Raw genomic sequence first — 285,861 nt, 5'->3', positions numbered from 1 at the left:
ACGGCGCAGTCCCAATTCAATCGCTGTGATCACTCATTTCCATTAGTTCATGCAGAGCAGGGTTTATATCAGGCTTCATAGATGAGCAGCAATGAATACATGCAGCAGTCTTGTGGTGGCAGGTAAAGGCAGCCAGAGATATCATGAAAGTGTCTTGTAATACCAACTGCGTCCATGTACTTTTCACTTTTCATATCTCAGAGACGTGTACACTTTAAAGTTTGGTATTCTGATATATATACATGAGGGCTTGCTGCTGTGAGTGAGCGTACATTCCTGCTCTTCTCCCTGTTATGGAGGAATCGATGCCATGTAGCCGCAGAGCTCTCGACACCTCCGCACACACTGTACAATGCTACATTATTGGTTTAATTATGTAAGCTTGAACACACTGAAATAAACCCGCCGTCCAGGTTGGTGAGCTACCCTGGAGACACGAAGACGCACCCAGAAACCTTTATCTCTGATGCTGGACACAGAATTATGACATTTATTTGCCGTTGTTGCCTCTTTATTGCTTGTGTGTTGTGGCACATTTATCCAACCAATTTCGAAGGTCTTTACTTCTTCTTGAATTTCCTTTGCTTCTGGGCCATGAATTCTCCCATGGGCATTTCCTCAAAGCCTCCAGTATGAACCACTGGTGGGGCATCACAGTACCTGGTGTCCGCTCTGGGGCTCTGAGTCTGTCTGCGTACTGTGGTTGTTGCCGTTGAATGAGAGCATAACCGTACGGCGGATCTGGTTTTGTAGCCAGTGGTCTATTTTTTTCCTTATCATGCAAAGACACAGTCCTCTGGGCCCTTTGCAGGGAGGGCTGAACAAACAGATCCAGTGGAGCAGTTTAAAATCTGGCTCCGTCCCACTTACATCGCTGGTGTACTTCAGGCCAGATCGAAGTGATGGACAGCTGATATCTGAATTAGCAGGCTGGCAGTGACAGCAGGAAATTAGGAGCGAGCATGTGGGAAGGATGTAAATAGCAGGACAGTATGAATCTAATCATGTAAAAGAAAGTCTTCTGGACTCAGCTTTCACTTCACTTCAGATTTACTGGGGATTGTTGGTCCCTCCCTTTTGTGTCCCTCCAGGCATCACCACTGTCCTGACCATGACAACCATCAACACCCATCTGAGAGAGACGCTCCCTAAGATCCCCTATGTCAAAGCTATAGACATGTACCTGATGGGCTGCTTTGTCTTCGTCTTCCTGGCTCTGCTGGAATACGCTTTTGTCAACTACATCTTCTTCGGACGAGGCCCTCAGATGCAGAAGAAACTGGCTGAGAAGGCACAGAAGGCGAATAATGACCAGAGTAAATTTGACAGGCCAAAGGTAAGAACAGCGTCCAAAGACCTAAAACTCACATCTCAGTGAGAACAGCTGCTGACCCCTCATCTGGTTTGGTCTCGTGTCAGTACAATACTGATTCCACGTAAAATCATCTGAAATGTTTCACAAAACTCTCATCAAAGCTTGATAGGAAAGTACGGCCACCTTTAAAAACTGCGAAAATACACAGTAGAGGCCCAAACACACTGAACTCCTCCATCAAGGCCCATCGTGTGTGACCTGGGCTTAGCTTATGTCAAGGTTGAGGAATCAGGACCCAAATGCCGGGAGCAGTCGTAGGTAGGACTTGATGTAACTTGATAATGTTTATTAGATACAAAAGTTCAGAAAAGGAGAAGTGGCAAACTAAACCAATAAACTAGATACAAGAGACTCTCAACACAGGGAGGCAAACAGGGAGGCTGGAACATGAGGGCAGGGAAGGGGCTGAGAGGAGGAGGGACACAGGGAGCAAGGCTGTGACAGACGAGGACTAACAACAGGACACAGGTGAAGCGCTCAAAAACAAAGACACAAAGCAAACCAGACACAAGAGGGCAGAGATTTCAAAATAAAAGAGGAAAATGGATCGAGGCGAAAATCAAAACACAAACCCTCAGGTATTTTTTTTTGCGTGTCTTTACTATGCAATCAGACAAAACAGGCTCGAGAGCAAAACTCGCCTCACTGCAATCTCATGTTTTATACCCAAATTAACCTCCACACATATTTTGCTTCAAAATCTCCGAAAACTCAGACACAGGGCTGCTTTAAACCTCACACAGCTGGTGTGTGAGGTTTAAAAACACGCTCTGCCCAGCTGACGTTACTTATCGTCGACGGTCCTGCTGTATTTTCAGGGGATTTTTAACACACCACAGAACATGAGAGCACGCTGACGCTCACTGCCCCGTAGAGGATGGTTTAATGCAGTTGCAGTCAGCCAACGAGTGGCAAGGTCTGACTAGTAAGATGAGTAGTCAGGCATAATCGCCGAGGTCAGAGCTGCCATCAGAACCATTATTCCAGTAACATTACGCTGCGACGGAAGATCCAGTGGCGTGTCATTAGCAATGTGCTGAACAGCATGACCTTTTGCATTCTTTGCACTTGTGGCTTCTGACTGCCTGAATATGTTGCCTCCTGAAATTGAAGACTAGTACAGAACTGAAGAACTGCTGTGGCTCAAGTGTTGAGAGGACAAGCTGCCCATCAAGAGGGCAGCTCAGGCTCATTCAGAAACCCTGTATCTTGTGTGTGATCATGACTCCTGAGCTTGACGGTGGTGAACTTCCTCTCTGAGGCTGTGAAGGTCTCTGATGCTGACGCCTGATCGAAGGGCTTTATGTTTGTGTGTCTCCTGTGTGTGCGTAGTCCGCTCTGGAAGGAGGCAATTGCAAGTCCTCGTCTGTTAAACAGTCCAATCAGGTACAAGGGCGTCGCCACTCACGAGGGGTGAGTGTCTGTCACTGCCTGTTGTGTCACATCCATGAGCCCCCCCACCCCCACCTCCATGAAAATTTGTTGCAGCAGAGCAAAGTTTGATTCAGACACGTGACCATTTCTTTGTCCATCACGTGCATCACATACGAGTGTGTTCCTTCTGTGTGTGTGTTTCACCGTCTCATTCTGTGTGTGTGTGTGTGTGTGATGACGTGATCTGACGTCGTGGTTCAGGCTCAAGACACTTTTATTTGTAATTTCATGGAATAAAATCTATTCTTGGCCTGCCGTTCTTGTAAGGGCAGTGTTGTGCTGGTGTGTCCATGTTGTTGATCTATTTTTACCGCCAGGTCACTGTGATTTATATGTTTTTGTGTTGGGAACGATATCAGTCATGACAGAGATATTAGAGCCATCCGGTCCAACCTTGAGCTGATTTGTGAGCGCTGCTATAACTTCGGGAGGGGAAGCCTGCTTTTGAAGGCCGCTCTCTGTTTCCTGGGCTATAATCTGTCAGCCTCCTGGAGACGCCCGTCCTGCGCCTGATGCACGGCACACGTCATCTGTTTCTGAAGCCTCACTAACACCCCCCCCCCCCCCCTTGTGCTTAGGTGGACTCCCAGGGGAACATTTTGCTGACAACTTTGGAGATCCACAATGAGGTAGGGGGGAATGAAATCACAACCACCCTGAGTGAGACTCACAACTCCTCCATGGTCTTCGATAACTCGGGGGTCCAGTACAGGAAGCCCAGCGGGCAGCGGGACTCGGGCCGCCACAGCCTGGACAGGAACACACATCTAAAAAAAACCCGTCTGCGGAGACGATCCTCGCAACTTAAAATCAAAATCCCAGACCTGACCGACGTGAACGCCATCGACAGATGGTCACGGATAATATTCCCCTGCACCTTCTCCCTCTTCAACTTAATCTACTGGCTTTATTACGTCAACTAACGCACTGAGCTTTTGTAAACCCATCTCTCACTCCTGCTTGGGGGTGAGACGAGACATGTCACATGGTATAAAAAAACCCTTATGAACATTTTTTATTTTTTAGTTTCATGGGAGAACACTGCGAGTCACAGAGACACACCTGCATTTCACCAGGACTTTGATGAACCGCAACCGCCTCTCTGCTTGGACTGCAGCAGAGACCTCCTGAAGTTCAGACCAGCTGAGGTTTGGACCAGCTGAGGCTCAGACCAGCTGAGGCTCAGACCTGCTGAGGCTCAGACCTGCTGAGGCTCACTCCTGCTGAGGCTCGGACGTGCTGAGGTTTGGACGTGCTGAGGTTTGGACCAGCTGAGGTTCGGAATCTGCTGAGGCTCAGACCTGCTGAAGCTCAGACCAGCTGAGGTTCAGACCAGCTGAAGCTCAGACCTGCTGAAGCTTGGACCAGCTGAGGCTCAGACCTGCTGAAGCTCAGACCAGCTGAGGCTCAGACCTGCTGAAGCTCATACCAGCTGAAGTTCGGACCTGCTGAAGCTCAGACCAGCTGAGGTTCAGACCTGCTGAGGCTCAGACCAGCTGAGGCTCAGACCTGCTAAAGCTCATACCAGCTGAAGTTCGGACCTGCTGAAGCTCAGACCAGCTGAGGTTCAGACCAGCTGAGGCTCAGACCCTTGATGGTGATGGTGTGTGTCAACAAGATGTTTCACGCTGCTGTATGTTGGATGTTACTGCCGTACCCATATTTCCAGTCAGGCTGTTTCGATAAACTGCTAATGGCCAGACAACAAATGAATGCACCTTCCATCTGCACGTGGACAAACATGTTGGTACTCTGAGAGTATGGCCTGGAAACCTAAAGGAATAGTTCAACATTTTGATGTCAAGATGATATATTTTTGATCAAGTTTTATCTTGTTGCCATAAATCAGTGCAGTTGAAGGAACAGCCTTTCGTGTACGTAATTTCTCTCTCTTCCCAGAAAAAGACATGTTCTCCCTCTGGACTCGTCCGTAGACACGCTGGATGTCAGGTCATCCCAGAGTCTCTCAAGGTTGTGAGGAAACCCACTCGACTTCAGTTTTGTCACAAACACTTGAGATGACTATGGACTGGCAAGTCTCAAAATGTTGAACTGTTCTTTTACTGTAAGTCCCCTTTGGGTTGTTCGGGTCAAACTGCTGTGGCCACCAGGGGACTCCAGACTCTCCAAACATGTCAACATTTGATTTCAAATAACAGTTTGTGTTTGCAAGCAAGACAGATCCATACCAGGGTCACGTCACCTGCACTAACAGGTGACATGCTGGTGTGTGTGTGTGTGTGTGTGTGTGTGTGTGTGTGTGTGTGTGTGTGTGTAAGAAAGTGCACAACAATCACAAGCTGGTTATGTCATGTCATGTCTTGAACAAGCGTACGAGGTCACTGAAGATGCCACAGGTACAGAAATAAGGCTCACCTCTCAACGAAAAACTCAGTAAGACCCCAAAAGGAAAAGTAGAAGTCAAACGTGTTCACTGACCTGACCTGCTTTTCTGCAGTAACACAGTGGCGGTGATGGTCAGGGTTTTTTTTGTGGGGGGGGGGGGGGGGGGGGCAGCTGGTAAGGTCGGGCTGCAGAACAGATGAATAGGTTAGCAGGGTGGGTTCTGGGGTGTATGTAACAATGTCTGGGCGGGTCTCGGAAATCAGACCTGCACCAAACTCTGATCCATACCAGCATTTAACAAACGTCCACTTTCTCATTGACTGCCATTACTTACGTGGGGGGGATTTTATTTTTGGACTCATTCATCTTCTTGGTCAGACTTTGATGAAACGATCCATACCACTCTTGTTCCTCTTTTGAGTAGGAAGCCAGAGCCAAGAGGCGGCTGAGCTCAGCAGAGAGACTGTTAGCAGGGGAAAGAAGCTAACCTGCCCACCAGCACCTCTAAAGCCCAGAATACTCAGAAGTAGAGTTACATGCTCGAACTGTTCATTGCCTTTTAAAGCTCCCAGCAGCTTCACAAAAACAAAAACAAACCCACCAGGCTTATCTTCATGTAACTTGCTGGAGCTTTGTATTTCAGGACAGATCTGCATCAGGAATTGTTGCATGTTTGTAATGAAAATGTGAAGCATTTTCGTAGCTAATATCATTGATGGTGTACAACACAGTGGATGTATCTGGATTCAAGTTTGAATCCATTGATTAGTTTATCATAGGGGAGGGGGCCTGGTGGAGGACTCACTCCAACAAGATTTATTTTACTTTTTTCATTTTCAGATCAAACCAACAACGCGATGTCTTACAGTAGTCTGAAGAGAAACTATTGGCAAAACATATGTTGTTATGGTTTTTAGGGATATTTGCAGGATTAAGACTCTGAGTTGTTCCTTGGAAGAGTGGTTTCCTCTGATACTGCCCACAGTATCAGGACCAAACATTGTCTTGTCCTGGTCCCAGCCCAAGACTAGATGTCCATACTGATCCACATCCACTAGATTTAAAGATCCTAGATCAGATTGAAGTTCCTCCAATTCCACTTACACTTCTCCCTCATTAACATTTCAGAATATATCAATATGCAAAATAGTTTCAGTCTCTCAAGTTGAACTGCTGGACACACAATGTCTCCCTCTCTAGAAGTCCTTTCTCAGTGTTTCTGCGCTGGAGGCTTCAAGTTTCCACGTCACGCTTGGGTCTGTTACAAGGGGAGCAGTTCCCACAGGTGAAGGGGGATGAAACACTGAAAAAAGGATTTATTCTGATCATTTCAAAATATCTGATCTTGAGTAGCTTTAGAGGTTCATGTGGGCTCATTTTATTTTGAAAAGCTAAAGCCAAGCTAGCTGCTCCTCTAGTGCTTGTCTAAATTCTAGGTTAAGCTAGCTCCCTGCTAGTTTTAGCTTCACAGTCTTGAGACTGGCATCCATCTTTTCATCTGAGTCTTGGCTAGGAACATCTATGTCTTACAAAATGAATGTTAATTACTTAACAACTGGAAATGTATGTCACATGACTGGCTTTTATAGTAACCATGTACAGGATGTGTCACCTGTTTGTCATTGTACATTCATGACTGCTGTAACAATGTTTTGTTTGTGAAACACTTATTCAATACAGCATAATTCACACAGCGACTTCCTTCATCTTTCACACAGCATGTTGATGTGTGGCAAGCCAGGAGGGTTTGATCAGCCTTCACACTGACCTTTCCGGAGCCCTGGAGGGGTCATGGGGGTGGAGGTGATGGGGGGGGATTATTTTACTCTGTTTTGTTCTCATCCTTTTCTGTATCCGTCTTAAACACATTTAAATTTTACATTTGTCATGTAAATGTCAAACAGTAACGTGTGTGATCATTTCAGTTTTTTTCCTGAAGGAGGAGATCCTGTGAGTTAGTCTAATGAGTGACGAGAGATTTCAGGGTAACAACCACAGCTCACAATGCACCATCTGCACTGCTTGCTTGAGCGACTTGCGGCGCGTAGGAGTGACACCACCTGTCAGAAATCCACTCAGCTTAGTGACACCCGTGTTCACCCGCTTGACGGAGCCCAACATCCCTGAAACACATCAAACAAGAATGCATCACTACTGTCCCAGCAGCCTGCAAGACTTCCACCATCCAATGTAAAAGCTCCACATTTCCTGCGTGTTCCTTTAACATTTTAATATTCTAATTTGGCTTTCTTGAACTGTCTTTGCAAATACACCTCATCAGCCCAATGCAATCCCAGAACCAAACCAGGAGTTTTTACATCTCATCATCTTATTGTTTGTCCACGCTGTCAGACGTGTAACAATGATTCTTTGTACTAGTTTTGTTAGGTTACATGTTGGGGGACCCAAACACAGACAGACAATGGAAGGTGTCACACAGTATTTGTTAGAACGGGTATAACAAAAAACGCGCACGAAGAGGATAAAAAAACTGGGAGGGACCAAGAAAGAAGACGATAAGGCCGGAAACTCCACGGCTGGCTGGCGAACAGAAGGCGCATCAACGAGTGACGAAACGGGAAACCTCGGGGGAAACAGTCAATAATGAACTGTCCTGACAAAGTCCAAAAAACCAAACAGGCAAAATACCACTATTAGCGAAAAGACGAGCAAGGATCCAAAATCAGGCAGGAAGGTCAACAATCTGACAGCCAGGGGAGGTAAGATGCCATCCTTATAAAGGTTGTTGATGGTGATGTGGAGCAGGTGTGACAGCGGTGATGAGGTGCAGATGTGGAGGCACAGGCTGGCATCCCCTGAGATTGGCGCCATCTAGGGGAAAGCAGATACTACACCAGCAAGGTGTGCAGATCTTAACATTACCCCCCCTCAACGGGCGCCACCTGGCGCTCTACTGGGCTTGCCGGGGTGGTCCCTTTAAATGGTCCGGAGCATCTCCCGGTCCAGGATGCGGCTGCGAGGGACCCACCAACGCTCCTCTGGGCCATACCCCTCCCAGTCCACCAGGTACGGCCAGCCTTGGTACTGCCAGCCTCGGCCCCACCAGTGGACATCCAAAATCCCCCGGACAGTGTGCGCCAGCGCCCCACCAATGATCCGCACTGGAGGAGGGTCGTCGGCTGGTGGGGCCAGGTCCGATTCCCTCACCGGCCTGACTCGATAGACATGGAAAGTGGGATGAACCTTCATCGATGCTGGAAGTATCAGTCGTACGGCAGCTGGGTTGATAATCCTCTCCACCTCAAATGGACCCACGAACCGCGGTGCCAGCTTCCTGCATTCCACCTGGAGAGGGAGATCCCTCGAGGAGAGCCAGACCTGCTGTCCCGGGCTGTAGCGTGGTGCTGGGACCCGGCGTCAGTTCGCCTGCTGCTGGGATTGGAGAGGATCGAAGGAAAGTAGCAGGTACCTGACCAGACAACGACGTAGGTGTGCACGGATCGACGGGACTGTGGCCCCCTCTTCCTGGTAGTCGAAGAGAGGCGACTGGTAGCCCATGGCTGCCAAGAAGGGAGAGACGCTGGAAGCCACAGAGACCAGAGAGTTCTGAGCGTATTCCACCCATGGCAGGTAGGTGCTCCAGGCAGCGGGGTGCTGAGCTGCCATGCACTGTAGCGCGTTCTCTAGAGACTGGTTCATGCGTTCAGTCTGACTGTTGGACTGCGGGTGATCGCCAGAAGAAAGACTTACTGTAGCCCCAAGGGCTGCACAGAAAGACCTCCACGCCTGGGATGTGAACTGCAGCCCCCAGTCCAACACAATGTCTCTGGGGATCCCGTGGAGACGGAATACATGTTGCACCAGAAGGTCTCCGGTCTCCGCTGCCGAAGGGAGCTTCTGGAGGGGCACGAAGTGTGCGGACTTAGAGAAGCGGTCGACCACGGTCAGGATAACTGTGTTCCCGTCGGATGGAGGAAGCCCCGTTACGAAGTCCAAGGCAATGTGGGACCAGGGATGCCGTGGAATGGACAGCGTTTGCAGGAGCCCAGCAGGGGTCTGATGAGAGGACTTCCAGGGTAGGCGGCGATGAATGCTCTGTGTCCTGGGTCATGGAAGGCCACCAGAACCGCTGGTGGAGGAGATGAAGCATGCAGGCCAGCCCTGGGTGGCACGCTAACTGAGAGGATTGGCCCCGCTGTAGAACCTCAGAGCGTGCAGTCTCGGGAACGAACAGGGTATTAGGTGGAGCCCCACCAGGATCGACTGCCATCTGTGGGGCCTCCCGCACCCACTCCTCCACCTGCCAGATGACCACTCCGACAACGCAGGGAGGCGGGAGAATCGGCTCAGGGTCCCGGCAGGCTGGGTCGGCTGAGAACTGACGTGATAGTGTGTCAGGCTTAACGTTCTTGGACCCCGGCCGGTAGGTGATGGTGAACGTGAATCTGCCCAGGAAACGAGCCCACCTCGCCTGCCGGGAGTTCAGAGGTAAGCCAAATTCTTGTGGTCGGTCAAAATGATGAATGGCTCGGTGGCCCCCTCTAGCAAGTGATGCCATTCCTGGAGCGCCATTACCAAGGCCAGGAGCTCTCGGTTACCCATGTCGTAGTTGTGCTCTGCCGTGGTGAGTCGCCGGCTGAGGAAGGCGTAGGGGTGCAGCTTCCCATCCTCAGTGCTCCGCTGTGACAAGACAGCCCCCACCCCTGTGTCAGAGGCGTCCACTTCCACCACGAACTGCCGGACGGGATCTGGGTGACAGAGGACAGGTGCAGTGGTGAACAGTACCTTGAGGCATTTGAAAGCGGCCTCCGCTTCTCCAGTCCAGGTGAAGGGACGGAGCGTGGACGTGAGCCCAGTCAGCAGCGCCGCTCAACTTTCACAAAAAGTCTGTTCTCAAGCAACCGTCTCAGAACCAGCCTGATATGCTGACATGCTGGAAAAACAGAAACGAAGGTTAGTCAATAATGAACCGTCCTGACAAAGTCCAAAAAACTAAACAGGCAAAATACCACTATTAGCGAAATGACGAGCAAGTAAGGATCCAAAACCAGGCAGGAAGGTCAACAATCTGACAGCCAGGGGAGGTAAGGTGCCATCCTTATAAAGGTTGTTGATGGTGATGAGGTGCAGGTGTGGAGGCACAGGCTGGCATCCCCTGAGGTTGGTGCCATCTAGGGGAAAGAGAAGCTACTACACCATCAACGTGTGTAGATCTTAACAAGTTTAGTGTCATTGTTGAGGTGGTGCAGGGATGACATGTTAAATGCCAAGCTGGAAGTTAGCATAACCGCAGCTTCCCTCCCGTGACATTAGCAAGTCTAACCAAAGACGTACTTGAACCTTACAATAACATATTAACAGCCTTGGCGATAGCCATCTCTGTAGCGTGATGCTAGTGAGGCAGCAGTGCTACATAAAAGCAAACCACAAGCTTGCTGCCACTTTAACCATACTAACAAAATAGCATCTTGTCAATGTACTAACATTGGTAAATGACAGCAATCAGAAAGCTAGCTGCTGCTGTTAACAGTTAAGCATGCTAATGTGTTAGCAACATGCAACCCTATGCTAATATCAGTGGTTCGGATTAACCCTGTAAAACCTGAACCATCAAAAAAATTCTTTTAAACTGATGTGTTTATTTGATATACTGACACATTTTAAGGAAAAAGAGTAACACTTTGCAAATATGAGTTTAGTTCTGTATCCTTTCTGATAGATCCAGAGTTTTGGTACAATGTAGCATTTATTCATTGCTGATAGTATGTAACAAACAAAAACACACACATCCTAAATTCCCACAAACAATGATCTCACTAGGTGTTAGAGAGTCAAACAAAGGCCTTCAGTGTGGTCACATTAAGGACACATTTGCATGCACACTACTGACAAAATGTGGCCACATGTGGTCCAGGCCTCCTCTGAATTTGCAGTTAGCGATCAGACCCAGGATGCGTTGAGTGTGTGTACACCTGCTATCAAGGCTGACCACTTGTGGTCGGATCACTCAGGACAGATCTTGTGCACACAGTGTCATTATGGCTCTGGCTCACAGCTGTCACTCCAAACATGAATGAAGTCCACAAGAGGCACTTTACCGTAACGCGTGTCTCCACAATGACTCCCGCTACAGTCCAGCTCAGCTGGTTCCCTGCGCCCTTTGAGCCCCACAGAGGACTGAAACATGCGAACACACACGCCTGCACTGATTTTTAACCATTTAATGACCTCGAAAGAGTTTCTTCAAATTTGAAACAAACATTCACTACCTCCAATGTGAAGCAAACACTTTTTTCACTGCAATATTACTTTCTTTCCACCCAATTCAATCAAAATCACTCCATCGGTCCTTCCTGAGATACCCTGCTAACAAACCAGCAAATGACAGTAAATTAAAATACTCGTGTTACTTGGGAAGTTGATGTTACTTCCAGGGACCTAGAGCCTCATATTTTCAGTTGATGAACCAGAACATCTTTGTCGTTTTCAGGACAGAGTCCAAACTCTTGACGTGTTTGTCTAAGTGGCGCACTGGAAATCGTAATCATGGCGATATTACGGAGGGTACGGCTTGACTCCGCAGCTGATGACTCCTCTCATCAATCCACCGTGTCACAGTTGGCCGTGCTGTGAGTGCACAGCAGAGCCCACGTGTGTGGTGTAGGTTAATGTAGTCGCGATAAGAAAGGCTACGAGATACCGGATTTCATTTGGGTTTATGTGTGTGTGTTTAGTCCTGCTGGCATAAATGAACAATTATGAAATGAGTGGTTCAAATCAAGATCAGATCAGATCTGAGTGCTTCATGGTCGTTCTACAACGGGTGTACAAGACGGCGATCATCTCACATTTCTTTGCACAGATCTGTGTCACTCTGTGACTGAGAAAGCAATGATAGTTTGACAAATTGGTTTGCTAGAGGTTAGCAACTCTGTCCTCCAGGGAGGTGCTGCTTGAGAGGGTATACCTGCAGAAGAAAGACGGTCGACATGCAGAGGTTTTCTAAAGAGCTGGACGAACTCGAACTGAAATGAACCCAACAAAGAGAGGCCAACAAAGTGAAACGTTTCGAGGAGTGGCGTGAGGATAGGGGTGTGGTCCTAGACTTTCCACCCACCTCAAATGAACATTTCATTGATGTGTTGCACTATGCCTACGCCACCGTGAGACACCATAAAGGTGAACTATTTATGCTGGTCTCCATGCTGGCCTCAACCAGACGCTAACGACCGCTTGGTCTGTCCTGGCGCCTCCTCAAACACACACCCGACAAGGTATTGAAGGATGATTTCAAAGCTATTAAGAAAGCACTGTGTAACAGCACACTGGAGGGGCTGGTGAATAACTGTGAAACCTTTCTCCAGAGCTATTTATACCAGAGAAACCAGAGCGGCACCTCCACCTAACAAAGAACGCATGCCTCTGCAAGCATTTACGTACACGTTAGTATCAGGATTCCAGCAACTCAGTCAGCACCCTGACAAAGTCACACCAACCAGACAGGAAACTGAAGGAACGAGCAAACTGGACCCTCTCGTTTTCATTCATTTATTCACTGAGCTGGTGAGTTACAGCTTACTCAGTAGCTGAGGAAGCTTTTGGACTCCCTCGTCATCTGAAGCTAATGCTTAATAGCTATGCCACATTCCACCATTACCCAACAGTCTCTGCTACTGCCGCCTCTGGATGTGCTGATGTGCTGCGGCTGTGGATCCAGACGCTGGTGAGCCATGCTAGATGTTTATTTCTCTGAATGATGTGGTTTGTGCTAATGCTTACAGAAAAACTGGGATGCTTATTACTCACTGTTGGAGGCTTGTGATTTTATATGCGTTCACCAAAGACTGGTCAGGCTTTGCTGCTGGAGTATGAAGGCGTGTCAGCACCAGGGAAGAAGAAGGACATGAGATGAGGAAGATCTTTTTACGTCACGCCCTTAGAGGAAAAAGTGGAAATTCAGAGAATAAAGTGGAATTGAATCAGAAGACAAAATGTCAAGAAGAAATTCAGCTCCTGTCCATGTCTTAACTCTGTATTTTTCTGTAACTTCTGCTACTCAGAATGATCATTACAGCTTCATCATCAATTTCAGCAAAGATACTCTGAGTTAATGTTACTCGTAGTTCCTCACTGACCTTTTAGACTCCATTGAAGAGGTGATTGAACCTGCTGAAGAATTGCAATGAATAATTAACACAAGCAGCTTTTCATTGGACTATCAGTTTTCTCATTCAGACAGATGGGAAACAACAAAACAGGCTCATAAACGCACAATGAGCTGGTAACGTATTTACTGCCACAGCTTCACACATTCAAGGTGTAAATGGAGATCAGCAGTTGACTTGAGAGACCACGACAGCAGAAACAGGACTGAAGGAGCCATAAGACAGGAATGAGGGTGTGTGTGTCTGTGTGTGTGTGTGTGTGTGTGTTTTATTCTCTGCGTGACAACTGGAACCGTGCCCTTAATCATTCATTAGTCCTGGACATTCCTGGTTTACGCTCTCTGTGCTGTATCCCAGTAAACGTCAGTGGTTCTAATCCTGTCTCCCTGGTCCTGCTGCTCACCTCGCTGGTGTTACTGCTGGGACGGGGGACGGGGGGGGGGGGGGGGGCTTGGACAAGGGGGTCTGATTCAGGACAGGACAGATGGGTTGGAAATGGATGATGAAGCTGCAATAACTCAACCCTCAAATTACAGCTGATGTGTAGTTGTGCACTTGAACTAAACAAAGAGCAGGTGTTTCTCTGCGGTGTGTGCGTGATGATGCTGGTAAGTGGGGAGCGTTTCCTCGATGTGACACGTTCCCCGGGGGAGAAAGCGGGGAGGGTTCAGTTCCTGGCAGGCTGGTTTGCTGTGAAGAGCTCCCACCTCCAAAATCTGTTTCTGGTCATCCCACTGCCAGATTGAAGACCTGAAAAATGTCTTTGACTTTAGCATGAAATCCTCCGGTCCTCTGTAGTTTGATGAAACGGCTGTGTTCTGCAGACAGATGATATTAATCAAACCACTGGAACCGATCTAGGATGGAATGATTCATAATGCATGAATGAAACACGTAGACGTCATCTGTCTTTCATTCACAAAGACTTGTGTTCTGGACTCTTCATTTCCCAAAGATGGCGATGGAAAACAGACGGGCTCTTGAACTAATCCTGTGGCTCAAATGAACCATGAATGAATGCAACTCACGTTTGCCAGTTCCACAGAGACAATATGCCTGCTAGTTAGCTTAGCACAATGAATGGAAATGGATGGGAAGTGTTGGCTTATCAAGTACACTTTTTTTTCTCTCCTGCACAGTCGCTAGTGTGATGGTACTTCCAGCACTTCCAGGTTTGTCTGAAGACTAGATTTGTGCGAGAGGTCGGAGCTCGGCGAGGAGGAACTTCAGCCGTGACCCCACCGATGCTGATGGTTCCAATATCTAGTTAGAAGCCTTTATGTAAAGTAGTTCTAAATGTTTAATAGCAAAATAGCAGCAAGTTAATTCCTGTGACTAGATGTTTTTAACACACTTGTGTGTAAGTTTTAACTGCACACTTTTCCCTTTTTGAACTCCAGTCACGACTGCTGTAGCTGACTTGAGCCTGAAAATGGTGTTTGTGTGTGTGCGTGTGTGTGCGTGTGTGTGTGTGCAAGTAAAAAATAAGTGCACAGATGAATTAAATCCTCCTGTTCTTTGCAAAAACAAACGCTTAAATACATCCCGTGTAAAATTCAGCTGTTTTCTCTGTTCCTGTTTCGTTTCTGGGTGTAGCAGTTTCAGGATGTAGTCATTGAGCTTTCCAGCTTATTTTCATGTTGAATAATAATTGGTGTCTGAAATGTTTTTACCACAGTTTTACACACATTCTCCTTTCAGTTTACTCCTTTTCAAACCTTTAGCTACCGGACGCAAGATACCTCCTGAAAGTCTTCCCACATCCCTACTCAGAATGGTTTATGATAAGAGAGCGAAGCAGAGAGGCTCTTATTTTGAAAATCTATTAAAACTACAGTCATTAAAAGCAATGCTTGCAGTGTTGTTTCAAGCACAAGTAGAGACAAATGGCAAGAGATAACCACAAAGTGGCGACCAAAAAAACGGATCATAACCAGTTCTGGAGGAAACAAGGCGTCCTGTGTAAAAACAGGAAGCCTGTGAAAGAGTGTGAGGGGTGGTAGGATGCGTCACTCTTTGCTTCTATTAAATTAGGTGTTACTGATGATGTGTGCAGTGATTGGCAATGAATCAGGGATCAGATGGCCTGTAGAAATGAGAATTTTCCTCAGGGAATCTTAAAAGTCCAATATAAATATGAATAAAAATGAAATACTGTTAAGATGGCACTATATGATACAAAGTTAGGGTGAAAATGAATTTTTGCTGCATTTTGTCTTCATATCGCATCTTCATATTTTCTCCTAATGAACTTTAAAGTGTGGGTGTTTGTGTGCGTGTGTGTGGGCGCGCAAAAAAAGAAACAAATCATAAACGTGATTGAGCTTCTGTACGTGCATGATAATTATACAGGCAATAATGCATCTCTGTATATAACGAGCATGGAGGGTGTGAATATATGTGTGTTTACACAGGATAATGAATCTAAATGAGTGTTATTAAAACTGGAGGCAGAAGCAACAACGGCTGAGTGAACGATCCCTGAAGAGCAGGTGGACCAATAACCAGGAGCCAAGGTCACCTACACAATCCACCGGGTTCATCAACGGAGTGTGTGTACGCTTGATGAAGATCTATAATGCTGACATCACTGCCAGCGGCACAGTAAAAACAACTTTACTTGTTTGCCACGTTAAAGTGTTTTCACGACTCTAAGAATGAGTGAAACTCCTCAGCCGAGTAAATATGTGCGGTCACCAACGAGCCGATTCATTGAGCCGACTCCTTTAATTGAACGATTGGCGTCGGACACCACCTGTAAATCCATGAAAGACAGGAAGACAGGAGTATCCTTTCACCAGGGACAGGAGCAATCGGGAACATCCTCGATTGTGATATGAACAATAGCAGACGTGTAACAAGGTTTGTCGACACAACTGATGTACTAGTACTACATGTAGCTAGTTCTAGTAATATGTAGCAGTGCTGTTTCACATTTAGAACATGCAGTGGATCATGAGGCAAACTAGTTGAGCTCATGAAGTCTTTCGGTTTGTGCTGCCATATCAGTGGATGAACCTGCAGACGAGCCACCTTTGTGAGCTCTGAGAGGGATTAAAACAGTGGTGCTTCCTTTCATCAAGTGTTTTAATTCTTAGATCTTATGCTTTTATGTGTAAAACCTGCAGAAATAGATGTTGGATGCTGATTTTTGACAGATTTTGAATCTTACCACTGTGATACAATTTAGAATTGAATTCAAACTTAAAAGTTAGGCGTATGTGTTTTTAGAGATTATAATTAAGAACAGTACTTTGGCACAACTTAATTTTTGATTAGCGATCAACATAAAAATGTGATTTTTTTTTTCACCATGGTCAGCGGTGACCATGTCCAAGTATCCTTGAGCAAGATACTGAGCCCCTAATTGCTCCTGATGTCCCTGCGATGGACTGGCGACCTGTCCAGCGTGTACCCTGCCTGTCACCCAATGTCAGCTGGGATAGACTTCAGCCCTGTGACCCTTACTGGACAAGCAGTATAGAAAAAAGGATGGACAGATGGATCAAAACTGAAAAAACAAAATGTAGTTTGATGTTTAATGGTATTTTCAGCCTCACTATTTACACAGACCGATGGAAACTGTTACATTACTAGAGTGTGATAGCACAAACCCCAAAAAGATGACAACAGAATTGATTATTCACACACTACCAAGCACATCCACACAGCGAGTCGGTCATGCTGGTTCCAGCTGAACACCCGAAATCATCACTTTTATCAGCACACCTCAGCGCTGCTCTCCAGCCGAGCTGCCAAGGGTCCAGATGCACCCACATACATCGTCCATCCGTCACGGACGCACAGACTGCTGAATCTGCTCAAACTAAACTAATGAATGTAGCATATTATCTTACAAATGCATGCAGTATCAAACTTCTAGTTATGTGACTGTTAGCATCCTTGTAGGGAGAAAACAGAATTCTCAGCATGTTTAACTGAAACACAGCACACAGATTAGCTCTCATTTACAGACAGTGTGTGTGTTTGGTTTGGATCTTGGTTAAATAGGAATATAATAATAATAATAATAATTTTAACCATGGATGAAAGGATGTAGCAGCAGCACGGTGGTGCAGTTGTCAGGACTGTCGCCTCACATCAAGAAGGTTCCAGGTTGGAGCCCCGGCTCCATCACGGGGTCTTTCTGTGTGAGTCTCCATGTTCTCCCTGTTCCTGCTGGGTTCTCTCTGGTTCTCCAGCTTCCTCCACAGTCCAAAGACATCAAGAGGGACCAGGTTAATCCAGACTCTAAATTGACCGTAGGTGTGACTGTGAGTGTGAATGGTTGTCTGTCTCTATGTGTTGGCCCTGCCATGGACTGGTGACCTGTCCAGGGTGAACCCCGCCTCTCGCCCGAAGGCTGCTGGGATAGGCTCCACCCCCCGCCACCCTTAACAGGATAAGTGGAAGAAAATGGCTGTAGCATCTGGTTCTGCAAACAAGCCCTGAAGCCCTTGTAACCTGCACTCTGTCAGGTGGCCAGCAGGAGGCAACTTCCCAAAGAAGTCAGGTCCTTGCTGGATTTTTAGCAGGTTGCACTTTAGCACTGATATGTCATTACCACAGTCCGCAAGTCCATCAGTTCAACCCCTCACCAGATGGTTCCATAGGCCTGTTTTCATAAACATTTCAATTTGCGCATAAATACCTGGTGTATTGACATGGGTAAATGCCAGTAAGTGCAATGGAAACAAATTTAGCGTGAAGAGGATGAGATTTAGAAATCATGTGACTTGCATGTCACTGCGACAGTGGTCCTCCGCATCGGAGAAGCAGGCACAAACATACGTGGGCACCTAGCAGAACTTATCCAAGCTCACACAGCCAAAGCACAAGTTGATTTTTGAGATACTTTTCCCATGTCCATTTTACTCTTTGCATGCGTCTTTGATTTCCCACATCTTCTGTCTTGCACGTTTGTTTAGATGTGCCTTTTAATTACATCATCACATTGCTCACATCTTCCTCTGCCATGGTAAACAACAGCAGACTAGATATTTTGTGCCACCTACTGCTGATCTTGGAGAACTTACTTCCAGTATTCTCAAAACAGTAGAGGATGGAAACATGCATTAATGTATATTTTCTTCAACAGGATTTCTACAGATTTGGTAAAACATTGCGATACATTGTAATGGAACCCCAGCAGGTCCCGGGTGTGGAGGTTTTTGGCCGTCTCGTCGTCTGTCTGCCTGTCCTGTTCTCGTTAATACACCTCAGGAACATTTTGTGTAAATTTCTTGACATTTTGCATAAACGTCCCCTGAGATTTAAGAATGAACTGAAAATATTTTGAAGGTCAAAGGTCAGGTTACCTTACACGAACACGGATATCTCAGAAAGTACCCCAGGAATCGGGGTTAAAGTGAAAAGACTTTAGTCGTCAAAGGCCAAAGGTCAAGGTCAAAGTTACAGGGATAAATCATGGAGGCATACAACTGCAATGCAGTAGTTCTATGTTGTCGTTTATGTGTTTTTTTTTTCAACCTCTTTAATGAATTAACAGGAGTTTTATTGGACTTTTACACACTAAATGCTGCTTAATGTAGCATGTTATGATGGAAACTTCATGATGCAAATGCTTTCAGGCTGTTAGCACATTCAAGATTTTGTAATCATGTTGTGGAAACATAATGAAGTAAAGGCTTGTAATTCGTTAGTGATGCTCCCAGAATTTCAGGTTATTATACGTACAGTTCATAAATCACCAGGAGATTGTAACTGGAGATATATTTCCATTTATAGCTTTCCCAGGGTGGTGGATAAGGGAAAGGGTTAATAAAAATGTGTAGTGGCGAGAGACATGAGTCACTGTTAGGTCAAAAACATACAAGTGAAACCAAATAATTCATTCAAGCTATCAATACTTCTATGTTAGGCTCATGTTCTTTTTTCGCTCAATACTTGAAATAGGGATAACGTGCTGTCTCTGTCCAACAATTATCTTCCTAAACTGTAGCGAAGGGTAAGTAACGACGTCTGTTTCCTGCCTTTAAATCAGCACTCTGAAAAACCTGGAGCCAAATGCTGTGTTCAGTGGGCCTCCCTTCTCGTTGACGTACCACATGGTGAAGTCATTCCACAAACACTGTTTTGTCACGTGAACGACGAGACAGGGCATCTTGTTTTCTTGAAGACCTGACAGTAAATTACAATGTCTGACGCACAGTCAAAAGACTCTCAGACTCCAACTTACATCCTGCCACAGGTACAACTGCACGGTGACATCACAGCAAAGAACTTAAAGGCACAGAACATTTTTACATTTACATCTTACTAAGCTGGGCTGCACGGTGGTGCAGTGGTCAGCACTGTCTCCTCACAGCAAGAAGGTTCGGGGTTTGAGCCCCGGCTGCAGCACGGGGTCTTTCTGTGTGAGTCTCCATGTTCTCCCTGTTCCTGCTGGGTTCTCTCTGGTACTCCAGCTTCCTCCACAGTCCAAAGACATCAAGAGGGACCAGGTTAATCCAGACTCTAAATTGACCGTAGGTGTGGCTGGGAGAGCCAATGGTTGTCTGTCTCTATGTGTTGGCCCTGCCCTGGACTGGTGACCTGTCCAGGGTGAATCCCGCCTCTCACCCAAAGGCTACTGGGATAGACTGCAACCTCCCACTCCCCCCCATAACCCTTAACAGCATAAGTGGTAGAAAATGGATGGATGGATGGATGGATATTACTGAATTAAATACATTTAAAACTAAGACATTTTAAATCTTTTATGAATTATGAGGAAACCAGCATCACCATTTTTTTTTTTACTGTTTTTAACTAAATTATTACTCTTAAATTATGTACTTATTGTCCCTTACATTACCTGGCCCCCAACTGGTTAGGCAGAAGGACTAAGCAATTACCAACTTAAACAATAAGACTCAAAATACTAGACTTAAAATGTCCATGAACTGTCCAACTGAAACTGCTGTTCTTTGAGTCGACCTTATCTCAAACCTTCTCTCCTGACACTGCTTCTTCCAACAAGCATAGTTTAACAGGCCTTTCCAAGATGCTGGTCTTAGTTTTTATCCTCACTCTTTGCACCATTCCGCTTGAGTCTGGCAGCGCCTCAACTACTCTTCCTATAAGCCAGGAATTGCGGGAGGAAGAACTGTCCACCAGTAAGACAACATTTCCAGCTTCAAAGTTCCTCCTTGGCCTTGAAAAAACAGAAGTTACTCATGTGTCCATCTAGTCGAAAACAAGTCCACAAGATATTGGACTTGCTTCCATTGATTTCTTGTTTGTCTTCTTTGCTGAAGATGCCTGGAGTCATGCTGGGTTGAGACTTCAGCAGCAATTAATGATTGGGCGTTAGAGGCTTGATGTCGTTTATGTCATCAGAGACACTTGTGAGCGGCCTGCCATTAATGATGCTCTCAACCTCACACATTATTGTCTGAGGACAATCATCATTCACACCTTGTTCTTTCAACAGGAACTGAGGATTCTTCGAACTATGCCTTTCCCAAATCCCAACCTGATGGGAAGCAGCCGGACTGTTAAATATCAATTTTATCCTTTTTGGTTGCAAATCTCTTTCTATCTTGTCATTATCCAGGCAGTTTATTGCTTCTCTCATCTCCCCTTCAGCACCCACAAAATTTGTGCCGTTGTCAGAGCACAAGACAGCGACTTGACCTCTTCTGCACACAAAATGCTGAATTGCATTGATGCAGGAGTCTGTATCAAGGCTGTCTTCAACTTTGATGTGCACACCAAATCTCTTCACTGTACTCTGGCCCCACTTAACATCAAATGGCCTGAAGCAATCGATGCCAGTGTTCATAAAAGGAGGTTTGTTGGGCATGAAGAACGTTTGCTATCCTTTGCTCGCCGACCCTTCCACTTGCCCTGTGGCACACCATGCACTTGTTGATTAACTTTTGAATAACAAAATTGGCTTTTGGGAACCAATATTTGCTTCTTAGGTGTGCGAAGACATCACTCCGTCTGGAGTGTCCTGCTCTTTCATGCATGTCTCAAGATTAGTATGGCAACTCTACTGTTAGAGAGTATGACTGGATGTTTGCTGCTTTCTGGCATGGCTGACACGTTGAGTCTTCCGCCAACTCTTAAAGTGCCATCTTGGAGAATCGGATCTAGTTTGAACAGCCGACTGTTGCAACTGATCTGTTTGCCCTTTCACAGAGCTTTGATTTCTTGTTCAAACTGTTGTCTTTGGCTGAAGGGAATTACCTCTGCAGTGCTCAGATCGTCCAAGGTGAGTGATTTCCATTCTGTTGTCATCTTGTATTTTTTCATGTGCTGTTCTAGTTTTAACTTCTGCCTTTCTGTGTCCTGTTCACTTTGGCTGGTTGTTCTTGAGAACTCGCTTCTTTCATTCATCAGCTGCCTCATCAGCCTTTGTCTTTAAAATCCAGGCAACCGACCTTTTTAGTTTATGCCAGTCCAAGAAGGAGTTGAACAACTTATCCAGTGGTTCAATGTTATCTTCAGCTTTGATAGTGTTAAGTGTTACTGTGTTTTTGACCTCTGGATCATCTTGAAGGGTTTCTTTCCTTTCCACAGGTCGTTTTGGCCAGTCACATTCATAGTTCATTAAGAAGTCTGGTCCGATAATCCACGCCCCCCCCCCCCCCCCCCCATCAAGCTCTTGGCCTTCAGGTCCCTGCTAGCTTGAAAATCCTGCAGTTCCAATGTAGCTCCACTGAGAAGGCGTGGTGGCTTCTCGGATCGATGTGACTCTATTCGCAAGAAAGGTTTTGAATCGAGCAGTGTTGTTGTCAATCTACCTGAGCATATGGTTGCAGAAGGAACTTGAAGTTCTTGATGTAATATCTTGTCTGTCTTCACTGCAGTGACTGCTGCCGTCAACTCAAGTCAGGGGATTGGGACCTGCATGAGTGGAGTCACCCTTGCACCCATCTTCTTCTAACTTCAGCATGTTGTTCTTAACAAAGCTCTTTCCGCAGGAGCTTAGCAGGTAAGACCACCGGGGCCAGGAAACCAAGAGGGTCATAGATTGAGCTCAAAGTCAGTTCTCCAGTGATTGTTTTCTGCACAGACTGCATGAATAGTTTGTCTTTTTGGGACATTTTTTCCTTTTCATTGTAGTTGCACTCTGAGAAGTCAGTACTGTTTTGTTGAACCAGGAGCTTCTCATTTTCCATCACAGGGATCCTGTTCTCAGTGTCATCCAGTTCCTTTTTCATGGGCCCATTAATTATCCAGCCAATGGCAGCCTTCAACGCAAAAGGGCCTCCATCTCTGCTGTTGATGACGTGCCACGGCTCCATAGCCTTTGGACAGTTTGCTCCAATGAGGAGGCCTACATCGGCTTTCAGTTCTGGCAGATGTACTTCTTTGAGGTAAGGCAACTCCTCAGTATCTGATTGTTTAGGTATGTTGTCAGTATGAACAGGTATGTTGTCAGTATGAACAGGTATGTTGCTATGAGTGTACACCTTGGGCAGGTACTTCATGTCTTCCAGTCCATACATTTCCAGGTCCAGTGTCACATAACTTTTCATGACTTTCTGTTCTCCAGGTTCGTTTTGACCCATTGTGCTGTGAAGCAATTTGTTGGTTTCCCTTTGATGTTCAATTTCTTTTGGAGGTCTTTGGTACAAAATGTTGCTGTACTTCCCGGGTCTATAATAAAGGCCAATGTTTCCACATATTTGTTGCCCTTTTTTGATATAATCTTCACCGATACAATGATGGCACACAATTAGGTTCTCCGGCCCCGGTAAGGCTACAGGATTCTTGCATGATAGAAACTTGAGCACATGACACTTCATCTCCATGAGCTCCATAATCCTTCCCAGATGAAACAGAACCCACTTTGATTTCGTGAGCACCATCATTCTTCTCAGGAGAAACAGAAATTTCCTTTTTTTTTTACTGTGTGTAGAATGTCTGGAAGCTTTAATGCACAACCTTTGCACTCAATTCTTCTCTTCCAGAGCATGCTGAGAAGGCCGTAGGTTAGGCATCCAAAACATAGCCTTTCAACTTAAGAACTCCACGCGATCCTTGTGTGGCTGCATTTTGATTTTGCTGCGTGAAGTTAGGGATTGAGACTGCTGGCAGTACAAACATGGCGTCTCAAAGGCTGTCCCAATTTTGCTTGGGTTTGCTGATTTCACACATCCTGAAGGCTGTTGCTTTTCAGTTGAAACATTGGTTGTGAAAGTGCTTCCGTGGACCTGTCTCTTGGCAGCATGCCTTTATTTAAGTTCGGTTTTCCCAGTTGTGCTTGGACGGCTGTCTGGTATGTTACCAAAGAGAGGATCTATCACTGTTTTAGCTTGGCGGTCAATGTATTTCACAAAATCAGCAAACTTTGCTCTTCTCCCTCTTGGCTCCTTGATATCGTAAGCTTCAGCACGCCAACATTCTTTCATTTTGTCAGGCAGTTTAGACACCACCGTCCGTAGGTTGGCAGGGTTATCCATCTCTTCCAGGAAGTCTTTGTCTTCCATCGTGTTGCGACATCCAACCAAGAACATCTCATGAGCATTCAATGGTCTCCCATCATCAGACTTGATCTGCAGCCACTTCAGTGCCTTTTTAATGTATGCTTGCAATATGTAGTTCATCCCCATAGTGTTTATGAGGCAATCACTTCACCGCATAGTAGCCTTCGCAGGGCTGCAAACTAACTCTTAGGACTCACTGGCTGTAAACTGTTCCAGAAAGTACAAATTTGTCTTGATCTTTGTCCGTCTTTTGTACTATTGAATGGTCAAACACTCTGATGAAGGACTTGTATTGTAGTGCATCACCCTTGAAGACAGGAATATTCTTCATTGGTAACTGAGATTGCTTCTGTTGTTTTACAAGGAGCTTAGTAATTATTTTCTGATTTTGCATAACTTTCAGTATTTCATCACCTCTGTTAGTTTGCGTATTGTAATTCAAGTCATGTTGAACCACCGATTGCAGCACTTGTGGTGGTGTGTGAAGGTTTCCATCGTCTGCTTGGAGAAGTGAAAAGATGACTCCTTTCCTTTCCTTTTGACTGATGTGCAGCTACTTGAGTCACCTTCTGATTTCTCATGTTCTTTGAGCACTTTTAGTTTTGCACAGTTTTCTGCTAATGCAGTCTCCAGCTCAAGTTCTTCCTCTGCAACCTTGAGTCTGGCCATTTCAATTTCAAGCTCCTCTCTTTTCTTCTGTGCAGCCACATGTTCAAGCAGAGCTGCATGTTCAGCGTCTTGTTTAACATGTGTTGACTAAACTCATGATATGGCTGATGATGAACTAACTTGAGATCCATACACATGTCCCACTTTATGTTTCCTCCCCCATATGCACCTCTATAGTTTCTCCTCTTGTGCTTTCTCTTTCAGCTTACATGACTTTCTCTGTTCGAGTGTATCCCCGAGCCCTCCTGGCTCCTTTACATTAGCCATCTTATTTTCAGAGTAAATGCTTCAGTTGGATTCAAGAGCTTAAAAGTTACTTTTATACATAAATGGCTGGAGGCACAGCATATGAGCTTCCATGGAAAAAGTCTGCAGCTCTTTCCCTCCTGATGGATAAAGGTGAGGATTTTACAATACCTTGTCTTGGAGAATAGCTGAGAAGATAACCCATTTCTGCTTCAACGTTGTTGGGTGAGCTCTCATTCCTTTTTCCTGAGCAGCATGCTATAGTCTCCTAGCGTGCAGGGGCTAACATAAGCTCTGTTAAGCTTGCCTTTTGACTAAATGTAGTGGCAATCCAATCTCATTTCTCTTTGACGTACCACATGTTGAAGTCATTCCACAAACACAGTTTTGTCACGTGAACGACAAGACATGGCAACTTTCCTTTGCTTGTATCTTGTTTTCTTGAAAACTTGAAAGTAAATTACAATGTCTGACACACGGTCAAAAGACTATGTTGCTTCCACCATTATCAGACTCCAACTTACATCCTACCACAGTTACAACTGCACGGTGACATCGTTGCAAAGAATTAAAAGAGGCCCTATTATGCTCCTTTCAGGGGCTTTTAATAGTATTGAAAGATTGGATCAATGACAAAAACACCATAAATATCGCATATGGCAGTCAGTGTACGCTTCTATTCCACCTCTTTCCCTCTGAAATGGTGGGATTCAGCAACCCCCCCCCCCCCCCCCCACACACACACACACACACCTTCTCTGCCCCTACTGCGCTCACTCTGATGAGATTGGTCAACTTATCAGGGGCCTGCTCCCCACGTTGCATAGTAACACGCCTCCTCTCACATGCAAAGAAGTTATCTCACCCGGTAACGGTCTTGTTTACAATTTTTGCATTTTAAAAATGTTGACTTCATCGATACAACCGTATGTCTTGTATTTTTACTGAGAGCAATTCCTTCACTGCAGTTGAGAGCTAAAAACAGACAAGACACTGACAGAATGTTACTTACAGCTTGTGGTTCGGTGTCCTCCTCAGGACCATGTACAGACGGGACAGCAGTTGCCTTCAGGATGAGCTTTTTCACAAATCCAGCGTGGAACTGAAGCAAGAGTTACTTGCTCCCCCGAAAACAAAAAATCTTCCCATTGCTGCCTTAATTTGTCTTTTTTGGGAAGTCCATGCAAAGATGAGAAGTGTTTGCACCTGAAAAAAATACTTTCTGTTGGCCACTTCGACAACAACACCGTAGCTCTGTGGTCTGCACCGTATACCTCTGTGGCAGAGCGGGGTGGGTGGCAACACCACTGGGCACTGAGACCAGAGCCAGGTGAGTTGCCATACATGGAGCTTCCCCTGAAGTTGTGACGTCACAAAATGAGACTTTTGAAAAAACTCCCCAAATCCGAGCGTCTTCAGCAGAGACTGCCCGAAACTGGTCTCACTTTAACATGCGCCCACCTCATGATATGACACTTCCATGTTGTCTAGAACAAGTATCCAACATTTTAAACATAACATAAGTCTGAAAAGTTGGAAAAGCGAATAGGTTCCCCTTAAAGACGCAGAATTTTTTTACATGTACATATTACTAAGTTAAATACATTTTAAACCAAGACCTTTTAAATATTCTGTGATTTATGAGGAAACCATCATCACCAATTTCTAACTAAATTACTACCCTTAAATTCTTAACTTATTGGCCCTTACAGTGTGGAATAAAAAAGCAAGTGTGCAATGCAAGCAATGGAGTATATTGTAGTGTTTTGTGTGCAGTTGGCATACAAACACACAATATCAGTGTTTATGTTTCAAACATGCTGTTGCAAAAGGCTGGATAAACAGCTGGTGCGCTCCAGAAAGCCTTGCCATTAGTTCAAGGTCAGTAACCAACATAGGAGGTGGACGATAATAGAAGAAATTAATTTCAGTCACAAGGAAACAGGAACAATAATCATTCATTGTGGGAAGAAATGTTTTGTAATAGACGTGGCCGTTCTGGCGTTGAATAACTGCATTGTATTTGCAAAGTGAAACCAGAGATCCGTTTTATTGGAACTAAGAGGAGTACTTAGGAGTACTAACAGCATCCCGCCACTGTGATGCATTTCTCCTTTCTTCTTTACAATTCTTTCCATATTTCTGAGTGGGATCTTTTAGGATTTGTACCATCAGCAGACTTTAGGAGGTGCAGCTCAGCTGTTAACTGTGTCCTCCCAGCAACTTTTATCACATCATTAAGAGCCGCTTTATTCATGGTTTCAGATGCATCACGTCGCACAGCAGCCCATCACTGCCACACTGGTAGAGGTGTCGAGGCAGAGAAGTAGTAGGTGATGTGTCACCAAAACATATTACTTCATGAGCTAATCGTATATTTTTCTGTCTTTTGTTGATAGAAGGTTTTTATTTTATACTTCAGGTTTTTAGCAATGATACATGTGGTTGTGTGTAGTGCACTGAAATTGTGCATTGTTATTTAATGGTTTTAATGTCAGTGTGCCCAGTTCAAAATACCTTGCTGTAAATAATATTGGTACTACTTCCCATGTTACAAGGTTAAACAGACATGAATGACCTGCTTACCTCTTTGCTGTGAGGGAAAATTTCATACCCTTCAGTAAAAATAAAAGGACACTATCCCTTTAAGAGAGCAGTGACACACCGGCTGTGAGTGCCAGCTGAAGGAGAAATGAGTTTGTGCTGAATCGTGGGTTCTTCTTCTAATAAAGCTGCTAAAACAAAGATGGACGAAGCCTTTTTCTTTTTTTTTTTAAATTTAGTCCGTTTTGAGGGTGCAACATCTGCACGAAATAAAGTGTAAAACAAAGAGAGGATTCGTGGCTGAGTTGAGACGGGCCAAAGCAGTGGGAGATTTCAATAAAAAGACAGAAACTAACGGGAAGACGAATGTCAACAAGAAACAAACCAAAAACCGAAATCAAAGTACAAACAGAAGTTCAAAAATGGAGTCAATAGAAAAAGACTGACAAGGCAAAAGTAACTGCCCGTTTGGACTGTTGAGCGTTTGTTCTGTTGGAGTTCATGTTTTATTTTGAAAGGCCACTCCCTTGTGTGCCTTATCATAATTTTACTTCCTGTCTGGTTATTTAAAGCATGAACTGATAAGCGGTGAGACACCGTTAACCAACCCATTGGCTTTTGTGTTTCTGCAAATATAAGTGAAATTCTGCAGATATGAAACCGTCTCTGAACAGGTCGTGTGTGATTCCTGACACAAGGCCTGGTCACGTGACGTTATCTAGTCAGAAACTTGTTATTTTGATCATCCGGCGTCACATGAATGCAGCATCATTTCCCCCCTGCAGCCCTCATGAGCTGCTGTATGGCCTCTGTGTGCACCCCTCCCCTCCATCCGTGTCTCCTCAGGTTTGTGATGGCCCTCCCCCAACTTTTAAACAACATTATTCCAGGAAGTATTCTACAGCTACAACATCCCAGGCAAAGACGGTGAGGATGCTGATGCAGAACAGGTGTTCTGAAAGTGTTCTGAGGTCTTCTCCTCAGTCGGAGGCTTTGGATATGTCTTTTTCTGCTCATGAAGTTTGGAGCAAGAAGAGAAACACACACAGAACCTGAGTGGTCAAGATGCAGCCTGAAGCTGGGACGAGTTCATCCACGTGGTGTTTGGTGTCTCCAGATGAGGGGAGACCCCTAAACGGATCACACGTGTGTCATCTTGTCTGTAAATTGTCCTACGACACCAAATAAGAGAATGATATCGGTCGTAGAGCCGCCTCACCCGGCAGAGTCAGCAGCGAAAAAGTCAACCAGCTAAGCAAAGTCATCCATGTAACACTCACCCGTAACCCTGCATGCAATGTAGCATACTGTAATTCATTGTAATATCTCTAAATAACATTAGCTCTATGAAGCTCCGCTACCTTGGCACACTCCATCGGGGCTGGCGGGACGCCCAGAAGCCCTTTACATTAATAAGATAACTGCACATATGCTACGCTCACCTCCTTTCTCTTGACCCCACACACCCTCAGACCAGGGACAGAGGAGGCAGAGCTCCACCAGTTATCATGTAGGGTTTTGTCTTTTTAACCATGTATGAAATCATTCTAATAATGAAATCATCCAGGGGTGACTTTGCCTTTCGTACGTATGAAACAAAGGCAATTAGATGAATGAGGATAAGAGCAGGGAGGAAAAGTTAAAAAGCTTTTGACTTTAATCACCGGAGCATTTTCTAAATGAACGTCCACGACATTCAACCCTGTCAAACAAGTTCTCACGATGCTCATTAGGCTCATCGCTGCTGGGGGGAGGAGGGGTACTGACAAAGTTGCGTGTAAAATACTGTGTCAGACTGTTTTCAGCCTGTATTCTAGTGGAACCAGGTCAACTTGAGTGAGATGTGATGGCAGTTTCGACCTCCAAGGTGAATCAAATGCTGCATTTGTCAGCATTGGTGCTGTGGAAGGACCTAAACACAGAGAACAGCGAGGACGCAGGATACAACAACTTAAAGCCTTTATTAACTGGAATAATGAGACGGTGTGAACAACATGAAAGAGTACAGGTAGGGTGACTTGAGAGCCACGCATCACATGGAATGAGAACTGAACCAAAAACACAAACCACTAATGATGCAACAAGGAAGCGGTAGGAGTACACGAGGGCGTGGAAGGAGCTGATGAAGACCAATTAACAGACAAGACAGGTGGGAAACTGACAAATACACAATGTATAAAGCGTACGAAGGCATAGGAGGGAAGTGAACAGAAAATAAAACAGGAACTGACAAAACCGGGGATCAAGAAAACACAAAGAATCAGCACAAACGAAGGAGAACATTGAACAATGAGGCTGAGTCCACTAAGAGGCAAACTCAAAGTTCAAAGTTAAGAGGAACAACACCATCCAGACAGGATCGTCACACAGTTACGCTGGCCGAGGCGGCTACTTCTAGTACTTCCAGTTAGCCTTCTGCTAACTTCAAAATGTCTCTTGTAGGGCTTCCAAGATCAAATATATATCTAATTGTGATGTACACACGTCTTATTGTGGGAGCCCTCGTCTCTAGAAATTCCTCCATAAAACTGTTAAGTTGCTTACTGAGCCTCATTTTTTCTTGTGAGTTGCTTCACGTCACATCCTGCTCACCCCCGTGAGAGACTGAAAAATGACGCCGCTTCACCCGACTGGTTCACCCAGCACTGGCTTCTCCCGTTGTTCCCAGTCTGTTGTAGCTGCATCTCCTATTTTTGGATTGGATTCCATTTTTTGCAGGTGTAGCCATTGACTGAACGATGACAGGTCCACCTGCTGCATGTCAGCGAGCGGGACTGTCAATCAAACTGTGCACCCTACCCCTCAGTTTGATTGACAGCCCTGTGATGACAGCCTTCCCCGCTTTCCTGCTACTAAAAGTCATTCTGAAGACGTGCGCCTGTCCTGGCTTGTGACAACCATGGCCAATCAAAATGTGGACATAAGCTCTGTTTGCAGAACGCAGGACTTGAGTTGGATATGCTGTGAAGTCCCACACTTAACAAACGATAAAGTAAAAGCGTAATCTGCAGTTAAAAATCAACTTGAATTTAGATTCTGAGTAAATGTTTTGTTTTGTGCGACTGTTATTTCATCAAGTTGAGTTCCTAGCTGCTGGATTCACTCACCAGCCAACTTATTTCCTGTCTGGCACTCTCAACAGACGGTTTATCTTTTATATGGGAGGCAGAAGAATAGAGCCACTTACCGTCGTAGCACCCTGATACCAAAACCGCTATCGGAGCTGAGCCAAAACACATGAAAGAGAGCAGGAGGTCCAAGTCTTAGAAACAATCAAGCAAAGTAATATAAATTCCAGTGAACGACGAGTCTCAATCAGCCTGGAATTGAGCGTCAACCCTCTGATTCAGGCCAGGTGGAGGACGCCCAGTCAGAGAAGTTAGAAAAGATGATTTTTAACTCCAAGAACTCTGATTGTGTAAACACGGAGCTACTTTCCTCTCCAATCCTCGGAGATGTTCTGCAGATATCCAGGTTGTTGGTTGTTTGCTCACTTTTTGAAAATGCATTCTGAAGCTGCAGCCTCCTGATGCAGAACACAGCACATTTGAGTTTAGTGTGTGTGTGTGTGTGTGTGTGTGTGTGTGTGTGTGTGTGTGTGTGTGTGCGTGTGTGTGTGTGTGTGATTGCCATCACTAATCCGACCGTCATCCCCATCCAGGAGAGCCTATGATTAGAATTGTGAATCTGCATATTTTACCCATGGATCTGCTACCAGGAGCCCGCTGGAGTCTCTCTCCTGCACTTAGTTAACACATTTCTGTTACTCCATGTGAGCCTGGTCCCTGGGTGTACTGGCCAGAAAGAATAACTACATTCAGTATGTCAAAAAATATAATGCTCTTAATTTCATCAATCATCCAGCTCACGTACCAGGAAATAACTGGATGGAAGCGAGGGGAGGAGTAAAGTGAGGAATTCATGCAGGACATGCACTTTGGCTGATTAATGAGACATTTCTTGATGACTTAATGCCAATAAATGACTTGTAAAATAAATTTTATTCTAATTTCACTACATTATTCAACCAGTGTATTTAAAATTCATTTGAATATGGCTTCCCGTTGTAATGATGTAGAGGTTCTAATCAGATGAATAGAGCAGTTACACATAAGTTGACTCCAGCTGTAGTTTATCATACCAATAAATAAAAAAGGGGGTCTATTTTATTGCCTTCACTAAGGAGGAAATATTATCACCAGGGTTTTTGTTTGTTTGTTTGTTTGTTTGTTTGTTGCAGGATCTCTCAAATCTAACAGACTGATGTGATCGACCTCTGAAGGTGATCTGGATCTGATGATTAGCAGGGTGTCGCTCTTGGGTGTGTTTTTCTGAACATGTTTTGATTTTCCATCACTTTCCTTTTACATGTGAAATCTTGATATACACAGTACACAGTAATGCAATGTTTCAGAAACAAGACGAGTTAAGCTCAAACGTCCACTGGAACTTTAGGATGAACTGCAAAGAGCCTGGTGGTCAAAGGTCAAAGGTGAAGGTCAGTGCTTCCTCCCATAATCACAGTATCTCTGGAATGCCTTGGGAGAATTTCTTAATATTTGCCACAAACATCCACTGTAACTCAAGGATGAATTAAAAAGATTGTAGCAGTCAAAGGTCACTGTCACCTCTAATGAACGCCAGTGTTGGGAACAACTTGAGTGAATTTCCTCAAACACTGTAAAAAAAACAACAACACTGGGACTCGAGGATGAACTGAAAACAATGTGGTGGTCAAAAGTCAAAGGGGAATGCCACTATCATGGGCGAGGCATGTATTTCTTGTTAATCATGTGATCTGATGTGACACTCTACCTGAGACTGTGGAATAATGCCACAGTTACGGTTCCTATCCCCGGACTCTCAGATGATGAGACTCTTTGGAGGTCGGACCATGGAATGAAGGAACCTTAGTTTCTCTTGTTGCTGTTGACATCTTAATGTATGTGTGGGGTCATCTTAATGCAGGAGAATCAGTGCAGGACTCTATTCATTTTCTTTATTTTTATTAGTTTTTGAATGAAACTGCAACCTCAATTATCAGTTTGGCTGTCATTCACCCTGTTTGATTCTGCCACATAGCTGTTACCTTTTCAGTTCCATCCATCTATCCATTTTCCACCTCTTATCCTGTGTTAAGGGTGGTGGGGGGTGGAGCCTATCCCAGCAGCCTTCGGGCGAGAGGCGGGGTTCACCCTGGACAGGTCACCAGTCCATGGCAGGGCCAACACATAGAGACAGACAACCATTGGCTCTCCCAGCCACGCCTACGGTCAATTTAGAGTCTGGATTAACCTGGTCCCTCTTGATGTCTTTGGACTGTGGAGGAAGCTGGAGTACCAGAGAGAACCCACACAGGAACAGGGAGAACATGGAGACTCCACACAGAAAGACCCGTGCTGCAGCCGGGGCTCCACCCACAACCTTCTTGCTGTGAGGCGACAGTGCTGACCACTGCACCACCGTGGCGCCGCCCTTTTCAGTTCATGATTCAAACTGTTTCCTTCTCACAATAGTCCTAAAAGCCTGTAAGCCAAAAAACATAAAATACTTTATTTCTCTTGCAGTGGAACTAACTGAGCTTCTCATGAATATTCACACATACTGTATATGACAGAAGGAAGGAGAGTATTACCTCAGTATCAGGGTAGAGCTGTGATTTATGATCCAAGCGGCCATTGACCTCGCTCATGGATTTCCCACTCATTACAATGACATTCAGAGTGGAAAAACTCCAGTTTCAGTTTGACTGACGGTGAGCTGGGAAATCTTTTTGTTCGATTAAGCGGAATGATATAGAAAGTACCATTAAGTAGGCACAACATCGAGGCCAATAAGACCAATGACCACATAGATGAAGCAAACATGCAGCCTTACTTAAACCAGAACTTTATTTCTTTTTCAACCTGGACCTGAATTTGCAAACTTTTTTAATTTAAATGAGTAATGGAAATAAGACTTTTCGAAATCGCTCCAGTGTGCAGCCGTGTTCGAGCCTGCAGCCCCAGAGCTACAGCCACAATGTAATCCAACGTGGCAACTGGTTTTTGTCAAATTATGTCTACTAATTGCATTTTTTTCAAGTGAAATAGTTGTCCAACAGCATAATGGAAATTAGTAATCAACCTTGAATCTCTCTCTGGATCTCAGACCTCTAAGTGTTGCTCCAGCTTTGCCTCGTCGTCTTTGTTGTGGTTTTTGGCTAACTGGGGAATAAGTGTTGCTCTGAAACCTTCAGGGGCTTGGATTGTTGATGGATGCTGTTGTTGTGGCTAGTTGAGCTAACTCGTGCTTACGCTCCTGTTGATACACTGCGCCTCGGCACCCGTGGGTCTGCAGTGACCGTTGTGATTGGGATGATCCAAGATGAGAACAAACACTAAGCCCCTTTCCCTAAAGAAAAATGATGTTCCAAAGAGGGCGACACCTGCTGCAGACATTCACTGGCCCTTTCCATTAATTTGTCAGACAGTGATTATAGTGATTTGAGCCTGTCAGTGTGAATAAATGTACTTTTAATGGACGTAATTTGATGCCCCATTACATTACATCGTAGCTTGCTCCGGGGCCGCAGGCAGCTCCATACTGGAGTGATTTTAGAGCTGGCTATTTCCATCACTCATTGACACTATAAAAAGTTAGTAAAACGGAGTCCAGGTTGAAAAAAACTGAAGTTCCCCTTGAAGGATTTAGGCCCAAAACAGGCCCAGCTGTTAGTGGTGGCAGGAAATTCAACTTAACATAGCAGTAAATGAACTCCCCAGGACTGATAAGTTGTTGTTGTTTTGTTTTAAGTCTGTGTTGGAGCTCTTAACTCAGCCTTGATGTCACTATCAAATACCCAATTACTCTGCTCCAGTGGGTCAGCAGAACCAGGAAGCTGAAATAATTTTGAATGAATCATGTGCTATAACTCATCCTCCAGTCTTTGAAATCAATCGCTGCCCAAGAACAAACTGCTGTTAATTTGGAATTAAATATTGATTCAAGTCACTCAACAATGTCAAGGGAATCAAGTGTGCTGCTGCTGCCGCTGCCGCTGTTTACTCTGGAGTCGCACGTTAATCCATCACACACCTAATGTTTTTTCATTACATGTTGTATTCACCGAGAGATTCATGTACCCTTGACTTTCAGAAAGCTGGCGTGTACGTGAAAAGACACGTCGGAGAAGTCCTTATCAGAACTAAGAGTTGAGATCTCTCAGGAGGATTGGTTTTCCACAAAACGCCAAAGAAAGCGGGACCATATTGTGAAAGATTTACCTTTTCATCACAGAACATGTTAAAAAAAATACAACAGCAGTGTTTGCAATCTCACAAAAAAAGCAGGTATTCTATCAAAATATCCTAAATCCCATTTTCATTAAATGAAGCGTGTATCTGCAGAGATGATTCTAAGGAATCGCACTGGAGAATGATCAGCAGCCGCTTGATAGGATTCTCTCTGCTTTCATTTTCACGTCTGACTGGCATGTATCCGCCACCCAATTATTAATTAAAGGGTCAAATCATGGTTGCAGATTCCAGTGTCTTGTAATTAAAAGGGACTTAGCCCCCGAGCACAATGTGCTGATTGTTTATGCATGATCCCTCTCTGCGTGATTTCCCCAAGCACCACCAGCTGCAACACTTCTGCAGATTTAGCAAAAACTTCACGCTTTTGCCAGTAAATTCATCAATTCAATTACTGAGTTAATTACTTTGATTTATTTGGGCCTCTGCACAGTGAACTTGTGAGCGCATTAATTACATTTTCAAGAGGCAGTCAGCTAAATCTTATGATAACCAGATCATGCGCACGCAGCAGAGTGACTGGTGGTTTTCCGGTTTTATGGATCAACAGTCGTAAAAAAAGAGAAGCAATGTGAATTCTTAAACTGCGTGTGTGTGTGTGCGTGTGTGTGGGTTTGTGTGTGTTTGTGTGTGTGGTGACTAAAGAAACTATGCTCACCAACACCACACACACACACACACACACAAATGGTAGTTCATTAGCATCAATGCTTCCAGTGACACAGAGAAGCATTAAACGCTAGTTGGCCATGTTCATTCCAGTCAATCTTGTCATTAAAACGTCAACTCAGTGGGCAACATGAGGTACACATGGCTGCTTTCACCTTGCTTTTTAAACAAAATTATTCTTATTATGAAGACTTTTTAAACCTTGTCGTCGGTCCAAGTGAATGATAATTTGAAAATGATCAAAAATAAACAAAATCTGGGGGAACCAAGACAGGTCCTCGTTGAAATTAGTTTATAATGCTTTCATCTTGTAACAATGAGTTATCTGGTTATCTGGAAAAAAAAAAGGCAAAATTGCAAATTTATTTGTATAGCACCTTTCATACACAGGGCAATTCATAGTGCTTTACAGAGGGAATGAGAAATTGAAAGTTAGAATCAGTTTAAAATCAAAAACATGAATTAAAACATTCATAAATCATTTAAGATCAATTCGACAGCAGACAAATCAATATTAAATCAATCCATCAATCCCAAATCAATACACTATAAGAAGGCTGCATTAAACAGCAGTGTTTTCAGCCCTGATTTAAATGAGTTGAGAGTTTGTGCCCCCCTCAGAGGTTCAGGGAGTTTGTTCCACAGGTGTGGACCACAGAAGCTGAAAGCAGCTTCACCCTGCTTGGTTCTGACCCTGGGGACGCTGAGTAGACCTGTCCCTGATGACCTGAGGGGTCTGGATGCTTCATACCCAGTCAGCAGCTCTGACATGTATTTAGGCCCAAGCCCATTCAGTGACTTATAGACCAGGAACAGGATTTTGAACTCAATCCTTTGACACACAGGGAGCCGGTGCAGTGGTTTAAGGACAGGTGTCATGTGGTCCATTTTCTTCCTGTTGGTCAGGACTCTGGCAGCAGCATCTGGATGAGCTGCAGGTGCTTGATTGATTTTTACTGAGACCTGTGAAGACACCGTTACAATAATCTAGCCTGCTAAGAATAAATGCATGGACGAGTTTTTCCATGTCTTGTTTAGAGAGAAATCCTTTAATCCGTGCAATGTTTCTGAGATGATAATGGCTGATTTAGTGACAGTTTTTATGTGGCTCTTAAAATTCAGGTCTGAGTCCATAACAACACCAAGGTTTCCAGCTTGGTCGGTGGTTTGTAGTGTCATTGAGTCGAGTTGGCTGCTGACCTCAAGCCTTGCGTTTTTGGGACCAAACACAATGACTTCTGTCTTTTCTGCATTGAGCTGGAGAAAATTCTGGAAAAAAAAGATAATGGCATTAAAAAGTCATTATGATAGTGCCAATGCTGTTTATATTAGCTGATATTCACTATGTCCTGCTTGATGTGTGACTCTGCTCCCTTGACCTTCTTGTCCTTTGGGTCCCACATTTGTGCAAACTCAAATGACGACGCATCAGTGACGGGTAGCTGCTAACTCCGAATGTTGATTTGAGGAGAATAGGAAGAAGGGAGTTGTCCACTTCAACAGAAAGCAACTAGCGGGCATATATGCCTGCATGCATGAATATATTCCTGATGATAAACTCCTCGTGAAAATAGTTGGTTCACATCCAATATTACCGACTCAGCAGCTGTGTGAAACCTCCCTGGAGGGTTTCTAACTGCTGCGTCTTTGTATAATTTTTCTGGAGCAGTTTTGTCAGACAGTTGAACCGATATCTCCTACAGTCGAGATCCACAGTGTTGACTGAGTGATGCTGCTGTCGGAGGTGCGGTTTGTGAAGGGGCTGCAGGGTTTCACAGCTCTTTATTTACATATAAACATACATGTTTGGCTTTTTATCAATGCAGGAATGTGACCGGGTTTGGAGCGGGGGGTTGACCTGGCAGCAGTGACCCCTCCTACTGGTGGATGTTTCACTGCTGATGTCCAGCCCAAATTTTCCTCTTCGTATCCAAACAGAGGCTTTCTTGTTAGGTCCCTGCTGAGTTGAGGAGTAAAATTAGGATGATCTACTCAGATGAATGACCTGACAAGAGGAGGCATTGTCCTATTGTCCCAGATTCAGTAAGCACCCAAATTAGATTTTTGTCCACATTTCAACGAGTCCGAAATACACAAACCAGGTGTCTGGTGACCGACTGACTCAAGACTACGACAGTCTCTCCTCCATCTTCATCATCCTGATCAGATCAGTTACATGAGATTTTATTTGAATTGTGGTTATTTTTGCTGAGTTACAGCTTTTTCTGTGCTACATTGTTTCTTTTGTTTTTTTTAAAGCTACATGCAATCAAACATGGATACCTTCTCTGAAACAACACGTGCACGTAGAATATTTCATAATTTTGACAATAAACCTGTACTTTTCCCCTCTGTAAATATGGAAAAATCATCTATAAATGTGTTGGTTTGCTGTCCAGCCTGAGAGCAGCAAAGGTAAATCTTCTGCAAATGGAACACTTGTGGCTGCACGGTGGTGCAGTGGTCAGCACTGTGGCCTCGCAGCAAGAAGGTTGTGGGTTCAAGACCTGGCTTGGGCACGGGATCTTTCTGTGGGGAGTCTCCATGTTCTCCTAGTTCCTGCTGGGTTCTCTCTGGTACTCCAGCTTCCTCCACAGTCCAAAGACATCAAGAGGGGACGAGGCTGATTGATACTCTAAATTGACCGTAGGTGTGAATGGTTGTTTGTCTCTCTGCGATGATCTGGCGACCTGTCCAGGGTGAACCCTGCCTGTTGATGCTGGGATAGGCTCCTGCGACCCTGAACAGCAGGGATCCCCAAACTTTTTTCTGTGAGGGCCACATAACTTTCCCCTTCTCTGATGGGGGTCAGTTTGTAACAGAAAAAGTGTGACAATCGCAGGGGTGCCTAAACGTAAAAATGTATTGTTTTCCAGAAAGCCACACTACCAAATAACCCTCTCTGGATTTTCACAGAAAAAGAGTCAGGAGATCTATAATGACACTACCAAATAACCCTGTCTGGGTTCAGGTCTAGGATTTTTTTCTGGGGGTTGCCAGATAGGGGCACAGACTTCAGAAGGGTGGAATAAATGTCTATGCGTGTATGAAATAGTTACTAACTGACTGTGTGTTCACACCAAACGGCAATGCGAATTTTTGCGTCACATTATTTGCAAATGATGTGAATATAAACGTATTGATCCAGCGATCAAATTTGCGCGAATAAAGCAACGTGAAAATTTGCATCGTGTTTGGTGTGAACACACCTTAATAGTTAATAATGAAAATGATTCATAGCTAGCTATCAATTTTATTATCAAATACACGTATATGGAAAAAAAATCAAAATGCGTCTCTGGTATTGTTCAGGGGGCCAGGCCAAATGTGGAGGCGGGCCGTATCTGGCCCGCGAGCTGTAGTTTGGGACCACTGCTTCATAGGAATAAGCGGAAGAAAATGGATGGATGGAATACTTGTTAATATGCGAATGAGTAAATAATCATAGGTGAGTCAGTGTCAGGGGGTTTGGACTAAAATATCTTACCGGGATCTTAGGAACTTTATCTTTTAGAGTCACATGTACTGTGACTCTGATGACAAATAGCTTTTGAGAGTCAGCTTTGTTGGAACGCTAACACACCATCCATCCATCCATCCATCCATCCATCCATCCATCCATCCAGCAGCCTTCGGGCGAGAGGCGGGGTTCACCCTGGACAGGTCACCAGTCCATGGCAGGGCCAACACATAGAGACAGACAACCATTGGCTCTCCCAGCCACGCCTACGGTCAATTTAGAGTCTGGATTAACCTGGTCCCCTCTTGATGTCTTTGGACTGTGGAGGAAGCTGGAGTACCAGAGAGAACCCAGCAAGAACAGGGAGAACATGGAGACTCCACACAGAAAGACCCCGTGCTCCAGCCGGGGCTCAAACCCCGAACCTTCTTGCTGTGAGGCGACAGTGAGGACCACTGCACCACCACTGTTAACACGCCAATAATATTTTTTCATGAGCTTTGTCATTTTAGCTGCTAAACAGACAGTTAACAGAGTTGCAGATCAAAGCAACGCAGATCAAAGCGCCTCCAGCATGACTGCAAGCAGATTTCACCATGTTTGATTAGAATAACTGTGCTTTCACACATGACACTGCATTTGAACATGCGTGCAGACTTACATCATTGACTAAATTAGCATGATTGAAAATCTATTTGTTTATAAAACATTATTCTGATGAAAGTGTTTACATGGGTTACTTATAGATTATTCCATTCATAGTCCTGTATGTATCCTGTAGTCCAGAGTAACGCCTGACGACAACACAAGCACAGTTTTTCCCTTCTCTGCTGATGTCATCAACTGATCGCCTTTGTTTTAAAAAGATCCTGGTATATTGTGGCATTGATGCTATTCCAGAGCCTGACTGAATATAGTAAAGTATAACAACATGCCGTAGACAGGGGGAACAGTCATGTTTCCAGGATGGACCGAATGAAAGAAATCTGTCTCTATAGCTTCTTTGTGGTTCCTGAACACCTACAGATCACTACAGTGAAACAGAGGTGCCAAACGTCTCGCTGTCTCTAGGCAACAAGAGAATGCTTTTCTCTGTCCTGGTTTCAGACTCTTCATGTCCAAGCTTCTTGATTTGTCAAGGTCAGATGAAGCACAAGTGAAGAAATGTGAATTTCTCCTGCTCTGATAAGCTTGGCTTGGTGTGATCAGAATCACACAAGTTCTTGCTCACATCATGGTCACGGCTCGTCTTCCCGGCTGGTGCTTGACTTCAGAGTCTGGGAGCACAGCTACAGTGTTGCATTGGTTAACCCGGATACACACATTTATGATGGTCCATCTTTTGTACACACACACACACACACACACACACACACACACACACACACACACACGCTTGCATGCTCTACAGAGAGACAGAGTAATGAAGGCCATTCAGTGTGTGGTGATTGGACTATCATGCCCTCTTCTGGCAGGCTGCTTGCTGTCTGACAGTGGATGCAGGGCAGCATTGTTTCTCTGCTCACCTCCGTCACGGTACAGGCTCTCCTCTCCAGTCGGAGTGCTTTTCTTCTTTTCTTAATGCTGTTTCCGTGATTTATGAAGGCTTACAAAGGTTTCTGTAGATGCTTTCCTTGAAAAAGATATATATTTTTGAGGTCTTCCCAAATAGCTCTGGTCCAATAAGACTGAAAACCATGAGCATGCAATCATGGAGCCTGTGAGGGGCCATAAAAAGAAAAACAACAACAACATAGTTTAAGGCAACAAGATTTAATTTGGGGCGGCACGGTGGTGCAGTGGTCAGCACTGTCATCTAACAGCAAGAAGGCTCTGGGTTCGGTCCCCGGCTGGAGCACGGGGTCTTTCTGGTGACCCGTCCAGGGTGAACCCTGAAGGCTGCTGGGATAGGCTCCACCCCCCCCCCCCCCACCCGTGACCCTTAACAGGATATGCAGCAGGAAAATGGATGGATGAAAGATATAACTTGTTCCCTGGATTCAGGTATTGTATTATTTTGAACAGGTTGTGTTCTGTGGCCACAAATTAAGTTGATGCCACGTGATATGGCTTATATCTTGAACATGTTATATCTTCAGCAGCCTTGGACTGTCAGAGACAGATGGAGGGTTTTGTGGGTGTATATTGTCTCCTCAAGATGGCTGAATCAAGGAAAAGAGTTACGGTATGTCCTGCGGTCTTAAAATATGTTCTCTATGAGCATGGTCTTTCACACTGACAGGGTCATATTTTTATTCTAAGAGTGTGTGATAACATCTCATACAACACACTCAAAAATAGAGGCATGAGAAAAGTACCTTTCTGTACTTGCAGGAAACTTTTGAAAAGAACCGTCAAAGGTACATTTGTGAACCCAAAGGTACAAAATTAGCTTTCAAAAGGAGACAGCATTTGTGCCCCGAATCTTGTAAATCTAGAATAGAAGTGATTCATGCTAAACCTGAATTGGCAAAAATCCATCCATCCCTCCATCTTCTCCCTCTCCTCCTGTTAAGGGTGGTGGGGGTGGGGCCTATCCCAGCAGCCTTCCCCCTGGACAGGTCACCAGTCCATGGCAGGGCCAACACATAGAGACAGACAACCATTGGCTCTCCCAGCCACGCCTACGGTCAATTTAGAGTCTGGATTAACCTGGTCCCCTCTTGATGTCTTTGGACTGTGGAGGAAGCTGGAGAACCCACACAGGAACAGGGAGAACATGGAGACTCACACAGGAAGACCCCGTTCCCGGGCTGGGAGTCCGACCCAGAACCTTCTTGCTGTGAGGCGACAGTCCTGACCACTGCACCACCGTGCCGCCGGCAAAAATATATGAAAATTATAATCATCTCAGCCTTTTTCCTTCGATTCGTCAGATAATGAGTTTATTTGTCAGCCATTCTGGTTGGGTGGAGACTTGTTGATGTAGTTTTATGCTCAACGAATGAAAAAAGGATTCCACTGTGAACACAGAAGCATCAGAGTCCGCTGGTGTTAAGAAAGTCCAAAGTCAGCTTCTCATCGTGTCACCTTGAAGACTCTGAAAACAGTTTTTAGTTTTCCATATTTTAAATTCAACAAAAACGTGTCCAGTATTTTTGTCGCTATGAGTCAAGGTTCACTTCATCAAAATCACGTGGTAGGGAGAAACTTGGTCTACGTTTGGTGTTTAACTGCCACGGTTGGCTCAGGTGCAGCTCGGTGTGGTCGTTCATCGCGGGGCTGTTGAACTTCTCTCAGTGCCGAGATGCTACAAAGTGCATTCAGCCAGTCGTTTTAGCCCAACAGCTGGTAGCCACTGAAGCCGGAAGACAAAGGGTAGTGGGTATATCTCCTCTGGGAGAACCGCTGGCAGAGGGTTTTTTTGTGGGCGGCATGGCTCAGGGGTAGAGTGGCTGTCTAGCAACCAAAGGGTCGCTGGTTCGATCCCCAACCCCGGTGACCATGTCAAAGTGTCCTTGAGCAAGATACTGAACCCATAATTGCTCCTGGTGAGTAGGTTGGTGCCTTGCATGGCAGCTCCACCATCAGTGTGTGAGTGAATGGGTGAATGAGAGGACACTGTAAAGAGCTTTGAGTACCGCTAAGGTAGAAAAGCGCTATATAAAATTGAGTCCATTTACCATTTTAGCTCCATGTTTACTCGGTGTGTCACAGGGCTCAATATTCCATCTACTTTGTAATGCTTTCCCACAACATAGTCTCATTTTATATAATGAGACTGACTGGGGAGACTTTAACTGCCATGATTAAGTCACTTTAAAGTAGCAACTTCTAAGGGGTTATTGCAGAAATAATTAAAATGATACTGTAAATGAAAATTAAAAAGTTTAAGATACTTCAATGTGTTGCATCTGTCAGAGATGCTGGCCTCCTGATGGCCTTTAGATTTACCTGTTATTGTTGTTGTTGTTGTTGTTGTTGTTTTGGCTCGGCCATCAGTCCGTTGTCCACTGAACCAAACCACACCAGTCAAGTGGGGCAGTCTGGCAGTTAAACAAGTAGATCCATGCTAATCACATCAAGAGTTATCTCGTGACACTGCACTTTAAATTGAATTAAAAGAGACCCGACTGAACAAGCGATTCTGTGACACGACATTTCAGCAGGCAGAAACGTGGAGCAAACCCAGGCTCTTTGCCGCGGTATGACATGCTACGTTAAGTCTTTAGTCAGACTGACTGCAAGCTGCATAATCCGTTACACACACGTTTGATCCCAAGTTCAGCACTGTTTTAGTCCCTATTTCCCCAGCGTCCCAGATCGGCAGTCAGAATTGGAGCAAAATGTGTGAACTGTACAAAGATGGAGGCTGATACATTCATACATGCTCCCCCCCCCTCCCCCCTTTGAATCAGGTGAGGAAAAAGTTTAAAAAACTGCACCCACAAATTTGCAAACTGCAGTCAAACTTTATTCACAGAGGTGTTGTTGTGTCACACTACCTACAGTGCCTCGCATCCCAAGTAACAAAATCAATCACCATATGTGAAAATTACAAAAAAGAGATAAGCTCAGTGTCTTCCTACTGCATTGCAGACTTCATGACTGTATATTTTGTATGAAATTTAAATTTCGCCAATTTCTGTCAAATCTGTTTGTTTGGTTTTTCTCCTTTTACCTTTAAAAATGTAATTTAAAAATAAGTTTGAAATAAAGATGATCAACAAAAATTAAAGACACTTCCGTGATGTCTGTTTAGTACCACCGAGACAACCTGTTGGTCATCAACGCATTTGTACTTTTTTCGTTTTAGGATTACAACCAACATTAGCAATTTTTAAATTTATTGTGAGAACTGTGTTTTAACAACTTACTCTGAGACAAGGAAACTACTTTGTTGTTTTTTGAGTGCAGTTGGTCCACCTTTCTGTTCCACTTTTGTTGGAATGGCTCATCCGGCAGGTTAGAATACCACGCAAGTCAACAAACTCCAGCTCTGTCGATATTTGGCTGCTTCCTGTAGGACAGTGTAAACTCCAATAATACCGCGTGGCACTTGGAGACAGCCAGGTTGGATGAGGAGGGGCTTGCGGCTCACATTTCCAGAGAGGAGCGACCATTGACTCGTTGACGAACCTCCTAGATTTGCTGAAGCTGCGCCTCCCTGTAGATGAACGCACACGTCACCACCTCGCGCTCAGCGGCGGAGGCCCATCCGGGTAGTTTGTAGATCTGGCGGCGGCCTGAGGCGAGCCTGAGTTATGCCGTCCTACTATCTCAGCATCCTTCCCAGCAGTGAGGGGGGAAGAAGAAAAAAAAGGAAAAGCCAAACAAGCCAAAGTTTTCCTCTGACTCGCGAAAAGAGGAGTCAACATGGATGAAAAGGAGCTACTGGTGTGACCACACGAAAAGGCTGACGATGTTCCCCGATGTTAGAAGAATGATAACCTAGCTAGCGGCTCGTGTTGTTGTCTTTGTATGAGAGGAGACGAAGGAAAAGCTCAACTGTGGGAAAGTTGGAGGCAGGACTGGCCATGGCGCGGGAGAGCGAGGAAGAAGAAGCCGGGATGGGCAAAGCTTCACACGGCAAAAAGCAGCGAAAGAAGAAAACCAAGGAGAGTAAAACCCGAGTCGTCCACGCAAACCTCCTGTATGATCTCGCCAAAGGGGAGGACAACCCAAACCGACACTATGCAAACAACAAGATTAAGACCACCAAGTACACTGTGCTGTCTTTCCTGCCCAAGAATCTTTTCGAGCAGTTTCATCGGTTTGCTAATGTTTACTTTGTCTTCATCGCTTTGCTGAATTTTGTGCCAGTTGTCAACGCGTTCCAGCCAGAATTGGCTCTGGCTCCAGTGGTTTTCATTCTATCAGTCACTGCTATCAAAGACCTGTGGGAGGACTACAGGAGGCACAGGTCGGATAAAGAGATCAATCACATGGACTGTCTGGTCTACAGCAGGTAAGTTGGGCCTCAGTACCAGCAGCCAGCTCTGTCCAGATGTGGTTTTCCTCCAGGACAAACTGTCCTCTGTGCTGCTTGCATGCATTCACATCAGCCGACTAGAAAAATCACACTTTTTGTTTGTTACGCCTTCAGCCCGGCCTTCACGCCTGATCCCCGCTGTCAGTCACTTCATACCTGTCCGTCAGGTGCCAGCCAGACTTTTCCAATCGTGGCTCCACATGTTGGGGAAGCATGAGTCCGATGTTGGTGCTGGCTGGTGCTGATTCACACAGCTGGATCCAAAATGTGGCTGATCCATTAGAGCTCAGGATCATGTGAGATCACGTTATGTGGACTGGGTCACACACCAGTTGTAGGGCTGCAAGACTTTTGAGTTGCAGAATTGTGTAGAAAATATTGTGTGTCATGAGTCCACTTGCTTGAAAAGTACTCCAAATGACGAAAAAAACTTTAAAATGTTTAATTCTCGATGGAGCAAACAAACTTTAACTAGTAGAAAAGTTAATAAATATCAAACAGTTGTGCAGACGCGTTGTCACAATGGCAGTGTTTTGCTAAATTGATACACAGCACAACATTATTTTCCACAAATGAGCGTATTTCCACAGTATTTTAGCAGCTGTGTTCAAAATCACAACTGCGTGTGTTTTATTTGCGGCTGTTTGATTACACAGACTGACACTGATCCCTGCAGCATTCGTCTGTAGGGTGTAGGTCCGCGTGCCTATTTGTTCACAAAACCTTACATATCAGAGAAAGACCCAAGTCTCTTCAACACAGTGACGCCCGCAGTCGAGATGCGTGGTGATACCGGCGTGTCGTCGCCGGATATGCGGGCGATTATTCCGATATATCGGTCCAGTGGCTCAAGCCTCTGCTTCCTGCGTGTGAGCGCCCTGTCCCTGCTGCTGCTGATTGATTTTTTTTTTTTTAATCTTGTCCCAAACCACACGTCTGTCGTGGCGGTGGTAAATTTTGCCGTCGATTTTTTTTTTTTGTCTCTTTTTCACATATTAACAGATGTTGGATGTGTAGTCGTGAAATGTTTTCCCGCGTGAAAATGTCATGGAAATTTATTGGTTGAAAATATGTGTGAACCTAGAATAGAGGAAGGCATTGTTCCCTCAAATCAGATTTCAGCAATAAATCTGATATTGTGTGTCCCTGTCACACAACCTGCAAGTGAAACATCTGCATAGGTGTCAGCTGATACGTCCAGGTATCAGAAAAAGTCGTATCAGTGCATCTCTTGAACATGCATCACCGATGAAATCCTGAACATAAAACCCTGGTCGGTGAGGTGGCACCACGCCGGCCGACCCGACAGAGAGTTGTGACCCTGCTGCTCCGACAATCCAGATGTTTGACATTATCGTGCTACCTGCCGACCTGTCTCCCCCCCCCCCCCCCGGCTTCCTCTCCTCTTTGACTGTCCTCTTGACTCCATGTGTGCTGTGTGTTTGTCCTAATGAAAAGCAGCACTGTTGTCCGTGTACAGAGCATAATTCACCCCAATCAAAAGCCTCAGTGTTAGCGGCTCCTCACTTTTACGCAAGCCTTGACCCAAGTTGCTCTGTCAAGGTTGGACATAATTGAATTTTTCTGCTGCTGTCACAATATTGTGCCAAATGTTGTCCTTTTTGAGCCTGGCGACAGCTGACTCGGCTGAAGCTGCAGGCTGTCCAGATTCTTACGTATGTGGATTTGCTTGGTGGGTCCTGGAATGTTTGGTGGACAAAAGGAACAATTTGAACACTTTGAACTGTTGGAAGTGAGATTTTTATTTTATTTTTTTAATTTACTTGATATTTTATTGACAAAATCAGAGATTTTCAGTGTGTGTGTGTGTGAGAGAGAGAGAGAGAGAGAGAGAGAACAACAGCTTCTGTGGGATGTGATCCAGTTCAAGATGTGGTGCAGAGATACAGTTGCTCTGGGGGAACTTTACTGATCGTCCTATTTTCTGAGAGTTATAAACAAATAGATTTTTCAGGAGGGACTGTTTTCTTCTTGGTTCCCTCTTTCGTGTGTAAAACTGCGACATTAGTCGAGATCAACCATCAATCAAATGACATATTTTCTGCATTCACGATGAGTCGGAGATTTCTGACTTCCAACCGTACTCGACATGCTTAAATGACACTAGAAACACTCAGCTCCCACACTCCACTGTAGTTAGAAGAATGACATATCAAAAAGTTTGTGTGTTCCCTTCTTACCACACAGGACAAACGCCCCCATCTTTCTTTTCACGTTGGAGATATCGGACCTCTGCAAAGATACTTGGCGCTAATTTCTGAGTTGGACACCGTTCGACCCGGAGCTAGTGTTTTTTTTTTCCTTTACTTCTGAGTTGCGTTGTACGCTGCCATGAACTAGAAGGAATGTCAGTTGGGCACCGTATTCCAGGCTCTGTCCAAGTGGAGGTCCTAAAGTATCCATCGTGAGTTACAGTCTAAACATCAGAGTCTCACCCTGGCGGAGGTTAAACTGCGTAGAGCAATGGAGAATACTACTACAGTTTGTAACAAAAAAAGCTCATGTTTACATTGTGTAAGTAGTGCAAGCAGCCGTGTTCTGGTACATGTATTACTGTACCTCAGATAAACGGTACTCAACGTGGATTTTACAGCATCCTCAGAGACGTAGGCCTCGCCCGTCCAGCCACACAGCTGCACAAGTGAATGGAGTTTTTGAGGAATGTATATAACTTGGTTATTAATCTGCTTTCCAGAGCACTAAAAACCTCCGCTGGTAAGAGTCCAGAAATGATCTGAACCCCAGGTCACTGAACGCCTACTTTATCTCGCTATTGTCCATCTCAGCCACTAAATCGCTCCAAAACTCTGTAATTAATTGTGTGTGTGTGTGTGTGTGTGTGTGGGCCTTTTTTTCACTGCTCTGATTACAGACAGTTATGTTTTCGTCTTGCACAAAGCATTGCCAAGAACGGAGGAGTCATTTTACTTCCAGGCAGCACTTGAAGGAGGCTGAACAGGAATAATTGATTCTCATCAGCCTGCCCTCATTCCACTTTGTTTCAGAGAAAATGACACATCTGATTTAATTGAATAAAGAGATTGTTTTAATAAGTCATGAATGATAAAATGATGAGGCATAATCAGAGATCTCTATTTCCTCCGGTGAGTTTCTCACGTTGTTCGCGTTACGTTGGCTCTGAGAACAGCAGACTTCAGGCACACTGAAGTAAAAGCTACAGGAAAAGTCTTAGAAAGCTGTTTTTACTCTATTTTGTTAACTTGAGCATCTCCTGTACTGCTTTAAGTACATCTAGACCCACAGTTCGTGCTGTCGTGATAACAACACCAGTATCCAAACTGCCTCTGATACTGGGTCAGGAAGTGGGATCTTATCCAATACAGCATTATTTATTAGGACTCAAGTGGGAGCCTGCTACTTCCCAGTTAGTTGACTTATCTTCGTCACTTATATTACAGTATAACATCCAGTAAATCAGTTCTTCATCACAGAGGGATTTATTTTTGGTAAATAAGAGTCAGATGGAGCCATCAACATGTCAGCAGTGTGTTGGCGTTTGAGGCCGTAAAACACGCGTGGCCAACATCAGGGCTGGAGTTTGTACTCCAAAGCTCTTTGTTTGACCGGAGTGAACGGATCAGTGACATCATCGGTACCGCAGGTTGGTGTTAAAGCTCAAGCTATGGAATTGAATCATGTGGATCAGAACCGCTGAATGGAGTCAGTCAATCTAGGAATAATCTCCCCCAATTTAGAGACCCTCAATCCGGTGACCCAACTCTGCGGATGATAAACGAATGCTGCGTGATTTGGTGATTGTGATGATTGTGTACATTATTGCGATTGCAATATCATAAACAAATGATATCATGAGTCAAGAATAATCTGCACAAATTTTGAATTTTTTCTCAACTAAACATACAAACTAGAACAAGTATGAAAAATACACAAGCTTTTTTTTTTGCAGTATTTTTTTTTCAAAATAAGGTTTTACTAAATTAAATAGATAAAAAAAGACTCGCCTATGGCCATGAGCTTTGGGTAATGACCGAAAGAACGAGATCGCAAATACAAGCGGCAGAAATGGGTTTCCTCCGCAGGGTGGCTGGGCTCTCCCTTTTGACCTGTTCAGACTACATGACTTTTTTTGTACACGCCCTGCTGTTCACACCACCCGATGCTCAATCGGGCTGCTGTTCACAATACAAGATTTGTCGGTGGACGGGAGTGTTCAGACTACACGATTTTCCCCGTCAGTAGGTGTGGCCGACTGCCCAGCTGGCCAGGAAACTCTTGAATGCAGCACACGCCCCTTTCATTGTAAACATGGACGTGGAGCAGAACGCAGCCCTCCACGTCGTTTGTGCGCTACTATGTAGCGAAAAAATCCTGTATCCACGGATATTGCGAACCCTTTGTAGAATCCGTGCCTCTCGTCGTTTTTGTTGTTGTTGTTGTTCGCTATGCACGGCTCCCCCGCTGCCAGAGCTCTTTTCGTCTGGGTTGGCAGTACCTCCCATGTCTGCTGTCATTGGCTGCAGCTCTGTTTACATCACTGCGACAAGTCCTGGATATCTAGCAGTGCTAGATGTTCACTTTCTGTCGCCGACGTCGCATGCGACCTCCCAGTCCATTGTCTTCGAGCTGTTCAAACCTCATTTCTTTTGTCGCGGCAGCCGTTAGTGCCTCACCCCGATTTGGGGGAGGGAAATCGCCGACATCGCAGATGCCTAAAATCGTGTTCTGTGAACTGGGCTTTAGAGACAGGGTGAGAAGCTCAGTCCTTCAGGAGGGACTCAGAGTAGAGCCGCTGCTCCTCCATGTCGAGAGGAGTCAGTGGAGGTGGTTTGGGCATCTGGTGAGGACGACTCCTGGACGCCTCCCTTGGGAGGTGTTCCAGGCATGCCCAATCAGGAGGAGCCGTCCCAGGACACGCTGAGGGATTATATCTCTCGGCTGGCCTGGGAACGCTTCAGGATTCCCCAAGAAGAGCTGGTAGAAGTGGCTGGGGAGAGGACAGTCTGGGCTTCCTTGATGAGACTTCTGCCCCCATCGCGGGACCCGGATAAGCGGAGGACGACAACAACGACAATTTTTTTTTCCTGACAGAAATAAGGCCATTTTTACAACATTTGTGCAGTGATGTTCAAATACTGATTGCTTCTTTTTGTTGTGCTTCTTTACTTCTGCAGCTATGTACTTGCAGAGACTGACATGCCCATCCTGATTCAGTTAACTTCCTGAATTATCCCATTGATCCCACAGATAATCAGCTGCGTAGCTGATCCGGCCTAACGGTCCTTTTTATAAACAGAATTTGAGAGGGTGTTGGTCGGTATTCTTAGGTTTTTATTCTTGGACAAATGCTCCTAAAATTACTGTATCACTGAGCCCCATCTTTAACCAAATCAGTTCTGTTTAGGCTGTTCTATGTGACTTCCTCTTGATAACTAATATTCCCCCTGGGGAGGCCTCCCGAATGTTGGAAACCTCCAGGCTAACCGATTAACTGTTGCAGCTCTAATTATGGCGTGTTTTTTTCCTGTCTGATCTATTTGATCAATCTTAGGTCGTCTGAAAGGTGGAAAAATCCTTCAACAGCTGCTGGTTTGTCCAGTCCAGAATATAAAGGACGTTGAGAACGTTTGATTTTCATGCTGACACCACGTGCATTTCACTGACACATTCCTAGCAGAGGAATGAGAGTTGTTAATGTCAGGATGGCAGGGTTATGAATAAATAACTGTTCTGCCTTTTAGTTGTATGCCGTTGTTTAGAGAGAAATGCATTATTGAGCAGATTTGCGACCAGGAATATCAAATTGGTCAGAAATGAACCTTTGTTGCCTTCAGTAAAGTGTCTGTGAGTTCTTTTACAGCCGTGAGTGTATTTGCTCCTGAATGGCTGCAGCAATGCTGGCTGGACGGTGACATCATGTTGTATCCCACCATAACACATTTGTGTTGAGAAAAGCCCCTCTGTTGACTAAAAATAGAAAGTTTTTTTCTTCCAGCAGTTTTGGCTTGTGACATAGGCATATAAATGACATTGTAGACCAGTCCACAGTCTGTCTGCCCCCCCCCCCACACACACGCACACACACATACACGCTAAGCAACATGTATTTGACTGATTTTGGGAGTTGGTTACACCAGCTTTAGCATCAAGATATGGCCTCAGACGTATGGAGGCCGAGCTGCGGTTTCTGTTTATAGAACCAGCAATTATTGAAAACAATAGCTGGGCATCTTTCAACCTACAGCTGACACCAGCTGTTTGCTCCCTCAGAGCGGAGAGACGCTATGTGGAGAAGTACTGGAAGGAGGTGCGGGTGGGTGACTTCATCAGGCTTCGATGTAACGAGATCCTCCCGGCTGATGTTCTGCTGCTGAGCTCCAGTGATCCGGACCGCCTGTGCCACATCGAGACTGCCACACTGGACGGAGAGACCAACCTCAAGCAGAGGCAGGTCGTCCGCAGCTTCTTTGACCTGGTGAGACAACTGCTCCCGACTTCCTGGTTCCACTGCTGTTACCCATGAACTACTCTAGATAATTACAGTGGTACTGTACTCACAAAAAAAGTACTCACAAAAAGGTCTTTAGCTCACAGTACCTTTTTTTTCACCTGTGCATCCCTTCTGTGTGATTCCAGAGTTTAGAAAGAGCCAGCCCCGTACTTTTAGCTTGAAGCTAATGATGACCACCAACTAATAACTGCAAAACTGTCCAAAACCATCTATTTACAATCTCTCAAGTGCATCATCCAGTGTAATCCAGGTCTTCTTCATCCAGCTCTGCACTCAGTAATCCAGCAGCACTTTGATTTGAGCTAAAAAACAAACTACAACCCTTCCAGTTCTGCACTTCCCGCTGCTTCTGTTGTGATATGGAGAATCAGCTGTCATCCACGCTCTTTAAAAGTAGTGGTGAACTCGAAGTGTCCGGTTTTTAGCTCAGAATTCTCAATTATAAACCGACATTCACTGTCAGTCGCTCTTAGCGTCAATCTGAGTATCCGTTGATGGCTCTTTCTGCTCTCTGGAGTCACCAAGAAGTGATGCAGGAGAGAAAAATGTCTTTGTGAGCTTAAACAAACAGAAATATGTATATTAAGGTTGAAAACACTTGGGGTTGAAGAATTGCTTTAAGTTTTGTCACTAACTGTTGAGTTAGTGGGGGGTTTATCAAACTGTGAGGCGTGTCTCAGTCGCCTGAGGATCTTATTCCTCTGCATTATGCTGTGTAGACGAGAAGTCTTATGCCAACCCAAGTACCACATACATGATGTCGTCTAACAAAATCACTGGGCTCTCGTCCGAGCTCATGAACTGTTCCTCGTCTGTATGCAGGATTGTGATTTTGACCCCTCCAAGTACAACAGCATAATTGAATGTGAAAAACCCAACAACGACCTGAACCGATTCAGAGGCTACATGTGAGTATTGTCTTTGTTTGCTACTGTGGTTCTCCGTGATGTTTGTGATCACCTTTACATGACCGTTTAGAACCCGAGCCACTCAATTATCTTACAGCTCGCATTAAATGGGTCACTCTCCATTCTTGTCCCGCTTTAAATGAATGCAGTGACATTTTGGAGTCACGTTGAGCTCCAAAATGGAAATAAGAGCCCAGTGTTCCCACCTTGTTCCCTTCTTGCTCATGGTTGCAGTAGAAACGCAGCAGCTTGTTGTGTCCACTAGACTCATCCAGGTCATCATGATGTATTCATCTCTTCTTCATTAACCACATTTTAACCACATTCAGCTAATTCCTAAGTGTGTGGTTTCTTTACATAATCATCCATTTGTTTGTGCTGGCCCACTAGCATTGACTGGGGAACTAGTTCAGAGTTTGTGTCACTGGGACTGTTATGCAGCACATGAGATAAGTTTCTGAATGTCTTGTGTGCTTTTGGGGGGGGGGGGGGGGGGTAACCTAGATGATGTCATCAAGGTCTTGCTCTGAGCTTCTTCTTCTTCTTCTTCTTTCTTTTTTTTTTTTAAACACATAAAATGTATGAGGCTTTAAAGCCAGCAGTGTTAACCAAGCAGGCAGCATCGTGTTAGTTGAACATTTGCATCATGGGAAATGTAGGATACTTGGTTGGTAAACAAAAATGTAAGGCTTTTTAAGCAACTGCTGCTTTGAGTTTGTGACCCAAATTTATTGGGATGGATCCCTCGAACACCCTCTCAGTCCTGGCATCAGTGTAGGGGTCCATGTCTGCGTAGCTCGCGGTTTGTGGGAGGTCAAAGATGGGAAACATCATCCGAGCTTCCAGCAAATCTCCCCGGGTGATCTGCCCTCGCATGATTATTATGACATTTATTCTTTGCTCAGAAGAAGACCAGATGCTGCAAGTGTTCAGTTGCCAGGCTACAGTGGAGTACAGGGCACATCCACAGAGGTGATGGGAGGGGGCGGGGGGGCTTGTCTCAGCAGTGTTTTATTTCATCATGGCCAGTGGCACTAACTCTAATCTCACTACCGTCCCGGGAGAGAAGGCAATCTGCGTCGCAGAGTGTTATCAATTTCTTGAGCAGCGTGAGCTATGATCTAGGGCGAGCTGCATGTGAACTTCAGCTGCTCGCTGCTCAGGGACACTGTTGTTAATCTGTGACGGCGGTGACGTGTCTGCTTGCTCGCTGTCAGAGGCCAAAGGATGAACATTCCTGTTTGTAAACACGCTGACAGTTGCATGACTTTGATAGAAACTCCAACGCAGATGATTAAACATCTGAAGGTAGCGAGCTGCTTAACTAACACGCTAGTAATCCTTGATTTAATAATGGGATTAAGGCTGACATTAAAAGCTTAGCTCTCCCATATAACAGGCGCGATTGCAGCTCATTTAAAACTGCTCAGGGATTTTCTGGGAGGGGCTTTCACTTTGTGAGCGGTCTTTGTACGACTTGTACCCCTTTTATGAGCCTGGCGAGTTTTCGAAGGAAGAGTTTGAAGCGAGATCCGCGGTTAGCGATGGATTATTGAATTACCTGATTGGCTCTACGCCCGCGGGGTTTCTGTGAGGCGGGAGCACCGTCAGTGCTTCGGTATCAGCAAATTTGTGCTGAGATACGAGCTTCCGGTGAGGGAAGACCACGACACTTCAGAGTGTGATTGAGTGAGGAGGTCAGCAGAGTAAACTGATGTTGTCTTAAGTGGGATTGGGCTGTAATGGGGTATTTCCAGTCCCAGACCATACAGCTTCTGGGGATTGATACGGATAGTGAAGAGTGAGGAATTTCTGATACTGATCCATCAGCCAAATTTTTTTAAAATTGATTTATTTTTGGAATGATCCTTCCATTTAAAAAAAAATCACGTAATGGAGGCAGGACGATTTAGAGTTTAATTTTAGGGGTATTATTATAATTGACTGGGATTCTTCTTCTCGGTTTAATGCTGGTACAAGTACAGGGGAGTTAAACCATGTAGAAATTTCAGCCTGGCCTCGTCTTTTTCCAATCATCCCTTAAGTTTAGTTATCAAAAAAACATGCCAAAGACATGTGTTGGAGGCAGGAGAGTGAAAAGATAAACCACTGGATATTTGATATTTTTCAAATTATTGCAGCAGATGTCTTTTTTCTGAATTATGTTTGCAAAAGTTTTCATATCAGCCCTTAGTGGACAACATGTATGTGGATATCAGTTTATCAATAACAGGTCAATATCTATATCGTCAGTCTGGTGTAAAGTAGCGGTCGACCGATGTAGATTTTTTTAGGGCCGATGCCATACCGATACCCTGAGCCGATGACCGATACAGGCTGCTGATATATGGGGCCGTTACTGCTTTTGCTCCCTCCCTACTGAAACACAGTAATTACTACTGTCCTGTCCAAGTGGCCGCCAGCCTGAATTGGCCTTCCTATCACTACGAGGTGTTAAACAGTCCTTGGGTGAGTACTGGGTCCACTGATCTCAGTAACCTGTCTCGGGCCGTCAGTGGGCATGGGAAACGCAAAAGCCACTTTTGTAACGTGAAACTACGTGAAGCATTTTCACGATATTCAATTAGCCTGTCTGAAAGGCATGTACACTCGCACAATTTGCGAGTGGCAAAATTGGTGTAAGGGATCATCCGGTGTTAATCTGATCCTGTTGTACCATGAAAAAGCACTAAGTCTCAATGCAAAGGCAGTGAGATGAAGCTTTGTGCCTTGCGTGTCAAGAACACAAAACAACAAAAAAACAATAAAAAGTAAACGCGAGTTGGTTCTCTTCACTTTCTTGGCTTCCCTGCAAAAACAACCCACACCACTGAACTCAACCACCACAGAACTGGATTCTTACCGTTTTTAGAGCCGTTTGCTGTCGTTACCACGAAAATTAACAAAATTCATGCTCATTTAGGACTACGTCTAAACATTTCCCTCACTGTAAAAGTTCTGGCTGCTATGGCTGCTCCACCCTGCTCTCGAGGAGATGGATGGAGAGGGACACACACACACACGACACACGACACACATCCAAAGCCAGGTGTCCGCTGAATGAAACCCACAAACACCACGGAACTGACAACGTCAGGATCACTTGTTCCGGTGACCGATGTTCGTAACAGCTGTCTAAATAGCCTACAGCTACGTAAACAGCTCCCTAAATACAGTGGCTCACCGTTTTATAGACGAGGCATTCGTTATTCCCGTTTCCATTCTGACCCACAAACCCGGGCGATCCTTAGTGTAAAGACATCATCATGATGATTTTGCCTTTATTTGATCGCGTATCCTTATTTTGACAGAGTCCACCGAAGTGGCAGAAGAGATGCACTTTACAAAGAAAACCTGCTGCTGAGGGGCTGCACCATCCGTAACACAGAGGAGGCTGTAGGGATAGTCATTTACGCAGGTTAGCCCCCCACATTAGCATGTTGTCGGCCGCCGCACAACGGCACTCAACCTCTGACCCCCTGCTGCTAACGCTGTGTGTCTTTGCAGGCCATGAGACCAAAGCCATGCTGAACAACAATGGCCCCCGCTACAAACGCAGTAAACTGGAGAGACAGATGAATGTAGATGTGTTCTGGTGTGTCATCATCCTGCTGGTCATGTGCTTGTTTGCTGCTGTTGGTGCGTAGCACTTTAAGGTTTTGCCCCAATGGAGAAATTTCTGTCTTAACGCTTGATTTCTTTAGGTCTTTTAAGGAACAGAATCTTGAGTTTTCTGTGTGTTCTATTTATTTTCTTATTCCATTGTATTTAAGTGTTTACATTGTGCTGCTCCTGTTTCAGGTCACGGGCTGTGGATGTTTCAGTATGGAGATAAGAGGCCTGTGTTTGACGTTCTTAGTCCTGAGGGGAAAGACTTATCACCCATCATGTCAGCCATTTATCTCTTCCTCACCATGATTATCGTCTTTCAGGTATGAAACGGGGATAAATTTAAGAAAACAAAAACCTAAAGATATGAACAAGACATATCACTGAGTTATGTTTCATACACAGTCAGTGCATACATAGCTGTGAGTCTCATTTCTGGCAGTAGCAGGCTAGCGTCAGGAAGGGGACCACTTGGTCATTACCTCCACCTTTATTCTGAGCACATGCATCAAACTGCAGAATACCGCATGAGGTACAGCATCAAACAGATACATTTGTCATCATGTTTGCTTTTGTGTGGGTTCAAAAATGTCACCGTGCCCTGTGTCAGATGTCATGGCTAGTTCAGGTGACCTGGAAATAAATCAAGAGGGTAAGGATCGAAGTTGGTTTCACTGGACAAACAACATCTGTTCGAGGTTCGAGACTTTCCATTATTGCCGGACATTTCTTCATACACTCGGAAAAAAACACATGACTCTGATGGTGGCCAGGCACAGGGAGAATGTGCAGGCTGAGTTGCCATCCACAACGCTATGACTCATTTGCCTGGAACGGCTCTCCATAAATGTTACTTGGAAATGTTCAACATGGGACCAATACTTTTTAAACAATCAAACATATACCCAGCACACTTTTATAGTATGGCCTTGTGAATATTTTGAACTTTGAGAGGTTGTAATACTGTTGTTCCCAACCTTTTTTTTTTTTTTTTAAGCTCCCCACCCTTGTCAAATGAAGTCATGTAAACATTAATCTTTCATTAACACCGGCATTTATCCATTACTTCATGCTAACTATTGCAGCTCCTCAAACCTCTATTTTAGCAGTCTGCTCAGTAGTTCATGCTAACACTTCAAACTTTTCACCTCCTTATTTTAAAGTTACTTCAGCCAGAAAGTGTGATTCACTTTTCTGATGTCTTGAGCCATCAGAATCAGAAAACAGCCTTTTTTTCATGATTATGTGATTGCGTGGGGTCAAATCTCTGTTACTCCAGAACGTGGAAATGTCCAACCATGTATATTTAGCTCGAAGCTAATGGCGATTGATGGCTAACAATAAAACTGTTCAAAATCTAACTTAATCTGCTTGATTGCATCCCAGGGGATGTGATCAGGTATTATAGATGGTGACAGCTTTTTTAGAGTGTCCCTAAATTAGCCACTATCCATCCATACAATTGCCGATGTCCCCTCAGGTTGAGGTACCCGGGTTGAAAATCACTGCTGTCGGGTTCTGGCAGAGTTGGCTGGATAAGCTGATAACCAGCTCTATCCCTTTTCTAATAAGCACTCTGTCCTCCACCAGGTGCTGATCCCCATCTCCCTCTTTGTGTCGATTGAGATCGTGAAGATCTGCCAAGTGTACTTCATCCATCAGGACATGGACCTGTACGACGAGGAGACAGACTCTCAGCTGCAGTGCAGGGCTCTTAATATCACTGAAGACCTCGGCCAGATGCAGTACATCTTTTCTGACAAGACGGGCACGCTGACGGAAAACAAGATGGTGTTTCGACGCTGTACGGTGGCAGGTGTTGAATACTCTCATGATGACAATGGTGAGACACCCTGGCCTGACAAACACGCTCCACCCCAAAACATGAAGAGCCAGCAGCTGTTTGTGTTACTGATGTGGGTTTGTGTTGTCCAGCTAGGAGACTGGCTATGTACCAGGAGATGGATTCTGAGGAAGATGAGTGTACGTCTTATGGTGGCACCCTGCCCAGACGGGACAGTGTGAACAGCCACCAGAGTGCACGGGTGGTGCTGCGCTCCCAGAGTACTAAATCCCATCGCCGGACGGGCAGCAGGGCGGAGGCCAAGCGCGCCAGCATCCTGTCTAAACACACAGCCTTCAGCAGCCCCATGGTCAGTCAGCCCTTCTGGCCATGCCACCAACCTGGTATTCTCTCATGTGAGCTCGCCACTGAGAAAACCCCCTCTTTCTCTCTGCAGGAGAAAGATATCACACCCGACCCTCAGCTCCTAGACAAAGTCAATGAATGCAGCAGTCAGATGGACTTCATGCGCTTCCACAGCCAGCCAATGTCCCAGTTGCCCTCTGACCTCTCTGACATCATTGATTTCTTCATCGCTCTGACCATCTGTAACACAGTGGTGGTGTCCTCCCCCAACCAGCCCAGGCAAAAGGTGAAACTAACTCACACACTTCTGCAGGTCAACTTGAGACCACTTTATTAGACATTTATAAAATGCATTCACTGAGATGAGCCATCAGGGAGGCGCTTCATTTTGCCACTGTATTTAAATCTAACTGATGAATGGAGTGGGTTATTGGATCTGTCCTGCCTTGTGTGTGTGTGTGTGTGTGTGTGTGTGTGTGTGTGTGTGTGTGTGTGTGTGTGTGTGTGTGTGTGAAAGTAGGCCTTCCTTGTGTTTAACCACTGTAATATACATGTCTCTTGTGTCTGTAAAAAAGCTTAAGGCAGGCTGTCACACTAAATCGCAGGCTTTTTTGCAGTTATGTAATCCCACAGGCAGACATCACGGTTCGATTTCTCATGCAGCACTCATTCTGAACTAATGGGTCTGGTAGGTGTCAGAGGCAGGGTTGCCAACTCCTCAGGAAGAAAACTAGCTGTCTGTTGTCCTAAAAGTAGCTGAAGTTGATAGATGACATCATCAGCTAATTTGAATAATAATGTGATTTGCGTGAAATGAATGTTATATGGTGGAAAAATCATTTATAACATCAGAGAGACAGCAATGAGTAAAAAATATGTTTATTCTTTCAAATTAACTTTCCTATCTGTTGATCCTTTTATTTTATGTCAATTTAATCAGATTAGTTGATGAAAAAGCACAAATGAACAAAGATGTGTTTGTATTTTACAACTGAAATATCTCACTTTTCAAAATAACATAATTTGAATCCTTTTTCTAGAGTCACGTTCTATAAAAACTAGTCGTGTAAAATTTATATATGATATGAAATTTAATATGCAGACCGTCTTTTCTCACCAACAATTGCTTGCAGGAACTGCAAAAATTCTAAACTGGTCGGAACGCTGGCTGGTTTGGTAGGTAGAACCAAGAAAATCCAGCATCAGTTGAGAACCTCAACAAAGAACAACAGAGCATGGGAAAGAACATTCAGTCTGTTCCTAGCTCAGATGTGTCCGGAGGGGGAATGAGACAGGGCGCTGGTACTCTCCTTAAGGTGCCCAGCTGAGAGAACTTTGGAGGTGCAATGTTTGGGTTCTGTGATGCAGGAGAGAGACAGAGGACGACCTGATGGATTGTGGGCGAGGAAACATCCTGGTGAAAACAATCCTGTTGTTGTTGTTGTTGTTGTTCAGTACGCGTGCATGAATGATGTGATGGTTTGTCTTTGTGTTGTTTATCCAGCCACTCCTCAGCTGTGATTGGGTGACTGGGTCCAGTCTGGTCCAACTGGGTAAAGGAATAAGGTTCTAATTTACCTGCTAGTTGTATCAGATAGAGTTCAGAACAGGGTCTTGCTCACTAGAAACGCACCACTTCATTGAAAATGTACCAAGAACTGGACTGAGACCACCTCTTCAACAGTTCTTTGCTTTAGTGTGAGCTCGAGGGTTTGATTCACCCGAACTAAACAAGGAGGGTCATCATTTGGGTCTAACCAGGATAAAAGAGCAGCAAAACATATTTCAGCGACGTGGGATCTTGATGTTTTTGCTCGTCAGTCCTGGTTTGTAGGTTTTGAACCACTTCCTCAGTGACAGCGGGGTCCTGGGATTGGCTGAAAACAGATTAATATCTACAGAGCTTGGCGGTTTTATAGAGAGCATCAGTGAGAGACCAGTTCAACTGAAGTCTTTCCAACACACTAACACAAGGAGCACTGTAGTATTTCACACACAGGAGTTGCTTCCATCTTTTGACAAAAAGCATGTTGTTATAGCAAGTTTTCCTGGAAAAAATAAAACAATCTCAAACTTTCAAAAATATTCCTAAAGTCTCTGCCTTCTTCCCAGCTTTCACTGCTGTGTCGCGTGTATCTTTGATGTGCTCAGTCCCGTCTCAGTAACATATCCGTGTTTTGTTTTGTTTTTTGTGTAATCCAGGGTGTGGTTGTCCTGTTCAGAGGTGATATCCTCTCCTCGCCACACTGTACACACAAACATTCGTCCTGCCTGTCAGATGCACGAATCTTTGCAGATTATATGGCTCATCTGAGAGAACATGTACTGTCCTCTGCCTTCTCCGTCCTATTTGTTTCTTTTTGGTCTTTTTCCTTTTTCCTTTTTTTTTTTTTTTTTACTGGTTATGCTTTTTGTTCTGTTTTTCCAGAGTAATTGGTCACATGTTGTTCTGATGCCCTTGTGGCTGTATAGAGGAGTGAGTCACTCTGGTTGCTATTGTGCTACACCACCATAGAGTACAGGATTGGCTCATTAACTGAAGGCAGGAGGTGCATTTTCATCACAACATTCATATAATGTTGACAGTTTTATCCTGAGTGTAATGAATTGATTTTGAGATCAAGTAGCAGTTGTTGGTTTTGCCTGACAATTGCCCTCCCTTCCATTTCCTCATGTCCTTCAGGTCCGAATGAGGTTTGAGTTAAAGTCCCCCGTCAAGACCATCGAAGACTTCATCAAACGCTTCACCCCCAGCCGACTGACGTCAGGCTCCAACAGTAGCAGCTCATCCAGTCTTATCACCAATCGCTCCTCAAACAAGGGCTGCTCCAGCGTGTTGTCCTCCCCCTCGGCAGACAGCACGCTCACCAAGCTGGACGAGGAGGAGCCCCACCGAAACCTGGAGTGTACCTTCAGTCCAGCCCCCCCCTGCTATGACAGGGAGGCCTGGACCTTGGAGGAAGGCGAGCTGCGCTATGAGGCTGAGTCGCCAGATGAAGCTGCATTGGTTTACGCTGCCAGGGCCTACAAGTGCTCCTTGGTGGGACGTCTCCCTGACCAGGTGATGGTGGAACTGCCCCATCTGGGGAAGTTGAGCTTTGAGCTGCTCCATACTTTGGGCTTTGACTCCACAAGGAAGCGCATGTCTGTGGTGGTGAGACACCCTCTGACGGACCAGATCACTGTCTACACTAAAGGAGCCGACTCTGTCATCATGGATCTCATCAAACCTCCTAATGCAGGTAGGAAGACACTCATTAAAGCCCAGTTCCCACCATCCAAAAAACACGCCAACACCTGCTAGCATTTGGGCTATTTCTGTAATGGAAACGGCTTTAATCAGGCTCCAATCGTCATTGATGCAACACAAATCCTGAGCGAGCACAGCAATTTGAAGCCGGCTGCTGGTGTTTCTAATCTCAGAGCTCCATTACGATGATATACATGCACTGAAAGCGCGTCGCCACCATTGGTAACTTCCTCAACTGTTTGTCACCTTGGGCACACATTCAACTCATTTTTGTTCAAGCAGCAGCCTACCCTGACACAGCTTTGACAGACTGGAGCAGAAAATACAACAAACACCGTCCATGCTGCTTTCATCAGATTGTGTACAAGCTGGTACACTCCGGTGCTGTTTTGACAAAACCGTTCACTTCTTTTCGGTGCTATGATCAAGTTTGTGACGTTGAATGTGAGACACACAAAAAAAACATAAAGCAACTCCTTGTCTTGTTTCAAAGAAAACTACAATAATCAGCTATTTAAAGTGTGTTATCTGTGTTGAAAAATGTACGGGGCTGAGTTATACTTTCATTCCAGTTACACGTCATCCGTTCTCAGATTGTGGTGTCCAGGGAGGAGTTCATGCCAATTTGACAGAGAATTTACTGATGATAGACTCTCAGTTAATGAGGGGGTCATGGTCTTATGATAGTTTTGGGAATGTATCACTTTCACTCCCCACTAGAATTGATCAACCTCAGCTTGAACTGGCAACAAATCATTTCCTGTTAACTTCACCTGGCATCCACATTTACTGGAAACGTCAACTAATGGATTCATTTTCCACTTGGCAATTCCAGCTGGCTCCACTTGCTTCAGACTGTGAAATCTGAGGGTTGCCAATCCTGCACAGGGCAGTGGTCTTTGTTTTTATGTACCACCCGTCAGCGTCAACCCTCATGTTTCCACTGATGTAAAGTTGTAAGTTAACATGTTATGTAAGAAGACTTTATTTTTAGGGCTCTCACCTTAGAGCCTGCCCCGAGTTGGTTCCTTTAAAAAAAAAAACGTAATTTCCGGACTTCCATGTGTATTTTCTTCTCTGTCAACTCCAAACATTGTTCTGTAGTCTTCCAAGTTTTTTAATGTGCTAATGGGTAAGGTGTGCCAGGTTGTTAGTATTCCAGGCACACAAACGACTACGCAGGGTCTTTTCAGTCATGCTTTTTCACAGTCATCAGACATCTGTCCAATGATGTTTGGCGGGAACTGTTTTCCACACGTGGATTGAAGACTTCAAACACACAAATAACAGCCATTTTCATGGCTCCGTGCTGGCGACAGCTCTGACTGGAGGCTTTATATTTGCAGGTTGTTTGCCTCTTGAGAATTCCTGCAAATTTGGCTCAAGGATGAAGCGGTTAGATTGTTACTGCCCAAAAGACACAGGAGGTCACAGGCATCGAGTAGCATGAAATGATAACGTGACTTTTACGTCAGATTTTTCCCAATGAACCATTGTAATGTTCTGTAAAAACATTTTTATGAATCAATGTCCACTGCCTCCCTCGGAACATTGGCAGAGTGTCCGAGACATATGACTGCAAATCCGACGACACGGCCACAATTTCGATCATTGATCTGTGACCCAGGGTGTCCTGGTACGGAGTGCACATACGGACACCGTTATGCCTGAACATGGTATTCGTTATGGACAATCTGTGACGAGCACTCAAGTCCAATAACAAAACACCATTCAAGCTAAGATCAGGGGGGCCATTCCTCCGAATCACGCCTCTCCAGGTGTCACTGTTGTCACCAATGTGAGCGTTGAAGTCCTGCAGCAGAACAAGGTGTATCCCAGAGGAGGCACTCTCCAGTACCCCCTCTAGGAAACCAAAAAGGGGTGGTACTCTGAACTGCTATTTGGTACACAAGTGCAAACAACAGTCAGGACCTGTCCATCCACCTGAAGATGGAGGGATACTACCTTCTTGTCCAAAGGGGTTAAATTCCAATGTAGTGGCACTGAGCCGAGGGGCAGCAAGTATTGCCACCCCTGCATGTCGCCTCTAACTGCTGGCAACGCCAAGGTGGAAGAGAGTCCAACCCCTCTTGAAATGACTGGTTCCAGAGCCCTTGCCGTGCGTTGAGAAGGGTCTGACTAAATCTAGCTGGAACTTCTCCACCTCATGCACCAGCTCAGGCTCCTTTCCCAGGAGAGGTAATATTTCACGTGCCCAGAGCCAGCTTCTGCAGCCGAGGATCGGACCGCCAAGGTCTCCGCTCTTGATTGCTACCCATCCCACAAAGCACCCAACCCCTTTGGCCCCTCCCATTGGTGGTGAGGCCATTGGAGGGGGGGGGGGGGGGGCATGTTGCCTTTTCTGGCTATGTCCAGCTGGACCACGTGGGTGCAGGCCCAGCCACCAGGCACTTACTGCCGAGCCCCTCCCCCACAAATGATTTGGAGACGCCCAAGAATGAGAAAAAGAGAGACATGAGAAGAACTGAGCCCAGTGTTGCTAAGCAGACTTATACTGATATCCATCCATTTTCTGCACCGCTTAAGGGTCACGGGGGGCAGGCTGGAGCATATCCTGGCTGACATTGGGCAACAGGTGGGGCTCACCCTGGATGGGCCATTAGTCTGTTGCATGGCCATCAAGAGCAATTAGGGGTTCAGTATCTTGCTCAAGGACACTTGGACATGGTCACCAGGGGGAAGCGTGGATTGAACCAGCGACCCTTCAGTTACTAGACACCCACACTACCTCCAAGCCATGCTGCCCCAGGACTTGTACTGATATGTTTAAAAAAAAGGCCATTCTCTGTCGATGAAGTTTCAGTGTTACCATCCATCTCTACAGCATATAGTCACAAGAACTGTGCAGATGCTGATATAAGTACTGTTGCACTCTAATGTGACTGTTATGAAATTTGAAGTTGTGTATTCATCATTCGCCTGTAATCGGTGAGCGTGAACAAATAGGGAAGAGGGAAGATGTTTTTATTGTCTCTTGGTTTGGACCAATTGGTCTGAACCACAGTAGTGGAACCATCATGATCAAATGGCCCTTTGCAGTCTCACATAAGATGCTATAGAGTTATATAGTTTGGAATACAGTTGTGTACTAGAACTAGGAGTAGTAGTAGTACTAGTAATAGTAAGTCAACTTTTACTACAAAGTCTCATCACTTATGACCACCCTCTGTGTCTCACAAGCCCCTGAAATGATAGTTCTTTATGTAAAAGTGCTTTATGAAATGACAGAGCGCTCCTCTTATCTGATGCCTGAGTTTGTGGTGTTGAAGTAGTGAGTTCCCCTTGTATTTCTGTGTGTGTGTGTATGTGTGTATATATGTATGTGTGTGTGTGTGTGTATGTATATACTGTGTATGTACATGTATATATATGTATGTGTGTGTGTGTATGTATGTATAAGTACACACACATACACACACTTCATGTTTGTATTTCACTCAGAACTACTTCTTGACGTCCTTCAGTAAAAGCCTGCTGTCGTGTGGCAGCGTAAGTAATTCCTTTATTTCCGATGCCTGGTCAGCGGCTCCCTCCTGTTCATTTGAACAGCAGTTCATCTCAGCTTCACGGAAAAATAGTTTCCAGCATAATGATCCTCCTTCGCTGAATGAAGACTTGTTAACTGCTGCACATGCAGCAAAGCACATGTTGTTTTGGAATGTTGTCTCACTGTCCCGTTCTTCAGAGGAATCATACAATGATTTATTGTATTGTTTTCCGTTGCGAGGACCAGACTGGTTCCTGGTGGGCGGCTTGTTCATCATCTTAATGCCCTCAACAGAGGGACGTATGCGCTGGCAGAGCGAGGACGACATTTCCAAAAAGTTTGTCACTTACTTAAAATTCACAGGGTGGTGCTCATCACTCAAGGAGAAAAGTTCCCGACCCGCCACACCTCCACTGTGTCCCAGCTCAGCAGCTCTAATGGCCGTCTGGGTGTGTCCCTAGGAAGACAACACACTACTTTGTTTTGCCATTGGGTAAAGTTGGCCAATTAGAGCACAGAATGAGCTGGGCCTCCTCATAACACCGACCTCCATAATGGCTCCATTCAGGTGACGAGGGAGTTGTTTGGTGTCAGTTTAATAAATGTGCTGTAGGGTGTGTGTGTGTGTGAGGGGGCAGGGGGGAGCACCATGATGTAACTCTTCCCTTGTTGCATTCTTGGTCCTGTTTTATATGAAGTTAAAGCTTCAACTAGACTTTCATTTCGATGACAATTATCTCAATGTAACATTTTCACTGATAAAAATTCTCCCTCTTGATGTATTTGGAGATATTAGATCTTGTTGACACAATAGATTCAATTTCCATTCATAGTTTAGTTGGCAGATATTACCGGCATCCTATTATTAAAGCTGCTTTAATGAGTATATTTGTAACACAAGCAGCTCAAGGGAAATAGATTGCTCTTCTGACAAACTAACTGATAATTACCATCTGACTCTGCCGTTCTCTTCATTTCTAGAGCCTTTTAGCATCTTTCAGCTAATTAGTATTGGTTCATTCTTGTTTTTCTTGTTTTTCTTTACTTTTTAATCAATCTGCATCAAATTCCAATACCAGTTAGCATATCTGGGTGGGAGTGTACCGTATAAACAGAGAGAGAGAGAGAGACCATGTGAAGTCACCCAGCGATGTGTTCAAGCCAAACGCGCTATCAGGTTAACTGCCAGCCAGAAGTGATAGCAAGTCTGGGCTTTAAATGCTTTACTTGGACAAACCCACTCTGGTATTTGTGATGATAAATACAAATATAATAGAACTATAAGTGCAGGGTTGAACACAAAATATCTCTAAAAGCTAAGGCGTGTTATGTAGTTGAACTAGCGAGGAACTAGCCTGAAAGTGAAGCTAACGCTAGCAGCATACCTTGGAATACTTTAGTCAAAACTGAAATTATGTTTTCGCTTTTCTTTAGAGACCAGTAGCTACACAAAAAAGGTACTGCTGGGAACCGGTACCATATTTCAGGGACAAGCTGAAATGTGAACCCTCAACCCTTGAAATTTCTAGCTAGTAGCTAAAGGTTTCTGGCGAGGAGCATTTAGCAGCTAAAGTGCCAGATGTTTCCTGTGAGAGTTGTGGCTAAAGACTGTTAAAAGAAGTGTGTAATGAACTAAGATTCATCTGGTGGACAAAAACTCTCCAAAAATATTTTAGAATGTTGCTCCATGTAAGCTGGATGTGCAAATCCGCCATGTCCACTTCAAAGTTGATGCTGTTGATGTTGTGTTTGCAGCTTGTTTCTACTGAATACTCTCTTTTTTATGGGCTGGAAAAACAAACATTGTGTTCCTTTCCACCTGCAGCTCTATGCCTGTTCGATCCGAGCAGCTATTTTTCAAAAAGGGAAAACTTTTTCTTTTTCCAAGTCAAAGGGGAAAGATTTTGTCACAAAAAAGCACAGTGAAAATAGTGTAGTGAGTCACAGGTCTGCTGTAGTTGTGCTTAAAAACATTTGGACTCTTATATCATGGGAGGATCAGCTAGTCATCCTCTTTTTTTATTTGAATTCTGAAGATAGCTCAGTTTCGTGTTAATTTGTTCCTCTCAGGGCAAAAAAAAATAGAAAAGATTTATCATGGTGGTGCATGTGTATTTGTGCCCGCCAAGCTGTTGTGTCATGAATGAGATCACAAGGCTGGCAGTCCTAGTTTTGGCCGGTGCATCTGTGTCAGGCGGCTGATCAAGCCAATCTGTTTGTGTAGCATCGCCCTGCCAGCAGATGGCTGAGGTGCAGACAACAAGACTCCTAAAACAACTCGAAATATTTAATCATATTAAGATCATTTAGAAATATAATGACTTAGTTTTTGTTGTCTTCTCCTCACATCTTGCTCGGTACCGTCCAGGCTGAGCTCAGTGATACTGAGCTCATACATGGTTAATTTAGGTGTGAAGACAGATGGCGTTCATGTGCCTCTTGGAAGAAGCTTGTGGCAATCTGGAAGCAAAATGTTCAATCACTTGTGCCAGTTCCCTTAGACAAAGTTATTTAATCCTTCTTCTTGCGTCCTTGTCTTTATTTTTAAGGTAATTCGAAAGGGAAACGCCAGAAAAAGATTGTGTACAGGACCCAGAACTACCTGAACCTGTACGCAGCAGATGGCCTCCGCACACTGTGTATTGCAAAAAAGGTAACTGGGATCAATAAACTTGTAAGACGTGGTCAACGCACGCCCTCTCTCACATTAAACTGCTGTAGAAGGTGGACACGATGAGTCTCTGTGTCAATTTGGCAGCTTGAATCTGAAGCTCAGAGCGGATGATAACACAGACCTTTCCAAAGTTACATTCTCCGTGACTCAGACGCAATCTGCCACTTTCCCGGGCTGTTAATTTATGCTCTCACAAGCGTGGCTCATTATATCCCTGCTTGTGTAAGGCCCATCACCAAAGAAATGTGATAAAACACCTTGTCAAGGTCTCACATTCTCCCGTGGATCCCCCTCTGCCCTGTTGGAGAGGCACTGTTGAATTCTTTCTGTTTTGATTGTAGGTGCATTTTAATGAACTTGTGTGTGTTTGTATCAGACGATGAGCAAGGAGGAATACGCCTGCTGGCTGCAGCGTCACCTGCAGGCTGAGACGGCCATCCAGGGAAGAGAGGAGCTGCTCTTTGAGTCGGCCCGGCGTCTGGAGACAAACCTCCAGCTTCTGGGTAAATGTTTGCAAATCCTTTTTTAGCTGGGTTTACTTGTGTATTGAATGTAATTTCATTGTACAAATGTTGGGGGGTTTGAAACTATCGTCTGTCTTCACCCACAGGAGCGACAGGCATCGAAGACCGGCTTCAGGACGGCGTTCCTGAAACCGTTGCCTCTCTACGGAAGGCCGGCCTGCAGATATGGGTGCTGACAGGTGACAAACAGGAAACTGCTGTTAATATCGCCTACGCTTGCAAGCTGCTGGACCCTGAAGAGGAGATGTTGACACTGAACGCTGATTCTCAGGTGGGCGACGGCTGCTATAAAAGGAAAAATACCTTTTCACAGTTACTCTCTTCTGTGTTCGTAGAATGATTATTCATTTATTTCTTGATATTGCTGAACAGTACAGTTACAGTGTACTTCTGCATCTCTGTCATTTGCTATAAAACCAATTCAAATGTTTGATGACTCATCCTGCACTCCAGGGCGTCTACTAAATCCACCGTTTTAGACTTTCTCAGAGTTTTATGCCCCTCCTCCCTCCGTCATGTGATGCACAGCTGCATCAAGACTCTTTCACAATGACTTTGCAAGCGACTGTAAAATGGTGGATTAATTGTTTTGAACGTCACTCTCCCCCCTGTGAAATTACTCGTTTCAAATCCTTAATGTGATCCATTTGGTCTGATAACATTTGGGAAGTTCAGCAGAGCTACATAGTTGCACTGTTGATCCACATGAAAGTTAGCAGTTAGTTTATGATAAAACATTATTGATTACACAAAGTTCAGGGCGGATGGCACAATGGCTCCTGCTGGCCTTATGGCCCCAGCTGCACTCTGTGGCTTTCTGGAGCGTCCTTCTTAAGCCTTCTTATTATGATAGTCTGTGTCTGTTTATGGGCTTTTCTGTTTCTTCTTATTGCAAACACCAGCGTTCTATTCAAACTAATGAGGTCATTTGAGGACTGAACCGTGAGAGCATTTGGTTTCCAGATGTGAAGCCGTTCAGGCAGCTTGATATGAGGCAAGTTGATGTCCTGATGGTGACCTGCAGCCTCCTCTCTGCCTGTCTCAACCAGGAGGCGTGTGCGTTGCTGCTGGAGGAGAGTTTACACTACATCCAGGCCAAATTCCTCTGCAGCTCTTCCGACCCAGCCGCCAAGGCCTTCCACGCTAACTTTGCACCCTGCGAGATCTATCCATCTTCTTCTCCCTCCTCATCTTCACACGCCCCTCCCTTCATAGTGCACCGGCTGGGTCTGGTGATTGATGGGCGGACTTTGGCCTACGCCCTGGACAAGAGCTTGGAGGATAAGTTCCTGGCTGTGGCGAGGAGCTGCCGCTCAGTGCTCTGCTGCCGCTCCACGCCACTGCAGAAGAGCATGGTCGTCAAGCTGGTGCGAAACAAGCTGAAGGTCATGACACTGGCCATAGGTAAGTAAACGGGTCACCAAGATGCCCTTTGACCCACATTCACAACATCCCTGTACATGCCAGTGGAGAGGATTGGCTGATGTCTAACGCCTTGTAGAAATCAATCATAGTTTCAAGTCTTGTTCCAAGGCTTTTGCTGCTTTACACAAAATGATCAGAGGCTATCGGAGGGACTGAGAATAAAATGCGAGATAAAGCATTATTTTCCATCAGATGGATGAAACTATAAGCTGTGCATCTGAGGCTATCATGCTTAGTCTAGAGAGCCTGAGCCCCCGCATGCAGCCACTGACCGAAGAAAAGATCCTAATGAAGGAAAGCTGCAGTGTTGTATTACTCTGAATTACTTCATCTACATCAAGTACTTTGTCATGAAATTAGACTCCTACTGTTCCAAAGTAGTTCAGTATCAACAGACTGTTTTAGTTTGTTTGAGCCAAACTCAAATGTTGCTTCTAGGGAGTTTGGATGAGTGGAAGTGGTCCTTATGGGGGTTCAAGTTTAAGCGGTTCAAGGAAGAGTCCAGAGCGTAGTTCACTGCAGTTTGTAAACGTAACATTCTTTCAAATTGGACCCCTCCTCCTGGACTCAAGATTCACTTCACTTCAGATTCACTCAACAGCACCAGAGGCATACGCCCTGCGTCCTGGAGTGTGCTAACCACACACAAGCACATGCAAACCACTGGTGTTTGTCACCTCCATGTCCTACAGAAAACACGCCAACTCTGCATTGCTCCTCACCCCCAGGATCTCATCCGGTGCTTGAAAGTGAGTGAAAGCCAAGCGGAGAGTCACTCTCGTTTTGGAAGGAGCTTTACCAGCTTTCCGTCTCACCTCAGTACAGCTGTTTTTTTTCTTGTCTGTACTTCTCCGTGTGCATCCGCCATTTTCTCAGGGACGGATTTCATCTAGTCGCCATGTTTTATCCGTGACCAACCTCACTTGTCACTGTTATTGGTGGAGGGGTACACACCCATTCCTCGCCCAGAAATGTACCGACAAAACAAAAACATTGAAGTGTAGGCAGAGGGCTGCGACTCTGCAGGCAGGGTCACCCCCACACATCTAGAAGCCCATTCGTGGTGATTAATTTTGGATTAGTCTTTTTTGTTGTTGTTGTTTTAACAGCAGACTCTACCTTTTAACCTTCACAGTTTTTACTTCCTCAGTAAAAAAGAAAATGCAGGCTTGTGGGCTCGTTTCATCCTAACTTGCACAGTTACATGTTCATGCTGGGCTTGAGAGATCGTGTGTTTCTAATATTGAGAAGATACAGGAGCAGAAGCTGGGCCCCCATCATTAATATCACCGTTACGCAGCTGTAGAGAGAGTTCTTCTTCTGTGGTCTCAACATGAGCTGACCTTGAATTTGACATCAGCGACACACACACTCTCTCTCCACCCTTCCTGTGACCATCGAGTCAGGATGGTGGTATTTTAAGTAGCATCACATTTTGGTTTAATGAAGCTGCATCATAACAGAGGTGACGCGAGGTGTTCCGTGTGACCTGCCATCGTCTTTCCTCTGTTCACAACTTATTTATCCCCGCTGCACTTGGGCGGAGGCTGTTTTTGCCAGCCAAGCACTTCTCCTTCATTGCTCTGTTCTTTGTTGGAGGAAACGTGTTCACGTTGCATCTCTGCGTGGAAGCAGATGATGGTGGAGCTCTAATAGGATGCAGGGAATCACATACACGACTACACTGGACTGTGTGTTCATCACGTTTTACCTCACGTAACAGTTGGATGCGATTTAGTCCTCACGACAAAAGTGAAAAGACTTACAAAGAATACTGGATGAACAGAGGATTAATCTCTATTTTTTGTATTTGACTTTGATAGTTTAAGAGTAAATAAATCCAATAGATACTCCATTTAAAACTATTCAGCAACTGTTGCGATATATCTGTTTGCTATTTTCAGATTATTGCTTAAGGACACACAAATAACAATACTTTTGGATCCAAAAAGTATTGTTATTACTTTTCTGGAACATTCATGACTGTTTTTAACCCCCCTTGTGGTACTACTTCTCTTGTAGTTTTCCTTTTGAACAAGAAAATACATCAGGAGAATAATTGAGGGAAGAAAAATAATAGTCATTCAGATAATCTAAACTGATTGAGGAAAAGAGTAAGTCATTAAATAATGAAGTCAATAAAGGAATATAAATCTATATGTGTATATGCACACACCCATGTCTATAAAGAAAATTACCATTTTCAGACTTGTAAAAGAAGTTAAAAATTTTGGCAAACTCATGGAAATTCGCCTCATAAATACCTGATTATTGTGGCTCAGTTATGATGACTGAGAACATGGCTTTATCAAACTACATGGCTTATCATTCATTTTAATGAAATATAATTTGGCTCATTTCAACATGGCATTATTTTCACAATTTACATAAAAACGTCCTCGGAGGTGTGCAAAAGGCTGTCCAAGGATCATGTCAGCTGTGTGTCGCTTCAGGTGCATGTGACTATCATCGACCAGATGTCCCCAACGTGTCGTGGACTGTGTGAGCTGTGGAACACTGACTCTACCCTCTTCAGTATTCCCTGTGGAGGAAAGACTTTTTCCTTTCAGAAGCATTTATTTCTCATGAAGACACACCGCCGTGTTATTGCTGTGGTTACAAATGTTTGTAGGGATTTTCCACTTGTATTTCCCATTAAAGCAACTCAGTGTCTAGCACCCAGACACACACACTTCAACACTATGCATGCATTCAGTACACCGAAGCATACTGACGCAAGCCGCACAATCATAGTACACAATGCAAACTGTTTTCTTCCTGTGATTGATATCGATGGCTACGGCATCAGGAGCAGTAAAAGCCTCTGTATCTTGCACAAGAAAACTCTTTTAAGATCTCTGATGCAGCTGGGGATTGACCTGCTAACCCTCTGATTACTAGACATCTACTCTACCACCTGAGCCACGCCACCTCTCTGTTGTGAAGACAGTAAATACAAAGCAGCGACTAACAGTGTTTTGATAGATTTTGATGCACTGCAACATTTGCCCACCAACACAAACTGGTAACCTCTGTTTGAGAGCTCATCACCACCTATTCCTCACTCCCTGCTGTTTACTATGGTGACAAGAAAATAACCCCTCTCTGCCCACCAACACTTCATCTCCCACTCCAACACCTGTGCTGCCAAAAAAAAACCTATCCGCAGCCCTCAGAGTGCAGCAGATGCACAGCTCGTCAAAGCAGAACTGGCAGTTTCGAACCAGAGGGACCTGAGAGGATAATAAACTCACCAACGCACACACACACACGCGCGCGCACACACACACACACACACACACACACACACACACACACACACACAGCTAACAATGTGACATGTTAATTCTGATGGTCCCTCCCACATACAAAACAAGACATGACAAGAAGCAACTCAGTGAAGCTCTTGCTGTTCATCTCTGTTGGCAGGCCTTTTCATTTGCCTGATTGTATATCGGTGTATCTCTGTATTCCAATTCTAAGGAACTATTTTCCCTCTCTTTCTAACCTAAGGTGACGGAGCAAATGATGTCAGCATGATCCAGGTAGCAGACGTGGGCGTGGGGATCTCGGGACAGGAGGGCATGCAGGTGAGAACCAAGGATCTATCAGAGGAAAGAAGAGGAGGCGCGGGTGTTAATAACCTAATTAATAACAAATAATAAAGGGTTGCTTGTGTTCTGCTGACTGGAGCAGCTGCTGAGACGCAGGACTGTTAGTTACTACGTCCACAACGGTCTCTCTTCCTGCTCTGAGGTCAGGGCCAATTCCACTGCCCCACCCACGCGACCACACACCCCACCATGCTCCCTGCCAGGAAGGTGATCTCGCACAGCAATGATGGACATCCCCAATTAACTTCCAGCAGAGCTTGCTGCTGTGTCGGACATCTGTTAAAGTCTCTGTCGGCTGTCCTCAACTGGGCTGCCAGATTAATCATTGTTCATCAAATTTGGTCTTAATGGGACGGTGGTCTCTCCTTGGGGCTCCGAAGTGTGCTGAGACGCACACTTCTGTGCTCAGGCTTCCGCTGCATGGTGATGAACAGACCTCTCGTCTAGGAGGAGCGCTCTCCCTCTGCACTCATTTACTGTCAGTTATTGGAGCACAACAGAAACTAAAGGGCTGCACAACAAGATGGCTGCTGCTGTCGTCCTGCCTGATGGGTGATGTTGACAGTTGAGACATGTCATAAAAGATTAGCACCGCAGTTTAGAATGTATACATTGACTTCAGGGAGGGTGATGTTATAGACATTGATGGATGAGGCTGACAGCTTCTTGCTGCTGTAACGAGGAATCCCTAAAGGTCGACAAGCTATTAAAGGGTTATTGCTTTGGAAAGACAATACCCACGGAAGATTCATTAAAAAGAAGCTGGTGTTGCAGCGGCGGCAGCAGCTGTAATTGTTGCCTAATAACAGCCTGTCAGTGTGTGTGTTGATAATGTCAGAGGAGATTTAACGTTGGATCTTTCTGGTGTCTTGCAGGCTGTGATGGCGAGCGACTTCGCTCTCCCACGTTTCCGATATCTACAGAAACTCCTGCTGGTGCACGGACACTGGTGCTACTCCCGACTGGCCAACATGATTCTCTATTTCTTCTACAAAAATGCTGTAAGCTGCTCCCGCTCTCATTCTCTCTCTGCAGATGTGCTGATTTTAGACGAGGCCAATAAAACAGTGGCAGCAGCAGTCAGTTAGTCAGTGGCAAGCAGAAGAAGCAATAGAATATTGATTTTAAAGAAATGAGTCCAGATGGTGATCATAGTTGGAGTCCGGTGGAAAAATCTTTAGATCCAACCGTTTCTCTCCTGAATTAAATTGTGTCATGACAGTCATGAAAAATGGCCTACAATCACTGACAGAAGTTACACATTTTATCAAGTTCTGGGAATGTTAATGCTGCAAATGCATCTGGAAGCCTTCATTTGCTTGCTGCTACATAATCAAATTACCGAAGCCCCGTTCCACTGGCCAAAAAAACCTTCTAACACTTTATCTGCAATGGAACCGGTTTAATCGCCTTCAGTCCCACATCAAATGACCCCCCCCCCCCCCCCCCCCCAGTCGACGCGGTTACTCATCATCTCCAGCTCCAAATGGCATTGATTGGAACACAAAACCTGTGAACGTGGTAATGTTGAGCCTGCTTGTGGCCCCTCCCATCTCAAAACCACATACGGCGAGAGATCAAGGCTCCACTATTAACGATGAACATGGAGGAATGAAAGCTCTTCACCTCCGCCAGTGACTCTCATGTCTCGCCCCATCTCGACGTCTCTCATTTAGCTCTGAGTGCGTATGCGGTGCGCTCATTCCTATCAGAACCTCTGCGACCCCTAGAACTCTGTAAAACTCCTCTCTTCCAGTTGTTTAGGCCTGGATTATTTGTTGAATGTTTTGAAAAAATTAGAATTTGAGCTCAGATTGATTATGGAAATTCTGCTAGCTTAATCAAGCTAACAGTTTATGAGGGGGCTAATGATCCGGCCTCTGCTATCCCAGCAGCATCATTGAGGAGCCGGAGGATATTCTTTGTTGTTTAGGGGTCAAATTCAGATGTGGACGTCCCTGTGTGGGCTTTGTATAGAGGGTCCTCGCAGTGTCTCATCGTGATGGCGGGTTTTGACACCACTTGAGTCAAGCGCTGAAAAATAGTTGCTGAGAGTTCAGTGAGCCTCTGGTGGGCGAGCAGAGGAGTCACTCTGAATTCAGCTGAACAAATGACAAAAAGGATCAAGCGTAATGAAATGCAGATACCGAGGATTCACGGGGACTCGCTCACTCAGCAGCTGAAAGGATCCCCTGACCAGTTTTCATGCATGTCTTTATTTGCAGAATATTATTTTCCACCCCTCATAAATTACAAATTTCTTGTACATTTTTTTCTCATGAATCATTTCTCATTAATCACAGCCTTTTATTGTGATTGAACAGTCTTTAATCAGTTCACGGCACTACGTTTGTGGGGATCCAGGCTTCGGTTAGATCAGCCAGGCCTAGTGAATGTGAGCCGCCTGTAACCGTCTCCAAACTTGAGACTCAGGTGATGAAATGGATTTCCCAGCCATGGTGGCAGTGGTCTCATGTGAGTGGTCTGCTGTGTTTCCACAGATGTTTGTAGCGCTCATCTTCTGGTATCAGTTCTACTGTGGCTTCTCAGGTTCCGCCATGATTGACCAGTGGTATCTTATCTTCTTCAACCTGATGTTCTCTGCCTTCCCACAACTCATCACCGGCACTCTGGACAAAGACGTGTCGGCAGAGACTCTCCAACAACTACCTCAGCTCTATGTGAATGGCCAGAACTCCGAGGTATTGTCTCTGTCCTTTGTTTGTTCAGTTTTACTTTGTCACTCTGCTAATAGACCCGCATCTAATGAAGCTAGAAGTGTAAATTTTGAGTTGTTTCATCACTTCATTTCATCCTCGTTACCACTTATACTAAAACACAGGAGTTGAGACCCACTCCCTGAACCACACACGTATGAAGTATATTTATGGAATTTCCTCTTCTGTCATCATGTCATGACTCACCTCACTGCAGCAGGGAAGCAACTGGAGGCTCCAGAGGAAATCGGGTCCGTTGATTCTGGGCTGTTGCCACTCTTTAGAGTGAACAAGGCATGCGAGGGAAAATTGTTTTAGCAACAATGACCTCAGATAATGACGGAACACGTTAAGCGGTTCTGATGGTGTGGCTCAAAAATTGTCGCTGTCGCTCTGTTAGGCATTTGAGTTGCTGTCCACTGCGCTTTGGACTAAAATATCTCAAAAGCTTTCTGGGAAATTTCCATCAAGTGAATCCCGAGGCCTGCAAATGGGAAACTATGCCAAATATCTTTTCTTTGTGACTTCATGGATTTTTGGAATGTAGATTGGACTTTAGATCATAAATAACATAAATGAAAATGTTTTTTAACCTCCTTCCCAGTGGCTTTTGGTAGCAGTCGTGGTTTTGACTCAACCTTAAATATGGCTCATGTGCCTTGATGGATTTGTGCGCTGTGATATTTTCGTGTTCCCTGGTGAGTGAGAAGGGTTGCACGAGGACAGCTATGCTACATGGCACTTTTGGTCAACTTTCAATCATCACCTATGATTAATTTGTAATCGTGAATGTTAAAAGCTCCAATCTGACAACATGGGGCGCACAGCGCTGTCCAGCTGCCATGACCACGCCCTCTGCTGCTGTGTAAGGGTGTTGGTCCCGTTCAGCCCTGAAAGTGAGCTCAGACCAATGAGTCAGCCCCCTCTGAAGTTGGTCAGACGACAGTTCACATCCAAGTCTCTGTTGCTGTTTGCTGATCTTTGCATTGTGGACTCCAAGTGCTCCAGGCTCCCTTTGTTTTATTTTAGCCCTCAAGGCTTGCTGTAGATAGATCACATGCACAGGGAAGCTCAGTGCTTAAAAAAAAGACAAGCACAGCAGAAGATTAAATAGCCTCAACCCAAAGCGGTCAAGCCCTGAGGTCCAGATAGTGTGAACAGAAAAAGGGCTGAGGTCCACCAGAGCTTAAGTGGCCAGAGAGAAAGAAGTCCTCTTTCAATTGAACTGACAATGTGAACACGAGCAGAACTGAGTCTCTTTTCTGTTGGTCCACTTGGAGCTGACTGGGTTTGGGTCCCTGATAGAGGACTATCGGTGAAAGCACCCTGAATATCTGGTTTTGTCTTGCAGGAATATAAGCCATACATGTTCTGGATGAACATGATTGATGCCTTCTACCAAAGTCTGATCTGCTTCTTCATTCCTTACTTTGTGAGTCGTGGAGTCATTTCCATTATCCCGTTCGTACTCAGTTATTACTTCTATTGACTCACCTCTCTCCACCTGCTCTCCACCTGCTCTCCTCCTCCCTCCCTCCTTCCCTCTTCCAGGCCTACGCTGACTCTGACGTGGATCTGTTTACATGGGGAACTCCCATCACCACCATCGCCTTATTCACCATATTGCTGCACTTGGGCATAGAGACCAAAACCTTGGTAAGAAACCTGAAACCCCTCACGTCTGTCACCATTCTCTCTCACCCCAGCCAGCATCTTGTCTGACAGGCCTTCCAATCTTTAGCTCTGACTGATTAGATTGAACCTGCAGCATCAGGGTCTACATATCAGCTCGACAGTGCGCCTGCCTCCATCCTGGCTCTCTGCAGACTGTCTACACTGTGTTACACAACGGCAGTAGTTCAGTCCCAAACATCTGTTCATTTCCCTTCACATCTCACTGCCGCGGGTTTATCCTCAGCTATCTACATGTGGTTCTCATAATCGGGCCAGCAGTCTGGGTCCTCAGCCATCTTGAATTTATGAGTCTGAATCTCTTCCATTATTCCGAGACTGTAGATTCAACCTGACAGGTTGTGTCCCTGAAAAATGTCCTTTTCACCAAATGCTCCTGGACATGATGGCTCCTCGTGCAGAGAGAAGAAGGGACTGAAGGTGAACAGCTGGCAGGCGCCTCGTCCCGGAGCTGCATGATTGGTAAACAGCTGTGAACGTCAATTAAAGGCCTGTGAGGTGGCAGCAGCAGGCAGCATTCATTGTCCTCACCTATACATGCTCATTAATTATGTACTCGTGTGTCTTGAGGGACGATGTCTAATACCGGTTACATGGCTGTCTGTCTGTCTGTCTGTCAGCAGCTCAACTCCAGGATGAAACATTAGTGCACAGCAGGACTTTTCATATTAATCAGACAGATAAACCAGCTCAGTGTTTCATAGAACCCTGTTCCAAGCTGTAATGTGAAACATGGTATCACAGGCTCTAAGCTACTCTGTCATTACTCTCAACTGTAAAATGAGTGTCGCACAACCCAGGAAACGACTCGTGTCACTGTCACAGTGTGAGGCTTTTGGCTTATGACATTTGGAGGTTTGTAAAAGCTGCACGATTGAATCATTTGCCCACTTCCAAGTGAGCAAAGGGCTAGCCAGGAGTAGCCAGCTCTACCAGTGGAGCATGAGCCATGAGCATCTCCTGTGGGTCTCAGCACATACACTAGCGTGGACTGCAGAGGGTTTTACCTGGCACCCACAAGCGCCATGAACTTTGACCATATGATTCTTTGTACCATTTAGATCTGGGAGTATCGCTTCTAAAAGTCCACTCTGGCTCAGTGCCTCAGCGGTTAGCATGTTCTCCCGGTGCCTGTGTGTGTTTACCCCGGGTGCTCCGGTTTCCTCCCACCATCAAAGACGTGTATTTATACTCCTGTCAGGGCTCCAGACCGAAGAGCTGCTGGAAGGAACTGGCCCTGGCTGCTGCACTGCAGCTGCCCGCTGCTCCGTGGAGGCTGGGCTGGATGCAGAGGATAAATTTAGTTCTGATCTGTACAATGACAATAATTATGACATAGGTCGTAAACAATAACGATATATAGAAACACTGTGATTCCACAACCTCAGCTGTAACACGTTGAGCTCCTCCACAGCCAGCTGTTGCTCAACAGTCATACTGAAAGTCAGTGTTGTGTCAAGATCCAGAGAAGCTTCATCACATCTGGCGGTCTAGCTAGTCCCCAGTTGTTGCTGTTGTTGTATCTCAGCGCAGCAGTCACACCAGGTCCCTCAGATAGGTGCCGTGCACCTGTCCTGGAGTCTTGTTACAGTCGCGTTGACCAAGGAGTGAGGGGGCTTCAGGATGAGCTTGTGCTGTGGGCTGGTATAAAGATCGATTTATTTTTTAATTTTTTATTTTTTTCTGTGAATTGTGCAAAGCAGCTCTAGTTGACCCCCCGATCAAAAATCTACAGCAGGAAATGAGCCCAATAGGTCTTTTCTGTACGTGTTTCTGACTGACAACCAATGCGAAGATGTATGTGTGTGTATTCTCAGTCATTCAGGTCATCGTAATTCTCAAGAACAATCAGTTTAGGCAACTGGACTCACCTCTCGTAAAAATGAAATGAAAAACATCAACATGGTAAAGTGAACCATATTTCTTATAGAAAAAAAATCACCGGGCTGAATTTTCTGTCTGTATTTATTAAAAGATCAGGTTCCTCTTTTAGTTTGTTCAGCAGATTAGCTTCCCTAACAGGCTGTGAGATGCTGCTGGGTCTGAGGAGTGTGACCCTGAGTGCCCTTGGTACTAGATGGTATTTTGTTCAGTAAAAATATGCCTGGAAAAGTCACTGAATTTGAAAATAGCCATTTCCATGCATGGAAATATTCCACTCGTGCAAATTTACTTCACAAATACCTGAAAATTGGAATATAGTTGGTTTAGATGTATTGAAAAAGACCTGTTTCTATTAATATTAATTTACTTTAATATATGAGGATGTTGTATCAAACTGCTTCTCATTTATTTGAATTTACCTGCACTGGTGAATTGTGAACCGGATTTCTCTTTTTCTCACTAATAAACTGATTTTTCTGACAAAGTTTGATCAGAAGAACGTTCTGTCCAAGTGTGGAAGCGTCGTCAATATTTATCGTTAGAAATGAGTTTGAATGCTGTTCTTTACAAGAGTGAAACAGTATGAACACAAGCGATATTGAATATCTCAATCCTTTTCAGTGAGGTTTCATATTCCATCCATTGTCTACCTCTTATCCTGTTAAGGGTCATGGGGGGTGGAGCCTATCCCAGCAGCCTTCAGGTGAGAGGCAGGATTCACCCTGGACAGGTCACCAGTCCATCACAGGGCCAACACATAGAGACAGACAACCATTCACACTCACAGTCACACCTACGGTCAATTTAGAGTATCAATCAGCCTCGTCCCCTCTTGATGTCTTTGGACTGTGGGAGGAAGCTGGAGTACCAGAGAGAACCCACGCAGGAACAGGGAGAACATGGTTTCATATTCCGTTTTTATTAAAATATTCCATCCATGTCCTCTGTCCCTGCAGACCTGGATGAACTGGCTGGCGATCGCATTCAGCATAGCTTTATTCTTCACGGTGGCTCTGTGCTACAACGCCTCCTGCCCCACCTGCTACTCCCCGTCCAACCCCTACTGGACCATGCAGCGGCTGCTCCAGGACCCCCTCTTCTACCTGCTCTGTTTCATCACACCTGCTGCAGCCCTTCTGCCCAGGTATTCACAACTGCTCCTCTCTCAAATATTTAGAATCCCCGTCATGAACCCTATCAGTTATTAATACCAGATGTGTTTGGTGTTTATTCCTGGAGCCTGGCATTCTTTTCTGAAACCGTCTTCCTGATATGTCTCTGCTTTATTTCTCAGATATTTCTACAGGGCGTGTCAAGGCACGCTGTTTCCCAGCCCAGTCCAAGTTGGGAGGCAGTTGGATAAACTCCCGGCGGACACCCGCAGGAACATCCTCAGCCTGAGCAGGGTCAAGGTGGGGTCACCTCTCAGCCCCAAGCCTCCCTTCCTATCCCTCATAAAGCCTGCCCCCAAAGGTTGCAATAATAAAGACCAGAGGAGCTTCCTGAGATCACAGGGGCCCATCTCACAAGCACATGGGAAGAATGACCAGAGAAGCCCACCGGCGCCAACCGACAGTGAGAAGTGCCTCTCAGATCTCTACACGTTCGTTCCTACAGAAATAGACACGCTCCCGTACACCAAAGACGCTCCTCCACCCTCAGGGGAGCTGCAGCCCCCTTCCACCAAAGACTTGGAGGGTCTCAACAAGACTTTAGAACCGTTAGACCTGGGTCTGTCCAGCTGGATCACCTCCACTCCTCTGCTCACGCAGGCAGACAGCGTTCAGCTGAACCTGCCCCCCGATGGAAGCTCGCAGTGTGTCACATACACTAGAAACTCTGAGGAGAGACTCAAGTCTGACCACAGCATCCACCCGACCCGCGGGACGGAGCAGGCGCCCGAGCGGACGGACGAGCAGACGCTGCACACCATCCTGTGATGCCTTACAGTCTTGAGTTACTCCAATTTGCACCATAGTTTTTCTAAAATCTAATTTTATTGTATTTTTGTCATGGAGATTATTTTATAAAGGACATAAATAGGTACTTTATATTATGGATGTATAAAGCTAAAGTTATTTTTGAAGTTTGGGACATGGAAGAACTGGAATGTCTCCTGGAGTGTGTGTTTGTCTTTTAATCCTGGGAAAGATTCATCTCAGTTCTTGATCAGGTTGTTGGTGCAGAGTGGAGATCAGTGGGTGTTCCGTGTCTCAGCCTGGGACCTGGAACTGATGCCACTGTGGCTCCGTTGTGTCAAGATTCCTAAGAAGAGACACGTTTTATATGTTTTCAAGTCCTCGCTGGAATATGTTGAATTTCACGTGTGAGGAGTTGTATCTTTACATGAATCAACAAAGAGTTCTGTTGGTTCGGTGCATGTTTGGATCTCTCTGCTGGATTCGCCGTCTTTCTTTTTTGAAGATGGTCGATGGCTGTTCTGTACTACAGTTCATTCCACTGAATAATCACAACAGCTGGCGACTTCAATTATCAGGTGCTTACTTCTTGATACAGCGCCCAAATTATGCTGTGTGCGCGCGTGTGTGTGTGTGTGTGTGTGTGTGTGTGTGTGTGTGTTCGAGCAGTGCTACCTAGTTTCACGTTGAAAAAACCATTTCAACATGTACATGAATCTGCAGCGAGTTAACTTAGCTTAGCATGAGGCTAAAAACAAGAGGAACCTGTAAAATTGTAGCTTGAAGCTTTTTGTTCCTGCAAAATCAGAAATAGAAAAGTTTTGGATTCCTGCAGACTGCTGGTTGGCCTCACAGACCCAATAACACTCAAGGAGGTAGCTGTAAAATATTCCACCACTTACTTCACCCCCTTTGGGCACAGCCATACCCCCCGTTTCATGTCTTTATGCTAAGCTAACTAACTGGCTGTAGCTTCCGATTGAGCAAAAGCGTTAAGATAAGCAATTATCATATCTCTCAAAATGTCACCCATTACTTAAAGCATTGTACAGCAGGCTGACAACAAGCTACCATCACAAATGTTCCACCAACTGTTTTACTTGAAGGTCCTTTCTTTCCTTTTTTTTGTTTTTTTGAAGTGTATCTCATGTGCTGAGCTAACAATGTCCTCTTCTCTGCCGGCGTTCAGCTGTAAACCAAAAGCTCAGCGAGGATGAGGATTTAAGCTTTTAAAGCACTTTGCCATTTCCTATGTTTCTTGTTTGGCAAAGTCTTCAGTACTCAGATATCTTATGCAAAAGATGAGAAGTGTTGTCTTGTTCTTTCTGGTAAAGGTATAGCAAATCTGGAATGATGTATTATGATCCGTTTTTTTGGCATTTAAAGCAGCAGCACCTTGATGTTTGTACTCTCATTCCTCTCATTGCAGTGCATTTTTTTATTCTCGACCAAAGATCGTTTATATTTCTCTATTTTCTGAGTGATAGTATGTGCCTTAACACTGGATAATAAATGACATATCTTGCTCTTGATGGTGCATCTCTCCTTGTGTGGATGCGGATGACCTGGAGGAGGCTGGGTGGTCTCGGCCCGCCTCTTCATTTGTGGACAGGGTGATTTTTTAATTATTTTTTTTTATACATATGTATCATATTCTTTCCAGTCTTTGTTTTAGCGGCTCCATCTTTTGAAGTCTTAGTTCGTGTGACAGAATGGAGATGTATTCCAACATTCCCACCGTCATCCACTTTCACTAAAGAGCGTTCTGGCTGCTGAACACATCTCAGCTCTGACTGCAGAGACGAGGTAGGCCGACGCCACGGTTTACACACCTGTACCATGTGTGACAGTCACGTCTGAGGCTTGTGTTAGAATCTAATAGACCCAGAACTTCTCCACTGTATCAAAAACTAATCTGGCTAGTTAAGCGTCATTGAACACGTCACCCTGTTCAGTGTCTTTGACCTTTGAGTGAAAAGGAAAACATCCGTCAAACGGCTACCTGTGAACCAAATGTTGATCAGATTCCAGTCCTCAGTTTGTTTCTGAGTCGCCCCGCATTCTTTAGGAATCAAACTCTGCTTTTTCCATTTATCTCCTCAATACTTGCACAGCTAAACAAGGATAAGAGGCTCGTCACAGGTAAACACATTTAGAACTATTAAACCAGAAGGTTCCCAAACTGGGGGATGGGACCCTCCTGGGAAAACACTGTTGGGGGGGGGGGGGGGGGGGTCCTCTATGTCACAAGTACACATGCACACACATAAATCAAATAAGATTGAAAATTGGTTTAAAAGGCCATGATTGTTCCTACAGATGAAAATAGTACTAGAGGTGGTGGTTGAATTCTGGCTGCTTATAGGAAAGTATATTAGTGTTTCCTTTTATTTGCCACATCGTGAGGAGCAGAACACATTTTTAACAAACGGAATATTTTGGGACCTCACAACTTCAAAGGGCTGTGAGAAGTTCCAAACGCGGTTTTAGGGTCCGATTTAGAACCGGGTCAGGGTCAGGCGTTCAGTTGTGATAGTGAGGTTTAGGCTCAGGGTCCAGGGAATGCAGGATATCCATACACATTCTGACAGACATCTAAGTAGGGGGTGTGTGTGTGTGTGTGTGTGTGTGTGTGTGTGTGTGTGTGTGTGTGTACTTGTGACATAGAAAGGATCAAGTTCTTAACCAGCAGAGTGAGGATTTTTTTGCTGGTCATCCCAATTTCAGAGGGATGTTAAAGGTTTTATGATGAATTATATTGATGAAGGTCCTCAGAAAGACATAAGTAACATTTGTGTGTGTGTGGGGGGGGGGTGTCATAGTGGACATATTGGTAGTGAGTCTAAAAACTCTGAGAAAGTTCACTTGTTAGGTGTGTGAACTAATTTGAAAACTGGTTTGTATCACGCATCTCATTTGACCTTTTTTCATGAAACAGCATCTACAGAAAACATTCTAACCGTGAGGAAAATGTAGTCAAGTCAGTTTTAGTTGTCTCGCACCAAATCACAACAAACGTTATCTCATGACACTTGACGACAAGGGCAGGTTCAGCACCACATTCCTTTAATAAATTCACAGCCAACCATTCTCCATGATCAGGCGGATCTTGAGGCAGCGGTGACAAAAATCTTCCTTTCACAGGCAGGAACGTGGAGCAGATCCAGGATCAGTGGGAACGGAAATCTGCTTTGGCCACTTAGGGGGAAAGAGAGCAGGAGAACAGAGACGGAGAGAGAAGGGGGAGGGAGTGACAGAGACAGGGGACAGGAACAAGACAGAAGGAGAGAAAGACAGAGGGACGGGGACGGGAGAATAGACACGGCAACAAACAGCAACACCATGAAGAGTAAACCAGCGGCCAATAATAACACCCACCAACTACTTAAGCTATCAACTAATCCGAATACAAACACAGTGCTGATATTAATGTTAGTACTGAGAATACTAATGGAAATACTTCTCGTACTTATACTAATACTGATTCTAAGGGTGGCAGCTTGAGTCTCTTCAGGGCTGCAGCTCCCCCAGCAGCAGCATCAGTCAGGGATCTGGGAAGGGGAAGCACAAAGGCTCCAGAGAAGAGGCTGAGTTATTAACACGTATGTATGAGATATGAATGGGGAGAGAGAGGAGGAGAGAGAGGCCCAGTGCACCATGGGAGATCCCCAGCAGTCTAAGCCTATAGCAGCAGATCTAAGGGCCAGCCTAAGCCAGACCTAACTATAAGCCTGATCAAAAAGGAGGTCTTTAGTCTGCTCTCAAACATAAAGAGGGGGTCTGGGTCCTGGACTGAAACTGGGAGACGGTTCCACAGGAGGGGAGCCTGCTAGCTGAAGGCTCTGGCTCCATTCTACTCTTAGAACTCTAGGAACCAGCAGGAACCCTGCATCCTGGGAGTGAAGGGTTCTAGCTGGATCCTAGGGGACTAGGAGCTCTGTCAGGTATGAAGGAGCCTGATTGTTGAGGACTTTGATGGTAGAAGGAGAATTTTGAATTTTATTCTGAATTTGGAGCCAGTGGAGCCATGCAGGGAAGCAGTACAGGAGAGACATGGTCTCTGCTACCAGTTCTAGTCAACACGCGGGCAGCAGTGTTCTGGACCAGCTGGAGAGTCTTTAGGGACCTCCTGGTGCAGCCTGATAGGAGGGAGGTGCAGTAATCCAGCCTGGAAGTGACAAAGGCAGGGACTAGTTTTTCTGCATCCTTTTGAGACTGGAAGTGTCTGATCTTAGCGATGTTACATTAGTATAGTAGCATTTCATCTCTCCGTAGTCCCATTCATAAGGAAGCAGCTGTCTCTGAAAAAAAGTCTGAGCTTTTATTTGAACCGTAAAACTGTTAAATGTTACTAAACTTAGCTCAGAGACCAGACTCCCTTTTCCCTGCTGTGAAAACAACACAGGTGTTTGGATGGTGAGGCTGATCGACGTGCTGCTAACCCAGAAGTTTATTTTGAGCTCCAAACTGGTGTGAGGTTGAAACTAGTTCAAGGAGACACTCCCCATAAAATGGGCTAAAATGCATGTTCAGAACCGAATCTCAAGAGACTGTCATGTGGGACTTTTATTACAGTTCTGGTATTTGGGCCCTAATTTGGATTTCAAGCTGTGTTTTCTGTAACAGATTTACAGAAGACCCCCCCCCCCCCCCTTAAAGTGACATGTATGGAACTTTGTTCAAATCCCTATAATCTATTCACACAGAAGTAGTCACGAGTAGAAAGAAGGCTCTTGGTGGGTTCAGCTCACGAACAGTGTTTCTGATGCTACATGCCACCTTCCTGTGAAGGAGGGCAACTTCCTCAGTATCCTGTTCTTACCTCAGTGGTCCAGACATGGCGCTGTAACACCCACAACACCACGTCCTCTTCACTTCACAGCATTCTTCAGCATATTAGTTTTTATAAATCAAAACCATGTACCGACCCCGGGTTGTTCCTGTGGCTGCTGAATACCCCAGGACAATTGATTCTTTTCACTTTATTGCTGCACAGACGTCTCGGTGCACTTCAGGAAAACAAACCACACTCTGAGAACATGTGACAGCCTCCAGGCTATCACAACCAGAAAAAAAGATGAGGAAATATTTTTGCAGCCTGGTACACAGTACATATCTGATACCAGAAAAATGCCCAGATAGTGGGGGGGGGGGGGGAAGAGAGCACTCTGAATTCAATCCTTTGTTTTTTTCCAACATGATATGAATTAACTTGGCATTCCAAGAAATAAACTAATAGTCAGAGATGCTGACAGTTGTTTTCCGTCTCTTCTTTATCCAGCCATAAACTCCTGAATCCACAACTCTTTGATCCGATTTAATAACTAAAAGTAAAACTTAGGTTTGTGCTCTAACACTGATGATTACAGGCAGACTGGTTAAAGCGGATGCTCCAGCTGGTCACGCTCTGTGCTTCCGCTGTAGGGACGTAATGTCATCTCTGTTTAAGTTGAAGCTTTGATGAATATTTCTTGCACTGATCTAACACGCACACACCTGCTCTATTGTGGTTCTTGGCCCCTGCAGTGGCTACTGACAGAGACAGTAAACAAGACCTGAACTCTCTTAAAGGGACACTACCCAATTCCCACAACAGTACAACTGTGAACAAAAAGGGTACTTTGTTCTTCACTCAAATTGAAGTATTTGTGGAATAGTGAGACTACGGCTGGATAACATAGACATGAATCATACCAGACGATGTGCTTGAGAGTTTGTCAACAGACAGTTTGTAGTTGGTGGCTATTGGGCACCATTAGCTTCAAGCTAAATGCATGTGCTTGGCTCTAGAGTCACAGAGAAGTGGTGCATTGGTGAAAAACCCATTCGTGAACTTAGCTTCTGAAGGCCTCACAGGAATATAAACTTTCTATAACTGCATTAATTCAGCTCTCATCTGCTTGCAGATCTGCCCAAAGGTGAGGGATGAGAGACCTCCAGAAGACGGATGATCTTTGGCCTGGTGCTGCAGCAGATTCACTTTGCTGCATGTGTCACGGGAGTGTGTGTGTGTGTGTGTGTGTGTGTGTGTGTGTTTCTTTTGAGGTGAGATGTGGGAGAAAGGATAGACACAGCTGTGCTGATGCTGCCGTTACTCTGGCGCTGCTGCAGCAGCCTAATCACTGACCGCTGCCGCAGGTTCCTCCTCTGAACACACAGATAACGATGACTCCACCATCTCGAGTGAAATCCCGGCCGGATGGATCAGCTGTTATTTGTGCCACCATGCACAGCTCCAACTCTTTTTGTGGCTCATAGATCCGTGGCATTGTAATAAAACTGAATTGGTCACACGTGCCACGTGTTATGATGATGAGTAAAAGATTGATGATGTCATTAAATCTGCGCCATTCTGGAAATGGAAGGTTTCTTGTCATCTTCTTTCATTTTCACTAATTATATTCCTGATAACCTGCCGTCTAGAGACAGTCAGGGGGCTTATTCTGCAGGGGCTAATGGGGTTTGATTTGCATTTCATCATCGAGGAGCTTGATTCTGTTCATTAAAGTGGCTCTGACGCACATCACGACCCATTGTTTTAACAACCTTAAACCAGGGCGGTCCAAATTTCCCAAGCTGAATGATCTGCTCCACTGATGCCTTCTCTCGGACACTTTGTCTTTCACACCAGTGGACATTTGCATTACATTTGATTCCAAATAACAGATTTAGGCTTTTCTCTAGCCAGCGCCATCTGTCTCCAGTGGGCGGAGGCATTGAGAGGTCTAATCATGTAGGAGGAGCTTTAACCAACACATTAGAGAGTGGTGCAGTAGTGAGTCCTAAAACCTGGAAATTCATTGTTGAATGTTTGGTTCTCTGGTGGTTTTTTTTTTTTGTTTTGTTTTCTGTTTTTTTGTTAAATGTCTAAAAGACAGTCTGGTTCACACAGACTTCAGATATTTGAGTTTTTGCTGTACAGCATAAACACAACAATGTGGTTTAATTCGAGTCTTAACGTCACCTCACCAGTGTGTCTCTGGGACTAAAACAAGTGAACGCAGCACGAAGAACGAGCAGGAACAATAGAAAGGTCGGCAGATGGCGTCTTTTACACGACTTTTACAGATTCACAGTCACAGATCATTGAGTTGTCACATTTTCAAGTTCTCAGTTGTAAGTTCAGCATGTTTAAAGGTGCAATATATTTCATTTCCTGTCTCATTACACCACTTGCTACCACAAGAGGTGACAGCGAGTCACTGGCTACACTTGAGTGCACTCAGTATTCCACACTGGTAAAAGTAGAATGACTGATTTGACCAAAGAAGTACAGGCTCTTGAATTTACTCAGAGGTTACAAGTTTTTGTCTGCTCTGCCTGCAGTGTTGGATGGTTCACCTTCATCAGCATCACTCGTGTCCATGCTCCTCCTCCTCCTCTGCTGACATGGCATGGATGTCACATCCCTCCCTATATTGGCCAGAATCTCTCCACCCATCTCTACACACCGCTGCTACCATACATTATGCTAAGCTAACTAGCGGTCAGCTAGTCTCTGTGGGTCTCAGCTCCCTGATGCAGCACAGAGGAGCAGAGGGTATTTATGAGGACAAATTAAATATTTCCCCAAAAAACTGACGAGTTCCTTTAAGTCCTACGCTGACAAGCAGGAAGCTGCACATAAACCTGCTACATCGGTGCGATACATAAACCAGAATAAACTAGAATATTTTTTGCCCCATTGTTGGATGGTAGTTAATGCTTGGGTCTCCAGTGTGTGTGTGTCCTGACCGCGGAAGATGAGAACTGTGTCCTTATCGCCGTGGTGACCCCCATCCCAGATCATTTTATGGAACACATCCAGGAATCTCTACACTACACAATACAGTCCTTCACGAATCCTTCAGTGTCCTCTCCTGAACTCTGCAGCACCCGGCAGCCACGTTCCTAAACTGCCAGCAGAACATCTGAGGTTAATTGATATGGTCCAGGAGAAGAGATGATGCTGTCAGTTTTAGGCGCTCTGAAACCATACCAAACGGCTGGGACGGTAACCATGTAACCATAGATTATCACACAGAGAAGGCAATGGCCTCCAGTATAATCTAATGTTCAGCGCCGGCTCCTCGTGTGAAACGGTGGCTGCTGGAACTCGTTTTCTCTGTCTGAAACATTTAACCTAAGCAGAAAGGTCGCTGGGAAATGATGAAACAGGTCGCTGGTTTCACTGGAGCATGAAATGTAAGCTAATACTGCACAGGACATGCAGCTGGAACGGCAAGAGAAGAGAAGGGGAGTTTCAGCAGAGTCGTGAGGTCGTGAAGCTGGAGCCAAATTTGGTATTTTTGCCTCCTGGTTGTAAATAACGTTTCCATATCGACACATAGCTACATCTCCATCATTTCTGCTGCAGTGACAAATACCAACCTACAGTTCTAAGTATTATGGGGATGATGGCAGTTTTACAAGAAAACTTGAACGTCTGCCACCAGCGAATAGAATCAACCCAAACTATCAAATTCTGTGAAATATATACAATATATACTAAAACACAGCAGCTTTAGCTCTGTTAAAATGTCCTGATACAACTAAGAACGCGTATTAGAAGACAATATAATAAAACCTGGTCAGCTGATCCAAACAACAACAACAAAAAAAGAATTGAGGGGTCCTGATGTGGATCCCAAATGATGCTGACCCACCATGAGCTGGTTTCTGTGACCCGCCTCACCACTGCAGGGGGCCGATGGGGTCCTCTTTCTTAGAAAGACAGAGCGACAGACAGAAGGATTATGGGAGGAAAGCAACTACCCCTTTGTTGGCCTACAGAGACCTCTAGTGTTGGTGAGGAGACCTGCAGCGGTCCTCAATGTTAAATCTATATCTTGATTTGATTTGCTTTGTCTGAATCTTCTCTTTCTGCATACGATTAATTAATAAGCGTCAGCATGCACTCACGATAGTAGATAGGAACAATTGTCTTCTTTATATCAATTTACACATTCCATTATTTTGGACATGCTAGACGAGACCGACTCAAACCAAACGTGTGAATCTCCACAGCGGAGTCCACTAAAAGTGACAGAATAAGAGAGAATAAGTGTCCTCCCCCTCAGATAACGCAGCAGTTTAATGTCCTAATGTGGAATGAGGGGACAGTTTAACCACGCGCTGTATCGGGCTAGTTCATGAAGTCACTTTAGAGGTTATAGATGTGTCTTGTCACATGACATTCACACACACACACACACACACACACACACACACACACACACACTTACCATAATGAGTCCCTGTTCAGTCGATGCAGGGGTGAATCACTGCAGCAATAGCTGTGCAGATGTGCTGAATCCTGATTTTATGAACAAATAATCACATTTTTGTATCGCTAAAAATGTAATCTGACGTCAGAGCAGTGTTGTTACAGACAACACGCATGGTAAACCCGGTATCCAAAACCAATGTGTCAAATAATAGTCGTGATATGTTCTCTTCATAGAACTCTGATGAATGAATAAAAAATACGTCGACTGACACTAACAGTCATGATCATAAAAGCGTGAGGAAAACATGAATACTGACATCAAAGTTATATCATGACATCATGTTGTATGATTCTACTAGAATATGCATGAATGTTTTCTAGCCGACCATACGTGATCAACATAGTTGTTTTAATGAATGTGTGTTGCTCCTGTCTTGAGCAAACCTCACATAATTTAATAAATCCATTCCTGAACGTGCTCCTGTTTTCTCCTCCTCCTCCTCCTCCTCCTCCACCCGGGGCTAGCTTGGACAGGGGCTGCCCTACACCTGATCGCCCCCGTGATCAGATCAGGAAACTGCTGCTGGACGTTGGACGCACACTTGTAATCAATGTCTGTCTCTAACATTCTATTCATGTCTGGTACGAGAATGGAAAGGGGCAGGGCAGTGACTCCTTCGGTGTTTCAAAGTTCTCTTATACTGTGTCTCACATCATTATTACTATTATTTGTTCATCGCATCTCGGGCTCCACCCCCTGAGCGCCTCTCCAGGAAGGTTCCTACGTTGGGGTGCAACGCAACACTTGACCCACAAGGACAGATCGGTCTTTCTTGGCCCCTTGTCTCTTCCCTACCTTGTCGTCCTCTATGAGACAGACGTCCTTGAACGGGTTCAGGAGCAGTTGTTGTTGTTACATGTACAGCAGTCATATCTGACAGTAGTGAGACACAAGTCACCACAAGAGGGCGCTGAAGCATCTCTACTGGCCCACTCCTCAATTTAGTGAAGTTCTGTATAATGAAATTAAATTGAAATATTTTAGTATCTCTTTTTATTGAAGTGTAGAGGAAGAAAGTTCTCCTTGTTTTACCTGCGTCTTTTATGTAGTGACAAAAAAAAAAGTTCTGGGAGTTGAACTCCTGGTTTACTGGGATGAGGTTCGATCCCCTGCAGTGTCCTGATTATTGCTTTGGCATTTTTACATTATTTTCACTGAAGTAATTTTCCGTTGCAGTGGTCATACAATAAGAAAGAATTTAAAGTAAAAAAAAAAAAAAACCCAACATAACAAAAACAGGGCCATGAGAGAGACCTTCAGCTGGATGTTTATCTGCATCTGGGACACAGACTGCTCCAGCTCGCCAGCAGGTTTGATGACCAGATCTTGACAGTTATTTTGTCCTGTCAGTGCTGTCCTGTCTCGGTCAGGTAGAACTGAAAAACCTCTGGTTTTCATGATGTCATGTTCTACTATTTGACAAAAAGTATAAATTTGGACCAGCACTGGACTAAATGGGACTAAACTTTCTCTTTGGTCTAAAGGGAGAAGGACTGGTTATGACAGAATCGGTGTTATGAGAAAAATGGCGTTTCAGTTTTATCTAATGGAAAGACTTAGGCACCTCCACGGAGAGGGATCACTTTTAGGCACAACACCGGCATACCAAGACAGAACCTTCCTGCCTGCTGACATTAAACCAGTGGGCTCAAGTGGTACAAGTAGCTTAAGTGATGACGATACAGAGGAGGACGAATGCAGGATGGAGCACATCGCTGCTCCATCCTCACTTTGCTCCAATGTTTACAGAAAGTCACTGCAAACATGCCACTGCCACAGTCCAATGGGCTAGTAGTCCACGAACCACGTGACTGTCGTTAAGGGGCTCAGTGTTGCCTAGATACAGAGGTGGCTCACCTTACCCCGCTCTCCCCTACCATTGCTGCTGACGGGAGGTTCAGCTTTATCGCTGTAGGACGCACGTCAGGTTATAGTTTGACAGACGTGCCCGAACAGAGGATTTCCTCCCTGGTGGAGCCGTGAAAGACGCACTAAACGTGTGAGAGAACCTAAGTGACGCTGGTCAGGGAGTGAGCACCGGCTGCAGGGGTGGGAGGGGGTCTGCGCGCTGCATGATGGGATACGTCACGCTCTTGTTTACAAGATGGTAGAGGAGGACAATATGCTCTGATATACCAAAAAAACATTTTTGAAACTGTCTCCTCTTCGCACTCTGGCAGATTTTGGCCGCACTTGCGTGCGTGGAGGCTAAGTGAAGCGCGTTTGACTGGGAGCGACGGGAAGGTGAGAGGGCCGAGGGTCTCGGCAGCGGCTGACCGGCTGACGAGGGTTTTTGCAGCGTCACTGACAGACACACGGACGGGCTGAGAGTACGGGACACACGCACCTTTTGGCGAGTGTAGGAGGGAGTCGGTAGCAGGCCAGCGGGGAGAGTGGAGCCGCTGTCAGCCTGTAGTTCTACTTTCATACTAAACGGACTGGAAGCCAGAATGGATGCGCGAGTTGTGTGTGAAGCTGTAAAGAAATCTGAGCGAAACAAGTCTGTACCGTGCGGTTTTAGCTGCAGCATTTTCTTGGAGTTCATTTTGCCCTGATTTGGCCATTTTACAGGTCACTGCTGCAAAGTTAACACGGACGTAATTGACCCTGAAGGGGCCATAAATACGCCCCCGCTATCCCAGTCAGGGCTCCTCAGGTCGTGACCCCAGCCAACTTTGCTCTGTCAGAAACAAAACGTCTTCTCTTTTGTGTTTGGCTGTCTGAGATTGCACACGCTCTTACGTCACTTTCACACACACACACACACACATATTTAATTATGTGAAAATATGAGAAGAAAAAAAACAGGAGTTACTGATAGAAAGCTGGGAATTGAGGATTGAAATGTCAGATTTATGTATTCAATACGTGATTCGGGACATCATTTCATGGTTTTCAGTTGTATTCTTGAAATGGAAATTGCCAGTGTTGTGTCCTTCTCTCCAATGTTGAGGTTTTATGTTAATGTATGAAAACAGAAGACATTTTGGCTCATATACAATCGTCAGTTTTTACAAACAGTTGTTTTTTTTTAACCCCAGTATTCAAACCTTCACTGACACCCTCTGCCCTGCCATGGCTCAGAGCTCCAAAGGCGTGGCTGTGCATTATAACCTCCATATTCACAGTAATAATAAAATGTTTTCCCATACTGTTTTTCAGAGGACTGGCCACTGGAGGAGGTTTCTTATACCAGCCGAATGTAAGTTACTTAATGAAGTCCTGACCTTGACTAGTTAAACTAGCTCCACTAATACATAGGCAATTTGTTGGACCGATAATATCCATTTTTCAGTGTCGCATCCCCTGTTTTATTTGATTTGATTGTCATCTCTGTGTTATAATGAATGATTTTTGCTGACTATTCTCTGAAATGTCTGTCTGACATGCTGTTTGAATGTCCTGCACAGGAACAGAACGTCTGCAAAGCAGCTAATTGAGCGCTACTTTCGCCAGTTAACTGAAGGCTGTGGAAATGGCAGCTGCAGGAATGAGTTTTGCGCATCGTGTAGTGATTTTCAACCTTTGGATAACAATTTGGCCGCTGTCAAAGCGCTTGAGCTGTTTAGGATTAACGCCAAACTCTGTGATCCTCACCTCTCCAAGAAAGACTCGCACCCACGACTTCCTGATTCCAGCATGACGAGCAGCACGGAGCTCTGCCTCACCAAAGAGGACTTCTCAGGTACTGTAGAACTCCCCCTGACTGTTTTGGTACGGAAGCATTTCACTTGGTTCATTCCAATTTTTTCTTTGCATTTTGGGTCCAGATGTTCATCACCTCACAGAGAACACTGTGTGTATGATCCTGAGCTTCTGCGAGGAGGCAGAGGACTACTCCGCCCTCATTCGTGTCATCGGCAGAGTTTTCTCAAATGCGGACGCCCTTATCAAAAGTTTCAGAAAGGATGTGCCCAACGCCACAGAAAACCACGACTCTTTGGAAACGACAACCAACCATGAGAAGCAGAAGGAGCCCGACTCAGAGCAGATGGGTGCAGCTGCTTTACCAGACGAGGCTCCTAACGGGACAGGTGACCCCTGTGAGGTCACAGTGGACATTGACTCTGTAAGGAGAGTCTATGACAGACTTCACACCATCGACCAGGTGGAGGCAGCCTTCGTCAACGCTCTCGTGTACCTTAGTCCAAATCTGGAACTTGACCTGGACTACCTTGACGTGTACGAGGCAAACCCAGACTATCTGAATATCTTCGTCATCGTGATGGAGAACAACAACCTCCATAGTCCCGAGTACCTTGACGTTGCATTGCCACAGTTCTGCAAGGCCATGAGCAAGCTGCCCGTGGCGGCGCTCGCCAGGCTGGCAAAGCTGTGGTCACAGTACGACCTCCCACACCTGCGCCGCATGATGGAGACCTTCCAGCAGGTCATTACTTTCAAAGTTGTCAGCAATGAATATGACTCTGACAATCTGGTAAATGATGACGAAAACGTGGTGGCAGCTACCCAGTGTTTAAAAGTTGTCTTCTACGCAAGTATCGTAGGCGGGGACGTGGATGTCGAGCACAACGAGGAGGAAGAGGAAGAGTCGGACACAGAGGAGTTGACCCTGCATGAGCTGCTAGGCGAGGAGCGGCTCTATAAAAAGGGTCCTCGGGTGGACCCCCTGGAGACGGAGCTGGGCGTCAGACTCATTGACAGCAGGAAGCCCCTCATCCCATTTGAGGATTTTATTAACGAGTCACTCAACGACGTAGTGGAGATGGACAAGGATTTCACTTTCTTCAAGGTGGACGCAGAAACCAAGTTTTCCTTTCAGACCTGCCCTTTCATCCTCAACATCATCACCAAGAACCAAGGGTTGTACTACGATAACAGGATTAGGATGTACAGCGAGCGACGCCTCACAGCCCTCTACAGCATGGTCCAGGGCCAGCAGCCCAACCCCTATCTCAAACTCAAAGTACGCAGAGATCACATCATTGACGACGCCCTCGTCAGAGTGAGTCACAGCACCATGCGTCGCTGTTGCATGAACGCGGGATGTAGTATTGAGGCTCGGACCTGCTACATCTGGCAGTTTGATCCGCTCTGTGTTGCAGCTGGAGATGATCTCAATGGAGAATCCCTCGGACCTGAAGAAGCAGCTGTTCGTTGAGTTCGAGGGAGAGCAAGGTGTGGACGAGGGAGGTGTTTCAAAGGAGTTCTTTCAGTTGGTCTTGGAGGAAATTTTCAATCCAGACATAGGTAAGACAAAGCAATCACTGCTGCTTGCCTTCTTACATGCAGTTTAAAAGCAACACTTCACCCAGAAGATTGTTTTCCTTTCACGTACACACAAATATCTGTCTTGAGCTCACAAAGTTGTTTTTCTCAATGCTGCATCACTTCTTTGGGACTCCGGGATGCAGAGAAGGCCAGCTGTGTTTATTCAGCTTGCAGCGACTAGCACTGGTTTCTAACAGCAGCAAAACTGTCCATTTCTCAAGGGAAGCGTCTGCTGTAAACCCCGTCTTCTTTATCCAGTCACTTGCTTGATAATAACTTTGATCTGATGTACAAACTAACTGTAAGCACTGTCAGGCTTTCAGATGTGTTATAGTTAGATTTTAGATTTAAGCTGCAATTGACGTGTCAGCAGGTGTCTCCCTCACTCCTGCTGCGCTCATCTGTTCTGCTAGTTACCAGGTTGATACAACTAACCAGTCATTTTCAGTCATTATTTCGCCGCTGTAATGTTTTGGGGTTTTTTTTCAGGTGAAATGAATTCTTTTCTAAAAGTTCTGTGTATTTATTATAATTAGAATTAATTCTCTTCTTCAAATTGCCGAGCACCTTCAAAACAAAGCACTGGACGTACAGGGACATAAAGAAGACAGATTTTTCTGGACGATGCAGAGTTTGAAAATGAATATTTCTGGATAGTTTTGCTGTTGTTTGCTGTTGGTGGCTGTGGGCCGTCCTTAATTACAGGCTAAATATAAATGGCCGACTCTTTCTGCTCCCTGGAGTCACAGCTGAGTCATGCAACAGTGAAAAAAAACAACCTCTTTGTGAGTTGAAGACACCTATTAATGAGTATTTGAAAGGCAAAGTTGTGACCATCAGGAAACCTCCCCCCCCCCCAAAAAAACAGTTTTTTGGGCGAAGTATTACTTGAATGAGAAGAATAGAAGACTCGTAGCGATGGACACATATTTTTGTCCTAAAGGTTTTGCCGTCTAACGGGTTTCACTATGGCTTCACCCATTGTGCATGACTGCTCGTCCACACCTGGGGGGGAAAAAAATGCACTCGTGCCCAATCAGGAGGTGGCAACTGAACAGAACCCCCCAGTAAACATCCAGGCCCCCCACTGCTCGTCTCCCATCTGAGACTAAGAACTTCTTTGAATGTTCTAGTCTCCATCCAATTTTCGCATCAGCGTTTTGGCTAAGAGTCTGGACCCTTCGACCTTTGTCACCTGCCTCGGCTGGCAGCACCTGGCTGAGGTAGCCTCCTGGGTGAGGGCGGTGGGACGACCCCTGAAGCTTTAACGTCTCTCCTCTCATTCCATCAACATTGTTATGTTGCAAATGATAAATTAAAGCAACAAAAAAACAAACCCTGTGAGGAAGCCTGCGGATATAAAAGCTGTTGTAACATGAGTTTTAATTCATACTCAGAAAGACACGGTGCCGTGATTCGGGGGTTACGTACTGATCTGTTTCTTCAACACCAACACCAAAGATGAATGATGAAGAAACATGTTTATGTCACATGAGATGGGTGGTCGGAATAGACACGAGTGTTGACAACACTCATGTGACAGGACAGCTTGGTCACATGGTGACAGAGGGGTTGGAGGCTCAAAATAGTTGGGACAATATATATCACCCCAAACAAGTAAAGTCAGTGTGGCTGCGCAGCAAACTATGCATTTATAAGAGACCGGGATAGTGTTGGGGGCAGGGCCTTCTCACTCCTGTGAGGGATTCAGAGAAACTTGGACCTCTGGGTATTCATTTGTCTCAACTGTGCGTCCCGTAGAGCAACAGCACTGGAGACTTCAGCTGGCCGAGTGTGTATCACGTGATGTGGCTTCATGGTTTATCCGCTGTGTAAAGTTGGCTTTAACACCTGACACAATTTCAGGGGTCATGTTTTTGTCCCCTGGAACAGCTGGCGTGAATTAAGAATGGCCAGAGTTTTGCGGTTGTAAATATGACTTGAATGCCGACATGGACTTTATTTTCGCGGCAGGATCTTGGCGTTAGTTCAGTGTGATGTAAACACACACAACAGTAGTCCACATCTTGTCATCGCTACACAATCCAGAGTCGTAATAGATTTGTCTTGTGGCCAAGGTTCAAGTTCAGATCTGATCTGTTGCTTTTGCTGTGATACAAATCTGATATGAACATGTGAGAGGAAAGCAGCACATGGGACTGGATTTTCTTGGGTCCGTGTCTGGCTTCATCTCAAGGGACAGATCAGAGGTCATTGAAAAATGCAAGGATTGTTGCCTGTGGATGATGTTGACACGTGCAGTACGATTAGTAATGATGGTTGTCCATAATCGCAGCAAACTTGGAGAAGGTTGTGGGGTCTGGGGCTGCAGGTCTGCTCGGGGAGGCAACAGTTGGAATTCTGTTCTCCGTCTTGTTTGAGTCTGTTGTCAGTTTTTGCGTTACGGCTGTGTAACCAAAGTGTTTATGCACGGGTGTTGTTTTGAGCAGACGTAAACGCAAATGGGTCACTTTTTTTTAAAAGTACATGTAAGTAAGTAAGTAAGTAAGTAAAGAAAAATAGGTCGAAAATCTGATCAAGGCTTTAAAGCCCACAGTGTAGAGGGTTCTTACCTGGTGAGGTAGCCAGGCTAGCTGTAGTCTGGTTCGAACCTTTACTGTAAGTTCAGCTAATCAGCTACTGGCTGCAGCTACGTATTTAGCAGTCAGACACCAAAGTGGTGTTAATCTTCTCTTCTAACTCTGCCTAAGTACATATTAAAATTCCCCTTCCTCTCTTTTTTTCGACAGGTATGTTCACGTACGATGACGACACAAAGCTGTTCTGGTTTAATTCGTCCTCGCTGGAGAACGAAGCGCAGTACACTCTGGTGGGAATCGTACTGGGCCTGGCTATTTACAACAACTGCATCCTGGACGTGCATTTTCCAATGGTTGTCTACAGGAAGCTAATGGGCAAGAAAGGGACCTACTGGGACCTGTCGGACTCACATCCAGTACAGTAACTCTCCCAAGTTCATTCACCAGGCCTGTGTGTCCTAATGTTTGGCAGACAGCTGGGATGTGCATGATCTTATAACACTGTCTTTTACAGGTAAAATTAGAAATATCATGCCGCAGTCTTCATAGCTGGTGGAAAGAAACCACATGTAAAAGTTAGTAATGTGTAGCATTTAGTTCTGCTTTTCGTCCTGTTGCAGGTTCTCTACCAGAGTCTGAAGGAGTTGCTTGATTATAGCGGCAATGTGGAAGAAGACATGGCGCTCAGCTTCCAGATCTCACACACAGACCTGTTTGGAAACCCGATCTCGTATGACCTGAAGGAGCGAGGGGAACACTTCTCTGTTACTAAGGAGAATAGACAGGTGAAATATCGATAAACGCTTTGTCTTTGTGAAAGATTCCTCTGGCTGCCATTCATCAGTTCTGCTGGATACTGAATTGGTGTTTCGGACAAACATAATTCACAGGAGTTTGTGGATCTGTATGCTGAGTACATGCTGAACAAGAGCGTTGAGCGACAATTCAGAGCCTTCAAAAAAGGGTTCCTGATGGTCACAAACGAGTCGCCGATGAAGTATTTGTTCCGACCCGAGGAAGTGGAGCTGCTCATCTGTGGAAGCAGAGTAAGGAAGCACTCCTCTGTTCAGAGTTTGATTGCTGTATTGTGGTCGCTGTTTTGCTGCCTACTGTTGCGTCTCTTGTGATTTCACAGAAACTTGACTTTGAGGCACTTGAAAAGACAACAGAATACGACGGAGGTTACAGCAAAGACAGTCAAATTATAAAGTAGGTCCTCATTGCTGCTCTGTCAGTGCCCAAAATTACTCTATTTTCCTACTTTGAGCAACGCTGACTTGTGTATTCTGTGTGCAGAGATTTCTGGGAAGTAATTCATTCATTTGGAGACGAGCAGAAGAGGTTGTTTCTTCAGTTCACCACTGGCACGGACAGAGCGCCAGTTGGAGGACTTGGCAAATTAAAAATGATCATCGCTAAAAACGGCTCTGACACAGAAAGGTATAGTACAGCCTTTTTCTTCGACTGAATCAGGTTCATTTTGTCTGTGTTTCCTCAGCCCACTTACCTGAAAATACACCTGCAAGTGACTTGGAGCCGTGAACACGATGTTAAACATTTGCAGCTTCTCTCATTTTGAGGTGCATTCTTTCTTGCAGGCTACCAACCTCTCACACCTGCTTCAATGCCTTGCTGCTCCCAGAGTACTCCTCCAAGGACAAGCTGAAAGAAAGACTCCTCAAAGCCATCACTTACGCCAAAGGATTCGGGATGCTGTGACGGAAAACACTGTCTGAACTGCATTTTAACTTCAACAAAAAAAAGGGAGAATCACTTAAGTGTGGAGGGAAATGCCAACAAACAAAATGCTGCAACAGCCTGTGCCTCAACATCCTCGACTAGAAGTCCACTGTCAGGTTTTGCCCAGAGGCCACGCCTCCTTTCATAAACACAAAGTTTCCCAAAGATTTTAACTCGGCACTTAAATACTTTATTTGACGTGTGTTTGTTTTTTCAGCTAACGTTCAATTTTTTAAACTGTGAAAGTGCACTTACACACAAGATGAAGTGAATGCAAGCACATAGTTAACGACTTCGTTTGACTTTTCTCACGTTTTCTCAGTTTTACATTTGGTATTCAGTCCTCAGGCTCACTGTACTGGGCATAATGGTGCTTCTGGAGCCCTGTATAGTACCGCTAATCCAACTAATTACTGAGATATTGTTCTGTTCGTGTGACGAACTCACCACTAATCTGACATGTGTTTTGCAGTGTGTTTGTGTTGTGCCTCTCGTATCACATCAAACACCAACCGTGTGCTTTTGGTAGCCTGCAGGGTTTCAGAGTGTTGAATGTTCTATCCAAACTTTCAGAGCCTTCTGCGAGTTGGTTAGCCTTGGAGTGTGCAATACCTGTGTTAGCAAAAGAGTCTATTTGGCCAAATATCTCAGGTTAATGTAGAATGTGCGGATCATGTGAAACTCTTAATTTTTCTGCAAAGTTGATCAATTTAGAACGAATCTGTAATCGTTATCATAAATATGCACTGAATGAATCCCCATCAACCACAATGATATAGATAAATAAACTTGTATGTGAAAGGCGTCACCCTTCATCTCCTGAGAGTTTTTGCATCTTTCTGCATTTTTCACACGTGGGCACTCATCTTTACTGGTTTGGCGCACCTTTGCTCTGCTCCTAGCGGTGTTTCCGACCACAGCAGGGCTCCCTGCATCAAGGATGACATGGCGGTAGCAGGTCTACAGTTCTATGCATCAGTTGGCAAAGGTCAGTTCAGGGGAGCCTTAGTTTTGCCAGAATTACTGATGGGCTGATTTGCCATTCAACCAAACTCAACCCCCCCAAAGAGGGGTATCGCCTGAAAACCAGTTGATCAACAGCATGGCCAATATGTGAATCAATGACAATCCGATGCTGGAGGATTGTGTTCCCATCCAATGCCAGATGTTTCATTCCAGCCACCCGAAGCTACTTCTTCTGATCCCCTGTGATCAAAGGTACCACCCAATCTGGCACCGCTCAGAGATTTGATCGATGCCATTGATTTTGAAAAAAAACTTTTTTTTAAGTAAAACACATCAGCAACAACAATTGGAAGTTGACTGTGGGGGTAGTCAGTGCCACCCTGGACACTCCTCTGTCGTGTATTCGTAGCTTATTTGTGCCCTGGAAGCATCTTCCCTCCATCATTTTGGGGACATGACTTGGACTCCATGACATGAACACACACTTGTTTCTGTGCGTTGTTTGAAGTCTGCAGCACTGAGGACGAACAGAAGTTGAATTCACACATTTCCATGCACCAATACAGAGGACATGATTGTTGGTCAGGTAGGTTGGTTACTGTCAGTAAACCTTGATCACCCGAACACTTCCCGGTGAAGCGAGTCGTGAATATTTAAGTCAAGTCTTGGAGTGCTTTAAAGTCAGACAACACTGTTTCCTAAGGTTGCCTTGGGAAATAAAATTAATTGTCACACAATTACAGTCCAAATGTTTTTTTGTAACTACGAAACGAGAATGCGGACGAGTGCATGTTATACGGACATTTTAATGTTACTTCACATATAACATTTCCGATTTACAGCTGATTGTAAACAGAACCGGATATTTAAATTTATTTTGTACAGTCATATGCACAGTGTCAAATCTTGAGTATTACAGTCGTATCGGTGCATGTGAGCTGTAGATTGTAATTCACACATACAGTCGATCAAGATGTCTTCTTGAAAAATTTCAATACAGTTCAAAAAAAATCTTTGTTACTCTAAGGCTATGAAGAGTGTTTCTGTGTGTGTGCCTCAGATCAACATACTCTGCTGTCAATCATAGCACACACACTAATAGATATATTTCCTGCATACACTGTACACAATTTGACACATTAGAATGATCATAAACAGTATAAATAGATATAAACATGGGGCTTTAAAAAGTCACTCCACTACTCTGAGTGAAAAAAGTTCCCTCACTTTCCAGGAAAGTCCTCTGGTGTCACACGTTACTGCACTTTCTTGTCCTTGTCGGCCACCACCTCCGACAGGTCCTCGGGCTTGATGGATTTCACTTTGGCTTCCATGTCAGTGACCCTCTGCTTCATCCTCGTCTGGCTGGAGGTCAACTCTGCCATCAGCTTGGCAAACTTTGTCTGCATGGCATCCAGGTTGCTCTGTAGTTTGACAATCTTCTCCTCCAGGTCTTTGGGGTCGGCGCCAGCATTCGCGACCGCTTCATCAATCAGGTTGTCCTTCATCAGGATGGCCTTCCCCTTCTCCTCCAAAGCCTTCTTGGCTTCTGGATATTCAGTGAGTGCTTCCATCAGGTCGTCTTTGGACAGGGCAAAGAGATCTGAGTAACCTACACTTCTGATGTTGGCGGTTCTCCTGTTGCCAGCCTTGCTGCCCTTGATGCCCAATATGCTGATCTCTCCAAAGTACGCACCATCACTGAGCACCACAAACTGAGTGACTCCATCATCGGCCACCACAGCTAACTTCCCCTCCTTGATGATATACATCTCCCTGCCAATATCTCCCTTCTTACAGATGTAATCACCCGGACTGAACACTTGAGGCTGCAATTTGAGCACTAATTCAATAAGCAGACCAGCTTCGCAATCCTGGAAAATACGCACTTTTTTCAACGTGTCCAGATGGACATTGATGGCGATCTCGGCCTTGAGCTTGTCTGGTAGGTTCTTCAGTACTTCCTTCTCATCGCAGGTCTTCTTCTCCGTCCACAAGTAGTCAAACCACTTGATGACTCTGGCCTCCAGGTCTTTGGTGACCTTTCGAAACTGCATGTACTGCTTTATGGAGTCAATCTTTGCCTGGAACTCTGCACGAGAGGCGTTCATGTTGGAGATCATGGCACCGACGTTACCAACAATACTAGCAAAGATCAACACACCAGTGAGGAAATCAGCAATGACGAAAAGGTATTCAATGTCCTTAACTGGTGCAGGGGTTTCTCCAATGGTGGTGAGGGTCAGTGTGGACCAGTACAGGGAATAGATATACTTTCTAGCCAAGCGGCCATGTTCTGGGTGACTGATGTTGGGATATACCCAAGTGTCTGTTCCGAAACCTATTGTCTTTGAAAGGGCAAAGAACATACAAGCGTTCCAGTGGATAATAATCAGGATATAAAGTACAAGATTGCTGATACGGAACATATTCGGGAAGCTGGTTCTGGTTTCTGTCCTCTCAAAAAACTCGAAAAGCCTTGATATTTTACAAAGACGGTTAAATCTAAACTCAGGATTGTTGAATCCAAATTTCAGAAACAGTAGATCGGTGGGTATCATTGAAATGATATCGTATTTGAACTGAGATGTTGTTTTGTAGTTTTCCCTCAGTTTCTTGGAATCTTTCACCAGCAGGCCTTGTTCCAGGTAACCTGAGGAACAACCAGAGAATTGGAAGTCAATCCAAAACTGGACCAAATGCTTGCATGAACAGTTTGATGTGGGCATATTCATCCAGATTAGTCCAGATTCTGACTTTTCAGTTCTGTCCAAACCATTACATTGGGTGTGAGAGGTGCCTTGGACCCCGATCCAGGCCACAGGTGTTAAATTTAGTCCAAACTGAAGAGGTTGTCTAAATCAAACTGAACCTCGGGATGGTTTGTGTGGTCGTTTGCAAGTTTTTGAAGGGTTTGATCAACTACGGGTAATCAAAGGAGACAACAGTGTTTTTTCTCTACTAAATCTGAAAAGGTCCAGCACATTAGCAGATGCTCACATGCAATGTTCTGTGGTGTGCTTGCAGAATTGGCACCAAAAAAAAAATCAAAACGAACCACATTAAACGTATTCAGTATCACAAGAAAAGGTTTGGACCACAGTCTGGACTATCAGGCGTGAACACGCCCTCAGACGCATCCCCACATGAACATTCTTCATAAGTCTGACCTGTTCTTGATCTGACAAACGTGTCTGCGTAGTAGATGAGGTCTGAGGTGTAGTCCAGGGCTATCCAGAGTTTTGTAAAACTGTTCTGGAGTTCATTGAAGCAGGCTCTAAGGGAGAAGGAGGAGATGCTGTGAGATTCCCCAACAACCCACTGAATGAAGAGGTTGTAACGTGTGTGAGGGGTTCAATACCTCGTAACAATCATCATCAGGTTATAAAACACTGGCATGGCAATGATGGTCAGCCATCTGTAGTACTGGTCTGCAGCCGGATCCATAATCCAGATTTCTTTCCTGAAAACAATTCGACATTCACTGATCTTGTTTCATGAGTTGTTGATTGTTTTGCATCAGTCAGACGGACATTTTTGTTCTCTGTCATTGAATTTGCCTCTTCAGCATCCTGGAGTACTTACGGGGGCTCCTCTTTCTTTTTGTCATCTTTCTTATCATCCTTTTTATCATCTTTCTTCTCGTCTTTTTTCTCATCCTTCTTCTCCTCTTCTTTCTTGTCTCCATCTTTCTTCTCGTCTTTCTTCTCCTCCTTTTTTTCATCTTTTTTAATCTCCTCTTTTTTGTCCTCCTTTTTGCTACAAATCACAAGTTTTTAAGTTTGTGAAATGGGGGCAGAGGCAGTCTAAGGGGGACTACCAGAGATGTGGACTGGACTAAAGGAAGACCATCTGGGGACACCTCGGGGTTACTGGTTTTAGACCATCTTGGCTGATTTGGTGCAGGTCATACATTTGTCCAGCAGATGACACCAAAACACAGGTGCTACCTTTTTCACCGTTGTCTACTTGGAAACTTGCTTTGGTTTGATTTGACCGGCCCAAACTGTCCTGCTTCAGTATCGCTCATAAAGTTTGAATCAGTACAACCTGCACCATGACTCGCACCAAAAAAATTCCCACAAGCAAGCAAAGGGACTCGGGGGTGACGAAGGAAGCACAAACTGGAGAGTGGATTTCTGAGCTAGCAGCTACGCGAGAATACAGAACCTCGGCTACAACAAAATACATGTCAGTCTATGACTCATTTTTCTTAAAATCGACGTCTATTTTCTGACAAGGGTGTGCGCACACTTACTCATCTGTGTTGTTGCAGTTATTCATGTTATAAGTAGCTAGCGGCCACTTATTGGAAAAACTTTAGAAAGAAAGAAATCAGAATTTCACACAGTGAACCATCCTCATTTCAGACATTGAACGTGAAGGACTTTAGAAATCCATTTAACTTTTTCTTCTAGTTCTGTTCAGCTGAAGTTTTTAACTTCAACTTGTGTCATGTTCTTCATTGCTGGTTTGAGGAGTTTATTTAAAAACTTGAGAGTGAAGCTGTTGAACCTGATGCAGGTGCTTACTTTCTCTTGTGGGTTGTGTCACTCGGACCCAGAGACTGGGTCTCTCGACTGGACACATCTTTGAGCTCAGGGCCTCGGAAACGCTCCAGGAACGAGTCGTGCTGCTCCTCTGCAGGATTCATTCTGTTGGATGCCCATTTCCGCAGCATGAAGAAGAAGTAAGACAGCCTAGCAGGTCAGCAAGAGATAAAACAGAACAAAGTGACACCTGCACAGGCTAGGAGGGAGGAAGCTGTAAACCTAGGACAATTCTAAGGGCCGTAGCAAACAGATCATTACATTAAAGGATTGATGGGTCTAATATTGCGTGTTTGCAAATCTGAAGTCCCAAATCGACAGTTTCACACCAGCAACTTACCTGGCTACCACCCCGACACCTGTAAATGAAACTCTGGACTCTGAAGACAGGGCTCTGTCCAAATTGTCCTCACAAAGAGAGTGAGCTCTGAAAGAGTGCAGCAAAGAGTGACATGTTCAAGATCATGTTTCGAGAATGTCCATCAGAAACAACCAACTAGTGAGAATTATTAGTGATTAATAAGTCTGGCGATGTCAGACCTGCTATCTCCGTTTTCAATGACAGCCAGCTCCTCATCAGGTGTGTGGCTGGACAACCGCTGTCTGGCTGAGAAGGTGTTTTCACTGATGATTTTTGCCATGTTGTCGTATCCAGCTCTGCTAGCCTGGAGCACGCAGGTATGGAGAAACACACATTGTTATGCTATGAAAAAAACATGGGACTTCAGACGAAGCAGGGGATGCACTGACTGCGATGTCCTGGACCTTTTCATCTATGATAGAAGTTTATTCTGGCCGAGAGCCGACGGGATTCCTACAGTTTTTGTCCTTGTTTGTTTTTGCCAATACTGGTGGAGGTTTTTTTGTACACATGTCAGCGTTTGTTGATCTTTATTCTCCAGCCGACAAACAAACAAAAAATCATCAACTTCATTTCTTTTTTAAAACCTAAACTATTCTAAAGTCTTTTGACACTGGCAGATAAACATTAGCTTCTACCGTCACTGAATACCATTTTATTCTCAGTAGACAGCTCATACATCAGAGCATCCCTAATAGAAATCACACATGAGGACACGGCCCCCCTACAGAAACGTGTGTGTGTGTGTGTGTGTGTGTGCAGTATCCATGCTGGAAACTATTGATTCTCCAACTCAAAATACCACGTCAGGGTTGTAGGCCTCTGCGACTCATACCTGTCACTGTGAATTTTCTTTTTTTCAGGTAATCTTTGCGTCTCGTGGATGCTTGCACTATCCTGGAAGACACTCCCTCAACCCCGTCCTGAGGTTTCATGGTTTACAAGAACTGGACGGATGGGTTGGTGGTAAAAATAAGGCCCCCGGTCTGCAGCTGTCACCGCCTCAGAAGCATACAGATCTCTGAGCGGTTTGGGGTCAAGATACTTATCAGACCTGTTGAACCTGACCCTTGCAGACCTCTCAGGTCAACTGGTTTGGGACAAATGGCTGTTCCTTAAAGTACAACTAAAAATCATTTTAAAAATGTCAGATTCAAAACAAAGTGCTCATTTAAATCCAAACTATGACACCCACCTTCTGCTGTAGTCGTTTATTACGTCATTCTATTTGGACTTTGTTTGCCTGGTTGTTTTTTTTCTCCCCTTATTCTTTCTATTATTCTGATTGCTTGCTTTTCTTGTTCTACGTTTCTATGTAACGCTACAGTGTAACGGGCCCTGCCTTCCAAAGACCTATCACCTTTTGTACGGTGACAGCAGCCTGTACAAGTTGGCTGCTTTTCTTCACTGCCCATCATTCCCAGCAAGCTGCCTCCATTACATCCATGCTGTCGAGTGCACAGAACTCAGCGTCTGAGAGTAGCACCTAAAAATACAACGTCATTATGTCATTAAGACTAAACAGGATCAGTGCGCTCCCTCTGTGAACCATCAGCTGCTTTTTAAATAACTAAGCTATGGCTTATGGGGACACTGTAGTTGCTATGTTCAGGCATGCACATAGCAGGTTAAGTCTATTAGGGCAGCACTTAAAGATCAGGTCCAGTTGTTTAGGGGCTGTAACTTTCTTCACTTCCAGACCAAGTGTGGCCATTTTGGAGGTGCTCTTAAAGGGATCCTTGACACAAAAAGTGCTCTTGGCCTCTCAAGTACTTACAAATTGGTAACCAGAGCTCACAAAAATTACTTTATGACTCCTAGGTGCAGAAAGAGCCAGTCACATGTGTTTAGCTTGAAGCTAATGGGAGTACATACCAACCAACCCACCACGATCACCCTCAAAACTCTCAAAATTGCCTGCTTACAAACTCTTAAGAGCAGCACACGGTGTAATTCAGTTCAATGATCCACAAACACTTTAATGTGAGTTATTTTCAAAAAACAAAACCAAAATAAACAAGAGAACTACAAGCTTTGCAGTCTGGCCTTCACCGTAGCACCTAGCGCCTAGCATGAGCTCCTGGCGCGTGCTTGTTCACAGTGGTGATGTTAGGGTTTTTTTTTTTCCAAATCAAATTGTTTTTGGATTAATGAACATGTGGCTACATACAGAAACTACGGATACCAAATGATGTGCTTAAGAGTTTGAAAGTAGACTTTGCTTTTCTTTTTTTTTTACAGTTTTGCCATTGTTTGTAGTCGGTGGCTCTGGGGCGCCATTAGCTTCAAGCTAACTATAGGTGGCTGACTCTCTCTGCATTCTGGAGTCACAAAAAAGTGACATAGCAGCGAAAAATCTGTCTCCAGAGCTCAAGGTGCCTATTTATAAAACGCACAAGAAACTTTCTGGGTGAAGTGTTGCCTTTATGCATCCCAACTAAGCTTCTAAAGCGATCGTTGAATTTACAAATATACATATATTGTCTTCAGCAATTGTAAATAATGACTCACTGATCTCTGGGGAACACCAGTGGTTGTAACACGTGCACACATGTAGATTAGTGCTAATACCAGGGAGTTAACCAACCCCCACTAAATTAAATGACACAGACAGAATTACCCTGAAGCTGAGTGCTTGAAGGGTGACTACAGGTAAAACCTCCGCTAGCTGCATGTTATATCATCACTTCTGAGCCACGCAGCCGTGATGCTGACGCTGAGAATGTGTGAACACTTACAATCTGATGATGACAAACCAACAGGACGCTGATGCCATATCGCTGGCGCCAAATAACACCGGTTCTTGCATCTAGAGACGATATTGTGACTCACTGCACCTGTTTGCATCCGTACCATGAGGATTTAAAACATTTGATAAACACTGATGAAATATCTACTCTCCAAAATGTACATTTGTTTACATTCGTGCAATATGAAGGTAAATGACTTGTAGGATTCATGACACATTCCTACTCATTTTTCCTCAGACATGAACTTTTGTTTCTTCCCTTGCTGAGAAAGAGTTTCTCAGGATCAACGCCGAAGCGTAAACTCTGATTGTTTTTATTCTGGAGATTAGTTGTGCGGCACCCAGGTGTCAAGACCTGCTAAGAGGCTTGTGCTGAGGTCTTCTCCTTATCGGGACAGACTGCTCTCTGCTTTACGCTACAAAAATATCTCAAAATTCTGATTGGTCAAGTCAGTTACACACGTTCAACAGACTTGTTTCTCTTTTTCCCATCCAAACGAACACATCTTCCTCCTCAATAAACACTCTTCAATCTAGAAAATGCTTAGAAGAACTTATTTACATACTTTGTTTTTGCTTCATCATATGGTTGTTGGTGCTTTTCTAATATCTTTGAATACTGAAGAAGTTTTGTCTCTGTACTGAGTCCATCTCAATTTTTCTGTCTCATTTTGGGAATATTTTAACACAAAGATTATACAAATAAAAAGAAGCATTCTAAAGCATGTACAAGGTTCAACTGACCGTTTCTCTCATACGTCTGAATATGCACATAAATATTTGAGGCAAATAAGTGTGAGCCTGTTAATGCAGACTGATAGCCCACCTGGATGAAGCCTTCTCACACTGACTTTTTCAAGTTGATGAAACAAGCAGTGGCCCCCGGATTGCTTCCGTACAAGTCCATCTTCAAACAGACAAACGTTCGATTCTCTCCGGTGAAATATTTCCAATCGTTCGTGGTTAAAAATGTCTTTGCTGGCTGTCCATAGTTAGCAGCATCGGCCGAGCAGGATGAAGAGAGATGGTACTAAAACTGACAGGTCCCAGATCACACGAGGGGAGGAGTCCTCCATCAGCGTCCTCACGCACGCGCTCGCGCACGCGCAGACACGCACGCACGCACGCACGCACACACACACACAACAACAACAACAACAACAGCAACAACAACATGGTGTGCATTTAAACGAATCAAATAAATAAAGGTAAATATAGCGATGGTGAATAGAGAGCCTATTAATGCCGGGGTGACAGGTCTTTTTCTGAGCTTACAAAACATAATTAGCTGGTATTTATGTAGTATTCGGGAGATACGATGTGAAAAACAAATATAATGGAGTGTAACGTTGTAAATGTACCTGCAGATAAGTGCATCGATATTGCATGGACGAATCAAGTATTCAAATGAGATTTCTTTCCTTTGTAGATGCTATGACAACATGGAGATTCCTGTTCTGTCCAATATGGTTTTTAATTTCAAGTTTTTAGAAGTAAAAGACATAAATAGAATATCCCTCTTCCTCAAATTGCCAGTATTACCTTCCCGTTAGAATATCTAATAGCTTTTATTATATTTTGTATGGAATTTTTCAAATATTGGATTATTTTTACAAGAAGGAAAAAATGTGTAAAAAAAAAGATTAATTAACTAATTGATAAATAGGGGGAAACCTGATAAGAATAAAAAAAACAAGTAGTGCACAATATATTATTATTATTCATATGAATGAATAAGATTACAGCAGTAGGTAAGTGTATTTATCACATAAACTAGAGCTGGTCAAAGTTTTTTGCATGTCATAATAAAGTTAAAGAGCTGAAACTGGAGTGCTCTCTCTCTCTCTCTCTCTCTCTCTCTCTCTCTCTATCTCTCTCTCTCTGAGATGCTGGTTCACTAAGGTTTGTTTTTTTTTTAGAGTGTAAATTTGGTCAGTAAAAGACCTGATGGATGACGTATCCATATCCCCAGTGTCTGAGAGGCTCGAGCCGGCCGAGACAAAGGCAACGTTTCTCCTGCCATCATCAGCTCAGGGCCTCAGCATCACCCTCCCCACCTCAGCATCACCCTCAGGCATTAGGTTAGAAGAGAAATCCCTTGGCAATATACGGAGCGGCGCCGCTAATCCCAGCTTAGACTTGAGTACCTATTTCAGCCACTTAATGCCCCCACATGGATGTGCTCACTCAAAAGAAAAAGACATTTTTGTTGCACATTTTTCACTTTTTGCATAAATATCGCCACAAATTGATGAGACTCATCAGACAGCGGCTGCCCCGAATGACCTGACCCTTTAGCTTGGCTGCCCGCTCTGAGATATGTTATGATTCTGGTCCAATAATCATCTCTGTTATTCCTTGTCAAACTGTTCTGCTGCCGTGGTGATGCTTTTTTGTGTGCATTTGTATTCATCTCAAAGGGGAGGGAATTAGCATCACAGCGTGATAGACGTTAGGATTGTCCTCACTGAGAGTGCCTTTAGGCAGTCCATTAATAGACACGGCTATATACAGAGAAGGTGCTTAGATGGTATACACAGACAGTAACAGCCAGGAATAATGACATCAACACTTCTACCTATTGCTTCTAGCTCCTAAATATACTTCAGATGCAATTTGTTGGAGCTTTAACACTAATTTTTGATGCGAAGATGTGCAATGATGTGAAATATGCACACAAGTATACTGTGTATGTGCATCTACATACACATACTTATATAAACACAGACATGCCATTTTTACATGGCAAAGAGAAAAGAGGTTGTGCTGAAATCTATGCTTGTACTGTACACCCATAGAAATAGAAAGGGTGAATTGAGAAAAGCTACATTTTTTGGTTGGGATCTGATCGTTTCTTTTCTTCATAAAATGCTGAAAGTCCACTTTGTCTCTCTGTATTTTGCACATCTGAGTGTGTTGGTACGTGTGTGGTGAAACTGAAACAAAAAAATCTGATGTTCAGGGCTTGGATCTTGTTCTGCCTACATTTCTCACTTAAGTGACGAAGCAGGCTTTTTCAGTGCCTCGTTCTAACTTGCGCTCGATGGTACTGCGCAGAAATACATTCAAGTGTCAAGTGTCTGCCCAATCACTCTCCCTCCTCCAAACCTCATTAGGGTTAGGACAGTCTCCAGGTGCATGGAGATCTATTGAAAGCCTCTTTACATGCCCGCTGGACAACACGTGGAAATTACTGCACCCTAAAGCCTGCGATGGCTTTTGTCGAGAGCATCATGCATTTCCAAGTCGATCAGACTCTGCATCCTCTTCATTTGTAATCCTCAGCTGTTCAACAAAGAGCTGCATCCACACTGATTTGATGAGATGCTAATCAGGGTCGATCACTGGCTGATAAGAGACACAGAGGAATTGCATTTTTACAATAACTTCCCTCTTTTGTTACCACCACCAAGGAGGTCATCCTTCTGACGAAGTTTGCTTGTCTGTGTGTCTCTTCAACTGAATTTCATCAAGCTTTGTGAAGGGGTGAAACATGAGCCAAGGAAGAACACAATAAAGTGTGGAACAGGTTTTTTTTTAACTTTGGCAAATATTACATCTTCTTTTTTTTTAACATTGAGTTCAGTTGAGTTCTTTCTGGCAGAGGCACGAGCTCTCTGAGTGCTCTTGTTCCTTCCATATCGAAGCCTGCGTAAACATGAACAACCTGAATCCCCCTGCTCTGTTTGCTTTGAGTGCTTGCTGTACATTCGAGCTAAGTCAGGTAAGGATAGTCATTGCACTGCAGGACAAGGTAAAGCTGTCCCCACAGGCACAGGGCCAGCTCGTAATCAGGTGACCAATACTGAAGAAAGCATTTGAGGAGCTGCACTTCATTTGTGTGATTGACTGGAACAAGCCTGGTAAAGATACTCATTTCAATCACGACTAAATAATTTGAATTGCTGAAAGAGGGCAAGATGCGGGCAGCGATCAAGGCTACTTCTTGGTGTAAACATGCCTTCTGTGCGACATGAGTCAGGCCAGACTGGACCTGCCCGTCTGACATGTTTGATCAGTAGAACGCATCATCTGAAATAAAACAGGCATTTATTCAGATGCCATATCTATTTATTTTTGCAATTTTCTATCCAGAATGCTGAATTTCAACCAAACAGTCAGCTAAATTTGCACAAGTGACATTCACATTTGTTTGTATTCATGCTTTCCTTGACTGTGGGCCAAATCCTGAGTGGAAATATCTGTTTAGTTGCTCAATGTTCATCAGTGTTCATAAGCTATTAACTAATTTTGTCTGTGTGGTGCAAATAGAAAGCTAATGTCCTCTTTTCCAAAGACATGAACACAAAGGAGAAGCCAAATACATCTGCAGATTTTCCTCCTTGGTCTATAAGCAACAAAAATACTTTATATCGTATTTAACATGTGTTGCTCAGTTGATGATCATGATGAACATAATGTGTGAAAATGTGCGTGAGAGGGTAGGGGACACCACAGGGATCCATTCTGGGTCCCGTCCTATTTGAATTTATCAAAATTCAGACTTCTTTTATTGAAAATGTTGTGTCTTTCCAGCCCAGCTGTATGAAGATGACACTGTCTCTTACCATATAGCTAAATGATAATTTAAATCAAGTTTAATTAATTGATACTTTTTTTATAGCACTCTTAAAGATTGTGAAATGGGATCCATCTATCCATCCATCCATTTTCTATACCGCTTATCAGTTAGGTGCAGGGGACAGGGGGGTGGAGCCTATCCCAGCTGACACTGGGCGAGAGGTGGGGTTCACCCTGGACGGGTCGCCAGTCCCTCGCAGGGCCATCAGGAGCAATTAGGGGCTCATATCTGGCTACAAGGGTACTTCAACATGGTCACTGGGGGAAGTAGGGATCAAACCAACAACCCTTCGGTTGCTAGACAGTCACGCTACCTCCGAGCCGTGCCGCCCTTTGAAATGGGATGTTTTCTTTAAATTCATACTTTGCAGACCCTCTGATTGCTGTAAGGATTATCAAAAAGCAGCAAAAGTATACTTTCAGTTCCTTTAAGTATTCAGTCATGAGACACCAAGTGGAAATGTTGCCTATGCTTGTGTGTTTGTGTGTGTGTGTGTGTGTGTGTGTGTGTGTGTGTGTGTGTGTGTGTGTGTGTGTGTGTGTGAGGGATTGTGAAGAGCAAACATGACATGTTTTGCACTGCTGTTGAACAGACTGCTGTGTCCTTGAAACGTGCAGGGAGCTCTGCAGAGGAAACAAGTGTTTTCTTCATGGTGAACTGCTTTTTCTCTCAGTTATTCAAGTGTGTGAACGCATCCAAAACACACGTATGATCTGTTCCTTACTGACTAAATATAAAGATAAAACTATTTTTAAGGAAATGGATTGATTGTAAGATACTTGGAATGTGATCAGAGCTGGAGCTGGATAGTAAGTAGGCAGTCAGGTGTGTCTCGGCAGCCAGTATCAGTGTGAGTGGCTGTAAGGGCTCTTGAGCTGATGAGTTGCCGCTTGTTCATCAGACTCCGGGGATGATTGTTTGTCATTATTTCATTCCACATAGAGATGATTTATCCCATGATAAACACTTAGACTGGGTTGCTATAACAACCTCAGGGAAAGGAAATGTTTGATTCCTGAGCTTTTGCCTGAGGCATGGAGAGCAGCACCACTACATGTAAGTGTGCAGAATAGCGCGACAAACATCGTTCAACACAGATACGGCAGAATGTATCAAATAAAAGCCAAAGATCTTTTTCAGAATTCAAACCTAACAATGTAATGAGACGTATTGATAGTAACAAAGATGATTTTGCCTTAAAAGATCAGCACTGTTTGCAGAGTAACAATAAAAACTGCCTTTGAGATTTTAGGTTGGCATATTTACTGTTGAAATATTACAGTATACAAACTCTGTTGAACCACAAACAGAAATGAAATATATCTTTTTTGAAAAGGGCCTCTGCTGAACCTCAAAGTAGTGCAACATGCCAAAATTAGCATTTTTATTCTCTACTCTACTCCAGGGGGGGCTGAACCCTATCCCAGTGGCTATGGGCGGGAGGCAGGGTTCACCCTGGACAGGTCGCCAGTCCATCACAGGGCCAACATTTTGAGACAAACAACCATTCACACTCTCATTCATACCTACGGTCAATTTAGAGAATCATTAGCGGAGTCCCAAATCACATGTCTTTGGATGGTGGGAGGAAGCTGGAGTACCAGAGAGAACCCATGCAGGAACAGGGAGAACATGGAGACTCACCCAGAAAGATCCCCTGCCCGAGCCAGGACTCGAACCCAGAACCTTCTTGATGTGAGGCCACAGTGCTGACCACTGCACCACCGTGCAGCCACTTCAACTGTTTTAAGTGTTGTTGTTTTGTATTTTTTAAACATATGACTAGGTTTGCCTATGTCTGCGTTTGAGAGTCAGTATATTAAAGAACCACAGGGGGAAACAACTGCGCTGGGGACCCCTCACCTGTGAAAGTACTCCGGTTTGTGAATAAAGACACCATGTTGACATTTGACTTCTTTTATGTAAACTTTCAGCAGCAGGTCAGGCTAACTCCTTTTTTGGACCCTACGTGAACCAAAAACTTTAACATAGCTGCCCTGTACAACTGCCTGACCTAAAAACAGGCTCACCTAAAAATGCCTGACTAAATTATTCAGCTGTTTAAATCAAAAGTATATTTAACAATTAACGTATTATTCATGTGCATTCGCATACTTACGAGGGAATTTCTAGCACGATATACAGATGAATGTATCATTTTGCTGTTGTTAATCTTCTGTCTCCATTAGCTTCCAGCAACAACAATGGGACCAGCATGATTTGTTTCTGATTTGTAACACAATGAAGATTCATGTGGGAAAAACAAAAATCTTCATGAATTCAAACCATCTGGGAGTGATTAATTATCAAGCAAAGTATCCTTTTTTGTTGTTGTGAAATATCAATTTAATTCCACCTGTTTGAACCATGTGCTAGGGTGGGTTGTGTAATCTGTGACGCTCTTTTTGAACTGTTTAAGTTGTTTATGCATGAATTTACTCCCTCTCATACCTTACCTTTGATTTTCTGAAATGTGGAAAAGAGTTTCATCTCTCGGTGTGTCTTTCCACAACTATATCTAGTTTATTAAGAAAAAAGAAAGATGAATCGGACTGTTATCACAGCAGCATGACATTTCTGAACGTGACCGATGAAGTTAATTACGATGTCTTTCCATCTCGTGTCACAGCTGCGTCAGTGAGATGACACGTACAATATCAGAACCCTGGTCCACCTTCATGGAGCACAACTGAACCTTAACTACCCCTGACTTTACTCTGCCATGACTGTATGGCATGTGATTAAATCAGCAATAAATCTTACTAACAATAAATAGAAGAAATAGAGTATGCATTTTAAACCTTTTTTTAATGAAATGCAAAGACATGACTTCATATTCAAAATTAATTCTTGGAACTTTCTTAGTAATAATCAGCAATATTAGTAAACAGTTGCATGGAGTCTCATAAAATTTACCATGTCAAATCTCCAATTGCAGTTTCAGAGCGTCTTAAAGATGTGTTGGAAAGTTGTGAGTTGCATCCAGTTAAGTAGCAAATTAGTCTGAACTGGGCCTGCAGAGATGACGGAAACCGTGCAGGTATCAGCGAATAGCGGAGCGTTAAGGACACTTCTGCCCTCTGCAGGAAACCTTCAGAAATGCAGTCAGCAGCCTGCCACAGATGGAACTGATGACACTGGTCACCTCTCACTGCCGGAGCCAACGTGATCTTTAGTGTCACGACTCAGCACACACACACACGAATTAAAACATTTGCTATCCGTTGTTATTTGCGACTCCAAATGCATTTCTGCTTTGACAGCATTCAAACTGCTCACACACATGCCTGCCATGCAAGGTGCTTAAGAGCTCATCAGGAGCAACACTGTCTTGCTCAAGGACAGGGACACTCAAGGAAATGGTATGAGGAAGTGGTGACTGAACCTCCAATTTCCTGACAGCTACTGTATCCTCAAAGCTATGCCACCCCATGTGTGTTCTTGAGTTGATTCTATTTCAGGTTAACTTACTTCAGTTAAAAACATTAACATTAACATGCATTTTTTTCCTCTTTTTTTTATCCACGCGGATCTGTATGTGTAATTATGTACATAATTGCTTCCTCTGGCTGTTTGACCTAGCAGGTAATACTCCAAACCAGGAATCCACATGTCCAGGAACCTAAACAAAGCTGCTGAGCATTCTACAACATGATAAACAGGAATATCATCTTCTGTCATACCAGCCGAGTTTATTGGCAGCAAAAGTTGAAGAGAAACCATGAGAATGTAAAATCATCATTCAGTTTCTGCTAAGACGCCCTGAAAGGACTGTGTGTCATTTTTGATGCGAACGTACTATCGCATGATTCATCTGTGTGCTGACACTGTTTATGAGTAAATGAAACATTTTGTCGGAGGAGACAGACATGTTACTGGATCTTTTCAGACCGTTGACTGTGAACATTCTGTACTGTCCGCCGAGATGCCACGAATGTTGCCTCATGTCAAAGATACTTGGTCCGTTTTCTGTCTTCCCTGCAGCAAAACACAAGTCTGTCCCCACAGTTCTGGCTCCTCAGCCTCCCCCAGACCCATAAAGCCTCTACAAAACCATAAAGATTCATGATAGTCAGATTTGACAATTTGAGAGAAGACCCAACAAGGGTTTATATGTAAATCAATCCTGATCTACTGCTCTAAGCATGACGGGTAGGGATTGTTGCCATCATGTAAACTCAGAGGAAGATTGCATCATTAACTGCCTCGTCCCCTCTTGATGTCTTTGGACTGTGGGAGGAAGCTGGAGTATCAGAGAGAACCCACGCAGGAACAGGGAGAACATGGAGACTCCACACAGAAAGATCCTGTGGTCCAGCCGTAACCTTCTTGCTGTAAGGCGACAGTGCTGACCACTGCACCACCACGCCGCCCTTCCTCACTTTAACCAATCATTCAACTCATCATTGTTCATTATCAGCTTGTAGCCACATGTGTATTTGCTGCTGATATACAACATGCTCCCTTGTGACTAACAGCTGGTATTTACATTGAGTCATAAACAATACACAAATGTGAATTAGATTGGTCTGATTGTCAATGTGCGGATTTCAGATTGAATTGCAAAAAAAAAACAAAAAACTGTGTTGGTTTTGTTCGTTAATGATATAATGATGCAGAAATCTAAATTTGCAGAGACAAAAAATTCAAGTTAGTTGAAAACTAACAGAAAAATACGTTCAAATGTGCAGCAGAATATGGACATGTTAACTGTCCTGTTACGTCCTTATACACTGCTACTTCCTTACTACATGCCTCACTTAGACCCTCATTATTCACAGATCCATTTCAAAATCTCACCTAACCCTTCATTTATATGCTGCCTATGGGTAAGTGATTCCAGATGCAAAACATGTCATAGACTCCGCTGCATGTTTTCACTGGGTTATGGGAGGACAGATGAAATTATAGCTGATCAAAAGCCAATAACTTAAGTTCTACAATGTTGGCAGGGGAGTTAATGACCAAAAATATAAAAACACTTTATTAAAAGATGATATCTGAACGTACACTAGCTATTATGCAATCCAAGGGATGGGCGCCTGATGACAACTCAACAATGAAAATTGCTGGTAGTGACAACAAATTGTCTGATAAAGAGGTCACCGCTACTTTTTCAAAGAAACATCCCCAAACCAGCCTGCAGTGGCATGAAGACTCAAAAAGGAATGAAAAATCAGCATGTCTCTTTTTACGAATTTATGCGGTGACCTGCGAGGTCAGCACCTGGAGAGGAGTCGTGCTCCCTCCGCTGCAGCAGGAAGCAGCACACGCCGCTGCGCGTGGATGACGCCACGTAAGGAACGGAAGAAGAAGATGAAGAAGAAGAAGCCGAGGCGAGGCTAATAGCAGTTAGCTGCTCAGTGGAGTTCCAGTTTTTTCCCCACGGCTATGATTGACAGAGTCAGCAGAGGTGTACACGGGCATGCCCTACCAGTCGCTCGGTTGTCATCCTAACAGACAGGGCAGCAGCATGGCGGGTCAAGAACCAGCCCCGAGTTCTCGCCATTCACACTCAAGAACATCTTGTATCGGATTATTGAGGATGTTATTTATTGCTTTTATTCACACGACGCGGGCTAATAAACAAGGTTTGTAACTCTACTGGCTACGTCCGCATTAGCTAGCGCTAACTTCCGTATAGACATTTCTCCGAAGTGCGGTTTGCGGTTGCCTCAACGGGCCAACTTACTCACAGCTAACGCGCTAAGGCGAACAACTCTTTTATACTGTTAATTGTAGCTTCCTCGAGATTCCAAGACAAGTAAGACGACTGTGTTTGAACTGGTTGAGAGCCAACCACCAGTCAGTGTTACCGTGAGTTAGCTATATGTGGCCTGAAATCCTCCACCAACGTTTAACGTTAGCGCCGTGTGTTTCTTGTTGTGTTGTCGTCCCTTTACACGTATTACACGTAAGTTAGGCTAACTTGCACACACAACCAAAATGCTACCGAGCTGGAACGCTAGCATCATGGCTACCATTAACGTTGGCTCACACCAGCCGCTGTAAAAAAAAAAATCCCTAATTAAGTGAAATGTAGAGATGCCAGGCATTAACTTTGTCCCCCCCCGTGGGCAGCGGACACCCTGCCGTTACTTTATGAGAGTCAAATCATGTAGATGTTCGGGAGCAGTCGGATGCCTGTTATTTGTAAACGTGGCTGTTTTGATTTTGACCCCTGGATGGCTCCAGCTTGGCACTGCTCGGTCCGCGGGACAGATGACAGCCGCGGGTGTCCAGCTGTCAGGTCACGGTGATATGTCCGCCACTCGTGAGCGGACAGCTGCCGTCCGACAGGAGCTGTGCCAACTTTGCTGCCCAGAAAACAGTTAAGCTCGGCACCAAACGAGCCTGTACTTGATATCCGGGGGCAGCGTTCGGCTAACACAGCGACTAGGGTCAGATCAGTTTCTCTTTCTACTAACGCCGGCAAGCTTTGCAAATAAGTTAGTGCTGGCTTTGATGAGCAGGTCAGGTGGAACGACAAGTGATTAGATGGACGGAAGGACTGAAACCGCTCCTCTAGCTGCAGTCCCGATGAAAACCTCGGCTGTCCTTGGTCAGCCCTTGGGGCGTAGAGCCTCACTGTTAAGGCATGATTCGAACAGGTTAAGCGTCCCAATGATGATCTGCTCATTTCACTCCCATCAATTGTTTAAACGGCCAGCTTGTTTTGCTTGCAGGACGTTACCACGCTTGCAATTTTTGTTACTCATAAGCTGTTATCAAGGGAAGTAGTGATTCAGTGATAGAGCTGGTGAGTGCGTGCAGCTGTCTAACTTTAACTTCCACCAGCCTTATTGGCCTACACTCTTTTCATTACACAGAATGTGTTTTTTTTTTAAATAAAAGACTTAAAGTAGATCAAACTCATCAAATGTAAAAAAAAAAAAAATAAATAAAGAAAAAGAAATCCACATCCTGACAGGCTGAAGTCTATTAGCTGTGAGATGTATCTGCGGTGCGGTTGCTAAAAATAAAGGAACTATGATGTGTTGCATGATGTGATTAGATTGGTAAATCAGTTAAATCTGAGATGAGGTTTGTAGCTCGCAGGTGTTCATTAAATGCCGAAGTTTCGCTGCCACTACATTTTGATCTCGATAACACGATTCTGCTGACGGTACACGGCGAACATGATCCCTCCGTGGTGTCAGGTGAGGAGCTTCTCATTAGAGGGGAAAGCTGCTGATTTATAGGTTCTCGAAGTTTGTTGGTTCGTTTTAGAAGCAAATAGCATGAGACAGGAAACGTCCGTCATACATGTTGATAACAGCGTGATTAGTAACGCTTTATCGGCCTCACCACACACCATGATGTCAGGCTAATGTAGTTTTGAGTGATTGTAACATGCAGACAAACACAAGCTGGTCCTGTGTTCAGTTCTTCATGGAATAATAGTTTGGTTTGAGGATGGATGAGACATCAAGGCACAAGGCAGAACCTGCGCACAGACATGGAAGTGAACCCGTCTGTCTGATCTCAAAGTACAAGAGAGTAAAGTTCAAGCCAGGAGTTGCTTTCGCTGGTATCGCTTAGAAGTTCAGGAATAATCAAATGACTTTTACTTTCAAGGTTTGGTAGCCAGTGGGAAGCTGTCTTTGTCTGACCTCATCTCAGTTTTATGGTAGATGTTGTTATTGCTCACCTGAATCTGGATTACCAATCAAACCAGTCGGGTATCTACTCTGACCTCCTGTTCAGTGACGGGAAACATGGCATTTCATATTGTTCGTTCCCACTTTCTCTGTGAAACAACTACCTTAGCTATTTCAATCTACTTATCATGCCATCTTTGTTCACATGTTCAATCCTTCACATTTCTGAAACTGCCTGAAATATGGCATTGGTCCCTCCCGTTGAGGAATGCCCCCGTATTTACCGATGGTAGTCACCTGGGCAAATATTGACCGATACACTAGAGAAACAAGAAAACAGTGTACATTATTCTACCTTTTAATGGTATACTGCTTTGTACCCACTAAAGTAAAGCTTTTGTAACCTTGGGAATATACAGTATCTTGTTGTCCTTAAGCGCTAACAATTAGCCAAGCTAGTAGATTGATTTCATATTGATATTGGATTGATTGTACATTGTACCGTGGGGTTTAGAAATGGACCCCTGCTGTGCCCCCGTTTCTGAGAGTGCAGTGATACTCACCTGATGACTTGATGCAAACCCTGCTGTTGGTGATATTTACTGGTCTTCCTGTCATTCGTAGCATTCATCCAGTCGGACACAATTCTAGAAGTTCTACATTTTGGCGAGGGAAGCCTTTTACAGGTAAACCTTTTTCTTCCTGTTTGTTGCCATCGTCTCTCTCCTGCTAACTTAGAGGACGAGCATTAAACCGTCATAGACCCAGAGCTTGGAGTCAGGTCATTAAGCTAGCTTCCCTCTCTCTCTTTCTCATTGATGTACATCGATGTGATTTATCGTTAAATTACACTAAAATTATGTCTTGCTTCCTTTTGCAGGCAGAGTCTGACATTGATTTTAGTTTATATCATCAACAAAGGTAAGTGTTCAGAACATCTACCGCTCTTTTTGCAGCCAGACCACCGATGAAAAGAATGTTTATTCTAGTGAGCACCCTACATACAGTAAAGTAGTCCATACAACATGTGTTCAGGAGCTTTTTCTGTCCTGTAAAGCTTCTATTGTAAAGTGGGAAATGTAAGCATAACCTGAGGAGCCATAGAATTGATTTAATGGGGAAATTCGAAAGCAGCCTTTTGCATGCCTCATCAGGCTGCCAGCTTAAACAAGTCTAGCATTCACAAACAAAGTGGCAATTAACAGTGATGCCCCTCAAGTCAAAGTGTAAGTAATTTGCAAATGTGTCGGGGGGTTGGGGTGTCACGTGAGGAAGCAAGTACAGAAAGATTATTTTGTCAAGGATCTTGGCATGAATTTTATTACACCTGGCAGGCATGAAAACAGTCAGATAATGTCAGATAAGGAAAATACTTGAGCATCACAAGCTACTAGCACTGGCAGGGCAAGAGGCCAGCGTGAAACATACTGCTAAGTTTGGTAAACATCATAAAATCAGAGAGATAGAAGCGGTTGTTTTTATCTGGACCCCCCCCCCCCCCCCCATGGCCTCAAAGGCAGGTACATTTAAATTCCCCTGATTTCTTACAAAAATGGCATTTGGGGAAGTTATGACTTGGTTTCCAGTGTGAATAGAAGACAAATGGCTGCAGTGACTGTTTAGAGACTAGAAGAAGTCTCCAACATGCTCATGCTGGAGTTTGCTCGTGTGTCTGACTGGGTGGAACAGAGTCTCTGTTTTCACATCAACAAGTGCAACAAGGAGAGAAAAATACAAATGAATCAGGTCATATCATGCTTTCATACCACAGCCCTCACATAACTTTGCTACTTTGTCCTTACTTTTCTTGTCCTGTGTGTTTTGTCTGGGTGCAGCTGCATACAGTGAGCCTCAACTATTTGTACAGTGTGTTCTAGCCCGTAAAGGGTTATCTTGCATAGGCATAGCATGACCACTCCCTTGAGAGAGTTGTGGGCGGGAGAGCGAGAGGGTTCTTTTCTGTATGTCGTGTTTCAGAGGGGGTTCAAGTGTTTAACTTCCCCTTTCTTTCCAGAGTTTGTGGAAAGGCTGTTCTGTTTTGTTTATTTATGATCTCCCCCTCTCGACTCCTCTTTTAACTTGCCTTGTGAAGAAAATTGCAAACATACTAGCCTGCAAAATGGGTATGAAAGTGCTTGCGTGCGTGTGCTCACGTGCACACTCAACTTCAGGTTAGTCTGACATGTATAGCTGAAGCCAAGAGGCAGAGTCCACCCCCCCCCCCCCCACCCCCCCCAGCTAAGGGGCTACTCCAATTACTGACATTCAACACATTAGCTCTGAAGCTGCACAGAATTCACAGCCAGGATACATTTGAATCAGTAATCCCACAAGAATTTGAATGAGGGAAGTGAGGACAGGGATGTAGATCATAGATGATCCCAGAAGAACAGTGTGTGTTCGGGTGACGGTGTGGATTACTGTGCACCTCAGGAGATGGAAATCCATCCCGTCTCTTGTGAGAAGAGCTATTGGAGCATTGTCTGCTCCTGTGTGTGTGTAGACTGGTTGTAAATAGGTGAAACTGATCTGCACTAGCTCGTCTGGCTACGGGCTGATGTTGGAGTAATTATGCTTGAGTGATATATTAGGGGATTATCACTCCAGTACCAAAAAAACTCCCCAAAACAACCGAAAAACTGGACAGATATCGTCATGGTTCATCGAGCTCTACCAGGAATAGTTCTGTGCATAGTGACTTTTAGGTATTTGGGTTGCATGCATTGAATTAATTAGAGCTTGAGCCACGCCTGCCTGAATGATAGCGATTGTTTCCTAGACATTTCATAAGGGCTTTTCTTACAAAGCTCTGCTGGATATGAATTGCCCAAGAAGACTTGCTTCTCCTGAGGGAGGCCCTGCCTATTGTTAAGATGCACCTGTTGTTAAACAGGTTGGGTGAGGACAGAGCTCATGCCTGTGTCCCACCACCAGGCTAATACTATAAGGTGTTGTGAGCGAGAGCCGCCTCACTCTGAAGAAGGTGCTCAGAAGAGATCCTCCCCTCTTCTCCTCTTATCAGTTAGATGTGTTTCTTGCTGCTCCACTCTATGGATTCTCATGGAGATTTTCTATTTGGAAATAACTGCAGAAGGGAGCGGTCCCATGGTCGTCTTATTTCATTATTAACTTGGTGCACCGACCATGCTTGTGTGTTTAGGCTCTCGTTTGTTTGAAATGCACACAAACATGGATACTTTCCTTCCTCACCTGCTGCTCCTGTCTCATCTTATCTGTCGCAGCACGTCTCCGCACCGTGGGAACTGCCGACCTATACGTTTTGAGCCTCCAATGTTGGACTTTCATGAGCAGTGAGTGTCTTTTTCAAGTGTTTTATGGTCACCGTGTTTATTACATTTTGTCTATTTGTCTTTGACATTATTAAACCTGTATGGACAGGTGCCAAGTTCTCTGTACTCCTCCTATTATGAAGTCAACACCTCTTAACTACCATGGTGTCTGATGCGCTACTGTTGTTTGTTTGAACTTGCGCTTGTAAAAGGGCCCTTGAGTGCTTTGAAAGGTTCCTGTAAGTATAATGTTATTGTTTTTACTATGCGAAGATGAAGCATAAATTGTATAAACGGACACACCCTGAACTTAATGACACACACAAAGGTGTAAAGAAATCTGTGGACTGCCCATCAGACCAGAGCCGGCACCTAGCTTCACCTTGGCTTGGTTTATTAGAGCACATTCCACTCTGACAGCAGTTGTCTACCCATGTTTGCTAGCCTGTCCCAGCCTCTAGTGTAACCTACATGAGGGAGACACCTAGCTGTCTCAGCCTATGCTACCCTGTCCTATGGCCTCAATAAACAATCCACTTATCAGCTACTCGTGTATTTTGCGAGCTCTGGAAAAAAAAAAACAAAAGCTGGAGAAATCCTCAGCCCTCCCTCTACCACAGAGTAAAATCAAAGCAGGACTGGATTTAGCTGTCTTCATAAATCAGGCCACAGAAGCTAACCTAAGATGTGCTTTTGAAAAATGTCTTCATATTATTGGAGGGGCCATTCATGAATCTTCTTTAAAAATCCCCTTAACTGATCCAGTTTTAAAATAGCCGATGTTGAATAGTTAGCATTGATAGGAAAGAAATCTGTAAGTATTTAATGTGCTGTGTTATTTAGCCAGTATTGTGCAGAAGTTGAATGATTATGTATTGTGTGCGCACAGTGAGTATCATTAAAAAATCCTAAATTTCAGAGTTGCTGAAACTCATTCTTTACTTGAGTAGAAGTACAGATACTCGCGTCAGAAAAGACTGCTAAAGGTACTGTACTATTTACTGAAGACAAAGTAAATCACAGGCTTTTCAATCTACTCAAGAAAGTAAAATATGAATGAGTCTTTTTTACGCTTTATTGATTTTCAAATACTCATAAATATGTCGTCAGTGAGCTTAGCATCTGGTGGGCATTGTCCTCTTCAGTCTGTGTAAGTGTTGGCGAGTGTTAATCAAGTGATAACATGTCGGGAGGAAAAGTAAAATGTCAGAAAAATAAACTGTCAAGTAAAGTACAGATACCTCGACAGTGAGCACAAGTACAGTAAAACGAATAACAGGACATTGTTACTTTAATCTCTGATGTGTTTCTGATGTTCTGCTCCACACCAAACAGAAATGATACAAAGTGCCTGGAAGGTGTGAGTTGGTTGTGTTTTTTTCAATAGTTAACAACAAGCCAAGCCACTGTTGTGGGTTCATTTAACTAGAAATACTCTCAACTCTAAAACTAACTACCGGTACCTCTTATTCTGTTCAAACAGGAAGGTGATGTTTTTCATGAAATGTGTCGAAATATTTTCAGGTTCTGCCAAACCTGTTGGCCTTCTCTCAGACTTCCTTACTTTTTTTTTATCATCTTGAAAATACTTGCCCACTTTTACACTTAAATTGCTCTGAAAACTTGGAGACAAATCTAATCTGATTAACTTTATGTTTTTTTTTTTCAGTATTTTTTTTTTCTTTTCTTAAAATGAAACAGCAGGATTCATTCGGTTGTAAAAAAAACCTGGAAAAGTCAGGGAATACGACATGAACACTTAACAGGCATGGAAACATTTCTGAGAAATGAATAAACCCAGAACATTTAGGAAAAGTCATGGAAATTAGTTTTATTCTTGCAGTTAATGTGGTTCAGTTAGCATGAACAAAGAAAAATCTTTTGATTTACTTTAATGAATGTTTATATTGTATCAAACCTCTTAGCTTGTCCTTTATTTGAGTTAAAAGTACACTGGTTAGTTTTGATGTGGATTTTGCTTTTGATGTGAAAGCATCAAACAGACGTTTCTAAGAAATGACAGTCACAAAAATCATGGAAATTAGTTGGTATAAATGTGTGTGAACCCTGAATAACTGTCTCTGAGAGGTCGATGATAAATTAAAGCCATTTCTTACTCTGGATATAAATACAATCAAATTTGATGAAAAGAATTATACTGTCTAAGTATTTAATGGCTCCATTTTAAATTGAGGGTTAGTTGTTGAGACCAATGTGTGTCCTTTATCTTGTTTCTGTCCTCTCTTCACAGGCCTGTTGGAATGCCAAAAATGGAGAAAGTTTATTTACATAATCCTAGCACAGAAGAAATTAGTTTGATATCAATATCAGCAACAACAGCACATTTTCATGCATCCTTTTTCCAGAACAGGGTAAGTTGAATGCTTCTTTGAAAGCTTTGATTTCTTCCTTTCTGTCTCCCATCCATCAGTCTCATCACACTTCATCTTTGTCTTCAACAAGCCTTGGAAATCAAGACATGTAAAGAGTGCTAACCTTTTCAACTCCTCTGCAGTCACAAGGCTGTGTGTGGAGTCCTACCATATAATGTAATTAGCATAGGTCCCTCCTGCTTCTGTTAACAGTGAGCCGTTTGTAAACAGTAGTGGACGAGTGCTGTAGCGTTCGCTGACGTTTGCGCTTTGTGTTTCTCTGCTTTTATTGGAGTTGATATTTTCAGTCTTACACTTCTATAAAGATTACAAGAGGCAAGCAAACAGCATATAGACCTTGACGGTAACACTGGCAATCCCAACGCTAATCCAACTGGAACATGTGGAGACACTAAAGATCTCTGGGGATTGTTGTCTCTGTCAGCGTTTAAAGAGACAGAACAGAAACATCTGGTTTATAACACTTTATTAGGAGACTTCTTTTTTTTTTTTTTTTTGCCTTGCAAGGCGCCCTAAAAATTAGTGAAACAACTTTGTGGTTTGCATAGATTAAAAAAAAAAAATAAAGAATTCTAACATGCATGTGACTTCCTGCTCAGGAAGCTCAAGCCCTGTCACTCAAAGCACATTTGCTGCACACATAACTGTGAGGGAGTTGTGTCGTTTAGATGGTGATGTTTGAAAGTTGGCCGAGATTGTTGTAGTTCTAATAAATGCGCTTAAAATGTGCAAAGGAAAAAAAATTTAGTGGGGAGCCTGACTACAGAAAATACTGGTTCGTTCTTTACAAAAGTCCTCCCCACTCCGATTGAGATCTCTCTCTGACCTTTGACAAAAAAAACCAAAACGGCTGCTTATTCCCCCTCATGAGATGAGGACAAACGCAAGAAATAGTTGAGCTGCATTGTATTAACAATAGTCATCTCAGTTACTATGAGCAAACTGGTCTCATGCTTTATGGATGCTGACAAGCAGCAAAAGATATTTCGCCCCAGAGCCGGTTTCCAAATAATTGAGTGGAATGTGAATTGTATCATCAGATGATGCCATCCCCTGATATCTGTTACATCAGAGCTCTGGCTGTCCGTCATAACAACACGATTAAGCCCATTGCTCAGTGTTAACTGCATATTTGAACCCACTGATGGAGCCTTTGAATTATAATGTGATCCCTGAAGATGCACAGAAAACAGATGGCGTGTGTGTGTCCCTGTGTGTGCGCGTGCTGCGTGGCCTTGACGGAGCACACAAGAAGACATTGAAGCACCGGCTCTGAGGCTGCTGAGGTTTTTTTTTTAACTTGATTCAAAACAAGAGAAATCAAATTATATAGACTGGCTGGATGTTGCGTCTCTATCAGAGTTACTCAGTGCTCTGACCGGGACAATTTTTTTTTAGAATAATTTAGGAACATTTGGCACTGCCTGAGCCTGGTACTACCTGCTACGGTGAGCTCCCTGAACTGCTGTAATATGTCAGTCTTCTAAACTGACATATTGGTTTGATTTATTGGCTGGTTTTGATAAAAAAAGATCTCATTGTCATGTTGTGCGTGTGACTTCCCACATCTTTGTGACTTGCAGTAGTGCACAAAAGATATCTTTCTGATGTAGCCGACTACAGTGTATATTACTGGTGACACGCAGATCACCAAAGACCAGAGTTTTGTGCTTTCTAGTGGAAAATATATATTTAAAAAAAATATATATATATATGCAAGATATGCAAGATATGGAGTGTTACGTAAGTCAGTGGAAATATGACCTCAGGCCCTCAGTCATGAGAGTTTCAACAGTTTCTATGAAGGCTGTTTACACTGAGCGTAGATAGAATTGTGTCTGTAGGCTTGTCCTTTATCCTACTGTTTTTATGACTATTATTCTCTATTTAAATTTTAATGGGCCAACCCACATTAATTGAACTTGGGGTGAGCATGACACAAAAATAGAACCTAATGTCAGAGGGCATCTTAGGATGCTTCATCTCTGTATACTGAAAAACCTGCAGGGTTCAGAGCAGTCATGTGACCCTTAATGCCCGATGCTATATTCCTACTACAAACCACCTTTTTATGTTTTGGTATTTTTACTGTATATTTTATGTATGTATTTTTATGTCTCGTAAACACAACAGCTCATAGTAACTGTGTTGAAGGCACCAATCGTGTGAGATCTGTGGGTGGTCACATCTTTCATTGGCTTCCCTTCTGTCCAAAATGTATCTTGTGTTACTAATAATATTTTGATGTAGATACTCCATGCTCTTTAGGGCCGGGCATTTTTTTTTTTTTGTGCTCAATTGCTGGAATTGCAGGAACTATATCTCACAAAAAATGTTGACGATGCTCTGCAGTTTAACAAATATTGCTCAAATACTGCATTCCAGTTTATTAATTTGAATTTGGATGAAATCATTTCGATTTAAGTTTGTGAATCCTGGTGGTACAGAGCAAGGTATAGTTTGAGTTCTATTTAGAAATTGTTTTGTAATTTATTGTGCGCAGTATTGCAATAGTTATCACATGGTGATAGAATGGCATTGTGCCCCGTGTATGGAGTCATGAAGTCCTCGCCAAGACTCACCTCTAATATTGCTGTGGATGTTTGAAAGTACAAGAAAGGAGTATTGAACTGTCTCAGAACACAGCCAATGTTAAGCTTAGGAATGTGCATCCTCTTAAAGTATCCTGCACAATGACATTTAATGACATTTAAATTTAGATATTGAACAGTTGGTTATTTGCACATACAGACACAGTTAAGGGGCAACAGTACCACTCAGTTGAAGTTGTCCATAGTTGTGTGTCTGTCCACCTGGACAGCTCTCTTCCGTCTCCTGAGGGAAATACCTGGCACTGTGTTCCACCAGCCGCTCAACAGCTACGTCTGTCTGACATTTGGCGGTTTGTGTGCGGTGCTGTTTTTTTTGAGATTTTTTTTGCCTTTGAAAACAGCTGCCTGTTGCAGCTATACAACATGTTACGATTAGTGAGAGTGAACGAAAGCAGTTACAGCAAAATGGCTGAACAATGAGCTGAAACCTGCTCTGAAGGCGAATCGAGGGGCGCTGCAGTGTCGAGTTGCTGTCGCGTTTAGTGACACCTCTCACATTACAGTTTAAGAGTCATTGTATTTATATGCTATGAAGATATGTTGAAATTAGCCAGGTCATGGACCCTCATAGCACCAAATATAAGACTTACTTCACTTCTTTTCTAATGTCCCTGGAACTCTCTGAATATCTGCTCAGACATCATGGGATAATAGTGTCCGCTGAAAAACTGAACCAATTTGGTGTGAATACTGACTTTTTACAAGTATCTTTGGTGAACTGATCGCTGTACATGAACTGCAGCTCAAATGTGTTTTCTTTTTCTCCTGGTGGAAGGTTTGTTTCGGACACTTTTGTTCTATAATTGGATACCACGCAGCTTAGGGTGTGCATTCCCTGTCATGAATGTTTTTGCCCCTGAGGTAGTGATGCTAGTGTAAGCAGTGTTTCTAAATTCCCTGGGCCTTCTTTGTCTTTACTATCTACATTTCTGAGAAAACATTCTGTTCTGCAGTGGCTGAGATAACGCCAGAACATTTGCTCTCTTGTGTGTAGTTACTTGTTGGTGAAGGACATCGAACTACACAGAATCAACTAGATATTCCTTTCTCAAAAGATGCCTCTGTTTTACCGTTTAAAACACTGACCTTCAGAAAATAGAATTAAAAAGAAGTCACTTCTGGCAACCATACTCTTCACCAAAATGCTGAAGTTCTTGTGAAGCTGTAATGTTGTCATAGTGCTGAACCTTAAGGTTGGGTGGTGAAGGGCCAAGATGTCCTCTCATAAAAGACATGATTTGCCCTTTCCTCATTGCAAGGTCAGGCCCACAGCTTTGTGGCGCATTGGGATAAAGCATCAAAAGCTGACAGCTACATGAAGCTAAATTACCTCTAGCATTGGATTTGTGAACCCTTCATAAACCTGGTTGCCCCAGCTGATTTCTGGCATTTAGCCATGAGTTGACGTCCCTGCCAAGACTTGTAAATTTGATGCTCTACAAGTCATGAACTGTGAATAATGATTTTCTTTTTTCCCCTGTCGATTTTGACTTGAGATCAAAATAATGACCTCGAAATTGTTTGAATTTTGAGTGCCGCACTCAGAAAAACCAAGGTTTCATCTAGTCGGACGGCCATAGGGGAAGAGTGAGTGGCTTCACCTCTGATTGTGTGTGGTCCAGAGATGGGAACCTGCACTTGCATCACACACGCACAGTGACTTGGGACTCAACCTCAAAATATGTCAGACGCAACTTCGTCTTAGTGCGCATGCATCATTATGTGTTTATCATCTGCTCCCACATAGCTGACTGTAACCTGACTGTCATGTGTCACATCCTTTGGTCATGACAAATTCACTCAGACTCAGAACAAATGAACTGTGAAGTGCAAATTGTAGGAAAGAAAGGATGGAGGATTGGCCATCTCAAACTTGATGAGGCTCCTCAAGGCATCCTGATAGGTCAGTCATGACCAAACATGTTTAACGTTTGCCTCCTCTTGTGGCATCAGACAGCTGTCCACCATTGGTACGTTCCGAGCGTTATTGCTCAGGAGGGAGGCTAAACTTTATTACAGCGGTGTGTTTTGATAAGATGAGTGATGTTGTTTCCTCTGTCCACTGTCTCCATACTGTAGCTGTAGGTTGTCAGGAGGAAAAGTAAAAGTTATTAGATTAAAAGAAAATGTTTTTTCATATTGCATTGGAGACCTGAGGTCACAGATTTGAGTCTTGACTTAAGACTTGAAATCAGAGACCTACAACTTGAGGTCAGGGACTTGTGAGTGTCCCTGGTGTGGGCAGCTTTAGGATCTTAAAGGATAACTAACTCTGCTGTGCAGGAGGTCAGTAAATGTGCATTAATCTGAAACGTCTTTCATTTGTCTCCTCAACAGATAATTCCACCAGGAGGAAACACATCATTTGATGTTGTGTTTCTCGCTCGAGTAGTTGGGAATGTAGAAAACACCTTATTTATTAATACATCACATCATGGAGTGTTTACATACCAGGTACAGAGCAGAAATTATGCCGTATTCCTTCTGCAGTGTAACCAGTAGTCCAAGTGGCTAATGTTTTGCTTCTGTCTCCTTCCTGCAGGTTTTTGGGGTCGGCATCCCAAACCCCTACCGACTCCGTCCCTTTGTAGGGGCACGAGTTCCAGTAAATAGCAGCTTCTCACCTCTAATAAACATCCACAACCCCTACAGTGAACCCCTGCAGGTAATCTGGTAATTTTCCTTATAATCTGTCACAATTTCAGATATTCATGTTAATGTGATACTTCACTTGAAGTGTTTTTTTTTCCCTTTCAGGTATCACACATAGGTTACATACATAGGTTATATAAGTATATATAAAATGTCCCTCATCACCTCTCTGATTGCAGTATGGGCCAGCCATGTATATTTAGCTTGACGCTAACTGTGACTGACTGCTAACAACAGCAGAGCTGGTCAGAAACATCAGTTTACCGACTCTCCTGTGCATCGTCCATGTCTTTGTGCCTCATGTGACTGGTTTATACTGCATTCTCGACTCAGAAGGAAGTGATGAAGGAGAGCAAATGTGACTGTGAGCTTGACACACCTATTTGTGACTACTTGAAGGGCAACAACAGTTGTCAGGTGAGGTATTGTTTGAAAAGTGGCATAGGTTTCAGTAGCAAGACGGCTCTGACGTCTGCTCATCAGGAATGTTTTCCACGATGTGAACTTGCGCTGCTGGAAGTTTTTGAATCACTCAAACCACTTTTCAAGTTTTTGGACATTGTCCATTATTCATAGTGTTCTTTTTTTTGTTTTGTTTTTTTGGTTGTGTAGGACAGGTGAGAAGGTGCTCACAAGAACTGTGTGTGTGAACTGTGAAGGACAGGAGAAGCACCTTAAAGATAAAGGAGCTAAAATGGCTCGTTTCAGCAGCTGCACAATGGCTCTGTTCAAGATGAAAACATTTAATTTTTTCACTCTTTTGAATTATCCAAACCTGGTCCACTTGAGTCCCAGAGTAAAAAAAATTCAGAACTCAAAATGTGCATTAAATTTTCCCTTTTAAAATCTCTCTTGATAAAATTTGAACATTTCTTATGTTTGCTGTTTTAACAGTCGGTTCATTTCGAGTTATTGATTTAATGTGCATCGTGTGTGTGTTGCTTCTTCCTGTCCTGCTCCAGGTAGTTGAGATGTACTCAAGTGGCGGGGATCTACATCTAGAACTTCCAACAGGTCAACAAGGAGGCACTGGAAAATTATGGGTGAGTGTTCCAGTATTTGTACTTCAGCTTATTCTGAGGGGATGTCTAGATGAGTGGTGAAGGTGGTGGAGCTGCAGTCATCCATGCTAACCTTTCCTCCTCAGGAGATTCCTCCATTTGAGACGAAGGGGGTGATGAGAGCCAGCTTCTCGTCAAGAGATGTGGACAACCACACAGCTTTCATTCGAATCAAAACCAATGCCCCCAACGAGGACCAGTTCATCATCCTTCCTGTCGAGGTGGAGGTCACGTCAGGTGTGCTGTCAAATCGTTCTCACCTTTCGTTAACAGCAGCTTGTCTGTGAACGTCTATGTAAAGTTTGTGTTTCTTTTCCTGTATGCAGCGCCGGGTATATACTCCTCTACAGAGATGCTGGACTTTGGTACGCTGCGGTCACAAGGTAGAGGCTCCTCCTCCTCCTACATGATGCATTTTCATGTCTTTCTATCACTCTCTTTGCTCACTCCGCTGTTTTTCTTCTCCTTCAACTGCTCTGGATGACAGATCGCCCCAAACTCCTTAATCTACACCTTTTGAATTCTGGAACAAAAGATGTTCCAATTACAGTAGGTATCCTTTAGCAGTTTAAGTCAGCACATCTTAACCCTTTAGTGACATCATGCTTCATATATATTTTGCAGAGTGTACGTACAACGCCATCAAATGAAGCCGTCACAATAGATTTCAAAGCAGTGACACTGAAAGCTGGAGAGAGCAGATATACCAAAGTGGCAACTATTAGTTTTGATGGTAAGTTTGGAATGTAGCTTTATTGTTCTTTTCATGTCCTTCTAATTTATTCTCTCGCTTATCTTTCTTGTTGGATACTTTCAGTTGCACACATACATGTATTTTATGTTTGCTTGAGGAAATCTTTCTTGCATCAACTAAGCTTGTTACTTATAATCAGTCCTTTGAGGACTCAGAATAAAAATATATTCACCCTTGGCGTTCCACCACCCCACCATGGAGACATCAATGAGTCAAGTGTGAGGAAGTGCAGTGTGTGTGTTTCCTCCTAAACCTTTACTGACAGAAAATTGAAAAAAGTCATCTTTAGAAGGAGTCAGTTTCTGTTGAGCGCACAAAATGTTTTGTATCGACTTCCGTCTTGAAACTCTTACACCCCAGTGAAAGTGTGAAAACAAATAATACGAGTTTGTGGGGCGTGGGTGGGTGGGTGGGTGGGTGTGGTGGTGGATGTGTGTGCGTGCGCATGTACGTATGTGCATATTATAAAACATATCAAGACATCCAGTTTTAAAAGTTTGGCTCTTAAAAAAATCTCTTCCTTTCTGAGTATTATTCAACTTCCTTTCTGCTGCTGCTGTTTTTAGCACTCTTATCAGACCTTTCAATCGTGTTCTTCATTACAGCCTCAAAAGCAAGAAGACCGTTTCAGTTCTTTGGTAAAATAACTGTTAAAGCAAAAGAAAAGACCTACTCGAAGCTTGAAATCCCATACCAGGCAGAAGTTTTAGAGGGGTGAGTGGTTTTGTGCACTAGATGCTCATCTGTCAATCATTCTCTAGAAAGCTGTGGGGTTTGGGTTTTTTTTTTTTTCTGACCAGAATATTCTGTCTTGTGGCAGCTACCTGGGCTTTGACCACACAGCTACCTTGTTCCATATCAGAGACAGCCCCGTTGACCCAGTGGACCGACCCATTTTTCTTACAAATGCCTTCAATTTTGCGATCCGGATACATAACGTGTCCCTGCCCGAGGAAGCCAAAACCATGTTCAACGTAAATATCATCACAATTCACTTTGTAAAATGCTGCGTGTGCGTTCACAGAAACCCAAATAACACAAGTCTTGTTTTTTTGTTGTAGGTGCAGAACTTTACTGCACCCATCCTTATCCCCCCCCATGAGTCACGTTACATCTTCTCCCTCCTCTTCCGGCCGGTCCGACCCTCCATTCACATAGACAGCAACATCCTGCTCATCACAAACGCCTCCAAGTTCCACCTACCTGTCAGAGCCTACACCGGCTTCTTGGAGGTACACAAAGGAAACATGTTTTGTCATTTTAAATCTGAGTTTGTTCACTGTACGTTCCTATCTAGACTGTATTTCATAGATTTTGGGTTGGAAAGATGCACTCATCTCGTGACTATCACCATACTCTGCTCAGTTTGGTTTATCTTTATTTTTGCAATTCTACAAAAAATTGTGAATTGTGCAATTCACTGAGATTCTTACTTGCATTTTGACACTAAACCAGTTGTACAATTTGAGGCCTTCTGGACGACATTTAAATGTTGAGCCAAAATGAAAGTTAACTTTGAATAACATCCTTAGCATGAATGTGAACTCGCACACTGTTCTTACAAAACCCTGGACCACATCTAAAAGTGGTAAATTTACACTAGACTAAAAATAAATTGAAAGTAAAATAAACTTAAAATAGCAAATTTTAGCCGTTACTGCGCAAAACCATCTTGTATAACATGTAGGAACCGTGAAAAAGCACTTGAATAATTACTTCATGTTAGTCTCCATATATCAATTCAAGACTAAAAAAGCCAGTTGCGATTCTTCATGAATCAAACCCCCAACTGTTAGTAGATATCATGATTTTTTTTTTTCTTGCTCCCTTGCGTGAACAGACACTGGTGCTACCTCCCAGTCTGAAGGAGAACCTCCTGGACTTCGGTGTTCGCAGCGCTACAGACACCAGCTACATCACATTTGTGGTGGTCAACAGTAACCCTATAGAGGTGAGAACAAGCTGGCTGCCACTTGGATATGTTGTCCATTGCATTTCTCAGTACCGTTGAGCGTGTTGTGTAAGACATGATCCTCTGAGTACAAGTGTTTTATGATGTTGCATCATAGAGGAAAAATTGTTTTTGGTTGAGTAATTTAAAGGAAGTCATGCAGGGGTCAAAGATGGGGCAAAAAAATCACAGGTCTCTGTCTGTCCTGCAGCTGGAGATCAAGTCCTGGTTGGTCACTGGAGACAGTCTTTCCATGGAGCTGCTGAAGACTGAGAGAGGGAACTCAACGGTGGCTCTGAGTCGCCTGCGGGAGCTGCAGAACATTTCAGCCTCCCTTCACAAAACAGTAAGAACTCCGTGGTGTCAATCCAAATAACGTTTTTAGCTGTAAGCTGCGCTAAATTTGGTGCAAATCTCCTACATCTCTGTCTGGATTTACTAATATTTTATGTGTGGACAGCAGCAGGGGGGCACAGAAAGCATAATAGGAGCATCAGTTTGCTCCTAACTGTGTCCCAAACCTCAAATATGGTTTACGTTCTTCCCAGTTCATCAAAATATTTATTTATCTGTGAATATTAGTTCCTCATTTATTTATTCCTGTACATGATTAGAGCTGCATTAAAAAAAAAACTGTTCATCGGGACAAACATCAGGAGACATGAAAAAAATGTAGTTTGGATGTTGCACAAGCACCACTGACATCTTTTGAAGGTTTTTGTTTTTTCATAAGGTTTTGTAAAAATAAAACAAAAAAAATCTTCTTTTTTAAAAAAAATTTAATCAGTTAAGATTCCTTCAAAAGAATTTTTCATAGTTTAATGACCACGGAACCTTTACGCTGCTGCAGCCTGTTGCACAACATGTCAGACAAGAACGACAGATTGAGTCAGCTCTGGTCAAATCTGTCAGTACAAATGAAAGCGCATGACATTGTGGTCAGGTTATTATCAGATACAAGGAATCTGAACATTTTATGCTTCGTCCTCCACATCCTGCCAGTGTAACATCACTCTTCTCTTTTTCAACAATAGACTTGAATGTGTGCATGTGAGAAGTTGTTTTTGGCTCTGAGTGACTGTGGCAAAATACACATATGTCACCAAACTCTTTTGGATTTGCAAACAGATATTGGTGTCCTAAACATCCCACTATGTTAATCCAGCCCTAACTAACTCGTCACTGGTAGGAATAACAAATGTGTCTGCATCAGGTCACGCAAGCATCACGAAGCCACAATATTCCCCTGAGCGAGGCAAAGATTTACATGGTTGTAGGTTTTGGCCTTGAGTTTCCTAGCGAGTCAGTGTTGAACACCTTTTTCCAAGTGTCAAATCAGCTTGTTTAGCTTGGCTGCTTTGTAAACCTAACTGGTCTATTTTTTGTTTTGACACAGGTGATATTAGCATCTGGCTATTATGCAGTGTTCAGAGTGACATTAGTGGCCAAGGCCCTGGAGGGGATGTATGATGGAGCCATACACATTACTACTGACTATGAGGTGGGTCCACAATCTTATTTATTTATTTAGCTCACTTCAGCTTCTGGTTGAACTCGAACTGTTCTCATCCCTCAGATTTTAACCATCCCGGTGAAAGCGCTCATCGCAGTAGGAACATTAAACAGCTCGCCCAAACACATCGTCTTGCCACCCTCATTTCCCGTAAGTAACTCAGAGCTTTTTTTGGATGTGTTCTATTTCAAGGTTGAAAGATTAAGGTGTGACGCCTGTCTGTGTTTTCTGGGCTGTTTTTTTCTTTAGGGGAAAGTTGTCCACCAAAGCTTCAGCATCCAGAGCTCTTTTACTCAGAAAGTGCGGTTGCAGCAGATCCGCTCCCTGACAGAAGACATACGATTCTTTTACAAACGGCTCCGCAACAACAAAGATGAGCTGGAACCCAGACGTAAAACTAAGGTTGTCCCTCATCTCGCGGAGCCGGATTAGCATGTCTTCTTTTCACAGACGTGAATATATTTTCTTTCTTCCATGTCTTACAGGTGGCTAATATTTATTTTGACGCCAGCTTGCAGTGTGGTGATCACTGTTATGTGGGACTGCCGTTTGTGCTTAAATGTAAGTGTTGGTGATTTTAGTCACTTTCACGTGTCACGCAGTGATATATATTTATGTAAATGGATGTCTTTCACAGCTGAGTCCAAGCCCCACGGGCTGGCGTTACAGGAGGATATTTGGGATGCTGATGTTGACCTTCACCAGAAACTTCTCAGACGGTGGAGAGAGTTGAAAGAGCACTCCGGACATAAGTAAGCACGTCAGGGTTTTACGCTAGGTTTCAGACCCATGGCTTATTTACTGAAGGCCTCAACATTTGTCTTTTCTCACTGAAGGATTGAAGCGGTCTTTGAAGTCAACACAGACCTTCAGAAGAACGTGCAAGCTAAAATAACCGCCCATCTGACCTGGCCCTCTTTGGTCAACTCTTCCCAACGCATCACTTTCCCTCTGACCAACACAAACAGTTCCTCTGTGAGTAGAAAACTATTTTCCTCTTGTGGCTGCAAGTGTGCACTCACACACGAACGCAAGCTGGAATGTTTAAAGGTGTTGTTAAAGTTCAGTGATGTGAACTGAGGCCGGACATCTGTCTGTTTTTTAAGGATGAGGAGGTTACTCTGCAGAATCCTGCCGATGTTCCCGTCTATGTCCAAGTTCTCCCCTTGGCGCTCTTACCAAACCCTTCTGTGTTCTCTGGCAAGCTCACTGACAGGTGGGAAGTCGGTTTTCCCTCTTCATCTTCTCCTGTTGCGATCCAAAAAAAGGTATATTGATCCCCCCCTATTGTATTTTCCAGGTTGCCATTAGGAAACTTATCCAACATCAACATTGACACCAACACCTTGGAGTTCCAAGTTCACAGAAATCAAGTGAGTCTTCCAAGAGCGATGATTGATGCGACGATTATTCAGGAATTCAGAGAATCAGCTGCTTTGTATGAAGAGCTGCTAATCACAGTCCTCTTGTTTGTGGTTGAGGCAGCATGTGGAAGCTGTTTGTCTTTAACAGGCCCTTTGTTTGTTTGGCAGACATCCCTAATGAAGAGCAGCACTGGGTTTGTAGAGGGTTCAACCAGACCTTTTGTGTATAACCTCCTCCTACTGCCTGGAGAAGTCAAGTCGTTTAGCGTGCGCTTCACCCCCGTCAGCAACCACAGCGTCTCCTCCCTCCTCATAGTCAGGTAATGTCTGATTTTAGTGCAACAAACAGAGCCACACATCCAGTATGTGGTTTGTTTGTTTGTTTGTTTTTTACTCTTCTGAAATTGTGTGCATGGTTGGGTCATCTGTTCAGGAATAACCTGACTGTGATCGACACAATCATACTTCACGGGCGAGGTGCAACGGAGAGCCTGAAAGTCGCTGGGAAGCCTCCAGGACAAGGCAGCTCGCTGAGGTTTAAGATGACGGAGGCGCTGCTGAAAGACTGCACAGAGAGTGAGTTTGGGATGCGTGATGGCTGATTTACCACCAACACCGAGATGAAACGGCATCGCTCTGAAAACATCAGCATGGTCACTTCTACGCAGAACTTGAGTTTAAACATTTTGAATGGATAGCGAAGAACATTTCGACATTTGATCAATTGTCAACATCAGCACGTTTAATGAGGTGGATAATTTGTGTAGCCAGCACCGAGATTTTTCTAGAAATGCGACAAACTCCATTATATTGCCTTTCCTCTCATGGTAGATTTTATCCCCTTCCCATTTTCTAAAATGCTACCCACACCATCATTACCGCCAACAAGTAAACTGACATAAACTTTAAGGTCAAAGCCAAGGAGCTCCATAGCTGCCAACTACTAACAACAGCGAAACTGTCAGGGGAAAAAAAAAAGTCCTTTTACAAACTGTCAGGCACATCGTGCCCGATGGTCGTGTGAATGAGCACGAATATCTCAGCTCGCTTAGTTGACCACTCATGCTTATCCATGCTTTTTGTAAACGAATGCATGTGGAAAGTTTTGATGTTGTTTGTAATCGGTAACCATGGGGCATCATTGGCTTCAAGCTTGACATATATAGCTGGCTCTCTGCAGTCCAAAAGAAGCGACGCAGTGGTTTAAAAAAAACAAAAACATCTTTGTGAGCTCAAGACACCTATTTATTTGGACGTACTTGAGACGGAAAATACACCTTACGGTTGAAGTATCACTTCAAAGATTGTGTGCTTGTGCCTTCACAAATTGAGAACATTCAGTTTTTTTTTTCCCAGGAATCCAAATAATCGGAATAATATTATAATAACTGTATCAAATGTCATTAATTAGTGTCTCCTCGTTTTTTTTTTCTCTTTAGAAATAAAGGTCAAGGAGCCGAATTTCACTCTCAAGAGAACATTTAAGGTGGAGAACACAGGCCTGCTCCCAATCACCATCCAATCAGCTGAAATCAACGGGCAAGCATGTGAAGGATATGGATTCAAAGTTCTAAACTGTCAAGAATTTGCACTTGAGCCAAATGCTTCAAAAGACCTCATCATACTGTGAGTGAAGCAGCCTCTCTCTGTCTCTGTCTCTCGCTCTCCCTCTCTCTGTTCATCGAGATCAGGGATGAGAACATGAGTACTGCATAAGAACTATAGTGGGGTTGGTGGGTGTTGGTGTGTGTGTGCACTCTCACCATCGGCCACAAGCTCTATTAATACTCATCTTTAGCCTCTGTGGCTCAAAGCGAGCCTTTCAATAAGAGGATGAATTGGCTCTCTGTCTCCCTCCTGCTTCTGCTTGATCCCCTCCAGCCTTATTTTCCTTCATCATTTAAAGTTCGAATCACCCTTCAAAATGCATGACTGGACTGTTTTCCTTGTGAGGTGTGAAAACACAAAACGGTTTTTACACCACAGCAGGGGAACCCTGAATATTCTCGGCTGGACTTTTTTTTTTCCGGTAATGCAGTATTGGAGAGGCAGCAGTGTGACGGCCTCTGAAGACGCTCTGCTTACATGGTCACAGGCTGAGTTGAGAGTACAACTGCATGACTGTTATCTTTTTAGCTGTTCGACCCATTTAGATGTAAAAGGTTAGCTTAGTTTATCCGTGAAAACACTAAGCTGCTGCAGACGCCACAAAATTTTACCCAACAAAGTGGACAGAAGTGTAACTGAAATGAGGTGTCTATTTCAAACCTGACAACACAGTCACTTCAACGCTGATTGTGTGGTGCCTCGTCTGACCTGTCTAGGTGTGTCGGGGCCATTTCCAATAACAGTTTGCAGTATTAAGTTGGGTGGCCTCCATTCACAGCAGACATGTAGATTTGTAATCAAAGGTAAGCAGTAAAACAAATTAATATCATTAATGGCTCCATTCCATATTTTGTGTGCGCGTCAGTGAGGCTCTGGCACGCCACAAGAAGAACGTACCGACCATATATTGGAATGGTCCGGTTTGAACAGCTGACTGACTGTAATATGGGTTGTTTGACATCAAAGCTCATTATGCGTTAGGAAAAATGTTTTAATGTTAATTTAATGCTAATTAATGAGCAGTTTAGCAGTCCAAGTCTAGCTTGCGATTGTTCACATCCTGATTATTTCTTGTGTTTATTCATGTTAGTCCAGGCACGTTGAAAATGAGGCATATTTGCATACAGTGAAAGATGTTAGTCACTAGTTTGATTCATCCTCTGTTGAACTTCAGCTAGCTGGGATATTTTGACTGGCAGAGCTGGAAACCTCATCTCGGTAGGTGATGCCAGTTATGTCTTTATGAATTATATTTTTTAGTGTCTGTGTTTTTCCACTCACCGGCTCCCTCTCAGGGTGGAGCTGTCCAGCCGTCACATTATGAGTAGCACAGTTTGGTATGTGACTGGTTAAGTCCAGGTTTACAGGAGGGGCGTCTCTTCCAGGCCCAATGCACCATCTGTGTGTGTGTGTGTGTGTGTGTGTGTGTGTGTGTGTCACACCACATCAACTCGAGACTCACACCACTGAAAGAAGACTCTAAAAACACTTTGAGCTGGTGTCTCATGCCTGCAAAACAAAAAAAAGTTCAAGTTACCTGGATAAATTACCTGTGGTAATTATTCCCAGTGGAGATGGATAACATGGAGTCTGGAGATTTTAGACCAAGACACACACAGATCCATCCCTATCCAGGAATTCCTGGTCCCTTGGATCTCATGGGGATGGTCATCAGAAGCATAAGTTTTGTGCACTGTGACAGTATTGTCATCTGTTCTGATTGTTAAAGCATTACAAAGATGAACAACGTGTAAACGAGCTCAGGCAGGCAGACCTGCGCCTCCCTGAAGTCTCTGGCACCACGAACTGTAGCCAGTATGGATGGTGATTGCTTGGTGAAAGACAGGAAAAGAGCATATGCACACACTCACAGCCATGATGCATAATGGTTTACTAATAATGCTAAACTATTCCATGTAATACACCCTTCTGGCATTGTTGGCATGGCAACAAGGGTTCAACTGTCCTCTTCCCAGCGACTCTCCAGTATTGGTGGGCTCTCTCCTCCTTTCCTGCAAGATTTCCAAACTGTCACATGTGATTAGCTATAAAATGTTTTATCATCAGTCCATGTAAGCAAAAACAGATTAGGTTTTTTTGCCCTCATCAGTCCTCGCGGAGACAGAGTAAACATTCAACTTCAGTTTGTTGCCAATGCTGTTTTTAAAAAATGGCCGCAGTAGAGGAACGTGAGCTATGCTCGTTCATTAAAAAAAAAAAAAAACAGGTTTGCTCCTCGGCTGACCTCAGGCATGTTGACTGTAAAAATGGTTAGTCAGTTAAGGACAAGCACTGTGAATGAGCCTTTTGTTCAGATGAATTCAACCTGATGAATTCAGTTGCATCACTGAGAGGCTCCGTTCTGTCCTCACCTGACTTCTACTTATGATACCATTTTCCACTCTGTGGCCACGCCGTGCAGGTAATTAAGGCTTGTAGAGCAGGTAATGAATGTTGCGTGTTACATGGTATTAAGGTTACGTGTTACGGGTCGGTAAGTGTTACAGGTTATTAAGGTCACATGTTATTAAGGTCACGTGTTACGGGTCGGCAAGTGTTACAGGTTATTAAGGTCACATGTTATTAAGGTCACGTGTTACGGGTCGGTAAGTGTTACAGGTTATTAAGGTCACGTGTTACGGGTCGCCAAGTGTTACAGGTTATTAAGGTCACGTGTTACGGGTCGGTAAGTGTTACAGGTTATTAAGGTCACGTGTTACGGGTCGCCAAGTGTTACAGGTTATTAAGGTCACATGTTACAGGTGATTAAGGTTACGTGTTACATGTTATAAAGGTCATGTGTAACAGGTTATTAAGGTCACATGTTACAGGTGATTTAAGATCACGTGTTACGGGTCGCCAAGTGTTACAGGTTATTAAGGCCATGGGTCATGGGTTGCTATGGTTACATGTAAAGTGCTATCAAGACAACTTGTTACAGTTTGTTTAGTTCTCATTATTGTTGTGAACAAGCTTTTCAACCTAAACATTTCCCCCTTCACAGGTTTACACCTGATTTCACCTCTTCTCGAGTGATCCGGGAGCTGAAATTGGTGACATGCGGTGGCTCCGAGTTTGTGTTTGTCCTGAACGCCTCCTTACCCTACCACATGCTGGCAGGATGTGCAGAAACCCTCCCTAGACCAAGCTGGGAGCTGGAGCTCTGGATCATTGTGTGTCTTATTATGAGGTGAGTGTAGCATTGGAGCCCTGCCACCTGATCTTTAGAGGGGAAAAAAGACACCCCCCCCCCCCCCACACACACACACACACACACATTTGTGTTCTGTAAAACTTCATTTCAGAGGTTCATATTTTGATGTCGTTGATGTCTGTTCAGTTCCATGTTTCTGTTGGTCATCGCTACTGCCTACCTGGAGGCTCAAAGCATATGGGAGCCCTTCAAGAGACGTGTGTCTGTGGAGTCCAACTCCACATTGGAGACAGGGAGACCATTTAATCTCAGGGACATTGTGCAACTACACAGCGATTCAAAGTAAGTGTCCCACGCACGGTCAACAAGTAGGTCTTCCCCTCCTGAGAAAGACATTGGATATAAGACATCTCACCTTACATTTCACTCATAGAGAAGACATGTCTTAACTGTTCTTCGGTTATTTACTACATGTGATGCCTACAAGCAGAGCCTGGCCCTGTTGGCACCAGTTTGCCCTCACATTAGTGTAGGTTTAACCAGAGGCAGGCAGAAACGCAGCTGTCTCACAACCAAATCGGTGGCTTTTCTCAGTTTGCTTTCTCTTTGCATTCGCCTTTTTAAAAAAGTAAATGAACACAGACTGTGACTGCAGTGCTTTGTTGGGCCAGTTTTTAATATCCCAGACTTTGGGATATTTACTTTTTTTCAGACATTTTCAAAGACAATCAAAAACACTTATAAGGTTTGATAAGGTGACTTTAGGTGTCCCATCAGACAATGACTTCTTACATCAGACAAATGGTGACTCAAACTGAACTAGTTTGGCAAATATTTGCAGAGTTTTCAACCGTCCTTGAATGTAAGAAAGGGAAGGAATGTAACGCATATTGATAAAAGAATGGACTTTGGTGACACGAGGAAGAGTAGCCACGTCAACCTCACTGTGACTAGCAGAAGACGCAACTACAGAGGGCAGCGGTACCATGTGCAGTCCAAGTGAACACCTCTCTCTGTCTTCAGGTTGAACGATTACAGTGACTCGCCTCAGAACTCTAGAGGATTATATGTGTCCAGCAACGGGGCAGCGAGGGTTGGTGGTCGACAAGGTAACAGCCGTACCTTATCAGACTCAGACAGCCAAGATAAGAGGTCCAGGATCGGCTTCAGCCGCCCATCTATGCAAGCGACTTCCTCTCAGCTGACAAAAGGAAGCACAAGCTTGAGCCAGGAAAACCCTCCAGCTGCCTGCCAGCTCACAAACCGAAAAGCTCGGAGCACCAAACCGGAGCCTCAGAGTCCCAGTTTAGCCGGGTCCTCGCTGCCTCACAGAAACCTTTGCCCCGACGATACTGAATATGCCAACCTGCTTGGAGCCATGGACAACGACCTCGACCGTCCAGAGTCACTCAATGCGGAAGCTCTACAGGAGCCGAGCACTCAGTCAATACAAAACAAAGGTACACACGTTTGCATTTAGAAAGAGAGAAGGAGCGGCAAATGTCTCTATAATCATTTACACAGAGGTGTGTGTGTGTGTGTGTGTGTGTCTGTGTCTGTGTCTGTGTGTGTGTGTGTGTGTGTGTGTCACTGTTGTGTGTGTGTGTGTCACTGTTGTGTTTGTGCAGTGTTGGAATCCAAAGGGAAGCTGCGGGGTAAAACAAAAGCCCAGAGGAAGAAAGAGGAGAAAGAAAAGAAATCTACAGTAAAGACTCAGGGAGACGAGCTGAAGGATAACCTGGCTGACAATGACGACAGCTCCTCCACGACTACAGAGACCTCCAATCCAGATGTGGAGACCACCATCAAAGAGGTAAAGAACAGTGACTCAGGAGTCTGTGTATGTAGGAGTGGAGCTCATTCGTTTGCATTTACTGTGGAATGAAATAAACAGTCAGTGTGGAAGTAAACACAGCAGGGATGTTATTCTAACTCTGCCAGGAACCGGTGAAAAAGAAAGGAAGGACAGTCATCCCAGGAAAAGTGAAAGAAGAAACTTCAAATTTCCTCAGCAAACCCAAAACAAAGAAAGAGGGACCCGCAAAGAAGGAGAACCAAGCCGAAAAATCCAGGTCTGTTTATGTCATCGCTGGTGGCGTCCAGCATAGTTTGAGTTGTGGTCCTGCCTGACTAATTGGTTTTCTTTGCAGTTCGCTGGAGCTGCCGTACGTAACCCCGCTGGAGAACAAGCAACGCAAGAGCTTCACATCCAAAACTCTCCACCCCCTCAACAACATCCCAAAGACACGCCCCCTGCAGAAACCCAGATGTAAGTATTTTTGGTTTAGTTACGTTTTGTTTTGGGACCCAATGTGTTAATGATATCTGCTTGCTTTGGCAGTGGATGGAAAACTGGAGGACGGGCGCCCCTCTCTGTTGGCCAAACTGCTGTCCAGTGGTTCCGTGCCAGAGTTGGGCCACAGCAGCAGCTCTGAGGGTGAGAAGGAGTTTGCTTTTCCAGAATGGGATGTCCCTCTCTCCAAAAACAGCGTCCGTAAGTGTGACCCTGGATTCCATTCATGTCTCAACGTGGTCATGTTGCTGCCGCCTGACCATCAGGTTGATTTATTGTTCGATGCAGAAGCAGATAGTCTTCAGCAGATCTCCCTCCAGACGTTAAACGCAGATCCCTTCCTGAAGAGGTCCATCACTGCGGGAACCTGCTCCCCTCCACCCACCTCCCCTAGCTTACTGTCCCGTGGCAGCTACAGCAGCGTCCTCAACAGCAACAGGTACTTAGAGTTTAAAGTACAGTAAACTGTTGCACTGCTAACTCAACTAGAATCCAATCAAGAGTCCATGTCTGTGTCTGCAGTGAGGTAAACCAGAAGAAGGCCCCAGGAAATAAAGTGTCTACATCTGCACCACTCCCTGGCAAAAACGGCAATCCCACCTTTGCTGCTGTGGCTGCTGGTTATGACAAAAGCCCGGGTAAATACAGAATAATGAACAGGTGGTCAAAGTGTGTCCTCTGTTCACAAGCGGTTACAACCATTTCTGTTCTCGTCAGGTGGTTCTGGACCAAGTAAATCTGACAACCAAGGGAAGAGCCTGGCACACATGACATCAGTGGAGAGTGACAGCTCTGACAGGTAGCCTGGCGTCACGCGGTAGGGCAGCACGTTACCTCTCTTGACTTGACTCCAATTTGTTCAGTATGATGTTTGGAGTCAGATTTACAATCTCCTGACTTAGCCTGGCTCATATTCTCACCTAGAAGATGCTTAAATGTACATAAACCGACCAACAACTGCAGAATTTAACAGGAGCTAATAAACACACATTATTTTACTAATAAATGTCTCTTTACAGCTCTGGATTATGGAGTCCCATGGACCCAGTCAGTAGTCCAAACTTCCACTCTGCCAACTCCTTCTCTGCTTTTGGGCCCAATAATTCCTTCAACCTGACTGGAGGTACGTGACCTGTGCAGGTTACCAGCTGCTAACAAAGAATGTCGAGGAACTGGTGGAACTGTTGCGGTTGAGTTCCTGGACCCAACAGAAGTGTGTCTTGTTCTTTCTAGTCTTCAGTGGAATGAATCTCCCCAAGTCATCAGAGCCTCAGCAAAGCTGGCCTGAATTCACCACGGTACCCCCCTCCATCTGGGAAATGCAGAGCAGCGACTCCCTGCACTCCTGGCCCAGCAGCTCCAGCTCGCCCACCGCCCCGACCGCAGTAAGATCCCCTCTTTGCTTTGAATTATGACATCGTCCTCCTGTAGGAACTCAGTTTGTCACTGACCCACACACTTTACCTCGTTTCCACATATCAATGTCTGTTTTTCATGTAATACGCAGAATATGCTCTTGTTTATAAAGATCTGTCCATTAGGCCATGGTGAGGTACTAATTTCTCTTGCTGTTCGACACCTAAACATGGAGAATGTCCACTTGGACCACATCGGAGAGCTTTGGGGGTCGAGCAAGTCGTTTGTTTAGCTCACTCGTCGCTTGTTAGCTTGTTTTAGCTAGCACACTGTCTGCTGTCTATCTAAATTCGACAACAAATGTCTATTTTCAGTCCAGTGTTTTCCCTCAGTAAACTGAAAATAAATAAATAAACAGAAGGAGGAGCCTTAGAGCAAACCAGAGAGCAGAGGTTCTTGTCGGGAAGCGCATTGATTGGATTTCCAGGCTCCAAATGTCCGTGTGTGGAAACCAGGTGTTCTAGGTTCTATGATGCTTAAGCTCCTTCAGCGCAACCTAAAGCATGACAAGGGAAGTCTCGTGCCTCAGTGGTCAGAAACTCTCTGACCTTCCAGTAACAGTGACCTTTTTAGCTTTATACCTTTATAGCACCACAGCGACCCCTACTGCACAAACAATAAATGGCAACTCAAACCTGATGATTCCAGCCCGTTGTGTCCTAAAGCTGTCTGCTGTGTTTCAGTCACTCCTAGGAAACACCCGCAATCCCTGGTCCACCACCTCAGCCTTTGGCAACTCCATTTGGTCAACAAGTGCAGATTCAACCTTACACCCTTTTGCCTCAACGACCAATACGACAACTCTGACTGACCTGGTCAACAGCCCCGCCCCGTCACCACCAGCCACCACTGAGATGAGCCGGACCTATAACCACTGGAGCATGTGGCGGCCCACCCTGAGCAGACGCAGCTATGAGCCCTGGCCTAGTTCTCCTGAAAATGGCAATTGAATTGCACTTAACACAAGCATGTTGTGGATTTGATGGACTCGAAATCAAACGTTTTTAAAAATCAACAAAGAAGAGTTTGGTAGCCCAGCGCTGTCAGTTGCCATCCCCGCCATTTAGTTCTCTGCAGCTTTTTATTCATGGGGGCAAAAGTGCTATTTTTTATTTTGAATTGTTTTAACAGGTGCCCCCACATGTTAGCATAAGCATGGTATGGTAATGCAGACATTCTGTTGCTCTAGAAAGGCTGGAACATGGCCCAGAACCTCTAAAGTTCAGTATTTATGTTGGAGCAGACATCATTATCAAGCCATGTGTCTTGTTTTCACAATCATTTTGGTTCGAATTGTTTTATTCTAAAAATTGGTTTGAAATGTCAAACTTTCTCTCTGTGGCCGGTTTATAGAATCACCGAAACGGTCTTTGATTTGAGATTTTTCATCACACCAACAGCCTGAAAATGAGCGTTCATGTTCCCCATGTTAAAATGGGCCCCGCCGTAAAACATCAAAGCCTTCTGTGAGAATAAATTGATCACATGACCACTTAAGTTTGAGGTTTGTATTATACATCGCCTCTATTTGTCAGCAAATTTAAATAAAGGATCTCAGCAGAACAGCTCGTGTCACCCGTTATTTCATGCATTTAAAAACCTTTATAGATTATTAATATTCAAAATCACGAGTTAAATGACATTAATGTCAAGGCAGTAAATATTAACATCTTACAGACGCCTGAGTTGCCTCAGCACCACCCTTATTCTTTGTTGTCATAGAAATTAATGTCCGCCATCGATGACTCGCCATTATTTGACTGCTCAGCTGATAGGTTTACACGCAGGATGTTAACATGTGGGTTTGTTTACTTTAACGTGAAGATTTGGAAGAACACTGACACACACGTCATGACTTTTATTAAACAACAATGCAGGAAAGACTTCAGGTTTTCATCTCGGGAGAGCTTTGCCCTCATCGCTTGCTCGACCCTTGAATGCACTGATGGTGATGTTGTGAGCCAATACTTATTTTTAAAATTTTGCTTAAATCTGTACCCCTGTTGTTCCAGTGAAACAACAACAACAACAAAAAATCATAAAAGCTATTTCAAATTTAGCCGCTTCTATTCTGACAAATCTGATCCTTCACATTAGTTCCTTTACATCAAGAGATCAACGTTAGCCTCCGCCGGCTAGAAGCGGCGCTGTGCTTGCTGTGTTGGTCAGCGAGCAAACAGCAGCGGATGCATCGGTGCATCCCCGTTCATGACAGACCTGAACAGCAACACAGGGACGTTTGAGTCTGGTATTTACTTAGACTTCCTCCTGGGTTGTCTGAGCGACTCCCTGAGTAACTGACCGAACTTGGCTACATCACATTTAGTCAGAACCTTTATGCTGTGGTTCTTCTTCAGCTGGTTGGTGCGATCCAGCACCAACATGCCCCGAGTGATGGAACCCTGCAGCTCCACACGGACGGGACACTCGATGCTCTCTGTCACTATGATGCTGTTGATGCAGGCGGCCATCGCGTACGCGTCATAAGACACAAAGCCGGATCCAAAGTACACATCTCTTTTCTTCTTCATGGCCTCTTTGGAATAGGCCCAACATTTCGATGTGATCGTCTTCATGAAACGTGCAGCCGGTGCATCCTGACGGATGACCTCTTCAAAGAATTCCTGTGTAATTAAAACGGTTAGCAACCAAGTGGACAGTGGTAAGCAGGTCACCGAGTGTTGACGTCTCACCCATGTGAGCGCATTTCTGCAGGAATATTCCCACGACGCCAGGTATGTCGGGCAGAGGAACTCCTCCAGAACGATGTAGGCCGACTCTGGATCCATCACAAAGTTGAACTCGGCACACGGTGTGATGTTTCCTTTCCCTGCACACATTCAGAGTCAGACGGGCCCCGTGTGTCAAACACAGTCAGGTGGTGGCGTTACCTTCCATGTTGCCACCCATAATGTACAAGTCCTTGAGCTTCTGGGGGAAACTTGGATCCAGCCTGACAGCCAGCGCCAGGTTAGTGAGTGGTCCAAGAGCCACCAGGGAGACCTGTGGACAGCACATGTGCAGTAAAACACCAGAGATCAATACACACACACACACACACACACACACACACACACACACACACACACACACACACACACACACACAGATTCCTCACCTGTTTCTGGTTTTCAGACACCAGTCTGATCATTGCGGTGACAGCATGCTCTCTCTGGACTTTCTCCTCCCACTGTGGATCTCTGTCTTCGAGAACATCACCAAGTCCATCTGTGCCAAAGTGGTCATTAGATGGATTACTGGCTCCAACCAGGGGGCCCTCAGACCCCCGAAATACGGGTATCTGCAGAGGAAGCGATCCTTCAGTAGGATTCATTCACAGACATTATCACTCGATTTACACCTGGAGTTCAAATTTGTTTTCTGGAAAAAAAACAAAAACAAGAGAAAACAATCACCCACCTCTTGCTGAGGGGGTCTGGGACACATTGGACCAAATATCTTCCCTGACAACCACTGACAGGAAAATACACCATCGGTTCAGGTGGTTGTTTCTGCGACAGTGCATTGAAACAAAGCTAGCCCATGCTAAGCTAACCTGGCACTTTATAGGTGAAAGACTGATGAGAATACTGCGTACGGGGCCCTTTGACCTTCTAGGGGAAGTGATGTAGGCAGTAAAAGCTGAGCTGTGTCTCACTCCACTTGTGATCCCTGTTGAGAAACCTGAGGCGAAGGAACTTTCAGGCTACAAAGGAAGAGATGTCACACCCTCTTCATCAGTTGAAGTCTTTAACGTTGATGAACCAGGAAGTGACATCATTTCCTGTCTTCACCTCCCCTGCTGCTTGAATGGCTTCACATCTCTGGTTATTGCATGAACTGAACGATGCTGACACAAATTCACGCCATCAGCCCCTTTCTCTACACGCCGCCTGGGCACTGTGGGTGACTGCTCTGGGGTATGTTTACATTTCCCTGACCAGCATCAGACTTTGGCATACGAATAAAAATTTGTTCTCTCACAAAGGAGAAGGTGGTTGTCAAGTATAATCCCTCTTATCAGGGTCAGCAAATCCTGCTAAACCCGACCCCATCAGGACATGGTCTCATGGGTCGGATCACATCTGTTCAGGTGAACACAGTCAGTACACGTACCCCCTGGCGCTCACACACGTCGAGGACCATCAAAACATTCTGACACACGTTCTGGACGGCTGTGTTCCCAAACACACAAGTGACCCCCAGGACGTGAACGTCAGGGGCCGCCAAGGCCATCAGTATAGCCTGGGCGTCGTCGATGCCGCAGTCGGTGTCGATGATCATCAGCTTCTTTGCCATGTCCTTCTGGAAAATTCAAATCATCCGTTCAGAGCTGCAAAGGCCATGCGTCCGTGGAGGTTCTCACACCTCACACCGGTTCTGCTGTGTAAAACATTTGCAGTGACACACCAACTTTTACTTCAGTTTAATGGACATTATCAATATTTGTGTTAGTAAGGCAGATTTCCAGATGTTTGAAGAACATTCATTTACAGCTGTTAGTGACTATTTAGGAGGTGTCAGCCCCCTCCTGCTCGGGACCAAACCCGCTTGTGGTGTGCGTCAATCACTGGGCCTCGTCCCATTGTGGTGCGTGAGCGCCCTCTAGTGAGATGCTTTTAGATTGAAGCTCACTTTTTGAAAGGGAACGTTTGTATGCGATGTTGTCGTTGGAGGTGAAGACGCAGAGCCCACCGAGCGCAGCAGCGGGGCTGGGGGCTCTCAAACCTGAACTGGAACTACATCTTAAGACTCTTGCTGAATTTCATTGCTACACTTGGGTTGGAGCCGAGTAGATTAGTGTAATTTTCTTTTTCAAATAGGCCCTCCTGTTACAAGTTGGAGTCAAGAAGTTTTGGGACCCCTGTTTTAGGGAGCAGTCACCCAGTGGTGGCTTCTGGACCTACGTGTTGTGGGTGCAAGATGGGTGGATTTTCTCTGAAATATTCGTTTTTCATTGCTCCAGGGATAATGAGCCTTGTAGGTCAGAGTCTGCTCTGGATTCATGATCTCTGAAAAATCATGGAAAGTCTTTATTCTGATTTTTTTTATATCACTCTACTGCAGCAAAGCCAGTGAGTTTGTATTTAAAAGAGTTTTAGAGTTGTGAGTCTCGTCTCTAGTTGTAGTTTTGGAGAGTGGGAAAGGGCAGACTTACCTTTGGCGAATGTGTGGTCTGTTGTGTGAGTTGGAGGATCATCTCATGTCTTACAATCACGGGTTGAACAACTAGTGAGAAAGTTACTTGTATTATTTAAGCACTATTTATATATGAAATAAACAACAAATTGAATGAAAAACGGGAATATTCTTTTATTTTTTTCGTTTACTAAAACGTTTCAACTTCAAAACCATCTTTGATTGTTTTTTTCTTTTGGTGCACCCCCCGATTGCTACTGGGAATGGTACAGTCCTTTAAACCTGCACAGGAAGAGGCTGCGGGTCAAGAGGACGTCGTTTCGTTCTAACTGTGGTTAATTATTGCCATGTCCCTGGTTAGCATGTTTCTACCTTTGGTAACATGTAGCTAGCTGGACGTTCCATCGGAGTCCAAGACCCGTTTGGTCCTCGGACGTTTCACAAGGTACGATAAGATAGGAAATATTAATGGGCGTGCTTACACCTGCTAGCTGTAATAACGTGTAATACTATGAATAATGTGTGTTCATCCGGAAATATTAGTTAATGTTTATAGCTAGCGGCTATGAGAGGTTTTTTTTTACGAGTTACGTTGCCTTACCGTATGTCAGTGATAATGATTTATGGTGGTTATTTGCTTCAAGTTAAAACAATGAAACTCGGGGTTGTGACTGTAAAGATTGGTCATGTGATCAGGTGGTTTACAGTGTCGGGTCACTGCGTCTTAATGTGACATCTCTAATGTTGCAACAAAAAAAATGGCTGTCCTTTCATCCTCACTCCTACTCAGTCAGCTGATTCTGGATGGATGCCGTCCATCACATGTTACTAAGTGGCTGTTCCATGCCCAACACGTCAGAAGGTCAAGGGGCAAACCAACCTGGGCCGGCTGAACCATCTGGTGTGCAAAAGTCCAGCAATGGTGAGGAGGATCGCAGTCTGATCAGCTCCCTGGCCCGGGAGGCCACAAGAGTACGACGGGCCTCCAGTGCCGAGCTGCACCTGCCGTGGACCTGCCCGGTCACACACTCCCGGGAGAAGTTCTACACAGTCTGCTCTGATTATGCTCTTCTCAACCAGGCTGCCTCTGTGTACTGTCCCCCAAACACAGTCCAGGACAGGGTCCCCACTAAGCAGGATGATGGGCCCCTGCTAATGAAGCCCAAATCTGCAGGTGACTTCCGTCCCGCTCAGTCAGGAGGGGACCATGTGGGATCTGATGGGGACTGTGACATGGAGGACGTGTCCTCGAAACCCTTATTAGCCTGGGAGATTGATACTACAGACTTTAATGCTGTACTCACCCGAAAAACCAGAACAAGTAAGAGCATGTGGGAGGCTGACTGACATCAACATACGACACTCATCTTTCTTATCGTGATGTTGTACTGAGAAGGTTTGCTGTGGTAGCTGTGAGTAGAGCTGCTAACCACTGACTAACGCTCCACTCCAGGCAATTTGAAGAAATGCAGCAGCAAGAAGATGAAATCATCAGATAGACCCAGTCGCAACTTGCAGGATGTCCCGCCCCATGCCTCGCTGGAGGACATCAAACAGAGGAAAGTGCTGGACCTCCGACGATGGTAACGCTTCACGTTAGTCCCCAAACATGTTCAGTACATCACTGTGTATTCTCTGGATCTGTGACTCATACAGTTGCCGTTCTGCTTCAGGTACTGCATCAGTCGGCCGCAGTACAAGACCTCGTGTGGAATCTCGTCCTTGGTGTCCTGCTGGAACTTCTTGTACAGCACTCTGGGTGCAGGGAGGTGAGCGGCATCCCGGGGCAAACAACGAACGAAAGCAAACGAAAGTTGCAACTGTGTCTATTATTAATTTATTTGCATTTCTAGTCTTCCACCCATCTCGCAAGAGGAAGCACTGCACATTCTGGGTTTCCAGCCACCGTTTGAGGAGATCAAGTTTGGTCCGTTCACTGGCAACGCCACGCTAATGCGGTACACGTCTGCTCATTTTAGGGCGCTTCCACAACCCAACTTGTAGTCCATTTATGGCGGCCATCATGTGGGTTATTTGAGCTCTTGGAAAAGCAGTAATTGTACTCTGGTGCCAACCGGTCCAAGACCACCTCTTTCAAGCCACTTTGGTCTGTTTCTAAGGGAACCCTAGAGGCGCCTGATGAGATGAGAGCGCAGTCCGACCCGATTGCAGGAAGCAAACCAGAACACAGGATTATGGGTTGTCTGTGCACCACATAAGGACAGATTTGGACTTCTGCTTAAATCTCTCGACATGCGGGTCGAAGAATTTACATTTTCTTCTGCAAAATTTTTGACCAATGACAAAAACTTCAAATTTCCTGCTCTGCTCCTGCACACGCGCCCTTCAGCAAAAGTAGTTGATACATGGTCTGCTTTAATTTGAGCCATGTGACAGTGAACCAGGGTCAATAAAAACAAACCAAATGGCTCAATTGCAGATGATTGGAACGAGTCAAACAGACCAAAGTTGTGAAAGTGCCATTGACTTTTTTTTTTTTTGGAAAGAATCACTTCAGTAAAAACCTGCAGCACAGTCATAACCAGCGTGTTCCTCCTGACAGATGGTTCAGACAAATCAATGACAATTTCCGAGTGCGAGGTTGCTCCTACATTCTGTACAAGCCTCATGGAAAACACAAGACAGCGGGGGAAACGGGTGAGTCCCTCGACGGTCAAACTCCTCACAAGTAAGTAACACGAAAGCCGTAACCACGCTGATGTTTTCCAGCTGAAGGAGCGTTAATGAAGCTGACCCAAGGGCTGAAGGATGAGACCATGGCCTACATTTACCACTGCCAGAACCACTACTTCTGCCCAGTGGGCTTTGAGGCCACACCGCTCAAAGCAGCAAAGGCATACAGGTAGGTCACTTGGCTGCTGTGAAAGACTTAGCGTGTTATAAATATTTCATAACCTGTGTTTCTCGTTGGTGTGAAGGGGCCCTTTACCCACCAATGAAATGGAATACTGGATGTTAATTGGTGAGCCCAGCAGGAAACACCCAGCCATCCACTGCAAAAAGTAAGCTCTGCCCCCTGTTCAGTCCGCAACATGGAGACTACGTGCATGCTAATAAAGTTTAATTTGAATACACAGCAATGACACGTTCCTATCACTACAGCTGCCACGGGCATTCGTTTATGTTCTTGACATTTCCACCTCACAGTAAATCCGAATCTGGCCTTACTTTTCCTTCATTGTGTTCTCTGCCTCTGACCAGTAAACATGCTGCCTCTCGCTCACACTGGCACACACATGCTCAGTGTGCACGGACGGTCACACGGTTTCTTATGCGTTGCTGTGATTGGAGATTCATGGTGATGTGCTAGTTTCAAGCCTCTGGTCTAAATTAAGCTTTACACACCAGCTCTGTGGTCGACTTCTTTACGTGTCTGTTTAGATGGCTGGACATTGTGACCGACCTCAACACACAGAATCCTGAATACCTGGACATTCGTCACACTGAGAGGGGGATCCAGCGGCGCAAGACCAAAAAGGTTCCCTTCAGACATCATAATTCCTTTCTCACTGTTAATGGCTTACTCTTTCACGATTGGCTCCAAACTCGTAGTGATGTCATAGTCCACACGGACTTGAGAATCTTTCAGCTCGTATCTTGTTCTGCACGGGTCGCTTGAATGGTTTTGTGTGGAGGGAGGTGTTTTAAATAAAAATGTCCCCCCTCTCCCAGGTGGGGGGCAACCTTCACTGCATCATGGCCTTCCAGAGGGTGAACTGGCAGAAGCTCGGCCCTTGGGCGATGAATTTGGAGAACCTGCGTCACGAGTTCCACCACTCCAGCACGGAGAGGCCTCACGGAGACGTCACAGGGGAAGCAGAGGTGAGGACGTCAGCCAACAAACGTCTGGCCCACCTGGGACGCTCGCACAGTACGGGCAGTCAGAAAGACGGCAGCTGGAAACGTCTGTCCAACACTGCAGAGTACAGACAGAGGAGCTCCCCAGACAGCGATCTCGAAGAAGACGTGACAGACTGAAGCCCGGCATGGCAACCAAATGACAGAAGTGACAACACACAATCCTGAGATACACTTTAGAGGATAAATCTGGCAATCATTTATATTCCAGTGTCAACAAATCCCATCAAAAGAGCGATAGCTTAGCCCTGAGTGAAGCCCAGCTGTAACTCTTCAGAACACTCAGCTGCATTCATGCTAAATAGTTTAATGATATATCAAGGAACAATCAATCAAATTACCCGAGCTGGACTTAATGGGGCATACTTGGGGACTAGTTTCAGTGGAGGATAAATATAAATTTGCACAGTCAAGCTGCAAAACAGTGTACGAGTGTGTGATTGACTGTAAACCGAGCTCCCGCTCATGGAGAAAACCTCAGTCTGTGCTGCTGAGCTCTTGAGCACAGATGAGGATCAGGCTTTGGCTGCTCACTCTAGTAGCACCACAACATTGTTGTCTTTTCATGAGGTTTATAGTCTGAAAGAAACATGTAGGACTTTTGATATCGGGGCCAGCCTGAGTGTTGTAAGGTCACTTTTGAGGCTGTGGTCTACTTTGTAGTCCTCTCAAGAAAAACTCTCACATTTTAAGGGAACACACCATCTTTTTTAGTAATTACAGTAATTGGCCATCCTCCCCAGAGCCAGACAAGATGGCTCCACTTCTCTCCTGTGTTCTTACGAGAGCTGAGACCCACAGTGATTTGCAAACTGCTAATTGGCTTCGCACTATGAATGGAAGTAAATGGGAAGTGTTAGCATACTCTCCTGATCCTCTCTTATAAAGTCTGCCATTATTAGTAGAAGCAGTAGACGTTTCGTTGCACCAAATCACTGCGCCGGTCAGTAAATAGTTGTAACCATGTCTAATTGTAAAATTTCAATGTAATAATTTTAAATTTTTTTATAGGAAAATATCATGGACAACCTTTGTTATATTGATACAGGCAATGACCATATTGTGGAAAAGTTCATCTTTGTGCTAAGCTAACTACCCGTATCTCAGCTTCCTACTGCAGCACAGAGGAGAGTGGGGTGTCTACCTCCTTGTCTTGCTGCGGGGAGGATGAACAAGCTTATTTCTCTAAAAGTTGCTATGTTCCTTTCTTTAAGAGTTGGTGAGAGTCTGCCGAGTGTTCCTCTTCATGATTTTTAGAAACATTTCCCGTAACCACTTAAATGTCAGTAAGTAGTGTTTGTATCTGCACATCAACAGCTTTAGTTTCATATCATGTATGTTTATCTGCGACACAAATGAGCAAGTTTAAGTTTACTAGTAGATGTCTGATGATCAGTGGTTTCATTGAGGTGGAAGTCACATTGCTGATGCTAAGAAACTAAGAAGGGAAAAGAAAAACACAGCGAAACACAAGAGCAGTAGATGGTAGAAGAGGAAATGCACATCCAACTCCAACCATGTTTGTTAGCCATCCCTGTGGAAACTAGAAGCGAGACATTAGGTGCTCTTACATGTTACCGTCGCACTACAGGAATATTTGTCATGAATTCAGAACCAGAAGCACATTCCTCTGCTTTTATTCCTTGTTGTATCTCCTTACAAATGATCCTGAAATATTCTATCCATGCAGTGACGTGTAGGGAACTCGACGTTCTCGTGTGCTGTTTCAGTTTGACACAGTTCCGTATTTCCTTGTACAGGTGAGTGGGCTTGTTTTGCACCCTGCCGTCCAGTGGCTAGTACAGTGAAAGAGCTGTCCAGTAAATGTGTTGTGAGAGCAGCTGGCGTTTTTGTTTTGCTTTGCCAAGACTATAGCGTGGATGACCCCCCCCCCCCCAACTAAACAGGAGCCGTGCAGGAGCCAACTTCCCAGACAAACTGTGAACCACAGGAAGTTAAGCTCGCATGTTTGATTTCATGTTCGTGTCCAGCCATACTCTCATGCCTCTGTTTTCGCCTTTGTGCCGTCATTTGTCACTAACCCAACAATGATGTCATTATGTATTCAAGTGGATTTGGTGTTTGTTTATTTATTTTACAATAAATTAAGATTTTTATACATTCCAGTTTCTTCACAACGATTACCACAAGTGTTGCAGTTCACTTTTCAGCTCTGTTCCGCTGCAGTCGCCACAGACGTGCAACTTCCTTTCAGCTGCCGTTTTAACTCTGCTATGTGAGGCGGACCGATGCGGCAGCAACCTCCTAGTGGACGGATAAAGACTCATCAGAGAAAATACTGAGGACACAAAAACAGCGGAGGAGTCATGTGACATTACCTATCAACGCAGCACCTTGCTTCACCCACGTATGACTCAGCTCAGGTATAGACGCGCACTTTTCCCCCGATGTCTGCCACCTTTGTTTAAAAACAGAAAAACATGGAAGCGATTCAGACCCTAAAAGTAGTAACACCACGGCCCTGCATTCAGCCATTCAGGCTTCAGTCCTGCTTCCTGAAAACCAGTGTCATTTATTAAAATTGTTCAGTAACACACCTAATTTTTGGGTAATAAACTTAATGTCCATCCTCCCCAGAGCCAGACGAGTAGCCAGATCCCCCTCCCTCCTCTGCTGCATGACAGAGCAGAGACCCACAGAAACCAGCTGCAGGTCTCCTAGCATCTCTGCTCCTTAATGCACTAGCAGAGGACTTACCTGTCTTCCTGTCTGACTCTAGGAAGAGTGGACAGTAACTGTATTTTCCCAAAAGTTGGTGTGTTCCTTTTATCATGGGAAATCTTGTGTGACAGCAGAACAGCCGAGACAGGCTCATAGATTAGATCCTTCCTTTTCCTGTAGGCTTGTAATCTTCTGCTTCTGTGTTTCTGGAGAGCTTCATCATTCTTGATTTGTTGTGGAAGGGAGCTTTGGGAAAGATTTATATAACCTCTCCATCTCCAGGAAGAACATAATAAGATCCATTTTCAACAGGAGGAGAGCTATAGGTCAGGGGTGGGCAACCATGTGCCTTGGAGGGCCGTGTGTATGCAGGTTTTCCTTCCAACCAAACACTCCAACAGGTGATTCCACTGATTAACACTCTTCTGTGGCTGAAGGTGTGTTAATCGGTGGAATCACCTGTTGAAGTGTTTGGTTGGAAGGAAAACCTGCATACACACGGCCCTCCAAGGCACATGGTTGCCCACCCCTGCTATAGGTCTATTTTTGCAGACCCCCCCCCCCCAAAAAAAATCTGTCCATTTCAAAATGTAGAAACTGGAAATAATCCCTCACCTAACACCAGATCAGGATTTTTGTTCCTCATTCTCATGGTGATTCAGGGATGTTTGATATGTCACATCTGTGGCCTTGACAACTCCCTGGCTACTGACTCACCCCCGCTCAGTGTCCCACTCCTCGCCACTGTTGGGATAGACCACCCAGCACATGTCTGGGCTCAGCAGGGACCCGGCCGAGTCCAGCAGCTGCTCCACCAGAGCTGGAGGGCAGCAGTTGACTCCTATAGCCACCAGCTGGGTGGATCTTGTAGCGATCTGGACAACATCTCTGAACGAGCTGCCGTCTGATACACACCTCCCATCCTGACAGGGTTTTTGTACAAAAAGTGATTTAATTGATACACGAATTGATTTTCATCAATATTTCTGCTCAAGCGCAAAAGTTACCTTACAAGAGAAGGAGAGCCAGGCTTTAGAGTTTGGGAATTCTCTGAGCTGCTCCACCAGAGCTTCTGCCTCCTTGATGCTTGGGATTGTCTCAAAAGCAATGAGATCAGCTCCTGCAGCTACTAAACAAGCGACCTGTGGCCGATGCCACGCTTTCAACTCCTTGGGACAGAGAGCGGAAGATGCCTGACATCCTTGATCATGACACAGGCCACAACACCTCCCCATATTTACCAAAAATGCCACCTTTTTTCTTCACACAACGCACATGGAGCAAGCCTCTCACCTCAATACTCATCTCCCGCGCATACGCCCCAGTGTATTCTGAGCCGTTGTGCAGAAAGGCCCCATACGGTCCGACAGAACCTGCCACCAATGGACGTTTTTGCCCTGATGAGATGAAGAAGACGATGAGAGGATGCCAGAGTTTAGAGAGATGTGGCTCCTCACTACTGTACCTGTTGAATGACCGTGCGACACAAATCTCTCCCCCGCCTCTCTGGCCAGATGAACGCCAGACATCAGCAGCTCTCCAGCACGCTCGGAGCTCACGCCCAGGTGAGTGACGAAGCCAGTGATACTGGCCTGGTAGGTGGCCGTTGTGATGACATCCGCACCGCTGACGAGAAACCTGTTTATACATCACATCTATGAGCGATGGTCAAAGTCGGTGTCTTTGCAGCTGCTTGTGTCAGCATGCACGCACCTGTAGTGAGCATCTCTTATGGCCTGTGGAGCAGTGTGCAGAAGCCTGGCGCTCCATAGAGGATCTCCCTTGATATGAGAGAGAGCACAGCAAATTTTTCCATGATACTTTGCCGATAACTTCATTTTTTTTAAAGGCTTCTGCCCATGTAGATGCATGGCTATTGGCATCCCGTCACCTCCAATACCAAAACCTTTGTACCGAATATAAAATAAATGTGTAGAGTGGAAAGTCTTGCAAATCTGTTTTGTAAAATTGGTCTCAAATCTATTTTTGGATTAGTGTGGAAAGTTTTTCTTTGAAAATTGTTTGACTGCATCGTAAAGACACAAATTAACTTCCACATGCTTGCAGCTCTGATATATCATACACAAGCAGTACACACATTATTAGACTTCCCAAGTTGTAAACAGCAAGTTGTATTTTTAGATATTTTTTGTAGTGTTCAGTATATTAAGTAGAGTACTACAATACATCATCATAAAATCGCAACCCATATATCCTGATCTATATCTATTACAAGGGCCTTGCCCACATCCAGCCCTGTTTTACAATCCAAGTATAAACATTAAAGTATTATTTCATTCATTTTTTTTTTACTTTGATCAATTTCTTGAGGTATTATAGTCCAAAACATCTGTAAAATAAATTAGTCATTATTACACAAGTTTGAACAGTTAATGACTGTACAATACTGATGTACTGGGTTCCTTTTACCTGTAAATCAGCTCCGTGAGCCTCCAGTTCAGTTGCTAGTCCACCGTCCAGGATGAAAGGTCCATCGTCCTTCCTGAATTGCCCAAAATGAGTGGGTGAACACATGGAGACTCTTTGCTGTTGGAAAAAAAAAAGAAAACACATAGAGCAACAAATACTTTCAAACGCAGAGGGAAAGAACATTACAGGGAAATTCAAGGATAAGTGGCAGAACAGCTAGGAAACATTTATATTCAATGCAAAACAAAATTAAAACGGGGAATGAAAGGATTTCACAGAAGGGGGGAGGTCGGAGTGACCAGACTACGGAGGGGACTACAGGACACTGGGAGTTGGCGTAATCCACAAGATGGCAGTATTGCAGCACTGTAGATGCACGTTAAGGTTAAACCCCGAAGAAGAAGAAGAAATGTTTTGAATCCTATTTTGGTGGAATTCGACTATCAGACAGAAAAATCTGAGGATCTGAGGCATCTAATAGGCTTTCTTCAGTGACCTGAGGAAGGCAACAATACGCCTTTTCTACATCTAGTCTGACGGAAAACCAAAAGAAGAAGAAGGAGGAGGAGGAAAACTATCAATTCACCAAATTCGAATTTGCATTTATGCACACAATGTACAGACTTTAATCTCGAAAAACAGACTCTGACTCCCAAATGCCATGTATACATAAGTATAAATGAGCATCCTCAGCTTCAGCAGTAAAGACATCCCAACCTTGGCACACTGTAACGAAGTCTACCTCGAGCCTGTTGTCTTAGCAACGGCGAGACATCAAAACGCGAGCGAATCAAATCGGGCGCGGCGGCCTTCAACGTTGTTGTACTCGTCCCTGGGCGAATAATGGTAAGTTATAAACTCCCAGTGCAATGGCAGTGGAACCTGCGTACATTTTACCAGTTAACCAAACCTGGACGGAATGAACGGACACGTTTTCGAACTTGCGTTCAAGAGTCGCGGCACAGCAACTAGCATACACATGCATTAACAGAGAACGACAGGCTAAATGCTGGCGTTTTGATGAAGTGAGGCATACAGCATACCGTTTACAGACAGCTTATACCAATAATGACCGCAAAGAATTAATTTAACGCCTGACTGTGTAACTTCCGTGAGCACTAACAAGCTGTTCTCGTAGTAATTTGCAAACGTAACTATACTGTACATCAGTAGTTCTAACTTGTAGTTGCGTCATTTAGCTGAGATTCTACGTCCTGGTGGTTGCTTACCGGCTTAAAATGGTCCACTGTCTGACAAGACTGATTGAAATACGAGTTTTTGACCGCCACTTATGTCCACTTTATGCGTAACGTTAGCAGTTAATGCTAAGTTGGGTCCTAGCGCCAGGCAGGAAAATGTTACGCCATTAACGTTGTCGTTGTTGCAAACCCGAATGATGCGTAATAATGTTACGTAGCTTACATTATGGCAACTTAGTGTTACGTCAGTTCATGCGGCGGTACTGGATCCTTTTCAGGAACGGTCAGCAGCTGCAAATCATGTTGTAGTCAGTTGTAAAACATCGCTTAATGAACTTGTAAAGGGTCAACTTACTCAATAATGCAATACGTCATTGTCATATGCCACAATGTTACAGGAAATGAAGGGAAACACAAAAATAAAACATACTTTGTCAGTTCCTACACCTCTTTTCATTTTGGTTGCTCATTTTTCACATTAAATATGATATAGGCTCATTGCATTACTTTGTATGTTGTTGCATAACTGACTACCAAAAAAAAAAAATGTACAGCTGTTGTGAAAATGAGCACTACCATTGCCTGCCACCAGATGCCGCTAGGTACCCCCACGGTGCCATTGAGCTGTCTCTAGGCGCTGCCAAGATATTTTCTGGATGCCTCTAAGGTGTCTCTAGATGCCACTAATGTACCTCTTCATCGCACTGAGGGATTTAGATTACACTGAGCCGTCTCTGGATGCCACTTAAGTACGTCCTTATGCCGCTGAGGTGCCGGTGCCAGTTGGAAGATCCTGGCCTCTCTCTCCAGGGAGGATATTTTGAAGTTTTTCAGCCAGGATTATTGTTTGTTGACTACAATTAAACATTAGTTTAACTCAGATATATGAAAAAATTGTGGGCTGATGTTGGCAAAAAAACAGATTTTTGGAAAACACGATTTTGCAAACAATAATTCATCCACCAGCATCCAAACACTGTACCAGCACTCTTACAGTATAAACCAGAGAAGAGTTTATTTGTTTGCTTTACCTCCGCAGTAAGAAAGGTCATTGGACAACAGACAAAGAAGCACCTTGGACGTGCCTACGTTCATGACACACACACACACACACACACACATATATATATATATGCATTCATGCACGCATACACTGTGGGTCAGGACAGTTCCATTCACCATTCTCCATTCACCTGATATGTTTGACTTTGGACTGTTGTAGTAACCAGAGTCCCCATGGTCACCATCTGTTTATACTGGAAGTGGAACGTGGGACATTGTTGCTACATGGTGGCACATCAGTAAACTGAACTGATGTGCACATTAATGAAATCTTCCACTGATTTTACAGTTATTGTGAAACAATTTGTACCTCAGTAATGCATCAATTGCATCTACGTAAGCTAAAGTAGAGTGATACAGAACATCCTTGTGTTGTTAAGGAAGTTATTGTGTATGACCGTATCCCTCTGATTTCATTATCAGGATGATCGCTATGCCTTTCTTGCTGAGTGGTACGACCCAATCGCGGCCCTCCTGCGTCGCTTCCAACTGTTCTACTACCCCAAAGATAATGCAGTGGAAATGGTAAGAATTTACTTTTGTGGTTAATATTTTACATCATTGGTATGCGTATTAATTTCAACTTTTCCATCCAACAACGAAGACACCATGTCGTTCACTGATATTTTTATTACTCAATATGGTCACTGGTGCTCTAGTGAGACACATGGAAAAATAGGCTCTTCTATGCAAAGCTATAATAATATTTGCAAAATATGTGTTCAAGGGATATTCCTTTATAAATTGCTTAAATCTGCAATCTTGTCAGTAATTCATTCTGATTAAAGTGCTCATTTTCATTTGCAGTTTGACGTTAAGAACCAGCGAATATTTTTGAGAAAGACCAAATACGATGATCTTCATCAAGAGGACCTGTTTTTGGGAAACCGAGTCAACGTTTTCTCACGTCAGCTTAACCTGATCGAATATGGAGATCAATACACAGCCAATAAACTTGGCAGCAAAAAAGAAAGGTATGATGATTCTGTTGGTCTCCAGCTGTGCGTCTGTCTGCAAGCTTGCTCATGTTGGAGCCAAAGCCCAACACTGTAGCTCGCAGTCGTGATTAGCAGCGACGAAACTGCAAAGACAAACCACAGTTTCTTCGGTGTGTTTAATTGTGGTTCTTTGTGTCTCCAGAACTCTGGCGCTGCTAAAGCCAGATGGAGTTCCACGGATTGGAGATGTCCTCGAATTGATCGACGCATCCAACTTGATCATGACCAAAGCTAAAATGACAAAGCTCACATGGTAAGGTCACACAACCTCTTCGACAAGCTTCTAATAACAACACAAGTCATATTGTGATAATATATCAGACAAAGTCAAAGAGGCAGACACAAGCTGGCCGGTGCCAGCATCCTCACATAACCAGATGGATGGCTGAGCTCTCTCACACATATTGGGAACATATGGCATGCCAAGGGGCAGAGACGCTTGCCATTTAATTAACTACTAACAGTTTTTCCAGTTACTCAGTCATAATGTATTTATCAAACCGATCTGATGAATACATTTATATTTAATGCCTGAGCACTGATTATTTCTGTCTAAGCTTCTATGTTATTTATTCAGTTAAAACTTAATTGTATACTCTCTGGGGTGCATTCCTCTGCAGGAAATAATGTTTCAAAACATTTGCAACATTCCCAGACATATAATCTGGGATAATTTTGTCAGCCTTGAATTTTCAATTGGAAACACATTGTGTTGTTCACACACTCGATACAAACACTGAGGGGGGAAAAAGGGTTTAAACATTTGAGAATGTTTTGAACTCTTTCACATTGGCAGCAATAGAAAGTGTTCAGATATCAAGATGCTCAGCTCCTCAAGGACATACTGGTGTGTTCTTGTTTAGATTTGTATCCATTACATTATCCAGCTTTTTTAGAATATTTTTAACAATGCAAGTGAAAGGAGAAAATCTTTTCTTCACATTCTTATCATCACTCAGTCGGGCCTGACAAATAAATTAGCTGCTATTAGCTGATATTGGCCAATGTGGACACTTTTTTTTTTTCTTAATTTTTAAAATTTTGTTTTATCTGCTCGAATGTAATTTTGGATATTTTCTGTCTATGGTTTTTTAAAACAATAAAACATTCTGCCTCTTTGTCTCGGGGGTTTGGATCATATTTGAAGAATTGTTGCAAAAAAATGTATGCATATGCACATTCTCCCTCTGTCTTTATTTTAAAATCATATATTCAATAGTCAATATATCAGCCAGTTCATTGATTATTGGATTTTTGTCCTTCCTAATATCAGGATCATTACCAGCCCTAAAAGTCCCATACTGCTTAGATTGCTTTTGCTCTTTGGTGTAGCTTTTGCATTTCAGCAGCAGCATTGTACAATTCCTTTGAATTTTGAGCAGGAAATGCTTGTTGTAGCTGGAATGATGAGTAGGGAAATGAATACACAACTAAATACATATAAAATGAAGTGAACCCCCTTTTGGATACTGGGACTATGAATATTAGCATCTGCCCCACAAAGTGTTTGTTATTTGAGCCTGGAAAATAAGTGCTGCCTGGATGTCTAAAATGGTATAATGTCCCTTTGACATTAGAGGACGCGACTTCAGTGAGAGAGGGTCCTCCTGTACATTAATCACACAATAACCTGTAAGCGACTGTTCCCTCTTTCACCGCACCAACGTGTAACTTGTTAAGAGTTGTGTAATTCTTAGCTCAGAGACTTTAACTGAAATAAAAACTAAAAGCCAATGTTAACCCAAACAGTTGCACACAGCTGCCATGGACAGTATTGTTTGCTTCATTGATTTTGCATTGAATGCACAAGATAATGTGACCACTCTCTCATGTTCTTACATTACAGGAGCCAAGCAGCCGACTTCTACGCGGAGCATCAGTCAAAGCCGTTCTTCAAGTGAGTGCCTGTGTAAATGGCGTACCAACTCATGTAATGCCACCTGTTAGAAGCTACTGTGTTGAACATGCTAATCCACAGTTGCTCCATCTTGCAGTAACCTGGTGCAGTTTGTGTCCTCGGGCCCTGTGGTTGCCATGGAGCTGATGGGTGACGAGGCCATATCTATCTGGAGACGAGTCCTGGGACCTGCAGACTCTGCTGTGGCGCAGAAGGAGGTGCCGCAGTGTGTCCGTGCCCAATTTGGAACAGATGGTATAAAAAATGTTGGACATGGCTCTGACTCACTTGCTGCTGCAGCAAGAGTAGGTATTAGTGATCATGTGCAGTGCAACCCCCCCCCCCCCCGTGCTGGCCAGAAATGGTTAAATACAGTGTTCCTTTCTCTTTGTCCTGTCATTAGGAGCTTGAATTTTTCTTCCCTTCTACAATCGGCCATGGCCCTGCCAATACTGCCGTTTATACAGACGGCACCTGCTGCATCATCAAACCTCACGCCATAGCAGAAGGTAAGAAACAAGTCATCATTTATCTAAAATAATCCTACTTTCTCGAAGAGAGGATTTTTTGAGTTTGGAAAGGTGCTGATTACACTTTGAGGCTGCTGTAAAACTTTGTAAACTGTGTTCTACACTGAGATGGTTTTATATAACACTGGTTTTTCTTGGCGAGGATGCGCCTTTCCATTGTTTTATGTTGTGGTGCTAAGCCAAAGTTATTAATTTCAACTGCTGGATACCCAAAGGTGTGTAGGTAACAAGTGAACAATAGAGTCATATCCACTCTGGTTCATGGATTCATGTGTGCTACCGATACGCCTTTGGGTATCCAGCAATTGATATAACACATATGTATAATGACAAACTGATACATATAGAAAAACCATGCTAGTGTTGTGAGCTCTCGTGGCTGTTAACTGGTCTGTGTCACATCAAGGCACCACATGGCTACATTTGGATTTTTCCAAATCCCTCCCCCTGATCCCTGTTCGCGGGGCATGCCACTAGAGCTGTGACCTGTGAAATGTGACATTCTTTGGACGGAGCAGAAGTGTGCACACAACCAGTTGTTGATCAAGAGACATTTGACTGGTTGCTGTGGAGCTTTCAACCAAAATGCTGCATTTATTATTTGTATTAGTTTACATTTAGGTTTTTTTCTGCTTATATAAACATTTTCAAATTGTGGGAACCCTCAGCTGAGATGAAAGTTTGTTTGAGAGACAAAACATAATAAATTAATATTTTTTATTAGAATTGCTGTTGATACTGTCAAAGAATGTAATTCTGTAAGTATTGCAAGTCAGTATTAAAACTGGTTGCAGTATTTGTTTGCTTTTAATGCTCAAAAAGGCAAAATGTTTTATCTAAAATTTCTAGACTATCCAAGTGTAGCAAAGGAATAGTGGATGCTCCACAAATGAACTTGGCACCTGCAAAACCTGCATATACAGTAAATGAGGTCAATATACTATGCAATTAAATGTTAAAAATATATCCTTTTTGAAGTAAACTAAAGTTCATTTTCTTGTGCAAACATGAAGCATAAAAGTGTCATTTTGGTCTGGATAAATTAATTCACACTGCCCATCCCTAGAATGTATGTGTCTGGAGGCTTTAATGTGTAGACCAGTAATCTAGGCATGCCAGGATCCTGGTGCTGTGCATGCGGGCTTGCTGGCACAGTTCTCCACCGCACCTATGTAGAATCAAGCCCTGTTCATGCTATTACGTCTGTACTTTTCCTGTTAAGACACGTTCTATTTTGCCGTGAGAAAGGTCTATTACAGATAGAACCCATTCAAAAACATGCTCAGGGATTGGCATTGTTGTTTTGCTGCTGAGTAAGATTGAGCAATAACAGTTCAACTTACAATCAGGTGCAGTATTGTACATCGCTTATTTGTATCGTGGTGGTTCTGTGTGACCATAGCAACTACAGTATGACCAAATCTCTGTCACTTCTGTCCTATCATGGTCTCTTTTGGGTTTGTTGATTATCTTGCAACAGTCCACACAGTCACTCTCTGGAAGCTTTTATTCTGGCAGTTAGGGGCAGTGAAGGCTGGAAAGTCCTCCCATCGTGTATTATAATACATCCAATAGTTGTCGAGACATTTGAGTCAGAACCCTAAATGCCAACCTGATAGTGGCGCTGGTGGAAGAGAGGAACATTAAAACCAGTAGGATTTATCCTCTGGGGATCATGAATGTCTGAGCCAGCAGCCTTCTTGAAGATGTCCAGATATACCACTGAATAGACGACAGTTTGAACTGCTGCTGGCACCGTCACATTAATGTCCTCACTCGGAAAAAAAACATGTGAAGCGTGTTGTTTATTTCCTTGAGGTTATACAATTAACAGTCTTTTTTTTTTTGCTCTTCATATAAGCTTCTACTAAATGGTTGAGATTTTATTTAAAAATAAATGTGAATCCACTTTAGGTCTGATGGAATGCTGCAAAGCCTTTGCAGTGCATTATAAAAGTGATTAAAAAAAGGTAGAAAGTCACACTCATTTTTTTCTACATGACATTACATCAGACAACATCACATGAAATATATTCTATTGGTTGTTATATAGCATCACAGTTGTAAATATATCACACTGGCAGCATCATTTTGTTTACTGTTTTAAAACAATTTCAGCGTTTTTTAGACTCCTGAAAATGTCATCTGTTGACAAAGATACTCATGTCTGACAGGAGGTGAGACAACAGACTTCTGATCTTCAGAGTAGCTGTTGTGTCGCTTATTTCATGTAAGGAGGCAAACTGAAAAACAAGAATGGTTCAGACAGTTGATTTATTAAATTATTGATTTGATAAATCAATGCAGAAGTGACTAATGTGTGCAGGAATCCATGTTTCTTTCAACTTAACTTATATTACATTTTTGAAGACCACGATTCTGTCAAGAAACACTTTGCGTGTGCCCAGGAATGTAAGTTATTCTTTCTTTCAAGTTAATGTATCATAAATTACAATTTCAACAACCATGATTCTCGAAGGAAAGTGTGTGTGAGAATACACTTTTTTTTCCTCTGTTTCCTGTTGATTTTTTGGATTCTCTACACCATGAAGAGAAATATCAAGCTAGTTTTGAGCTCATATATTAAAAATAACCGAGAGTTTGATGAAATGAGGGTGTAGCGGCATGTGATCACTATTTATCTGTAAAATTTTAATTACGGGTTGATCACGTTGATTTTCTTTGATCAAAGAAACAGCCACACATATTCAGCAGTCTTACTTTGTGAACATTTGATGATATATAGTGTTTTTTAATTGTATGGGAAAGTAACTTTATGTAAATATGTTACCGAGGATCAATTTCCAAGAAACAGACTGTGTAATGTTATAAAGCCAACCCACACATTTCTCTGCTCTCGCTGTGTCTGGCAGTGTAATTATATTTGCCTGTGTCAGACTTCAAATCATGTGGGCTATGCTACATGGCGATGATATGAAACCTGGACCGGATGGCCCAACTGTGGCAGAACCTTCGTCTACAAATGCAAGAAATCTCTTCATGTATGCATTGAAGACAGACATTGTCTTTGCCTCATTTAACTCAAGAACCATTTCTCTAATTATGATGTCATCACTGGTGCCTGAGGAAGTGCAGTGCTGAGTTTGAGGGTCTGAGGTCTGAGATGACTAGGGATGCCACACTCAGAGGACATACAAGATAGCTTTGATCCTCTCTTTTTGTATATGGTAGTCAAAGCAGTCAGACATCAAAGAGGACAGATAATCCAGGCACTGCACTGACATGAAAGGCAGGAGGACAGATTAAAGTCTGAGATCAAAGTCAGAGGCTGTTAGGGACCTCACACAAACCATGGGCCTGCCCCTTCAAACAACAGCCACTGCAAAGGACAAAGGGGTGGGGCATGTAGTGGTAACGTCATAGAAGTTAGAGGCCAGAGATCAAAGTCACAGATGAGTCAGGGATATTTGTGACATCACACATATCATGACCTCCTGGGACAACGGCCATTGGACAAGTACGTTCAACAAGCTTTATAAATACATGAGAGGAAGGACGCTTTAAATCTCTCGTTTACACGTTCACAAAGTGCAAGGTTTAGAAGAGGCAGCGAGTATTGTCTTTCCGTATAGTTTGTTGATTGGTGTGACTTCTGTCAGCCGGACCTGGTTGATTTGTATGACAACAGTCAGTTGTTGCAGCCAAAATTAAACTGAGAGACCATGCTTTTTTTTTTTTTTGCTTTTTTTTTTTAGGCCTTTAATTATTGTTTATTTAATTATTGTTTATTTTCAGGTAAGAGCCAAACAAAAGTAACCTAGTTTGGGGGGGGGGGGGCTGCTGCCCTCAAAACAGTTTGAGCACTAACAGAAGCTTGCTTTGATTTCCCCTGAGATTCACATTAGAGGCTAAAACACACTAGAGTTACGTGTTCAGAGCCCAGCCAATCATAGTGGTGACAGAGGAAGTTGTGACTGAAAATGCATACAGGCATGACTGGAATAGAGAAGCTTCTGTTGCCAGGCACCCAGAATAGGATCTCCTAGCAACAGGACCAGCTGTTTTTGGGAGCTGCATGGAGCGTGTGCCTATCCCCGGCAAGCTGTTGGCTGCTGCCTGTGGAGGGCACAGAGGACTCAGGAGGCGGTTACTTACCTAACGCACACGTAACTGCAGCTGAGAGAGACATAATCAGCATTCAGTGCACCAACTCATGATTACACTCAGCAGCATTTAGAATTAAGGATAAAAAGTAGACATCTTTTATCCTTCCTGACGTGTAGGGAGGCTGCTTTTTATCAGGATGTCAGGCTGAGATCATGTGGCTGGCGCCTTCTTCCAATTATTTGTCTGCAGCAGTTTGACCTTCACTGTCACCGTGACGCGTTTATTGCGAGGTTCAATTTTTACGTAATGTACGACCACAGTGATAGAAGGTAATGCTCTCTATCTCACTACCTAAAGTGTTGACAAAAATAATGTCTCCTGTCCTCCATATCTATGAAGTTGTCTCGATGTATGTTGTCCAGAGGAGGCACTACAGTCTGAGCCCCTAAGATATCGAAACAGAAGCAGTTTCACAGCATGTTCTGCAGTAAGAATTCAAAACGTATGATAAGAATGTAATTATGCAATCTTTTGGACCATGTGACTTAATTAAACAGGATTGCTGCTGCAGAGATTATTTACTTAGGCTCACATTGAAGAGTTTATTGTGGCACTAAACGCCTCAATTGTCAATCTGTGTAAACAGAGGCACAGGCTCATAAAACTCAAAGATATGAACCACTTTGATGTGTTCACAGGCTTAACTGGCAAGATCCTGAACTCCATATCTGCAGCAGGATTTGAAATCTCAGCCCTTCAAATGGTAAGAGTATGAGACTCTCCTCTGTCCTTGTACATGGCTCCAGTACGTCATTCATTTTGAGTAATGGATCGCAGTGGCACAAATAAAATCGGCACCCTTCTGCTTATTAGGTTAGCCTTCTCTTATGCTCTTTACTCATGTAACCAGATTGTGTACAGCATCGACTTGTGGGATCAACCCTGACCTCGTAATGGAACTCAGCATCACTGCTGCAAACCGTGACCTCTCGCGATCCATTCATCTGCCTCATCAGATGTGATGCACATTCTGGGCCACAGGACAAATATAAATCAATCCGGCTGCTATATCTGTAACCACATTCTGAGCATGTGGTGCTCGTCAGCAGCTCATGCAGGGTGTTTGTTGGAAGACATGATTCCATGTCCATGATGTTCCTGGGACATGAATCGGCAGATTTTTACAAGAATTGTGATCATGCAGTTGTCTCAAGTACACAATAATATAAAACATTGATATTTATGTCTATTCCTTTATTGTATTATATTATCTGGAGTGAATCTGTGAAATGTTCTCTTCATAGTTCAACATGGACCAGGCCAACGCAGAGGAATTCTATGAAGTTTACAAAGGCGTTGTTACAGAATACAATGTAAGTAGAAGCAGTGCATTGTTAAGCTGTCACCTGCACCGTAGCTGTGTCACGCAAATGTCCCTTTTGGTTATTAAAGTACAAACTGTCTGATTTTTCTTAAAGGTGTAGACTAGTAGGATTTTGTTTATAATCAGATGTTGGAGAATCTGCACATTGATATTATCAGTTTAACGGGAAGAAACTGTCTGAAATAATTCATGAGCCACTACAGAGCCACCATCTTCATTAGGATAAGTTGTTTACGTCATCTGAAAGCTGGAATCAAACCATGGGATGCACGATGATATCACCACATATCTATATCTGTTTGATGAGGAAAACTGGGCCGTTGTGAGTCTCTTTATCTTTGGTCGTCATATGTTGTGATGCTCAACCAGTGATGATGAAGCAATGTGGAAATAATATAATTTTTTGGTCTTTCCCAAATGTTGTGGAAATGAAGAAAAACATTTCTTTTTCCAATCCTCAATGTATACATGTGTTTTTCAGAATGTAAAAACTGTGCATATCATATGAACATGTTGTCTATCCATCCATCATCTTTCGCTTATCCGGGGTTGGGTTGTGGGGGCAGCAGCAGAGAAACCCAGACTTCCCTCTCCTCAGCTACTTCGTCTAGCTCCTCACAGGGGGCCCTGCGGCATTTCAAGGCCAGTCGAGAGACATAGTCTCCCGGGTCTTTCCCGAGGCCTCCTCCTGTTTAGATGTGCCCTGAACACCTTCCCAGGGAGGCGTCTGGGAGGCATCCTGACCAGATGCCTCCGAGTGGCCTCATCTACTCCACTTATTGTGGAGGAGCAACAGTTCTACTCCAAGCTCCTCCTGGATGGCAGAGCTCCTTCTTCAGCTTGACGGCATCCCTCACCACCGGTGTCCACCAACAGGTTCTGGGACAATCTGTGATGAGCACAGATGTCCAATAACAAAGCACTGCTCTGGTTCAGATCAGGGGGGCCATTCCTTCCCACCATGCTTCTCCAGGTCTCACTGTCGTCGCCAGCGTAAGCGTTGAAGTCCCCCAGTAGAACAAGGGAACGCCCAGAGGGGGCACTCTCTCCAGTACTCCCCCTAGCAAACCCAAAAAGGGGAGATACTCTGAACTGCTATTTGGCACACAAGCTCAAACAACAGTCAGGACCTGTCCCCTTAAGGCGGAGGGAGACTACCCTCTCATCCACCAGGTTAAACTCCAATGTACAGGCACTGAGCCGAAGGGCAACAAGTATTGCCACCCCTGGCTGTCGCCCCTCACTGCTGGCAATGCCAGGGTGGAAGAGATCCAACCCCTCTCGAGACAGCTGGTTCCAGAGCCCTTGCTGTGCGTTGAGTTGCGTCTGACTATATCTAGCCGGAAGAATTCAGCCTCACGCACCAGCTCAGGCTCTTTCCCCACTAGAGAGGTGACATTCCACCTGCCCAGAGCCAGCGTCTGTATATGAGGATTCGGCTGCCAAGGTCTCCGCTCTCAACTGCCACCCATCCCACACAGCACCCTACCCCTTTGGCCCCTCCCATTGGTGGTGAGCCCATTGGAGGGGGACCCACATTTCCTCTTCAGGCTGTGCCTGGCCGGGCCCCACGGGTGCAGGCCCAGCCACCAGGCACTCGCCGCCGAACCCCACCCCCAGGCCTGGCTCCAGAGACACGCGTTGGGGCGAGAGAAAGCTCGGTCCAAAGATGTTTTCTTCACTGGGGTCTTTTGAGCCCCTCTTTGTCTGGTCCCGAGGATCTGTTTTTCTTGGGTGAACCTACCAGGGACACAAAAGCCCCTGACAACTTAGCTCCTTGGATCATTGAGACAACCAAACTCCTCCACTGCGATAAGGTGGTAGCTCAAGAAGGAGTGAACGTGTTTACAGATAATGTTGACACTGGTTAATATTGACTATCTGTGAAAAAGCTTTAAACTACCAGGATATTAGAAACAAATCTTTCATCACTAATTTTACCTGGAAATTGATTTGAGATGCAGTACAGCTTTTTCAAGTTCAGTGTATTCAAAAATCTGTGATGACCATTGTGTTATAGTGGCATCGATTGAAATGTTGAAAGCATTATTATGTACAAGTGTATCTTTGGGTGACTTCATTTATTGCCCAGTTTTGCTGCAATTTGGACAGTTTTTACAAATTTTGTACATTTCATAAAAATGGTCAGAAATCCACCAAAAACAACACCAAGACACCGGAACAACCGATTAATTCATGCTTTATGTTGATGTCACAAACCTCTCACATTTTTTTAGACCACAACAGAAAATGTGTGAAAAAGCTTGAATTTGACAGGAGAAAATGTTCAGTACTCCTGAGTATTAACAGTACATCCCTCCCTCCCTGCAGAGTATGGTGACTGAGCTGTGCTCAGGACGCTGCATGGTGCTGGAGATCCACGGCGCCGACACGCCAAAGTCATTCAGAGACTTCTGTGGCCCCATTGATCCAGTGAGTCAAAGCTTGATAGAAAAAAAATGTCTCATTTCCATCCATCATTTCCCCAATCAATAGAGTTTTTCAAACCCATTGTTGTTCAACAGGCAACATGATGATGTGTCCAGGATACATGAACCCCAGCAGTCTGATGTATGAGGAGATTAATAGTTAGAACTGTTGAGCACCAGATTCATCTTCAAGGACCAACCAAACAATCGTTGATTAGCTAAAAGCTAATACATGCCCTCGTATACTCATGAACAAGGAAGGTTACTGTGATTTGATAAAAGACATGGCCCTTGATTAACACTTGAAGTTTGTATCTGCGTGCGTGCATGTGTGTGTGTGAGGAGCCGACATGGATATATGTGTGTTCCTGGATACTGTGGAATTAGTGCTGCAGGGCTGTGCCGGTGCGTGATGTGAAATCTAATGACAAGACGCTCTGCTTGGTTACCATAAAAACGAGGGACCAGAAGTTGAGCAGTGGTCCATGACTCAGCTGAATCCTGTATTTAGAACACATCAGGAGGTTTTAGTCTGATTCCAATGGTTACACACTGAAGTCATGTTACAGTGCTTGTTTCATATTCCTCCCAGCAGCAGTCAGATCATCACTGACGTTACAGCCACAAAGCAGGAAAGGGGTTTGTTAATTGGCTAATGATTTCCAGGTCACATGACACTACGCCTCTGTTCATTGATGCTAAAATAATTAAGCCTTTACAACTGTCCTGTTATGTTACTATGAGCAAGTCTCCTGTTCCACTCAATATCTACAACATTATCTTCCACATTATCCTGATAGCGTGCACTTTTTAGTAGAAACATGAACCGGTCGAAGCAAATGTGCATCCCAGTTGATCTATGAGAGGGAGGAGGGACAGCCAGCAGTTGCTATCTGTCACAGTGTCTTTGTTTCTGCCACTGGGTCGGATTCTACCCGCACTGTCTGCCTGTGACATTTGTTACCAGGCTAATTTGTACATTTAGAAAGACATTTATCACATTGAAGTGCGGGATAGGTGACTTGACCAAGGAGGTAAGGTGGCATTAGTCTGTCACCAGGTTAACCCAAAATCTACCGGAGATTGAAGGTCCTACTTATACGATATGATACATGGCACCAGGCAGTTGGTGCTCTGTGTTTTGATACCAAAATGTTTCAGTCTCTTTTTGGCATTAAGAGGGCGTGTAATCAGAGCACAAACCACAGCGCATAATGGCAGTCATTAGACACCTAATTATTCATAGGTGTGTTTTAATACATTTGCGCTATATATAGTAAATGTGTGTTCTCTAGCACCACCCAGTGTATATAGGAAGGGATATTTGCACCACTGTACACAAATTGGTCTGCTCCATGCACAAAAAAAAAAAAAAAAAAAATCCAAATATCATCAAGTTCCTTTAACTCTACAGAACAGACACACAGACATGCTGGAGGGTGTGAGGGCCGCCCATCACGGCTTGTAGCTTTAATTAGGCCGCAAGCATTAAAGTGCCGTGGCTTGAAAGTTTGCCTGGGTGGAAGTCTTCGCTCTCTGAGTGCTTTCTAGTTCCTTGAGTTGCGGGGGAGTAAGTAGAGGAAACTTTAATCTGAAAATGAAATGGCGAGGTAAATCAGTACAAGGACTCAGTATCTGGTTTGTCTGTAATTTGCAGACTGACAAGGAGGGTTAAACAGTTTATTACCATGACCTCAGAAAAAAACTCAGTTTCATCTAACAAATAACCTAAACATTAGCACAAACACTCTTCCATGGAGCTCAGTCAAGATGTACGAAATAAGTGGAAAATTGCAGCACCGTGGTGGTCCACTACAGAAGGCTGGGTCATTGTGTAGCTGCAGGGGTCACCAACGGATGCCTGCTATGGACCAAAGTACACTCTGCTTTCCTTCCACATAGAGTGAGTAAAGACATTCGAGATGTCATTATCTGACCTAGGTCAAAATGTCTTTTAGAAGTTAAGGGTCAGTTGTTTGTAGTAAGAATGGGCTACTGATTAATTCCAGTTGACTAATCTATGAACAACACATTCCTTGTGTGAATAAACACATGACAAATAAGCTGGATGTCTGGATGAACTGACCCCAGACTGACTTCTGAGAGAGCTAAGAGAGGTGTTTGAAGGTCATTTAATACACACTGAAATGTATGATGCAAGTTACTGTCTATGTCATTGCACTACGAAGTAACATCTCTGAGTATGACAGCATCGTTGACTCTATTAATGCAACAAATGTTCAGCTGATCGAAGTCAAACTTGTCGTTTTTATTGCTGGTGTCTCAGGGAAATGTGTTCTGAAATTACAAAGCCATTGAGTCGATGGACTTAGATGGCAAACAAGGTTCTGGGTAACTTGGATGCTGACTAAATGTATGTGTACGTTATGTATACGTATGTACGCATGTGGTGCTCAAAGCAGTCAGAGATCGAAGATGGCAGGTTGCCAGGCAGGATTTGGGTACTGACTGACATCAGAGTCAGAGATTGTCAGGGAGGCTTTGTGATGTCACTCAACCCTTGGTTCTGCCGCTCGAACAATAGGCACTGCAAGAGAAAAAAGGGGCGGGGCTTGTAGTGGTGTCAGAGATCAGAGTCAGATATTTAAGTCAGGATTCAAAGATCAAAGTGAGACCTCCAAAGAGAGACAAAAGTCAGGGAGGTTTAGTGACGTCTCGCCACCCGTGGCCCCTTGGTCACTCCCCTGCACTAGTCTATCATGAATTCACACCTCCACACCTTTAGCTGCCTTCCATTACACTCTCTCAGGCGGGAGATTGCGCTGTCATGTGATATGTCCTCATATCAGACACTGTTAGCTGTTGCTGCCCCAGCCTCTGTCAGGGTGATAAATCCTCTTTGAATCTCTAGATTTTCTCTTACCCTTTTAATTTAGTCACTTGATAAACACGAATGCGCTGTGCTACACTTCCATAACAGCTGTAACATGACTTTTTTGCAGATGAGTGTCGATGATAATTAAATGGGCCTTAACTTCCTGTCACACAATGGGAGCCCTGCTCTGTTCCCTAAAATGCTTTGCTTCTTGATTTCTTTGGAGAAAAACAGTACTTTAATGGAGAATAAAGGTTATTACATGTCCCCTGTGGCTACTATGGTGGAGCCAGTGGCTCCAGTAATATCTGCCAAACATAAAATGAAATGGAAAAGAATTCCACTCCCGTCAAGTTTTACAGAGGTTACACGGGTTCTGGACTTTCAAGAAGTGATAAAAATCAAAATATAACAAGATATTGACAGTTGCAGCATGACACAAAAAAAGAATTGAGGCAAGGTGCTGGTAGATACGTAGTGTTTGGGGTACTCATCATAAAAAATACAATTGGAGATTCCACCATAAGAACAGACATTTCAAAGGCAACAGATGGCCCAGTTTTTATTCTTTTTGATCTTCTCCTTTCTACCCCATCCTATATTTTTAAATGAAATCTTCTAAATCATGAAAGCAACCCCTACGCTATATTTCTAAATAAGACATATTATTCTTAAAGGTGTATGTCATATTCTTATTTGCTCTACTCTCTCTCTCTCTCTCTCTCTCTATATATATATATATATCTTGTAGATCAAATAAGCATATGACATACACCTTTAAGAATTTAACTGAAGAATAATTTGTATTATTTAGAAATATAGTGTAGACCAGCTGACTGCTACTTAGCTTAGCACAATGAATGGTTGTGAATGGGAAGTGTTAGCATACCTCCATTTTATCAATAGAACAGGTTCTTCAGGATTTTGGTTTTCCTCATCCTCCTTCATAGTGGGTCATGATGGGTAGCAGTCACTGTTCTTGCCGTCAACAAATGTTCTTGTTTGTAGGCAGAAGTTACAACTCGGTTGTTGAGGTGCCGCATCAAATCTTTGCGCCCAGTCAGGAAAATAGTCCCGACTAGGTGTCTGCCTCGTCATTACAGTGTCTTGTTATTTTCAAACCCTAGTTATGTTAATTCAGATAACTTTTGACAGGCATGCTAACACTTCCCATCCACTACCATTCATTGTGCTAAGCTAACCAACTAATTAGCTAGTCTCTGTGGGTGTCAGATATTAATCATCGAAATACATCAGACACACAGTTGCAGCGTTACAGTCTGACTTTGCCGACTTAAGGTGGATAATGTGGGCTGCAGAGTCAGTGTTGCATGAAGGATCAGACACCAGGCTTCATGCAGGCACCAGGTCACTCTGCCACGGCCGGTACTGTCCACAAAAGCTGGCGATCCTTACAAGAACGTGAGTGGAGCTCACGATGGGACTCATTAGAATCAAATTAAACTCTGATGGAAGGCCACTCATGGGGAACTAACACAATTACAGGAGCAGCGGTCTTTTACAAAGACGGATTTATCTCCGGCTCAATCTCTGAGCGTTCGCCATTTTTGGTGTCATATTTCATGGGACACAACAGGGCTGATAGTTAGACGGCAGATGTGCTATATTTAGCTGTGCGAGACACAAAGCTGCATCACACAGGCTTATACGATCCTATACAGGGGAGTTTTTCACACAGGTGAAGAGCCTCATGGCCTTACTGGGCTTATTCTTGTCATTTGTCTCTCTGAAAAGAAACTGAAGTGTGTTTAACTAACACAAAACGTTGGCATAATGTAGACGTGTTTTTTTTCTGGTCATTATATAGAGACATTGGCTGGCTGTGAGTTAGCTTAACGCAATGAATGCTGGTGGATTGGAAGTGTTAGCATACCTCTGTCTCACCCCGTCAAAGTTCCTCCTCCATCTGTTCTGGTTCTAGTAGGTCCGGTCCCGGATCTTGGTTTGTCCTGCAGTAATTCCCCTCATCCTCTCTTAATAAGTCAGCCATGATTCGTAGCAGCAGTCGCTCTTCTCGTCATCAACAAAGCATTTGTTTTTTTTGCCTGAAGTTTTATGGTGCTGCATCAAATCACTACGCCCACTCAAGAAAGTAGTTCCGACCATGTGTCTGACTCTGAAATTACAATATCTTCAAATTTTTAAGTTTTATTTCAGAGTGAATGTTACACACGACCCCAGCTATATTAATTCAGTCTAAGTGTGTTTGTCCAAGGAACAGCAACACCTCCACCCACGACTGTTCATTGTGCTAAGCTAACGAGCCGGCCTCAGCTCATTAATGCAGCAGTGGTGAGAGATGGGAATCGATCTTCTTGTCTGGTTCTGGAGACGATGGCTTCCAGGTGCACTTTTCCTGACCAGTCGGCATGTTTCTTGAGGCGCTCCACATTACACCAGCAAAGCTCTGTAGTCCAGCCACTTCTGTACTTGACAAAAATGTTGATCATTTCAAAAAACACTCGGCTTGGTAAAATAAGCTCAGCTTGGCCCAGCCATCACAGGGGATCTTTAAGTCCTGTGTTTCTCCATGTTGAATGCAACTGTTTGAACCAGCAGACTTGATGTCCTCAAGGGTTTTTTTTAAAGACAATGAGTGACTTTGAAAAGAGGGCCAGCTTGATTTATGACCTTCACACTGATTCCTGCATTTGTGTGTACCCTCATAAACCACCAGAGAATAAAGAACCTGTCATAGGAAATGTGCAATCACCCATGAGACATTCTTTTCTCCTTCGAATCCACAGAAGCGGATTGCGTGAACGTGTTTGTTTCTGGTCGTCTCTGGGAGAAAGAGGGCACATTTCATTCTTTGGTAACAATAGTTGGATGTAAACATACCTGAGTGGCGCTTGTTATGTATCCAACTCTAGATGAGAACTAGAGGTTACAGAATGTTTCCCTGCTATAGTTAGGCTCTGTGAATCAATTATTCACATATTACCCCTCCCCTGATGGTGGACCCTGTGGGAGAGTTGCATTTCATTGTACCACAAAGTAGCAAAGTGCAAGTGAACCAGCTTTGACCTTGGCAGCGTCCGGAGGGAAATAAGACACAATCTCAAGATAAAGTTGCTGCCTGATCACCAGGGCACCGTGTGAGAGGACGCCCCATGTTAATGGTGAAACTAAATGTCTCTTCATCTTATTTGCGCCGTAGTGAGGAAAGCATTTCTGTGCGATTACAGCAGAAATACACCCATTCTGATTGATGGAACGATGGAGTTTTGAGTTGAAGCAGAGAGATGAACATGACATAACACCATCGTGAGTGTAAGCCTTTTGCTGAGTGTCACTTTTGTGTTGTTTCCTCTTCATGATCCCATGTGCTGAGTAATCACTGTGTGTGTGAGTAACATTGGACAGTACAGGATGTTCCGTCTCACAGAGCTGGACAGAAACTGTGTAATGTTGTATCAAGTTTCATGATGTTGGATTCTGACTGTATCTGAGATGTTTCATTTCAGTTCAAAGCAGATGTTTTCTCCCAACAGGAAATAGCTCGGCTTCTTCGGCCAGCCACGTTGCGTGCTCTCTACGGCAAAGACAAAGTGAGAAACGCAGTCCACTGCACGGACCTTCCTGATGACGGTGTCCTGGAGGTGGGTGATTGTGTCACATGCTCCGTGTTCTCTGCATCAGTGTAGAATGCACCCACATTATTCATCTAATCCTACAAATTTCCTCATTGTCAAGCCCCCCCCCCCCCCGCATAAATAACCACCTTACAGTGTTAACATAGAACAAAACCCCCAAGTTGATGAAGCTGTGACTGTAGACGAGTCCCATGACTGCTCTGTGGGCAGGGGCAACCGCACATCACACTGGGTTTGAGGAGAACAAGAATGGCAGAGGAATTTGAATCAAAACCATTGTTTTGTTGGGAGTGGGTCGGACCCATCGAGCGTCATTGTTCAGGAGAACTCCTGATCTGCGGCTTGGACAAACGCCTCCTTGTTAACTATTAGCCCGTGACTGACTGAGCTGCCATTTTCCCAAGACTAGGAGAGTCGGAGCCAAGAGAGGCTTGTGCAGAGTAGCGCTCGCTTTTGAACTTTCACAATGTCATTATTCTCCTCGCGGAGGCTGACACCAGGTCACTTTGCTCACAGTGAAGCAACCTTTCTCTTAATGTCCTCCGCAGGTGCAGTACTTCTTCAAGATTTTGGACGAGCAAACGTGAAGGATCTCCACATTCACAGACATCACAGTTGTCTCATTGTTCTGTTTATTGTTTCAGCCTTGCAGATTAAATAAAGTGACAAGAGCAGACTCCTGACAACTGTTCTGATTTTCAACATTGAATTAAGTATTGTCACACCAACTAAACATCTTAGTACATGGGATACTGCATTGCCTCTGATAATCTAACTTTTGACCAGCGACTTTGGTATTGGATTCATACATTACACGTTGAAAAAAATGTACAACTGCATAAATATAAAATTCTTCCACCATGAAAATGGCTAAAACATTCAATAGTAAGTGTCATCACGTGAGGTGATGTCTCCAGCAAAACAGATTTCAAAGCACTGAGTTGCCACTGTTTCCATGGAGGTGACAAGTCTTCTAGGCTGGACCCACAAAGCTCTACTCTAGGAATTAAGAATAAACAAACAAATGTCATTAAACCATATCCTACAGCTACGATGAACAACAAAGAAATTTTACAAATGAATCCTTCAACAGTCAACTTGAACGTCTCTGTAAAGAAAAAAAAACACACAAGTTTCCATTGAGCGCAGTCATTTACTCAAACATGGGCCTTTCAAGGTTCAGAGTACCATGCTAGTATTTCAGTTAGTCAGAGCACATTAACACACAGTCCACACGCTCACATAAACTAATACACCTGCACACAGACACGAGCGCGCGCGTGCACGCACACACACACACACACCTTGGACCACTAAAGCTGACATAAGACAAAGGAGATTACGAGACTAGATGACAGCACTGGACACCCCAAAAAATAACCACATACGGATAAAGTACTTCGGGGACAGAAACAGCTCGCTACACGTCAGTAGTGGAATTGCAGTTTTACAGTAATAGATGAACACATCCCATGGCTCAAGGAATATTTTCATGTACAGTAGAATAAATATTTGCTATTGCTACGCTTGTATTTTACATTCTAACCCTCAACAGACACACAGAAATGCCTAGTGTAAAGCACACAGATTAAGTGTAGGTCCTGTATATTATGAATGTTCAAAGACTAGTGGTGTTTTATCTGAACTCTTATTCTCTCTCTACATTTTATTTGTTGTCAAAATGAGAGTGCTCATCATGGCTGAGGTCACGAGTTGACTGTGAATTTAATATCAAAACGTCCTTGATAGCGGTCTTTCTCGCTGTAGTCAATGTTGGACCCGAACACTTTGCACTCGATGCGCAGCTCCTGGTCCAGGGTGAGGTTGGTGAACTGGACGGCCACCAAGGGCTGCAAATACTGGGGATGCAGCAGTTTGCCGTAGTATGGGTAGTACTGCAAAGGGAAGCCACCGTTGAAGCCAAAGTACTTGATCTCCCCAATCTTGTTTTCATCCTCCTCTCTCTGAAAAAACAACAAAGAACTCAATTTCAAATCTGCGCATTTACTGCACTGGTACTCTTGAGGAATGCTCTGATAGCATACTTGACTAATTAGTATCTCACCTTATTTTTGCAGAAAATGGGGATGGTGTTGGCCTGTAGTTTGGCCTGCACGGCATCTGGGAGGGTCTGGTTGTTGGAGGGAGCCTAAATAAGCAGAGCAACATCCTGAGCATGTGGTGGTGTGGCCAGCAGTACTGGGCTGCTCTGACTTGGACTTTATTTATGCAACTCAGTTGAAAAACAGCTGCCTTTTGGTTTGACATTCCAATTCTGCAAAATGTTGCCACCAATTGTGGTTTAGCAGAGGCAGTAAGTTCATGTAAAGGTACATTTCAATCAAGACTGCAGAACAAAACACCACGGCTGACGTTACTGAACGTACAGAGACCAAGAAAAACATTATGGAATCGACTCAAGTCTGCCTCAGTAGTGTTTATCTAAATAAACAAAACGAACAAATTCAGGAAGACAGACGCACTGAGTGCTGGCTTAGCTCACAGTGACAAACCCAAACCTGGCTCTCTGGTGCCGTCACCTTTCACGCCTCGGTCCAACCAAGTGTATCATTTCCTCTGCCACTGAGTGTAAATCAGAGCTGTTTCTCAACATTTTATTGTATATCACCTTAAGAGACTCAGACAAGACACTGCTAGCTTGAAAAAGCCCAAACAAAACCAAAACATACAAATTTCAAGACAAGAAATGATCATTCAGTATTTCAGCATGTCTTTGTTACAACAAGATCGAAAGTCTTAATTCAGTTTGAGAATCTCAAGGAAACATTAGTTCCGGTTCGCTGAGAGGGACTAGACAAAGTTACGTTGCTAAGGCTCGGTCTACTTGCTGCAGCAGTAAATTAGGTCTCATTACAACCAGAGGCCTACTGACAAGACCAAGTCTTCCAGATATTAGTCAGACCCCAGTATTTTCCAGGGCTTAGTTTGTTGTCTCTTCTAGCTCTGTTTTTATTTCCTCACATTGCACTTTGTTTGTGTAGTCAAAACCTTACCTGAGAGGGTTAGCTTAATGTCATGATGACTTGCATGACGCTAACAGCTCCACAGACAACTGGACCTCATTTCTATTTCCATTCATCTCCTTTTATGAGCATTTTCAATTTGTGAATAAAAAAAACAGACTGGAAAGACTGAAACTCTGAAGAAATCCCTAAATATCTCCAAAAATGTATTGTGGGAGATGCAAAAGTTGCTGTATCAATGAAAACCAATCTAGTGAATAAATGATGAGGTACTTCAGTCACATGATGGAACCCGGACTTCTGTCACAACAATAATGAAGGTGAAACACACCGTTTGATGCAAGACTGCTTCAGAGGGAGGCAGTGTTGTGAAGGTAGGACAGTGTTGTATCAACACACACCATTTACCATTAGCAGAGTGTGTAAGAACTCAGACCATGCCTGCAGGCCTCCAGAAGTGGATGCTGCTAACTCCACATTAATGAACATCCTGAAGGTTTGCCTGGACACGGCAACCTTCTGCTTTCAATGACATAGTGACCTAAACAATATGGCACTCATAGCAAGGTACTGTTACCTGACACGCTCTTCCAGTCCTGTTTCTGTGCTGCTCATTTTTACAAGCACTTCAGGCATTAATCTTCAGAGTAAATTATTATTTTCTTCTTTATTATGAGCATTACGGTTCCATTAGAGGCTTTTCCATTCCTGCCTCCATCTTAACTTTCACCGGACTGCAAACTGTTGTAAACATGTAGTAAACCTACCTTTGGTCTGAAGTTGACGATCCTGTTGAGTTTGACAATGACGCAAGGCTTTCCCTCTTGGAAACCAAACGTGGGATCGCTCTGTCCCGAGCAGATGCCGAGCCAGGACCTGAGGAAGCGGCAAGCTTTCCTCTGGCCTGAATCACTTTCCACACTTCTACGCTCCCTGTACGTCTGAGGGGTGTCTGGGACACACACAAACACACACATTAGACCTTCATGCAGGAGGTGGTGCTAGACAGAGCAACATTCTTGTTCTTCAGTACAATGAGAAGAAATATCATAATCACTTTAGTGATGATCCTTACATACCCATCAGGGTTCAGCCAGAGTATGACAATCCCTGTATGATTGGCTTATACTTGCCTCCACAGTCTTCATAATTCTGTTGCTCAGACTGACGACCGTCATCATACAGTTCAAGGAAATTCTTCATGCTGTCGATGTACTTCTTATATGACTTTGCATCACTCTTAGAGAAAGAAATTTCAGATTTCTCGGAACGGGGAGTGTGTGATAGACCTGGGGGGGGGGGACAAAAATAAAAAACAAGAAATTGTATTAAGCATAGAGTAAAGAAATAAAGGGGACACTGTTGCTTTGTGAGTCAGGATAAAAAAAAATGTAAAGGAAATCATTGAGATTCCTGACAGAGGCTCAGCTGTATTCTAGGCAAACTATGGTGTGTGTGGAGCCCGGTGGATCTCAGGTCTATTATCTTAGGCACACACACACACAATGTATGGTCTTGGGGATTTCCTCAGATGGTCTCTGTCAGCTCTCAACAGCAGTAATTTTCCACAGGCTGTGTGTGCAAGGCCTGGCTGAGGCGTGGCATGAAGCAATGAGATGGGGAAGAGAAGTGAAAGAAAACACCCACCGATCTGGTTTTTACAGTCAAAGGATATAAAAATAAAAAGCAGAGGTCCACTTATTTGTGCAAAAGCGACAACTGACATTTAGTCAATTCAGTGGAGGCTTGTGAAAGTTTACCGTTCCCCTGCCCCCACCCATGCAGTTTCACGTGTGACTCCCTCACAATGGAAACTTTTAGCCCCAGAGTGAGAGGCGGGCTTGAGTTCTGAAAAAAAATCTAACTACTCTCTGCTTCCTTTATCATGCCACTGCTGGAAACTCACTTCAGCTCAAAGCGCTGCACACTTTGTAGCTTTGCTGGGCTGCTCTTTGATTGTCAACAGTGGTGGAGAAGACTGACAAATAGCAAACTAACCCGACCCAGCACATGAAGCTAGGCTTTTACAATGGCTGCTAAAAATACCGCCAAGGCCAGAACATGTGCCGAGCAAACAAGTACTGGCACAGCAAGACAAGGCTGGGCACTTAAACCTGCACCGTCTCCGAGCTCACAGGGAGATTTCCAAACGCTCTAAGTGTGACTGTTCAACGGCTTCTGTTCTCACAAGATTACAGATTACAGTTTTCTCCAGCAAAACAAGCTTAGGGGCATTTCTAAGCTGTGAATTTTTTTTCTTCTAAAGAATGAACTCCAAACTCTGCCTGCCACGCGTGTGCATGTAAACACATCAGTTGTGACACAATCATAGCACACAGGGATAGTTTAAATCACAATGAGAATAAACTCCCAACAGCTCGCCTGTAGCCTGAAGGGGGAAACATTGACTGGCTGAGAGGAGTGAAGGACAAAATGGCTGAACCTATCTAAGGTCAGACAGACTTGTGATAGAGAAGCTGCTTAAAGGCACACCCTAACAGTCATTCTGAGAACGAGCATGCCCGCTGTTTCACGGTGTGCTTTACTCCTGACAGGTACCACAGTAATGATGAAACAGCCACCACATCAGTTAGAAAAGAGGGGGGGAGAACATCTTTACCTGGGGGGGCAACTCTGTCCTGGTAGGTGGGTTTGTAGCTGCTTAATGTCAGCAGCATGGCCTGAATGGTCCCGATGAAAATCCCAGCCAGGCATCCATAGAAGATCACGTAGAACAACAAGATTTTAACTGTAGGGAAGGAAACAGTCATTAATTATGCTTCCTCACATTTTTGTGTTTGTGTTCAACATCAACATTCGGACAGAACCTTGCAAAGACGCGAAAAAGCTAGAAATGTGGTATTGTGTATATATATATACGTATTGGTACTCTGACTGAACTAGACACACTACATGATTTGATGATATGATTTGGTTTAATAGCTTCTGATTTCAAATGTTCTCCTATTATGGAGCAGGAGCAGGAAGGTCTTATTGACAGGGCTACAGGATGAGTCACTGCTCATTCCTGTCAGTGTCACAGCTACCTCTCATGAAGACCCCTCCCCTGCTGTGTTGCCCACATTCACAACAGGTTTGGCATTAAAATACTCAGAACAAAAAGGCCCTATGTCGCCTCTCACACTGGCTTTATTCCTGTCTCTCTTGTGTTCGTATTTGAAGACAAACTCAAGACTCCAGTTTTCCTACTTTCGGTCATATTCAGTGAGGAAAAGTTACATTGATACTTTGCACTAGTATCTACAAAAACCTCTGACATTTGGTTTGAAAACCTTTCAGCGATGATCTCAGACATCAGAGCGAGATGGCATGAGGCCGAAGTACAAAAGACCTCCTACAGGGTTTGTGTGTTCACACTGAGCTCAGATGAAAGTTTAGTTTGTAGTTCTATCCTACCGTAGCCCTTAAAACGGGGCACACACATATCTTTTGTCTTTCTGGACAGGATAAGAATATTCAGTGAATCAACAGCTCTGATGAAGAGCTCTTTCTGGAAATGTGTGACCTTGAAATCCTCTAACCTTTTCTTCTAGCTTCCTACAATCATTCAGACTGGTCCAACATTTAGTTCCAGATCCTCTTCTACTGATAACACCCTGCCAGGTCCTCATCAACGTTCCTACTCCTGGTAAATATTTCCTGTTGTTATTGCACCATCCTCAAATGCTGTTTTACTGCCACTTGCAAGTCAAAATCAGCCCAGGCTGTTAAACCTGTTTGACGGGCCATGAGAGAGTTCAACTTTGCAGCCTTATCTCCCACTGCAGAGTCTTGAATGAGGCATCTGCAAGAGATTCAGCCGGATCACTGGGACCAGCCACTCCTGTCCCAGTCCGATATGCGAGGAGTTTCAGCCCTCGTAAACATGTGACCAGTGGTTCAAGCACACACAATCAAGAGCGAACCACTTTATTTTTCATCCAGATGCTGCATTGTTGTTGTATGGGAGGCTCGTGTTGCAAATAAAACGATGCCAGAAAAAGCAGGGAGATTTTATTGAAACAAAAATGTTAAAGGTTCATTGAAATAAATATTGCACAACTAATCATTACACCTGCAGCCACTGTGAATAAGTGGTTAGCTCGTGTCTGCAACCGTAGCAGTGTTGCTCAGTGACGCACCTGTTCAGGTGGATGCTGTCGGCTGGCTTGCAACAGTTGTAATAACAAGTAGGATCACAAGTATGTGCAGATTCGTCCCAGTAGTACACACAAATATTCCCGTGAGCTACACTTGGATAGATGATTGGTGTTTGTTTAAAAAGAAAAAAATAGTTTGGGAAAATCAGGGGATGTACAGAGCTATGAGTACTTTTCATCAGCCCCAGAGAAGATTATCAATTAATAGTTTGAGTAGCATGTCTTCACTGGGAAATCTGATCAATGAAGATGTGATCAAAGACTGACAGGAAGCACATGTGGGTGAAGGGAACTACACACAATCCAACAAGCAGAAGTCACACACCAGCAATGTAAATAGTGCAGAAACTGGCCAACTGAGTTTGAATGGAGAGCTGAGCACCTCCCCCACCAGACTGCTGCAGCGCGTGGTTTGAGTGTGTGTGTGTGTGTGTGCGTGCGTGCGCGCGCGTGTTTGTGTGTGGGGGCGCCTCCAATTCCACAGACGTCCTTGTCAATACATGAGCTCACCTCTCCACGCTGTTTTCGTGCCAAGCTTTACCTTATCATGAATGTCGAAATGAACACGTGAACGCATCACCATATTTCGCTGTCTGTCTGGCATCGATCGATCGATTATCTGAAAACTACCGAAACAGACGAGCTCAGACCAAACTCGTAGCTTCGTTAACACCCCCGTCTTCAGCCAGCGAACCGTTAACACACCGAGGGGCTGATTTTTTTAATTTTTTTTAACAAAGCGGAGACAGATGACATACCTGTTGCTTTTAGTGCAACATCACTTTTACTTAGTGCGACATCACTCTGCTCACGACGGAGGGCGGCAGTAAAAGGTATCCGACCTCCTAGCAGTGTGGCTACGTGGCTAATTTAGCAACATCGCTACATTTACATCATGTGGCTGGAAATTCGATAACGTCACCGAAAATTAACTTCGCTATAAACTCCATACGAAGCGCCACAGTCCGGCTGTTGACACCCCCGTGATTTCCCGCCAGATAATTAGGCTCTTCCTTTAAATGAGACGTTTATTTCATCGAACTTAAACCAATGAAATGTTTTCACTGGTGAATTTGCAAAAGAAGAAGAAGGGGGGAAAAAAAACCCATCCCGGAGATGTCGAGGGGCGGCCCCTGAGACATGCGAGTCGTGATGTGTTCCACTACAGCAGCTTCCAGGTCCGACATGCATGCGCGCGCGCGCGTGTGTGTGTGTGTGTGTTACTGTGTTTTCACACCGTTACGGTACAAGTTTGGCCAGTAAAACGGTTTAGTGCTCTTACCGAGCGCTGTATAATTGTTAGTCCCATCGAATCTACTTGCTTAGCTGAGCGCATTAATCGAGCACCACCCCCGGACTTGAAGTACTGAAAACTGTTAAAACGATAATCTGGATCCATGAATCCATTCATCTTGGGAGGGGGGGGGGGGGGGGGGGGCACATTCGGGCCTGAATATTAGCGACAAATTGGCTTATCGATAAAAGGAACAAATGTATTTTTCTCAACTCCCGTCCTTGGCACACTAAAATAGGAAATGCGGGCTGGTGAGGCACACGGTAACCCAACCCAACTTTCACCAGTGGGCTTACTGAAGAGTCCTGGCCCACCACACGCTGTCCTTCAAAATGACCTTTTCATAAAGGACGTTTATTTATCGATGCCCCCCCGTGGGACTACACCAATGAGGTAATAAGGTCATATTACATTTTATTAATCATATAACTGGTGGTTTAATTGACTAAAACGCACGGTGTAATGGTAAAGTGAAGCAGACAAGGCGGCGAACCATTAAATCAGAGTTAATTGATAGGAGTTTTATAATAAGCTTGATTTTGGAGTCGGTCGGCGTGTGGCGTGTCCGGTAGGTTCGCTCTGACACGCCAGAGCCACGACTATTCCGCGTTGACAAGAGTAACTTCAGCACACATTCAGCCTCCATTGAAACAGAAGTCACGACGCAGCGTGTCGGGCAGCTCTAACAGGTGCTGTCTGTCTCTGCCTCAGCCAGGAAATGGAGAGAGGGAGAGAAAGAAAGAAAGATGTCCTCTGAGCGCCGTCAGTTTGCTCTCTCAGCCGAACCGCGCTCCCATTATTGAGCCACCGACCACAAACAGTCGCTAGTTAACAATTAGCTTGAGAGGAAAAGACAAGAAAAACAGTACTTACACCAACTGCCCCCTGTTCGTCCCAGAAACTCCTTCTTCTCCGAATTCCACACAAATTTCCTCCATCCACCGTCGCTGTCTTTATTCCCCGACATATTAACTCCCCGGTTAAATCCAAATTGTACAGATTTTGTCTGTTTTTAACGGCTGGTTGGGGTGGCTTGTAGCCCAAATGTGAACTGTCCCTCACAGGAAACGCGAAAGGACAGCCTCGTACCCGACTCCCCCAATTGAAGCGCACACAATTTATCTCGTAGAAACCGACTCCGCCCGCAAACTCCCGTATAAGTTAGCCCACGAAGGGGAGGGGGGGCCCGACTCCAGCAAATCACAATGTTCCGCTGCTTTCTGCGTCAGCGGCAAAACCCAAGGGGGGCTCGGAGCCCAGTCACGACCGTAAAGAGACGGCGGGGCCTACAGAAAACGTCCAACAGTTGCCACGAGCGTTTCAAGGACCCCGGTGTCATGGTAACCACGCTCCCTGCTCCACATCTCCCACTCGTAACGTGGAGACAAATGACGACAATTTAACAGGATACAGGCAAGCCAAGCGCCCTCAGAAACACCAACAGGGGAAACTATTTTCAACTGGTGGGCGCATATCAACAGTAGATTCGCATTTGTCACGGGCGCCTGGGGGAACTAGCGCAGTTAGCTAGTTTAGGGCATCATATTCAATTGAGGAAATTCTAAAATCAAGCCAAGCTGCTTTTTGATCTTAAATACGGAGAAGAGATGCCTCTGATTCGAGCTTACCTCTCCAGTCTCTTTATTTATTTTATTATTTTATATTATTTTATTTATTTATTTCTGCATTTCTAGACATCTTTATGGATATTTTGTGTTAACTTAATGAAACCTGTGTTCCTTTTTTATGTAGTTTTTTTTATCTGTATGCCTTATTTTTGTTCTTCATATAAAATGTAGTCAATACAAAGTTTTTAAATGACTTATTGCACATTCAGACACATCTACGTTGCACCTACGTGTGTTAAATAAACCTCTGCTGCATGAGATCTTATTTTGTGGGGAAGGGGGGGTACCTCATTCCACATTTAGAAAGCTGTGGGGTCCTAATAATACATCATACCTAAAGTTGTTGTTTCTCTACTGGCTACAGAGCACAGGCACACACAAAGACAAGTATTTGTGCACATACACTGTACACAAACATGAACAACATAAAACCTAAAGAAACAATATATGATATATTGTATAATATATTGTATCTCCCAGAACTTATGTTTTTACAAGATACAGAGAGTATTTGAGACTTTGAGGTACAGGTGTGTCTCTCCTCTGACTGACCCCTGACCTCCCCCAACTCTTGAGCCTGGTTCTTGGGTCCAGTCTTCCTCACTGACACTCTCATGCCCACTGTCCTCCCTCCTCTGTCAGAGGGAATGACCGTAACAGCTCCATGCTGTCTCTTACTCCCAGAAAATGTCCCTGTGTCCACTCCCTGTGAGTACTGGTAGATGGTGGTTTGCTGGCACTGTTTTATGTTGTGCATCCTGAGAGAGCAACTCCAACAGCAGGGGCCAAACCCGCCTCGGACCTTATTTTGTTGGTCACAGACTTGTCATGCTTCTTGTCATGTGACATTACACTTTGAGGAAGGGACAGTGTGAGGGCCCAAAGTGTGGTTTGTTGTCAGAGGGCAACACCATGCAGTAACTTGATGACTAAACCAAAAAAAACAAACATTTTGTACACTGGTGCTGTGGTGCACGATGTGTTGAATGTCTCCGTGTGCTACTTTGACAGGTATAATAACCTATTAGCAATAACACGCACAGTGCACAACAAGCACACTTAATCCTTGCTGGCCAGTTGCTCCAAATGTGTCTGTTAAAAAAACAAAAATCACAATTAGTTTCTTATTAAACGTTTGTGTGAACAACTGCACGAGTGCCCACTGTTAGTAGATACTCTATAAGCTGGCAGGATATATTTCAATTTCTATATATGACAACAGCATTCATGGCTGGATCTCGAGAGAACATGGAAGGCACAGCTTTATCATGAGCAGCAATAGCTTCTGGGGCCCTGATGAGAGATAAAAAAATCAACACAAAAATATCAATGCTACAACTACAAATTCACCCCCCCCCCCAAAAAAAGGCGTGACAGTACTGATCACTCTGTTAAATTTTCAAGTCTGTCAATCAAAAACAAACAGCACAAGAATAATGACATGTAAAGTTTTCTAAAAATATGTTTTAGGACATGAGAAGTCAAATTGTTTCACCCAGACCCCCCCCCCCCCCCCCCCCCATTACGTAAAAGGAAAGACTGTGTAGCCTGAGTAGCCAGTCGGTGTTATGTGCTGGCCTGTATTCACGCCATTAAAAGTAAACAATGTAATACACTCCTTTGTAGGAGTATTGATTCTGCGGTGATAACATAGCAGCCCAGTGTTTACATAGATCAAGGGTTTGCCAAGATTACCGGGAGGTGCAGCATTCTGAGATAGGTTGTGGATGGAATCTGGTATGCAGCGTGTGAGCTAGACTTGAGCTCATCAACAATAGTGTGTCTATGCAGCGGGCCTCCTGGACTGGCTCTCTGACAGGGCAACACACTTCATTTCAAAACAATCTTCCCTGGTCAGACGAGATGTAGCAAGACAGGGAGACAGAGCTGGAGAATGGCTTATATATACTGAACCCCTCTCCCACCTGGGAGAGCAAATTGGCTCAAATCTCCCTCCTGTGCCACTGCTTTGCAGACTGAGTCGTGTTACAACAAATGTCAAGCTCTGGCTCTAGTGTTGCATCCACCTATTTGTAATGTTTATCTTTCTGTATTTTCTGCCTCTATTGGAGGAATTGGTGAGTGAAATATTGTGAGAGGGAGGAAAAGTATTGTGTGATTACTGCTCAAAAACAAAAACATAGCAACCCGTCACAGGCTGACATCTTATTAGAGCCGTATTATCACAACAATCTTAAGTGCTTTGAGTCTCTCGTACATTACTGATGATGTAAGTACTTGCTGGAGCAGTAGAAGTAGAACAAAACCAACCCATTTTGTTAACGTTAACTTACTGCTCGCTTATATTAAATAAGAAACATTGTATTGATAATTCTGTGTTATTGCTGTTTTTTTGTGTGTGTTTCTGACTCCAGTAGTGAGAAACTGACTCGGAGCTGAGAGAAGCAGGCATTGTTGGCCTTGATGTTTACGTGAGATTTGTTGCATGAATTGTTTTTAAAACAGATATAACTGTGTAAACTGCTTAAAATTCTAAGATCTCTGTTAGAATATTGAACTCATACTGTGTTTTTTTCCCCCCCGAATAAGCTAAAACTGTGCTCCTAAAATCATGTACATGTGCAGTATGCAGATTTACAATGTCAGGAATCGGTCAAATTTACTCTCATCAGCTCATTTTTATGAATGTGCTGCATCACCTCGGAGAAAAGAGACGCAGAGAAATTTTCCTGAAATGTGTGAGGTGTGTGTGCAAGAGGAGAGTCACATCATGTTCCATACTGTGATTACGATATGTGGAACACCTGTAAATGTGAGCCATTCGTTTCAGTCACCACAGTCTGAGAGAGACTATGAAATAACAGCTTCATGCTTATGAGTAGTATGAGTGCTATCGTCCTACATGGTTCAGAACGAGTGTTGGTGGTTGTACATTCCACTGGAGCAGCTGCTGTAGTGTTGTTACAGTAAGGCCATTAATGTTTGTCCTCTACCAGCATCTAGTGGAAGAAAATCTCCCTGACTGTACCATTTCTCCTCTGATTTATTCCCATTCACAAACACATTCCTGGTATTTCCTGGAAACATGCATGTGAAACGACACATCCTTTCCTTCTTAACCTCCAAAACAACATGTTGACCCTCTGAGGTCACATTGTTGACCTTTGGATTCACGGGGTAGCCCTCTCCCGACGTGATGGTTATGTTGTGTCACAGGTGAATAAGCAGGCCGTACCACGCCATCACACTGTGCACCGTGATCGAGACACTGAACGCTCAATAAACGACTGATTAGAAATGATCATAATGCATCATTTTATCATCTCTGAATGCTACATCATAAACATATTCAGTGTTTGGTTCTACACACAATCACAATTTAAATATTTAATGTCAGAGATTTCCTAACCCAAGTTGTAAATAATCTTAAATCCCTGTTAAAGTAAATACTACCAGATGTGTTCCAACACGGCCTATGAGCCATAGCCAGATTTAAAACAAAAACACGTGAGCTCGTCTTCTAAGCAGACTGTAACATTATGATGTCAGAGGCACAGCAGATGTGGGAGGCAGGAAACAGTTTGTATGTATAAATAGTCGTAAGACTTAAGGTAAAATCATCAGATATGGAGTCCCACAGGTACTTATCCTAGGGCCACTGAATGTTAATGACTCAGAGAACTTCTCGAGCAATCTACACAAAGCATTGCTCACTTATATTACAACTTTATCATGACATACCATGAAGAATAACCTCCATTACACATTAAAGTGGATACATGCAACTGAGAGTGAAATCCACCAAAGTCATACAAGTTCATATCGGCCTATTTTTGAAAATAGCAGGCCGTATTGATGTGCCAGATAAAAAATTATTAACATATGTTGGTTTATAAAGTTTCGTTTTTTTTTTTTTTTAAATCAACCATGTGTCACAATTCTCAACCTTTTTGGTTGTGATATTTTGTTGAAATACTCGTCCTAGTTATCTTGAAAAAAAATATCATCAAGAAGAAAGACGTACGTGGCAGATCATAGTCCAAGGGGAATTCCACGCTGTGTTTTTTTCACACTAGCTGTAATATCTTTCAGAATGATTTTATTATGATGTATATACATATAGTATTCTCAATGACAGGTATATCTATGAAAGACTAGAAAAAGTAGCTTATAAAGGGCAAGATAAATTAATTTGATTATGCAATTTTCACTTGATTTTCTTATATTTTCTTATTTTCCTAAGGCTTATAGGTTAGTTTTAGTGTCATTTGTGGTTGTGAGTGTATTTATACCTGTAGTGTCTAAGCCTCTGATAGTTTATTGGTGGGTACTACTCAACTTTATTTTATTTGTGTGGGGGAAAAAAAATAATGATGATGTATTAAGAGCCCACGTGATGTTACAAATGTACAATCTGAGGCTGTTCCCTTTCATTCGTTAGGTTTTGGACATCTTACATTTCTGTCTTTCATTTAGCTTTAGTTTACAGCCCATCAGGAACCGGTTGAAACAGCTTTCCATGTTTACTCAGGGATTTTTATGTCTAGTTATTTTATATTTACAACTACATATTTACAGCTAAGTGTAACTGCTGTGCAACTGACCAAGTATACAGCCAGTTTATGTAGGGCTGGAGGTACAAAGATGACATTGCACGCGGCAGAAACAGAATGAAATGGTATCCTGTGCACTCCCAGTCTCATGAGTGGACTTGATTCCCTCCCCTGCACTCCTCCACCTAGTTTGGAAGTGGTGTGGATGTCATACGGATGAATGAAAGCCTGTTTATATCAGTTTTAACCTCTAATTCATGGCCCCTCTTCATTTCTATTAATCCAGAGGGAAATTGTCACCGAGGAAAGAAGAGATGTGTTTCCAGACCTCGGCCTGTCTCAGTCTCAGCAACACAAAATGGATTTTCTCTCTGATTCATGTTTTAATAAATGGGGTTTTTGTGCCAGAATGTAAAGAAGGCACGTCGCTGGTGAAAAATGGGTGCAATATTTACTCCAGTGACTACAGCAGAATAGTCTGTCATAGTTCTCATGTTCACTTCTCCTAAAGGGGCGAGGCAGTAGGGGAAAATATACACATGACAAGGTTGCAGGACACATATGGCTCATTTCCAGTGAAGAGGGAACATGGAGTGAAATAATGATTTGAGCAAAACTTTGATTTAAAAGAAACTGTTTAAATGCTTGACATGAGTGAGTGACGAACGAGCATGTTGGGTTTGGATAATCCCTCTCATATTAGACTGAATCCAGACACTCTATGTACGTCTCTATTAACAAAACAAAGGCATACTTAATTCAACAAATGATATGTAGCAGTTTGAATGCGACAGTGATAAATTGCTTTGATGTTAACAACAAAAAAAAAGAAGCTATCTGATATGAAATACTCAGAATAAATTTGAAAAAATGTGGCTCAGTCTGATGCCAAAATCTTTACAACAGGAAAGACGAAAGCATTTTCTCTAGAAAGTCTCACCATGCAATTTCAGAGAGTGATGCCATCTTGGTGCAGGGTGCTCCTGAGCCGACCGATGGAGCGTCAGCCCCCCAGGCCCAATGGGCTAGCATTCGTCTGAGTTGGATGGCAGAATCAATGCATTGCACGTCACATAGTTTTCCACACAGCGACAAGTGCAAAGGTTGGTTCTCTCAGCAAAACAGTAGTTTTTGTCATATCCCTACATAACCCAACTGATTTGGTTCTTTTTACAGGGGGGTGTAACTCGACAGGTAGCAGGAGTAAAAGAATCAAACGAGAGCTTTAGAGATGTGTTTTGTGTTGTCTGGTTTCAACACTGAACCTTGAAATGTGGATCTGGATAATCGAGCATAAAATGTGGAATAATTAGGAAAACACAGTTACTGATCTTTTCCCTGCTCAAATTTATAGAAAGAAAAGGCACAATGGTCAAGGCTGACAGTTCACATTATGATAATAGCTAATTATCTTGTAACATATGAATTTTATGGTATATAATTATCTTGTGACTAAACAAGGGCTGGAGAGTTTTTGATGAACATCGGGTGTCCATCCTCCCCAGAGGCGGACAAGGAGACGGATTCTCTCCTCTGTGTGTCCACAAGGAGCTTAGACCCACAGAGAGTGGCTGGGTGCTAGTTAGCTTAGCACGATGCATGGTGGTGGATGGGAAGTGTTAGCATATTCAGTCATCAAAAACACTTTTCACTCAAAGTCTGTGCCTGCATTAATCAAACTAGAGTATGGCACAACATTAATTATGAAAAAAACTTAAAATTACAAGAATAGTCATTTTAGAATATGACATAAAGCTGGCAATACTAAATCTTTATTCTTATAGATAGAAGTGTTGCTTTTAGACCTAAAAACAACATACTTGCTGTTGCTGATGGAATTCTGTCTTTTTCAGCGACCTTGAAAGTAACATACCTTGTTTAATGTCACATGACACAATTCGTAGTCACAGCAAAGCCTTGGGATTTCTGGGAGCTGTCAAGACAATGTTTAAACAACTAAGTCATCCACATCAACCATAATCGGATCGATTCTTTTTAGGCTTGATTTCTCAAAAAGCTGCACGGCACCTCACTTCTAATCATTGTCACAACTGAATCTTAAAATAGTCCGGTTAATTCACATGATGGAGAAGAAGAAGAAGAAGAAAAAGAAGAAGAAGAAGAAGAAGAAGAAGAAGAAGAAGAAGAAGAAGAAGAAGAAGAAGAAGAAGAAACAAACCTGGACTCTTGCAGAAATCAGTCATTCCACCCACACATGGTAGTGATATGCCCAAAATCACCCTCAGCACTAGAGTGTGTTTGCATGCAGCTCCTTAACCCGTCCCAGCACTCATGACCCACTTCTTGAAACCCAGTGAAGAAATGAGTGTAATGTAATTTAAAAATGGGGGAAAAAAGCAGGTAACAACCAAGAAAGTTTCATTTCATGCAAGTGACAAATAAATTGTGCCTAATTAGAGGTTTTAATGGTAACGTAAATTAGTACAGCTCCTTTCTCGGCGTATTTAACCCACTAGGGGCATGCTAGAGCTCAAAGGAAACATTATCAGCGGGACGATAACATGCATAAAAATGACCTTGGATATGGTTCACCTTTAAACCAACATCACACAGTCTTATTTGAATTTCAAATATGCGACTAAACTAGAGCTGAGCCTTGGGAGGAATGAGGGAAATCGCTTCTGTCCTCTAATTTCATTTGGAAAACATAAGAGGATGAAACAACAAAACGGCATTAGCAGAGCCTTCCCTCCTCTCCACTGAGATTTATGATCTCTACCTACTCGCGCCGCTCTGCTGCAGATGAAATTACACATCTCATGCAGGCTAGTGGAGATATTCCATTAAACCGATGAAGACCGCAGTTAATTGTAGTACGGGAGAAACAGAATGCTCAGCTAGTTCATTAGGAATAATTATAATCCAGACATATTAAAGCCCTCTAACTACACATTGGAAATCAAAGTCTAGCTGAAACAAAAAGGGGATTGATTCAATTTGCAGTTGGAAAGAGGATTTTATGGGGGGGGGGGGGGGGAGTAGCAGGGCTGTCTAGAATAGCCTTCTCCGTGACTTGAGTATGTCATGTGACTGCGATATTTGTGATTTGTGTGGGTTGATACCAAACATCCCTGTCCAACAGTGGACTTAGAAACTATTGCAGAAAAACGGGCAACTCTTTTAGCTGAGACAGCATGAGATTTGTCTCCTTGTCTGTCCTGACATGCTTTCTTTGCGGTTGTTCAGCCCATCCATAGCATTTTCTTGGTGTGTCAGTGGAAAAATATGAATTCAATGTCAATTTTCAGACCAACATGTTTGCCTTAATTTTAAAACTCTAGTTTTAGTCAGACTAAAACAATAATTTGACTTTTCTGACATCACATAAATGTCCACCAGCATTGTCCAGTGTGTATAAATGCTCCAGAGTCTTTTAGGGCCCTTTCATCACAGAGATTTTTTTAATAATCCTAATTGGCCATGAACATGAACCCTGCATCTACTGCCAGTGACAGAGCACGGTTCACCAAAATTAAATCAAGCCGTTCTTCTTCATTGTGGCCGGCATGGCTCAGGGGTAGAGTGGCCGTCCAGCAACCAAAGGGTCGCTGGTTCGATCCCTGACCCCGGTGACCATGTTGAAATGTCCTTGAGCAAGATACTGAACCCATAATTGCTCCTGATGAGTAGGTTGGCGCCTTGCATGGCAGCCTCCACCATCAGTGAGTGTGTGTGTGAATGAGACGACACTGTAAAGAGCTTTGAGTGCCGCTTAGGTAGAAAAGCGCTATATAAAATTGAGTCCATTTACCATTTACCATTCTCTCACTGCTCAGTGCTCCTTCAGCCAAAAGCGTAAATGCAATCATTACAAGTTGAAAACTAACATTATACTGTGAATGAGCTACACCGTGGACGCATTATGTCAATGACACCACAACTGGCAAATTTACTGGGTGCAGAGTGCAGTTGGTGTCTGGTCGTTTTCCATAACCACATCCCCTTAGGGAACCACTAGCTCCTAGCTAGCTAGGCTAACTCTGCAGGTACCTAACTTTAACATGGAGTGTGGTCAGCCAACGCTCTGCTTGTGTTAATCTCTGTAATCTCAACAGTTTAACCTGAGTCTTGCATGTTTTAAAGGGACCTGCTCACTTCTTCATGTAGTCCTTGACACATCTTGCATCAGGGACTGTAGAGCTGTGTTAAGGTCCAGTGAGTAGTGCACCACGGCACTGCATGTCCTCTTGGGTGTCAGCCACCGCCATCCTCCCCTCCCCGAGCAATAATTACTGAGATCGCTGTAATGGTGTTGAACCCGTGGAAATGAGTTTGCTCTGGCAGCCGGATTTTAATCTGTCAGAGGAGAAGTGACCGGCGACTGGTTTTCCAAGGACAGCTAACACATTCCCTCAATTCGGTTCGGTGTGTGACTCCCGCTGTACATTTCATGTATTTGTGATTGACAAAACTGGGATGTTGAAGTGGGTCTCTGGTGCACTCAGTCAAACACTTGGCCCTGCGTATTGATTAACATCGAAAGCCAAAGTGGAAGATGAGGTATTAATGAAGCCAAACAAACGGGACCAGGGTATCATGCGCCTGAAATACTTGGGGCGTGATTATTTTCCAGGCAATCATTCCTGCTCTACCATTATCACTACTGTCAGGGAGGCTTATCTCTGCCTGCATGGCTCACCAGCCGTGGCTCAAACACATCCTCTGAGCGACCACAACGCTTTGTTCTAATGAGGTTAGAGCCTGAAGCAAAGTGATTTGTTTTGTAGACGTTATTATGGTGGCCTTTTGGCTGGATCCTTAATTTCATCAGTGAAGCACTATTAAACAGCAAAGGTCTTATGGGAAAATAGACCATGCTGAGGGACCTTTTGACATCCTCACGGTGGCAGTTACATAACCCTGCATGCCAGAGATAGTTGTGTTTTCAGCCATGCCATTTCACACCATTCATTCATAATTATAGCCCAAAAAGTTGAGGTTGAATTAGTTTCAGCAGTTTGTTTTGATAAAAAGTTTCACTTCATTCATATTATCACAGATGCTTACGATTGGATGGGCTCGATAAAGAAAGGTTACATAGACTAAAATACCAGAGATGTGATATCCTGAATGAGTTTGAAAGGATTAGAAGACGTTAACTTCAAGTAGTTTATATTAGATTGTCATGGTGACAAAGCCAGTGACTTATCATCCTGAGCATGTCGTGATTATCAGATCAGGGTATGATTGGAAATCCTCGGATGATACAAGCATGACCTTTCACACCCAAAATGCTCTAAATCATCCCCTTATATGCTTTTCATATTGATGTACTTTACTGACATTAAACACGCTGAACTTTATAGATCTTTTTTTTTCTCCAAAATTTTAGTTAAAGATTAAAGCTGATGACACGTTCATAAAGTTTGGGGACTTGTAGGAGACATATGTTGGATGGGAAGTGTTCACCTCAGTCAAAAGTCACATTTTATGCGTCCATCCAGCACAGAGGAGAGGAGGGTGTCTGTCTTCTTGTGTGGCTCTTTTAAAGACACTGTTCTTCCCATCCTCCCTCTGTAAATTTGATTTCCTTGTTTGTTCCTGAAAGGCAATATTTTTTAAGTAACCTATAATTTATTTATTTATTTATGTTTTTGGTCAATTGAAAGGAAACTTGTCATACTGTTAGTTTACTTCTGAGGATAAACAGTCTACCCTGGTGACCTGGTCGGTTAAATCCGCAGGGCCCTTTGCAGACCTGGGGCCTCATTTATCAGAGCATGCATGAACAAGTTCAAAAAGCATGAGCGAGGGAACAGGTATTTATCAAACATGCATGCGCAATATTGAAACAAGGAACAAGTACTAATCTCATCTGTTCTCACCTTTGCTTGCACAGGAGCCGACGCCCTCAGAACCCGTTCATCATCCTTGATAGTTCTTATAATCTGTAAGTAGAAGTATGCTTTGTGTGCGTACACAGAAAAAAAGACAGATGAAGACAAAACACAAAAAAGAGTAGGCGTGAAAGACGATTAACGGTATACATGTGGGGAAGAGACGTGATCGTAACGGTCATTGCATGTGATACGACGTGCACAATTCATCAAACCTTCTCGATAACAATACCGCATTAATCAGTTAAACACGTTTAAGCCATACTGTTAATTTTGACAATGAAGTAACTGCAAAAGTAAACAAATTAAGTATAGATATGGAGACCAATGACAATTAAAGTGATGCTCCAATAAACACACACAGGACAGACAATGGACCCAGTGCTGCTTCAGTGTCATCAATATAACTTGTTTTTGCACATTCAATAATTTCAGCTTAACAGACAATATAAATGTTTTAGTTAAATTGATTGAAGTGTTTGTTATCACACAAACACATTCTCTAGCTCTATGATGAGCAGCTTTGTGCTGCAGTGTGTGAAAACCAAGCAGACATTAATGGAAGCCTAAAAGGATGAGCTGTTGCAGTCGTTCAGTATCCATCTTGTAGACTGGGTTGGTGCATGTGTAGTACGACCACGGTCACACCTGTCGGCAGTGGTTCTGAGTCTTCATACATTCTCAAGTACAAGAGGGGAAAAAATCAAATGCGCAAGTTTTTTTTTTTTGTTAAAACCAAATTGCAACAAAAAAAGAGCCCAGTTTCTTGTTCTACTCTTTCAGTAGTTTTACCTCCCTCTTGGTTTGTGACGTCGCACAACCCACAATGCAGTGAGAGCGAGGTCTCGGTTTAAGCCCACTGACTGGAGGCTGAAACAGTGGATTTACTCGACAGTACATAACACTGCTTTAAAGTCATCTAAGCAGATGAGGCTGTGTGTAGGTGCTGAGTTTGAACATGGTTTAAACATGAAACAATGGTTTGCCCTCCCGCAGCCATGTGGCGTTTCTCAAATTCTCACACTTCTCTCTTGGTTACAGCAAAACCTCTCACACATTGTTAGACAACTGACGAGTCTGAAGCCCGAGGCTGGCAACGAGTGCCAGAGAGTTTATCGATGTAAGTATCATCGTCCAACACGTTTCTTCATGTGGCTGATGTCAGCAGGACAGGTTGTTCTGCATCTGTGGAGACAGTTTCAAGATGCCTTCAAGGATCTGCCACATCTGCTGCTGACTGGAAGCTGTTGACTTACTCTGATTTGAATTCAAAGTGTGTGTGTGTGTGTGTGTGTGTGTGTGTGTGTGTGTGTGTGTGTGTGTGTGTGTTTGCGGTGCTACAATAAAGATAGAAAATGCGAGAATTAAACTGGAACAGCATGTTTTTGTTCATCATTAAGGCCAGTTTGCGAGAGCTGCTCAAAACGTAACGACTCAACAAGGTTTTTAACAGCGAAGCTAAAATGCCTTGAAAACAAAAAGTGGAGAGGAAAGAGATGTATCTTGTCTTCCCTGCTCTTATCGTGTGAATAAATTCCTGTTCTTCAAACAGGCTCCTGATATCTCAGTTGTCTGTTCTGGCTTTCAGTGAAGATACAGTATGTCACATTTCTGAACTAACAGGCCTACAAATACAGTGCTACAGGGATGAACTTAGAAGTTAGCATCTTCTTAATGGTTTCCTTGACCAAAAGCTGATGCCTTCTAATACAACACATTAGATTTTATGTTAGACGTCTGTGGCAAACCAAAGTTTATGAAACTTACTTGAATTGTTCAGCAAGATAACCCCCACATGCAAATACTGCTTTAATGATTTCCATCCATTTTCCTCCACTTATCCTGTCAAGGGTGGTGGGGGGGTGGAGCCTATCCCAGCAGCCTTCCCCCTGCACGGGTCATCAGTCCATGGCAGGGCCAACACATAGAGACAGACAACCATTCACACTCACAGTCACACCTACGGTCAATTTAGAGCATCAATCAGCCTCGTCCTCTCTTGATGTCTTTGGACTGTGGAGGAAGCTGGAGTACCAGAGAGAACCCAGCAGGAACAGGGAGAACATGGAGACTCCACACAGAAAGACCCCGTGCTCCAGCCGGGGCTCAAACCTGGAACCTTCTTGCTGTGAGGTGACAGTGCTGACCGCTGAACCCCCGTGCTGCCCAGCTTTAATGATTTTTGGAGCATAAATGCTATCGTCAGAGGTGCGGAGCGAACGCTATGCTTTGAACAACTTACACCACTGACACATTACTTCACCTTCACCACAACAAACTGGTTCTGATTTCGGTGTGATGATTTTTCCAGTCTGCAACAGCAACTGAATTTAGCTATTTGTTAAAGACCTCCATTTGTCAGACACATAAGTGCTTCATGAGTGTGGTATATCGACTGATTCTAGAACAAAAAATTATTAAAATCGAGAGCAAAGCATTAACCAGATTTCAGGCATTGATTTGAGATGAGGGAACCAGCTGGTTAACAATGCTAACATATTTACGACTCATTCTCGCACCACTCTATTACTTATATTATAAATCTCACTCATAGAAATCCTTAATGTTTTTAATGGTGCATAGCATTTGGTTGCTGGCCAGTGGTGTCTTATTCCCTTCAGCCGCCAACCCTATGCTATGTTACAAAATCCTTCATCGTGCTCCTTAAGTTATTTTTAGAATTTGCAATGAATTTGGAATGAGGAACTTGGCGTAAAGCCATTTTGTGAGTGCCGACATTACCAGGAAACATCTTATAACAGTCTTTTACTGTGCCAGATTGTGAGATTTATCGTGCCTATATAGAGCCTTATAGCAGTGTCCTTGTCTCTTTCACCTCTGGGTACCAATGTATGATGTCATCAATCAACTCATTACCTATATATACTGTCCTACCTATCATGCGAATTATTTCCCTTAGAAAGACATCAGATGACTTATAGAGCTGCTTCATTTAGTTGAGTGAGTTTTGGGATCAATAATCCAGAGTGCAGGTATCGGTTCATGTCACAGTAAATGGTGTTTACCTGAGAGCACGGAGCCTCTAATGTGGGCCGCTCTCTCTCTCTGAGATGTTGTTTGATGGTGGTTATTTTCAGAACACGTCTTCAGTCAGAGGCCCGGCTGCTTCCATGTGTGATCTCTGCTAGAGTGCCAGCCTAAATGTCACAGCCACATCAAAGTATTGTGAATGAAGCCCTACTTTATCAACCAACAGCTCTGCTCTAAATAGAGATTTTTAAATAGACAGTAGTGTCTATAAATATCTCGCAGTTCTGCTCCATTTTGACTTTTGTGGAACTCCGTACACAGTGACTCACACACTATTCCTGAACATGGGCCATGATTTATTTTTAGGCATTTGAAGATGATCTCACATGTGGGATCAAATCCTCAGGCACATGGTAAACAAATGGATGCCTCCTCTTCCTAATCAAAGGCAATAAACGGCACCTATTAGGATGTCTTACAGAGCAGAGCAAAGGAACAGTATGAACGTGGGCTTGTTGTGTCACTAATAAAGTCTTTCCTGGGCTCTACAGCTCCTGCAATTCTGCCTGAAATTCCTGCTTCAGGAACACATTACTATGCTATGCTATGCTACACTACAGCGGGTAAAATAAGTATTGAACACATCTCCGTTTTTCTCAGTAAGTATATTTCTGAAGGTGCTACTGACATGAAATTTTCACCAGATGTCGGTAACAACCCACGCAACCCACACATGCAAAGAAATCAAACCTAAGATGTCCATAAATTAAGTTACGCGTTTAAAAAATGGAATGACACAGGGGAAAAGAACTGAACATGTGAAGAAATGGAGGTGCACAAAGGAAACTAAAAAGACCTTCGCAACCTTATTGTTGCACAATGTACTGATGGAATTGGTTACAGGAGGATGTCTAAACTTCCGAATGTTCCAGTGAGCACTGCTGTGGCCACAAAATCCTGAAGTGAAAACGACATCACTTCACCATAAACCGGCCACAACCAAGTGCTCCTCGCAAGATTTCTGAAAGAGGAGTTGTTAGGGAGTGTAGGAAAGGACCCACTTGCAGGCTACAGTTCACAATCCAAGATGTTTAATGAACAGCAAAAAAAAAAGGTACAAGAAACGCAGGCAAAGTCAAGCGTCGCAGACAGTCAGGGTAAATACTGGCACGATCTGGCAAGGACTGAAGAGAGCCCTGGGCTTAAATACCCACAAGAAATAATTATTAAAGCAAAACAGGTGTGCTGTCAAAAATGGCGGGAAACTGAACAAAGGGCTGGGCAGGGCACAGCCACAACACAGCAGCACATGTGGGCCTGTAAAACAAAGCACACATGAAGCAGAATCAACACAAAAGCACATTTTGCAGGGAACTAGAACAAAAGCACAACAGAACACTAACAGGAGTGAAAAGAACTATAAGAAGAGTTGTCCAAGAGCCAAGGAGCGCTTGTGGAGAGATTCAGAAAGACCTGGAATTAGCAGGTACAACTGTTTCAAAGGAAACAATAAGTAATGCACTCAACAGCCATGGCCTGTGTGAGCGCTCACCACGCAACACTCCATTTCCAAAGAATAAAAAACGTTGAAGTTCATTTAAAGTTTGCTGCAGAAATTTAGACAAGCCTGCGAGATACAGGACATACAGTAGCATATAGTCTGGTCAGATGAGACCACAATTGAACTCTGTAGATACCATAATACACACCATGTTTGGAGGTCAAATGGCACTGCACATCACCCCAGAAACACCATACCAGTAGTGAGGTTTGGAGGTGGGAACATCATGGCGTGGGGCACTGGCAAACTTCATATAATTGAAGGAGGGATGAATGGAAAAGTGTACCGAGGCATTCCTGATAAAAATCTGCAGCAGTCTTCCAGGATGATCAAGATGAAACGAGGTTGGACATTTAAGCAAGACAATGCTCTCAAACACACAGCCAAGGAAACTCTCACTTGGTTGCAGAGAAAGAAAATCAAGCTGCTAGAAAGCCAATCGCCTGACTTGAATCCAATAGAAAATCTATAGAAAGACCTAGAGATGAGAGTTCATAGAGGAGGCCCGCGGAACCTTCAAGATTTGAAGACTGTTTGTGTGGCGGAACGGGCCAAAATCACACCTGAGCAATGCATGCAACTAGTTCCTCCCTACTGGAGGCATCTTGAAGCTGATATTACTAACAAAGGCTTTGGTACAAAGGATTTAATAAATGTAAGTACTATTTAAGTACTACTATACTATGCTACACATTACAATGATGCTGTACCAAACTTCACCCTGCTAGATTATGTACCATGCTATGCTATAGCATGGTATACATTACTATGCGGGTGGTTAGCACTGTGCCTTCACAGCAAGAAGGTTCTGGGTTTGAGTCCCAGCTGCAGCATGGGGTCTTTCTGTGTGAGTCTCCATGTTCTCCCTGTTCCTGCTGGGTTCTCTCTGGTACTCCAGCTTCCTCCACAGTCCAAAGACATCAAGAGGGACCAGGTTAATCCAGACTCTAAATTGACCGTAGGCGTGGCTGGGAGAGTGAATGGTTGTCTGTCTCTATGTGTTGGCCCTGCCAGAGTGAACCCTGCCTCTCGCCTGAAAGGTGCTGGGATTGGCTCCACCCCCCCCCCCCCCCACCAGCACCAGCACCACCACCACCACCACCCTTAACAGGTTAAGCGGTTGAAAATGGATGGCTGGGTGGACATTACTACGCTATACTAGACTATAAAATTCTATGCAACACTGTTATGTTATACCATGTTATACTATGCTACACATTGTTATGCTATGCCATACTATATTGTAATACGCTAAGCTACATTATGCTACACATCGCTAAATTATACTGTACTTTACTATGCCATGGTTTACTACACTATATTACAATATACTGTACTATACTGTACTATACCACACCTTGGCGTATGTAAGGAGTATATGACCTATCATACAGTAGTAGTATAGTGTTAATCCATGTAGAAATGTGTGTCTTCATGTTGTTTGGTACAAATCAATCAGAATTTCATGATCAAAATGTTCTTCTGTGCCCATTAACATTTCATAGTCAGATTTTATGCGGTCAAATACATTAAATGTTTTAAGAGGACATAAATTATGTAAACATGATGATGATTGATTGATTTGAAACGCATCAAAAGCATGAGCTCATTTTCTTCCAGAGCCTGATTAGTTTGGCAGGCAGGCTTTAGAGGAACACTTTCACAGGAACAGGAGAAGCTGTCATGGTTGTTATCTTGTGAATCAGAGGAGGAAAAAAAAAAAAGTCACCCTGCACTCATTTATTTGGTGTTTAGTTTCTACTGAGTCATGTTAGTGGCATATTTCAGAAACATCTTAATTTTAAGCCAAGTTGATCATCGTTTGGAATGGAGAGTTGATTTGACACGGTGGAGCTGGACATGGACAGGTGCGGGCAGCTCGAGTATCCATGAATGTAGCATGTTCATCCTCATGGACCAGTTAGCAACAGGCCAGAATGTGAAACAGCTTAACTAGCATAGAGATGTGAAGTTATCCATTCAGTGGAAGTGATGACTAAAGACTTCCCTCTAGCGTATGCCACCATCTGACAGGGAATGCCCTGATCTTCCTTTACGACTGCTTTATTTTGTTCTCGGTCATGGGTTAATTTTCCTCATGATTGTCTGAAAGAACAATCACTCATCTCCCAACATCTTACCTTCTTTTATCATTTATATTGAAGAACTTGTAAAAAAAAAAAAAAAAGATAATCATGCTGCATAGTTAACACCCTACGCGATTGGACGGTTAGCAAGTGAGTGCATTCTCCAGAGCCTAACAAAGCGAGACATAATTATCTGAAAAGCATGTAATCAAAAAGTCCTGTCTGTTAAGGAACACCCTTATCTACAGTGAGACTTTGTCATGCTCTGCCTGGGAGTCTACCTTAAATGTCAAGTGAGGTCCACTTTTGGATTTGTACCCTGAGCAGAACATTACACATCTCTCCTGAATACAAACATCTGGACAATAAAAGGCTTGGAGCAGTTTAAAGTGAGGCAGCTGGAGTGAGCGCAGCAGACACACTCATTTCTTCACCATGAATCCAGCTCTGCTGCTCCTGTCTTTGCTCGCCGCAGCGGCAGCTCAGTCTCACGACCATCATGACATGGGCTGGGTCAATGGCTACCGCCAGGGCTTCAACTTCCAGTGTCCCCACGGAGAGGTCCTCGTGGCCATCAGGAGCTACTTCAGTGAAAAAGATGGCTCGGACCGCTTGTGGTCGTTTGAGTGCCAGCCCACACCTGAGGGTCTGGGGGAGCCCAGTGACTGCTGGTGGGACGACATCAGTCGTGCAGGGCTGGAGTGGTAAGTTTGTCACCTGCTATCACTGTGTGACATTTAAAGTGAGAACACAAAGTGTGTTGTTTGCATTTTGCATAAAGTATGAAAGGTGTTGAAATTTGATTCACTGTATTTTTTAGGAATGCAAACAAGTTGGATTTCAGTCGCTCGTTTTCTTCTAGCATATCTAACCTGTAGCTTACAATGCCCTCTGATGACCTGTAGTTTCTAATAGTCTTTCTAATATATTTCTCATTTTAATAGAAACGGAATTAATTTTTTTGTACCATGCAGTGATGCAGAATGATGTGGAAATGGGTGACACATGTGAGAACAAACCAATAGAAAATGTTATCAAAGTGATGGGCAATCATGAACGGCTCAAACAGGTTAAATGCTCTCCAGCACAGATTCATGCATATTTAGCGTTCATCAAGTTTCCCCTTCATCAATGTTCTGATGAGGTGGTGGAGAGCATGCCCCTCCTACCGTGACTGAAGGTGTTCAGCTGAGAGTAAATCTGCTGGCTATGAAGGCCATGGAACAGAATTCACACCATGTATACACTGAAACTACCGACTGACCTCTTTGTGTAGTCCAGGTTTTCCTTTAATTTGACGCCCAACTGTGTAACTGAGATGCATGTTGAAGAAGACCAGTTGATCGGTCTTCTGGGAACATCTGAGTCAGACTGCAGAAGCACAGTCAATGTGGGCCATATTATTGTTCAAACTAACACCAGGCGCCACAGAGCAAAGATACAAATGCCTTGAACAAATTATACGAGTTGTGTCCCTTTAGTCAAAGGGCAAACTTTGCCCAGCAACACATGCCTAAAGGTCACTATGAGCAGACAAGAGAGGCCCATGGGAAGCTGTTGCTACTCTGACTGTTGTACGAACAAAACCGCCAGTGTTGTGAGCAGGTGGCTGACATATCAGTGGAAGACCTCCAGACCCATCTGGAGCCCAAGACAGATGCAGCTGCAGCCACATGCCTTCTATCAGTTCAACAGCCGCAGGGAGCAGTTACAGCAGCTGTTTGTAAGTTCTGGCCTAGTGTGGTAAGGAGAGAAGTATTTACTAAGAACAGCATCCTTCTACCTTCTTCAAATCAATGTAAACCCAAAGTTGAACCAATCATACTAGTAACTGGCACTACGTATTCACAGCCATTTGATGCCTGGTGGAACCGTTGAGTAAGCAGCTGAATGAACCAGTCAACAACTTTGGCTCTCTGAACTAACATGATCTAGCTGTAAATTCACACACACAGCCTTTGAGTGGACATTTACCCATAACCATATTAAAAAGATGTGCACATGTTACACTCAGACTAGCAGTTAAGGACATTGTTAGCCGGTACCTGCCTGTTTTTTTTAGCTAAATGAATAGTTTTTACTAGTATTATGCTGTTAGTTTTTGGGGGAACGGGGGGAACGTAGGCTATGGCCTCTTGCCCTCTGACATATTACGCTGTTCAGCAATACTGAGAGCTGGGAAAACACTGAATTAGAATTCACAGAAGAACAACATGTCTCAAGTAAAACTTTATACCAGTAAGTCCTTTCTATAGTAAATATTTGGACTGGTAAAAAATAAAGCACAGTTGTAACATCAACATTAATGCGGTACTTCAACCAAGAATTTTGCTTTCCAAGTGTCTTGAGCTCTCAAATGTGTTTACGGTGCTGCTTCATTTCTTTGTGACTCCAAAATGCAGAAAGAGTCAGCCATGTATATTTAGCTTGAAGCTAATGTCTCCCCATTGCTACCAATTACAACAGTAAAACTGTCCTAAAACCGGATTTGGTTTGTTTCAGCTAGAATCAAAGCTACTGGTCAACCAGATGAAATACCTGGATTATACCAGATGATAAGATTAAGAGTTTATAAATCGCTGTTTTGGAGAGTTTTGTGGTTGTTAGTAGTAGGTGACATTAGCTTCAAGCTAAATATAGGTGGCTGGCTCTTGCTGCATTCTGGGGTCCCGAAGAAGTGATGCACAGGGGGAAATAAACATTTTAGTATGATCTCAAGATATCAATTAGAGAGTACTTGGAAGGCAAACTTTGTTTTGAGTGAAGTATTACTTTAACAATAGTTAAGTTCCCAGCAACTATCCCAGTAAACGATCCCAGTGAGTAAGCGTGCGTGAGGCCTGAGCCCTGAGCCCTGGGTTGGTGCACTTTATCATTAATATCATGAATTCCACTTGTGCTTTTCCTGCTTTGACCAATTATCTGCCATGAAAAAGCCCTTTTGTGTTTCACACAACACACGATATCTCGACAAATGCTACAACAACAGGCCCTTTTCACAGCAGCCATTTTGATTGACATCGATAATGTCACTGCAGGGTAAACACAGGTTGAATTGATTAAATAAATGTTTGGCCCTGTTCCATTTTGGAGAGTCAGGTTTTGTGTATTATTGTGTATTTGAGCTTTTCTGTGTCGTTAGCTGTTTGTGTCAGGTAAATTAGCATAACTGGATATTTTTCATCTTCAAAAGCTACATAAATGTTAAACTTTAGTTGGATGCCTTGTTCTTCCATCTAAAACTCTAACTGTAGAAGTTATGATAAATGTTTTAATGCGCTATTTCCTGTTTAAATAGTTGATTATATCTGGTTTTTAGTAGCCAAGATCCCAAGACTCCTAATTTACAATCCTAATCAAACCTAATTTTTTAAAAATTCTCTAGCTGAGATATTTCTTGAGTTCTAATGGTGCAATTAGATCTCGGGATTTATTCAAGCATTTGATACAATTGTCATTATTATTATTATTATTATTATTATTATTATTATTATTATTATTATTATTATTATTATTATCAAAAAAAATTACAAGGAACTCCACTTAGACTGATGGATTAATATTACCATGGTGCTATAGTATAGTTACACACACACACACACACACACACACACACACACACACACACACAGACACACACACACACACACACACACACACACACACACACACACACACACACATATATAAACAGGAAAAACTCCAGATATCTTAGCATCATATAGGCTTCCTCTCCCTACAGAGGAAAATGCTGGTGAACTGAATACTGAAGTGTTTTAATGCAAGTAATTTATTGAAGACATTATGGACTAATAACCTTGGGTAGAGAAGCATCATACCTTCTGTATTTCTCTGTATGTATTTGATAAAAAAATACCTTTGTAGTGTTTTATGTTTCATTGTGATGAGTAATGTTGGTGTTTTAAGGAATCTGGTTTTCATTTCTGTGCAATGTCCGACTTAAAGATTTTGTCTCACATCTCTTCGGTCACTTATGAAATTGAACCCAGAATTCGATCCATCTATTTTGCTGTTTATAAGACAAAGGCCAGGTGCAGCAGGGCATGTAGGAGTATCCTCTGTTCTCAACAGCTCCAGGGAACAAGGCTCTCTCCTGTGGGTTTTAACTACGGTCATCCAACAGACTGTGTTAATTTGAGGCGTAATATTTTTTATTTTATGGGCCATGTGTTTCAGCAATCCTCCCAACACAACTTACCGTTGTTTATTGAAAAAAAACAAAACAGAAACAGATCCTCACAATGAAACAGCGACATAAATCTGCAAAATAGTAAGCCAGGAGGCCATGATTCTATTTCATCCAATGAGGACAATGAAAATGATCCTTTCATGTTTTAATGTCACCCAATTCCAAATGCAAAAGCCTCCCTGGACATGTTTGTAGAACCATCAACTGCGAATTCAAGGACTTGGACCAACCTTTGGAAAAGCTGACTGCAGATTCGCAGACCAACAGTCATTTCTAAACAGCAGCTTGGATCACTGGCTCGGCTGCTGCTGCTTCAGGCTTTGCTAGGTTGAGGAACAGAGAAGAGTCCTGCTGCTCACATTTATTTCAAGTTTGGCTCACTTGCCCCCCCCCACCCACTGATTCAAAGACCAGCCCTGTGAACGCTCTCCATCACTGCCTCTCTGTCTGTTTGAATGACCCTGCAGGGAAACTGCCCTCATCGGCTCAATAGCTGGAGGCTGCGCTCATGTTGCCATGACAAACGTCTACACATGCTGCAGCTCCTGCTGCTTGGACCTGGTATTTTTGGATGTGTTGTGGGGACAGGGAAGTCTAAGGGCACTAAACAAATTATCAACAAACCATAGCGATTAATCTTCCCTTTGGATGCAGCACTGCACTGCTACAAATGTGTTAACTTAATGTCTGCATGTCTTTGCAGGACTTCTACGTGCACCCGTAACGGCCTGGTAGCAGGCGTGCAAAGCAAGTACTTTGACAATCTCCTTGACCGGGAATGGCAGTTCTACTGCTGCTACTACAAGCGCCGCTGTCCCTACGCCTGCATGTATGTAGACACACGGCCAAGTTAAAGGAGTAGTCTGATATTTTGGGAAATACTCATCTATCAGTTTATACATTATATCTCTGATTGGACCGTACACAAACAAATAAACAAACCGTAAGGACTAGTTGTGGTCTTACTGGCCAGCTACATGGTAACATTAGCTATTTACTGGCTCCATCTTTGCTTGGTAACACATAGTGACATCTATCAGATCTCGGCAAGAACGTAAATAAGTGTATTTCCCAAGCTATTTGTTTAAGAAGGACGTATGTTAACGTTAGTCTTGCAAAAAGATTGAACAAACCTGTGGTGCTCTCACAGGAAGACCACTGACGTTCCTGCATACTACAGAGAAGAGGGCGAGATGGTTATCCCCAGTTACGGCTACTTCATTCGAGGTGCCCAGACTACTTTCAGTGGAGTACTGAGGTTTGTTCACAGAACCGCATTCCATGTTGAAATATCTCCATGGCTGATCAGGTGGATTAGACGTGAGAGCAGAACATACGGGCAGACCAAACCCCTACGCTAAAAAAAGAATGAAAATAAGAATGAATGGTTTCTGATCATTGAGCTGACTCTAGTTTATCTTTGTGTCTGTCTTAACTTTACCTTTGTTTTGTTTTGTTTTCAGAGATCGGCAGTGGAAGTACATCCTGTGCAGAATGACCGACTTTGACTGTGATTTTGAAAATTTATAGACATGCAAGCAGTTTAAATAACAGTTTTATCTCAAATGACATATTTACTCTCACAATAGACAGTACCATAATACTGACATGTATTTACCTTGATAGATGAATCAAGCACAGGCATATATGCTCATGTGATGTTTTTGGAACCAGTCTAGCATGCAAATGAATACTCATATAGAGGTAACTAATGAAACGAACTCTGAGGGGCTTCGGGTCACCTCACCTAATGCGAGCAGTGTTATTAGGTTGAGGGAGCAGCTGGAAGTCCTTTGGCAGCGTGTAAAAGTGCTTTTCTAAAACAAACTCAATTATTTGATGTCAGCCAGAGCTTCAGGAGCTTGGGTCACATGACTGCGGAGGCCAGAGTAACTCTTCAGATATGATTTTAGAAGGAACGCTTGTGCGTGTTGCGAGTCTTTAAAATCTCGCTCTGAATTGCATGTAACTTCAACTTTGCATGCAATCAAATATGTTCCACCTGCCATCAATTGATCCCTCCTTTATTAAAGTGTGCTCCTTAGTTTGGCAAATACAACTGTACTGTAACTATAAAGTGTGAAATGGTATTAAAAACATGTTCTTCCCATTATTTTGGAAGGTCATTCATTCAAAGTAAAAGTATGATGCATCATATTTTTGTTTTTTCCTTTTGACACCCCTCCCCTCAAAAAAGCAAAACAAACAAAACTAAAAACAAATGACAGAAGACATAAGGTTTGCAAGTACAACTCAAACAATAATAAGTAGAAGCTTTGATCATTAAATAAAGAATATACAGAAATAACACTGCCGTGACGAGAGGGTTTAGGAGAAAGCTATACACAATCTTGTTCTATGAAGATGTAAGCCCTCCAAAAGTATCAAGAGGATGAATTCAGCCATGACTACATCAACAGCTCATTTGGGCTTAACATGGCTGAACATAAACTCAACACTACTTTATATTTTCATAACACAAGGCTTCACGGTGGAGTGCGTTTGTGTGTTCAAACACTGCTGGAAGGCACTGAAATGAGGGATTACTATCTCCGCAGATCATCATCTGGGAGTTCATGGCAAATTTTGTCATGTATCAAATATGGAAGGAACATAAACAAAGAGACGGTTTGCACTACATTTAAAGGGATAGTTTGTTAGTTTGAGGATCTCAAAAAGTCACTCGTTAGTAGCTTACATATTGATTTTTCCTCCTTTTTTCATGGCAGGCTTTTACTTCATTTGATTAAGTATGATCTTTAACTTCTTTTTTTTTTTAAACTTAACTCTAAATCTAATTATTGGCCAACTAACCCTTTAAGAAAATCATGTAATTAAGCTACCTGCAACTTTCCTGAAGAAGGCATGTTGACACAGAAGTATAGCATTCCTAAAAGAGTTCACTCTCTTTTCAGGGAGCTACGATCATTTCCCTTCCTCTCCAGAGCCAGACAAGAAGACAGGTTGCCTTCTCGTGGTGAGACGAGTGCAGCTGACAGCTAGGTAGCTAAGCACAATGAATGCTAGTGTGCAGGAGGTTTTAGCAAGTCAAAAAAAGAATTAGGCTCAGGGTGTTGTTTTGTAAGTCATCTTCATCCTCTCTTACAAAGTCGGCCATCATTAGTAGCAGCAGTCGCTCTTCTAGTCAACAGCACATGTTCTGTTTTGTTGGCTAAAGTTTTGAGACCCTGCTTCAAATCTCTGTCAGGGAAGCAGGTCTGATTCTGATACTAATTACAATTTCTCATAATTCTAAATTCTAATGTTATGCACCACCATAGCTGAATCAATGCAGGCAAAGACTGTTTTACAAGCAAGTGTGTTTGATGACTTGCAGGGTCACGGCATGGAGGTATGTAACACGTCCCAACTTCCCAACTGCTACCGTTCATTGTGCTAAGCTAGCTAGCAATCAGATGATCTCTGTGGGTGTCAGCTCCCTAATGCCCCGCAGGGGTGGAGGAGCAGGGCGTCCATCTTCTAGTCTGACTCTGGGGAGGATGGACAGTGAGCGTATTTCCTAAACAGCTCGTGTGCGGTTTTAATTTTGCTGCGTCAAATCGTCTGTCTGCCATGCCTTTTCCTGAGCTTTCACTCTCTTCATATGCATCTGTACAACTGAGAGCTCAAAATTCATTGCCAACATTCCAACATGCTGATCCAAATTAATGGACATCTGAATGGAGCTACTGAGCACCGTTTCACAGTTAAAATGTGTTTTTTACCCAGAGCATTCAATAGTGCATTCAAGGTGAGCTGTAATGGAACAAATTTGAGAAAACAAAGTGTCAAGCAGCCACTTTGTTCTCACTCCTTCTGCTTGCTTTGGACCAGTTGAGCCTTTCTTCACCAGCTAAATGCAAAGTGCTGTTAAAATCTATTGGAAGTTAATGGAGTGAGCTGGTTGGGGGTCAGTGGGCCCACTGCACTGTCTTGAAAAGAGCTGGGGACTGGGCCAGTGGCTTTCAGCACTGTTTGTTTATGGCAACTGCTGTCTCAGGGCCCAGGGCCAAACACCGCAGCGCGACACAGCTGTCCCCTGAGCCAGTGGCTGATGGCGAGCCACACGCCAGCAGAGGCCTCTCGCCCTCAGAGCCCCAGTGTCCCTGTGGTGGAAGCGTCCTTCCTGAACTGGAGAGGACAGGGGGATCTATTGTTCTGATGAAGCCTATCCTTGCTCCAGCAGGCTTTCATTACAGCCGGATGACAAACGGCCCTTTCAAAATAACGCTCATCCAGGCTGAGAGTTTATAGGCCAATGCACAAAGGTAATAACGCCTCCTCACTGCAATTATTTTTAAATCTCCAGTTAGTCACCTCATAATTGAGATCGTAGCATGCATTTATAGCAGAAAGACCCACCAAACAAGAGCCTAAACTTCTGATGAAATCTGAGGAAATTTGAACGACTCAATCACATAGAAATATGTGAAATAACAACACAGCACAACGTATTGGCGCTGGTGCGTCTGTTGAAATGATGTGCTAATTTGATCTGATCAACAACATGATGTTCTGTGAGGCAGTTCATGTGATTTTTTTATCAGTATTCACTGACAACTACTTCCTACATTGACATTTCATGGTGCGTCACAGGCATGGCGTGAGACGCTGTTGAACGCCACTGAGAATCCTAACTGCTTACTGCTAATTTCTCACGTTTGGTAAATTGTGTGAACTGTGATTTAATTTTAATTGAGTCCAAGAAAATTGGCTCAATTCTTCCTTCTACATGTGTCATAATTCCCTTATGTAGAGTTTGCTTAACATACGTCTGACCTGGTTTCACTTCATTGTTATGTATGTATGTTGATGCCTATTTTCTAAGGTGACCTTGAGTGCTTTGAAAGTCACCCTTTACTAAAATGCATTATCTTTATGTTTACGACATTCATCTTGGTTTTGGGTGTCTGCCTGCTAACGCTGGCTAAAGAGTCACACACACAAAAAGGGGATTGATGCGAATGCTGATGCAAATGCTGATACTTTTGCGAGTATTTGAATTTATTCACAAGATAGAAATTACATTACTGCCCTGATAATAGGGGCCAACAATTCCAGCCAGTGCCTGACAAGACAAAGTACACACATTTCAACTACATGGTGGCACAAGAGGAGACTAGTGCTCACAGTAGAATACTGTCCTAGACTGAAGAAAAATGACAAGTGAGGCATCGATGCACATGTTGACGTTTAAGATGCCATCTAGTGGCTGTAGTAATTATGACCACAGGAAAGGACGCAATCAGATGACATCGATGTGAAGTGCTAAAATCCCTGTAAAGCAAGAGGCTGGTGTGAGGATCTTCTCAGACAAACGTCAAACTTCGTTGTGCAGGAGCCGTTGTGCTGTTTTGCCAGCGCCTGCAGCAGGAGGCGGCTCTTTGTTTCCTGTTGCCAGTGCTGAGTGGTTGCTTTCACGGTCACTGAAGTGGGAGGTGAACATTCACTTCCTGTTTTCAGCCACAAGTCAAAACTGTGATTTGAAAACCATGACTGCACCTTAACCAAAGCGCTCATCTGAAACCAAACCATGATCTTTTGCTCACCCTAACCAAGTATTTTAGTGCTCTCCCTAACCAGACCTTAATCATAGCACTGACACGTCCTTAACTGTGACTTTATGACTTTATGTAAATGTCTTAATGTGATGTATAAGAGGGTTGGATCAAATGATTTAGTTGTGAGAGGTGGCAGTTGTAATCACAGAGCATGGAATGATGGCCTGCAAGTGTGAATGGAAAGGGCGTGTGAAGCGTCTCAGTTCACCGCTAAACTCTGCGTTTGTCTCAACGTTCCTCTCAGGCTCTAAAGCTCCTCAGCTGTGGTCCGCTGAGGATTCTGTGCAGCCGGAGACGGGGCTGAGTCCAGGACCTGGCAGTGAGAAGCTTCAGCATTCCCACTGACACCTCATCATTAATATAGTGCCTCAGAACAAAGTATAGACCAGAGCTCAGAACTGAACCTTTTTCTTGTGGTCTCAGTTTTGCAGACCTGGCAGAGATCCACAGCTGAACACAGCGCTGTCACTGGAGTCGTGAGCTGCCTCCGTACTTTCTCAGCTGTCATAATCTTTGCAGCGCTTTGGGGGGAAACACTGCTTCAGGCTGCTCGTTTTTTTTCAGTCACAAATATGACAAATACACAAACACGAACAGCCAAATCAAGTCAGCATCACCACAGATGGCGCGTCATTCTCCACATTCTTCTCATCAGTCGTAGCCCCACCCTTGGTCCTAACATGGTGGACCTTTCAGCGTCAGTCACTCAGAGCTGCTTCTGCCTTTCAGACTGAATTATCTCAGCAACTTTTGCATTCATTGCTTTGAATTGGTTCCAACAAGATGAATCTCTCTGAGTTAGACTTGCAGCGAGGTTTTCAGTGAGATTTCGTCAACATCCCCTTGATGGGTTGGTGAAAGAAAAAAAAAAGGATATACTTTGGGTTTATGACTAAATATCTGCAAAACTAACAACATTCCCGTCAGCCTCAGCTGTACTCAGTGTTGACTGGTGGTTCCTGGCTTGCACATGAATATTGAATATTCTATCCCAGCCAGATTCATTTGTTTAATCTTGGCATTGTGGCAAAAGCAGCTGTGAATCCCTCCTGAAGATAGTAAACATCGGCAACTAAACACCAATGAACGCCGTTGGCTGGAAGATTGTGGTCTGCTCATCCATCATGAACCCAATTACCGCTGCAAAGAAGGTCACGTGATCACCTGCGCTGGTCTGCATGTCAGCAAGTTAACTCTAGAGGTCGTGGCCAGATTTTGATGAAATTTGGCAGATTGCTCGAACTTTTTACATCTCGAGCAGAGATGCAGACTGCAGCTCATGGCCCACAACTTTCAGCTCATTTTAAAGAAAGAAAACTGAAAAGATATTTCACGTTATGGAGAACTGGTACCCGATGCTGTTTGCCTGTTGTCATTTATTTTTTTGAACTAACGTGTCGTCTGTAGGTCTCTCGCTGAATGGTTTACCCTCCAAGCCAATCAAATGATGACTCCCTTCTTAGATTGTGCGCTCCTACGGTCAAAAGCTGTGTGCTCAAGTGGAGCAGTGGTGTTTGGATGTAGACAGGGAGAACCCGGGTGAGTGAGCGAGCACCATGGAGTGTGACCCTGACCCAGCCCCGGGGCTGCATAGATAGCCTGTTTATTTTAGGGAGCCTCTGCTCGCTCTCGCTGCTCTCACTTGAGGATAAAAACAGCTGCCTCTTTTCATGTGTGACAACAAGAGGCGCAGTGCAGGGTACCAGAGCCTCCCCTACTCTTTATTTGTCAAACACAAATCTATTGTTTGTCAAAGAGGATTCCACCATTCCTATTCAACACAATTAAGATGTATTAGATTGAGTCAACCAAAGTAACCTTGTCTGACATTTGTGTCCTCAACAGTGTACGATGGAAATGAAGAGAACTGGGCTTGTTGTGTTGTTTTTTTTAAGTAGAATTAAAAAAAAAAAAGACTTATAAATATTGAAATCAACTCTACAGTCTCAAGTAGTTCAACTGAAACTTTCGAGAACTCCCCCTTCAAAACTGCTGCATACCCTTAAACGGAGAATTTTCTGAATTCATTGCTGAGTACGTTTTTATCACAGTGGCTCACAGAAATGCATCGACAGGGAGATTTGGAAGATTTGGAGCAACAACAACAACAAAAATGTGTTTGTAGTTGGAAACTATGAGGCATCTTTAGCCTCAGGCTAAATATATGTGCTGTCTCTCGCTCTGGAGTGACACAGCTGTGAGAAAATGTCTGTGTAAGCTCAAGGCCCATTTTTCGGAGTACTTGAAAGGCAAAAAAACACTTTCTGGATGAAAAATCTCTTTAATACTGCTGTTACAGGCAATAGCTGGGGTTTACCGATGCACAAAACGAGTTTGTATGACTTTATGTGAGTCACATTTTGCACCTGCTGAAAAACATTGAAGCTGATGTAAACAACAAAAAAAAAGACTTTGGTTCAAAAAACTTTAGAAAAGCCCATAAATCATATTTTTACTGCATTGTTTCAGGGCCACCACAAGGAAAATAAAAACAACAAGCAGCCAACAGTGTTAGGCGTTAATGTGCTGCTACTACATGTCGCAGGTGTTTGGCGAAGGTCAGGTTTTACTTGTGTCTGTGAAAAAGTTTGGATTATTCATCAAAGTATCTTGGAGGAGATTTAGAACTAATCAAATCTGCCAGTATCCATGGCAACAAGACACTGGTGGCTATTAAAGTGCAAGCTTGTTAACTTTGAGGTCTGACCTGATTAGACGCTCACCAACCAGACTTAAGAATATTGATAAAACACACACACACACACACACACACACACACACACGGTTTACATTGAACCAGTTTTGCTCATCAGACTTATAACATTGTAGTAAAGTGACTAACACGGGCCAAGAGCTGGTGTGTAGCTGCTGGCCCAGATACATCATGTCGTGAATGAGGCCCAGTGTTATCTAGTATTCAGTAAACATGACCACCAACAGGTTCTTTGATATAAAATCACATCTCTCTATCAGGCTGCTACCAGCCAATCCGCCCTGCCCTGCCGTGCCATCATGTACAGTACATTCTGTACAGGAGGCATCACTCCGGTCCTATTTGGTGCTGTGAGATCAGCAAATATAGGAGGGACTCGACAACTTGTGTCAGCCTGCGCCTTGCTGGGCACAACAAAGGTTAAAAGTATGGGGTGCGCCCTCTCCTCTCCTCCTGTACACGATGTGATTTCTAGTCTCTAATGAGCACATACTTGTGAGTGTTAGCTGAGATACTCGTGATGGTGCTCGACTGAAGAGTCTCTTGGAGTTTCCAGTCAGAGTTCGGTCATCAATCATCAAGAAGAAGACTCTCCAGTAATGCACTGTGAGCAACATCAACAGATTATCTCATCAAAGCTGCTGCCATCATGTTTCACTCTCAGTCTATACGCACTCTTATTGTGGAAATAAACATGAACCTGATGTGAGTCCTCCGTTTCCCGTGTGTTGCTGCTCCCAGTCGCTGGCTCTTGGGAAAGTTTCAGTGCGTGAAGGACTCAGGAGGGAGCTCCGCACTCGTGTTTACACAGTCAACTCTTCCTCGTCCTGGGATCACAAAATTATGGTGTCTTTTAAAGTAAAGAATAACAGCTTACTCACTTTTTCCCCTCTGGGTCCATTGAGCAAAAAAGTCTGTGATTTGGGAGACAGCCAATGCATTGTGGGAACAAGAGGTGTAAGGTGAGCTCAGTGACCTACTGGTTCCCAGCCTTCCCTTTGGCTTTCTCACTTTCTCTGCTTGCAGCGCACCTCTAGACAAAAGCGTCATTATTGCACTTGGATTCTTCACTGGTGGATTTGTGCAACAGCACAGAATAATTTAGACAGTTTATGGCCTGTGATGACGAGAATCCACTGGCTCCATGAGAAGTAGGCCGGCATCTGCTGTTTCCAGTCATTCAGCTGCGCCACAATATTTCCAATGCTGGTTTTGTCTCCCTCATTAGCCATGATGAGCTGCATTTCCTGGAAGCCTGGAAACTAAATCAAATGCTGCCAAGAAGAGACGAGTCTTTGTTTCTCAACGTTGTCAGACTTTATTCTGGGTTTTAACTGGACCTTCCTGCGGGTGAAAGGTCACGGCTGGGAGTGTAAAAGATGTCCTGAAGCTTGTCAGCGTGTTAATCTGTCTGTTGGCCAGAGGCCCAGGTCCAGAGAAAAGCAAGACTCTGAAAGTATTATGTTACACAAAACAGGCTCTCCTCGCACCATCAAGCACGTGCTCGCGTCTGAAACCCAGCTGTGACTCAGAACTTCTCAGAATATGGATAAGACACCAAAGAGTACAAGATAGAGCTCAGAGGATACACTTTGACATGGTTATGACAACTTTTCTCACATTTTTTCCATAAACAGCGCCAGCCACATCTGTAAATCAGATCCAGGACTTTTAGAGCAGTGTCATGGTAAGAAGTGTTGCACACATTTGAAATGTCCAACAATCCGCCAGTCATGTGAAAACATTTACCTCATTCCAAGTGGGGAGATGTTTTTGTGAGAACACAGAGTAACAAACGTGAGATGTGGTGTTTGTCACAAGTCAGACAAGGAAGCTCCAAACCTTTTCCCTCGGAGGGCCGAGACTCCAACTAAATGGTGGGCTGCGTGCAACTCTACTCAAACTGATGTCTTGCACAAAGTTTCACTCTGAGGCCAGGACAAAGTAGGAAAAATGAATTCCTTTTTAAGGAGTCAACATATTTTTACCATGCAAAACAGTATAACCACTTATTTACTGTGTGATACCACATATTCACACAGCAGCCGTGATCCTCTCAGGGTTTTGTACTGCTGTGTTCCAGGCTGCAACCCGTGTAGACGTAGAGAATCTGACAAATTATTACAGTTAGTAATAGAGATCTAAATTCAAGCTGGATGATGTGGAAAAAGATGAACGTCACAAATATTAAAAATGTAATACAGAAAATCCCACATGACACAATCTGGTGCCTGTCCTGCTTGGCAGTGAGAAGTCACAAGATCTACTGTCAATAACTTTCGCCTGACAATTCAAACATTTTGTGAGGAATCTGTCAAATATTCTAGCGCTGACCCAGGCAGCACGATTGTGTATCACCATTCCTAATACACAATATGATTTCACAGTTCAGATGATAGTTGATACAGAACAACTATACTACCTAATTAATTGTAATTTCTATTTTCCGTATAAACAATGAATCACCCCTTGAAGAAACAGGCTTGCTTGTACTAGCAGACCAAGTGAGAATTGTTGGCCGGCTCATTTCCAGCTGCAGCAGGCTCCGCTGTTTTCTTTGAAACATCTCTAACAAGGAAGTGTTGGCTGTGTACCTGCCCAGGGCTGCCCAGAAATCAATGCATGCTGGATACAACGAAAGATGCTCCAATTCAAAAGTTACTAGGCTTGAGGTTGTTTTCAGTCATTGCTTGTGCTGGTGTGCGCGTGAGGACCAAGTGCTTCTCTGTGTTTTGAACAACAAGTTTCTCATCTCAAATTTTCTCAAACAATCGTGTTGCAGCACGGGATGTTTTCAGGCTTGTCGGGTAACAAGCTCAGCGGCTGTATTGCAGCCAGTTTGCTGTAAATACCCGTGAAATCTCAGCTGCTCTTAGCCAGCCAGACAACAAAGCACTGAAGGATAAGCGAAAGTGGTGACATAAGCAGAGCTGTGATTGTGAGCTCTTACATCATCATCATCCATTCATGGCCTCTGGGCTGCAAAGCTTGGTTTCTTTGACAAACTAGCTTGTTGCCAGCTTCATCCGTGTTGGACAATTTACACCACACTACAGTCCCTCTCACCATCTGGGATGTGTACGTTTACTTCAGTCGACAGGTACGTTAACATTTGCTTGCCTGGTAGAACAGGCCAGGTACAATGGAAAACTACTCTGGTGCCAGAAGAGCTGCAGTAAGCTTTCTATCACTGCGTCTGGCCTTGGACACAGCGAGAGCGAGGCAATGAAAGATAAGAAAGTCTCTGTCCCTCGCTGTGTTTGTCCTTAGACAGACACCCTTATCTTTTCCAGCAGTCTGGGTCACACATCTTTCTACTTGTGTGAAGTGCAACATGCCAGACTGCAGATTACAAATCTAAAGGATGTCAGATGTAGATTCGATCCAGACCTCAAATAAATTATATTCTTTAAATGATTTCCTCAACTCGTTATTTGTTGGGGGGGCAGAAGTTTTGCAGTCAACCACCAGAGATGGAACACTTATCTAAATTTGTTTCACACAATCAAAATCTATTGGTTTGTTGCACGTTTTACTTTGCAAAATTGGGAAATTAATTTAGAAAAAAAGTGGCAATAAATACAAGCAGGGAAAATCTGGTTTGCAGTAAAGCAACGACATTGTCCGTGCTTTTGCTGCAGTGGTCAGTTAGAAAATAAACATTATAGACTCATTTAACTGTTTATAGAGTAAATTGCAAGGGACCTAATACTGACCCCTGTGGGATGCCCGTCAACCATTTGACCATCGGCAGTAACAGTTTGATCCCTGTGTCATTCTGTCCCAACAGCTGCAGCACAGGCACACACGTACACGTCTGAAAGGTTAAGATACGACAACTCCAGGATTTTGTCAAAGCATGATTTGGAATAAAGCTCAAAACAGAGATTAATTGAACGGTTGGAAATATTCTGTGTACAGTAAATACTGGAGGGAGAGGATAGAAAAAGGTTCAACAACAAATACACAACCAAATGCCAAATTGCCATGCGGGAAGTAAGGGCTCCCATCTGTAGTGTCTCTCTGTTCTCCAGTGCCTGAGGCTAAGCTCACTCTCTTTCAATCCAAGGTTAGTGAATGAGGGGAGCGGTAGTGGGAACTGTTTTAGTTTGCATACATTTGTGTGACATGTGAGGTTTGCAGACGTTAAAAAAGAGTGCATCCCTGCGTCTGTGTCACAGCACATCCACGAAGGGCAGCCGTCCCGTCAGAATACAACACTTTCTCGAGAAACTGTTTAAACTCCTGTTATTATTACAATTTTTATTCTTATTTATAGCAGTAGTAGTAGTAGTGGCAGTGGTAGCATTATGGCATAAATCTGTGGTCAGTGATGATGACTCTGATGCAGTAATTATGAGTAATAATATGATGTGATAGACTGCAAAACACAAACCGCACAAACGACAGAACCGACGACGGCACACTGGGGTAGACAGAGTGAAATGTTACCTCATCGACGGATCGGGTTGATTCTCGTTTTTAGACGCCAACAGAAGTGGCACTAAATACTAAATATGAGAAATTTGAGAGGACACCTTTTATTGTTTCTCCACCTGGAAAGATGTTGAGCACTAAAGCAGATGCAATACAGACGCTGACATTTATTGCCGAGAGGGAACTGATCACATTGATACCACCGTCATCGAGGAACAGGAGCAAGTTTCGGAATATACGCTTATTGTCCATCTTCCTCGGATCCAGAACTCCTTGTCTTCTCTTTGCTGCCTGGAGGTAGCTTAGCACAATGAATGGTAGTGGATGGGAAGTGTTAGCATACCTCAATCAAAAGCACAAACACTAGGGGCAGTGATTTGATTCAGGAACACAAAAGTCCTATTTTAACTTTGGCCAAAACAGAAAACTCGTTGACAGCTTGAGGAGCGACTGCTGCTACCGATACAGGCTTTGTAAGAAAGGATGAATATGATCGCTTCTGGATAAACCAGGATCCTGAACCTGATCCACTTGAACCACAGTACACAGAGGAGGAACTATAGGACAAAGATGTAACACTCCCCATTCACTACCATTCATTGTGCTAAGCTAACTAGCACAGTTTCACTAGTTTCAGCTCTCTGACTCGGTGCAGAGGAGAAGATCTACCTTATCTTCTTGTCTGGTTGTAGGGAGGATGGACAGTGAGTGTATGTAACAAGTGTGTATTTACCCAAAAAGTTTGTGTGTTCCTTTAAAAAGCTAAATATGAAACCTAAGCCTGGAGATGGCCAGCCTAGTTTAGCATTACGACTGGAAATGAGGGACAACAGCATGCTTGGCTCTGTCCAAAACTTAAAAACAAAAACAAAAACAAAAAAAAAGAAAAGAAAAAAAGCACACCTACCAGCAGTTCCAACATTTCTTTTGGCGAATGTTTAACCAACACCAAAAGCCTAGGTGACAAGAGGAGTTGGACGGTGGCTGCTGGACCATTTCTTAGGTGACTGACGTCAAGATTCGGGGAAGTCACTGCTGCTAGCCAAGGAATAGTCCAAGGTGCTGTAGGAAAAAGTTCTGACGTTTGGACTCCATGGACAGACGCTGTTTTCCTCAGTGCCAAGTTTTTGTGTCAAACCAAGCTAAGCCAACAGTGTTGCGCTTTAAGACCATTTGAGAGGTAGGGGATGATCTTCTCATCAAACTTTCGGCAAAAGAGAAAATATGTGCGCTTTCGCTTTAAAAAGTGTCAGTGCAGTTGAACTCTTGCAATTTGGATTCTAAAAGGAACTGAGGCTGGATGTGTTGTGATAACCTGTACAGAACAAAAACCAGTCTTCCTGTTTTGAGCCAGGACCGCCTCAGTCTTGGTAACAGTAAAGCCAAACAGTAGAGAGACCAATATAAACAGCGGAACAAATACTTCAACCAGGAGGATGTACGCGGGGACGATTAGGCAGTGCTACTTAAGTTGAACTGGTAGGTAGACGGAGCTAAAGTGCCCTTTGACACAGAAACACATTGACAGCTTGCAAATGAAGTATTTTCCCAGCCACACGTGTCAAGGTGCCTGCCAGCAGCAACTGAGAATAAACATATTAAATCTCTGATTCTTACTGCAGAGAAAACAAATACATTAAATCACCAACATATGGGAATTTAAGTAAAAAAGGGCCGGGGGGGGGGGGGGCCTTAACCTGAGTTCACGTCTGTCTTGGTGTAGCGGGAAAGTTGGCATCATGTGAGTGAGTGTTTGGAGGTGCTGTGCGAGTGACAGTGAGTCGGGGAATTGTGGTCACTCTGGGTTTTCGTTCAAACAGAACCAGATGTAAGAAGAAGGAGAAGAAGAAGAAAGTCTCTCGTTGTTCAGAACCCAACAAAATCTGCCAACATTTAACCAGAGGACATTCTTCTGACATCATGATTGCACAAGAGTGGCAACTTCTGCACGATTCGAAGCCCTGGACCTTATTTTTTTTTTGTCATCGCCAGGCAACAGTAAAACATCTGACTCCACCCTTCAGGAGGCCACGGCCAATCAGCGACAAAGATGTCATGTTATTTTGAGCAGTAAATATCATTCATCTTTGTTTTCAGTCGGTGTGCCGGGGCGCAGCGTCGAAACACATTAGTGAGCGGTGTTGATGTCAGCTCCGGTATTTGACACATGGATGAGCAACAAATGATGGTCACTCCTCCCCTCCCCTCTCCAGCTCACAATCCTTCGGTGTGAATGCGGCGCTGCGGTGAGGAGCAGAAGTGAACCTGTAAAGAAAAGCTGTAGTCCCCCCCCCCGCCCCCTCCCCCATGGTACGTCAGTCCACATTTAAACACCAGGCCATGACACACATCCTGTCTACACACAATCACATGACACAGTGACAGTTGAGCAACTGCAGCAGTGCCACAGTGAGGCCAGTTGTGTGACTCGGCCCGCTGGAGCTGCAACAGTTGGCCTGCAGTAACCGGTCATTTCAGTCTGTTTCACGCAAAAAATAAAAATAAAATTCCGGTTCCCCACTCTTTATTATTAAGATTTGCTGCTTTTCTTTGACATTTATCACAAGAAAAAAAGAAAAAGAAAGAGGAAGTCTTTGAATTTATGGCTGCTGGATGAACAAAAGAAGCTCTGGGAAAGTGTCACATGCGCTCTAGACATGAAGACGAGCGCTTTTCAGTTTATATCAACCGCACGTCTCATTAATTCATCAAAAATGGTGATTGGTCCGCGATGGAAGTTGTCGCCCTGCTTTCAGCTGATCTGTGTGTGACTGATGAACTAATTCATACGCATGCATGCCTGTGTGTTTGGTGTGTGTGTGTGTGTGTGAGGGGGGGGGGGGTCCTTGACACCACTTTTGTAAATGGAAAACCATGACGTGGTCATGTCATGTCATTGATGGCACTCAGACAGTCGTCCCCTCCAGTGGTTCTTCCATTTATTCTCTGACGCAGCAGCAGGTCAGTATTTGAACATTTCCAGTAGAACATGGAGGGACTGGGTCTCTGATGGCTGCGACGCCACTGGGCCACTCTCAGTGGACACAACTTTGTGAATCGACTTCAGCGTAGTTGTGATGTCACTGCTCGGCCTCGTAGGCAAACAAACACCCTCAACTTTCAGCACAGAGCAACATTCCTGTGTCCATAGATGAACGTTGACGACAGCAGCTCGAGTAGCACTGAGAAAAACGCTGGTTCGACTGACGAGGGACTCTACAAGTGACGTACTTGTGTAGAAGAAACTTCCCATCGTGTTTGTCAACTAGAAACACGACCAGGAAACAGATCTTGAGACTGAGGCGATGGAAAACCTGATGGGGACATACAGGAAAAAGCTCGACCACCCCTGGAAAGAAACTTGAACAGTGACAGAAGAGTCTCAGGAACGATTTTCAGACTCTTGGAAGTGGGGGAAGAGCTGACGTCACAAGTTTCCTCAAACTTTAAATTGTGGAAATGCATTTAAATCATCATAATAAACCTTGGTACACTTATATAGTGTTTTTGTAGCAGCCCAAATGTGCTTGAAAGAAATAACACGTCAATACTGCTTTATTGTTACTGGAAAAGTTGATACACACAGAAATACTGAAGATACTTTATTGAGGTGGAAATCCTCGTCAAACCTGCTGATAACAGAAATATGACGATTATTGTTCAACTGGGTAATAATCCTGACAGTTAAAGCTATTTAATTAATGCCATTTTATTCTAATCCTTAAAGAATAAATTTGAATCCCTGCAATTATTAGAGGACACGACTTATCTATTTTTTTTTATGTTTTTATTTTTAATCTTCTTCTGAATGTGTTTATTTCTTGTGTCACATTTCTGCTCCCTATTTTTCTTCATGGCCTTTTTTTTTTGGTTGAATCACATGACAAATTCCGTTTAATATAACATAACGATATGTATATATATAAATACATGTACACAAATAATGATATTAAAATATAAAGGAATAACTTTAGAAGATAATACCACAGAATTACTTCTTAGCGTTAATCTTTTTCTTCTGCTTCTCGAAGTAATGCTGTAAAAAAGCTGTCTCACGGTGTTATAAATTTGGGCATTGCGCCCTCTTGTGGCGGGCCGTGTGTTCACCTTGTGATTCTATAGCTTCCGCCTCTGCTTACGCAGAATCCGGTTGTGCAGCAGCCATTTTGTCTGTTCGGGCAAGTCCACCCTGAGGGTTACGAACTGCAGTTCCACCTTGAAAAACAAATTGAAATGTTTGTGTGGCGTTTTTATTTCGCGATATCTACCAACTGAAGACCGTATAAAATTTATATATCGTTTTCACACGTCGGAGGAGGGTTCCCCTCTGCGATATAACCCCAGAAATCACCGCGGAGAGCGCGGGGTAGCTGAGACATGTCGTGTGAAGAGAGCTACTTGGCCATCATACGCTATCTGACTGATGAACGGGAGCCGTACGCGCCGGGGACGCCGGGCAATACCAAGAGAAAAATACGGAAAGCGGCGACTTGCTACGTTGTAAGAAACGGTACTTTGTATTATCAGCGTCGACTGAAGGGCCAGAATGATTTCACGGAGCTGGAGGTTGTGCTGCAGGACGGCAGGAAGAAGGAACTTATTAACCAGGCGCACGTTCCTGAAGGAGGCGAGCATCTCAACCAGCAACTCACCTGGGAGTCCATCTCTCAAAAGTACTGGTGGAGAGGTAAGAGAAGGAGCTGGCTCTTTGCTGCTGCTCGGCGGGAACGGTCGGTGTGTCAACAAGCATGTAACACCCGTATATCTTTGACTGCACGCCTCCGTCACGGCAACCCATAGCAGCGCTCTATGTCTCCATCTAGTGGCCAGAGAAAGTCATTAGACTCACCAGATCTTACATCGTAAATGAATATTAAAGTTGCATCATCATGAAGCATACGGCATCACTTATACTGTATATATACACCCATATATATATTATGTATGAGTAAGCGATGAATGTATACGTGTGTATATGTAGATATGTGTGCATATATGTTAGATAATATGAAATTTATATATTTAAAGAGAAAATGTATGAAGATAGGCTGCTTGTGTTTTGTGAGCATAAAGTTTCGGTTGCAGCAATTCAGATGTCAGAATGTGCTGGGGTTTTTTTTTTTCTTGCCCTGAATCGGTATAATTCATATCAGTTTAGATCTCATTTACATGTTTAACCTTGAAATTGTGTTAATCAACATGATGGCACCAACGCCCGTGTATCTTAAAGCTTACTGGAGAGTGCAGTAGTTTTAGCTAAATGAACCACACTGGAGCAACGTGAGTACGATTTCAGCAAGACTGAGAGCCTCCTCACTGAGGTCTCTCCATCATTTGTGCTTTGAGCTGATCAGAACGTGTTGGTAACGTCCTCAGGTATCCTGAAGCATGTGAAGGACCACATCAGAGAGTGTGCTCAGTGTCAGAGCAGGCGGAGCGCAGATGACGGAACTACTGCTCGGCTGTTAGGTAGGCCGGGGAGACGCCGGGCGGCCGCCAATGTCAATGAAGAGGAGGAAGAAGAAGAGGATGAAGAGGAGGGAGATGATAGCTTATTCCTAACTGACCCGTTTAATCAGTCAAGATCCAGGTTGGCGAAGACAGTGTCCAAGCATGAGCTGGTCTTTGTGAGTATGACTCAGTCGAGAGCTGTCCTCAGCGGAGGCCTGTGTAATCAAATGTTGCTCGTCCGTGTTAAATGATGCTGTGGCCCATGTTGCACCCCTCATAGATGTTAGCGACAGCTGGTCTGGTCTAACGGACCCAAGCGAAGCATAGTTAATACCTTTGACAGAGGAAGTCATGAGTATGACGCTCGTTTTGTTAATTCAGTTTTTGTGGCTGTGTTTTGTGCGCGCTACCTCCAGGTGGACAGCAAGGGTGAGGTGAACCAGTTCCTGCCCAAACACAGCCAAACCATGTTAGAGAAGCTCAACCACCAGCGCCTCAACAACCAGTTCTGTGACATCACCCTGCTGATTGAAGGGGAGGAGTACCGGGCTCATAAAGCTGTGTTGGCGGCGTGCAGTGAATACTTCAACGAGCTGTTCTTTGAGAAGGGCGCCGCGTCCACACACGAGGCTGTGGTTGACCTCTCCGGTGAGCCTTGGTTGTTTTCTCTCTGCTCCGTCATCTGTGCTTTCATCAGTTTAACCGTGGTTCTTCTCTCCAGGTTTCACCAAAGCCAGCTTCCTACCACTGCTGGATTTTGCGTACACCTCCATGCTCACGTTCAACTTCTGCGTGATGGCGGAGATCGCCAATCTTGCCCGGCATTTGCTGATGACAGAGGTCCTGCTGATATGCGAGTCGGTGCACAAACAGGTGGAGGAACAGAAGCTGACAGTGTATCAACGAGGAGACATCCACACGGTGGTGTCCAACGAGACCGCTTCCCCTGAAGTCCCCAAGGATGAGTCTGGGGCGTACACGGTTACCATAGAGAGTGATGGCAGGGCGGTGGTCACCCACGCTGGGCTTGCTGTGTCAGGCGAGCCCTTGACGTTTGTTGCGCCTGCTAACATTCAGCAGCCCATGACAGTAGTCACCCAGGCTGTAGAAGGAGACGGCACACAGGGAGGGGAGGGTGGACAAGGTGAGACCGTGACTGTGATTGCTCACAGCGGGTCGGCGGAGCCGGGAGAGACAGTCACTCTTATTTCACATGGCGCTGAAGGGATGGAGGGAGAAACGATGACGGTGGTGACTCACAGCGGACAGGCAGGAGCCAGTGAGTCTCTCGCTGTAGTGTCAGCCTGTCTAGCCATGGAGCCGCCACAGGTCGCCGAAGGAGGAGCCTTTGTTATAAATGTGGACCCGGACAAAGACAGCACCTCGCAGGTGGTCAATCTGGCGTCTGCCGTCGCCCCTGTGGAGCTGCAGACGGAGGCGGCAGCTGAGACCGTGGCTCAGGAGAAAGTGGAACCGACACCACCGGAGCTCGCTCCTGTACCCCAGAAACGGAAACGAGGGCGTCCTGCTAAGGTGAAGAAAGTGGTGGAGGAGGTGATTCCACTGGAGGAGGAGGAAGATCACTCTGCTGATGACAGCCATGATGACAGGCAGGAGACTATGTCAGACGACCCCAACAAGAGACGGCTCCGGCAGCGCTCTATCGCTGAGGGGGGTTATGCTCGTCTGCACATGGGGCTGGAGGAGGAAGAGGAAGGAAAGAAAAGTTTGACACCTCCGCGTGCTGCGACCCCAAAGGTACCGAGCCAACGATCAGCCAAGCATAGTCTAGAATTGTTGATTTTCATTACATCTGATCCTGGAACACAAGGTTCTGGTCCCAGTCGTTTTCTTCGTAGAGTTAAAGTCCTGTTCTCCTGTTCTCTGTTGTTGAAGTATCACAGGTTTCAAGCGCCATCACTGGCTGGTGAGCAGCTACCTAGGAAAAAGCGTCCTAGTATCAGCACGCAGTCTTTTTTAAATCCACAGCCAAGCTCCACTTGTAGCAGGGCAACAGGGCCAAGACGCTGTTTTCCTTTTGCTGTTTATTTACGCTCAGATTTGCAACGCAAGGCGCTGGAATGGAGGTGGAGGCGGCGTCTAAAATTTAAGTTGCAAGTTTAGTTGGTGTGTTTTGCTCCTTCAGCTCTTCTCCAGACGGTTGCCCTACATGAGTCAAAGCCTGCTTACTCGTGATTGATCAGCACCTGCCATTACCGATTTTTGCAGATTGTCTGTCTATGACTATGAAATTTAAAAACACAAAAAAACAACTTTGGTGAAATGGCAGTTTTTATCTTCATAATTACAGAAAATGTTTTTCTTACAGCTTCCCCCAAATTGCACCAGGTAACTGGATCTGTTCTTGCTTCCTAACCTTAAAAAGCTGTGTCTGACATATCGTTTACTTATCGAACAAAGGCAGTTGAATCCAGCAGCCACCGGTCAGGCCTGGCACGCTGAAAACCGCCCGATTCCGGTCGCTGGCCGGACAATGGGTGTACCCCTACCTCTTATGTGATGGCTTGACTTCCCTCAATCCAGAGTTGTAGAGGCAGATTCTGGCTCCGCTCACCAACACAGCAGAATCCCAGCATAAATCTGTGAATCCAGATCAGGATCTTCTCTAGACTGTGCAGCTCAGAGTGTTTTTTGAACTGCGTAACCTGTAGTCATGTGTTGCATTAATTGATCCTCAACCGTTTCTAGGCAAGCCCAAGGCCTGGGAAGAGGGGGAGACCACCAAAGCAGCCAGTGGAGAGCATAGTGGATGGAGCGCCTGAGTCCTCAGTAGATCCGGAAGCCAGCACGGTGGAGGGGGGGGCAGTAGGTGAACCTGATACTGATGAGGCTGGGACAAAGGTGGTAGAACCAGAGCCGGCAAGTGTGCAGGACCAGACCCCAGCAGAGAACACAGTGGATGAGGAGCACACCTGCTCTGAATGCGGCATGTCCTTCCAGAGACGCTACTCGCTCATCATGCACTCGCTGAAGCACGAGAAAGCTCGAGGATACAAGTGCAGCGTAAGTGATGGTCACGTGGAACGCGTAGTTAGGAAGGTAGGGGAAACTGTTCTGAATCACCGCGTCTCTCCTCTAGCTCTGCAGCAAGGAGTTCCAGTATGCTGCGTCCCTCCGTGCCCACCTGGCGCGCCACAAGCAGCAGACCAGCCAGCGAGCACCCATCTCCAAAGTCCCAGTGGCACAGAGCTCTGAGGGCAAGACAGACAGCGATCTGGAGGACAAGACTGCATCACCACACACCAAAAGAGAATTTGTGTGCGACATCTGCGGGAAGACCTTACCGAAGCTCTACTCCCTGCGCATCCACATGCTGAATCACACCGGCGTGCGTCCGCACTCCTGCAAGGTCTGCGGCAAGACCTTCGCCCACAAACACAGTCTGAAGATGCACCGAGCGCTGCACGACGTCTCCAAGCAGTTCCAGTGTGAGTACTGCAAGAAGTCCTTCGTGAGCAAGCGCAGCATGGAGGAGCACACCAGCCTCCACACCGGTGAGTGCCCCCGCTCGTCCTGTGTACTGTGGATGTGAGCCGGCTTTGGCCGAACCAAGTGCAGCTGAGCATGGTGAACAGTCTGGTCTTCTCCCTCATAATCGTCACGACGTGAGGGAGGTTTAAACAAGTGTCTCTCACAAGAAAAGCTTTGAGAACAAGAAAATCCCTTAAAGGCGTCTTCAGGAATTATTGAAGTGGGCTTCAATAGATGTGGGAGCCTGGAGCAGCCACAACACGCATCTATGTGCGCTATATTTGTAACATTTTTAGGCGACTAAGATGCCACACTGGCTCAGTTTGCTCTGTCGCCCCACAGCACAAACACAGCAGTTTCTTTAGAGATTCTCTACTTTTGAATGCCAGGAGTGTCGCATCATCACATGAAGTAACAACCAAAACCTGTCGCAAAAAAATGCTGGGATGACTCCCCTGACCTCATACAACCCACTGTTATCACTGAATTATCTCTTCTTTCTCATCCGCATCGTGTTGAGTTGAAGGCAAACTGGCAGCACAAAACACAACTGACAGAGAAAATGCTTTGTGGATCTTGGGCGGACTCGCTGTTGATATCAGACAGGACTTGCAGGACTAGCGCACACACACGACACTAAACATCCGGAATTACTTTACCAGGTGAGTCCAAGTACCAGTGCAACACGTGCGGAGCAACTTTCCATCGAGCGTCTGCTCTGAGCAAACATCTGAAGAAGCACCAGCCCAGACCTGACGTGCGTCCGTTTGCTTGTGCTCAGTGAGTAACCGTTGCTCCTCAATAAATGTTGGTGGTCAAAGCCTGAATAAAGTCGTTCCCTCACTGTGCTCCGTCTCTCCTCCAGCTGTGATAAAAGGTTCTATGAAGCCAAAGATCTCCAGCAGCACATGAACAAGCACATGGGCCTGAAGCCCTTCCAGTGCCAGGTGTGTGGGAAGTGCTACAGCTGGAAGAAGGACTGGTACTCCCACGTCAAGTCCCACAGCGTGGCTGAGCCCTTTAAGTGAGTGAGCCAGAAGTGGCGTGCACCTGCCCGCGCGCACACCAGCACGACTCACATAGCTGGTGTCTTTATCTCCTCAGGTGTAACGTGTGCGGGAAGGAGTTCTTCGAGAAGGCTCTGTTCAGGAGGCACGTCAAGAAAGCCACTCACGGGAAGAAGGGCCGAGTGAAGCAGAACCTGGAGAGGGAGTGTGAGCAGTGTGGGAGGAAGTTCACTCAGCTGCGAGAGTACAGACGCCACATCAACAACCACCAGGGTGAGCATCCCGCCATGTAGCTGTGAGCTCATTCTGTCAGAGTCCTTGTGGGTTCATGTTGTCCTTTCACCTCTCTCTTTAGGAGTGAAGCCTTTTGAATGCCTGACTTGTGGCGTTGCTTGGGCTGACGCCCGCTCTCTCAAGCGCCACGTCCGCACGCACACAGGAGAGCGGCCGTACGTCTGTCCCATGTGCCAGGAGGCCCACATTGATGCGCGCACACTACGCAAACATATGGCCAAGTACCACGTGGACAGCCTCCCTGGGAAGATCATGCTGGAGAAGGACACCCTGCAGTTTCACAACCAGGGCACCCAGGTGGAGCACGCCGTCAGCATCCTGGCATCTGACCTGCCCCCTGAGCTCCGCCCCGCCCAGCATCCACCCTCAGAGGAGATCGAGACGGTGCTGATCACAGAGGAGACGGTCGAGGCTGTAGAGGCCGTGCAGGCAGTTCAGGCCGTGACCGACGGCTCGGTGGCGACGCTCTCGGATCAGGGCATCATGCAGGTGGTGAACTATGTTCTGGCCCAGCAGGCGCTGACGGGGACTAAGCTGGAGGAAGCTCCCGAGGCCATTCAGACCATGGAGGTGGAGGTGGCCCATGTGGCTGAAGTGGAGTAACTTTGATACAGAGATTGATCCCGTTGCTTCCCACAGAATGTAAAAAGATGCCTATTTTTCTGAACATGTACATAGTGTAAGTGAATGTTTGTGCGTGAGCCCAGATGAAGCCAGCAGGGCCACATTTCTGTCCTCTGTGTAAATAAGAGACGCATCGATGAGTTCGAAGAGTGAAGATGAGACCTATCATCTCTACCACTGTAGTGGAAGGAAGGAACCTCGACTCTCTTACTCCCCCTGGTGTCAGCTTTAATATTCAGCAAATAAAAAATAAAACTTGTCTGTTGGTCACATGGATCTTTGGTGCATGAAGATGTTTGTTGTAAGAACCATGTGAACTCTGATGCAGGAGCTCGAGACAGCAGGAGCGTGTCTGTAGAGCAGTGGGGAAGTTCCAGGGTGGAACGGTTACACTTGAGTAAATTCTTACTAGACGCATTAGTTAACTGTTAAATAAGCATCACCAACAGTTGACAAGCATTACCAGGCTGTTATTAATGTGCCCTTATTTTAATGGTGGTCATGTTAGCTGTGTGTGTTACAGCAGAGACGGATGTAGACACGGGGGAGTTCAGGGCGAAATGTTGGTCATCATTTTCTCCTCTTTACAATAAAGGCAACTAACAACTTGAATGGTTCATGATGCTAAAGTCCTGCCAATTCAGCAGGCGCCATTAGTTAATGTTTAACTTGGTTATTAAAGTCCCCTCCCTGAAGAAGAATTTCACATTTACTACAGAAACGTTACAATGAGGCCATAGTTCAAATAATGAGACCGTGTTAACATGCGATACAGCAAGTGTGGATATTTATTTTCGATTTATATCAAAATACCCTCGGTATATTGCAACATATTTACAACACATTGTACAAAAATATGAAAATGCAGTTGCTTTCTGTTTTCTGTCAATGCTGGCTACATGAAACATGGTGGAACATTGGCTACAGCCAGGTTGAGGACACTGTGCTCCTATGAATGAACACGTACTCACTTTGATTCAATATTCACATCCGTGTGTTTTGACTCATGATGAAACCATGCATTTTCTTTAAAGGGAGAGTTAAAAAAAAAAAAACACTATACAAAATTTATATACATTTGTAACATATGGCCTGTTATCAAATGAAATAAACCTCTACCAAAACATGGTTCGTGAATTTAAAAAAAAAAACAACAAAACAAAAACAATACTTTGTGCTAGGAATCCACTGCAAGAGCAAAAAAAAAAAAAAAGCCCTCCAAATGCAACAAACCCACGATGGCACAGCAGGAAAACATCAGTCTTAGTATCATGTACTGTCAAACACCGGGTCAAGAGCATTAGGCCTATATACGGCTACATCAAATGAACGACCATCATACTTCACAAGCTGACACAAAGGGGGGGACTTTACAGAGGCTAAATATAGAAGCAGAGAAAAAAACAAAAACCATCACTGGACATAATACTTCAGACAGGAAATGTTTGAAATGTATACAATCACTGCTGACTGCTGCCACTAAAGAAACCAGTGTACTCGACTTAAGTGTACAAACATCACGGTAAAAGTTTTATGGCCCATAGCAGAAATACAAGCCCTCCAACGCGGTCATGCTTTAACATGGGAATGAATCAGTAACACTTTACAAAAACACTCAAAGCAAACTTGAAATCCTCGACATTTCTTAAGTGCTCTCAAGAAATTAAAACATGGTCAAATGCACCTTTATTTCTCCGGGAGAGGCAGAATAATCAACATAAGTGCAGGTCAGCTCTATGTGCACTGATACCAGGGTTTCCAATGAAATGTTCCAACAGCAGGTGTGAAATGGGGAACGGGAGCACGGCCATCAAGGCAGAGGCGGTCTTACTCGCCCTCCTCCTTGATGCGCTGCTGTTTGTTGCGGCGAGAATCCAAGTCGAAGGAGAAGTCGGACCACTCGTCGCGTGGTGGGAAGGAGATGGTCTGGCGCAGTGTGAAACGCACGGCGTCAATGACGCGCTCGCCTCGGGCCTCAGAGGAGCCAACGCTGACAGTGGAGGCGCCACTGGTGGTGCGCACTATGTGGGGAGGAGGGGAAAAGTCCATGGCCTGTCGGTGCTCCATGATGCCCTTCCAGATGATGTGCTGGAACTCGGCGGGGATCTTCAGCCTGGACAGGTCCTAATGGTCATTACACAGCACAGCACAGCACAGGGAGGGGGGGGGGGAGCGTTAGTATGCGCAGGGGGAGCCACTCCTTGCGTTAACCCATCAAATGACTGGTGTTGGATAGGCAAGGGCTCACCTCCATGTTATAGTTCTCAATCTGGTAGATGTTGGTTAGGCCCTGTGCTGTGAAGTAATCCAAGCAGCCTGCGCAGCCCAGCCGAATGAGGAAGCTGCAGGGGGAGCAGAGGGAGACCCCTTTAGTGCTGCAACAGTCACACTGCTGAAACTTCACACACACGCACACACACACACACACACACACACACACACACACACACACACACACACACACTGCTCAGGACTCATCGCTGTTGCTCTCAATACTGGTTTGATCAACTGACGTTAAACTGGAAGAATTCACTATTTCCTTCCTTCCTTCTTCGGTGCGGTACACACCAAGGTATCGCTGTATACTGTAAAACACAATACTACACTACACTACAGTAATATTCCAGCTCCTGGTATAGAAATAAAAAAAAAAATAAAAAATCCCCCCCTACAGTGTGATGGCATCTATATTTAGTGGTCAGTGTGCTCGACCGTGCCACTATCGATGTGACAAAATGGAAGGAACATTTTGAGCAGAGGAGCTCTGACTTGACCTGTCAGTTGTTGTCAGCGTGATCTGATAACGTTGTAATATTAACATTGTTTTTTCAGCTCTAATTTGATATCCTCAGTGAGTTATATCCAGGATACCAATGTATCCTAATGGTATCATGGGCTTTATTTGCTAAGATATTGTAATATTTCGTACACTGAGCTACTACTTGTATATTGATATATTAAACCTTGCAGTTTTCAAACGCTGTGGTAGTTTTCAGGTTCCACTGAGCACACAGTGAAGCTTAACACACACAATCACTGACTATTTTGGAGAGACAAAATCTACTCGACAACAACCATGAGACAACATTTAAAAGAGGAGTTTTTCTCCATCACAGCAAAACCGTCATTTTGGAAGGTTTGGAGGTTAAAAAGCAGAAACGTGCACACGCTTCTCCCATGATTCTTTTTCTGTTAGTTTTGAAATGGCGACCTGCAACAGCTGATTGTCGAGGACGGGTACATCCTCGACACAACAACACAGACAAAATTCAGTGTGAAACATTTCTCTTTTAGATTCTTGTTTGATTTGTTGTTGGCTTTTATATCGTTTTTTTTTTTTCCTCATCACATCCCCATTTGTTTTTCTTTACTATCTGTGTTTAATTTTCTTCTTCTTCTACCTCGTCTTTCATTGTAGTTTATCTGTGACTACTGAAGAATGACGACACTCACGTCAGCTGCTGCAGGTCGCCATCATTTTCAGATATGTATCGTAGAATTAATTTGATAGTTTTTGTGAATATTTTTACATACTAAGGCTAAAACTAAATGTTATGTTGTATCTTAGGAGTTCTGCAAGTCGTAAGTGTATTCTGCTGTGGCTGGTTGAGGTACCTGGAGATGCTGCTGTCCATTGGGTATGGAGGAGGGGGGGTACAGTGGGAGGAGGGCACCAGGGGCAGCTGGGGCTGCAGTGCATGAGTGGGGCTCAGTGAGCTCATGTCAGCGTTCATGGGGATGTGAGTGCCCATCATGGGAGTCACTGCAGAGACAAAAGCAGCTACTGTGAGCTTTCTCGAGCTGCTCTGAGATTTAGAGATGACGTAACGTCAACTGAGATCTGAGGAGGGGTGGGGGGTGGGGGGGCATGCAGAGGTTACTCTCGACATGGCAGATAAAGCATCATAACTGGTCCCGCGGGCGCACATGGGAGGGAGGGGGGTTCTCACAGGGATCACATTCTTTATCAAGAGGAAGTTTTCTGTCAGAGTCCTTTCTGCCTGCATGGACATGCTCCCCTTCTACAATGAGCTGGGGGGGGGGGGGGGGGGGGGGCTGACTAGCGGGGGGGCGCAGCCTGAGCTGGACAGGAAGAGAAAGAAAGGGCACACTTACTGTCAGTCAGGCCTCCAGACATGCTGGACGGGGTGAGTGTGTTACGCTGCTGAGGGTTGATGAGCTGGCTGACAGAGGGCAGCTTGTTGACTTTTCCGTGAGTTGGGGAGCTGGAGCCGAAGGACGGCTGAGACGGCATGGAGGTCCTGGGGCGGGAGAGAGGAGGTTACTACCATCGCTCAGCTGGCTGAGGACAAAGCCCTGCTCAGTACCCTCTTCCATGTTGAGACTTCTTCTACTGGCTCAACATGGTGTGATAGAGAATTGTGATCAATAAAAAGGACCGAGTCCGAGCACAAAGAGTCATTTATTATGTAGTGAAAGACAGAAGTGCAGCGGCCACTCAAATAGCAACATGAGTCTGTTTCAAACAGAACGATCACAGAGGCAAAACAAGACATTTTTATTGAGGAAAAGATTAAAAACATCCAAATCAAACACGCAAAAACTGTCCTGCAGTGACTTTATAAAACATGACCAGCATAAGTTCTCAATAACAACGCTCCCCCGACCTCAACGATGGCTAAGATAGTGTGAGTCCAGCTCTGGTGATGCTGCCGAGGCAAACGGGTTTACTCTGGGAGTCCGGAGCAAACATTCAGGCTTGGTTCCGCTCAAACGTCAGCCACAGTCACAGCTGGAGAGGCTGAATGAACGAGTGTGTATGTGGTGGATGCTACACACGAAACAGTGACGCAGCCGTCACAACAGGCAGCCATACAACATCGTCTTCTCTGACAAACAGAACACATGCAGAAAGTCTCCAATTGTCCCTCTCAAGGACCATTTGAGTGAATCCAGTAGAGGGAGTTTCAGTTTCGCATCCTGGCAGCAGAATCCAGCGACCCAGGAAATGAGGAGTGAGAGAAAGAGGAAATCAAAGCTGAGGAAAGGACAGCGAGAGGAGGTCCGAGGAGGAATGTGGGGCAGAGTTTCAGGAAGAGCTGCAGCGCCGCCTCTGCTCTCCTGCAGGTTCCAGAAGCTGGCTACCGAGGCGGGTTTTTATCAGACTGCAGAGAGGAACCAGAAAGAAGAGAAGCAGAAATAAGGGCTGACGTCCAGAGGAGGAAGAGGAGAGACAGAGTCAGCCCAGTGAGGCCCAGACGTTCAGAAAAGTAGCTCAGTAATAAATAGCATCATGGTGAAAAGGAGAACCAGACAAAGGTGATAGGAAATGTTCTGCACTAATGCAGTTCTCCACAAGGTGGCAGTATGTGATCACAGATCAGAGCTTTTCACTCCTGACAAGTGGAGCCCGTGCTTGAGTCGGTGGAGAAGAAGCAGCCCTGGAACATTTGATGTTGACTTATTTGAACCTACAGAGCCCTGGAGAGGCCACAGACGAAGCGCGTGCGCACGCGCGCGCGCACACACACACACACACACACACACACACACACACCGTAGTCATACTGAGGCCCCGGGAATGTAACCTGTTCACTCAGTTCATCTTATTAACATCTTTGAACAAGTGGCCATGAATTAGGTCAGCTGAAGGAGGAGGCCACCTGGTGGCCTAAATAAAGAAGGAACAAGTTACATCTCCTTGGCCATGAATTAATTATATTGAAGGAAGGAGTTACACACACACACACACACACATACACACACACACACACACACACACACACACATATGTATTCTAATGTATTCATGTATATATATATATATATATATATATATATATATATATATGTATATATATACACACACACACATATATATATGTGTGTGTGTGTGTGTGTATATATACACACATATATATATATGTGTGTGTGTGTATATATATACACACACACACACATATATATATACATATATATATGTGTGTGTGTGTGTATATATATATACACACACACACACACACACACACACACACACACACACACACACACACACACACACACACACACATATATATATATATATACGAGGGTCATGCTTTATGAAGTCTATCAAGTTAATATATCTTCCCATTCTCCTAACATTCGTATTGTAAAGAAATTGAATTCATAGTAAATCTGAAGTATAATTTCATGATTATTTTCAGTGTCAGTTAATTAAATGATTGTAATTATAAGCGAGTGTGCGACAGCAAGAAACAGCAAACAGCGGCATGATGTCAGAGGGAAGCTGTCTGCCAGCCTCCTAATGGGAAACTATAGCACAAGCAATAATCATCATTGTGCTGTCAGACTATCATTAACATCTAGCTCCTCTTTTCCATAGCTTATAGAGAAATGGGCACGGAAAGTGTGTGTCAACGTTTTAATTATGCTGAGGTGAACAGATGAGGCTGAGGCACCGGCAAACCTGGCAAAGCACCCAGAGTCGTTACCACCGGTCTCTGAACAAAACCTAGCCAGGCTCCAGCTTCAGCACACAAAACTGCTCCAACTCCAAGTTAGGAACATTCTCATCTGCCAACACCCATTTCAGGAGGATCATTATCAACTTTTATTTGATAGCCGCAGAGCGCCAGGAAAAAAAAAAAAGGGGGGGGACAAGTATTCAGTGCAATTGTTGTTTTCCAGTACCAAGTCAATCCTAATAAATCACTGCAGTCTACTAGGCAGAGGCAGCTTCTTCTCTTCATCTCCCCTGTCAGGTGAGCCCTGCGTGTGTTCAGGTACTCACTGTTTCTGGAGGAGGTTCTGCTGCTGCTGCCTGTATGACTCAATCGTGTGTTGGGGCAGAAACTGCATGAGCTCCAGAGACTCCTTGATTTTGACCAAGATCTCATAAATTTCACGGCCTTTGATCTGTTAGAAGAAATAAAGAGTGTGGGGAGGTCAGTGAGGCAGACGCAGAGGAGATCGGAGCAGATCTCAGAGGGACAGAGAGGAGTCAGACGTACAGGCAAACAGAAGACCTCCTCATCTGTAGATCTTCTCTTCTTGATGGCGGACATCTGTATTCCATGGGAGACCTGGCGGAAGGCTGAGAGGAGGAGACGAGAGTGTGAGGACAATTGTTGTTGGGTCAAAGAGTGAGCCTAAGCCAGAACAGGAGTGGAAACAAGCGAAGGAGCAGTGAGTGTTAGCGTGGAGGATCCTCAACACCGGACGCATGTCAGTGAGACCAAAGCTCAACAGCCCGCCACCAGCCCCAGCTCTACTTACGGCGTTTCGTACCCTCACTGCTCTTTGTGGCATCTGTTATGTGCTGCTTGCGGATGCTGTCCTCGTCTGCCTTGCGGTCGCGTCCCGGGCAGGCGCAGATCCTGGCCTCGAAGCAGCGGCGGCCTAATACCTGACCACTGCGGGAAGATACGGACACACACCGTCAGAAACAGTCCTCCGCCTGACTGGAGCGATAGCAGGATGGCGCAGGGTGACGAGGTGTCTTACTCTCTGGTCTCCAGGGTGACGATGATGAGAATTGGGCGTCTGTTCATTCCGCCCACGCAGCTGGAGTTGCACATGAAGTTGTACAAAATGGTGGTAAATTCTGTCCCAACCTGAGGGATGAGAGAGAGAGAGAGAGACAGACAGACGGTGAGTGCCGTCACCGGATCCGAGGCTAGAAGCAGAAAAACAAGAAACAAGAAGGTCCATATTGTTTGTTTGTTAGTGAATGTTTTAGGGATTCGAGAGACCCGCTTCCAGAGGGAAAGAGTCTTATCTTTGGTCTGACTTTGAATTGGTAACCGAGAACAAATTATTCTGAATGGGACTTTGAGGGTTTTGAACAACAAACAGACTCTTGATACATCATTTTACCATCTGTCTTTCTGTCCGTCAGTACCAAAAAACTACCTGCATAAATTTTGTGAGGAGCTTGGGCCAAAACTTTCTTAAGCTTTGAGTGATGGGATAGTCTAGACATTTCCCTCCGTTAGTCAGGAATTAAGATACAGTATCAGGCACATTCATTTAGTTAATTAAGTTTAGGGTGGATCCATTTAAAATAATCAAAAATCGTAATTTCTTTGTACATTTGTTGTCTATCGTTTGAGTTCTCCTTGGCAGAGGTTTACTCTCTCAAAGAGCCTCTTGTTTCTCTCTTATTTCCCAGAGAGGACAGTTAAATTCTTCTGTTTGCAGATCTGTTGCTGAATTCACGACATAAAGGAGGAACAAATGTCATTCAAGTGGAAAGTCTGGAAAGCAGTCCATCGTTAATTGCAACCTGACTACAGGCCACAATACAAAGAGCTATTTCAAGAAGGGGACCGCAGTGATGAACAAAAATAAAATAACGTTGCCACAAGTAACCCAGGGTTAAGGAAATAGTGCGTGTCAGGACTGAGGAGCTGGAAACGAGAGGCCAGGCGTAGCTGCTGTCACCTCATCAGGCGGAGGTGCTGAGGCGTCGCTGACGGAGCGTTACGCTGGCCTCCTGATAGACAGCTCACCTGGGGAGGTTCGTAGGGAACCAGTACGCTCTGTCTCCCGGTGATGGAGTCCTCCACATACTGGGCGTGGCTGTTTCCCTCCACCCGGATCAGATGACTGGGAGGAGCTATCTGACCTGCAGCAAACACAGGTCACATCAGTACATGTGGACAAACAATGTTTAGCTAAACATATGTAACCAATCAAAGAACTGACCGTCATTGAACTCGCGGCTCAGCTCGTGGTTCGGACAGCGCTTCACCACTTCGGTCACGTGCTCAGCTTTCTTGTAAACAGGCATGGCCCTGATGACAGCGCCCTGGGGTGGGGTGGTCAGCACTTTGATCTGGATCGGACACGTCTTGGCAATTTGGCAATACAACTTCTTAAGTTCTGTTGAATACTGGAAGGTAAAAATAAACAAGAGTAAGGAGTTCAATAAAGCACCTCAGGAGAGCAGTGTTTCTGTGCAGACGCGAGAATCAAACAGATGCAGGTAAATGTGGTTGGAGGCTTAAGAGCAATGTTTGGCTGCATTTTAAAGGGATAGATGGATGTGTGTAACACCTGTTGCTGTGGATGCTGCACTTCTGTTTCCCCAGAAGCAAAAAAGAGGTTAAAGACAAGACTGTGATTATGACCCACTTAAATAAACACACACACACACACACACACACACACACACACACACACACACACACACACACACACACTAGTGTATTGGACAAACTTTAAGATGTCTCTCTCTCTGAGAGCCTCTGGGACTTCCGAGGAGCACCATAAAATGGACCCCTGCAGCAGCAATTAAACTGGGCCCGGCTTTCATCTTCAAGGAAGGAGAGCTGAGCTAAAGCGTCTGATAGCCGATCACCGTACAGAACAGGGCTTCTGAAGTGGCGCTGGAGCTACGCTACACGCGGTGCACCTCGGATGAACAGGAGTCACAGCAGATCCATCTACAACTGCCAAAATGTTATGGTTGCACACACACACACACACACACACACACTGGCTCACATTCAGATCAGTAAGCTGGAAGTCGTGAATAATGGATGCACAGTAAGAAGTGATAACCAGTGCACCATCAGAGAGACTGAATTGTTACTAATAGGCATAACGCAACTGTATAAACAAACCATTCACATCCCTGCTGTGTAAGCACGGTTCGAAACCCTCCATGTGCAGAAGACACTGGGTGGCGGGCGGAGGGAAAATGTTCCTGTCAGGTTCATTTGTGAGTGAAGAAAAAGAAACATTGTGAAAAGCGCTCAGGGCTGTGTTCGAGAACAATACAACATTAAATTCCAACTCTATTAAGTTAGGAAAAAAAAAAGGGAGCTCATCCCAGTACCTGTCTGTGCTGACTTTAAATATTACACAAGCTTGGCACGGACATTTTCTCCTCTGATCCCCAGGCACAACCTCGCCTTTCATCAGGACAAACCCACAACAGTTCTCTCCCATATCCCTGCTCACAAGCGACATGCATTCCTACTGTGCATTTCACTCCGAAATGGGAGCCACTAATAAATGTGGGTTAATAATAACCCCAAATCTCAGCTTCGCTGTTTTCCTCAAGTGACCTCATTATAAACTCGACTTGCACAGGATGCGCTGACGCGACGCTACACAGTACCACAGCTGCTAGAGAGATGAAACAATATTAAAAATTAAGCCAAACAGTGATGATGATAAAAACAGCCACAGTAAATGCAGTGTTGCAGGGTTAATCGAATCACTGTCACGATGGCAGCCAGAGCAATTAAAAGGAAGCACATACAGTACCTGTACCAAAAAAATAGTATTTTAAACAGTGCTGCAATACAATTTTGTTATTGCTATTCATTTCATCTACACAAATGTTCGTTTTTGCATTTTGTTATGCTCGTTTAAGTTTGTAAGTTCAGCGAGTTGAGAAACACACACTACATTTTTCTTGATAACCAAGCAACTGGACTCATTTGATCATTTATTAATGAAAATGCGATACTGCACACCATGAAAGAAATATGACTTTTTCACAAAACCATGCGCGTATGGTTAAGTGGTCTGATTGGTTGTCATGTGCAGGACTCATCCAGTTTATATGACACAACCACACTACTGCATGCATGTTGCAGAAATGGCTTCATCTATATAACAGATATTTTTGTTCATGGTATTTCTCTAATTTGCACAAATGATTGCATTTTCTAATGCGGTTTATGTTCAGCGAGTTAAGTTGAAGAAATACACTCTTTTTTTAAATACATTTTTCTTAATAACCAAGCAACAAGACACATGAGACCCTTTGCTTATCATTTTGGGAATTGCACACAATAATATGACTTTTTCACAAAGTAGCGCTGAGTCAATTAAGTGTTCTGATTGGTTTCTGTGTGCATAAATCTTTTGGTGGACAGGTTTGAGCTCTGGGACATTTACGTCAGCACAATGATTGAACTGATTCTTGCTTCAAATCAAAGCAGCTCCCCGAAAGGTTGTCTTTTTAAAAAAAGATAAATGGCCGCAGTTCTCCCCTCGCTTCTAACCTGATACTCCTCGTACGCCTCTGTCAATCAGCTAAATGAGGTGGAGAAGCCAAGCGCAGAGATGTGGAGCGGGTGGGGGGGGGGTAGCAAAAGAGAAAGAGAGAGCAGAAGTTTATGGGGCAAAGAGCGCTGTGTAAATGGTCAGTATGTGTGTGTTTGAAATAATTACAGGGTGCTGAGTTTGTGCGGCTGAAGGCAAAAACAGCACAACTCTGAGCACTAAGATCTAATCAGAGATGTTAGAGGCAGAAAACCTGAGTTTGTTTAGATCATCCTCCTCCTCTCTCTCTACCATCCCAGCCCTCAAGCTACAATCTTTGAGCACACAGCACTATGTGCTGCTAGTGTTGTTTGTGTGAGTGTGTGTTTGTGTGTGTGCGTGCGTGTGTGTGCGTGCGTGTGTGTGTGTGTGTGCGTGCGTGCGCGCGTGTGTGTGTGCGTGCGTGCATTTGTGTGTTTGCTCAGCGGCGAGAGCTGGAGTTGCATGTGCTGGCTAAAGCTAACAGCGCTGAGGGTGGAGGACAGCCAGTTGACTGATGGGATTCAGTGGCTCACAAGGGCGCGGTACTCAGGTGTTAACATGTAATTATGAGCCTTTCATTGGTCACAACGTGAATTACACAGCCAGGGAACACACAGCACACAAAAGAGCGGCGATTCGTCACAATCACTGCAGAGAAAAGCACTGCAACAGTGTGACACACTCTTCAACTCGGAGAAAGAAACACACAGATATGAGTTGCAGTAGCAACAGTTACAAACACCAACTACCCCAACAGCAGCAACCAAAATTATAAATTTATACTTGTAGCTATCAGAGTTTATATCATGTCCACTGCTGGATTGTAGGAAATATGTTGATACGCAGCAAACAGTTTGTTCTGATGCTTGTACAGTGTTGCATGTACGCAATTACTTTCCAACACATGCAACCTGAACACATAAATACAGACTTCCCGTGAACGCAGGTTGAGGCAGGCCCACAGCTGTAGCGTTCTTTTCTCCTTGACAGGCGCTGCGGGCGCATGCAGAAGTCAAGTCCTGACAAACATCAGGCCTTAAACAAGCACCGTTTGGCGCCTCTGGTCTTGTCGTCTTCATACCTGACATGTCATGTCATGCCTGCAGCTTCTCCCAAGCCTGTTTAATTCATCAATAATGCAAAGGAGTTTTTTCCTTCTCCTCTTTTCTCCGCAAACACCTGCATCTTAAGAAATGTACATAGGGCATAATTTAGAGTTTTAAATCTTTTTTTTTTCTTCTTTTTTTAACAGGCTCCTCAAAGATGAATGTGATTCATCAGCATCACTCTCGACCACCCTCTCGGTCATGACACCTCACATGTAGAGTCATGTTGACGTAGTGAACGCTGTAAGAGTCAAATATACCACGATCACTCCTTCATTAGCCGGTCAAATGCTTCTCTTCTGCAGTGCACACAACAAAAACTACAAACCAAATTCAATCCATTCAAGAATAAAAATATATCTAAAATCTTCCAACACCAAAATATAATTGCGTAGAGTAGCTAGTAAATAGTGAGATCCTTCTATTTCCCCCCTCTGTTTAATTCAAACAATTTTCCAAAATGTTGTTTGATAATCTCCTTCCAGGAAACTGTCGATATGTTTTAGTTGAGTTCAATCACCACACAACAATCAAGATTTTACTACCTCTGATCCAAGGTTGTCATCTCTTGTCTGGTGGCAGACAAGTATCTTTATATTGTATTTGTGCAAACACATATGAGCCGGATCCTGCTGTCTGAGGAGGTGGATCATTCCTGTGCGGGATCGTGAATAGAAACTAAGAAAATCAGCTTTTCCGCAACGATTATGGCAAAATCTCACAGCCCCTGCCATAAAAACCTTTTCAACTCTGCCTTTTTTTAAAATTTCCCCTCTTCTTTTCCCCATCTGTAGCTTTCAGGGCTTGTCTCCCTGTGATGGGCGAGTTGTGACAAGCTTCTTGACACAAACAAGTCTCGGCCCCATCTCGTGAGGCGTGGGACGGGCCCGCAGATGTTCCAGGGGCAAGCTGGGTCTTGCTGCCTTTCGCTAGAACACTCTTCTCTTTGAGCATTCAAGTGCTCTTACTCCTCCTCCGGCGCAATGTGAGATGCGAGCATCAAGCTTAACTCTCTCAAAAAGACAGAGCCCACTCCAAATGCACAGGGTTCAGGAAAGAGGCACACAGTATTTACACAAGTATTATCCACAGGCCCTCAATCCATTACTGTAATCCCTCCAGCTCGCAGCGCCCCAGTGATAGCCCCAACCATGACATTCCTCTCCTTTCAATACTTTATGTGGTGGCAGTTAATACACACAGCAAACACAACCAACCTTCAGGTCGACAATACTCGCATCAACAACCAACAATGACCGCCTCATTTGCAACACTCCATTAATTTAGTAAAGCAAAGAATGTGGGTTCATTTGACAATATGGGGTGGTTTTTTTTTCTCCGCAAAACTGAACGATAAAGAAGGTGACACCAGGGAGACGACAGGAGTGCCCGTGAGGAAACAGCGCGGGAGCAGTTCTGGGAAAGGTTGACGTGTTGCACCTTAGTCACAGCCATCCCAGACAGGAAGAGGTTAAGGTGTGGGTTAGGGATTAGGTGTGTCTCACTAAGAACAGTCATCAAAAAAGCACAGTACAAAGTCCTCTAAGTCCCATGGAAGATCCCGCAGGCCTTCAAAAGGGGGCAAAGCTGGCGTGGTGACATCTTCAGTAGCGCTCTGCCATCAGGCCAGCAGCTCCGCTATCGGCGAGATTATGAGAGATTTGGGGGAGATCTCCTGAGATCAGGGAGGGAGGGAGCCTCCGCCGAGATGGGAACCAACTACATAATCACAACTCTCATGAACGAGGCTGGAAATGACTCTTGAAGCAACAGCTGACTCTTGAGCCACTCTTGAAAATCATCAGCACAAACATATTGGGCAATGCAAAATTTTTTTAACCTGCCCTTTTTTGCAGTAAGATGAGTCACCATTCGAGGTCATGTGATCCGTGCTGCTAGTGCGTCTGGTATCAGGATCATGTAAAACTATGAATTTGAGAAAACGTGGTAGAGGGATGCGGCGCAGGCCAAGAAATAAACCTCTAAATTTGAAATTTGGAGGCAGATCTGTTTGATATAAAAAATTAAAATTAAAAAAAAAATCCCTTTTTTCACCTGTCAGGTATTCGCCCTATTGGCCCTTCGGTTCATGGATGACTCACTTAATTTGTTATGTATTTAAATGTGTATTCATGTTTTATTTTGTTCATATCTGAGATGAAGCACACCTCGCACACGCAGGTAGAATTTGCTCATCTCGATGGGTTGTTTGTGTCATACAAGAGGCTGAAAAGTGTCAGATAATAGATGGTTTCCTTTTTTTTATTTCATTCATACCTTCACGTTTTGTATTTTTGTTGTTTTTGATTTAATTCATTCAAAAACTTCCGGTCAAGTGCAACAGAAACACAATAATTATTGATATGACTCAATAATTTGATTGGGTCTTGGTATTGTCATAAAACACTACAGTACAAAAAAAATGCTAATTTGGAAAATTTCTAAATGTTGAAAATGCATAAATAATTTCCTGTCAAGTTTGAGCTTCTCTAGTTCACTCAGGAGTGTGGTTATTTGTCTATGTAAGTCGGACCCATCAAACCAGTCTTGCATCATGTTGTTATGACTGTAGGACACAGTTTGTTGCACTACTTTGTGTGTGTGTGTGTGTGTGTGTGTGTGTGTGTGTGTGTGTGTGTGTGTGTGTGTGTGTGTGTGTGTGTGTGTGTGAGTGAGACCATGGGGATGTGTAGAGCTCAGGCTTTGGGGCGTGCCTCTCACAAACCTCCTCACAGTTGCACAGGAGACAAACACTTTTGTTTTTGGACTGTGAAAATGAGAGGGATGAGTGAGTCGGTGTGGGAATTGGGTAAAAGTCACAATCCCACACTTGGTGTGGCCCGGGAATGAGGCGCGATGGCCCAGCACTCCCTGAGTTCAGCCTGTTGACATGGAAGGCGCTGTGGGCGCCATTAAACTGAGCAGGTTTGACGAACCTTTTGGCCAAACCTAACAGATGGATGACTTGTGAGGACTGTAACTTTGTAATCCTACTGTCACAGAACTTTTAACGTTTCCAAAATTGTCATTTAGCGAACAGTACTGATGTTGTTAGGCATCCCCAATTCTGTCATCGCAGGAGCGTCAAATGTTGAAGATGCTAACAGGACCCGTGGTGTACGTCATGACCTCCATCTATGCCGTCTGCCCTGTCAGATGCGTCTTGTGTGTAAGGACCAACCGCCGTGGTGTCCGCCAGGGTGCGATGGTACGCTGAAGTATTAGCGTCTGCACAGAGCTGCGCAGATTAGATACATAAACAAGCAAGCAGGTGGGGCAGTGATGCAACAGCTGTCCCTCGGTGCTGTCATGCTAATGACAGAGCAGGAGGAGTTGGATGAGTTGCTTTACTGTCTGAGCGCCACATGGTGACATCTCGCTGCACAGAGCACCACCACACCTGGAACAACTGTTTACCTCTGTCATCAACAAACAGCCCGTAAACTTTGCCCATGTTGTGAGTAGTTGTTTACAGTTTTGAACATTATTCTTGTATCTGGGACATTTAGATTAGTGGGACATGTTTAGTGTCTCTCCTGGTGACAGAGAGATCCTCTTCAGTTTCCGTCTTTCATTAAGGGAAGTGTAAAATCTGAGCTTTTGCAAGAAAAAGCCTGAGGGTTTACTTGTGATTTTAAGCTATGCATCTCAAGTGACATCCTTGCCAAACACAGTTGAGCAATGCTGGGTTTTAAATGATGTGCACCTAAATCTGCCTAGACCATCCGCCTGGAGCACAGATTGTCAGATAAGTAGTTCCTGGTTAGAAGTGTCTCCTCAACCTCCTCGCTAACTAATCACCGGCTCATATGATGACAGTTCGCACATCAATATGTCGCTGTGGGAGAACCTTCATAATGCTGCACTGCAAGTGCCTGGAAATGTGAAACTACAGCTGTGCTCTTGTGATCGTTGTACCATCTGGTTTAAATCTGTTACATTTTGGTTAACTGACAAAGTCTAACACTCCACTATAGTAAGAAATGCACCAGTTACTCCAGCATGGAACAATGCCATAATGCTGGTCTGACCAATGGAAGGCTGCAAAGGAAGGGCCAACCTCGACGTTAGCATCGGTGTGGGTTCCCATCAGCCGAAAGCAGATTAGGGTTTAATGCTGGATTTCAGATTACTGTGGAAAATAAACTCTGTGGGAAACCAATTTTTCTTTATGTAGCAATATAATCAATAAAAAAAAACCCAGGGAGGAATTGTTGGAGTAAAATCTAAGGTTAGGCTACACATGAAGTGCACAGTGAACCTACAACTCCAACCTCCCCTCAACCAGCTGCACTGCTTCACCACTTTGGTGATATTTAATGTCTTCTACAACCTCTGTAGTCATAGTCAGCGACTTTTTAGCAAGCGACATTTTCTTGACACATTAAAAAGCCTCAAAACTCACGAATGATGTATTCAATGATGTACTTCACGTTGTCTAGCAAAACATCAGCATATGTGCGTGCACCACAGACCTTATTTCCCACGTTTAACCAAAAACTCGGAGATGAGGGAACCAGGTGTTCATTGCTAAACTTATTTCTTGGTTTCAAGACTCACTCCTGTTCTCTGTCTCTCAGTAAATCAAGTCATCACAGGTCTTCAGGACAGCTCGATCACCACCTCACCTCTTGAAAAATGTTCAGTAGTATAGGAAGGCCTACTGGGCTAGGAGTACAGGTAAAATGTCATCCCTGTGTATGTGTAGTGTGTTTGAGGGCTGACACGCAGAGAGACGGATTCAGAGACAGGTCACACAAACATGATTAAGAGTTGTCTTACTGTCCAGGTGGCGGACTTTGCTGTACTGGACTGCTGGAAGGACACGTCAAAGGTGTGGGGCCCCGCATAGTCTGTGTTGGACGGGATGGCCGGTGAGGGAGACAGGGCATCAAATGTAGAGCTAGGCTGGGCGTAGGGTGACGGGGCGGTCACGTTGTTCTGAGCGTGGTCGTTGTTGTAGGGGCTGGTGGAAGTTGAACCGCCGTTCTGAATGTTCTGATCCATGCTGTTCAGGAGCCCCAGGTTTGTGTACTGTGACTACAGAGAGGAAAAAAAAAAGTGGGTGGGGGTGGGGGGGGGGGACAAGAACAAAGGAATGTCTTCAGTTAATTTGTGAGAATTCCGATCTTGAACAGATCAAACCCCCAAAGTAAAAGACAGGGCTGATGGATGTCTCTCCTGTTCAAACCTATTAGACACTTGGCAACAGATAAAATAGTAAAAAGCACATTTGTGAAATGGAGAAAATAGGTTGGAAAGGAGAGTGTTATCTGATGCAACTGTTTTATAAACTGACATCATGAAAAATATTGAAGAAAACAATAATTTGCTTCCATTTCAGGTGAAATATACGGCAACCAACCAACGGAATATCGCTTTTTTTAACTGTTAATTCCAGCTCATGACGCTTGAAGAGGGCATGTTACAGGAACTGGATATGGTAAAGCTGAGTTACACCATCTTGCCACCAAAACCTGAATTTCAGCCCTGATTTTATCGCTCAAAGCCGGCATCTTAGTGAAAAACCACAGCCAAACTCTTGATACAGGAGGAAGGGAATTAAAATATCAGTTTTTAAAGTGGTTGGAGAAAACTCCTGGGTCACAGCCAGCCCCTTCCTCCTCCTTGCTCCGTTAGCCATTCACTCCATTCCGTTCCATTTATAAATGGCACATTCCTGGACGAGGTGCTGTGGCTCTCTCTCTTTAGACGACCATTAATCTCTCCAGGGCCCCTTGTTTATTTCAAGCACGGTTGACCACAGCTGTCCGACTCACACCCACTGCACTGCCAGGTGTTCAAGGTGTGCCAGATGACCAAAGCACAGACGAGGAAGGTGACTTAGACACCTATTAAGCAATATTGCTACTTTGTTGTGTAAAGATTTAAAGACACACACATAGTCAGACAGACAGACACACCTGAGAGAGGTCATCCAAGTCAACCTCAACATACTTGTGCAACAGTGCCACAGGGTAGCTTGCTTTTAGGTTGAGGGTCACTGTGTGTGTGTGCAGTGCGAGGCTGCTTAACCCCCCGGAAACAATGACACCAGCTTAGAAGAGCTTGTCTGGAGAACAATTATGCTGGGCATGCAGGTGCTAGGAGACAAGTGTTTTGTGAAAGGAACACACACACACACACACACACACACACACACACACACACACACACACACACACACACACACACACACACACTCTCTCTCTCTCTCTCTCTCTCTCTCTCTCTCTCTCTCTCCTCTCTCAGAAAGGACAGATTCCAGTCTGGTGGAGACCCTCCAGCCTTCGGCAGGAGAGGCTTCCCAAACACACACTCCCTTACAAAGGAGGAATTACACGCGTGTTATAAAGGTTTAAAGTCAATTGGCTGAAGAGTGGCCCTGTGTTTCTGATCCAAGATGCTGAAAAGTGGACTAAATCACTGCTGGTGAGACTAAAATAAGTGAGTCTGTACTCCCAGTTGCAGTTGTCTTTATCTCAATCAGTCACTGGAAGTGCACCAGCAGGAAATATAAGAACCTTTTCCCGTAAATGAGTAGTCGATGTGATGTCATCCGGATTCTTTGAGCTGTGGCGTAATTTTCTGTATTTACATCGAGGCATTCAGCGTTCACTGATGACACAGCAACCCCCCCCCCCCCCCCGATCCACCACACACACTATCTGATGGTGGCAGCTGCAAAGGTGACAGGCAGCAATTATCAATGTCAATTTTTTTTTCTTAAAGAAAAGGTTGATGCTGGCCAGAGACCAAAAACAGATAAAAGAAGGGATATTAAATAGAGAGGCAGGCTGACATTGAATACTTAACATTAAATACAGGGCCTGTCCTGGTCTAAATGAGTATAAAGAGCGAAGGTGAGGACAAACCAGTAATTGACCAGATACTGAGGCCCGGCCGTGGAATATCAACTAAAATCACCCTGTTTTAATGTTAAATGGACTGGAAGTTGGATGTCAGCTTTTAAAAATATTGTGTAAGGGAGCTCCAGGCCTGCTCTTCCTTTCCTCTAATCAGATCTTATTCCACTATAATACATCAACCATTTAATAACTGCTTCAGCCGCTCTTAAAAATTCCTTCTCTTTATAGCCAAGGCTGTGTTTAGGCCTTTGGGATGTCAGGACACTAAGCTGAAGCACGGTAAATCAGCAGCCTTGACATCCTCAACAGCCTTTAATAATGTTTTTTTGGGAAGGTTTGTGCTGCCTGTTTGAGGCCTTCCAGCTCTTTTCTTTGTCTGAGAGAAATGCTGGTGTAAGCGTTTCAGGCCAACCAAGAGGAGCAAAGCATCAGAGTGGTGGACCAAATTATCCACACTACAGAGAAATTTGAAATATACATTTACATACTGAAACCTTCAAATCATTCACTGCTTTGCCAAATGGCCAAAGGTCCTTTCTACTTTCCACCAATGCCATTTTTTGCAGAAATTCATCTACAAGCAAGAGGACTTAAACAGTAATTATCTTTACATCCCACTCGTCCTGCTTAAAGTGTAAGCGGTGATAAAGCCAGAACTCTGAACGACCACTGGATGACAGGAATCAGAGCAGACCTGGCCTGAGGCGGGAATAACTCCCATTCCAGGCACTCAGCTAACCTACTCCATGCACCTTGGGCCAGCAAATAAAAGTATCTAGGGGCCTGTGATGAGTGACCACAGGGGAGGGAGTCATTAAAGGCTCAACAGGGGTGGGGGTTGAGGTGGCTGGCTGGGTGGGTGGGGGTCTATCTACACCTCATACTTGGTGGGCAGAGCAGGTGATTGTATCTACATCAACACACCATTAAAGCAATTACAATCCTGGACTAAACAACAGCGCCTGGCCAGCCACATTCTAATGGCTGCATCGGCTCCCAGGAGACTGGGGGACGGGGGCAACCTGATACCTCGCTCACTGGAGGGATCGAGCTGGACACCACTTAAAGACCCCCCCACCCCCCCCTCCCGCTCAACAACTTAAAAGACAGTGACCTGACACACCTGCTATCTGCAACCTGCAATCTGAGAATCTAGCACCCCTCACTTGCTGTGCAATACGTTTGGATGGAGCTGAACACAAGGCCTGACACCATAGCTGCTCATGCAACCACGCAAAGAAATAGACAAGACAATCCTTACCATAAAGCAGCTATTTCTAGAAGAGACTTGCTGACCAAAAGGTTACATTTTCAACCAACAATTCTAGTCTGAATATTTCTGGTTTTCTGTCCTACGATTATTGTGTAATTGTGTGACTGAAATGATGAAACACCGGAATATTTTCAAAACCTGAACAACGCCATTTTGTGCCACATTTGAAAAAGACTGACTTCAGTGGAAGCTCTTAACTTCGCTCGTGTTTACATTCAACACCGAAGCAAACAGAGATTCATCAATCACAGCGCTTGCACTTTCAAAGTGAAAAATTTGGCCGATTAGGCTTTTACACGATTACAATTCCACACAGGACTTTTTATTTTTTTAAAATCTTTTTTGGTATTGTGAATGGCCAAATCATAAAGTCAAATAAAGCACAACATTAGAAGAGTTAATCATTCATTTTCTAATTCTCCTTTTTTTTTCCTCAGAAAGGCTCCCCAGAGCTTCTTCCCTCCAGATCAGAACCCTTCCTTCAAGACGCCGCATCAATGGACTTCATCAACGTCGAGCCAGACAGCAGCAGCCATTTCACACGCAGAACATTTTTACAGATCCTCAAGGTGTTTACATTCCCCTGCTCACAGGACTGCCACATGTTCACAGATGTGCGCGCACACACACACACACACACACACACAAACACAAACACACACACACTATCAAAAACAAATCCATCGTCCCCACTTTCAGGTTGTTTGTGTGACACCATTCAATAAAACTATTTCAGTGTTGTCCTACATTTTTTTTTTTTACTTCAACTCAAGTCTGTTTGACCAAAACGCATCAACCAATAAACGATACAAGTCAGAGATTTGGACCATTGAATCTGAGAATGCCTTTCATCCACGAGAGTTCTAGGGAACCAACCAAAGGGATGGTCATGAAGTCTGATGCCCCGTTACTGGGTCCTCCACTGGTCTTACCTCACTGTATGATGTCGTGGTCCCCGTCTCCAGGTACAACATGTTGGCGCTGAGATTGAGCAGAGCTGCTGCTGTTTGCTCCACTGGCTCCAGGGTTCCACAAATCTCTTTTTCTCACTCTAACGGAGTGATGTGGACTACAGATGCAAAGTGGACAAGCAGAAGCTTCTATAGAATCTTATGGGGAGGTCATATATACCGGGAAGAAAGGGGAGGGATCTAAGGAGCTACCTGTCCAATACCTGAGTCCACACCCATCCCTGGAAGAAGCAATGTGTCCTTACCCTTCCTCTGAGGCTCTGCAGGCCTCCTCAACACCAAAACCTCACAACCCAGGGAAATTAACAGAGAAATAAGGCGTTTTTACCGAGTGATAATTCTATCCAAAAAAACGTCTACCTGAAAAACACATCATCAAATTTTGATTTCAGCCATTCAAAAAAAAAAAGAGAGATCTTGAATCTATCATGACTGCATTTCAGGCAACAAGAAAGATTAAGAGGAAATAAAAAACTGAGTACAAAGACGTATCCAAGAGTGAGAGGTGTAGTCTGAGCAAGGAGGAGTGTATCAGATACACCTTCAGCTCGTTAGCATGAGAATGGCTCCCCTCTCCACCCCCCCGAGCAATCCTAATGAAGAAGCCCCCGAAAAACAATGTGACTCCTGTAGATTGCTTGTATCTATCAGAGATGACTGCTGTAGATCTGTTTGGGAAACATGCCGCTTGTAGCATTCCCCACCAGCTCTACAGGTATGAGAAAGTTACTGTACAACAAAACTGCATTCATGAAAGAAAAACATCAACACATCTATTTTGACTTGTACTTTTTTTTACACGTTTGCTACATGAAGATAAAGGGGATCGATCTACATTATCATACCGTAGCTGTGATTGGATACCAAACTTTGCTTTGATAACAAACGAGTGAGGAACCAAGAATATTCCCAGTTTTACACGAGGGGACCTTAAATCCAGTAGCATTCATATGCGCTCTATTAATCCACTCTTGTATAACTTCCTGAGATACAGTCAGAGTCATTAATCTTGTCATAACAACCTAAGTAAACAGGAGAATAACGCTTGGCATCCTTTTCTTTTCTTTCACGAATGCACATGAGGAGAAATGGGACTGTAAAGAATCACTGTGTGTGCTAATTTAACTGGACAGGTGGGAAACGATGACAGGAAACTTCAGTTCTGCCCTTCATTTTCTGCATTGTTAGTGGAATATTCATTTTCCTTGGCTACATTGACAGCTTAGTCACTATATATATTTTTAATTACAAAATCAATATCAACAATTAACAGAATAAGGGCAGAAACCATAATAGTTAATAATATATTAACTGCATAATATTGAGGGCATGTAAACATAGTCCAAAACATAAAAAGAGCTAATGATGCTACCAGTTTTTGGCTGTCTAACACTACGTATGGTAGCCTGAGGAGGGGAGGGAAAAAAAAGGACTATGTGGTGACTCTTTGGGCAAAAATGCCAAAACGTTGAAAAATAAAACTCAAGTCAATACCACAATGTTGAAGGAAACGTCTTTTTGTTGTTGTTGTTAAAATGTATTTAATAAAATTTGTATTTATGAAGGAATCAAGGTCACCGGTACCTGCATTGAAATTTTGAACAAGTCAGCCCGACTTACAGAGCAAAGTTTTTAAACCAAAGCTTTGGTTTGAGAAATGCTTTTGTTCTTAAGACTCTGGGATGCTCGATAAGTTTTAACTAAATAAGCAGTCAAATTTGCATCTTTAGCTTTTAAAGGAAATCAGACAGTTTCAAATATCCAGCATAAACTTTTAGTGAAGTTATGCTGCAGATATGACCATGAGTGGACACTGGCGGGGGGCACGGGAGGAGACTGAACTGTAGGGTGCAAATCACTTCTATTACTACACAGCCAGGGGGCTAAAACTCTTGGCCTTTGGTCAGCATGATTTGAAAGCTGTCTGAAGACTTAAGCACAACTATGACCTGAAGTCAGTGTCTCCAATCACCCACCACACCCTGTACCAGCCCAGGGGCGCTGGGCCTACAGGTCAGCCTGTCACAATGGCAAATCAACACTTTAAAGGCCTCCCAACATACAAAAGCTGCGGTCCAGCCAAACCTTTTCAGGGTGATAATTAGTTACACTAAACAAACTTATAATCATGGTTAAACAACATTCATTAGGTTCTGCAAAGAGGTTAGAATACTCAGAGTTAGGGTGAGGCTAAAGGGTGGTTGTACCGAGGCAGCAGGGTGCTGGCGAATTCTTATATAATTGAGCATAGAAGTCTGCAAAGAACAAGTAAGGAAACTTATTTGTTGAAGCTCATTTGTGACAAAAAAAAAAAATCATTTGCTGCCTGCAGGGTCAACTTCAGGCTGTGGACTACATTTCAAGCTGCTCCACAGCGGAGTCATATCTCTGTTCACAGCATCATCTGAAAACCTGCAGCAGTGAGAAAGTAAGACGAGCGCTGAGCCGAGCAGCAGCTAAAGACCTGGAGATCACGGGGCTCAGACAAAAGAGGCTTTACTAAAGTTCTCCCCTTTAAAGAGCCTGTTCCTTAAGTCAGCTAGATTAGTTTAGTATCGAGTGTCAGGCTGCAGTGGCGGCACAGACACCTGCTCTAAAATCATTCACACTGGCATCACTTGGGTGGCTAACATTCAAGTGCCATCTTTATTCTTGTGTTTGTTTGTTAGAAATTAAAAAAAACAAACTTTAATTGATCACTGAGCTACTTGACAGTTCAATCTCAAAATCTGCACGAGGAAAGATTCCATCCATCCATCCATCCATTTTCTTCCACTTATCCTGTCAAGGGTTGCGGGGGGTGGAGCCTATCCTAGCAGCCTTCGGGCGGGAGGCGGGGTTCACCCTGGACGGGTCACCAGTCCATCAGGGCCAACACATAGAGACAGACAACCATTCACACTCACAGTCACACCTACAGTCAATTTAGAGTCTGGATTAACCTGGTCCCCTCTTGATGTCTTTGGACTGTGGAGGAAGCTGGAGTACCAGAGAGAACCCAGCAGGAACATGGAGACTCACACAGAAAGACCCCGTGCTGCAGCCGGGGCTCCAACCTGGAACCTTCTTGCTGAGAGGAGACAGTGAGGACCACTGCACCACCGAGCCGCCCCATAGAAAAAAATCATTAGCTGATTTAACAGACGCTGCGAAAGTTACGTTTAAACAGATAGGATCATTTCAATGCCAGGCCTGTCCTGTTCTGTGCCTGATCACAAACTGGCTCTGTTTGAACCGTTGTGAGCAGGACTGCCACTGTTAGTTGACAATGAAAAGCATCTTATCATGCAAGCATTTTTTTATGATTTCTAAAACATTTAAATTGGGCTAAGTACAGTGGATGAAACAGTACCAAACGCTAGATTCAAACAGTCATGGCAGCTGCAGCGAAGTCCAATTGGGTTGCAAAAGAGGTTCCGTGTGGATGTTCTCAAAAGTACAGCAGTACTTCAAATCCGCACAAAACCAAAGGGTAGTTTGTACTCAACGGAAAGGTTTGCTGGCATACCACGGTATCTTATTTTAAGAGAAAGCAAACATGCTATGCTGCCTATGCGTATGGTGCTTTTGCAGGCCAACCCATGGGTTAGCATCAATATGCGTCCCCCCGATTGGATTTTTATATAAAATTCAGTGAACAAAAGTTTATGAGACTAACATGTTTTGCTCGGCAATATAATCTTTACTAACAAACACCACTTTCATGTATTTGAAGCATAAATGGAATGGTTAGACATTAGCTAACATTATGCTACGAACAAACTACATCGTGGGTGCGTGACCTCACCACAAATAGCAAGGTGCTTCTTCTGTGTGTTCAGCAGGATGAAATCTAATGTCCGTGACAGCCTCTGTGCTCTTGTTGAGCTATTTGATAACAACTGACATCTTTAAGACACATGCATGCTTTGAGTGCAGCATTTATTGATATATTTTATGTTGTAGAAAAATAAAAAGTTCCATCAACGTCATCTTAAGCTTGTGTTAAGCGCAAACCTCATTTCTGACAGTTGCCTGAAAACTCATTCAAAAAACGCAGCCGAGGGAACTGGCTGTTCATCGATGCTTTTCTAACGTATCTCCAAGGTTTAGGAATTATTCCTGCACCATTCTCTTCCTTCCTCGAACTATTTGATCACAAAGGCCCAGAAAGACCATCTATTTATCTATCTCTTAACTCTAGTTCCATGCTATCCCACATGCACTTTCTGAATGAGGCTGACATTTTAGAAACGCCAGTGTGGGTAGCTGGAATTTTACAATGGACGGTTTAAGGAAAATTAACAGAGGATTTATCTGAGGGTGTGACTCAGATGTCTTTCAGCTGATCTTGGCTCAACTTAATACTGTGGTATGATAGATGCAAGAAGGACTTCAGAAGAAGAGGGTCATGGGGGCTCTCAGTGTAACATCCCCACATCCACAGTCAGACCAGCACTGACTCAAGGCTTGCTCCAGTGGTCCATGGCGAGTCCCGGTTCCTGGGTGCAACACCTTCATAAACATTTCTTAATACGCTGGAGGCAATAAGGTGGAGCATTCAAAACGAAAAGTACAACTATTATGGTTGTAATTACCGAATAATTGTACTAACACTCAGGATTAAATACAGCATGCTCTCCTGACAGCGAAGTTGTACTTTATGTGCTTGTCACCCAATAAAAACACAGTTGTCATGAACGCTACCAAAAATATTTGCATACTCAGAAAAGCTGAGAGCAAGAAGGATGTAAACATGCTGTTGTCTCGTACAACGATGAGCATATAAATACGACTCATGGAGACAGCTTTGAAACACACCAAGGAAAGCGCCAACACCGTCACTGATGGAAATGATTGCATCACATTTGGCAAATTCTGTAGATTACATCATCCCGATTGAATGTATATTTTGAGAAGGGTGTAGGGTTTAGGACGTGGTGAAGATGATGAACTGGGGGCACAGACACAGGAGATGCAGTGAAAAAGTAAGAAGTCTAATACAAACAAGTAATGAGATCTCAGAGAAGCCCTGTGTCGACTGAGCTACTCTGCTGTGAAGGTGTTTAACCTGTATCATTTGTCTGGAAAGGACCCCTGTCCCCCGCTCAACACTGTGTCTTCCACACACAGCTGATTAGAGCTTTATCTCGGTGTAAAATCAGCTGTTTGGGGTAGGATATTGCGTTTCTTCTGCCACTATTTCTTCTACATTCCTTCGTGTTATTCTACACTCTGTTTGCACCCCCCTCCCTTGTTGCCAACCCCCACTTTTACACAGTGAAGACACCTACTGATAGATGAGAGATGGGACTCCTACAAGAGAGGCAGGTGCTGTGTTAAATTGTTGCCCTGCAGCAACAGAAAAAAATCCAGAAGAAAAAGGAATTTCAGATTAAACATACAGCCTACACAATACAAATAAGTCCCCCAGGGCACAAAACAGTGAGCTGCAATCTAATGACTCATGAAAGAGGCACACCTCCACCAGGGTGGGGGGGGGGGGGGGGGTGAGGCTGGTTTTGCCCACCATGGCCTTTCATCAAAGCACACACACTTGGCTGTGTTGTAATGATCGACGCTCGATGACTGGCAGAACGCCATGGCAGCAGAGCTCCGAGCCTCACATGGATGCTCTGAGGGATGTTGGCATGCCAATCACCGCACCACGCCCCTCTTTGGTAGAGAGGAAAGTGGGTGGTGGGGGTGGGGCCATTAATCACCAGTTCAAGAGAGCACAGGCCCCCTTGGGGGACGCACAGGGTAGCATTACTCAGCTCCTCGAACACAATTTTTATTTGCTATTTTTTTCCACCCTGGCTGGACATCAGCATTCCTACACTGGGAGGGGAACGTACACATCATCGTTCAGGAGCAGAACTCTCGCTGCAGGTCACACTGAGAGTTCAGGCAATGCACTGATGAGCAAACACGGTGCACCAGGAGGGATTTTCTACCGCCTGCTCTTGACTGGACCAAGGCAAATTCATCTTTGCTCTGTATTGTAACAAGAATTCAAAACACAGACACAGGAAACTCAAATTTTAAATTAAAATTAAGCGCATCACAAGGCATGTGACTGTCTACATTCAGCCATCGTCATCTTACAGACAAAATCACTGACTACCTGAAACTGTCTGCGTTCTCCGGTGGCAAAGCTCCTCTGCATCGCAGACTGACAACAGTCTGAGGGAAATTCCATTGTTAATGTGAAAACAGAAAGTAGTTTTCTCATTTTACATTCTGTAATGTATGGTGTTTACCTTTGGAAGTCCCATCAACTCAGAGTGAAAGTAATATCGGATGAGAAACTATGACATTCTGAATTTCCATTCCTATAAGAACACTGTTGCAAACTGTTGCTGAACACCCTGAATGCACCTGCCATAATGGAAAGTACATGGGTCATGATGATGCAGTTTTATCACAATATATTGCGACTCGGGTTGGTTAAGGAACTCCGTACTTTTAAGGGTACCGACAGAATCACAATTTCCGTACCTGAACACGATGACTGGGAGAGAGGAAAGTGTTCGACTTTCAGATTTTAAACACATCGTGTAAGTTACATCACACCCCACATCTTTTTCAACAGAGAGCTGCGATGGAAAATCAGGAGCAGTCGCGAGTGTGGCTTCATTTTTCAGTAACTGAGGAGACCATGTTCAGTGCAGCATTTGTGATGCAATGTGCAAGCTGGCCCTGGCAATACATCTAAATTGCAAAAGCACCTTTTGAAGCATTATACATGTCTTAAAGTCAACGACTGCATGGTTTTCCGCAGCCTCAAAGCTAAACCCCCTGCAGTAACTTCAGCTAACAGCGCAAGCAGCACGGTCGCGGTGAGAGTGAGCGGCAGCCTGCAGTCCCAATAGCAGACAGGAATGACTCAGAAGATGGCTATTCACCATTTGTCCTTCACATCTAATCCATTAGTTTGTTTTTTAACTTGCTGTCTGATGTACTCTAAGTTTTAATGTTGACTTCACTGGTGCTAACTTGGTGTTTTAAAGCACTGCAAGTTAGTTGAACTAACGTGTGAAATTCATAAGTTTGGACATTTTTAATTCATTGATTTATCTAGCGTTTAGTTAAAAAGAAATAAGGTGAACTATCAATACATTATCATGAAAAAATACAGTGACGTATTGATTTATTGCACAACCTTGATCGAAGAAGCACCTTTTATTATTTTTGTGATCAACAGATGTATGAGTTTGATTCAGTGCCAAATGACCAGAGTATAATAGTTCCAATTCTCAATACAGGAATTACACATACGTTTTCATCAATGCCAACTATTAGCAGCTGACACTGATTTATTTCACCTCTGCTGTTTACCTGAAATGTAACAAGCAGCCTGTTGATCTGGGTTGCAGTGCGATATGGGACCTGGTTTATTCCCTACACTTTCATCTGAGGTTATGTGAGGCAGTTTAGGGGCGAGAGGAGAGGGCAAAGATGTTTCTCTTGAAGAGCAAACTGACATACTTACAGTCAGCGAGTCATCGGGCTCATGCATGGTGATGCAGTCCATACTGATCTGGATGGTGTTTCCCGCGGACCCGTCGATCGGGTCGGTGAAGTTCAGCTCGATGGGCTGGACTGAGTGGATGGCCGATCTGATGCACCACAGACAGGGACAATAAAAACATTTCTGTGGATTAACACACACTGGCCTCATTCATGAGATATTCTTAACACGCCGATTTGTTCTGAACACATTACAGGACTTTCTTCCCCCTCAATTTAGTATTGCAGACATATGTAACTGTCAGTCAAGCTCGTTAAGACTGCAATGTTACGAGAGAAACGCTGTGGATGTCAGGCTTTCGTGTCCTGTCTGTAAAACTAAAATGTGTTTGGAACATTTCATGAATGAGGCCCAACGTGTCTGCAGCATCTACTTACTGGTCCAGCATATCAAACAGTTGGTTGAACACGTCTTGGCTGAAGAAATCAGCTGTCTGTGCAGACGGGTTCTGTGACATGGCAGTGAGGAAGGAGCTCTCTCTCCAGGACAAACGGGATGAGGGGTCCCTGAGTCTGCAAGGGGACACAATCAACCACCATCACTTTCTTCAAACTTCCTTTCTGTGGGTATTTTTGAGAAATAATGTCTTTATAGGTTTTTTTAAATGTTGCAGTGTCAGCACACAATGTAAATGTTGACGTGCGGGGCTGACATTGGGCCACCCAGCCTGCGAAGGGAAGCTGCAGGAGGAGGAGGAGGAGGAGGAGGAGGAGGAGGAGGAGGAGTCGTGCTGGCAGCCATTCATGAGGAGCACTTCCTTTGTGAAGGAGTCAGCCTGCATAATAGTGAATATTTGTACTACACATAATGGTGATTATGCACCATTCAGACAGAGGCACTTTGACCTGCTCCCCTGAAACATTACACCTGCTTCAGAGATCGGCCTGCCATTGTTCCTGCTGAAGTGGCGCACGCTGCAGTCTGAGACAAGCGGAATTCCCCCCGCCGTCTACATGATAGCACTGCTGCAACTCCTGGTATGTGTACAGCTGGACAGGCTTGTGGGGGGGGGGGGGGGGTGTATAATCTGAAGCTGGCACTATTTAGGGCTGTGGAATTCCCCAACACAGTGTGATGAATGATATTAATACCTGACGTACAAACACAAGCATATCTAATGAAGCGAATAATTTCACTTGTGTAGCAGATACATAAACGAGTCCAGAATAGAGATGAATTAGGAGAGTCTGCCACCTGTTGCTGATTGAATAACAGCAGCATTTTATTTATTTATTCATTCATTTATTTTAACCGTAGTGGAAAGCAAAATCTAGATCACCTTGTATTAGAAACTGATAATAGGCATTATCTTCAATCCTGAGAGTCAAACTGCTCGTTTTCAGAGATTATAGACATGTTTGTGAGTCTTGAGTAAAACAAACACACAAGTTTAAAATTAAAAACAGTTTGTGTGACCTGAAGAAAAGCCATGATAATTCATAAACAATGACAGTAGCATTTTTGACATATCATTACTGGGTAAACAGGTGTAATTGCCAGAACATAATCCAGTTCTACTCAGTGACTAAAATATTCTAGTGAGAACATTGTCGTCACCTAAATAGATCAAATATATTAAATAAGCGTCTGTTTATGTCTTTTATTGACGTTTCAAAATGGCTGCTGAGAAAAAGGGGCTCACAAAACGAGCAAGCTAGCTACACAAAGTATTTTTCACTAGATAAATATTACTTTCTCACTACAAAACCTTAATATATCGGCAGCTACACAGCTTTTAAATGTTCGTAGGGGAATAATTACTAAACCCAGCATTAGGCTGATGACACAGACAGCGCCTTTATTCCTTCAAAAGTCCGGCATGAGATGGCATCTCTCCTGTTCAGGTTAATTTTTTTTAGAAATTTGAAGGCTAAAAGGAAAGATAATTAACTTTGATGCGGCCACCGATAGTTTGGCTCAGGTTGCCTTCACGGATCTCCTTCATTGTCAGATTAAATAAACACAGAGGGATTATTTACTGTTTTTTTTTCTTTGTAAAATAACTAAACAACAACAACAACAACAAAATAGCATCAGACTTTAGAATATGATACGGCGCATCTTTAGTCCAGATCGATTCGGACTTCTCTTGCAGAGCATGGTGTCAGCGTTGTTCGGGAATTTTGCCTTTAAGATAAAATAGTTTCCTGCCAAAATGTAAGCGACATTTTTAAACATCTATCCTGCTTTTCTTGTCATTATCAAGCTCACTGCTGCATTGGTCTTCGTCAGGGAGGGAGGCAGATGTAATTTTACCAGATTACAGGTCCATCCTAAACGCAACATGATGGGCAGCAGTCACCCGGAGGTTTGGAGCAGGTGCGGCGTCGCTGTAGGAGGGACGGGGGAGGGAGGGCTGAGGTGTGGTCCCGCTGACTTCTGTCAGATTTAAACTCCAAATGAGTGAGGATTTATTCTGCGGTTTTGAAAATCTGCCGTTTGTCAGAACTAATTCAACTTGTTACAAACACTTTTGTGTTTTTGAGCATTGCACCATTGTTGGTTGAGTCAGAATCCAGGATGTACTAAGAAAGTACAGCCGTGTAGAACAAAAACTACATCTTGTCACAAAACATCAGGAGTAAGATGGAAATAGAAGATTACAAAATAACTGAAAAACTTATAAAAAATAAAACAAAACAAGAGTCAACCTCAGCAGGCTCTTTCCTAATTGTTAGCATGTTTCTGCTAATCAACCCCTACTCAGATGAATGGGTTTATCCCAGTTTGTCCTTTTGTTTGTCTGCTTTTGGGTGTCTGGTTTCTTTGGCTGGAGTTTTTCTGCTAGCCTGAGGCGAAGGCTGTTCAGCATCCACTTAAAGACGGTGCTGCGCCTCCAGACGAGACTGGGGCAGAGGTCAGCGCTAAACAGGGATGGCCATTGTCTCCTGGCAGGTCGGGCACACCGACCGATGAAAATGCAATCAAAACAAACAGCCCAGCCGATCGGGGCCCTTCTCCAGTGTCCTTATTAATCACTTGTTCAAAGGCCTAAGACCTCCTCCGCCTCATCTGTCAGCTCGAGCTGCAAGAGGGACATGACTGCAAAACAATAGAAAGCCCCAGAGTTTCTCCACCTCTTATCCCCTTACTTTTATAGAAGTGAAACAGTCTAAAGTCAAACCCTCAAATCCTGCAGGGCTAATGGACGAATGCCTTTAAGGTTTGGAATGCAAAGAAAACAGGAGACACAGGGAGAGTTAGTGGTCTAATGGACACCTGATACTTGAAAGATTAATACAGCCAAGGAGCCACCACTGAATATTCACTTCCATCATTAAAAAAACAAAAATAATTTCATGATCAATGGTTAGTTAACTGATTAATTAATGTAAGAGACTGAACTTCCTCCTCCATCGTAGTAAACAAGCTGGTGATTATGAAACACACACACACACACACAAGTGAAAAAAGAGCCGAGGACAAAATTGAATAATTTAACTTTAAATTAATGTTAATATTACTATTATTATCATTATTATTAATAATAATAACAGCTATAATAATAACAATATTTTTTATTATTTTTATTATTATCATTATTATTATTATTATTATTGTTATTATGATTATTATTATTATTATTATTATTATTATTATACACAAAATAGCAAGTCAGTTTACCCATTAATACAGCATCAACATGCTGGCCTGAGCTCAGAGGCAGGAAGACATCGGTGTGTAAGAAACTGATATGTTTCCTGATTCCTTCCTTCCTGATTTTATATGGAATAAAAACCAAATACCATGAGTGAATAAATGATTTCTGATACAGCAGACAGAGACGGTGTGGAGCACATAGAGTGAAAACTTTCAGGGTTTTTAACTTTAGGGGCGATGAAACTGCTCACATTTTATGATAAATGTTTATGTTTTTTTGCTGAGTTTTTAAAAAAAATCTAAATTGCAGGTATGATTATTTGTAACATTTGATCCATAAACTGTAACTGTGAACTGCTGAAGGATAGAACCTCAGACTTGAGCTGTGTGCAAGTGTGTGAACAATCTCTGTCTTTTAAAACATTAAAATGCCTTCATTGATCCGGCAGGATCAAACTATGAAGGTCCTCTGATGCTGTGACCAGGAGGGATGAACGATGACATCGCCAGGTCATTGTGATCTGCAGATATTGGCGCTTTTTTTTTTTTTTTTAGATACTGGCATTGGTTTGATGAGCAAAAATGTCACAAATTGGCAAATTGATTAATTTTTTAAAGTTTTTTTTTTAAAAAGTTACATTTTAAGATTCACATGTTTGTTTAACTGTTAAATGCCCAAAAAGATCAATTTAAAAAAAACTTCACTCTATGTTCACATGTGTGTTTCGGTATGTACATGGATATGAGTATCATTAACGTGTTTTGTTGTTTTTTTTTCAGATAATATCGACATGGAAGAATGTGCCCAATCAGTTCTAGGATACAGGTCAATCAAAAACAGCTAATGCTCTACGTCCCCAGTTGTCAAGCTTTGGTTGCTCTACAGCGGAAACTTTTCGAGGCCAAAGTCGATCCAAGAATGAATGAAAGGCATCTCCTGCTATGTTCCTCTGCAAAACATCTGTCTCCCTCAGAACGCAGTCAAAAGTCCTCTAAACGGTAAGAACCAGAAGAAGCAAGCAGGACGTCTGCCACATGCATTGTTGCTTTAAGAATGCTGCACTTAAAAATACATCAGGACCGAGCGGCAGCTGAGGATCCAGGCAGACACAACTGTGCTCAGGTCACTTTGGACCTCCAGACAGTATCAGTCTGACTGGCAGTCAGAGTCATATGGGGAGCTCGGGGTTCCCAGTTCCTCACATATACATATACGCTTAAAATGTATGTATGTATGTATGTATGTATTCGTATCACACATTCAATCCATGCGGTACATGTGAGTTTGCTGCTATTTTTGACAGACTCTGACGGGGTCGTTTTGTCATGTAATACACGTTCTTTATATCAAATGACGACAGTATTTGTTTTTTACAGTTTGTATGTACTCACCGATGGAAGGCAAACTCTGGGTAATACTGCACAGCTGTGTAAGGTGAATTCATGTTGTCATGCCAACTTGAACTGCTGAAATCTTCAAAAGGATCAGCTTGTCATGGAAGAAACTGTGCAAAAAGCTGCAAGGCTTAAATTCAATAAACGACTAACAAAATGATAAATACAAATAAATAAACAAACAGGCCTGCATTAAAGTGCCACAGGGTACAGTGCAGAGTGGAGATAGTTGGAGAGGTGTTTTGAATTTAGGTATTTTTTCTTAAGGCTACCCGACAAAGAGGAGGGGCTTGTTTCAGCTCTTGGACCAATCCGCTGCTACACTTGTACAGGATATTACTCACTCTCAGTTGCTAGGATATAGATATCAAGCAACTGCATTTGACCCTGCTCAGCCACACACACACACACACACACACACACACACACACACACACACACACACACACACACACACACACACACACACACACACACAACCAGAGCCTGCGAGCCACTATCCTCTACTGATATTTCCACCCAGTTACTCTCGTGGTGTCTGTGGGTGGAGGGCACATCTGTTGCGTCACGCTTCTCCCTGAGTTCCAGGAGGCTTCAAGCACACTGACGGTTGCCAATCACTGAATAGCAGCTCTGCCTATTCAGCAGATCACAAATCAGACCTTTTTCCTCCCTGGCGCATTCAACCTTCTCCCTCTACCTCCACATACAGCCCTCACACCGCCACACGCTGTGCTGGCACGCCCAACATTACTGCTCTGCCATTGGCCAGGCTCACTGACAGCCTCCACTGCTCTCATGAATGTTGGATGATATCGAACATTTACCAGTATCTGACTAAGTTAGCACACATACTGAGTGCTAAATGGCCTTTTTTTTTCTGCCTCAAAATGGAGGAAATGAACATACTGGGTGCGCATCCACAGAAGCCCCGCCCTACTCTGCTTCTGATTGGCTATTACTGTGTGCGTGTAGGTGTGTGGAGTGAGACTTGGTCTAATCCAAACAGAGGAATATGAGCGTCACGGAATACATGTGGAAAAAACATAAAACATTTAAATTTTAATGGAGGATTTTGAGAAGATAGTAGAGTTGTTGTTGTTTTTTTTGTTGTTTTTTGCAAACTCCCTGATGGAACTGTGCGTACCTCCAGGGGCACACGTACCTCAGTTTGGGAATCATCATTATAGAATGTAACATAAAACAAGAGCAAACCCCCCCCCCCCCAGCCTTAACCTAACTTGACATAAATCACACCAGACAGAAATTCTGAAAATCCTTTACAGTAGCTGACATCAACTCTCTTCAACTCTCCCTCTCACCCAAGTAGTGCGACACTGTAAACCAAGAGGTCTTGTGTGGTTTGCACAGATGAACAGCAGATGAATCAGCATGCTAAAATAAAAGGCAGGGTCATAGCGAGGGAAAAGATAATAAATAGATGTGGTGTATCCAGGGAACACAAACCTCTAAGCTGCTTTCTTGTACTTTTAATAAAGACATACTGCGTCTGCTCTCTGACTGTCTGCTCCACTCTGACAGCATGCGAGTCATATAGCAAACATGCATGCCAGGCGCTCACCTGGTGATGTACATCAGCTCTCGTTTTAGATGTAAACTTTATATATATATATATATATATATATATATATATATATATATATATATATATATATATATATATATATATATCTCAATCATGTTACAGTTGCTGTGTTTGGATATGTTCTCAACCGTGTGTCCATACGTTCAGATAAAGACGGTAAAAAAAAAAAATCAGCGCTCCTTCAACGTTTCTGTTTTTCTCGCCTTTAAAAACCAAAGTTAAATGACTCAAAGACATTTTATTCATCAGCAACTGGGCGAGGACTTGAGGCTGATGCTAAGACAAGGACGTGCAGGACTGGATGATGTCTTTGGATGGTCAAGAGTTAAAAAGTTGTAGTTTTTTTTTTTAATGTGTCATTTGACTTATAATTTATAAGAGCACGTGGTGGAGTTGATGCCCATTTGTCTGCAAATTTTATGAGGTAAATCCATCAATCCATTATTGTTTTTTCAGGAAATAAGAAATACTGGCTGATTTATAGAAGCTAGCACACACGCGCTCTACTTTTGAGGAAATTGTAAAACCAACCAGGGATGAAAAATTTAGGATCACCAAAGGCATGAGGACCAAACTAGGGCCGTACAATGAACCAAAAACTGATCTGGAATTTAATCAAAATCACAAGATGGATTTCTGCAGTTTGTAGGTAGCAGGAAGTCATAATTAACAGTAACTGTACGTTAAAATACCATTTAGAATTAAATACTGTGGTGCTGCAGAGATGATGCTGACCTTTCTAACACCAAAATTCAGCACTCGTCAAACAATTATTGAGATTTTTCACTCTGAACCAAAATGTCAAACTGCTGTTGGCAGAAGAAAATAATTATCATCAGTTTACACACACGGTGAATCAGCCAGAATTTTCCATCTGGACCAAAGTGCCAGAGCAGATGTCATACAAGAGCTGCTTGTCTGAGTGAGATGAATCCTGGACACATTCCAACTGATATAAAGCTCACCATGAAATCATCCAGTACAATAGTGGACTCAGAACACTGAAACATAAATAAATAATGAATTAATTTTAATTAAACAACTTTCATTTAGTTTAATTTGTCAACATCCATCCATCCATCATCTATGCAATTTATTGTGATATGAGCTGTGAAATTCTTCTTAGCCCACTCAGACCTTATATCACAACTCTGTCCAACACCTGAAAATGTTTCCCCTTTATATTCCATCCATCCATTTTCTTACGCTTATCCCTGTTAAGGGCCATGGAGGTGCGGGGGTGGGTGGGTAGGGGGTTGGAGCCCGGTGGCTACGGGCGAGAGGCGGGGTTCACCCTGGACAGGTCACCAGTCCATCACAGGGCCAACACATAGAGACAGACAACCATTCACACTCACAGTCACACCTACAGTCAATTTAGAGTATCAATCAGCCTCGTCCCCTCTTGATGTCTTTGGACTGTGGGAGGATGCTGGAGTACCAGAGAGAACCCACACAGGAACAGGGAGAACATGGAGACTCACCCAGAAAGATCCCGTGGTCCAGCTGGGGCTGGAACCCGGAACCTTCTTGCTGTGAGGGGACAGTGCTGACCACTGCACCAAATAAATACAAGTAAAAAAAACAAAAAAAACTACCAACTTAACAATTTGTAAAGCCCCAAATGTAAGAAACCGAGTGGTAGCAGTGAATAGTTAAGGCTGTATTCTGGCTAAATACTTAAAGCAACCCAATGTCAAAGTGATGTATTTAATCGGAAAAATTTTATGGTGCTTGCAAAAACTTAATCATAACAGTACAAACATAAAAATGACATTCCAACATTTAAAATTCCAGATTTCAAATGACCTTATAGCACACCCGTAGAACCGCCACGGCCCAGCAGGGGGCCGTAGCTCACGTTGCGCTGGTGTATGAGGAGCTGGTGACAAGGGTTCTGCAGACTGTATACATTTTCTTAAAAAAAATTAATGTTGAGAATCTGATGCACTAAAAAAAATTCTCAAACATGGTAATAATGTAAACCAATAATTACATTAATATGAAGTACTCAAAACACGGTCAGCTGGACGTAAACTTACGTCCAGTTGACCAGATTTTACTTCGCTTCGATCTACGATGACCTGGATGAATGAGAACCTACACAGACATCTTACTCAAAACACCTAAATCACTTTTTTATAATAGAGAAGATATTTTATTACACTAACATCAGCATGTAATTTTTATTTTATAATATCGTATAAATAGTATATACCTCTGTGAGTATTTGCATGTAGAATCTGCCACACGATGAACTCAACTGTACTTTATCCGCTCGTGCAATTAGATATCAATCAGGCTGAGCACGAACTTCTCTACAAAGTTTTCCTTTTGAAGATAAACCATCAATCTCTGCTCACATCATCGCTTCTTCAGTGAAACACAAACACTGGGATCCTCACGGCGTTTGCTATGTTATTTATTCAATAAAAGCCCTTTTACATGCGTTGTAGCTTTGACCACCTCTCAACATAACAAGGACGAACTGACCTCAGGATGTCATTAAATCTGATATTTACAACGACACATGAAACCATTACATCATTAATTACACTAAGGCCTGGGGCGGTGGGAACCAGTCACCGAACCCCTATTACTTCATATGAGATCTATGTGTGTGTTTATGAGTTGGCGGCTACGTCAGTGACATCTCTGGTACTGTCATTGGTAGGAGTGCGCATACGTCTCCCGGGCTTGTTATTTTCACAAGGCTCTGATTAGAGCGCTAATCTGGCTTCAGTCTGCAATTGTGTTGCAGCCAAAGACGACAACCAGCGTCTGTGACTGTGAGGGCTAAAAATTCATTTTGGTGTCTTCATTGTGCTGCAGGTATTATACACTGCATTCACACCGCCTCATTAAGGTCAAGAGTTTACATAGGAGATGCCAGAGAGCAGTTGGTGGAGCAGCTGATGAAGCAGCCCTGACGCTGCCTGCGCTATGGAGAGATGTATTATCCGTGTCAGTCATACACACCGTGCTGCAGCCAATCACCCTCACGCTGTGAGGGGGTTATGTGGGCATACTTGTGTGTGTCTGTGTGTATATTCCAGTTGGTGACTAATGCAGGGGAAATCCAGATGAGTCAAAACTACCAGTGTCCGGTGCAGTGTCTGAGAGGTGATAATTTACAGCTGCTGCTCTAAACTGCCCAGCAACTCAAGCATTGTTCAGAAAGAACTGAGAGGGAAAACTGATTTTGACTGACAGTGTTGGCGGACATTAAGTGGAAGGATTTATTTTACCGTCTCATAGAACAACAACGAATACAAGCATAAGAATCCAGTTCCGTGGAGTAGCTTTAAACTCATATAACTAGTTCTTCTTTAGCGGCGCTGAGAAGAAAGAGTTGTAAACTAGCATGAGCCTACAGATGTGACCAGTATAACCTGTGTCTCTGTTCTCTGAATCATTATTTGCAGTAATACTCCCAGACAATTATCAAAGCTTTCCCACGGTACGATGCCACTTAGGTGACTTTTCACCACATATTGCTGTTGTCGCGTTGGGAAAATCAATCTTGCCTGCAGCAACATAAAGGCAGTGAGCCAGATTTATATGATCCAACCAGTGTAACTGTGGAAGACTCATGATTTGTTAGTGTGTAACTTGTAAATAAGAGTTGCTAAAATTTCGAAATCTAAAATTACAACAAAGGTTATATCAAATGAAACAGTCTTCCTGAAGCTTTAACTGCTCACTAGGGAACAGCAGGGTACGAAGGAGCTGCCTGCACATCTCTGTGTATGGCAACAAAACGAAGCACCACTTGTAATGCTTTCATAAACTATCTTTAGGAGCACTTTTCACTTTTCTTTTCTCAGAAAGTTTCGTGCTTGCAGCAGAGGACCTGCTGCAAACAGACAGGAGGTGCACGATGTCAGCTTTAGCTGACGTGTCGTTGAACAGGATAACAGCAAAGCAAGACTACGTTAAATATGGATGTCAGTGTTCGAATTTGACATCATATTTGTTCAAATATATTGTGACTGGGCGGCACGGTGGTGCAGTGGTTAGCACTGTGGCCTCACAGCAAGAAGGTTCCGGGTTCGAGTCCCAGCTCGGGCACGGGATCTTTCTGTGTGGAGTCTCCATGTTCTCCCTGTTCCTGCTGGGTTCTCTCTGGTACTCCAGCTTCCTCCACAGTCCAAAGACATCAAGAGGGGACGAGGCTGATTGATACTGTAAATTGACCGTAGGTGTGACTGTGAGTGTGAATGGTTGTCTGTCTCTATGTGTTGGTCCTGTGATGGACTGGCGACCTGTCCAGGGTGAACCCCGCCTCTCGCCCGCTGACGCTGGGATAGGCTCCACCCCCCCGCGACCCTTAATGTAGGAATAAGCGGAAGACAATGGATGGATGGATGGATATTGTGACTGGAATCATCACCAAACTCGGAGTGACAAACAACTTCTGTAAAGACCACAGTTTATTTTATTTTCCCAATTAAATGATGACCTGCAAATGCTGGCAGGCAGTGACCGACTCAAAATCAGGCTTCACTTCCAACCTGCAGAAAGTGTAGCGAGAGAAAGAGGGAGGTGGAGGGAGGCTTGAGGTCCATCTCGCTCACAGGAGAGCTTTGTCTTGCTGCTGCAGTGGCCCAAACTGTTTATCACCTCTCATTGCTGGCAGACCTTCTAAAAAGACAAATGGCATAAAAGGTTTTTTAAATTATTACAGACTGGCAACCTGTCCAGGGTGAACCCCGCCTCTCGCCCAAAAGCCACTGGGATGGGCTCCAGTGCCCCCACGACCCTTAACAGGATAAGCAGTAGAAAATGGATGGAATTATTACAGGGAAGTCTGCATGAAAACTGAATTCACTGAAGCCTCTGAGATGTGATGTTTTAATGAGCTCGAGAACGAACATCTGAATAATCATGACAGCTGGAAAACAAACACCGTTAATTTTGAAAGGGGAGCAGCCCAACGGGAAACTCCAACACTGAGCTGCTGAGCAATTGGCGCAATTTGATCACTCAGCTACTTAGTGACCAGCCTGTTTAGAGTGCAGGCCGTTTCTGATACAGACAAACAATCACTTGTGTATGTGTGTGTGTGTGTGTGTGTGTGTGTATTACTTTGCATGTTCATTGAAGTAAACCAGGGCTGTTGAAACTCTCAGGATGGAGTGAAGGTGTCGTTCATTGATACGGGTCCTCCGACGTGTTTCTCTGTCAGCTTCTCACAAATCCATGATATCACAGGTGGTAATACAGTAAAATGCCAAGTCTTTCTTTCTTTCTTTCTTTCTTTCTTTCTTTCTTTCTTTCTTTCTTGGAGGACAGGCCCCACCATGCTGCTACATTTCATGGACAAAACAGTGTAAACATATACAGTGCAGACAAACACAACACCCGCCCAAAATAAAACAAAACAAAACAAAACAACAACTTATGTCTCTGTTTTGGAAGATGGACAAGCTACTGAATACTGTAACTGAATGGGAGGAGCTACACCTGTATCCCCGCCCCCATTCTCCAGGTTGAGGTAAATATGATTGAGCAATACAAGTAAAGTAACATACCCAACTGCCACAGTGTGTGTGTGTGTGTGTGTGTGTGTGTGTGTGTGTGTGTGTGTGTGTGAGAGAGAGAGAGACATATCAACTGGTGAAAATAAAACACAGTTAAAACACGAGTTCTACAAGGTGCTGTACTGGTACCAGTTCGTATCGCACCTGAGCAGCATCACTGGGTGGCTCTCTCCTTCGCTCTGACCAAAGTCTGGTTTGAGGAACTTTAATTAGGGCAAAATGCAAATATAGTTTCACTGATAAATTGCAGAAAAAAATCCACGTGGTTTTTTTGGTGTGTCATGAGCAAAAAAAAAGAAAGAAAAAAAAAAGACAACGCAAAAGACCTGTAAGCACATATCGACACTGCAAACACACACACACACACACACACACACACACACACACACACACACACACACACACACTCATATGGAGACAGGTCCTCTGCAAAGAACATAACTGAGTAAGTTGGACTGTTCATATTATTTGGAACAGGCATTCTTTAAAATATCACACAAAAGCGGTATTGCTACATGATGGAATTTGCTACCTACCATGTGCAGGAGATACTTTCTGAAAATGACACAGGGTCTTTGATTAACCTGAACTGAGGGGTTTTTGTGGGGCACAATATAGTCACACCTCACTCGATGGGGTTTCAGTTTCACTGGAAACAATTTATGTTCGTGTTTTACCACGGCAGGAGACATTTGAGCCAGAGGTTCAGGTTGATTTGCCGATGTGCGTTTGTTTCATGTCACATGGACTAACGCAAGCACGCCTGGTCAAAACAACCACAGATTAAAGCTTCAAACATCTATGTTCTCACCTTAAAGATACTTACAAGGTACAGAGACAATAGTAGGACTACAACAACAGCAGCAGTAATATTTCCCTTCTCTTTTCCAGAAGAAGATACTCTTAGCTCCTCTTTGAAGAATCTCTAGACTGGGGGGTTCCCATCTAATGATTCAAACCATCAGGTTTCAGGGGGTAGCCCAGATACACACATAGGTTATGTTTCGTGAACGAGGTCCATTGCCCTCAAATATCGTGCAACCTTGCACACAGCATCTATTTTTGGAAAACCAGCAGGCCATGAGAATCTCCAGATGAGACAAAAGACGTAAACTGTGGATTAAAACGCATTTGTCTTCAAACGAGTACAACTGGATTGTTGTGTTTTTCTTCCCAGGATCAGAATCCCATCAGGGGCTGGAGCAGAGCACTCTGGGTAAACACAATCAAAGCTTTCCTCCAACCCGTCCCAGAGGCTGAGCATCAGAAATCAGTGAACCACAAACCATCAATCAGGGTTAATCCAACCCTAAACCTGCCTTCGCTCTCTTTTCACTGTCAATCCGTCAACATGACTCTTAGCAGTCACATGCATACAGGAGCTGAAACGCAGGTGATGGTTGCTGCCCGAGAAGCGCACAAATACACAAATAATCATTACTGTGATTTAAGATCGTCACCTACAACAAAACAAGCTTTAGGTTACTGACTCGTTAGTACAGTGAAAATATAACTGAAGCATAACCACCCCAGATAGATTACAAGGTGCTTAACTTGAGGCGGTCACTGCCACTAAACATGTTCCACTGCAGACAGACGATTTATTAGGATTAGAAGGTGATCATCATCTCAGCGGAGAGCCGACATTAAATGAGGAAATGGTCCTCAGGATCAGGGGTGATGATATTTTACACTGAAAGAGCAGCAGGTGTTCCTGTGACCTGCTTCAGCACTTCTGTGAGGTAATACAATCTTTCATATCCTAACTTTCAGAAATATAGTCCATGATGTAAAAGTTGAGGAGCGGTGTTTAGCAACCACACCGCCAGTATCCCGGCAACAGCTTGACAAGTGTGATTGGTCTGCCCCTCGACCTATTAGAGAGCATGTATGTGTAGGATATAATGATGCCTGAGGGCGAGTCAAAGACACGTTAGCCTCCATCCACGGAGCTCACACTCGTCCATGTGTAATGTAGAAGTGTCCTTTGTCACCGGATATGCTTTAAAAATAAAACATGCTGGGACTGGGACACTTGAAAGGAAGTGGATATTTCAGAGGCATTTCTCCACATCTCTGATGAGTAGATGGATGATTCGTCTGAGACCCTAACATACCAAAGCCATCAAACAATTACATGTTTGACGTGCCGCGCATAGTGTCAACAAATATTCCACAATATTAGTCGCATCCATCATTTATGGTGACAAAAACTTGAGATATTTTTGTAGCCTGAAAAGCTGCTTTTATTGGTGCTGATTTCACTGTTAGATTCCCATCGTGAGTCGGGCTCAATAAAATCACGACCTTGACTTTTATTTGTTTTTCATTTGTTTTGTTTTTGTTCCTCATTCCCAATGGTTGACGTCAACTGATGCAAATACCCGAATAATCTGTTTTGCTAATTGATAGGCTCAGAGACTTTACATTGCAATGACCGCATATGTAAGTTGATCCAGAGGCGCGGGGGCGGGAATGTCTGCAGAGTCAGGTAGACCAGGTTCCAGCGGGATAACGTCACATGTCAATCTGTGGCGATGAAAGGGTTTGCGATTGTGCTTATGCATCTGTTTAGGTGTCAAGACATGGCTGTGTGAGCTAGTGTGAAACAAGCAAGGCCAGTTCCGCTCTTCTCATCTTACTCTGGCTTTAGCCGTACATGATGTCTCCATCTGCTGCCAGATCATGCCAGCAAAGGCCCTCACAGCAGGTGATGGGATTTTTAGATACAGATGCTGATGGAGTAGAATGGATCTTCACACCTGAGAAGTTCATAAAAGCCATTTGTTAAATGACGGTGTCAGTGTCGAGCCCATGCTTCACATCACATAACCAAAGCGGAGTGTGAGTCACTTGGCTGACTCTCTGAGCGACACCTGGCACGGCACCAAGTTCAAGCACCTCCATGTCGTCATTCACCTTGTTTGTTCAATCACACCATTCAAATACAGCGAGACAGACTGATATTAAATAGGCTGCAGAGGTGCTCAGCTACGCAGCGTCAACCTACGCTTGGTCGACAGATCGCCTCCATCGCTTTTCTGAAAAAAGTTGAAAAGAAGCCCAACTCTGCAAGGACACATAGAGAATGCGTGTTTTAATTGACTTTTATTTTTCATTTCTTTACACGACATACATTGTTTTTGCTGATTTCCTGAATTCCTTTATATGATTAAAATCTTTAAATTGGTGAGATTTAAACAGAACCGCTGTCTTACATGACTTACAAATCCACTTCATCTAATAATGCAAACACTGTATTTGTAATATTTTACATGATTAAGTGAATAAATAGAACCAAAGCAGTCTGATAGAGATCTGACACCAGTTGTTTAACCTGCAAGTTGAGTTCAGATGTTTTATTTTGACACACTCTGGCATGTGCTGTATTTCCTCGAAAAACCTACATGTTAGTAAGTTTGATGCACCAAAATGGTGGTGACCCATATTTCTAGACAACACACTTTAATTATGATCGTGATTCTCGGCAAGAAGGGATTCTTACTGGTTTGTACTTCATCCTGTAGTGAACAGATGTAGCTTAGAATAACATTCGCATCTTCCTGTGTGTAAAATCAATCATCTCTCACTTTTTGAATATGGTTATGTTCACATGACACTGAGGTAAGGAGAGAAACGGACACAAATATAATAGTCAAACCCTAACATGGAGAATGAGGGAAGTCTGCGTGGGGAGTTGTTGCTAACTAGCAGAAGAGAAAAGGAGGAGGAGTGTTTGCTGCGGCGACGGACGCTGCATTTCTCTGCATCTGTAATAGATGCTTTTAAAATTCCTGAGCAGACCAATTATGAGGTAAGGTAAGAGACCAGATTAAACCCAGGCAAAGACAGCAAAGTGATGGTGTAATTATTCCAAATCTTAGTGTGCAAAAAACGAACTAGCAGACGGGAGGATATCACTACATTATAGACCTGTGACACTCAATAAAACTAGGTTTCAAGAGTGATAAGACATTTACAGACAGTGATATTCATCTGTGCTCTTTTACTTTCAAATTAGCTGAGTGTAAGTAACCTGCACATCACTGGCTGTAGTCACCATCTCTATAAACAGCTTCTGATTGAGCATAAACGGACTCTTTGAGGCACTGAGGGTAGTTTGGAAAGAGCTAGCATGCTAACACTTTTTTATGCTGAGCTAAGCTAAATGTCTCCTGGCTGTGTGTTCATTTTTACTGTACAAACTTGAGAATGGGGCCAACCATCTCATCCAACCCTGCAAGTAGTTGAATATGTCTGTTATACAAAATGAACACTTTCTTGAGTTAAAGTGAAGAATGAAAATAGATACCGTTCTGCTCTACGTCCTTGAAGCGGGTACATGTATCCTGTTTGGCATCGTGGGGCTGTCATTGGGTGAGAGACACAGACAACCACTCACATCTACCATCAATTTAGAGAGAGAGACACATGGAAAGAACCATCACAAGCATGGGAGAAGAAGCAAAATCCACTCAGAAAGAATTCAGCCCATAGGAGGGTTCTGACCCGGAACTGTGCAGTGCTGACCGCCGCACCAGCACAGCAAACGAGCGCATGCAAGTCATTATTATTTCTTCCCAACATGTACATATTACTAACACTCCTTGTATGTAAAATTAAGGGAACCTAACTGTTATTGTATAAAATGTTTTTACAAGTGTTACTTTCAAACCCTTGAAAGATTCTAAAGGCTGTTAATCTCATATCAAATCACATGTTGCCAAATATAATAAGTGACAATCACATCACAAAAAAGCATGAGCAATCGCTGTTTATGAGGTCAAGGTACCGGTTGCTATGCCCGCATGAAGTACACTTCCTTCTGTGTTTGTTTTTGCTTTGTAATGCAAGGAGCCGGTATTAAAGCAGGAAAATAACAGGCCTGGAAAACAAATCCACGGGTGAGACTCCAGCAGGCGGGCTGGCAGGGCAGCAGGACAGGTTTGTTGAGCCTCCGGGGCCTGTGGATCCCATTCCTCTCCTGCTCTCAGTCTCTCCTCACTCTGCTCTACAGTACAGCCTGTTACTTCTGCATTAGGCACACAAACCATTTGAAATATGTGTAATCCTGACAGGCGCTCACATACAACAAAGTTAAGTGATCCCAGAAGATCCCAGAGCCATGCCACTCTCGCTTAGCGAGAGTCTGAGGAAAAATAAAACAGCCCGATGACAAATCTCTGAACTTTCACTCTTGAGGCAAACTCGTCATGTTGATGGGACGATGACGTTTCAGTGAACCCAGCGCTGATACGCATTGTTGGGTTTTAGCATCCATTATTCCCCCATGTTTTGTTTGGAGGAAAAAAAACCTGGAAGAGTGGAAAAAGTGATGAATATGTCATCAGTCAATTTTTCCAAGTAATCGACAGACACCAAATTACTCCTTTCAGCCCCACCCCTCTCTCTCTCTCTCTCTCTCTCTCTCTCTCTCTCTCTCTCTCTCTCACACACACACACACACACACACACACACACCTGAGCTGCTCGTAAGCCTCAGGTGGACTACTGTGCTTGTGGAGGATTGGAAGGAGATGAGCCATGGGTTGAACTCACACCAGCAGTTCACGCAGCCGTATTGGTATCACTTCAAAGGACATGAGATTAACCACCACTCAATTAACCCTAACCTCTCCCTGACATAAAACTATTCCTGACACAGAAACGTAAGGATGCGCGTCACGGGGACTTTTGAGGACTTTTTGTCATCAGAAGCGAGAGAAGGGGTTCCCCAGAATATGAAGAAATATGAAGATTAGCTTGTACAAAAACACACACACACTCACACACACACACACACACACACACACACACACACTCACACACACACACACACACACACACACACACACACACACACTCTTACTCACTGGCTAACTGACTTTTATTGTGTTACGTAGACTGATTTATGAGACTGACTTACACTGCTCTAATGACCTGATGCCATAGCCTACACCAGCAGACCACCAACTGCTGACTACTCGCAAAAACATGACAATGTCAAGCGAAACTGAAAACGTTAATATTCTAAATTACTGAAGGAAATTCTTCTTCTTGCTTATAAACTCCTGAAACAGCCCTGTCAGCGGGGCTGTGTGGCAGGTAGTAGGACTGTAGCTTTTTTATTCAAAGTTTCTGTGTTCATTCAGAGGTGTGGTGAAAGGTTTGAACTGTAAAAACCTCTCTTGAAGTGCCGGGCTTTGACAATTTTGAAGTAGTTCTTCTCATACAGCAGAGGGCGCTTGAAATCAACCATCACCTTGACCTGCTGCATGCCCTTTGACCTATCAATAATAAAAAAAACAACCTAATGTTGTTTTGTCACAATGGATAAAGCAAGCAGAGCCATTCTGAGCAGACAGTCGCCGCACCAAAACACCTGAGGAGCAGCGCGTGGAAGTATTTCTGCTTCGACACTCGTTCGTCTACTCCATTGGTAGCAGCACTCTTTACATTTCTCTAGAAATGAAATTCGATCGATCGGACGATCAATTTATTTTCCAGAAGAGTGTTTGATTACAATGTACTCATAAAACTAATGGTTTCAACATATTTGATTGGGTTTGGCAAGAACAAAAAACACACCTCAGTTGCCTAACAACTCCTTCTATTTACTCGAAATGGTTCAGCTCTTCCCTAAACGGGTGTGTTTTGGTGGCGGTGAAGCGTGGCGGAAGAGTGTGATAGCTCCTTTTAAAGACACATTTGGCCTCCAGAAAGAAAGAAAGAAACAGAAAGAAAAACAATGATGGGAAAGGAGGGCAATACAGCTCGGCATAAAAGAACAATGGGTTCAATCAGGGACCAGCGGAAAAAATCTGGTTCGGCCATCCTGTTGCTCTGGCCCACCTCACTTCAACTGGCCCCAAATGTCCAGGTGGTCTGGTCCTGTTGTGTAGGTCCCCCTATGGTATTTAACCCAGCCGCATAGAAAACCTTGTGTTTCTAATTGCGGTGCGACGCAGCCAGTGCAGAAGTGCTCACAATGGGGGAGGTCAAATTCAGAGGTCCCACGCAGGAGCATAAACCTTGTTTTAATCCTAATCTTAACCCTAATCTTAATCCTAATTATCGACCCCAAAATCAGAGTGACATCGATTAGGAACACCGTTTTCCCATTTTTTTTCATTTCGTCCTCAAAGTGTACTTTGCGTCCTCAAAAGTGGCCTAAATCATACTGACACACACACACACACACACACACACACACACACACACACACACACACACACAGGCACACACACAGGCACACACACACACAGGCACACACACATTTCTCTACGTTGGTATTCGTCACCAAGAGTCATCGCTCAAAGAAAAGAAGCTTATCTTTCATCATGTGAGGCTTTTCAAAACACCACACCATTCCACTTATCAAAACAATTTTAAAAAGGACCTGAATAGATCTCAGCCATGCCAGGAAGCAGAGAAATCGAGCTTCAGCCATTCAGGGATCGGTTTAAATCATGCTGAATGGACCAGGGAGTGTCTGAGCCGCACTTCTGTGCCAGAGTCAGACTCTCCGTGCAATGTTCGTTGCACCGTGTGTCTCCTGTACACTGCTGGCATGTGGATTCTGCCCACACACAGCAGACAACCCACCCTTCAGTGCTGTCTGACCAATAGGAAGGCGTCACAGTGCCACCAACAGGACAAAAAAAATATGTCCCTGAGACTCTCAGTTTGAGTGATGAGGGCACGTAGACATACAGCAGTTATCTCCCACTTTGTGTGTGTGTGTGTGTGTGTGTGTTCTTGTGGGTGTGTGGGTGAGCTTCGCATGAACTCAGTGCTGAGGAAATATTTACTGTGCTTGTGAAATACGTGCAGGGGATGTCCAGCTCACGTCTACTGTAGGGTAGCAACGCTGGACATCTGGTGAAATTGTAGCCCACAGCTGTCGCCAGCCTGACATCTCTTCGCACTCAAATTTATCTCCCGCCGCTGGGACATCTGTGTAGGACATGCCAGCCATACAGTGGACATATTTGTGAACTACCAGGAGGTTGCTGGGTTTGCTGCTGCTGGGCGGAGGCGGTCGAAGGGAAGGGGGAGAAGGGGCACTCACTTAGCGTCAAGCCATCACATTCTTCCCACCTGTGTCGAAGGTCAGGCTGGGGGTCTGTCTTTATCTGGGGCTCAGAGTGACATCTTAACCTCATAAACTGCTCCCCTCGCTGAGGAACCCGGCCCTGGAGGCAGACACGGCCAGACCAGAGTGGTTAACATGAGTGAAGGATAACATATTGACGGATATGTGTTTGACTTTAAGTTTGGGATGTGAAGGCAGTGATGGATTTACTTGCGTTGAAGTTGCCATCACACTAGACTGTATGAGGCAGCCAGTGCCAGCGTATCATGTCTTGTAGGAGTATTTTTAATGGCAATTCTATAAAAAATAAAGAACCCCTAAAATAATGATGTCAATAGTTGATGTTTGTCCACTTAGAGGTTTATTTTCAACGTTTCCCTCCAACACAGACAAGGCATCGGGGGGGGGGGGGTGAGTGGCAGGAAAACAACAACCGTGATAACGACAAGCTTGTATTCATTTTCTCCACCTTCAACTTGAGTCAAAACATGCAGCATAGTTGACATCATCTGTTGATATTTCTGCTGTTCTGTAGCTTGGACGTAGTTGGATTTTGCGTAGAGGAGCAGACTAATGTGTGAACTGTAGTGCAGACATCACTTCCTGTACCCACTAGGTGGCGTTATAGAATACACACTTATGATGTTTCTGTACACGGAGTGGACACAAGGCAGTACTTTTGATGTTTGTTCACATCAGGCTTACTCCCTGAAACCACTGGGTGGCGCTATAACTTACCAAACATAATTTGACAAGGTGTCGACGGGATAATCCGTTAAAATCAGCAGCTGTTTGAAAAAGATGCCGATATTTGGCTGCACTTTTTTGATATCACAGTACAGGAGGAAGTATTATGATGTACTGCTGTGTTGGTATTTTGTCCCATCCTTGGAATAAAATATTTATATTTAATTTCAGGTATTTGTCACTCTCTTTAAATTGCCCCCCCCCCCCGCGCGCGCACATGCGCGCGCGCACACACACACACACACACACACACACAGATTAAAAATCAGTTTGCACACTGGAGAAGAGTTTGCATGGCCTCATCATCACACTCATTAGTGGAGAGACAAGTGAGGTGGAGCATCACAAACTGACACTGACGACATACATGATGGTATCAGTCGAGCTACGGCTCTGAGTGAGAGGCGCGTTGGAACCCTGGCAGCACGGCTACTTGCATCACTTATACATGGTTCTTCACTCAGCAATATTCACTTTCAAATGAAGCTCGGCTGCAAAACGGGTCTGTAAAAATGGAGACACCGGTTAAACTCGGCTTTAATCCCTGA

At 44.0% G+C, this 285,861-nt stretch overlaps 13 protein-coding genes and 2 long non-coding RNA genes across 33 annotated transcripts in view; 9 read left to right on the top strand and 6 right to left on the bottom strand.

Annotated features, from left to right (window-relative positions):
- Window positions 1-5,277, top strand: part of gabrb3 (gamma-aminobutyric acid type A receptor subunit beta3) — a 43,621-nt gene extending 38,344 nt beyond the window's left edge. For 2 of the 4 annotated variants that reach the window (XM_086224895.1, XM_086224897.1), the window contains 3 exons: window positions 1,092-1,336; window positions 2,708-2,788; window positions 3,388-5,277. In XM_086224895.1, coding sequence (XP_086081021.1) covers window positions 1,092-1,336; window positions 2,708-2,788; window positions 3,388-3,732 — 671 coding nt within the window. In that variant the 3' untranslated portion in view covers window positions 3,733-5,277. The remainder of the gene's footprint in view (window positions 1-1,091; window positions 1,337-2,707; window positions 2,789-3,387) is intronic. The other 2 variants (XM_086224896.1, XM_086224898.1) reach the window with 1 other exon arrangement.
- Window positions 5,278-12,812: 7,535 nt separating this feature from the next.
- Window positions 12,813-20,930, top strand: LOC147250296 (uncharacterized). Its single transcript, XR_015119175.1, has 3 exons — window positions 12,813-12,839; window positions 20,717-20,779; window positions 20,872-20,930. It is a non-coding gene; the product is annotated as an uncharacterized LOC147250296 (long non-coding RNA).
- Window positions 20,931-43,812: 22,882 nt separating this feature from the next.
- atp10a (ATPase phospholipid transporting 10A) lies at window positions 43,813-82,744 on the top strand. Its single transcript, XM_086224894.1, has 21 exons — window positions 43,813-44,514; window positions 50,809-51,013; window positions 51,872-51,957; window positions 55,269-55,375; window positions 55,465-55,596; window positions 55,759-55,889; window positions 57,157-57,409; window positions 57,502-57,719; window positions 57,807-58,001; window positions 60,399-60,957; window positions 67,023-67,126; window positions 67,524-67,650; window positions 67,758-67,942; window positions 68,721-69,075; window positions 72,610-72,686; window positions 73,586-73,711; window positions 75,212-75,412; window positions 76,779-76,859; window positions 76,979-77,083; window positions 79,960-80,147; window positions 80,298-82,744. The coding sequence occupies exons 1-21, from the start codon at window positions 44,084-44,086 to the stop codon at window positions 80,941-80,943; spliced, it is 4,512 nt and encodes a 1,503-aa protein (XP_086081020.1). The 5' UTR covers window positions 43,813-44,083; the 3' UTR covers window positions 80,944-82,744.
- Window positions 82,745-92,064: 9,320 nt separating this feature from the next.
- ube3a (ubiquitin protein ligase E3A) lies at window positions 92,065-100,504 on the top strand. Of its 2 annotated transcripts, none has more exons than XM_086223484.1 (11): window positions 92,065-92,188; window positions 93,354-93,393; window positions 93,602-93,876; window positions 93,962-95,157; window positions 95,258-95,402; window positions 98,174-98,379; window positions 98,584-98,748; window positions 98,854-99,009; window positions 99,099-99,172; window positions 99,260-99,403; window positions 99,562-100,504. In XM_086223484.1, coding segments are annotated over exons 2-11 (2,484 nt in total). In that variant the 5' UTR covers window positions 92,065-92,188; window positions 93,354-93,391; the 3' UTR covers window positions 99,683-100,504. The 2 variants fall into 2 exon arrangements, with proteins under 2 accessions (XP_086079610.1, XP_086079609.1); XM_086223483.1 differs by lacking the exon at window positions 92,065-92,188 and adding an exon at window positions 92,251-92,435.
- Window positions 100,505-101,472: 968 nt separating this feature from the next.
- Window positions 101,473-109,354, bottom strand: cnga3a (cyclic nucleotide gated channel subunit alpha 3a). Of its 5 annotated transcripts, none has more exons than XM_086223480.1 (9): window positions 109,156-109,354; window positions 105,760-105,884; window positions 105,560-105,646; window positions 105,202-105,369; window positions 104,928-104,987; window positions 104,255-104,428; window positions 104,031-104,132; window positions 103,840-103,946; window positions 101,473-103,322 (listed from the first exon to the last, which is right to left on the bottom strand). In XM_086223480.1, the coding sequence occupies exons 2-9, from the start codon at window positions 105,858-105,860 to the stop codon at window positions 101,926-101,928; spliced, it is 2,196 nt and encodes a 731-aa protein (XP_086079606.1). In that variant the 5' UTR covers window positions 105,861-105,884; window positions 109,156-109,354; the 3' UTR covers window positions 101,473-101,925. The 5 variants fall into 5 exon arrangements, with proteins under 5 accessions (XP_086079606.1, XP_086079603.1, XP_086079607.1 ...); XM_086223477.1 differs by lacking the exon at window positions 109,156-109,354 and adding an exon at window positions 108,092-108,198; XM_086223481.1 differs by lacking the exon at window positions 109,156-109,354 and adding an exon at window positions 106,941-107,062.
- An 8,857-nt stretch (window positions 109,355-118,211) lies between these two features.
- Window positions 118,212-148,131, top strand: tmem131 (transmembrane protein 131). Of its 6 annotated transcripts, none has more exons than XM_086224873.1 (42): window positions 118,212-118,502; window positions 121,137-121,198; window positions 121,393-121,433; window positions 123,755-123,823; window positions 126,054-126,174; window positions 131,145-131,261; window positions 131,350-131,472; window positions 131,793-131,876; window positions 132,422-132,502; window positions 132,607-132,757; window positions 132,847-132,903; window positions 133,008-133,069; window positions 133,145-133,253; window positions 133,880-133,988; window positions 134,095-134,248; window positions 134,336-134,506; window positions 135,115-135,225; window positions 135,437-135,571; window positions 136,622-136,726; window positions 136,802-136,888; window positions 136,988-137,140; window positions 137,224-137,299; window positions 137,376-137,490; window positions 137,575-137,713; window positions 137,845-137,954; window positions 138,039-138,111; window positions 138,271-138,422; window positions 138,536-138,678; window positions 139,542-139,728; window positions 142,715-142,900; window positions 143,051-143,206; window positions 143,888-144,324; window positions 144,493-144,677; window positions 144,806-144,936; window positions 145,015-145,133; window positions 145,206-145,358; window positions 145,446-145,596; window positions 145,680-145,795; window positions 145,875-145,956; window positions 146,177-146,280; window positions 146,391-146,542; window positions 147,257-148,131. In XM_086224873.1, the coding sequence occupies exons 1-42, from the start codon at window positions 118,337-118,339 to the stop codon at window positions 147,521-147,523; spliced, it is 5,502 nt and encodes a 1,833-aa protein (XP_086080999.1). In that variant the 5' UTR covers window positions 118,212-118,336; the 3' UTR covers window positions 147,524-148,131. The 6 variants fall into 6 exon arrangements, with proteins under 6 accessions (XP_086080999.1, XP_086081002.1, XP_086081003.1 ...); XM_086224877.1 differs by lacking the exon at window positions 118,212-118,502 and adding an exon at window positions 118,582-118,675; XM_086224878.1 differs by lacking the exon at window positions 118,212-118,502 and adding an exon at window positions 118,637-118,728.
- Window positions 148,132-148,345: 214 nt separating this feature from the next.
- LOC147250291 (inosine-uridine preferring nucleoside hydrolase) lies at window positions 148,346-151,769 on the bottom strand. Its single transcript, XM_086224887.1, has 6 exons — window positions 151,732-151,769; window positions 150,690-150,878; window positions 149,692-149,874; window positions 149,465-149,576; window positions 149,267-149,403; window positions 148,346-149,197 (listed from the first exon to the last, which is right to left on the bottom strand). Exons 2-6 carry the CDS (start codon window positions 150,870-150,872, stop codon window positions 148,826-148,828), a joined length of 987 nt encoding a protein of 328 aa, XP_086081013.1. The 5' UTR covers window positions 150,873-150,878; window positions 151,732-151,769; the 3' UTR covers window positions 148,346-148,825.
- Window positions 151,770-152,005: 236 nt separating this feature from the next.
- LOC147250290 (basic immunoglobulin-like variable motif-containing protein) lies at window positions 152,006-157,709 on the top strand. Of its 3 annotated transcripts, XM_086224882.1 has the most exons (11): window positions 152,006-152,157; window positions 152,503-152,634; window positions 152,793-153,033; window positions 153,166-153,295; window positions 153,386-153,481; window positions 153,566-153,670; window positions 154,276-154,370; window positions 154,443-154,575; window positions 154,652-154,735; window positions 155,115-155,211; window positions 155,406-157,707. In XM_086224882.1, the coding sequence occupies exons 2-11, from the start codon at window positions 152,632-152,634 to the stop codon at window positions 155,709-155,711; spliced, it is 1,290 nt and encodes a 429-aa protein (XP_086081008.1). In that variant the 5' UTR covers window positions 152,006-152,157; window positions 152,503-152,631; the 3' UTR covers window positions 155,712-157,707. The 3 variants fall into 3 exon arrangements, with proteins under 3 accessions (XP_086081008.1, XP_086081007.1, XP_086081006.1); XM_086224881.1 differs by having other exon boundaries at window positions 152,503-152,886; window positions 155,406-157,709; XM_086224880.1 differs by having other exon boundaries at window positions 152,503-153,033; window positions 155,406-157,706.
- Window positions 157,351-162,082, bottom strand: LOC147250289 (uncharacterized). The gene is made up of 9 exons (XM_086224886.1): window positions 161,933-162,082; window positions 160,704-160,820; window positions 159,987-160,054; window positions 159,739-159,911; window positions 159,567-159,670; window positions 159,281-159,442; window positions 158,991-159,196; window positions 157,931-158,010; window positions 157,351-157,856 (listed from the first exon to the last, which is right to left on the bottom strand). Exons 2-9 carry the CDS (start codon window positions 160,806-160,808, stop codon window positions 157,759-157,761), a joined length of 996 nt encoding a protein of 331 aa, XP_086081012.1. The 5' UTR covers window positions 160,809-160,820; window positions 161,933-162,082; the 3' UTR covers window positions 157,351-157,758.
- Window positions 161,106-181,399, top strand: nme7 (NME/NM23 family member 7). Its single transcript, XM_086224883.1, has 12 exons — window positions 161,106-161,549; window positions 163,388-163,489; window positions 163,772-163,938; window positions 164,105-164,215; window positions 165,809-165,859; window positions 165,957-166,164; window positions 166,263-166,368; window positions 171,156-171,220; window positions 171,762-171,830; window positions 174,173-174,274; window positions 180,622-180,729; window positions 181,272-181,399. The coding sequence occupies exons 1-12, from the start codon at window positions 161,547-161,549 to the stop codon at window positions 181,308-181,310; spliced, it is 1,131 nt and encodes a 376-aa protein (XP_086081009.1). The 5' UTR covers window positions 161,106-161,546; the 3' UTR covers window positions 181,311-181,399.
- Window positions 181,339-190,456, bottom strand: atp1b1a (ATPase Na+/K+ transporting subunit beta 1a). The gene is made up of 6 exons (XM_086224888.1): window positions 190,035-190,456; window positions 186,328-186,456; window positions 184,841-184,996; window positions 184,475-184,659; window positions 182,789-182,872; window positions 181,339-182,687 (listed from the first exon to the last, which is right to left on the bottom strand). The coding sequence occupies exons 1-6, from the start codon at window positions 190,126-190,128 to the stop codon at window positions 182,430-182,432; spliced, it is 906 nt and encodes a 301-aa protein (XP_086081014.1). The 5' UTR covers window positions 190,129-190,456; the 3' UTR covers window positions 181,339-182,429.
- A 5,791-nt stretch (window positions 190,457-196,247) lies between these two features.
- Window positions 196,248-197,522, bottom strand: LOC147250286 (uncharacterized). Its single transcript, XR_015119374.1, has 3 exons — window positions 197,483-197,522; window positions 197,177-197,236; window positions 196,248-196,339 (listed from the first exon to the last, which is right to left on the bottom strand). It is a non-coding gene; the product is annotated as an uncharacterized LOC147250286 (long non-coding RNA).
- Window positions 197,523-208,164: 10,642 nt separating this feature from the next.
- dpt (dermatopontin) lies at window positions 208,165-214,142 on the top strand. Its single transcript, XM_086224045.1, has 4 exons — window positions 208,165-208,504; window positions 212,714-212,839; window positions 213,161-213,268; window positions 213,474-214,142. The coding sequence occupies exons 1-4, from the start codon at window positions 208,236-208,238 to the stop codon at window positions 213,538-213,540; spliced, it is 570 nt and encodes a 189-aa protein (XP_086080171.1). The 5' UTR covers window positions 208,165-208,235; the 3' UTR covers window positions 213,541-214,142.
- Window positions 214,143-228,883: 14,741 nt separating this feature from the next.
- zbtb11 (zinc finger and BTB domain containing 11) lies at window positions 228,884-235,848 on the top strand. 2 transcript variants are annotated; one of them, XM_086224864.1, is made up of 11 exons: window positions 228,884-229,221; window positions 229,300-229,408; window positions 230,098-230,348; window positions 230,589-230,820; window positions 230,894-231,930; window positions 232,882-233,196; window positions 233,273-233,687; window positions 234,327-234,444; window positions 234,530-234,688; window positions 234,769-234,944; window positions 235,027-235,848. In XM_086224864.1, the coding sequence occupies exons 1-11, from the start codon at window positions 229,099-229,101 to the stop codon at window positions 235,566-235,568; spliced, it is 3,477 nt and encodes a 1,158-aa protein (XP_086080990.1). In that variant the 5' UTR covers window positions 228,884-229,098; the 3' UTR covers window positions 235,569-235,848. The 2 variants fall into 2 exon arrangements, with proteins under 2 accessions (XP_086080990.1, XP_086080989.1); XM_086224863.1 differs by having other exon boundaries at window positions 228,884-229,408.
- A 506-nt stretch (window positions 235,849-236,354) lies between these two features.
- On the bottom strand, window positions 236,355-269,387 carry tp63 (tumor protein p63). 3 transcript variants are annotated; one of them, XM_086224868.1, is made up of 14 exons: window positions 269,320-269,387; window positions 264,705-264,839; window positions 264,289-264,415; window positions 252,484-252,741; window positions 244,259-244,445; window positions 244,063-244,178; window positions 243,056-243,165; window positions 242,828-242,964; window positions 242,563-242,645; window positions 242,343-242,467; window positions 239,706-239,851; window positions 239,205-239,352; window positions 237,838-237,931; window positions 236,355-237,713 (listed from the first exon to the last, which is right to left on the bottom strand). In XM_086224868.1, exons 1-14 carry the CDS (start codon window positions 269,370-269,372, stop codon window positions 237,417-237,419), a joined length of 2,016 nt encoding a protein of 671 aa, XP_086080994.1. In that variant the 5' UTR covers window positions 269,373-269,387; the 3' UTR covers window positions 236,355-237,416. The 3 variants fall into 3 exon arrangements, with proteins under 3 accessions (XP_086080994.1, XP_086080992.1, XP_086080993.1); XM_086224866.1 differs by lacking the exons at window positions 264,289-264,415; window positions 264,705-264,839; window positions 269,320-269,387 and adding an exon at window positions 256,776-257,403; XM_086224867.1 differs by lacking the exons at window positions 264,289-264,415; window positions 264,705-264,839; window positions 269,320-269,387 and adding an exon at window positions 256,776-257,402 and having other exon boundaries at window positions 242,840-242,964.
- Between the last annotated feature and the right edge of the window lie 16,474 nt (window positions 269,388-285,861).

Source organism: Aulostomus chinensis, chromosome 14 (genome assembly GCF_037954235.1).
Source record: "Aulostomus chinensis isolate RoL2024-O1b breed Wild chromosome 14, RoL_Achi_v1.0, whole genome shotgun sequence".
Taxonomy (NCBI): Eukaryota; Metazoa; Chordata; class Actinopteri; order Syngnathiformes; family Aulostomidae; genus Aulostomus; species Aulostomus chinensis.
Note: the sequence above shows the minus strand (reverse complement) of the source record. Positions and strands in the feature narration are given on the sequence as shown.

What these genes read in the sequence shown, in the direction of transcription:
- atp10a (XM_086224894.1), top strand. Translation starts at nt 44,084, where the DNA reads ATGGCGCGGGAGAGCGAGGAAGAAGAAGCCGGGATGGGCAAAGCTTCA. An exon ending in CATCAAACCTCCTAATGCAG is followed by an intron (nt 60,958 to 67,022) that starts GTAGGAAGACAC and finishes TTTATTTTTAAG; the next exon opens with GTAATTCGAAAGGGAAACGC. An exon ending in CACTGTGTATTGCAAAAAAG is followed by an intron (nt 67,127 to 67,523) that starts GTAACTGGGATC and finishes TGTTTGTATCAG; the next exon opens with ACGATGAGCAAGGAGGAATA.
- ube3a (XM_086223484.1), top strand. An exon ending in TGCTCATCTGTGGAAGCAGA is followed by an intron (nt 99,010 to 99,098) that starts GTAAGGAAGCAC and finishes GTGATTTCACAG; the next exon opens with AAACTTGACTTTGAGGCACT. An exon ending in AAAGACAGTCAAATTATAAA is followed by an intron (nt 99,173 to 99,259) that starts GTAGGTCCTCAT and finishes TTCTGTGTGCAG; the next exon opens with AGATTTCTGGGAAGTAATTC.
- cnga3a (XM_086223477.1), bottom strand. Translation starts at nt 108,133, where the DNA reads ATGTGTGCACGTGTTACAACCACTGGTGTTCCCCAGAGATCA. An exon ending in CTGGTGTTCCCCAGAGATCA is followed by an intron (nt 105,885 to 108,091) that starts GTGAGTCATTAT and finishes TGCGTGCTCCAG; the next exon opens with GCTAGCAGAGCTGGATACGA. An exon ending in ATTGAAAACGGAGATAGCAG is followed by an intron (nt 105,647 to 105,759) that starts GTCTGACATCGC and finishes GCACTCTTTCAG; the next exon opens with AGCTCACTCTCTTTGTGAGG.
- tmem131 (XM_086224873.1), top strand. Translation starts at nt 118,337, where the DNA reads ATGCCCTACCAGTCGCTCGGTTGTCATCCTAACAGACAGGGCAGCAGC. An exon ending in ATGTTGGACTTTCATGAGCA is followed by an intron (nt 123,824 to 126,053) that starts GTGAGTGTCTTT and finishes CTCTCTTCACAG; the next exon opens with GCCTGTTGGAATGCCAAAAA. An exon ending in TGGTTATGACAAAAGCCCGG is followed by an intron (nt 145,796 to 145,874) that starts GTAAATACAGAA and finishes TGTTCTCGTCAG; the next exon opens with GTGGTTCTGGACCAAGTAAA.
- LOC147250291 (XM_086224887.1), bottom strand. Translation starts at nt 150,872, where the DNA reads ATGGCAAAGAAGCTGATGATCATCGACACCGACTGCGGCATCGACGAC. An exon ending in TATGGGTGGCAACATGGAAG is followed by an intron (nt 149,404 to 149,464) that starts GTAACGCCACCA and finishes GAATGTGTGCAG; the next exon opens with GGAAAGGAAACATCACACCG. An exon ending in GCAGAAATGCGCTCACATGG is followed by an intron (nt 149,198 to 149,266) that starts GTGAGACGTCAA and finishes TTAATTACACAG; the next exon opens with GAATTCTTTGAAGAGGTCAT.
- LOC147250290 (XM_086224880.1), top strand. Translation starts at nt 152,517, where the DNA reads ATGGATGCCGTCCATCACATGTTACTAAGTGGCTGTTCCATGCCCAAC. An exon ending in CACCCGAAAAACCAGAACAA is followed by an intron (nt 153,034 to 153,165) that starts GTAAGAGCATGT and finishes GCTCCACTCCAG; the next exon opens with GCAATTTGAAGAAATGCAGC. An exon ending in CAAGACAGCGGGGGAAACGG is followed by an intron (nt 154,371 to 154,442) that starts GTGAGTCCCTCG and finishes GATGTTTTCCAG; the next exon opens with CTGAAGGAGCGTTAATGAAG.
- LOC147250289 (XM_086224886.1), bottom strand. Translation starts at nt 160,808, where the DNA reads ATGTGTTCACCCACTCATTTTGGGCAATTCAGGAAGGACGATGGACCT. An exon ending in CTCACGGAGCTGATTTACAG is followed by an intron (nt 160,055 to 160,703) that starts GTAAAAGGAACC and finishes TCTCATATCAAG; the next exon opens with GGAGATCCTCTATGGAGCGC. An exon ending in GCAAGGTGCTGCGTTGATAG is followed by an intron (nt 157,857 to 157,930) that starts GTAATGTCACAT and finishes TCCGTCCACTAG; the next exon opens with GAGGTTGCTGCCGCATCGGT.
- nme7 (XM_086224883.1), top strand. An exon ending in AAAATGACAAAGCTCACATG is followed by an intron (nt 164,216 to 165,808) that starts GTAAGGTCACAC and finishes CTTACATTACAG; the next exon opens with GAGCCAAGCAGCCGACTTCT. An exon ending in AAATCTCAGCCCTTCAAATG is followed by an intron (nt 171,221 to 171,761) that starts GTAAGAGTATGA and finishes TTCTCTTCATAG; the next exon opens with TTCAACATGGACCAGGCCAA.
- atp1b1a (XM_086224888.1), bottom strand. Translation starts at nt 190,128, where the DNA reads ATGTCGGGGAATAAAGACAGCGACGGTGGATGGAGGAAATTTGTGTGG. An exon ending in ACGAACAGGGGGCAGTTGGT is followed by an intron (nt 186,457 to 190,034) that starts GTAAGTACTGTT and finishes CCTTCCCTACAG; the next exon opens with TTAAAATCTTGTTGTTCTAC. An exon ending in GGACAGAGTTGCCCCCCCAG is followed by an intron (nt 184,997 to 186,327) that starts GTAAAGATGTTC and finishes CCCCCCCCCCAG; the next exon opens with GTCTATCACACACTCCCCGT.
- dpt (XM_086224045.1), top strand. Translation starts at nt 208,236, where the DNA reads ATGAATCCAGCTCTGCTGCTCCTGTCTTTGCTCGCCGCAGCGGCAGCT. An exon ending in CGCTGTCCCTACGCCTGCAT is followed by an intron (nt 212,840 to 213,160) that starts GTATGTAGACAC and finishes GTGCTCTCACAG; the next exon opens with GAAGACCACTGACGTTCCTG. An exon ending in ACTTTCAGTGGAGTACTGAG is followed by an intron (nt 213,269 to 213,473) that starts GTTTGTTCACAG and finishes TTTTGTTTTCAG; the next exon opens with AGATCGGCAGTGGAAGTACA.
- zbtb11 (XM_086224863.1), top strand. Translation starts at nt 229,099, where the DNA reads ATGTCGTGTGAAGAGAGCTACTTGGCCATCATACGCTATCTGACTGAT. An exon ending in GGCTGTGGTTGACCTCTCCG is followed by an intron (nt 230,821 to 230,893) that starts GTGAGCCTTGGT and finishes TCTTCTCTCCAG; the next exon opens with GTTTCACCAAAGCCAGCTTC. An exon ending in CGCGTGCTGCGACCCCAAAG is followed by an intron (nt 231,931 to 232,881) that starts GTACCGAGCCAA and finishes AACCGTTTCTAG; the next exon opens with GCAAGCCCAAGGCCTGGGAA.
- tp63 (XM_086224868.1), bottom strand. Translation starts at nt 269,372, where the DNA reads ATGAATTCACCTTACACAGCTGTGCAGTATTACCCAGAGTTTGCCTTC. An exon ending in CCAGAGTTTGCCTTCCATCG is followed by an intron (nt 264,840 to 269,319) that starts GTGAGTACATAC and finishes GTCCCCTTGCAG; the next exon opens with ACTCAGGGACCCCTCATCCC. An exon ending in AGCCCGATGACTCGCTGACT is followed by an intron (nt 252,742 to 264,288) that starts GTAAGTATGTCA and finishes TCCTCTCTGTAG; the next exon opens with TCACAGTACACAAACCTGGG.